The 246958-nt window shown below is 39.4% G+C and overlaps 2 protein-coding genes, 1 long non-coding RNA gene and 1 pseudogene across 3 annotated transcripts; 2 read left to right on the plus strand and 2 right to left on the minus strand.

Annotated features, from left to right (window-relative positions):
- Positions 1-41849: 41849 nt before the first annotated feature.
- Positions 41850-42642, minus strand: LOC116470394 (large ribosomal subunit protein eL8-like; annotated as a pseudogene).
- A 14347-nt stretch (positions 42643-56989) lies between these two features.
- HOMER1 (homer scaffold protein 1) lies at positions 56990-198078 on the plus strand. Its single transcript, XM_032156975.2, has 9 exons — positions 56990-58746; positions 114651-114807; positions 120870-121001; positions 125171-125263; positions 133196-133335; positions 169206-169362; positions 173625-173735; positions 174360-174440; positions 194680-198078. The coding sequence occupies exons 1-9, from the start codon at positions 58742-58744 to the stop codon at positions 194866-194868; spliced, it is 1065 nt and encodes a 354-aa protein (XP_032012866.1). The 5' UTR covers positions 56990-58741; the 3' UTR covers positions 194869-198078.
- Positions 60637-61191, minus strand: LOC116471068 (large ribosomal subunit protein eL29-like). The gene has a single exon (XM_058440768.1). It carries the CDS (start codon positions 61074-61076, stop codon positions 60678-60680), a length of 399 nt encoding a protein of 132 aa, XP_058296751.1. The 5' UTR covers positions 61077-61191; the 3' UTR covers positions 60637-60677.
- A 26013-nt stretch (positions 198079-224091) lies between the features above and the next one.
- LOC131383756 (uncharacterized) lies at positions 224092-238235 on the plus strand. The gene is made up of 3 exons (XR_009213996.1): positions 224092-224192; positions 231886-232073; positions 238054-238235. It is a non-coding gene; the product is annotated as an uncharacterized LOC131383756 (long non-coding RNA).
- The last annotated feature ends 8723 nt before the right edge of the window (positions 238236-246958 follow it).

Genomic DNA, 246958 nt, shown 5'->3' on the forward strand with positions numbered 1-246958 from the left:
AGGCGTGGTGGCTCATGCCTGTAATCTCATCACTTTGGGAGGCCGAGGCAGGTGGATCACGAGGTCAAGCGTTCAAGACCAGCCTGGTCAAGATGGTGAAACCCAGTCTCTACTAAAAATACAAAAATTAGCCAGGCATGGTGGCAGGCACCTGTAATCCCAGCTACTTGGGAGGCTGAGGCAGAGAATTGCTTGAACCTGGGAGGCAGAGGTTGCATTGACCCTAGATGGCACCATTGCACTCCAAAAGAGTGACACTCCATCTCAAAAAAAAACACAAAAAAACAAAAAAATGAAGTTGTAAACTAAAACTTACCAACTGAATGGACCCCCTCTTGTCCAAGGGGACCCCAGAGAAACCTTAAAAACTGAACTCCCAAGGGCCGGGCACGGTGGCTCACACCTGCAATCCCAGCACTTTGGGAGGCCAAGGCAGGCAGATCACAAGGTCAGGAGATCGAGACCATCCCCATCTCTACTAAAAATACAAAAAAATTAGCCGGGCGTGGTGGCGGGTGCCTGTAGTCCCAGCTACTCACGAGGCTGAGGCAGGAGAATGGCGTGAACCCAGGAGGCAGAGCTTGCAGTGAGCCAAGATCGCGCCACTGCACTCTAGCCTGGGCAACAGAGCAAGACTCCGTCAAAAAAAAATGAACTCCTGGTCAAAACAGGAAGAGAGGTCAAGCACGCCTCATTATATTCCCTCCCTTATGGAGTTTAGGCACAATAATCGACCAGCATTAATGTTAAAAAAGAGATTATAAGACTGGAAAAACAGACTGTGGCAATAAGATATCAAATTATAAACAAGACCTAAGACTACGGAAGGAAAGGGTTAAGTCATGTCTGCAAGCCATCGATCTTGCTACATAGCATGCTTAACTTAAAATGTCCCTTTCTGGCCGGGTGCGGTGGCTCAAGCCTATAATCCTAGCACTTTGGGAGGCTGAGGCGGGCAGATCACCTGAGGTCAGGAGTTCGAGACCAGCCTGACCAACATGGTGAAACCCCGTCTCTACTTAAAAGACAAAATTAGCAGGGCATGGTGGTGCGTGCCTGTAATCCCAGCTACTCGGGAGGCTGAGGCAGGAGAATCATTTGAACCCACGAGGCAGAGGTTGCAGTGGGCTGAGATCGTGCCATTGCCCTCCAGCCTGGGTGAGAGAGGAAAACTCCGTCTCAAAAAAAAAAAAGAAAAAAAAATCCCTTTGTGCTGGCTTCAAGTTTTAGACAGAGCCCTACTCTTTTGGTCAATTGCCAATTAAAGAATCTCTGAATCCACCCTTAACCTGTAAGCCCCTACTTTAAGATATCCCACCTTTTTTTTTTTTTTGAGACGGAGTCTCACTCTGTTGCCAGGCTGGAGCACAGTGACATGATCTTGGCTCACTGCAAACTCTGCCTCCTGAGTTCAAGCGATTCTCCTGCCTCAGCCTCCCGAGTAGCTGGGACTACAGGCATGCACCACCACACCCAGCTAATTTTTGCATTTTTAGTAGAGATGGGGTTTCACCAGGTTGGCCAGCATGGTCTCCATCTCCTGACCTCGTGATCCTCCCGCCTCAGCCTCCCAAAGTGCTGGGACTACAGGCATGAGCCACTGCGCCGGCCTAGATATCCCACCTTTTCATACAGAACCATTGTATACCTTCCATGTATTGATTTGTGTCTTCACCTATAACTCCTGCCTCCCTGAAATACGTAAAACCAAACAGTAATCCAGGCTTTGGTGCAAGTTCTCAGGACTCCTGAGGTTGTGTTTTCCTGGGCCACATTCACTCAAGTTAGCTCAGAATAAAACTCTTGAAAATATTTTACAGAGTTTGTTTTTTCCATTAACAAGATGGTATTCTTCATTATTGCAAGGCATTATAAGTTTCTCACTGAAAATTCTAAATTAATTAAGGATTATTCTAACAGCAAGCTCCCAGCAGGAGACAAAAACATCAAAGATCATGGACTCCAACCTGGAGATTTTGTTTAATGGGAAATGCTGAAAGAAAGAGAGAGAGAGAAGGAGGAAGGAAGGAAGGAAGGAAGGAAAGAAGGAAGGAAGGAAGGAAGGAAGGAAGGAAGGAAAGAAAGGAAGGAAGAGAGAGAAAGAAAGAGAAAGAAAGGTGGGAGGAAGGGAGGGGAAAAGAAAGGAAGGAAAGAAAGAAGAGAAGGCAGGAAGGCAGGAACGCGGGAAGGAAGGAAGGAGGGAAGGAAGGAAGGAAAGAAGGAAGAAAAGAAAATGCTATCAAATAAAGGACTTGTTCCAACAACTACACTAGAAGGGACACTATTAGGCAGCCCTGCCTGAGTGGACGTCTTCCTCAGTGGAAATCTCCAATACTTTGTTCTTTAGACCAGGACAAGAAATAGGTTACAATATTCATTTGGTTATCTTCAGGAATGGGAATACTTTTCATATTTGTATTTAAGATATTTTGTTGATAACTGTCCTTATTTGTTCATATTTTAAATTCCTGAATTAATTATGCTTTGTATTTCTAGATGTCTAACATCTACCACAAAAGTTTATAACAAAAAAACTAATCATGATAGCTAGATGCTTAGAAATGAGCTAACATGCCTCAACTCCACTGTAAGTAAATGGCCTAAGATCCCATTACTTAATTGTTCAATTCAATCCCTGAATTGTTGCCAACCGATTCAGCCTTGGAACTTCACTAAATTCTTAAGCCGTAGTACTTCTGCTCATTCCCTCTGACATGGGACAAGATTATCTGGGAATGAGTCTTCCCAGCAACATGGGACAAACTTACATCTAAAATGTTGATCGTTAGTGCTTTCAGAAGAGAACCATTCTGATCAAAAGGAGGAAATGAGAAAGAAAAATAGCTCAGAGCAGCCTAAGATATGTGAAGTATGCAAAATTCATCAGGCCTGGAGAGGCAGGAGTATAAGATTTCAGTCACATCTCACTGCACCCATTCCCAGAGGCAATTCTTTTTTTTTTTTTTTTTTTTTTTGAGATGGTATCTCTATCTGTCCCCAGGCTGGAGTGCAGGGGCACAGTCTCAGCTCACTGCAACCTCCACTCCTGGGTTCAAGCGATGCTCCTGCCTCAGTCTCTCGAGTAGCTGGGATTACAGGTGTCCAGCACCACACTGGGCTAATTTTTGTATTTTTAGTAGCCAGGGGCAATTATTTAAAAGCATTTTATTTCTGACAGCTGCCTTACCCACTATCTTCATGTTCCTGGAATTTGTGATACAAAGAACAATGTATAGCCAACCAATGGCTTGTTATTGTAACATAAATTCTTGATAAACAACTTAGGAACTGCCTCTTCTTTTTTCCTTTAAAAACCCATTTGTGGCTGGGTGTGGTGGCTCACACCTGTAATCCCAGCACTTTGGGAAGCTGAGGTGGGTGGATTACCTGAGGCCAGGAGTTCAAGACCAGCCTGGGCAACATGGCAAAACCCTGTCTCTACTAAAAATACAAAAATTAGTTGGGCACACACCTGTAATCCTAGCTACTCGGGAAGCTCAGGCACGAGAATCACTTGAGCCCGGGAGGCGGAGGCTGCAGTGTGCCGAGATCACGCCACTGCACTCCAGCCTGGGTGACAAGACAAGAGTGAAACTCCGTCTCAAAAAAAAGAAAAAAGAAAAGAAAAACCATTTGTAACTGCTGCTAACAGGAGCATATATTCAGAGCAATTTGAATCTATGCTCCTGGGTTGCAGTCCTCAAACTTGGGCCAAATAAACTTTCTACTTATATTAATTTTGCCTCAGTTTTTTCCTTTAGGGTCACACTATTTACTCATTTCATGTGATTTTCTTCACAACCAAGAGTATATATTTCTTCCCCTTCCAAAAATAAAATGACTGAGGCCAAAAATATCAAATGCAGCAAGGAAAATAAAATGTTCTGGTGATTTCCACATTATGAAACATGCAAAAATCTTGTATGATATATATGATTTTATTAGTTAAAATTAGGCAATGGGTCATCCCTGGCATGTGTGTAATGGGAAGCAGAAAATAATTCCCCAAAATATGGCACTTTGGCATGCTGAGTGCTTTTAAAAATTAAAAGGCCTGGCTAGGCACAGCAGCTTATGCCTGTAATCCCAGCACTTTGGGAGGCTGAGGAGGGTGGATCACCTGAAGTCAGGAGTTTGAGATCAGCCTGGCCAACATGGCGAAACCCTGTCTCTACTAAAAATACAAAAATTAGCTGGGTGAGGTAGCGCCTGCCTGTAATCCCAGCTACTCAGGAGGCTGAGGCAGGAGAATCACTTGAACCCAGGAGGTGGAGGTTGCAGTGAGCCAAGATCATGCTACTGCACTCCAGCTTGGGTGATAGAGACAGATTTCATCTCAAAAAAAAAAAAAAAAAAAAAAAAAAAAGTAAGAAAGAAAAGAAAAGAAAAGAAAAAAAGAAAAATTAAAAGGCCTTGGAAATAAGGCTCAGAATCAATGTCCTCCTAACCTTGTCTTGTTTTTTTCCCACTCCAAGGTCAGGGAGGAACTCTGAAATTTCCTAACCTGACCAATAAAGCATCTTACCAAAGAAACAATTGCCTTTTATTCCTTTCTAAAGTCTTATCTACTTCGAAAAAGAAGACTGAGGAATGCAACCACACCAGGATGGACTTTTTTTTGAGACAGAGTCTTGCTCTGTCACCCAGGCAGGAGTGCAGTGGCACGCTCTCGGCTCACTGCAACCTCCGCTTCCCAGGTTTAAGCAATTCTCCTGCCTTAGCCTCCCAAGTTGCTGGGATTACAGGTGCCTGCCACCATGCCCGGCTAATTTTTGGAATTTTTAGTAGTACAAGCTAATGCCTGCCTCTCAGCCTCCTCCAAATTCCAAAGAAAATAATTTACAAGTTAATTTCAGTCTCCTGGGTCCATTTATTCTTCCGAATAATCATTTACTGCCCTTCAAAAAAATTGTCTACACTTTCCATTTCCTTCTTCCCCTACCAAGAACAGGCATAGGCCAGGCGCAGTGGCTCACACCTGTAATTCCAGAACTTTGGGAGGCCGAGGTGGGCGGATCACGAGGTCAGGAGATCGAGACCATCTGGATAACAGGTGAATCCCTGTCTCTACTAAAAATACAAAAAATTAGCCGGGCCTGGTGGCACATGCCTGTAGTGCCAGCTACTCAGGAGGCTGAGGCAGGAGAATCCCTTGAACACAGGAGGCAGAGGTTGCAGTGAGCCGAGATAGCGCCACTGCACTCCAGCCTGGGTGACAGAGCAAGACTCAGTCTCAAAGGAAAAACAAAAGAACAGGCATATAAGCTTCTGTACCCCACTGGGAATTTGGGATAATCACTCTGTGATTTTTTTTTCCCCCATTCATGTCAATAAATTTGTATGCCTTTTTTGAGGTGGAGTCTTGTTCTGTTGCCCAGGCTGGAGTGCAGTGGCAGGATCTCGGATCACTGCAACCTCTGCCTCCCAGGTTTAAGTGATTCTCCTGCCTCAGCCTCCTGAGAAGCTGAGATTACAGTGCCACTACGCCTGGCTAAGTTTTGTATTTTTAGTAGAGACAAGATTTCACCATGTTGGTCGGACTGGTCTCAAACTCCTGACCTAAAGTGATCCACCTGCCTCAGCCTCCTAAAGTGCTGGGATTACAGGCGTGAGCCACCGCACCCGGCTGCCTTTTCTCCATTAATCTGCCTTTTCTCAGTTAATTTTCATGAACCTTCAAAAGGCAAAAGTGAGTTTTTCCTGACCCCTGCATGTGATACCAGTAACATTCCAGTCTTCTACATAAACTCCTCTCCCATCTCTATTTTTCTTTTCCTTCTCTTGTTCTTCTGTTCCTCTTTACTTGCTTTTCTTTGTCTTACTCTCACTTAAGTCACTTTCTGCTTTTTCATTTTTCTCTCTGCCTACCTCTTAAACTCATCAATAGCTACATTGTTGTCATTTAGTGCAAAAAGGTTACTGACCCCTTGTCTAAACTGAAACAAAAACAAGCAAAAAGAAAAGTTTCTTTCAGCTCCACTGGGCTAGAACTGCAAGGTATAATGATGTTACAGTATAGTATATGACCCTAAGAGATAAAATAATATGTACATTAACCAGGCGTTTGGCTTCTGATATGCAAAAGAAAACACCCACTGAGCTCTTTGTGAGGGTCTCGATTATGACTGATAATTCTGAAGTTCTCATGTTTCCACTTTGAAATAAAAATGACTCGTAACCAGAAGACATTAGCTGTGACAAACTGCCACTGCTTCTACTTGAGACCCTCACTACGACAGTTACTACTGTTACTATTACCGCTTGAGACCACCATTACAGGACCGGAAGGAAGGGGGACAAACATAGAAATGAAAACGTAAGACAAAAGAAACTGTTTTAAAGGGGTCCGGGGAAGAAGAAGAGGGCTCCCTGCTTTTAGTGAGTAAAGGCAGCAGCCCCAAGCTTTTAGAGCCCTTTGTATTTGTTGGATAGAACGAGCAGGGAGGAGGAGGTGAAGATTGGTCAGCTGCTTAATTGATCACAGGTTCACATTATTGCTAACAGGCTTCAGATGTGCCTAATCACAAGAAGCACTGCACTTGGGGCGTGATGGCCCTCAGCATTCGTTCTGGGCGGCAGACGAGGTTTGTCAGTTTGCCAGCATTCTGCATTTATGAGAACAGTTTGCTGTTTACTCATATAGCCTCCAGTGGTATACTGAGTTGATCACGACCCTCACTCTTTTGGCCTGCAACAATTAGCATTTTATCCTCATGTGAGAAGTTAAGAGGGAAGTTTACCTGCGACTAGAAAAAGGAGAATGGAGGCAGACCAAAGAAGCTTTCCTTTAAAGGGCAAAGATTTAGGATGTGTGGCTGGGTGTGGTGGTTCACACCTGTAATCCCAACACGTTGGGAGGCTGACACAGGTGGATCACCAGAGGTCAGGAGTTCAAGAGCAGCCTGGCCAACATGGTGAAACCCTGTCTCAACCAAAAATACAAAAATTAGCTGGGTGTGGTGTCGCAGGCCTGTAGTCCTAGTTACTCAGGAGGCTGAGACAGGAGAATCGCTTGAACCCAGGAGGCGGAGGTTGCAGTGAGCCAAGATCGAGCCACTGCACTCTAGCTTGGGCGACAGAGTGAGATTCTGTCTCAAAAAAAAAAAAAAAAAAAAAGGATTTAGGGTGTGGAAATACGAAAGTAGCATCCTATGGAAAATTCAAGATGAGACTGGTGGTCCTGAAATTCCACCATTCATTAGGAGATTGCAGAGGCTGCTTTGGAAACCAAAACTAGATTATTAATCTAAGAAGGCTTTATACTCTGACTGTTTAAATCAAAGCTGGCATAACAGGTACCCTCTCCCTGCTCCACCCCTTTTGATGTTTTCTGATTCTCCATGATCTCCACTTTCAGGCGAATGAGAAGAAACCATTTCAGTTTCTTCTTCATTTCAATTTAAAGAAAAAGGTATTCATTTCAATTTAAAGAAAAAGGTACTCACTTCATTTCAATTTAAAGAAAAAGGTACTCAATTTAAAGAAAAAGGTATTGACTTATTTGCAAAATATTTCAAGTGCTTTCGGAATTCCGGACTCAATATTTAAACAAACCAAATCTTGGAGATCAAGCAGATGCTATAAATCATAAAAATAGCTCCCTGTTCCCCCTCCCCGCCAAACAAACCAACATTAAAAGAAAATTAGTGTTGAAGAACAGAGCGGGTGGGTAGGTGGTTTATAGCTTGTGGGTTGATGATCTGACGACATTTTATCAGAGAACTTTGCTAACTGGCAAAAAGCAGTGAGTTGCTAAAGCTGAGAGGTTGTTATGAATACTTAAGGGTAAAGGTATTGTTCTCTGGAAACAGGAGCAGTGTTTGAAAGCTATAGTCCTATAACTTTCACTTTCCTTAGGGACAAATAGATTCACATCTCATGAGGAAGTCTCTTTCACTTGATGAAAGGGATTTTGGTTACTGCCAACACGTCTTCTGCCCTCTTTTTTTTTCTTTTCTCTGCCTTTTCTTGAAGGGACTCCCACCACCCTGAGTTAATCACATACCTTGTTGGTTCATTAAGTCTTGACGTCATTTTGATATATATGTTGTTACAATGATACATACAAACGTACAATACCCAACTTCTGCTTACAGAATTTTTTAGGCTGCAGGTCTCAGTACAGTGATGTTTACAAGTAATTCATCACAACCTATTACAGATTTCTTTGTTCCTTCTCCACTCCCACTGCTTCACTTGACTAGCCTAAAAAAGAAACAAATGAATAAATAAAAGAATTGTAAGGCTCTATTTTGGAGATGATAAACTTTTTTTTTTTTCTAATCTAAGTCCGCTCGCTAGGGAAAGATGAGAAACTCTGAATCATCTAATTGGCTCAGGAAATGAGTTCACTGGCCTATTGCAGAGTCATTGAAGGAAAAAAAAGAAGAAAGAGAACTCCCCGGGGCTTAGATCTCAAGGGAACTTTTAGCTCTCCATTATAATTTTAGGAATACAATAGTCATGGCAGTTATATGGAAGTTTTGCAAATTGGCACTTCAAAAATGTAGCATAACCAGGGCTCCTTTTTTGGCTAACTGCATGTAACTGGCTCATTGAATGGGCTGGACTCAGTCAGAGGCAAATGAAAGCAACTCTCTCTACTGCTCTTTTAAACCTTCTCTGTAAAATTATTCTTATCCGCCCTTGGATGAAATTTTAGGCAGAGATCCTAGCTCTTCTGGTCACAGGCAAATATTAAGAAGCCCAGTGCCAGCTGGGTGTGATGGCTCACACCTGTAATCCCAGCACTTTGGAAGGCCAAGGCAGGTGGATTGCCTGAGCTCAGGAGTTCGAGACCAGCCTGGGCAACATGGCAAAAACTCATCTCTAATTTAAAAAAAAATTTTTTTAAAAGAAAAAAATAATAAATGATAAAAAAGAAGCCTGGTGCCATCTTATATCAAAACATTATATTCTCATTTGATTCAACACTTCTTTTTAGGCCCTCACTCCCCCTCATTCAGTCCACAGGCCTGAATCAACTTGCAAGCCAAAAACAAAAGGGAAAGGCTAGGGTGGATGTGTGGCATGTGGCAGAAAAGTGGGTGATATAATTTGGATCTATGTCCCCACCCAAATCTCCTGTCGAACTGTAAGCCCTAGTGTTGGAGGTGGGGCCTGGTGGCAGGCGATTGGATGGATCATGGGGACGGGTTCTCATAAATGGTTTAGCACCATCCCCCTTGTGCTATTCTAGTGAGTGAGATCTAGTTGTTTAAAAATGTGTGGCATTGCTGTCCCAGTACCCGCTTGCTCCTGTTCCTGCCATGTAGACACCTGCTCCTGCTTTGCCTTCTGCCATGAGTAAGAGCTCCCTCAGGCCTCCCCCAAAAGCAGATGCTGCATTTCTTCCTGTACAACCTGTGAAACCATGTGCCAATTAAACCTCTTTTCTTTATAAATTACTCAGTCAAGGATATTTCTTTACAGCAATGCAAGAACAGACTAATACAGTAGGGGTATTCTTTCTTCCTAGATCCACCTCCAATATTTTCTAGCTGCTATTTTCAGCTCTTCTATGGTCTAGTCAATGTAGAAGATGGAGAAGACAAGGACATTTGTTCTGTGACTGATGCAATAGACTTTCTGAGTTTCCATTTCTGAGGACCTCTTACTTCCAGTTTCCTTTCATAGAAAATGATTCATGCTGACAACTGCTTTCTCTGCCACTTCTCACCCCAACCACATCACCTCAGCTTGAAGCTTCAGATGGCCCACCACTACTCTTTAGAAAGACCATTTTGGTGAAGTCCCTTTTAAGACAACCAGAATCTAGCTCTTTTTGATGTAATTCACAGGCATCCCTTAGGAAACATGTGTGTTTGTCCCACAGACCCTTATTTCCAACTTTATTATTCAGGGTTCTCCAGAAAAAAAAAGAATGTATATGCAGAGAGGGAGACAGAGAGAGAGAGACAGATTATAAGGAGTTGACTTGTGCAATTATGGAGCTTGAAAAATTCCAAGATCTATAGTCAGCAAGCTCGAGAACCAGGAAAGTTTCAGTTCATGTCAAATGGCAGGAAAAAAATTGATGTTCCAGCTCAAAGGCAATTACATAAGAGGAATTCCCTCTTACTCACATGAGGGTCCATCTCTTTGTTCTATTCAGGCCTTCTATTGATTGGATGTAGCCCACCCATCCATTAGGGAGGGCAATCTGCTTTACTTAGTGTACCAGTTCAAACGTTAAACTCATCCAGAAACATTCTCACAGATACACCCAGAATGTCTGACCAAATATCTGGGAACCCTGTGGCCCAGTCAAGTTAACATGGAAAATTAACCATCACACCAACTCTATTCACCCTGCCACCACACGTCCTTTCACTGAGCCTCCTCCTGTTTAGACATTTTCAGACATATGACAGGTTCCTGATTCCTCCTGATTCCAGGAGCACATGCCAAGCTCTTTTACCTTGATCTGTGGGTTTTAAAGTGCCCCCCTCCCCTGTAGGGGTACATAAAACACTCCTTACACTCTGGCATCTCACAGGGGACAGATATAAGATGACTCCATGGAGAACTTAATTTAGCTTCAGATTGATATGAAATCCCAAATCCATGGTAGAATAACCAGAATGTCTGTAGTCAAAATCTAGATCAAGAGAAAGAGAGACCCAGCCCCCTCATCTGTTACCCCATTTCCAGAGCCTACCCTCTCAATTCCCATTTCCTGAGGATCTACCAATTCCCCTAGGAATTGAAACAGATCATTGCTGGCCAGGCATGATGGCTCATGCCTATAATCTCAGCACTTTGGGAGGCCGAGGTGGGTGGATCACTTGAGATCAAGAGTTCGAGACCAGCCTGGCCAATGTGGTGAAACCACGTCTCTACTAAAAATACAAAAATCACTCAGGTGTGGTGGTGCACACTTGTAATCCCAGCTACTTGGCAGGCTGAGACAGGAAAATCTCTTGAACCCGGGAGGCGGAGGTTACATTAGTTACATTGGTTTGGTTCAGAAAGGTGGGACAACTCAAAGAGGGGGTTTCCAGGCTACAGGTAAATGCAAACATTTTCTGGTTGACAATTGGTTGAGTTTATCTGAAGACCTGGGATCAGTAGAAGGGAAATGTTCAGGTTAAGATAGAGGATTATGGAGATGAAGTTTTATCGTGGGGAGGAAGCTCTCAGATAGCAGACTTCAGAGAGAGAGCAGGTTGTAAAATGTTTCTTATCGGACCTAAAAGGGTGCCTGGCTCTTAGTTGATTATTTCCTGGATCTGGAAAGGAAGGAAAGAAAACAAAGGGGAAAGGGGATTCTCTATAGGATGTGGATTTTCCCCACAAGAGACTTTGCAGGGAAATTTCAAGGTATGGCAAGGAAATATATTTTGGGGTTAAATATTTTTATTTTTTTCTTGTCTCATAATGTTATGAATGTTGAATCAGATTCAAAAGTCAGTCACAATATACAGGGTCAAATAAAACTCATCTGATGAGAATTTATGGTTTGTAGGGCATGACTCCCTAGACCCCTTAGATAGGAATTTGGGCAAGGTAAAAAAAAAATCAGAGCTTAGTCCTCACTAGTATTTTGTTAAAATCTGCAAGAGTAAAGTCAAGACCTTTTGGCTGAAGAGTGAAGCAATTCTCTGTTTCTTTTTTTTTAATTTTATTTTTTGAGAAGGAGTTTCACTCATTACGCCCAGGTTGCAGGGGCGCGACCTCGGCTCACTGCCTCCCAGGTTCAAGTGATTCTCCTGCCTCAGCCTCCCGAGTAGCTGGGATTACAGGCACGTGCCACCATGCCTGGCTAATTTTTGTATTTTTAGTAGAGACAGTGTATCACCATGTTGGCCTGGCTGGTCTCAAGCTCCTGACCTCAAGTGGTCCACATATCTCAGCCTCCCAAAGTGCTGGGATTACAGGCATGAGTCACCACACCTGGCTCTACTGTTCTTTTTGACAACTTCAGTTTTATAATATCATGCCTAAAACAAACAATTACCAAGTTGATTTGATTTTCAATGTAAGGCTTATTAGACATGATAGCATATTTCCTGAAACATCAATAAAAATAGTATGTTCAGTTTTTCAGATGTTTTGGCCCAATATAAATACAGCTTTATCCAACAATATCAGACCCGGCCATATTTAACCTACCCAATCTGAGTATATCCTTAAGAAATACACTTTTACTAAGTGTATTTTTTGTTTGTTTGTTTTCAGTTTTTACTTGTTTATTTATTTTACAGACAGGTTGTCACTCTGTAGCCCAGGCTGGAATGCATTGGCACAATCATAACTCACTGCAGCCTCGATCCTCCTACCTCAGCCTCCTGGGTAGCTTGGGCTACAGGTGCAGGCCACCATTCTCAGCTAATTTTTAAAATTTTTTTGTAGAGACAGGGTCTTACTATGTTGCCTAGTCTGATCTTGAGCCCCTGGCTTCAAGAGATCCTCCCACCTCAGCCTCCCAAAGTGCTGGGATTAAGGCATAAGCCCCCATGCCTGGCCCCCATACTTCTCAAAAACATGGTCCTAATTGCAATGTTTTATACTATGTTTAATTCTCAGTATGTTCTGAGATATAAGTTAAAACCAGGCTTTGATTCTAAATGAAAAAGTTATTTAAAATGTATTTTTTGCAACTGCAACATAGAATTTTCAAGTTAATTCAGAAATTATTAGTTTTTTCTTGTTGAAACTTTCTTACTGTGAAATATATCACACCACCATAAGAGTGTATATATGTGTATGTGCCATTTTAAAAAGATTAATAAAGAATAATAAAGGAATGGCTATGTACCTATCATCCATCTTAAGACATAGAATATTACCAGTACCTCAGAAGTTTCCTTTATGCCTCTAATTATGTCCCTTTTTCTGCCTACCCCTAGGTAACCATACATTGAAACTTTCTTAGTCATTCTTTGCTTTTATTGTTTTATATGTGTGTCCTTAAGAAATATGTTATCTAATTTTACTTGCTTTGCAATTTATATAATTGCAGTCACACATATTTAGGTTTGTGTGATTTGCTTTTTTGTTCAACATTACTGAGATTCATCAACCATTGATATATGAAGCTGTAACATTCACTTTTGCTAGTCTGTAATATTCCATTGCATAAGTAGACCACAATTTAGTTACGCATTCTACTGTTGAAGGACAAATGGGCTATTTCCAGTGTTTTGTCTCTTCATGGACAATGCTGCTGTAAACATTTTTATTAACATTTCTTGGTGTCCGTGTGCACAAGTTTCTCTGGAGTACAAACCTAGAAGTGGAGAGTTTAATTATCATCAAAATAGATTAATTTCAGTTAGACAGGAGGAATAAGTATAAGAGATCTATTGTACATAATGGTGACTGCAGTTAGTAACAATCCATTGTGGATTTGAAAACTGCTAAGAGAGTAGATTTTAAGTGTCTCACTGTGTCCGGAATTGGTGGGTTCTTGGTCTCACAGACTCCAAGGATGAAGCCGCGGACCCTCGCGGCTCTTAATGTGGCGCGTCTGGAGTTGTTCGTTCTTTCTGATGTTCCGATGTGTTCGGAGTTTCTTCCTTCTGGTGGGTTTGTGGTCTCGCTGGCTCAGGAGTGAAGCTGCAGACCTTCACGGTGAGTGTTACAGCTCATAAAAGCAGCATGGACCCAAAGAGTGAGCAGTAGCAAGATTTATTGCAAACAGCAAAAGAACAAAGCTTCCGCAGTGTGGAAAGGGACCCGAGCGGGTTGCCACTGCTGGCTCCTGCAGCCTGCTTTTATTCTCTTATCTGGCCCCACCCACGTCCTGCTGATTGGTAGAGCCGAGTGGTCTGTTTTGATAGGGCGCTGATTGGTGCGTTTACCATCCCTGAGCTAGACATAAAAGTTCTCCACGTCCCCATCAGCTCAGTTAGATACAGACTATAGATACAAGGGTTTTCCAAGGGCCCACCAGAGCAGCCAGACACAGAGTGTTGATTGGTGCATCCACAAACCTCGAGGTAGACACAGGGTGCTGATTGGTGTGTTTGCAATCCCTGAGCTAGACATAAAGGTTCTCCACATCTCCACCAGACTCAGGAGCCCAGCTGGCTTCACCCAGTGGATCCCGAACGGGGGCTGCGGGTGGAGCTGCCCGCCAGTCCCGCGCTGTGCGCTCGCACTCCTCAGCCCTTGGGTGGTCGATGGGACTGGGCGCTGTGGAGCAGGGGATGGCGCTCGTTGGGGAGGCTCGGGCCGCACAGGAGCCCATGGAGGGGGTGGGAGGCTCAGGCATGGCGGGCTGCAGGTCCGCGGGAAGGCAGCTAAGGTCCGGTGAGAAATCTAGCGCAGTGCCGGTGGGTCGGCACTGCTGGGGGACCCAGTACACCCTCCGCAGCCGCTGGCCTGGGTGCTAAGCCTCTCATTGCCCAGGGGCTGCTCCGAGTGGGGGGTCCTGCCAAGCCCACGCCCACCCGGAACTCCAGCCGGCCGGCAAGCGCCGCGCGCAGCCCCGGTTCCCGCTCGCGCCTCTCCCTCCACACCTCCCTGCAAGCTGAGGGAGCCGGCTCCCGCCTTGGCCAGCCCAGAAAGGGGCTTCCACAGTGCAGCGGTGGGCTGAAGGGCTCCTCAAGTGCCGCCAAAGTGGGAGCCCAGGCAGAGGAGGAGCTGAGAGCAAGCGAAGGCTGTGAGGACTGCCAGCACACTGTCACTTCTCATCACCACAAAAATGTGAGTATGTGAGCTAATGCCTATATTAAATAGATTGATTTTGTCATTCCATAATGTATACATCTATCAATACATCATCATGTAGTATACCATAAATATATACAATTTTTACTTGCTAATAGAGAGACAAAGAAAGAAAGAAAGAAAGAGAAAGAAATTGGGAATGATTGTATGTGGTGGAAGGAAGGAAGGAAAGGGAAGGAAGGGAGGAAAGGAGTGAGGGAGGGAGGGAAGGAGAGAATATCCATGGGGAAAAATAGTTATATTAAAAAATCAGGCCAGGCATGGTGGCCCACACCTGTAATCCCAGCACTTTGGTATGCCGAGGCAGATGGATCACCTGAGGTCAGGAGTTTGAACCTGGCCAACATGATGAAACCCCATCTCTACTAAAAAAATACAAAAATTAGCAGGGCGTGGTGGTGTGTGTCTGTAGTCCCAACTATTCAGGAGGCTGAGGCAGGAGAATCCCTTGAACAGGGAGGCAGAGGCTGTAGTGAGCCGAGATCACTCCAGCCTCGGTGACAGAGTGAGAGTTCATCTCAATCAATCCATCAATCAATAAATGAAAAATAAAAATTCAAAGCAATTCCAAACTACCGTATTCACAGAACATGTATTTAAGATAATGATGATTTCCTTGCTGAATAATGATAATAGGGAGTGCTCATGCTGTGCTTACTGTTTTGGCTTCAAAATATTATTATGATCACCAGTCCCACAAGAAGACATTCCAAGACACTTAAAACAAGTCTCTAGGTTTTTCCACCTAGGAAGCAAAAGCTGGAAGGATGGGAAATTCAGCGAAGTGGTTTACCAAGTGATGGTAAATATTCAACGAGTGATATTATAGAAAGAACTGAAATCTCACTACTACCGGGAAGAATATGGGCTGGACAGGTGCAAAAAAAGCTTGCCCTCTAATCTGCCTCTTATAGATTTACAGACGGCTGTGTGATCTTGGGCAAATCAGGTAATCTCAGGGGATCTCAGTTTTTACGTCCAAAAAATATGATGTTCTGATTTGATGACCTCCCGGTCACTCACTTCCCTCCCTAAAATTCCGATTCAGTAATTGCAGAATACTTTTGGAAATGACAGTTTTGCACGCCCCCTAGTGGTTTCCCCTCTGGTCTTGCAACTAGAGAAACCAGCTTAAAATGGTGGTTATTGCCTCTCAAAAATTTCCCTGAGCAAAACATTTTAGGCATTATAATTTTAAAAATAGTAAAAAAATTAAGGCTTTTTGTGACGTTACTATAATTTTTCAAAACACACGTAAATGAAAAATTATTTTTCTCAGATAAGAATTAACATTTGGTCTTAGCGATCCTGTCTTTTAGCTGTACGCTTAAAATTTTTGCATTTATTTTTTCTGTAAATGCAACTCACTTTCAATAAAAAGTGAAGAAAAAAGGTTCAGGGCTTCTGCCCCTAAGATGAAAAAGCAAATTTACTGATGCATTACCGTACAACTAAATTAATGTCATTAATCATCATGTAAGTAGATCAAAGACTAGAGAATTCCTGAGGATTAAACAAAATGACTTATGTAGTATTCAACCCATAGGAGGCTTTCAAAATGGGTTAAATGGGTATGACTGTGAATCTGAAAAAGAAAACACTTTTTTTTTTTCAGTTGGAGTCTGAGGTTTCTAGTAGATTAAAGAGAATGGCATTGATCTACTTCGTAAGACTCTTGGAAACAGACTTAACTACTTTAAGATTGAGTTTCTTTATTTGCAAGGAAGGAATGAAAATTCTTAATGTCTGTCGAAATGCCAGGGACATCATAAAGATTAGTGAGTTGAACGTTGGTAAAGAATATCGTGTTCCTTAGAAGAGTAGTGCTATATAAAGACTCAGTTCAGTACCACGCGAAACTGGCTACAAGGGCACTATGAAATGTACTCTATGCCATTTTTAAAACAGAGTATAAAATCATAACAAGACAAATAGCCCTGCTCACAAAATTATAAAGTGTCATTTTTCTTCAAAGAGACGAAAATAAGAAAAATGAAGACTCCTATCACTGAACTTCAACACAAAATTAATATACAAAAGAATCAAGTTCTGAGTCCTGAATGTTTTAGTTCCTTCAGCATTTTAGTGAATAAATACAAAATAAGTTTAATTACATAAAAGTACTTTGACAGACGTTTTCACCTTTTTATTTTCTTTTTTATGGTTGTTATTGTTTCCTTTTTTTTTTTGAGATGGAGTTTTGTTTTCATTTTTGTTGCCCAGGCTGGAGTGCAATGGTGCGAGCTCGGCTCACTGCAACCTCTGCCTCCCGGATTCAAGCGATTCTCCTTCTCAGCCTCCCTAGTAGCTGGGATTACAGGCATGCACCACCAAACCCGGCTGATTTTTGTATTTTTAGTAGAGATGGGGTTTCTCCGTGTTGGTCAGGCTGGTCTCAAACTCCCGACCTCAAGTGATCCGCCTGCCTCGGCCTCCCAGAGTGCTGGGATTACAGGAGTGAGCCACCGTGCCGGGCCTTTTGTTTCCTTTTCAATAGTAGAGCTACCCTGAGAAATCTTTTTCTGTGGTCGCTTGTCTGTTCATCTGATTTTCCTAGAGACAACCCAAATGAGTGAAAAAGAATGGGCTTCAGCCAGGAATGGTGGCTCTCGCCTGTAATCCCAGCACTTTGGGAGGCCAAACCAGGAGACTCACTTGGGCCCAGGAGTTCAAGACCAGCCTGGGCAACATAATGAGACCCCTGTCTCAACAGCAACAACAAAATTAGCTGAATGTGATGGCATGTGCCTGTAGTCCCAGCTACCTGGGAGGCTGAGGTGGGAGGATCACTGGAGCCAGGAGGTCCAGGCTGCAGTGATCCATGATCATACCACTGCACACTCCAGCCTGATCAAAAGAGCGAGACAGAAAGAAAGAGAGAAAGAGAGAGAGAGAAAGAGAGAAAGAGAAAGAGAGAGAGAAAGAAAGAAAGAAAGAGAGAGAGAAAGAAAGAGAGAAAGAAAAAAAAAGAAAGAGTGGGCTTCAAGTTAGAGAAAGTAAACTTTAACACTGCCTCTGCCTCTTAAGTAGGAGTGAGCTTGGGCAAGCCAAATCAGCTCTCTAAGACATATTCTTTTCTATAAAATGGGAGCTTTTGATAATAGCAGCAGCTCTTCCTCTCCCACAGTGATGATTAAGTGAAAGTGTGTAACTTTTCTTTAGGAACAGTAATTTCCAAATGTTAATGACGGTTTTTCATATCTTTGTTCCCTTTTGTCTATACAAACCTATCAATCTTGACTTTATCAATTATTAAGTCTCAATGATTTTACTCCAAAACTCTCATATCCAGCTCTTTTCTGTATCCCACCTCCGCTGCAGTAGATTCTACAGGAACCATTGCCATTTACCACCACATCACCCCCTCACTCCCTTCCCCCGACTATTGCTAGGCTCTAATCAAACCACCCTGACATCAGGGTGAAATTTCCCATGGGCAAATGTAACCATGCTTTCCCGGTGCTTGGTATTCATTATGGGTGCCAGTCACCTACAGAATAAAATCTCAAGTTTTTCACCATCTAGCCCTGCCTACCTGTTCAGCAAGCTTCATTTTCTGCGGGTTCTTTTTTGCCCTTCACAGACTCATAATTCCAAGATTGTTTTTTTCCTGCCTCTCTGCATTTGCACACTTACTCCTCCCGCCTAGACTGTCCTCCTCCCACTCAGCATCTCTAGTACAATTTTTCTGCAGAATCTTCTCATTCATTGCTGGCAAAATCCTACTTACTCTTCATATCTCAGTTCAAAATGCCCCCTTTTCACATGCTCCTTTCCCACTCTGTTTGCATCTTCTCTATGGTTCTTCATTGTACTTGCTGTGTCCCTGTTAGACCTTTGATACCTAAAGAGGGTTGATCATGTCTTTTTATGTTGCCATCTCCAGCCCCAGCACAATGCCCGCACCTAGTAAACACTTAACAAACACTTAAAAATCTCTCTTTGTTGCATGAATAAATATTTTTTAATATTCTTAACCGCTGGGCTGCTTTCATTCTCTCTGTCTTATTTTTCTATTCTCACAGGATTTAATCATTTATGTATACCAGTTTAGCATCTTTCTTTTGATATTCGTATAAGTAGTTATAATAACCTTATCTTGGGGCATCATTACTGTATCAAATACATTATTGCTGAAGTCAGGACTTTTGTAATTAAAAGGAACAGATAATCACTTAAGCTAACTCAAGGGAAGGAAGGGCTGCGGCTGTGGGTATTTTTAAGACACTGCAGTGATCCTGTGGTGATCCAAGCACAGGAAGCCTCATGGGAAATGGGACTGGTACAGAGCAGCTTTTTCATCTCTTGTCATGTGGCATCTTTCTATGTACGTGCTCTAGTGTTTTTCACTCAGCTCCATCTGCTTTCAATTTCCTGGTAACTTGCCTGTGAATTTTGGCTATCATTCAAGTCGCTGATGTACTTTCACTCTGCCTCACTATGTCCTCCCTTTTTCTCAAATTTCAGATCCATAAGGGAGAACTCTAATTGTCACAGTTCATCTATTTGGGCCAAGCCACAGTCATTCATTCATTTATCAAATATTTATAGAACACCTAATATGTGCCAAGGACTCATCTAGATGCTGGGGTAAAGACAGTGAAAAAGACAGATAAACGTGTCTGCCCTCATGGAGTTTACACTCTATCCACCACACTCAAGTCACTGAACTGGCAGTACCTAAGCCAGACGCTATCTTTTGACATCATCACCTGGGGTGGAAGTGGAGAGGCAGGGTCATGTGGCATAAAACACGGCCACTTGGTCAGCAAAGGTGGGCAGGGCAGATTCCCCAAAAGGAGGTGTGGGCAGGCATGGAGGGACTTTAGCACAATTTGAGTTTGAATTTTCTCTATATTATTCAGAATTCCCTTAATTTATTCTCCTTGCTTCCTATATGTCTCATATATGGGTTTAAAAACATTATTTAAATCTTACCTTCCTTGATTCATGCAAGGACATCATGATATCTGAACACATTGTTACATCTTCTAAGTAGGTGTAGTCTTGAAAAGTAATTTGAAAGACTTTACCTTAAGATAAATCTAAAATTTGAAATGTTTTTCAATGCCTAAAGAACACATTCCGAGACAGGATGGTTAACCTTCTACTTTTAATTTAATTGTCTTGGCTCACTTTGCAAGTACCAGATGTTGTTATTCCCATTTATATCTTGTAGCTGGGGGAAAAAAGAAATGACTTTAGAAGCCTTTAATAACAAACCCTAAATTCCATTAAAGTCTATCTTTCTGTGTGAATCTGCCTTTCTAGGATCACTGTGTGCACAGGTGCAGGTGTATATGTTTGTGCACAAAAGTCAACATGGCATATTATTTTCATTGTCTCTTGATATGTCTGTGTTTATTCCTTCATTCATCTTTTTCTCCCTCTACCTCTCCATTTTTTCTCCCTTCTCTTCCCTCAGCCCCCAAGTCTGTTTGTCTCCCTCAACTAACTATGATATAGAATTGAAATCAATGTTTCAGTACTGGTGCCACCACTTCACTGGTTTGCAATGATAGATAAGTACCCCAAGACTAAATTACCATTTGGTAGTATGCCCAAAATTCAGTTAGCTGCCAACAGGTGAGAAGTAATGACTCAGCCATAGGCCCAAATGGGAAGGCTTCTTACAGGAGTAGCTCCCACCAAAAGATACCCTTTCACTTACAACTCCATAAGTTACTGAAATGCATCAATGCATTATGTGAAATTCATAATGATGGTGCTCATGTATTTTTTTATTAGAAAATGGTCACAATGCATGACACTGTCAAGAAAATCTAACACCCTTCTACAGCAAGATCTTTGCTCATTAGACGTAACTATAATCAAATATTCTCCTTAATAATCCTCTATTTAAACTAGCCCAGGGTTACTCAGTCCTACATAGATTAAATTTGCCATAAATCTCTTCAAATCAAAAGTCTACAAGGGTTCTGGCTCCAGAACTATGGGACTTTGGAGCAACTTATCATAAATAAACTCTTGTTGGTACTTTTCACTCTGCTTTTATTTTTATTTTTATTTTATGTATGTATGTATGTATTTATTTATTTATTTATTTGAGACGAAGTCTTGCTCTTTCGCCCAGGCTGGAGTGCAGTGGTGGGATCTTGGCTCACTGCAATGTCCGCCTCCTGGGTTCAAGCAATTCTTCTGCCTCAGCCTCCTGAGTAGCTGAGACCCCAGGTGCCTGCCACCGTGTCTGGCTAATTTTCATATTTTTAGTAGACATGGGGTTTCACCATATTGGCAAGGCTGGTCTCGAACTCTTGACCTTGTGAGCTGCCCGCCTCAGCCTCCCAAAGTGCTGGGATTACAGGCGTGAGCCACCGCACCTGGCCTATTTATTTTTTGTTTTATTTATTTATTTATTTTGAGATGGAGTTGTCGCTCTTGTTGCCCAGGATGGAGCGCAATGGCCTGATTTCGGCTCACGGCAAACTCCACCTCCTGGGTTCAAGCAATTCTCCTGTCTCAACCTCCCAAGTAGCTGGGATTACAGGTATGTGCCACCATGCCCGGCTAAGTTTTGTATTTTTAGTAGAGACGGGGTTTCTCCATGTTGGTCAAGCTCGTCCCCAACTCCTGACCTCAGGTGATCCACCCGCCTCGGCCTCCCAAAGTGCTGGGATTACAGGCGTGAGCTACCCTGCCCGGCCTATTTATTTATTTTTAAAGATAGAGTCTCATTCTGTTGCCCAGGCTAGAGTGCAGTGGCGAGATCTCGGCTCGCTGCTTCCACCTCCAGAGTTCAAGCGATTCTCCTGCCTCAGCCTCCCAAGTAGCTAGGACTACAGGCACCTGCCACCACGCCTGGCTAATTTTTGTATTTTAGTAAAGACAGGGTTTCACCATGTTGCCCAAGCTGGTCTCAAACTCCTGACCTCAGGTCTCCTGACCTCCTGCCTCGGCCTCCCAAAGTGCTGGGATTACAGGCGTGAGCCACTGCACCCGGCCTAATTTTTTTAATCTTTGAGACATGGTCTTGCTCTGTCGTGCAGGCTGGGGTGCGGTGGAACAATCACAGCTCACTGTAGCCTTGATCTTCTGGGCTCAAGTGATACTCCTGCCTCAGCCTCCCAAGTAGTTGGGACCACAAATGTGTCCCACCATACCTGGTAAATTTGTTTTTTTCTGTAGAAATGGGGTTTCACCATGTTGCCAAGGCTGGTCTCAAACTCCTGGCCTCCAGTGATCCACCCACCTTGGCCTCCCAAAGTGCAGGAGGATACAGGCATGAGCTACGGCACCTGACCACTCTGCCTTTTTTTTTTTTTTTTTTTGAGACAGTCTGTCTCTGTTGCCCAGGCTGGAGTGCAGTGGTGCAATCTCAGCTCACTGCCACCTCTGCCTCCCAGGTTCAAGTGATTCTCGTGCCTCAGCCTCCCGAGTAGCTGGGATTACAGGCGTGAACCACCATGCCTGGATAATTTTTGTATTTTCAGTAGAGACAGTGTTTTGCCATGTTGGCCAGGCTGGTTTTGAACTCCTGGCCTTAAGCAATCCACCCACCTCAGCTTCCCAAAGTGCTGGGATTACAGGTGTGAGCCACAGCACTTGGCCCACTCTGCTTTTAAACTCCAAGTGGATCTATAATGGTTTGCTTACAAATTGTAGAAAGCCAGCATTCATTACTTTCTCTAACTCTCCCTGTTCCTTCTGACCTCATCTCTTTGATCTTATAGCAAAAGTGTATGGCAACAAGAACAGGGACAGAGGAGACAATGTTTTAGCATGATCTAGACTGGAATAAAAATCCTAGGATGATCCTTTTTCAGTCAAAAGGCAATTCTACAACTGTTGACTAACTTCATCCGATTCCTTCCACACTAGTAATTGAATGTATACCTACACTTGCCATGTATATATTATTGATTCATTTCAACCAGCTTTAATAACATTATAACACCTTTTTAAAAAACTTGCTTCTTAATGTGACACAATCTTGAAGTGATATTAGGCATTACCCTCTTGTTCTAAAACATTTTTGTAACATGTTAAACTAACAAGAGTCTTTTTTGTTTGTTTGTTTGTTTGTTTTGAGACGGAGTTTTGCTCTTGTTGCCCAGGCTGCAGTGCAATGGCGCTATCTTGGCTCACCGCAACCTCTGCCTCCCCGGTTGAAGCGATTCTTCAGCCTCAGCCTCCCTAGTAGCTGGGATTATAGGCATGTGCCACCACGCCTGGCTAATTTTGTATTTTTACTAGAGATGGGGGTTTCTCCATGTTGGTCAGACTAGTCTCGAACTCCCGACCTCAGGTGATCCACCCGCCTCGGCCTCCCAAAGTGCTGGGATTACAGGCATCAGCCACCGAGCCCGGCCAACTAATGAGAGTTTTAAAACAATTTGTTCAATTTTTCAACAAACATTTATTGAGTCCCCACTAGTGATAGGCACTGAGAGTATACCTGAGTACAACAGATAAGAATCTTGATCTCATAGAGCTTACATTCTAGTGGAGATGGAGAAGACACAACAAAATAACTAACAAGTATGCAGTATGCAAAAAGATGAAGTGTTATAGAGAAAAAAATGAGAAAAGGCAGATAGGAAGTTGGGATTGCAGTACAAAATAAGGTGATCAGATAGGCTGAGTCTTTTGAGATAGTTGTGTATTTTCTATTCTTGATTTCAAAAGCAGAGAAATGTCCATTTATAATCCTCCTAGTATAAAAAGGTAACTTACTATTTTTAATTGCTCTTGAAATTAAATGCTCTTATTAAGTATTTTTGTGTTGGATCTTCTGCCAGAAAATAAATAAATAAATAATACATAAATAAATAAACTAAACCAGTGCTTAGGTTTTGCTGGTTGTCTGCAGCTGCTTCAATTTATCAGCTTAGCAACATTCCACTTTCTGAATTGACTGGCAATTTTGGGCATCAGAAGACATGTACCTAAGAGTTGATAACTCCAGAGAAAGAGAGTACTCTAGATTGTCTGGGACCAAAAACTCTGGTGAAGCTGTCTGATTTTAGTCATGTCAAGTTAGTGCAGAAAATTCTTGCATTTCATGTTGTCCGTTTCACATAGAACAGATAACAATACTAACCAACTATAACTGTAGTTTAAATTGTTTTCAAGCATATGAGAATGGGTTTAGGTTCTCTATTTCTGTTGCTTTCCTGCCTTTTTTTGTGTACCTTCTTTTTTTTTTTTTTCTCTCGCCTTGAAAAAACCTCTACTGGGTACCTACTTACCAGCCAAATAGATATGGGACATCACTGCAGCTTCTATTAAACCAAATCAGTGGTGCTTAACCCTGGCTGTGCACTGGAATCATCTTTTAAAATTACTCATGTCTGGGCCCTGATTCCAATTAAACCAGAATTTCCAGGGGTGGGACCCAGGCATGAGTACTTATTCATTTAATTATTTATTTTGCAATCAATCATGTTTCCATTTTCTTCTTTCTTTTTCCCTTCCTGTACGCCTTCTTTCTCTCTTTTATCTTTCATTCGTTCACGTATGCCTCACATATATTTATAATTTTAAAGACATGCCATTATACTCCACATTATGATTTTTTAAAAATTCCAATTACATAAAAGATTCCAATGCACAGTTTAGGCAACAATCTCTGAACTTAGCCTATAGGCCCCCAGCAGCCTCCCACCCAGCACCACTGAGGGTGTCCTCAGGTAATCAAACAGTACTTTGTTACCTCTGTGGGGACTTCAGCTTTCACCTCATTCTCTTATTCTTTCAACTCCTTTCCTCCCTCTCATTTACTTCTTGCCCCTCTTGTCTGCTTCTGCCTAAGGCCTGCTGACAGTACCTGCTAACACTGTTTAGCCCTATTGGTGGCCAGCATTGGGTTAGGTTTTCAGCCCCTGATGCAAAACAGATCTAGTTACCTGGAGATTGCTCACTCATCACTTCTGCGGCTGCTTCTGTGGTTCTCTGGGGTCTCTCCACACCTGCCAGGCTGGCTGCTCTTCATGGCTGGTGCTGCCATGGGCCAACCTCAGGATGGCATGCTTTGACCCTCAGAATTCCCATCTAAGAAGTGCTATCAGAGCATGTGTGTATGCTCTCAGTGCGGCAGGTAAGGCGTTTAATCATCATCTGGCCCTTTTCCTCTTTCCCATCTCACTTCCCACTATCACCACCACAGTACTCCCCGGCTGCCATAAACACACGTCACCTTATGTGTGCTATTATGTTTCCCTAGATAAAACCTTCCTGAATCTGGAAAACTGCCTATTCATTCTGCAGAATCCTAACTCAGCTGTTACTCCCGTAAGAAGGCTTCTCCAATCCCCTTGATCACAGTGTTGTTCACATTGTATCCTGCTGGCTTGTGTGTTTATGTTCCTGGCTCCTCCTCTAGGCTCAAGGCAGAAGCTGGCTCTTTATTCTAAATGTCTTTAAATAGATAATAGCTTTTCAGTAAACGTTGAATGGAGGAAAATGTGAATAGACCCAAGAAATGTACACGGCAAACGACAGTTAGCTTGTAGACCACATCTGGCTTGTTTTGGTATCTAGAGTTTTATTGAAATACAGCTACACACATTTGTTTATGTATTCTGTGGTTGCTTTAGTGCTACAAGGCCAGAGTCGAACAGTTGCAACAGAGACTGTATGGCCCACAAAAGGCAAAAATATTTACTCTCCAGCCGTTTCCTGAAAAAGATTGCTGACCTCTGATCTAAAAGAAACCTGAGAGGTCTCCTACAGTAACACATCCAGTGGAAAGATAATACAAGCCATCCAGTTAATTTTAAACTTGCTAGTAGCCACATTAAAAGAGAAAAGAAACTGGTAAAAATTATTTTAGTAATATGTTTTATTTAATCCAATATATCCAAACATTATCATTTCAACTGGCAATTAATATAAAAATTGTTTTGTAGTGAGATATTTTACATTCTTGGTGTGGTACTAAGTCTTTGAAATCCAGTGGGTATTTTACACTTACAGAACATGTTAATTTTGACTAGCTTCATTGTAAGTGCTCCATAGTTACATGTGTAGCTAGTGACTATCTTATTGGGCACTTCTAGATCAAATCCATCAGGTTATAGTTGAAGAAATTGGTCCAGAGAGAGTAAAAGTTTAATCTGATGTCACATTTAGTAGAAAAATTGGGCATTAAGCCTGGCTGTCTTTATTCCTAGCAATGTGCTCCACTGTCTCATCATACTAACTTTGGCTTTATTGTTTGTTCACTAGAAGAGATATGATAAGAAGATCTAGTTCCTAATTCCGTACAAGCATTAATAAGTTGTGTGACTTTAGGATATTTCTTAGCTTCTCAGGATTTTCATTTCCTCATCTGTAAAATAAGGGCACTCAACTCACTAAAACTTAAAGGTTTTTAAGTTTTAATGGTATATGACAATCAAACACGTTTGGTTTACAAACCAGAACACACTGCAGTTATTTTGCCTGAGAATTCTTTTCCTAAGAAGCTGTATGCAAATATGAATTCATGGCTATGTTGACTGTCACCATAACTTGAGGAATGCTCTTAGAGGCCAGATTTCTGATGGACAATCCGTTCACATCTACATTTTAGTAATAAGGACCAAGAGATTTAGAAATGATCCAAGAAACTCATCGCTGAGGAGTGAAAGAGCAAAGAAGGGACTGGTGTTAGGGCCCATATGGGGCAGCAGAATGGCTTCCTCTCCCTGCTAAGCAGCACCAGTGTCTGTCACAGGCAACAGGGCAGTGAAAGGAAATGGAGCTGGCATATCTTAAGAAATTAGAGAATAGAAAACTGTGACAAAGATTAGATAATCAGATTTGATTATTTATTTATTTATTTATTTATTTATTTATTTATTTATTTATTTATTATTTATTTATTTATTTATTTATTTATTTATTTATTTATTTATTTATCTGAGACGGGGTCTCACTCTGTTGCCCGGGCTGGAGTGCAATGGCATGATTTTGGCTCGCTGCAGCCTTGATTTCCTGGGCTCAGGAGATCCTCCCACCTCAGCCTCCTGAGTGGCTGGGACCACCAGGCATGTGCCAGCAGGCCCAGCTAATTTTTTTTTATTTTTTACAGAGACGGCGTTTTGCCATGTTGCCCAGGTTGGTCTCAAACTCCTGGGCTCAAGCGATCTGCCCATCTAGGCCTCTCAAAATGCTGGGATTAGCCACTGTGCACAGCCTTTATTTTATAAATAGTAAATATTGTAACAGAATCAATTTATTAAATTTGTACTCAAACCACAAAAGAAACATAACAACGTAGGAGAAAGGCACACTGAAATGGAGAAATGGAGGTGGGCAGGCACCAAAAACAAATGTGCTTTTTAAAAAAAGTTTGCCTAAGATTGATTGTGTTCACTTTAAAACCCATTTACACCTTGCCCCTTCCTCTTAACAGAAACATTGATTTCCTTCAGGGACTGGAGAAGATTGCAGTATAAGGCAAAAGTATGGGCTTCGGAGTTAGACAGACTTGAATATGAACCCAGATCCTCCTGTAAAAATTATATGGCCTTGGCACAAGTTTGTGCCTCAGTTTCCTCCTCTGTAACATGTGCATAATAATAGTTACCTCACAGGATAGAAGATTAAATGATTAAATGAAGCAATATATGAAAAGTTCTCAGCACAGTGGGTATCACATAGTAAGTTCTAAATTAACCTTAGCTATTAGTCTCATTCTGAAAATAGGATTCAAGAGGCAGGAGAAGAACTGCCAGTGTGCTATATCCACAGCTGGCTATAGGTGAATCAGAACCGGCCCACCATGTTTATGGAAATGGTGGTATAAATTAAATTGTGTACATGTAAATTAGCGCAACTTTAGAGCATTCCAACGGAATCTGTGCCGCTGACTCCTCTGTTGTAAATGCCTCCAGAGAGTGACTGGGCAGCTGGACATGAAGGTAAGGAGTCTCCAGGGAATTCTGCCAGACATCTTGCTTTTGTTACCTGATAGGTATGTTCTTCAGGATTCTAAAATGGAATTTTGTTTCTTTATGGCAGTATTTCATGTTTATAAGCGTGTGCATTGCTAACTGACTTTAGAATGGTTTTGTTATCTTTCATCTTTCTGGAAAAAAATGACACAACAGTTTAAGTGACTTCCAGTTTACATCTTGTGTAGGAGAATTTGCCCTCCAGTACCAAATGACTTTATAAAACAAAACTTGTGCATTTGTGCAGCCAGCAGAGGTGGGTTCCCTCCCAGCCAACTCATCTACCATGCTTCCTGCAGGATGGATTCAACTTAGCATATTTGCAATCATTGGCCAAAGACCAAGGAGACAGCCCTGGGGATTTCTTCCTGGGACACTTCTCAAGGAAAACTCAGTTCCTTAGATAGAACAGCAGATTTATTTTGAACCGTCAGCTACAATTGAACTAGGAGACTACCCTTTTTCCTGTAATTTAGAGTATTTAAAAGAAATATACAATAATAACTACATCCAACACTTATGTAGCACTTACTGGCCACCACTATTCTGACTATTTTACTTTTATTAACTCATTTAACCTTAACAACCCTATGAAGCCCATACTGCTATTATCGTCATTCTCATTTAACAGATAAGGAAACTGAAGGGCAATGATGTTAAGTAACTTGTCCAAGACTACACAGCAAGTAAGAAGCAGAGCCTGAGATCAAACCTAGGCAGTCTGGCTCCAGTCTGTGCCTTTATTTCCCTGTGCCACCGTCTACAAGTGCCTTTTTAATTTTTGGCCAATGTTTTTGATGGGACTGCAAGTATGTAGAACTTAATGACTATTTCATTTAATAAAATTATGTATAATACTTGACTTTGATACTAAGTCAATTTGTACTTTTTCAGGACATTTAAGTCGTTAGTTCTTTGCTAAAATGATTATGGGATTACAATACATTTTATTTTGTGAATAAAGAATGAGAAACAGGCTGGGCACAGTGACTCGTGTGTATAATCCTAGCACTTTGGGAGGCCAAGACTAATGGATTGCTTTGAGCTCAAGAGTTTGAGACCAGCCTGGGCAATGTGGCAAAACTTCATCTCTACAAAAAATACAAAATTAGCCGGGTGTGGTGGCATGTGGCTGTGGTCCCAGCTACTTGGTAGGCTGAGGCTGGAGAATTGCTTGAACCCAGGAGGTGGAGGTTGTGTTGAACTGAGATCACGCCACTGCACTCCAGCCTCAGTGACAGACCAAAACCCTGTCTCAAAAAAAAAAAGAGAAAGATGAGAAGGTGCACTCCTGCTTCCTCTCATCTTCATGTGAAATTCACAGTCATCCCTCAAAACCAGTGTATACACATCACCTCTCATGTGAGGCCTTCAGTTGTTGAGTTAATTACTTCTGCTACTGCTACAGCTTATATACATATCTATAATTATACTAATCACACTGCATTGTAATTATTTGTGTATCTCATTTACGACCTATGCTTGACAGGAAAGCCTGAAGATAGGATCTATGTTTTATTCATGTGTGCATTTGTGTAATAGTCAACAAATTTTTAATTGAACTGTATTTGAGGAAAAATCCTTATATTTAGATGGATTTCTTTTTTTCTTTTTCTTTCTTTTTTTTTTTTTTTGAGATGGCATCTCACTCTGTTGCCCAGGCTGGAGTGTCAGTGGCATGATCCCAGCTCACTGCAACCTCCATCTCCCGGGTTCAAGCAATTCTCCTGCCTCAGCCTCCTGAGTAGCTGGGATTACAGGTGCCCACCACCATGCCCAGCTAATTTTGTATTTTTAGTAGGGACGGGGTTTCACCATGTTGGCCAGGCTGGTCTCAAACTCCTGACGGCAGGTGCTCTGACTGCCTCAGCCTCCCAAAGTGATGGGGTTACTAAATGGATTTCTTTTATTTGAAGTGTTTTTATTCAGCTGATCAGGCAGATTTGACATGAGAGAAATTTCTGGATCACTGATGGCTACTCATAAAATTTTTCTTTTTTGAAATACGGTGAGTGCAAAACTATGGAATAACTTAGCTGTATTCATTCTAAAGAACTGTAGCCTTTATAACATGAAATATTTATAATCCATTCTTCTAACATTAATAACTCTACCATTTAGCTGGGCGCAGTGGCTCACTCCTGTAATCCCAGCACTTTGGGCGGCTGAGGCGGGCAAATCACGAGGTCAGTAGTTCAAGACCAGACTGACCAATATCGTGAAACCCCGTCTCCACTAAAATACAAAAATTACCCAAGTGTAGTAGTGGTGCACGCCTGTAATCCCAGCTACTCAAGAGGCTGAGGCACGAGAATCACTTGAACCTGGGAGGCGGAGGTTGCATGAGCCAAGATTGCGCCACTGCGCTCCAGCTTGGGTGACAGAGCGAGACAGTGTCTCAAAAAACAAAACAAACAAACAAAAAAACTCTACCATTTATTCTAAAATTACATTTATTTACCATTTATTCTTAAATCTTATTGAGTCTAAGTTTTAAATAATTATGTGGAGCAGACGCAGTGGCTCACGCCTACAATCCCAGCACTTTGGGAGGCTGATGCAGGCATATCTCTTGAGCCCAGAAGCTCGAGACCAGCCTGGGCAACATAGCGAAACCCCTTCTCTACAAAAAACACAAAAAGTAGCCAGGTATGGTGGCATGCATCTTTAGTCCCAGCTACTCAGGAGGCCGAGGCAGGAGGATTGCTTGAGCCCAGAAAGAAGAGGTTGTATTGAGCCATGATCTCACCACTGCATTCCAGCCTGGGCAACAGAGGAATACTCCGTCTCAAAGAATAAAAATAAAAATAAGTGAGCAAATACACACATATCAGATTTTAGTGGAACAAGGAGCACAGCGCTGCAGCTCAATTATACACATAGAAGCAAATACATTTATGTAACAGCTCAAATTTCACCACTTAAGCATTGCTTTTTATTTTTATTTTTATTTTTATTTTATTTTATTTTTATTTTTTATTTTTTTGTTATACTTTAGGTTTTAGGGTACATGTGCACAATGTGCAGGTTTGTTACATATGTATCCATGTGCCATGTTGATTCCCTGCACCCATTAGCTCGTCATTTAGCATTAGGTATATCTCCTAATGCTAAGCATTGCTTTTTATAAGAATAAAAGTAAAGTAATATATTGCATAATCTTTGATTAAAATTAGTTGAAAACCAATATGGTTCTAACATGCTGTAATTCACCTAGCAGCTAATATTAACAATAAGTTTTTTTAAATCCCAAATTTATGTAATTTCTGCTACTAAGCATATTTACATGGCCTGAATTAAAACAAAACTTAAGCTTATGCTACTTCTAACTGGCTTCCTGTGTTTAATATAAGAGCTCTTTTCAATTAAAGTTTTTTTGGATCGAGATTTATAATTTATTTTGCCATTCTAAGAGAATACAGTTTCATACGTTTAAATTATGAACATGTTGGTATTCACAATGTTTTTAATATAAGCATTATGAATCTTGGACCTCAGCTTCCCTAGGGGGCTTTTAGGAACTTGTAGTAAATATTTAATAGAGGATATGAGCTTTCTTTTTTATTTTAATCTTTATTTTTCCAGAAGGCGATATTATTTAATCCATCCATATTTACTCTATATTCCTGTAAGATAACGCCACTAGGGACGTAGTGGACTTATGGAATCTAACTTCCATATTGTCAAAGGCTCGTTATATTTTGAGTGTTTGCCTATAATAGGATATTGCAGAGTATGTTGAACAAATGGAAGCAATTAGTCAAAGGATGTCGGAAGAACAATCTTTTTTTCCTTTTCTTTCTTTCTTTTTTTTTTGAGACAGGGTCTTGCTCTATCACCCAGGCTGGAGTACAGTGGCACAATCTCGGCTTACTGCAACCTCTATCACCCAGGTTCAAGCAATTCTCCAGCCTCAGCCTATCAAGTGCCTGGGGCTATGTGCATGTGCCACCACACCCGGCTAATTTTTTGTATATTTAGTAGAGACAGGGTTTCACCATGTTGCCCAGGCTGGTCTCGAACTTCTGAGCTCAAATGATCCACTAACCTCGGCCTCCCAAAGTGCTAGGCGTACAGGTGTGAGCCACCGTACCTAGCCTACAATTTTTTTTCTTGTGCTACATTTACAACTAATTGTAAAGATTTCTAAGAATTAATCTAGAAGCAATTGGTTTTGCAAATGAAGTATTGGAGAATTTTTTTCTTCATGTACAACCTTTGATGTAAAAGGAAGCTATTATTTTCATGGAGTCATCTTGTCTTAAAAAAAGTTTGTGTTGTTTTTAAATATGTGGCTTGCTCTATTTTAAAACAATAATAATGGGAAATTTTATTTTATTTCTTTTTATTTTTATTTTTTATTATTTATTTTGAGACCAAGTTTCGCTCTTGTTGTCCAAGCTGGAGTGCAATGTTGTCCAATCTTGGCTCACTGCAACCTCCACCTCCCGGGTTCAAGCAATTCTCCTGCCTCAGCCTCTCAAGTAGCTGGGATTACAGGCATGTGCCACCACGCCTGGCTAATTTTGTATTTTTGGTAGAGATGGGCTTTCTCCCTTTTGGTCAGGCTGGTCTTGAACTCCCAACCTCAGGTGATCTACCTGCGTCGGCTTCCCAAAGTGCTGGGATTATAGGCATGAGCCACTGCACCCAGTCTTAATTCTACTTTTTGAGATGGAGTCTCACTCTGTCGCCCAGACTGGAGTGCAGTGGTGCTATATTGGCTCACTGCAGCCTTGCCTCCCAGGTTCAAGCAATTCTCCTGCTTCAGCCTCCCGAGTAGCTGGGATTACAGGCGCACACCACCATGCCTGGCTAAATTTTGTTTTTTTTTTTTTTTTTTTTTTTTTTTTGAGACGGAGTCTTGCTCTGTAGCCCAGGCTGGAGTGCAGTGGCGCAAACTCGGCTCACTGCAAGCTCCGCCTCCCGGGTTCACGCCATTCTCCTGCCTCAGCCTCCCGAGTAGCTGGGACTACAGGCACCTGCCACCATGCCCAGCTAATTTTTTTTTTGTATTTTTAGTAGAGACTGGGTTTCACCATGTTAGCCAGGATGGTCTCGATCTCCTGACCTCGTGATCCACCCGCCTCGGCCTCCCAAAGTGCCGGGATTACAGGCGTGATAAATTTTGTATTTTTAGTAGAGATGGGGTTTCATCATGTTGGCCAGGCTGTTCTCAAACTCCTGAACTCAAGTGATCCACCCGCCTTGGCCTCCCAAAGTGCTGGGATTACAGGCGTGAGCCACCGCACCCAGCCAATAATGGGGAATTTTTAAAGTCACCCGTAATCTCATCATCCTAACAAAATAAAATTTCACTATTTTATGTTTCTGCATCAGATTCGTTTTGATGTTGCTAGACAGTCTATAGCATTACAATTTTAATAAGTTCATAGTTCCTCTCTCTTTCTCCCTCTCTCTCTCTCTCTATATATATATATTCAGTCATCAATCAGGCATTTTTAACAGGTATGGAAATGGACGAACACAGAAAAATAAGGGAAGGCAATCATTTGTCTTTGAAATGGCTGAATCTTTTAATATCTCCCTTTGCAGACAATCCACACTCTTCATGCTTTGCTTCTGACAGGAAATAGCAAAGCTAGCCTTGGTCATTACCAGTACTACCTTTCGTGCAAGTCCAAGTTGACCTTGTTCAACCTACATTCTAGCCATTTTAGCTGATTTCTCTCTGGGGCTTAGAGTACATCAACAAACATGTGGACCTTTGATTTGTTGGTCACGAACGAAAGCTAAACATCTTACAAAGGTATAAAACTCATCTTTGTTTCAGCTTATGTTAGCAGGAAGAGTTGTTTCAGCCCCATGGAGACTCTGAACAGTATTTTGAACTTATTGCCTGGTGCTTCAGAGCAATGGGATCAATATTTGGGGGCATTTTTTCAAATCTTACAATTCCACATCAACCTCAGCAAGTCGAACTAAACTTTATTTGGCCTTAAAGATTCAAATCTTCAATATTTCTTTCCAGAGTTTTGCAAGTCAATCATATCTGCTCTTTAATGTGTTTAGGTTTTGTTTGAAGCATGGGTCTTTCATCGTTTGTAATCTTGACTTTTTATGCTCATGAAAGTAACATAAGCTCATTACAAAAAGTTAAAACATTACAGAAATATTGTAGAAAGTTAAACTTTTGTGATGTGGAGAGCCGTTGTTAATAGAGAAGTAGCAGATATTCGTCAATGATGTTTTCCTGATTACTAGCACATATCCCTAAATAGACTTTTTAAATTTCTTGACCATTATATAGCTCTTAGAAACATACTCATCATACATTACATATTGTTTTGCACATCATGTTTATCATCCTGTATCTCTTGGCTCTCTTTCCATGTTAGTACTTATAAATTCTACTTCATTCTTTTCATTAGTCACATAGTATTCTTGTATATATACATACATATATATATATATATAATAAATCCATAATGATGGACATTTGAGTTGTTTCCAGATTGGTTTTATTTGTTTCTTTGTGTTGTTTTGTCATACCAATGCTGCCATGAATATCCTTTTAAATATACCTGTATATATGTGGAACACAGTATTTTAAAGCTTTAAAAAGGAAAGTAATGAACTCATACTGTTTAGTGTATTTCATTCTTGTTAGCAGTTCATCTTACCAGCCTACCAAACGTGTAATAAATATTCCAAAAATTTTGTTCAATATCTTTAGTTCTCAAAGATAACTGCATTTTTCTAGAATTTAAGAATATTGTCCTACAAATGACCTTCCAACATGTTCTTTAATGACTCACTGAATGATAGGAATAATGATTCCTTGACCATTATATAGCTCTTCAGTTTACAAAGCACCTTCACATAATTATCTCATCTGACTCTCACATCAATATGATGTATGCAGGACAGGTTTATAGGAAAAAAATGGTGCTGAGTTGGAAATTTTTACTGCCCAAAATAGTTACATAAAGTCCTTTGTTCTGCTAACTCAAAGGGTCAAGTCCACTGTCTTGATGGGATTGTGGTATCATATTGGTACCTTAATGTGAAAAACACACTTCTACGTCACTTCAATTACTGATGTTGCTAAATTACTATTCAGTTTTCAAGCATTTTATTTAATTCTCTGGTATCTAGAGATTAGGCTCAGCAGGCATTTTTCAGATAAGTGCTCCAGTAATTGCTACTCCAAAACCAAGTATTTAAAAGACATTTATGCAGTAGTTGTTAAAGGCTGGTGAGTTTCAATATCACTTTTTCTTGTTTAGAATTGGAAGAACAGAAGGTAAAGATGGGAAAAAAAAAAAGTCCACAGAAATGTAGCACCAACAGGACAGTTCCTGCTAAGACCTTGGAAATTCCTATCCTCACACATTATTATTTCTGTATCCCTATGATCCTTCCTTTAAACAGTGCCTATAATGATTGGGCACATAATAAATGGTGATGCTTCTCTCATTTCCCACACTCCTGGTAGGAAGTAGCTCCTATACAGGAAGAGAAAGTCATTGTGCTGTTGCCTCCCACTTTGAGAAAGGAAGCAATCTTGAATGACACTATTGTTTCCATAGCAGCAAATTTACTTTGTCTCATTAGTAAATCTATCCACACCCTCAGTTTAGCTGAGAATGCACTTCTGAATTTCCTTGCTTCCTCCATCTACTGTAACATGTACAGGAACTCAAAATCAGTTTCCAGATCTGAAATCTTGTGAGATTGTATAAGTCCATTTTCTGTTGTTTATAACAGAATATCTGAAACTGAGTAATTTATAAAGAAAAAGAATTTGTTTCTTACAGTTACGGAGGCTAAGCGGTCCAAAGTTGAGGGGCCACATCTGGTGAGAGCCTTCTTATTGGTAGGGACTCTGCAGAGTCCCAAGGAGGCACAGGGCATCACGTGGTGAGGGGTTTGAGTGTGCTAACTCAGGTCTCTTTTCCTCTTCTTATAAAGCCACCTGTCCCACACCCTGGATAACCCATTAATCCATTCATGAGAGCAGAGCCCTCAGGACACAATCACCTCTTAAAGGCCTCTCAACACTGCCACACTGGGGATTAAGTTTCAACATGAGTTTTGGAGAGGACACATTTTAAAACCACAGCAGCGATCCAGTCCACTTCAAGCTCTGCTTGAATATGATAGCAATTTCTAAGCAACCATCATCCTACAGAGTGGCTACATTAATATTTTAAAATGAGTTCTATTACTTACAGAGAAATCACATTGCTAGTACTTTGAAATTTTGATGCTCTGTTTTTTTCCATCAGTAGAATTATAGGAAGTTGATCTGCCCTTATCCCGTCTGTCCAATATTTCTTTGTATTGCTTAAATTATTCTTGGCTGTCAAGTCTTCACTGTCTGGTCTCTTCACTGTCCTGTGTATAATACCTAGCTCATTCTCGCCTCTATGCCTTTCCTCATGTTGTTGCTGTCCTTCAAATCCTTCTGTCTGACCCATCTGAATTCTAATCAAGTTTTCAGAGCAAACCCCCAAGTCACCCCACATAAAGCCTTCCTTCCTACGACAGAGAGCCCCACTGTTGTCGGTACACAGGCAGAGATAACTCAACACCTTTCTGCACATTCTGATGTCTTTCCATTCCCAACTTATATCAAATTTGTACTCTTGAAACCAAGCTTTTAAAACAGTAACATGTTTATTAGGTTGCAATAATCATATTAGACACCAGAGTGTAGCATATGCCTTGCCCATTCTCACATCCCTAGGGCCTTCTCTCTGACCCAAATGGGGGAATACACTGACTAACAAGCTTGGGTTTTAATACATATCTCTGGGCCTATCAAAATACTGCCATTGAAAATAAGAGTCATCAGTTGATCAGTTTCTTACTCAAGTAGTGTATGGGAATGGTAGATAGTTCCAGATGATCAATGGCAAATGCCCTGCTCTTCTTGTTTGACAAATTCCCCTTCTGTACACAAGAATGACCTATTGGCCCTCATGATATTTATACAGCATGTACCTTTGGACACATTTCAGTGACTCAGGGTATTTCAAGCATAAATATTCCACAATTGGTTGAAATTTCTCTAATACTTTTTTTTTTTTTGTAGAGACAGGAGTCTTGCCATGTTGCCCAGGCTGGTCTCAAACTCCTGGCCTCAAGCTATCCTCCTGCCACGGCTTCCCAAAGTGCTGGGATTGTAGGCATGAGCTGCCATGCCCAACTTTCACTAATACTTTCTAGTTCACAATAATATATTTCATAAGTCTGATAAATTAAAAAATTCCAATTCAGATAATTTTAAAATGCAGGTACTCCAGCCTGGGCAAAAGAGTGAGACCTTGTCTCAAAAAGAAAAGAAAAGCTTAAAATCTCCCAAGTTGACTCCTCTGACTTGTTCTTCTGTTTCCTTCGACTTCTGTTTTTCTTTCCTTTAAAAAAAAAAAAAATACACGGCCGGGTGTGATGGCTCATGCATGTAATCCTAGCAATTTGGGAGGCCGAGGCAGGAGGATCACTTGAGGTCAGGAGTTCAAAACCAGCTTGGCCATCATGGTAAGACCCCGTCTCTACTAAAAATACAGAAAATTAGCTGGGCATGGAAAGTGAGCATTTCCTATGATAATTTTATCTGCTTTCACCTGGCTAGCCCTATGAGCTACCTAATTTAAGATTTAAAGTCCTATGTTACATGTTGATAGTTTAATGTGTTGATTGTGGACTTCCTAACTAGATTATAAACTTCTCAAGGGCAAGAACGTAACACAAATGACTTACTTTCTTAAGGCTAGTCAAGTGAAGCAATGGAAGTAGAGAAGGAACAAAGAAATCTGCCACTGGTTGTGATCAATTTGTTGTAGACATGACTGCACTTGGGCTAGCCTCGAATGACTCTTGTATCTGTCATAGCTCTTGGTATACCCTTAAGCACATCAAGACGCTCAATATGTTCTCATTGATTGAAGTCAATGTCATCTTTGTGATGAGGTGCTTAAATTCCAATTCAATGAGTTTTAGGTAAGTGATAGTGAATCAGTTGGGATCCTGGGGAAGAAACAAAATTCATCCTAGATGGTTCAAATGAAGAGACTTTAATGAAAAGACTACTCAAAAATATATAAGCAAGGTTAAGAGGAGACAAAATAAGGTGAGATACCCAGGGACCAGCTTCAGAGGGAAAACCATTTTCCCCTTGGGCCTGTAGAAACAAAGAATATAGAGTAGTTAGCAGGGCCCAGTAGAAGCCAGAGCTGAGGAAGAAGGCCAGTGTGGCTGGGGAGTGATACAGGAGTGATGAAGCTACCGTGAGAGATGGTGTGCCAAAGTGGGGGCAGGGAAGACATACCGACTTTACGCTCTCAGATCTCCTGTGTGTTTCAATTCAGAAAGACTTACGGAGATGCAGTTAGCACATTTCAGCCTTCTGAGGCACAGTCCAGGGCAGAGCAGGGGGAAGAAGAGATGCAAGTGGAGAGGAAAGGGAAGGACTGGGCAGGATTGGCAAAATAACCAGCATAGAAGGTTTCCATTACAAACGGGGACAAGAAAATGCAGGATCATTATGTACAGAATAAGAAAAGCCTGGAAACCCTAAAATTATCTGGGAAAAACTAAATCTGACTTAGCCAAATGTAGGCCACACAATTATAGGACGTTGATCTGCCCCATCCCAGCTGACACAGTGTTAATTTCTTCATTAAATCTCTCTGAATACACTCGGAATAAATAAATTAAATACTGTTAACATTTAGTTTCAATTTTTGCAGGAAGTGAACATATATATCTATCCCTCACAGCAATGAATAAAATTCATTTACAGACATAACTGCCGTCACACTCAAAAGTTAGGGCCCTACTGCTTAAATGAGCGTCTCTGGTGTTTTGGTTTGCTTTTGGCTATAAAGAAAAACCATAAAACAAACATGCACCTTCTGTTAAAATTTATTTTAAATTTAAATTTCACATCTTTTACTTTGGTTTTGTGCCTATTCATAACCACATGGTGGTTAGTGAATATTTACACAAATAGAATCACAGAATAGAAAACACTAAAGTCTTGTAATCTATCATCTCATTTAACAGATAAAGAAACAGGTTCTCACCAGTTAATTCACCTGCCCTTGATCAAATAGTTGGTTGTGGCAGAGCCAGACGAGAATGCAGATAGTCTGCATCCTAATCCAGCTACCCATAGTTCTAGAAATGCTTGATTTAGTTCTAATTAAATGGCAAAAGGGCATAGAGGTTAAGGGCAAAGGTTTGGAATTAGGCAGATTTAGGTTCAAATCCAGGTGGATTTTAGGCAAATGACAAATTCCTGCTCAGCTTTCTTTTCCTTCCCTATAAAGATGGCATGAATACAGAATACGTACCCCATTAGGGTTATTATGGGTTGAGTGAGGAAATATACATTAGCATAATGCTTGGTATATAATATTCTTTTTTTTTTTTTTTTTTGAGATGAAGTCTTGCTCTGTCTGTCATCTAGACTGGAGTGCAGTGGTGCGATCTCATGATCTCGGCTCACTGCAACCTCCACCTCCCAGGTTCAAGCAATTCTCATGCCTCAGCCTCCCAAGTAGCTGGGATTATAGGCGCCTGCTAGTTTTTTATTTTCAGTAGAGACAGAGTTTCACCCTGTTGGCCAGGCTGGTCTCAAATTCCTGACCTCAGATGATCCACCCACCTCAGCCTCCCAAAGTGTTGGGATTACAGGCATGAGTCACTGTGCCCGGCTAGATGTCACTTTTTAGAGCAGTTTTAGGTTTATAGGAAAAATAATTACCTTTTGGTTCATAGAGATTGATATTATTGGACCCAGTGAAAAGCTGAAAATAGCTGAAAAGCATAAAGCACTATACAAATATAAGGTGGTGTTTTTCTTATGAATAAATAGTGGGAAATGCCCAGGACCTAGTTAACACACCAGAGAGAGATAAATCAACAGAATTTGATGTACCTAGGATGTTAAAGAATATCAATGGTAAAGTTGTGCAATTGCTAGCAAAGTTGTGTATCCTGTTATGGCAAACTTTCCAGGGGACTGATGAATTGCCTATCTGAATTCTATCTAAGAGATGAGTTGCAAGCGTAGCTGTGGAAACATACACATAGTGAATATCACACTATACTGGACAAACTCGTTGAATCTGTAATTAAATGGTAGGATCACTGAAAAATGTAAAAACAATCTACTGGGGAAAAGGCACCATAGCTTATAAGGGAAGTTCATACAGAAATATTGTGAGCTCTTTAGGGAAATAACGACTATTGTGGCAAAGGGGAAACCAGCAAATACAATTTACAGACCTAAGACTTCTCAAAAATCGTTATATGCAGAGACATCTCCTATTCTTAAATAAGAATTTTTTTTTTTTTTTTTTTTTTGAGACGGAGTCTCACCTGTCACCCAGGCTGGAGTGCAATGGCACAGTCTTGGCTCACTGCAACCTCCGCCTCCCAGGTTCAAGCGATTCTCCTGCCTCAGCCTCCCTTAAATAAGAATTTTTAAAGATTGGGTTATCCTTGAATTGGCAGCACTTTAATAAAATATATGAGAAAAGTGCAGTGGCTCACACCTGTAATCCCAGCACTTTGAGAGGCCAAGGCAGGCGGAACGCTTGAGCCCACAAATTCAAGACGAGCCTGGCCAACATGGCGAAAACCTGTCTGTACAAAAAATACAAAAATTGGCCGGGCGTGGTGGTGCGTGCCTGTAGTCTCAGCTACTGGGGATGCTGAGGTGGGAGGATGGCTTAAGCCTGGGAGGCAGAGGTTGCAGTGAGCCGAGATTGTGCCATTGTGCTCCAGCCTGGGCAATAGAGCCAGACCTTGTCTCAAAAAAATATTTATATATATATGGGAATGGGAGCTGGTTTAAAATGAAGAAAGATTATATGAATCAATAAACACATCCTAATTTGGAGAAGCCTAAAGAGCAGGGTTTCAAAGATCCCTCTGCTGGGACAAGTATATTTAAAATTTGTGTAAGCAATCTGGAGGACAGAATACCAGGGTCATAGATAATGCTGACTTCTAAGTAGCGAATGCCTACAGTAGCAGTGGGGCAAATGATAGGAGAATAGGAAAACTCTGAAGTTTGGGCAAGTAGGCAGAAAGGTAGCAGCTTCCATTCTTTTACACTAGATGTCCAGGAGTGTTGATTCCCTTTTTAAATAAAGGGATCACAGGGAGATGCTGTTAGTTAAGGGAGTACCATGGCCAAAAGGAAAGCTCCATGGAGCTGAAGCCTCAGTGTTCATTCTAAAGTAGGTTTTGGGCAAGGGATGGAGGTGGGCTTTCTCTCTAAAATGTGGAATGTCCTGTCATTCCAGAGAAGTCTTCTATAGGAGTGGGGTGGGCAGAAGAACTATGAAGACAGGCTTTTCCCTTAAGGGTAAATGCCTTGTGGAGGTTTAGCTAAAAATTGTAGTTAGGTACCCTAAAGTACGAGCTCAGTTAACTCATGGGCAAGCTTTGAAGGCCAACTTTGATTGAGATTTCCTAAGGCCTTTGAAGGGTGACGTGAGCCTTTGTGCAAGAAAAGGCATTCTCTCTCTTTTTTTTTTTTTAATACATGCCATGGGATCCTTCAGAATGAAGACCCAAAGATACAGAAAAAATGGCCACTTTTTTTTTTTTTTTTTTTTTTTTTTTTTTTTTTGAGACGGAGTCTTGCTCTGTCGCCCAGGTTGGAGTGCAGTGGAACGATCTCGGCTCACTGCAAGCTCCACCTCCCGTGTTCTCGCCATTTTCCTGCCTCAGCCTCCCGAGTAGCTGGGACTACAGGCACCTGCCACCACACCTGGCTAATTTTTTTTTATTTTTAGTTGAGATTGGTTTTCACCGTGTTAGCCAGGATGGTCTCAATCTCCTGACCTCGTGATCTGCCCGTCTCAGCCTCCCAAAGTGCTGGGATTACAGGCGTGAGCCACGGCGCCCGGCCAAGAAAAGGCATTCTTAAAAGGCCACGAGTTTATCCCTGTACCTATGTGATAAATCCATGTCAATTATAATCTGCACTCCCGTTTATAGATGAAAAAGACCAAAATGTAGCTTAGTTCAGAAGGATTCAGAGATTATGGAACACGAAGTATAAAATACTTTCTATTTGTATGCTAGGGTCTCTGTTTTGCTTTCCTTTTACGCTGCATAAGATCACAGAGTTGGTATGGTATGCCTGTGTAAAAAACACACAGGTTTTGGATGCTTTAAAAGAGTACATTTCAGAAATTTGAAGTCAGTTTCCCTAATTCTTGTTTTTAAAGGAAAATTTGTATTACTTTAATTATTTTTATGTACAGAAAACTCAACAGTGTACATTCAACCCAGTTTGATGGCAAGTTCTTTAGCCTTTGCCTTTTCAAGCTTGGCAATGTGAGCCACAGACTTGGGAATCAGGATATTGCCTTCCCAGTGATGGCGGAGCTCATCATATATGTTGTTGTAATTGGTCCTGATAGCTTCCAAGCTTAGCCAAAGCTCCTTTGTCTTCCACGTTAGCCTGTGTGAAGGTGACAATGATCCAGGTCTTCCTGTGGACTAGATGTCCCAGTTTTGCTTCCCCCTTCATAATGTAGTAAGGGACCCCCATTTAACCACACAGGGCAGGCAGGAAGACAACCAGACGTTGTGTGCCACACATTGTGTGCAATCACCAGCAGCTGAACTTTCTTGTTCTCCACCAAGGTGTGACAGTCTTAACTCCTGCTCAAAGGCCAGGTAGTCTCTTAATGGGGACATCCCCTTTGCCGGCAGCTTTCTTCTCAGTCAGGCCAACAGCCTCTGCTTCTTCTCCTTGCTTTATCTCTGGCCTGTACTTGTGGGCCAGCTTAAGCAGCTGAGTAGCTGTTTGGTGGTTCAGAGCCTGAATGAACTGGTTAATCGCAGGAGGCACTTTCAGCTGCTTATAGAGGATGGCTCTCTGCCACTGCAACGTGATACAGTGGGGCCATTTCACAAAGCAGGTCAGGTCTCTTTTGGGCTGGATGTCCTGTCCAATGCCAAAATTCTTAGGCTTTTTCTCAAACAGGGGATTCACCACTTTCTTGGCCTCCTGCTTCTTCATGACAGCAGGGGCCGGAGCCACCTTCTTCCCCTTTTTTCCTTTTGGCATCTTGGGTGGTGGAAGAGAGAGCCAGTTTCCCTAATTCTTACATAGTCTAATGGTCCCTTTCCATTTTATAATTCCTATTAAGTAGCTGATTATAAGGTAATACAAGGAGTAGAAAAAATGCAGCTAATTTTCACATCAGTAAAAGAAACAAAACTGACAACTATCTTTCATATGTAAAGAGTGCATTTACTAAGCATTTGCTTAGTAAATATTTCATTTATTTATTACAACAAATCCTTCAGGTACTATCATTATTCATATCTTAGAATCTAGGAGACTGAGGCTCAGAGATGATGTGTTTAAACAAAACATCCTGTGCTACCTGGCTGGGCCAAGAGGACTCAAACTCAAAATCCATCTGATTCCAAAATTCATGTTCTTAATAGCCCTATATAAGAATTTACTGATATTTTCAAAGTTCATGTTTGTATTTGAGTGTGATTAGTATTAACATTGCAAAGGGCAGTTTCATTAAAATATTTTCTCTTTTTTAATCTCTAATCATCTTTAATCTCTACTTTTAAGATGTTTTTCATTTTATTCTACATGCAGCTTACCCTGTTAGTACAACAATCAACATTATAGATTCTAAAATTGTTTTCCAACAGGGACATGTTGCTGAATGTCATGACTATTCATGTGCTGATTCTGGTGCTTTCAAATAAATTTGCTTTGTGGTACCCACTCTACTGCATTTTGAGTAGGTTGTAAATCTTGTTAAAAACCAATAGAAAATATAATTTCAGAATGTTTCAAAAGTAATCTCTCATGTTACTGGGATCTCAAATATTTTATGTTTCTTCTTTGCACAGTTCAAAAAGAACTCTGATAAAAATAATTTTATCTTTAAAAATAACAGTTTTTTCTGATTCCAAAAAGTAATACATGCTCACTTGAAAGAATTTACACTATGTATAAATGTATAAAGAAAAAGTGTACACAAAATTTCATTAACCAGAGATAAAATATAATGAACATTTTAGTGTGCTTCCTTTAAATATATATAAGACCAAAATGTTAACTTTGGTTTATTTTGGAGGCGGTGGTGAAAGAATTTTAAGTAAAATTATATGTATATATTCATCTAAGATATTCATCTCAGTTTTCAAATGCTTTCTCTAGCTTAAACTTATCCCATTTCTCTACATGGTGACTATGAAATGTTATGATGATAAGCAAAAATGTGGCTACTTGGCCAGGCATGGTGGCTCATGCCTGTAATCCCTGAACTTTGGGAGGCCAAGGTGGGTGGATCACCTGACATCAGGAGTTCAAGACCAGCCTGGCCAACATGATGAAACCCCGTCTCTACTAAAAATACAAAAAAATGAGCTGGGTGTGGTGGTGCGTGCCTGTAATCCCAGCGATTCAGGAGGGTGAGGCAGGAGAATCGCTTGAACCCAGGAGGCGGAGGTTGCAGTAAGCCAAGATTGTGCCACTGTGCTCCAGCCTGGGCAACAAGAGCAAAACTCTGTCTCAAAAAAAAAAAAAAAAAAAAAAAGTGGCTAAGAAGTCTAGTTGTGAATTGAAAAATGTAAATTAATGAGATATAAACAGAAAACTTGATATTTTTGTATGTTTTAATTGGATTTGTTTACAATGACATGTAGTCACTGTATACAAATCAAATAACATATAAAAGTCTTAAAAATAGCTAACATTTGTTGAGTGCTTTTTGTGTACTAGGCACTGTTCCAAGGGTTTTGTTTGTTTTCATTCACTTAATTCTCACAACTGTATGAGGTAGGGACTATTATTTATTCTCCATTTTACAAATAAGAAAGCTTAGGCATCAAGAGGCTAAGCAATTTGCTTGAAGCCTTGGTTTGCCAAGAAACCAATCATGGCAAGCTAGAATGTTTTTTTGTTGTTGTTGTTCATTGGGTTATTTAAAATTTAATGGGAAAACAAAGATGATAAATGAGGGCATTATCATGGACATATTGTATCTTCATTTTAGGAAGGAAAATTATAGTTCCACATGATGTTCTTGTAGATGAAGAAGGTATTAATAAAAGAGGTGAATGCACTCCTAAGAGAGACTGGAGCTGACTGAGCCCTTGGATTGAAAGGGCAGGTTAGTGGATCAGTATCAAGAACATGAAGTTACTAAATGACAGAGGTGAAATTCAAACCCAGGCAGGATGTCCCCAGAGTCTATACTTAACCACACCCTAAATTTACTCTATAAAGCATAATGAAGAAAGGTAGCAAAAAGCAAGCCAAAGTCTTCAGATTCCATGACCCAGTGACAACTGCCATCACTTTGGTTTTTTGTTTGTTTGTTTTTAGAGACGTGATCTTGCTCTGTTGCCCAATATGGGGCACAGTGGCATGAGCATAGCTCACTGCAGTCTCAAACTCCTGGGCTCAAGTGATCCTCCTTTCTCAGCCTCCTGAGTAGCTAGGACTATATAGGTACTCACCATCACATCCAGCTAATTTATTTTTTATTTATTGTAGAGACAGGGTCTCTCTATGTTGGCCAGGTTTGTCTCTAACTCCTGGACTCAAGGAGTCCTCCTGCCTTGGCCTCTCAAAGTGCTGGGATTACAGGCATGAGCCATCGTGCCCAGCCCATTACTTTGGCAAACATATTTCCAGACCTTTTTTCATGCAAGCCTTAACTGTAGCTGACATAAATTTTGGCAGAATATCTTGTGATCCTCCTGGAACACGAGACCATGGGAGGCTTGGGAGGAGTTGCTTCAAGGCCATTTCTCACTTGCCTTCCTCTTTCAGGAGGGTATCATGAGACAGTTTCTCATTGTCTCTTGGGTTCTGAGGAGGTATGAGGTTTTTCCTTCTGCAATGCAATTATCATGCTAACTATTTGGAGTTAGGTAACGTTTCACAGGCTAAGGGCACAGTCTCCCATGAGACTGACCTCGCTTCAGATACCAGCCACAAGATCAGGAGTTTCCAGGCTACTTACATTTCTGATGAACTGGCTACAAACTCAGGGGCTCCCATTAAATAACTTGCTAGAATGATTCATAGAACTGAGGAAATTGCTATACTTATGATTATAGTTCTATTATAAAGGACACAAGGCTGGGTGCAGTGGCTCATTCCTGTAATCCCAGCACTTTGGGAGGCCAAGGCAGGTGGATCATGAGGTCAGGAGATGGAGACGATCCCGGCCAACATGGTGAAACCCCATCTCTACTAAAAATACAAAAATTAGCTGGGCATGGTGGCACATGCCTGTAGACCCAGTTACTCGGAGGCTGAGGCAGGAGAATCACTTGAACCCAGGAGATGGAGGTTGCAGTGAGCTGAGATCGCACCACTGCACTCCAGCCTGGTGACAGAGTGAGACTCTGTCTCAAAAAGAAAAAAAAAAAGGACACAAATCAGGACCAGACAACTAAAAAGATGTATAGGGTAAGGTCTGGGAGGGTCCCAAATGTGAAGCTTCTGTGTCCTCAGGACACTTTCCTGGCACACCAATGTATGACTGCTAACCAGGGAAGTCCCCCTGAGCCTCAGCATCCAGAGTTTTTATTGGTGGTTCTTTAAATAAGGATCACAGATTGATTCACTGGCCATGTAATTGAATGCAATCCCTAGCTCCTTTCTCCTTCTCAGAGGTTGGGCTAATAATATCTTACTCAAAGCCCTCATCCTCTAATCACATGCTTGGTATTTCTGGTATGGCCTACCCCTGTCCTGAGTAATTCCATTAGCATAAACTCAGATATGGTCTAAGGACCCACAATGAATGCAAAGGTTGGCCAAGTTTTGTTTTATACAAACTTCCTTCCCCTCTTAGCATACAACTGTAAAACTGCTTAGTAGCCTCATAGAATTGACTCTTCAGCAACAGGGTATCCCACTATTCATGTTGCCTTGTCATAAAAAATTGTTTCTGTGTTGTCCTGTGAGACAAGAGACATGGGAGAACTGGCACTTTCGCTGTTTTTTTTTTTTTCTTACCTGCTATCTAATAAATTGTCTAAATTGTAAAAGGGCTTCTTGTTTCTTTATCAGCCAAATCTGTTAGCCTTGCTTACTATCATGTACAGAAAAAGGAAGAATTCCAAGAGGAAGAGTATGGGGGGAATTAAGGTGTTTAACTTGCTTTACTCACTTTGATTTTTTTTTTTTTTTTTGAGATGGAGTCTTGCTCTGTCGTCCAGGCTGGAGTGCAGTGGTGTGATCTCTGCTCACTGCAAGCTCCGCCTCCTGGGTTCACGCCATTCTCCTGTCTCAGCCTCCTGAGTAGCTGGGACTATAGGCGCCTGCCACCACGCCCGGCTAATTTTTTTTTTTTTTGTATTTTTAGTAGAGATGGGGTTTTGCCGTGTTAGCCAGGATGGTCTCGATCTCCTGACCTCATGATCCACCTGCCTCAGCCTCCCAAAGTGCTGGGATTACAGGCGTGAACCACCGCGCCTGGCCCTCACTTTGATTTTTTAAGAACATGCAAATGGGCCATTTCATTGGGCTAGATGTGAGCATCAAGCATGGAAGACAGTGTCAAAACTAAGTTGTACAGTGACAATGACTGACACTAGTGGAAAGAATGAGTCATTTGAAGGAGACAATGTAGAGAAGCTAATAGTGAAGGAGAACTTTGATGTAACCTATTATCTGATACAAGCATCTTTTCTATATCAATCCAACAATTGATCATGCAGCCAGTTTCTGCTTCAGAAGCTAAGCCAATTATTCTCAGGGCAACCAATTCTACTGATATAGATCAATTGTTTTTGCATTTTTTCTCATATTGAGCTGAAACCTGACTTTTAATACTTTCTTAAACCATTGATTCTTTACTATCTCATGGAGCACATATTCATATAGCTATTATTTATTCTTTGTGACAGCCCTTCTATGAAGTCAACTATCATATCTCCCCTTGATTTTATGTTCAGCAAATTAAACATCTGTCTTCATCCATGCTCACATGGTCTTGTCTTGGTTGGTCGTCACCGTCTTAGTCATCCTGCCATCTCATCAGTATCTCTCCTAAAATAAAACATCCAGATCTGGTTTCATCAGTGATTAATACAATAGAATTACTGCTTCCAATGAAATACCTTATTTCAAATTTTTCTTTTTATAAATGTATTTTGTAAACTTATAGTATTTTCTTTTTTCTTTTTTTTTGAGATGGAGTTTTGCTCATGTTGCCCAGGTTGGAGTGCAATGCCACGACCTTGGCTCACTGCAACCTCCACCTCTCCGGTTCAAGCCATTCACCTGCCTCAGCCTTCCGAATAGCTGGGATTACAGGAATGCGCCACTATGCCCAGCTAATTTTGTATTTTTAGTAGAGGCAGGGTTTCTCCATGTTGATCAGGCTGGTCTCGAACACCCAACCTCAGGTGATCCCCGTGCCTCGGCCTCCCAAAGTGCTGGGATTACAGGCGTGAGCCACTGCGCCCAGCCAACTTACAGTATTTTCTACCAAAAAGGATATAAAGGAGAGGAAGATAGGAAAATTAAGTGTATATTAATGCCTTATTCTGTCCTCCCACAATTGAATTTTAAACATATTTGTGTATTTTTAATATTTTCCAAGTAATATGGTTTGGTTTTGTATTATTACAATAATATATACTCATGATAAAAAATGCAAACAATACAAATGGTGTTACAGAAATCTTTTTAAAAATCCTCCTCTCCTCTCTGAATCTCAAATTTACATTCCCACTCTCTCAAGTTAACCACAATTCAGTTTATTATATCCATCCCGAATTTTTTTCTGTATTAGGCATCTTTCCATATCAGGACTATGGATCTACCTAATTCTTTTAAATAGCTGCATAGTATTTTATTATATGATTGTACCAGTCCTCTACTGATAGACATACAGGTTGTCTCCTCTCCCTTTTTTCATTTTAAAGCAATACAAAAAAAACTATGTGTTTCTGTGAACACTTGAAAAAGCATATCTGTAGGATAAATTCCTTAAAGTGGAACTGCTTGTCAAAATTTATGTATGTCTTCAAGGATATACCAATTTACACTCCTACTAACTGTGTGGTAGTGCTTGTTTTCCTACATGCCAAACTTTAAAATAATTGCTAATCTAATAGCTGAATAGAATAGCATTTGGGCTGGATATCTTTAGTTTCCCTCTCCAGATCCATCTTTGAGCCTTCTTTTTCCTGCTCCTTGCCCTAGACCAACGTGGACTGCATCACTGGGCTCCTCTGCCCAGCTTCCTGTATGTCAGCTTTAGAAGGAGGAATGCAACAGGAGATGGGGGGGTGGGGTGGGAAGGAGAGTAAAGGTGAGTTATTCATTTCCTGGGCTGCCTCTTTGTGGGGTCTCTGTGAGCTGGCTGTGACCTTTAAGCAAAGGACATAGCTACTTCAGACAACGCTTTCCACACAGCCATCTCTGTCTCCAGTTTCCATCCATTGCTCCTTCCTCCTGTCCTTTCAGGCACAGAGGGGACAGTCTGTACTGCTATGCCAGGCACTGTCCTCTCTCTTATGGTTTTCCTATACTGTGCCCCACCTTTGTAAAGAGTAGCATTTTGCTGGGCATAGTGGCTCATACCTGTAATCCTAACACTTTGGGAAGCCAAGGCGGAAGGATTGCTTGGGCCCAGGAATTCGAGCCAGTCTGGGCGATATAGTGACACCCCATCTCTACAAAAAATACAAAAATTAGTTGGCCATATTGGCACGTGCCTGTAGTCCCAGCTACTTGGGAGACTAAGGCAGGAAGATCACTTGACCCTGGGAGGCTGAGGCTGCAGTGAACTGTGATTATGCCACCACACTCCAACTTGGGTGACAGAGCGAGATCCCGTCTCTGGAAAAAAAAAAAAAATAGTATTTTTTATTAAGCATGACTCAAAATACCTAATTTGAGTGTTCTGTTTCCTACAAGTTCTTGTTCCTGGGACTTCAGCAGGAGGATTCTCCAGCCCTCCCAATGAGTCTATGAGCTATGTATACTATCCTACTAAAGCCCTGTGTTCTAGTTAGAGCAGATGCTGTTGTTTGCTCTAGCTACCTCATTAAGAACCCTGACTAGGCTGGGCGCTGTGGCTCACGCCTGTAATCCTAGCACTTTGGGAGGCCGAGGTGGGTGGATCATCTGAGGTCAGGAGTTTGAGACCAGCCTGGCCAACATGGCGAAACCTGGTGTGTACTAAAAATACAAAAAATTAGCCGGGCGTGGTGGCAGGTGCCTGTAATCCCAGCAACTCGGGAGGCTGAGGCAGGAGAATTGCTTGAACCCTGGCGGGGGCAGAGATTGCAGTAAACTGAGATCACGCCACTTCACTCCAGCCTGGGCTAAAGAGCAAGACTCTGTCTCAAAAAAAAAAAAAAAAAAAGAGAACCCTGACAAGTAATTTCTATCTAAGGATAACTGAAAGTCCTAGCAAATTCATTCATTCAATAATCATTTATTGAACACCCACTATGTGCTAGACATTGTCTTGCTATTATAGACAGGAAAGTAAACAAGACAGGCAAAGTTCCTCTTCATGGGGCTCTATTCTATGAGTACACTAATATCTAATACTATTTTAGAGTGTTGAATATACTATGAAGAAAATAAAGCAAATTAAGTGGAAGATTAATGGCAATGGATGTACAGATATTTTATAAAGAAGATCTTTTTCAAAAGATGTAATTTGAGCACAGAACTCAATGAGGAGGAGGAGCACACTATGTGAAGGTCTCGGACATATGTGTTCCAGGCAGAAGGAACAAAAAAAGCGTAAAGGCCCTGCATTTGGAGCAAGTTTGTCATACTTGAAGATCAGCAGGAATATGAGTGGCTTCAGGCTGTGTGGCAAATATGTGGTTTGCTTGCCCAACAGCCACTGGCCTTTCTTCCATGCTGAGAGTTTTAATTTGGTTCAGTCACAATAGGCAGACTCAAGGGATGAACCACCATTTGCCTAAGCCAATCATGAAAATCCAGTTCCAAACTCTCAATCACTGATTTAGGGATGAGCATGTACTCTAGTTCTGGCCAAGAAGGCATGAGAAGGAATTTTCTTGAAGTCCCTTCACAGTTTTTCTCCCTGGTAAAAAAAAAAAGCAGCCATAAAAGAGGAAATAACTCAGTCTCCTTCCCTCCCTTCCGCTTTGGGTGTTTTTTGAATGTGATGCCTGGAAATACAATAATCTTCTAAAAAATAAAGAGACAACAATCCAGGTTTAAAAGACAACACATGAAGATACCAAAGTAAAGGGATGGGAAGACTCTAATGACACCTTGGACTTTCCAAATCAATTGTTAAGACCACCTACCTTCAGACTTCTTTTTAATAAGCAATTAAAAAATGACCTTATAGGTTAAGTCACCATTACCTGGAGTTTTTGCTCATGCAGTTGACAATGCACCAACCCACACACTAGCAATGGAGGGGGAAATGGAAACCAAGGTAAGAGAGGTGAGCAGGGGCCAGATCATGCAGTACCTCTTAGGCCAAGCATGCGGTTTGGATTTTATTCTAAGTGTAAGAGATTTTAGCAGATGACTTAATCAAAATGGGAAAACTATATTATCATCATGTATTTCCATCATATATATCGGGGTCCCCAACCACTGGGCCACGGACTGATATGGGCCCATGGCCTGTGAGGAACAAGGCAGCACAGCAGGAGGTGAGTGGTGGGTGAGTGAGCATTACTGCCTGAGCTCCACCTCCCACCTCCTGCCCGATTAGCAGCGTGAACCCTAGGAGCATGAAGGTTCAGGGTTCTTTCTCATAGCAGCGTGAACCTTACTGTGAACTGCGCATGCAAGGGATCTAGGTTGTGTGCTTCTTATGAGAGTCTAACTAGTGCCTGATGACCTGAGGCGGAACGGTTTCATCCTGAAACCATCTCCCCTACCCTACCGAGGGGAAAAATTGTCTTCCACAAAAGCAGTCCCTGGTGTCAAAAAGGTTGGGGACCGCTAATATATATGATAAAATATATGATTTGTTATTAAAAATAATAGAATAGGCTAGGTGCAGTGTCTCACGCCTGTAATCAAAGCACTTTGGGAGGCCGAGGTGGGTGGATTACCTGAGGTCAGGAGTTCAAGACCAGCCTGGCCAAGATGGTGAAACCCTGTCTCTACTAAAAATAGAAAAATTAGCCAGGCGTGGTGGTGGGCACCTGTAATCCCAGCTACTCGGGTGGCTGAGGCAGAGAACTGCTTGAACCCGGGAGGCGGAGGTTGCAGTGAGCTGAGATCATGCCACTGACACTTCAGCCTGGGCAACAGAGCGAGATGCCATCTCAAAATAATAATAATAATAATAATAATAGAATAAATATTGACTAAAGATATGATGGTTTATTTTGGGCATCTACTTGACTGGCTTAAGGGATACACAAGTAGCGGGTAAAGCATTATTTCTGGGTGTGTCTGAGGGTGGTTCTAGAAGAGAATGGCGTTTGAATCTGTGGACTGAGTACAGAAGATCCACCCTCACCAATGTAGGTGGACATTGTCCAATCTGCTGAGGACCTGGGTAGAACAAAAAGGCAGAGGAAAGGCAATTTCTCTCTCTCTTCTGGAGCTGGGATATCTGTCTTTTCCTGTTCTTGGACATCAGAACTCCAAGTTCTCAGGCCTTCAACCTTAAGCTGAGAGTTACAACATTTGTTTCCCTGGTTCTCAGGACTTGTAGGCTGAGACTGAATTATGCCGCCAGCTTCCCTAGTTCTCCAGCTTCAGACATTGATTTCTTGGCCTCCATAATCAGGAGCCACGTCCCATAATCTCACATCTATCTACATGTCTATCAACCATCTACCTACCTGTCTACCTCTCTCTATATATATACCCTATTGGTTCTATTTCTCTAGAGAACCCTAACTAATACAGATACATTTACCATTTCCATTTAATATTTAGAGAAATTAAAATTTAGAACAAGATTTAAAAAAATAAAATCCTCATAAATAATTCATGAAATATTTTGGCTGAAACTCTCAAGTGTTGAGAATCTTCATTTATTTCTGATTCTTATGCTTGGGAGAAACTTTAACACAGGTTCTAGGTCTTGCTTCTGCCTGCTTTAGCCATTAATATAATATTTATCCATCATGTTCTGCTTCAGAGAGTTTGCAATTGCCATCTTAAAGCCCCATCTCTCTTTGAAATACTCCAGGATTTCTGCCTCAGCCTTGTCTCTCTGAAAAGGCCATTGCCTTCCATAAGAATGATTGTCCTAAATACCTTGTGGGTTGTTTTTGTTTTAGTTGGCACCATAACCGTCACAAAATAAGGTAGCTCATTTAAAACATTTTCCTCATGGTTGTTCTGTTCCCCCATTCAGGAAAAAGATTATTGGTTACCATGGCAATCAGCTTCCACAGCATTCCATTCTAAGTAACTGCACAGGTACAGCACAACCTTTACTCCACATTCTTTACTGTAGTTCTCTGCAGATCTGCATATTTTTCTAGCCTGTTTTCTCTAACTCCTGCTTAAAACAACCAACCAACCCAGGTTAAGCCACACAATTTTTTCAAAGGTACCATATCCCCATCTTTTCTGAATATTTAAAAAATTTTATATAGACAGTTGTACTACCATTTCCTCTAATTTTGTTCTATCTGGGCCCTCAACAGCAGCTAACTGAAAACTTTCTAGTATCCTCTTTCACTATCTAGGATTACATTTGTATCCCTCTGACCATATTTGCAAAATGAATTTACAATAAAAATCAGAGAAGGAGGTAGTTCTGAGATCATTTCCCATGGCTATCTAGCATAGTTTTCCTAAGGCTAATTCTTTAGCTTCCTTTCCTCTACCACTTTCAAACCTCTCTAATAAATTGTCCTCAAGCCTTGCCTTGAAGATGCCAAACACTTGTGTTCTCACCCTTCAGACTGTTTAACTACTTTGCTTCTGTTCAGAACATTACTGATAATAAAAGATGGTCTTATTACAGGCCGTACACAACTCAATGGTACCCAGTATCTGCTATATAATGGAGGAAGTGGGATGATTTTGGAGAGTCACTGGATAAATTCTGTTTCCCTGCAACTCTTTCATTCTTATTACGTTTACTCTTTTCTGGTTTCTTCATATGTATTATAAACTAGGAATTATAATATTTCTTTTATATAGAGAGATATCTTTTAACCTATTTTTCAATCTGACTTTATTTGAATTGATAGTGGTATTTTGGTAATTAAAAGCAAGTTGTCATTATCTAATGTTCGGCAATTAAAAATAAAATCTGGCTTTTACTCTTTCCTGCAAAGGTTTTCTATCTCTTAGATGTCTTTTCATTGAAAAAGACATATCTCATGACCAATGTATGAACACCCCATTGAAGATTGCCATCTCCTATTAAGGGCATGGAAATAAACTCTGTAACTAAAACAGATGCCTTCGCCCACAGATTCTAAAATCAGAGGGTATTCATAAACCGCCCTACAAATTTTCAGAGCACAGTGGGAAACAGGAACTGTTAAAATTTGAAACTCTACTAAAGTACTTTCTTCCTCTTCCGGTAAAAGAAAATATATTACTTTCTAGGAAGTTTACTATTTTAAAAAACATACAAAAAAATCAGGGTTGGGAATTCACAACTAAAATGTGGGTTACATCAGCTCATCTTAGGAGAAAAGATATTTATTTACTTATAGATGGAAAGCCATAGAATGCCTCTCTGACTCCTCTTAAAACTGTATTGGAATTGTTTCAAGCAGGGAGAAAAGGCTATTTTTTCTGAGAAGACATGCCATATTACATAAAATGTTTCAAAGTTTTACATATTCTTTTGACTACATGGACATATGTACTTACTGATCCTGATCCCATATAAGCTGGCAAGAAATTGATACCTATAAGTAATAAATGATAGGTAGAATTTTCTAGATGAAGAGGCTGAAGTTAAATAATTGCATAAACTTTGAGTAATTATATCACAGTGCACCATTCGATTTATGTAGAAAAAAAGCTGCTCTCAATTTTCAGTTGACAAAAGAGCAGCTGAGAAGAGACGATGTCGTGAAAAGTAGAAACTAACAAAGGGTCAGCACTCTAAAAGCAGGAAGGCAGCTGAAAAGCTGTTTTGACAGTTGGGTAAAGATGAGGGGAAAAAAGACTGTAAATGAGAGGAAGTTGTGATGAAAGGCTAGAATAAAGTGTTTGAAAACGGTAAAGTGAGAGCTTTAATTAACATGGAGAGAAAGAGCAGGAAAGAGAGAAGTTATTTAGGTAGGAAATTGTAGAGAAATTTTAGTAGTGTAATAACATAATTTGTATTTTAATTTGCAAGGGCCAAGGGATGACATTATTGGAAGAATGACAGTTTTATTGTTTTTACATTTTAGATATAAGAAGTTCCATTTGTCTGAAATACAAATTGGTACAAGTTTCTATTAATAAGATAATAATATACATTAGACAGATTGGTAAGCAGGGATTTGCCTTTCATTAACCTTTTGTTATAACCTTAAAACAAACAAACAAAACAAACAAAAAAAAGAGGCGGTCGGGTGCAGTGTCTCATGCCTGTAATTCCAGCACTTTGGGAAGCCGAGGCGGGCGGATCACTTGAGGTCAGGAGTTTGAGACCAGCCTGGCCAACGCGGCGAAAACCCATCTCTATTAAAAATACAAAAATTAGCCAGGCGTGGCGGCGCGCACCTGCAATCCCAACTACTTAGGAGGCCGAGGCATGTGAATTGCTTGAACCTGGGAGGCAGAGGTTGCAGTGAGCCGCGATCGCGCCACTGCACTCCAGCCTGGGCAACAGAGCGAGACTCAGTCTCAAAAAAAGACTTTTAATATTTCAAACTTCAAGCAGGATCATAATTTTATAAAGTAAAGATGACCAGAGTGTTTGAATCAGCTACAAATTGGTCTTTTTTGTTGTTGGTGGTGGTCTTTAATCTTGGACTCCTAACTTGAGCAAGAAAATGTAAATACAGTAAGCTGCAAAACCAATGTTCCTTAATTAGGAACCATGTGAGTAGTTTAACATTACAAACAGTTTCTAAAAGTCACATGTGGTATACATCTAACGAGTTTTAGCTTCCTTTAAACTGCGTTGATACTGATCTATAACTTTCCTAATAATCACTTCATACGTTGGTAATCCTATGTTCTGGATTTTCCAGGTCATTTCAGATTCAAATATTTTTTCTAATGTCAAATGGTGTGTCTAGATTTTGGTTTGGAAAACAGGGTCACTAAATTTGTAGAGTAACTTGAAACAGTATTGGCCTTTGGCAATACGCAGCAATTCTATTTCTTGGCCATGCTTATCAAGTTAAGTAAAATAAAATCAAAGTTCACTATATGATTTACCTAATTAAAAAAATTTTTTAACCTAATTATTTTAAAATAATTTAAGAACTCTGTAGTAATTTACAATGTAAAAAGCATTCATAATACGGTGTTTCTAGACACAAACACATAGCTAGTAAACCTATAGACAGCTACTCACCCTTGCCATACAGAAAATGCAAAACAACACACTTAAGAGATCTTGTAATTATATATTATGTGGTCAAAACTAAAGACGACGAAAATATGCTTGTGTTAATGAAGAAGGATTTGGTGGTCTTTCTTATTTTTAATTTTTAAATTTTAATTTAAATTCCACAGACTGAAACCCATACATTTTTTTCTCTTTCTTGTTTTATTGGCTGGAGCCAAGTGTCATGGAACTCATATTCTGGATGAAGAGGAACTGAGAGGACACACTGGCATTTGCTATACATGTGACGATAATTATCTAAGTGAACAAAGATTGGCTTATTTTCCTATGTCAAAACTGCTATTTTGCAAATAAAATTACTATTCTTTATAACATTATTTGGTTTGCTTATTGCTCTGCTCTTTATTCTTTCGTGTTTCAGGTAACCACTAAAAAAAAGTTTAAAAGTCGACTATGCCCGGAATGGCACTCAATAATTGAAAATTTAGGTGATTTTTTCCGAAGACCTGTTGGAAGTACATCTACCAGTAGTGTGATCAGGCTCTCCCTCCCACATTTCCCTGCTAGTCAGGACAAGAGAAGCCCGGGGGTGCTGCTGCACCACCCTGAAGCTCCGGGTGGGAGTGGGAGATAGGCTATTACCCGCTTGACACTGCACTTTTGCTACGAATGATTCACTCTGGTTTGGCACATTTGTTGCAAGGAAATCTCCTCCTCCCGCCGCTTCCTTGTTCGAGCTCCTCTCGGGCTGTCTCCTGTGCTTTGGCCTTTAAGAAGAAGTGAGAGCAGGTGGGCACACAGGAGCTCGCCGAGTCCTCCTCCCCCTGCTCCTTCCCTAATTTAGCAGTACTTCCGGCCGCGTGACATCATCCCCCGCACCTCGGTGACGTGAGCGGCGGGTGACGTGTGTGCGGAGAGGAGCGCGCTGACGTTGCTATTTAAAGGTCCTCCTGCGAGGAGGATGGAGACACAGCGCGAGCACCTGGTGTGGGGTGCGGAGGAGGTTGTGGCGGCCGGCAGCGGGGCCAAGAGCCAGAGGAGGAGCAGAGCGCACGGCCCGACAGCCGCTGGCCTCTAGGGAAGGGGGGAAAAGAAGGACGAACGGACTGAGGGCCTGCCGCCGGCCAAGCTCTCCACGAGGGCCGCTCGGCCCCCCACCACCAGCCTCTCCGCCGCCTCGCGGCTGCTGCTTTCTCCTGCGGCCCGCTGCTTGCAAGGCCTGTCGGGCTCCCAGGACCACTCCGCGCCCCAGCCCGCGGCTCCGCGGCGGCCACCGCCTCCCGCCCCCTCCCGCGAGCAGGGGGAGGGACCGCCCTCGCCCCCGTTCTCTCCGCCCCCTTCCCGCCCCCTGCAGCCCACTCTGCCGCCGCGCTCGCCTCACGCCGGCGGCGCTGACCGGGAAAGCAGCACCCTCTGCTCTGCCAGCCGGCTGGTGGAGGCGGAGGCAGCGGCAGGCTTCAGGCCGCCGGGGCTGGCGCTGTTCTGCCCGGCGGGAGCCGGAGGCCGGCGGAGGCGGGCGCTGATGGAAGTGTGAAGAGGCGGCGGCGGGGCCCGGGGAATGTGAGGCGGCGCGTGGCTGCGGCGCGGAGCGTGAGAGACGAGGAGCAGGGGTGGGGGCGCTGGAGCGGCGGCTGCGCTTCGGCTTCGAGCCCAGTTCTCCTGGCCCCAACGCGGGCTTAGCTTCCCGCCTTGGCTCGGGCAGGCGCCCGTCGACCCTTCGGACCCTTTCGCCCGCCCTGGAGCTGGGGGCAGGGTGCCAGTGGAAGCGTGGGGCTTGGCTCTGTGATTCATTCATTCTCCGCCGACGGGAGCCTCAGACCCGCTGTGTTCTGAAGAGAGGAGGGAAGAGGGGGCAGCCGCGAATGAAGGGCCGAGCACCAGCCGGGCTCCATTGTGCTCGGCGGCGGGGGGCGGGAAGGGGCTGAGGGAGGTGGGATCGGGCCCCCTCCTCCAGCTCCCCGGCGTGCGCTGCGCCTCCAGCCTGCTGCCAGCCTGGAAATGGCTCCGTTTATTCTCCTCGGGAGAATGAATCGATCCTGCCTAGCCTTCTCTTCCTCCTCCCCACCTCTTCTCTGCTCCGAGTCTTAGGAGGAGAAACATTTAAAAAGACAGATTCCAATGTGGAGTGCCGTGCAGGTTGCGAGCTGCCGGGTTTGCACTTCGAGGAGATTTTTCTGTGTAGTTTTTTTCCTAATGTGAGCGCAGGGAAGCCGTGGCATTACTGCTTTTGGGATTTTTATTCACGTGCACGTCGCGTTTGGTTGCTCGCTCCACCCCCGGGGACCTGGTGTGGTGGAGAAATTTGAATCCGCAGCCTTAGCTCCGAAAAGGCCGAGTTACCTGGCTCTCCCTGAGTGTCGAGGAGGACATGAGTGAAATGACCAGCGAACTCATTTTTTATAGGACTCGGTGAAGCCGAATTCTGCATTTCCTTGTAGACTCATTTTGTGGAATAGAGTTGATCGCTGTTTCCTCCGCAAAGCATAAAACTCGAATAAGCAAATGCCGCCTCTGTTTGAACGTTTTGGTATTTACAAGAGAGAAATCATTTTACCTAAGAGAACTAATTGAATTGGCAGCATCCTTGAAATACCTCCGGACAAGGATCTGGGGGTGGGGGTGGAAAAGCAACTGCGAAATAGCAGACGGAGAAATTCCTTTGGAAGTTATTCCGTAGCATAAGAGCTGAAACTTCAGAGCAAGTTTTCATTGGGCAAAATGGGGTAAGGATTTTTGTGCTTAACACAGCTTCGAATCTGTTTATGTATGTGTATTATTGAGCGGTGGTGGTGATGGTGTTTTGTGTTTTCAAACAAACTTGCCACCTTGCTAAGCTGGTCATACTTTAAAGAAATAGGCATGCTAACCTTTTAGGTTATTTTTGCATTTTTGTAGAGCGGTACCAGAGGTCATAATGAAAAAACACTTATATCGTTTGTAACTTGAATATGGATTTGTGAGTAATATTTACAAAGACAACGCATTCTACACTTTACTGGTTAGACTGCTGCATCAGTTTGTAATGAAAATCACATTATCTTAGCTTTTGCTGACGGTTATCTTTCAAAGAGAAGATACTGCAGTCTCTCAGTACTTTTAGATAATCAGTTGCACAAAGGAACGATTGTAATGAGTGGTTAGACAGCAGTCCTTGAAAGTGATCCAGAGTAAATTGTTGCCCTCACCGTGCCCTCTGTTTTGTCCTTGAATATTCAGAGCTAAAATGTATAGAATTGATTTACTGGGGCGTTAAAACGAAAATCTGAAATTCAGTCTTACTGATGCGGTCACCACGGTACGAGTGCATTCCGTAGGAAAGAGCTTTTTGTTTAAGGAACTTGTTCACTCCTTTTGTTTTTCGCTTTTAAGCTCAGACCTTCAGTTTGTGTTAACAGTATCAGATCTACACCTTCCTTCGGACCCAGAGCCAACTGAGAGTGCATTTTCCAGTCTTTTATTAACTCTTCACACTGTGGGTTGATGAAATGCTAGTGACACTTCCTAATTTAAGCTGGAAACCCATAATATGTTAATGGAGCAATCTAATTTCATTGACAGGTTATCATTGCTTTTTGGCAGAAGAACTTCCAGAATTTTCTCTCTTTTTGTGTGTGTGTGATTGAACAAACACATCTAAAGTGTAGCTGAGGGACATGTTTTAAAGAATGGACTCTGAAATTCATTGTGATGGTTTAGGGGTGTACACATGCTTGAAACTTTCTGAGGAAAGTTCTTGAATAGTACCTTCTTTTTGGAGTTAGAATTTGAAGTTTAATATGCATAACTGAAAATTTAGAACATGTAGGAAACTTTCCTCAGAAATTAATGACAAAGTGATAATGGTTTTAAAAACTTGAATGACAAGTGATGAGAATATATATAACTTGCATGATTTCGGGGTACCGCTAAGAGTAATTAAAATACCTCATTCTATTTTTAGCGCTGCTATCAGTAGCTTAGTGATCTGAGGCAAATTACTTAATGTCTGTGGACTCTATTTATCTGTAAAATGAAGGAGTTAGAGATGACTTAAAGATTTCTCCAAACTGTAAAAAACGAATTATTTTCTTTTTATTCTCCTCCTCATTTTAATGATCACTAGTTGGTTTCTGGAAGTCGATCTTTCTGATAGAGACCTTTTTCACTCCAAGCAGTTTAAGCACCTAACGCTGAAAAATAATGCCATTTGAAAAATGTTTTGGATGAATTGCACCAATTTTAAATGAGAAAAATACTGAAAAATATTACTGTTCATAACCTTAGAAATATGGCTTCCCTTGAGCATCTGCAGCTCTGTTTAAAACATGTTGGAGGAAAAAAAAATCAAGCAGCAGTTTTTCATGTTGATGGCTGCATTTTGTCTAGACGGTGGAGTAGTAGCATCGTGGAAGAAAATCAGTTTTCCACAACCTTTAAGCTGCATGAATGCCTGTCATTTTACCAAGGGAAGGTTAGGATGAATTTTTTTTTCCTGCCTCAGGTTTATTTGTACAAATAGCACAGGAGGACCCCAGCCCCATGCAGATGGCAGCCTGGCGGGGGGTCGCACCAGTCCTGTCCTCACGTTGGCAGACAGAGATATCTGCTCTGAAGCCTTTGTAGGGGCCTGGGCACCTTTGGGAGCCTGAGCTGGAACTGAAGCTGGAGCTGCAGCCTAGGCCTTGGTTTGATCCTTGTCCTTGGCCTTTGGCCAGCACAGACTGAGCCCCTTGGCAATGCGGGCATGAGCATGCTTCCCAAGCTTGGGGTGGGCAATGTAGATAAGTTGATTGAGCTTGCGGCTGACACCCTTTGGGATCTTGGGCTTAACCTCGTTGGGCTTTAGGAGGGCCTTGATAGCCTTGGCACGTGCACTCATGGCCTTGGCACTGTTAGCCTGCGTCTTCTCTAGGCCCTTCTTGTTGTGTTTCTTGGCAAAGCGCATGTTCCTCAGGAACTTCTTGGGGTCCACCCCGTTGAGAGATTCGTATATTTGTGATTGGGGTTTGTTAATACCATTTCTGTGCCATTTTCGGGACTGGTTGTGTGTGGTGTGGCTCTTGGACTTGGCCATGTCTGCACCTTAAGGCGCGGCTTCCGAAGCGCCTAGAATCTGAAGAGACAGGATGAATTTAATCCTAAGGGGGCTATTGTTTAAAATGGGAAAGTGAGCACCACACATACCATGCATTTAGACACCTAGCATAATTAATTTGTTTATAAATGAATGTGTCTGCCCTTTAATTAATAAAGTCCTGTATATGGACTGAGGAGAAAAAGGAGCGAGCATTTTGTGGTGCTGTTTTTTTTTTTTTTGGAAAGCCTGTATTTGGGGCTATGACCCTTTCTCATTGATAGTGACTTGAGAGAGGAAGGGTAGATGGAAGTAGAAGAGAAGAGCATACGGCAAAGGCATTTGCTGACGTTTCCACACTTTATGCGTATTTATGCCTAATAAATGTTCGTGGAATTAGCATAGCTGCCTGGACCTATTTCAAACAAAAGGAAACAGGGCTTTAAATGGCTTTTAAAGTTTTACCTTGGCAATCCTTAATTACTTTACTGTAATAGATATCTAAAATTTAATACTGTGGGTAAAGTGTTTCACATGTTACAACTTTTTTTTTAAACTAATGTTAGGTTATAATAAGGATTTATCTTTGTCTTAATTGTAGATAATTATTGCAAGTCTATGGGCAGTCTAAGCAAAGGAATTATTTTTAATAAAATCAGTGATTGGGCCGAAAAAAATTATGGCTCCCCTAATAGTAGTTGATGAACTTTGTAGAAATGGAAAAGAACAGCTGAAACTTGACAGTTGGCAAAGTCTGTGAAAGTATCTTGGATGTTGCATGAACTGTTAATTGCAGTGAAGGCAACTAAAGTATGGGTTTGTAAAATAGATGTATCAGATCCCCTAAAAATTAAGGCATTCGTGTATATAAAATGAAGTCTCTGAAAAGTTTTGAAGCCTCAGTGAGGAGCCCCTGTTAGGTATGACCCCCACCCCCTACCTCCAAATAGTATCTCATAATGACAGCAGTGAGTCAGTAGCTATTTCAGAACTATTAGAGTAGGCAACAGAAATCAAGTAACTTCAACCAGTTATTTCATGAAACCCTTTGTTTTTACTTAGCTCATATTGGCAACCTAGCGCCATCAGCAATGGTAAAGAATTCTTTCCTTCCCTTCCCTTATTAAGAGCTCCTTATATATAAAATGGGGCTCTCCCTGCTAATGGAATCTGTTAATGCTGTTTCTGATTTATCTCACCTACCTATGGGAACTTCTGGAGTCCTTCTTCGCTCTCTTTCCCCAAATAACTTCCAGAAGCATGGAAATGAGTGCTGCTACATTGCAGCCCAAACTGAGTCTCTTTGCTGAAAGACGGGAAGCTGACACCTCCTTCTGCCTCAAACTGCAGGGTTCTGCTCTCTAGGGGTTGTAGCAAAAATGTGAAAATCTTGATCCAGCACTATAAATGGGTTTTATTGCAAAGATAACCACCCTATCATATCTGACAATAGACAAGTTAGATGCAAGTCCTTAATTCTTCATTTGTTCGTTTTACCGACTTTGAACCTGTTATAGTGTGTGTACTTAGCTCAGTGCTGCTGATAGAAAGGCTAGTACAATGTACTCCTTCCCTTAGTGAGTTTATACTTTAGAAGTTGGGCAGACAGTCAAGCCTAAAATTAAAATGTGCAATGAAATTTTGTAGGAGCTATAATGTAGGGCATTATGGAGACACAAAGTGTGTGTTTGGGGGGGCATTAGCTGCCGAGGGAAGGATAAAAAGGCTTTGTAGAGGAGGTGATAGGTGTTAAACACTGAAAGATGAGTACAAGTGAGCCTCTTAGACAAATAAGAGGGCATTCAAGGCAGAGGGAACAGCGATTGACACCCCTAAAACGAGGAACTGCAAAGGAGTTTGGCATAACAACCTTGTTTGCTTGAGCTAGCTCCCTTTGGTGTAGCAAGAGATAGGTCTAGAGCCTTATTATGCAGGGACTGGGTTAGAGAGCCATGTAGATCAAATGAAAGATTGGATTATCCTGTAGTCTAGTGTGTTTAGAGGTTTTTTTGGCTATGACCCATTGGAAAGATAAGCATCTTTACCTTGCAACCCAATATGCTTGTATATAAATGATAAAATGTCACTACATAATACGCTTGCTTTGTATGGTACACTCTGGTAGTTTCTATTCTGTTCCATTCTATTTTATTTTTAAGATAGACTGATGATGGTGACCCACTCAATTTATTTAATGACGCTGTGTTAGCAACTGGTAATTTGAAAAGCACTTCTCTTCTGTGAAGATTACTAAAGGGTTTTAAGCAGAGTAAGAATATGATCAGGGAAGTAGAATAAGAAAGCAGTTTTAAAAATCATTTACAGTTTGGTTTTGTGTCTTGCATCCTGTGGAAACACCAAGCTAGAACAACGAACTCTGGCTGGGTAGAGGAAATGGACAGTTGGGCAGGCCCTGGAAAGTTCGAAGTGGGGAGGGGAGGGATGGTGACTGAGAGATGTGTAGTTGGCTGAACGGAGCTTTTTCAGAATTAGGACATTTCATGTGGGGAGGTAAGAATGTAGCAAAGAGCATGGTATGTTCTTAGCAGAGTCACTAACTATGGGTCATAAAATAGTGAATCTGGGAGTTAAGGTGTTGACAGAAGAAACTGTCCTTATTCATAGTTTATAGTTTTGAGTGATTAAACATCTTAGAAGAAAAGGTGGTTATATCCCAAAAGGTCTAACCTCTCTACTGCCATGTGATTTTTTTTTTTCAGTCTTTAGTGTTTAGTTGAAGTATTTATTTTTAGTTACTGGATTGTTATTTCGGATTAATATGACGAACTGGACAGAAGAGTAGGGGAAATGAGTGCTGAGTGCTTAATGTTTTCTAATTTTTTTCTGATGTAGTTTTTAAATGACTATAAAAACATTTTACATAGATTTCTATCTCAGGACATATCTTGTGGAATGAAATGTGCAGTTTTCTTGTGTTGCCTATTTGTAATGCCTTATGACCCGTGGCTAATATTTCTGTTTGTTTTTGAAAAGTTGAGTGATTTTGAGGCATTGCAAAGTTTCAGGTCTGTTAAATATCTTCATTTCAAAAGAATCTACATGTGATAAGGAATATTTATGTAGATTTTAGCCCATCTACAAGAATTGAGATAAAATTTTCACATCTATCTTACTGAATGAGTATTGCAAGAGTAGGTAAAACTGTTTTTTTGTTTTGTTTTTTGTTTTTTTTTTTTGAGATAGAGCCTCACTCTGTCACCCAGGCTGGAGTGCAGTGGCGCGATCTTGGCTCAATGCAACCTCCGCCTCCTAGGTTCCAGTGTTTCTCCTGCGTCAGCCTCCCAGGTAGCTGGGACTACTGGCACGTGCCACCACGCTTGGCTAATTTTTGCATTTTTTAGTAGAGACGGGGTTTCACCATATTGGCCAGGCTGGTCTCGAACTCCTGACCTCGTGATCCGCCTGCCTCGGCCTCCCAAAGTGCTGGGATTACAGGCATGAGCCACCGCGCCCAGCCAAGAGTAGGTAAAACTTTTTAAAAGCTAATCATTCAATGGTCTTCAGTATGTGAATAAAATCATATATATATATATATATAGTTTGTTTGTTTTGTTTTTGAGACAGTGCAGTGGCCCATGCTGGAGTGCAGTGGTGCCATCATGGCTCACTGCAGCCTTGACCTCTCAGGCTCAAGCAGTTCTCCTACTTTAGCCTCTTGAGTAGCTGGGACTATAGGCTCACACCACCATGGCAGGCTAATTTTTGTACTTTTTGTGGGCATGGGGTTTCATCATGTTGCCCAGGCTTGTCTTGAACTCCTGGACTCAAGTGATCCGTCTGCCTTGCTGTGAGCCATCACGCCTGGCCAAAATCATGTATTTTAATCTTAATTTTTACAGCACACCTCTCCATAGTCTATAAAATTAGGACATCCATAATGACTCTCTGTTAAGAGAGTCAACTTTATTGATGAACTTATGTTCTTAATTTTAGCATTTCATACCTTTTGATACTCCTTTTTCCATCTGTGCTGAGTGTAACACATTTGTCATTCCTGTGCTCCTTCATGAAATGTCTGAGAAAGGAAAAAAAGGTGAAACTGGTACGAATCAATGCTGCTTGTTTTAAGCAGTATTTTTGAGGGAAATGATCAACACATATAATCTTTTTTGCTTTGCCTTTTTCTTCTACTTGCATCTTTTTAAAATCTTGTTTTTAAGTTTTTATCGCTTGAACCCGTGAGGCGGAGGTTGCAGTGAGCCGAGATCGCCCCATTGCACTTGAGCCTGGGCAACCAGAGCGAAACTCCATCTCAAAATAAATAAATAAATAAATAAAATAAATAAAAATTTTAAAAAATTTGTTCACTTCTCTGGTAAGTACAATTTAGAATTAATTTTTTTTGTCTGCTAAACATTTCAGATAATATAATTAATTTTATAGGGTCATCTTCTTTACTATTCTTTCAGTGAGGTTTTGTCTGCCCAGTAATGGATTGTGAAGCCAGTATGGCTCTTGCATAGCTAAAATAATTTTATATATAGAGCTAACATTTTACTTAGTTAATAACTGAATTTTATTTAACCTTATTTATGTTTTTTTCTATTAAGGTAGACTACTAAAGGAAGGCAAAAAGTCATTGTTTTCTGTCTTGTATCAGAAAATAAAATTGTTTATAAAACCCCCCAAAACCAGTAATCTAATCAACGTTTTATCTTCATAGTACACTTACCTTTGCATTTTCTCTACCTTTTAAAAAATCACCTTTATCTCTTAACACCTAATATTAATATTAGCTTAAAAAATTAGCTTGGCTTTGCGAACATCTTATTTTAATGTTCTTCCATAAAACAAGAAGAGTTTCAATGTTATCTTTTGAGAAGTGTGGGCACCAAGTCCTCAAGGCACAAAAGTTGTAAGAATTGAGGGCTTTTTGTAAAATTACCAAGCAAGAGTTAGGTAGAAATTAAACACAAACAAAAAACTGTGCTTAGGGAACACAGATACTAAAGCAATTTCATTACTTTATAAGATCATTGAAAGTCATGTTTATTATGTCATGTCTATTGGCATGTCTGGATCCATGTGGTCACATGCCTCAGAGTCCAGAGGCCTGTAGAGGAGAATGTCCTTGATTCCCCCCTCTTCCATAGAATGGTTTGTTCCTAATTTGTCATTGTCTAGTTGGGGAGTCTTTTTTGAGACAGAGTCTTGCTGTGTCACCCAGGCTGGAGTGAAGTGGCGCCATCTCAGCTCACTGCAACCTCCATGTCCCAGGCTCAGATGATTCTCCTGCCTCAGCCTCCCGAGTAGTTGGGACTACAGGTGCACCACCACACCTGGCTAATTTTTGTATTTTTGGTAGAGGTGGGGTTTCATCATGCTGGTCCTGACCTCAAGTGATCCACCCACCCCGGCCTTTCAAAGTGCTGGGATTATGGGCATGAGCTACTGTGCCCAGCCTAGTTGGGGAGTCTTAATAGAAGTCTTCTGAGAGACATAGCTCTGATACATATCTCTTTGGGTATTATACACTGTGCTTCCTAACCCACAAGTTCATAGTGCAGTACACATGTGCAATATTAGTTGAAAGGATTTGGGGGAATTAGTGCTCATATACAGAAAATCCTGATTTCTAGCAATTGGGCCGATAGTTGGATATACCAATTATTTTTCTGATAATTTCTCTAGGTAAATTTTTGGCTTCTTTTATATTTACGTGTATCTCAAGTAGTTATTGTCTTTCTTCTGTTTAAGTATTTATAAGAGTTGTTCTGAACAAGACTTTCTTTGTGTGAGTTGGAATTTTCTGCCCAGTTACTTTCTAGCTTCCCTCATTAGGCTCTTAATAATGATCTTTAGGACATGACTATCAAAGACCTCAAAATACTCATATTAGGAATTTCTATCAGTCAGTCTTCCTGGAAGATAAGTCTGTACATTCCTAAATGTATATGGGACAATTATTTTGAACGTATTATAATATTTAAGTTGCTTAGCCTATCCCTTTACCTTTCTGTGCCTTTTTTTTTTTTTTTTTTTTTGCTTATTCTTTTGTAAAACAGTGCTGTTTTCTTTCTTACTCTGTTATGAATCACTGTCTCATGGCTTTTAACATTAAAATTTGTGTGCTTTGCTTAATCACTCTGCCAGCTCCTAGGATGTTTACAGATTGAGGATTCCTCCTACTCTTGTTTACTCAGTATTGCCAGGGATCTGTATACATTAAGCTCAGTAGGACTACTCCCAAGTCACTCTTAAACTCATCTTTCTTGAGATTCCGTTGATTAAAAAAAAAAGAAAATTCTAGATCTTGCAGGCTGCTGTTTTCCTTACCCAAGTGATAATCTGTAAGATTTTAGTTGTGTATTTCATTGTTGCTTTCATTTAGTATTTTACTATTGTTAAATTGATATTTATTGCTATACGTATGTTAGTATAGTGGAAATAGACATTAATGATGACATTGCTGTTTAATTGTATTTTGCAACATTTTAGTACAGATGCCCTTGAACAACACAGGTCTGAACTGTGTGGGTTCACTTATATGCAGAGTTTCTTCCACTGCTGTCACCCCTGAGACAGCAAGACCAACCCTTCCTCTTCTTCCTCCTCAGCCTGCTCAATGTGAATATGAGGAAGATAAGAATATTTATGATGATCCACTTCCACTTAATGGATAGTAAATACATTTTCTCTTACTTATGATTTTCTTTTTTCTTTCTTTTTTTTTGGAGGCAGAGTCTTGCTCTATCCCACCCAGCTAATTTTTGTGTTTTTAGTAGAGACAGGGTTTCGCCATGTTGGCCAGGCTGGTCTTGAACTCCTGACCTTGGGTGAACCGCCTGCCTCAGCCTCCCAAAGTGCTGAGATTACAGGCGTGAGCCATGGCACCCGGCCTCTTTATTTTTTTCTTTGTGACAGAGTCTCACTCTGTCACCCAGGCTGGAGTGCAGTGGCACGATCTTGGCTCACTGCAACCTCGCCTCCTGGGTTCAAGTGATTCTCTTGCCTCAGCCTCCTGAGTAGCTGGGATTACAGGCGCATGCTGCCAAGCCTGGCTAATTTTTGTATTTTTAGTAGAGACGGGATTTCATGTTGACCAGGCTGGTCTTGAACTCCTGATCTCAAGTGATCTGCCTGCCTCAGCCTCCCAAAGTGTAGGGATTACAGGCATGAGCCACCATGCCTGGCCTGCTTTTCTTAATAACATGTTTTTTTTCCCTACTTTACTTAATTGTATGAATACAGTATATAATACATATATAAAATGTGTTAATTGAGTACGTTATCAATAAGGTTTCCAGTCAACAATAGGTTATGAGTAAAGTTTTTGAGGAGTTAAAAGTTACATGCAGGCTGGGCATGGTGGCTCACGCCCGTAATCCCAGCACTTTGGGAGGCCGAGGCGGGTGGATCACGAGGTCAGGAGATCAAGACCGTCCTGGCTAACACGGTGAAATCCTGTCTCTACTAAAAATACAAAAAATTAGCAGGGCATGGTGGCGGGTGCCTGTAGTCCAAGCTACTCGGGAGGCTGAGGCAGAAGAATGGCGTGAACCTGGGAGGCGGAGCTTGCAGTGAGCCAAGATTGCACAACTGCACTCCAGCCTGGGTGACAGAGCGAGACTCTGTCTCACCAAAAAAAAAAAAAAAAAAAAAAGTTACATGCAGATTTTTTACTGAGCGTGGGTCAGTGCCCTTAACTCACAAATTGTTCAAGGGTTAACTGTATATTCTGAGTAATCAGTGTAAAATCTAGGTTGTTACATTATAGGCTATTCATGTGGTAGAAGCTATCCCAAAGAATGTTTTCAAAGATGGTACAGTGGTCAATTAGAAATCAGGATACGAAATTATATGTTCTGTATGACCTCAAGTATGTAAAATTCTGTATCTGCATAAAAATGTTTGAAAGAGACTCATTAAAGTGGTACCATGTTTATTTCTGGGAGGTAAGATTGTAAAATTTTTTTTTTTTTTTTTGAGAAGGAGTCTCGCTCTTTCACCCAGGCTGGAGTGCAGTGGCGCGATCTTGGCTCACTGCAGGCTCCGTCCCCCGGGGTTCACGCCATTCTCCTGCCTCAGCCTCTCCGAGTAGCTGGGACTACAGGCGCCTGCCACCACGCCCGACTAATTTTTTTTGTATTTTTAGTAGAGATGGGGTTTCACCGTGGTCTCGATCTCCTGACCTCGTGATCCGCCCGCCTCGGCCTCCCACAGTGCTGGGATTACAAGCGTGAGCCACCGCGCCCGGCCTAAAATTTTGTTTTTTAGTCTTTCTGAATCTTGTAGTTTCTCTGTAAGGAACATATTACGTTTTAGAACTTCTCTTGGGTTTTAAGGGTGAGGGTATTAAAAAGAGAACTTCTCTTGGGTTTTAAGGGTGAGGGTTTAAAAAAAAAATGTTGATTACGGTAAAATGTTATCAGGACCGGCTGGGCGCGGTGGCTCACATCTGTAATCCCAGCACTTTGGGAGGCCAAGGCAGGTGGATCACCAGGTCAGGAGATCGAGACCATCCTGGCCAACATAGTGAAACTCCATCTCTACTAAAAATACAAAAATTAGCTGGGCGTGGCGGTGCGCACTTGTAATCTCAGCTACTTGGGAGGCTGAGGCAAGAGAATTGCATGAACCCAGGAGGCGGAGGTTGCAGTGAGCCAAGATTGCGCCACTGAACTCCAGCCTGTTGACAGAGTGAGACTCTGTCTCAAAAAAAAAAAAATTATCAGGACCAGTTACTGTTCTTACATCTAGATGCTTATATATATTTGTATCAATTTTAGCTTTATCTCAAATTTTATCTTATTCTTTTTAAGATTGGCTAAAGAAGTAGTTACTCTAGTGCTAGCAAAACTTGTTTAAATGTAAGGAGTATTTCTCTTGTCAGTTATTAGAGTATTAGCACTAAACTGTACTTTTTATGGAGAAGGAGACGCAGCCCAAAGGGAAATTGTGACTATGGGAGGTAATATAGCTTTGACATGGCGGATCATGTGCTGGATTCCCCCAGCTCTTTGCGGCTCTTACCATTAGAGCAGGTGCTCCTCAATGAATGCTTACATAGATGCAGATTCATTTGGAGAAGGGTTCCTAACTCCTTATAGTAGTTTACAATGACTTAATTTTACTGCAAACTTAGTTTCTTATAGGTGAGTTCATTAAATGTATCTTGTTTTCCTTATAGATGGTATTGAAAAAAGCTGCGTTTTAATTTTAGTGTAAGTAAGTCTCGCACAATGCGTTATACAATTGTCCCTTGAACATGGTGGGGGTTAGAGGTACTAATTGCCCTACCAACTCACATTTAACTTTTGACTCTCCCAAAGCTTAATTACTAATAGCCTGCAGTTGACTGGAAGCCTTATCAATAACATAAACAGTTGATTAACACATGTTTTGTATGTTACATGTTTTATATGCTGTATTCGTACAATAAAGTAAGCTAAAGAAAAGAAAGTGTTATTAAGAAAATCATAAGGAGCCAGGTGTAGTGGCTCACGCCTGTAATCCCAGCACTTTGGGAGGCCCAGGCAGGCAGATGGCTTGAGCTTACAAGTTCGGGACCAGCCTGGGCAACATGGTGAAAACCAGTCTTTACAAAAAATACAAACATTAGCCCGGCTTGGTGGTACACATCTGTTGTCCCAGCTACCGGGGAGGCCAAGGTGGGAGGATGGCTTGAGCCTGGGAGGCAGAGGTTGCGGTGAGCTGAGATCCTGCCACCGCACTGCAGCCTGGGTAATAGAGCCAGACCTTGTGTCTGTCTGTCTGTCTGTCTGTGTCTCTCTCTTTTCTCTCTCTCTCTCTCTCACACACACACACACAAATGGCTGGGTGCAGTGGCTCACGCCTATAATCCCAGCACTTTGGGAGGCTGAGGCGGGCAGATCACTTGAGGCCAGGAGTTTGAGACCAGCCTGGCCAACATGGCAAAACCGCATCTCTACTAAAAGTGCAAAAATTAGCTGGGTGTGGTAGCGCACACCTGTAGTCCCAGCTACTCAGGAAGTTGAGACATAAGAATCGCTTGATGCTGGGAGACAGGTTGCAGTGAGCTGAGATCATACCATTACACTCCAGCCTGGGTGACAGAGAAACTCTGTCTCAAAAAAAAAAAGAAAATATATTTATTGTTTATTACATGGAAGTGAATCATCTTAAAGGTCTTCATCTTCATTGTCTTCACATTGAGTAGGCTGAGGGAAGAGGAGGGATTGGTTTTGCCGTCTGTGGTGGCAGAAGCATCTGCATTAAAAGCATGTTGAGACAAATATTCTTTCTCCTCAGTGATTTTCCTAATGGCATCTGGGAACTCATCTACTACCTTTTAGTGGGCAGAAGCTGTTTTCCTGTTATCTGGACATTTTTTAAGCCAAAGCTCTTCTGATATTATCAAACCATCCTTTCCTGGCATTAAATTCTCTAGCTTTAGATCCTTCATCTTCTTTTTGCTTTAAGTTATCATAAAACTGCTTTTTCTCGATTCATATTAAATAGCTATGGTTTTTTTTAATAGTAATCCTTCACCCACATAGAAGCCACATTTTCAATATGAGATAAAAAGGTATTTTGCAAAAAGTGCAAGGTTTTTGCACCTGCTAGTATAGCTACAGAGATGGTTTCACAAATTTTGTTTTCTTTTTTTTGCAATGGTCCTTACTCTGGGTTCATTTATCTTGAAATGGTAGGCAACCACAGCTGCAGACCTCAATCTGCAGCACATATCAGGCAGTTCAGCTTTTTCTTGTAATAGCATGACTTTGCTTCTTGGGAGCACTTCCAGCATCACTAGTGGCACTTCATATGGGTCTCGTGGTGTTATTCAAAGTTTATGGTATTGCCCTAAAAAGGATGAAAAATATGCAAGAACCGTGATTTTACTGTTGTGATACACAATTTACTGTGGCATTTTAAGCAGACAGAACACTTGAGCTCACTGCAACTTGAGCAACAGGAGTTAGCTACAAATTATTACAGTAGAACAGTATGTACTAGTTAATGTTACACTATGATGTAATACTGCATCTTTATGTGTATTTGCATTTTTCTAGTTGTGCCATGTATGGTCTATAAGTTTTTGCCTACGTTTTGATAAATTTTAATTCTTTGTAATAGATTGGCATATATTTTATGGTGGTAATTGAAAAAATAGACTAGAATCTACATATATTTTATACACTCATAATGCCTTTTTCTATTTTTTTCAATATTTCTAAGCTATGCAGTTAACCTGTAAGTTTTTTCAAATTACAGCAAATCTCCAAAAATTTTTCTAATACATTTATTGAAAAAAATCAATTGTAAAACATTATTGTAAGTATACTGGTGCAGTTCAAACCCATGTTTAAGGGTCAACTGTATTTTGAATACATTAAAGTACTTCTCATAAATGATTTATTACAGGTGTTTGGTATAGAGTTTTCAAAGTTGATATTAAAATGTAAATTCCATCAGTCAGCTTTGTTAACTACCTTTGTAGTTATCGGGCACATGAGCCTCTGGAATACTTATGCATCTATTTACATAATACATAGGCAGGCTCTAGTTTTCTAAAGAGTTCAGACCAGAAAAAGAAAGCTTGAGATGCTATCTTGAAATATTTTTCCTGGGGCTTAAAAGTGGAGACTTGGCTGGGGACGGTGGCTCACGCCTGTAATCCCAGCACTCTGGGAGGCCGAGGTGGGCAGATCACAAGGTCGGGAGATCAAGACCATCCTGGCTAACATGATGAAACCCCATCTCTACTAGCCACTCGGGAGGCTGAGGCAGGAGAAATGCTTGAACTTGGGAGGTGGAGGTTGCAATGAGCCGAGATCACGCCACTTGGCATTCCAGCCTGGTGACAGAGCGAGACTCTGTCTCAAAAAAAAAAAAAAAAAAAAAAAAAAAAGTGGAGACCTGCAAGTAGAAGGACCAATTGTAGCATATTGTACAATTTCTGAATCATCTCGAGGTGGTTGTAAGTTACTTGATTTCCTCACTTGTAAGAGAAGGTTGGACCATATTGTATCCAGATTTAAAATTATTTTTTGGAATTATTTTTCCCAGAGCTTTCAAACTCTTATGCTGCCATTGGCTGAGCAGAAAAATGTGTGATAGTATGAGGTAGAAGACAGTAGGGACTCGTGGGGACTGTAGGAAAGTGAAGAGAAGAGATCCTGCCTAAAAACATTCATATCCAGTGTATTCTTAAAACCCTCTGGCCAAAGAAAGACATCTGAAGCCTGATCCCTTATTCAGCAAACATTTTTTGAGTTCCTACTAGCAACTGTGATACTCTAATGTAGGTCAGATACAGTCAGTTTGGAAATGCTTTAACTCTTTTTTTTTTTTTTTTTTTTTTGAGACAGAGTTTCACTCTTGTTGCCCAGGCTGGAGTGCAATGGCATGATCTCAGCTCACTGCAACCTCCGCCTCCTGGGTTCAAGTGATTCTCCTGCCTCAGCCTCCCGAGTAGCTGGGATTACAGGCATGCACCACCACACCTGGCTAATTTTGTGTTTTTAGTAGAGACGGGGTTTCTCCATGTTGGTCAGGCTGGTCTCGAACTCCAGGCCTCAGGTGATCCGCCCTTCTCAGCCTCCCAAAGTGCAAGGATTACAGGGGTGAGCCACTGCACCTGGCCTGGAAATGCTTTAACTCTTGACTGAAGAAGGAAGACCAGAGCATCAGAGTCTAGTATGACAGTGGCAGAAATGCTTATTAGATCAGTGGTTCTCAATTTTGAACCTGCATTAGAATCACTTCGAGACCTTGTTGAAACACAGATTGCTGGACTTCCTTTACCGCCAGAGTTTTTGATTCAGTGGTTCTAGGAATGGGGTCCATGAATTTGCTCTTCTAACAGATTCCCAGGGCATGCTGATGCTGCTGGTCCAGGGAGCTTCTTTGAGAGTGACTGCATTTGATAAATGAAGCTTACAAATCAAATGTGAGAAACTTTTGTCCATTCAAAAGCTTCAGTGACTCCTAGAGCATGCTTGCTTGCTTGCTGCCCCTTCCTTTTGAAGTTGCAAAAACTAGAAGTTTGAACTAAGGGGGGAAAACTTGATTAAGCTGCCTTTTTTGTTGTTGTTGTTTTTTCTTTTTTTCTTTTTTTTGGAGACAGAGCCTTACTCTGTCTCCTGGGCTGCAGTGCACGATCTTGGCTCACTGCAACCTCCGCCTCCCGGGTTCAGATGATTCTCCTGCCTCAGTCCCCTGAGTAGCTGGGATTACAGATGCCTACACCATGCCTGGCTAATTTTTGTATTTTTTTTTCTTTTTCTAGTAGAGACAGGGTTTTTTCATGTTGGCCAGGCTAGTCTTGAAATCCTGACCTCAGGTGATCCACCCGCTTCAGCCTCCCAAAGTGCTGGGATTACAAGCATGGGCACTGCACCCAGCCCTATCTATTTTTTATAAGGGAAAATATCCAAGACAACTTGAAACTGGTCTCTAATCTTTTTAAACCTGATTACTTTTAACAGTACTTACCAGTTATGCCCATTTCTTGGTCAGAGTTCTGCTTTTTGATATTTCTGAATGTATTGTTTTTTAAACTACCAGATACTGCTTTGACTTCTGAAGTTTCTGCTTTTAGAAGACATCTTACTTCTACGTTATTTATTCCATCTAGATATCCTCAAGTTTGTCCAGTGTTGTTGAAGCCTACATGTTTCTTTCTCTTTTTTTTTTTTTTGAGACAAAGTCTCACTCTTTTACCCAGGCTAGAATGCAGTGGTATGATCTCAGCTCACTGCAGCCTCCTGTGTTCAAGCAATTCTTCTGCCTCAGCTTCCCAAGTAGCTGGGACTACAGGTGCATGCCACCACAACTGGCTAATTTTTGTATTTTTTAGTAGAGATGGGGTTTCACCATGTTGGCCACACTGGTCTCGAACTCCTGGCCTCAAGTGATCCACCCACCTCGGCCTCCCAAAGAGCTGGAATTACAGGCATGAGCCACCGTGCCTGGCCTGAAATTTTTCTATTCGCTGAATTATCTTTCGTTTGTGTTCCTTTCTTGTTTGTTTAGTTTCTTATTTCATTTTGGAAACTATTCTGGAGTATCTGGTGAGCCTCAGCTGTGTATGATACTAAAAAGGTGATTAAAAGCTTTCTGTGAATCAGTGAGGCCTGTCACTGGTGGACTTCATCTTTGATATTTAGGTGGTGAACTGGCCAAAATTTTTTTGGCTGGTCCCCAAGTTTGGGGAGGTCTATTGTCTAAGATTGTAAGTTTTTCTATGACACTTTTCATTTTCTTTAGAGGAGAATCTTCCAATGTAGAGTTCTAATCTTGACATTCTGAGAGGAAGGTAAGTATATTCTTCTGTTATATACCTATGAGGCATATCATCTGCTGTAATCTGAAAGCCAGGAATGGGAAGGTTTTTGTGGGGACAGGGTTCTGTTTGCAGCCTTTCTCCTGGTGCTCCTATTTTAGGCTCTACTCCTGTCTTCTGCTATTGGAAAAGGTAGTTGATTGACTGTGGGAAGGGGTGGGAATTTCATTGCTCTGTTATTTAAACTTTCAGTCAATTCCTCCATTTCAGTCGCATACTTCACACCTCCTCTGCAGTCCCTTTGCCTCTAAATTCTAGCCAGCAGGTTGTTCACTTAGTTCCCTCTTTGCAGGCACTTTTATTATAGTTTCCTTGGTTTTGCCAAACCAGGCACCATTCCTTCTATTTTCCATCTTTAATACATTTTGAAAACTGTATTAAAGTTACTTAAGAACTGCTGCTGCTTTTTACAGTCTTTGGTGTTACAGGTTTATACCTTTTTTTCCACTCCGCTTAACTTTCATTTTAGTGGAATTTTGGAAAAGGAAGATAAATGAGTATAATTAATTTGCCATGTTTGACCAGAATCACTGAGCCCTTAGCTTTTGAATTTCTATAAGGCATCTTTCAGAATGTGTTGACACTGTTGACAGTTAATTGATTGGAATTTGGTGGAAGATAAAGTGTTGGCTTTCTAAAAATCTCTCCCTGTAACCAACACCTGAAAATTCAATGCATGATGTAAGCACATGTTAAAATTAAAAACTTAAAATTGATCATCAACCCAAACCTAAGGAAAACAGAGCACTGACTCAGCTGTGTCAGGTAACTAAGGTGTTGCTACAGTCTCCTAACACTGTGCCTCATGAGCACTTGTAAAAAACATTAAGCACTTAATTTGTGTCATGAGTCATGCCAGGCACTGGTAGTACAAAGATGAGTAGATAGCCATGTAAACAAAAAATTACAATAATGTGATTTAAGTGCTATAATAGAGATGTGTGTTGTGTTTGGTAGCACAGAGAAGGAAGTGCCCACCTCCACCTTGGAAGGTCAGAGAAAGCTTCACATAGCCAGTCATGTTTGTTTTGAGCCTTAACAAACAAGTAAGAGTTGGGGGAGGGGAAGATGTATGAGTGGTTGTTAGGGTATTTTAGGTAGAGAGGTGGCATAGGTAAAGCTTCAGAGGTGAAGTATGCTAATTAGAAAGTTAAGGTAGTTAAGGGAGATGTGACTAGAAGGATAGAGGCCAGATCATGACTATGTCATGTTAAGAGGATTGTACTCTTCCTCTAGATTAATGGTTTTCAAATATTTTTGATGCAGTACCCATATCAAAGATTTTGAACATCTTCCTTCATACGTGTATATTTAGAAAATTACATGTATTCTCTGTGTTAATATATATAGATATTTAATGTGTATATAATAAAACATATAAAAATAGAAATGATAGAGGAGAATAGTAACTTCTTCCTGCACATGACTTTAGAAGCTGTTAAGTAATGGTGAGCAATAGAACAATTTTAAGTTGGTAGTTATTACCATGCTTGCATTTTAGAGAAGTTTTGGACTTGGAAAAGGCAGGTGTGTGTGTGTGTGAGAGAGAGAGAGAAATGCTTGGGGGTCTTAGAGACACTAAAAAAAAAATTTTTTTTTTTTTTTTTTTTTTTGAGACTGAGTTTCACTCTTGTTGCCCAGGCTGGAGTGCAATGGCACGATCTCGGCTCACTGCAACCTCCATCTCCTGGGTTCAAGCGATTCTTCCGCCTCAGCCTCCCGAGTAGCTGGGATTACAGGCACCTGCCACCATGCCCGGCTAATTTTTGTATTTTTAGTAGGGATAGAGTGTCACCATGTTGGTCAGACTGGTCTCGGACTCCTGACCTCAAGTATTCCACCCACCTTGGCCTCCCAAAGTGTTGGGATTACAGGCATGCACCACCGCACCCAGCTGAGACACTCAAATTTAATTGCAAGCTAGGTTAATTGCAGCAATTTAGTCAAGAATAATGGCTTTAATTGAAACAGAGTAGAACAAGGCTTGAATTCAAGAGATTTAAGTAATAATGTCTATAGGAGTTGACAGTGATCTAGATAGATATTATGAGGTAAAAGAGATTGCCTTGGTCAGCCATTAGTTGATAAAGGAAACCAAGAGGAGAGAAACAAGTTTGTAGCAAGGTGAGATGACAAATTGAAGGAACCTTGAGATATCTGTGGTCAACCACGTGGGAATGCTTTATAGTTGGATATTGTTGGTCTGGTATTCAGGAAAAGAGAACTGGGCTGAGGATAGAGTTTTGGGAATCAGAATGTGTAATTTTTGGTTGGAGCGGTGAATGTGGATGAGCTCATGCAGGGTATTTATAGAAAAGAGCAGATCAGGCATCTCTGGGAATAGTCATTTAAGGGGCAGCTGAGAAAGCTGTCAGGTGAGAATAGTGTCACAAGAGCCAAGAAAGGGAGTGAGTTTCAAGAAATGAGTAGTAGCCAGGATCAAATGTAGCAGAAACATCAAATGAGGCAAGAAATAATTAGATTGGATAAGTAATGGTCCTTTAACAATCTTTCCTTGAAGTTTGAGAAGTGTAGGGTGGAAATCAAATTGCCATGAAGTGAAGGTGTTGAAGGATGAGGAGCAGACACTAGAAATGTGTCTGCTTCTCCTTTAAGACCAAGTATCTTTGAAATAGTAGCTCAGCAAGCTCTAGGGTTCAGGAAATTCTTTTGGTTTTGTTTACAGAATGGGATTAAGCATTCCTTTTAGGATCTGGCAAAGGAGTCTGTGGCAAGGTGTATTTAAAATATTTAAATTATTGAGAAAGAGATGGGTGAAAAATGCAATATGGAGCACAGGTGGAGGAGTTAACCTTCAGTAGGAGGAATATCGTCTTCATAGACCGAAGGAAAGGATATGAATAGTTTGTAGGTTAAAGGAGACGACTAAGGGAATTCCTTAGCTGATGGACTCTGTTTCCTCCATTCATTCATTGATTTAACAAACATTCGTTGATTACCTGTTATGTGTCAGGCAGTGTTCTAAGTATATGAGATCTGTGAACAAAGAGCCTTGCCTTCATGGAGCTTACATTCCAGTAAATGATAAAGGGCAGGGCCATCTGCTAAGTGTAGGGATATAAAGGTTGGTCAGAGCCTTGGGAATAGAGGGAAGAATGGGAGACAGTGCTGAGGAGCTTAAAGGTCCCAGCTGAGATTAGAAGCCACACATTCTGGTGTTCTTGAAGCCGTCTAAATCTAGTTATTATTGTACCTAAACAGCACGGTAGAGTTAGAAGGGTTAGCAGAGTCTGTTAGAAGGGTTTTCATTTTCGAGCCAGGTGCGGTGGCTCAGGCCTGTAATCCCAGCACTTTGGGAGGCTGAGACAGGCGATCACCTGAAGTCAGGAGTTCAAGACTAGCCTGGCCAACATGGCGAAACGCCGTCTCTACTAATAATACAAAAATTAGCCAGGTGTGGTGTTGCATGCCTGTAGTTCCAGCTACTTGGGAGACTGAGGCACGAGAATTGCTTGAACCTGGGAGGCGGAGGTTGCCTTGAGCCAAGATCGTGCCACTGCATTCTAGCCTGGGCAACAGAGTGAGACTCTGTCTTTAAAAAAAAAAAAAAAAGACAAAGTTTTCGTTTTCTTCATTCTGCTGAAAATGAAGCAAGAAGTGGGTATATCCCATTTTTCTAGTGTTCTCGTCTGTTATTTTAATATACGTATCACTTTTTTCCCCCTTAGCGGCCCTTTTCCTTCTATAAAGAACAGCTCTTATCTTGGAAGACCAACCTAATAAGTATTAAGTTTGCCAAAATATCACCGATTTTTTAAACATTTGATGTCTTTTCTGTGGAAAACATCCTGAAACCAAGTCCTATGGAAAGTCTTAGAGGTCTTTTGAGGGCTGTGACTGCATTTGATATTTATATTCCCATTTCCTACTGCTGCTCAGTACACATACCACATGCAAAGCACTTGCGCTCGTGTGAGCCAAAGTGTATAGGGATTCTTTAATACGGTGGGGAAAGTCTTTCTTTCATAGTTAGGAAAGTCACAGAAGTTAATTGATTGGTATAAGCACTTAAACATTGTTCTGATTCTTACTGAGAATTCAGTATATTATTATTTTGGAAACAGTTTCAGAAGTTATCCTGTCTTCTTTATTCTTGATAAATATTTTTAGTCTTTCTAGACAGGGTACACTTTTCAGTCAAAGTAGTTTCACCCAAAGTAACTGTACCCCTGTACTAATTCTATTACAGCCTCAATAGTGGATTTTTTTTTATATGGGCACTTTCATGATGGTGGAATGCATTTAACTAAATTAAGCAATATTTGTTAAATGACAGAAGTAGTTAAAAGACAGAGGCCTCAACATGAAATAAATTTTACTTTATCCATTGTTATATAAGATATAACTTCATTATCAAGCTCTATATTGTTGGACTGGATCCTTTAGAGGACTTTTTTAACTTTGGGATAGGGATTTAGGCCGCAAAAGCTGTAACTATGGTAAAGTGTAGCATGATACAGTACAGGCAGAACAACTTAGCCATCAAGTGAGGTCTCTAGAGCCAGGTAGTGGCTACATTTAAATTAGTGATCCTCTTATTAGCTCCATAATCTTGGGCAAGTTACTTATGTTTTGTGTGTCTCAGTTTCCTCATCTTTAAAATGGGGATATAATTATGAAGATGAAAGGATTAAAATAAACAAGTTTGCTTAATAAACAAGTTTGTTAAAAGTGTTTGCTTCACATAGTAACTTCTCAGTAAATCATAGCTATTGTTACTATGGGTTTTGGTTTTTTGCTACGTTTTACTTTATTTCATATATAAGGAAAACAACCAGTTGACTAAGCAGTTCCAGAACTGCTGTGATAGTGTTCAGTAGTCAAGAAGAAAATGAGATCGGAAGGAAAACTTTTCATTTCTTCCCCAAACGTATATTGCCAGTATCACAGTAACTCATAACAACACATGTGACACAGGCTGATTTTCAACATAAAGAGAGCCCAAGCAAGAAGGGTGAGTATTCAGTTACATTTCTAGTACTCAACTGAATTGTATTTTTTAACTCCTTTTTTTTTTTTTTGAGACAAGGTCTTGCTCTGTCATCCAGGCTGGAGTGTAGTGGCAGTCTTGGCTTACTGCACCCTCAGCCTCCGGGGCTTTAGTGATCTTCTGCCTCCTACCTCCCCTCTTGCCTCACCACCAAGTAGCTGGGACTACAGGCACACCGCACTGTGCCCGGCTATTTTTTGTAGAGATGGGGTTTTGTCATGTTGCTCAGGCTGGTCTTGAATTCCTGAACGCAAGTGATCCGCCCACCTCAGCCTCCCTGTGTGCTGGAATTACAGGCGTGAGCCGCTGGCACCTGACCTGTAATTCTTTAACTTCTAAATAAAGAACATGAAAAGCTTTTTTTTTTTTTTTTTTAGCTTTGGTACTACTGAAGGCCAAAAATAATTTTATGGAATATATCTGTTCTCTTCCAATCAAAATCCACTTAAAATTTTTTTCCTTTTTTTCCCTTGTATTATATTTCCAAGACACTTATCTATTTATCTATTTATTTACTTACCTGTTTTAGAGACATGGTCTTGCTCTGTCACCCACCCTGCAGCCTCAACTCCTGGGCTCAAGGGATTCTTCTCCCTCAGCCTTCCAAGTAGCTGGTTCTACAGGCTTGTGTCACCATGCCTGGCTAATTTTTTTATGGTTTGTTTGTTTGTTTTGGTAGAGATGGGGTCTTGCTATACTGGCCAGGCTGGAATCAAACTCCTGACCTCAAGCGATCCCTCCACCTTGGCTTTCCACAGCACTGGGATTACAGACATGAGCCACTGTGCCCAACAAGCTTATCTATTTAATGTTCTGACTTCATTGATTCTTTTGAAATATTATGCTGATTTTAGGGGCTGTGATGGAGCCATGAAAATATTACTTCTCAGTAAGCAATTTGAGTTTTAAATATTATTTATGATGAGTAATCATTAATTCTACTGTTATAAATTTGATAAGATACACTTAAGTAATATTGTTTTTATGAAAACTCTTCTGTATAGGTAAGCCATCTTATTGGTTAGAGTACAGAAAAGTATTTAAATATCTGATTTGGTCTTATTTATTAAACCTGTTTACCAGTTATGGGAAACTTTAAGGTCGGGTATTGTCAATTTATTCAGACTGGGGTTTAAGATATGAAAAGTTAATTAAAAAAATAAATAAAACAAGCTCATATTGCCTAAAAATATGTTTCTAAATTCTTATGGTAGCATTAGTTTAGACTATAAGTGTCATGAGGGCATGGATTGCCTTGTCTATAAATTCATTTAACAAATGTCTACTGAGTAATTACTGTGTGCTTGGCACTCTTCTAAATGTTGGAAGTATGACAGCAGTGGACATAATAGAAAATCCCTGCCCTCGTAAGATAGCATTTTCTTGTAGGTTATATTTGCAGTGATTGACATCACCTTGACCTTTAGCTGCCTCAGGCTGAGTACAGGGATGCAACCTAGACCTCTTACCTAGCCAGTTTCTGTTAGAGGTTACAAGTCAAGTTGTGCCAGGGAACTTCCTATGTCCCCTCTATGAGTCAGTCTTTATAGATTTTGGGAATCTCTGGAGGATTCTAAGCATCAGAGTGAAATTTCAGTTCACCTAAAAAATGTAGCATCTATGCAATAAGTGTACTAATTTGACACCAGAGGGACTGTTTTTCTCTTTTAGTAATTTTGAATGTTGTAGTCTAAGTTGAACAGAAGAGAAAATTACTATAGTAGTATATTAACATTTTAAAGTAGATTTTTCATGTAGATGAAGGAAAGAACCTTAGAGATTCTGCCCTTTGAATTTTTTTAATGTTTTATTTTTGTTTTTAAGTACAGAATGGCCTCTTGTAAATTGGTGCCTGTGTTATTTATTTATTTTTATTTTTATTTATTTATTTTTGAGATGGAGTCTTGCTCCGTCGCCCAGGCTGGAGTACAGTGGCGCAATCTCGGCTCACTGCAACCTCCGCCTCCCGGGTTCAAGCAATTTTCCTGCCTCAGCCTCCCAAGTAACTGGGATTACAGGTGCGATGCCTGTGTTATTTTTAAATGAGGCAACTGAGGACTTTGCCCAAAGTCTCATTGCTAGCTGATGGTAGAGCCTAGCCTTCTGTTGCTTGGCCGTGTATTCTTCTTTCCTTTAGAAATAGAAATGTCCACCACTTAGTACAGTAATCCATTGCTACAGTGTCAAACTAAAAATTGGCTGTTTTATGAGTTTGTTTCTTGAATGTATTTTGAAATCTCTCTCTCTCTCCTAAATCCTCATAGTGCTTTATATTACCTCCCCATGGCGTTTATTACTTTCCACTCATATTGTAATCATCTTCTATTAACAAGATTTTTTTTAGATGAACTGTCTTTGAGAATAGAGTCTGTGTACGTTTCTTCTTTGCGTATTCCCCACAGCTCTTAACAGAATGCCTGGCATTCACTAGGTACTCAAATTATTAAACATGTACTCATAGAGATTATATTTTGGGTTTGGTAACAATGTGAAACCACAGGAATCTATTTAGTCTACAACATTTTAAGAGGCTGTTTGGCTTACCATCAGATCTAGGTTTGAATTCTGGCTCCATCCTCATCTTGGCTGTGTGATCTTGAATAGGTCACTTAACATCATTTTCCTCATCTGTGAAATGAGAATATGTGCCCTATCTAGCTTTAAGATTTAGGTAAAATGTATACAAAGGGTCTAGTGCCTGATGTACTAATAGCTACTCAATGAATGGTAACTATTATTGTTAGAAATTTATTTTCTATTTACTATAAATGCATTTTAAAATAACATTAAATAGCTCTATTACCTATGTGAAGGATGTACAGTAAGAAAAAGGTCCATGGTGAAAAGCTGACAACATTTTGGTATGGTCAGCAGATTGCCCAGTCTGGGCTTTTTAGCTTACCAATTGCTTATTTAAGATGTTTGATTTGGGGCTCTTAAGAACTGGTTTACCATACTAAAACTCAAAGAGACTGATGTATAAACTAGAATGGCAGTTTATTAATAAGTCATTAAAAATGTATTCTCACATAGGAAAACAAATGCCACAGTGGAATCCAGATTGTAATCAGAAGCTTGCTTGAGGAATAAGGATAGTGGATTGGGTATCTGGTACTACATTAATCTCCTGCATCAATTGTGACCTACCACTTGGCTACGTCAGGACCCCTTCTCTTCTAGAGAGTGCTAAAAGCACTGCCTAATCACCTCTCATAAATCCCCTGTTCTAACTTACATAGTTGTCTGCTTTCAGATTGCATGTTCTTAAAGCAGATAGCAAAACACTGGAGGAGGTTTTATACTTAGTCATTAGCCTGTCATTCCTGCTGGAGTTTTACAGCCTCACCTTAGTTGAATTTTAGGAGCTTAAACAGACTTCTAAAAATGTTTTAAATTTAAACTTTGTATTAAGTGTACAGAAAGTTTTAAGTATACAAAAACCTAAGGAGGATTATATAATTAATCACCCTATACGTTCATCACCTGGCTTCAACAATTATTAACATGTGGCTCATATTGTTTTGTCTGTACTGCCTGCACCTCTCTAGATTATTTTAAAGTAAATTCCAGGTATCATATAATTTTACCTGTAAATATATGACTGTGTATTACTAAGAAATAAGGACTCTTAAAAACACATCTTCAATACCATTATCATACCAGAAAAATCACTTAATAATTCCTTAATATCTAATAAGTGATCACAGTTCTCCAGTTGCCTTATCAATGTCTTTTTTACTGTTGGATTATTCAAATCAGCTTTCAAACATGGTCCCCACATTTTATTTGGTTATTATGTTTGTGGATCTCTTTCAGTCTATAACAGCCTCCTTCTCCTCCTTTTCTTGCTGTTTATTTACCCAATTTGTCCTGTGGAATTTTTCACAATCTTTATTTGGCAGACTCATGGTATCGTTTAAAATGTTCCTCTGTTCTGTTTGTGGTAGACTTGTTGTTAGATCTGGGCATGCTGAGATTCACGTTTTAATTTTTTTCCTCCCAAGCGTATGTCATGGGTGGTGTGGTATGCTTCTTGCCTGTTGTGTTACACAGGGAGGCACATAACAATGTCTGTCTTGCCGTTTTTCTTTTTGTATGTTCAAGTTGATCATGGAGTTCAGTGTTATTAGCTTGATCCAGCCATTATGAAACGTATTCTTTCCTTCTTTCTTTCTTTCTTTTTTGAGATGGAGTTTCACTCTGTCACCAGGCAGGGGTGCGGTGGTGCTGTCTCGGCTCACTGCACCCTCTGCCTCTGAGTTCAAGCGATTCTCCTGCCTCAGCCTCCTGAGTAGCTGGGACTACAGGCGTGCGCCACCATGCTTGGCTAATTTTTGTATTTTTAGTAGAGACGGGGTTTCATCATGTTGACCAGGATGGTTTTGATCTCTTGACCTCATGATCCTCCCGCCTCACCCTCCCAAAGTGCTGGCATTACAGGCATGAGCCACTGCGCCCGGCCAAAATGTATTCTTTCAATGAACTATTATATTTTGGGTCTTCTAATTTTATTCTCAAAGGGTACTTTGCTGTCAAATGTTATTGCCTTCTAATACATTCTCTGTATGCAGTGAGAATGATCTTTTAAATATAAAATGGATTACATACTACCTACCTTGCTTAAAACTCAATAGTGTTCCATTGCTTGTAAACTGACATCTAAACTTCCTACCATAGTCTAGGAATCTGCATAACCTGGGGTTTATCTGGCTTTCTAAACCTCATTTTATGCCATTCTGTCCTTTGAGAGGCAGTGTGGCATTATTGTTAATAGCTTGGGCTCTTGTACTAGACTGGGGTTGGGGTGTGATCTTGGGTAGGTCACTAAAGCTCTGTCCCTCCATTTTTTCATATCAAAAATTGATGTTCTAATAGTATTTACCAATAGGATTGTGATGATTAAATAACACATACCAATATCAATATTGTGATGATTAAATAATGAATATCCATCACCTACAACAATGCCTGTATAACATAACAAATACCTAATGTTAGCTGTTGTGGTTGCTGCTGACATTGATGTTTTGTTTTTTATGTCTGTGTTCAGCTACACTGTACTTTTCAGTTTCTGGACCTGCCAAGCTCTTGCCAGCCTCAAGATCTTTGCATATTGTTCTCATTGTCTCTTGCAACATGACAAACCATCCCAAAATTTAGTGGCTTAAAAAAATAGTCATTTAGCTTACAAATTTGCAATTTTTGCAGAGCTTGTGAGAGAGAGCTCATCTCTGTTCCATATGGCGTTGGCTGGGGTGGCTTAACTGAGGGCTGTGGGGTTTACTTTTAAACGGGTCACTCATGTGGTTGGCAAGATAGTCTTCACTCTTGGCCAGGAAGTCAGCTAGGGTGGAGGTCTTGATTCCTCTTGATTCCTCTCCGCAGGCTGCTTGTCCTTACAGCATGGTGGCTGGGTTCTAAGAGTGAGTATCCTAAGAGAAGCAGGCAGAAGCTGAATGGCCTAATACAATGTAGACTCAAGAAGTACACAGTGTTACTTTTGCCTCATTATTTTGGTTCAGGCAGTCACAAAGGCCCACTCAGGCTTGAGGGGAGACAGCACATAGACTCTACCTCTTGATAGGGAAATAACAAGGTTTTCTAAAAGAGGGACAGGAGATACTGTTGCAGCCATCTTTGGGGAATGTACTTTGCCATACACATGCTGTTGCCTGAACCTGAAACACTATTATCTGTCAGATTCCCCCACTCTTTAGCAAACTAACCAACTTCAGTTAGGTCCCTCTTTTTCCATTGCCTTTGTTTGCTCTCTTTCTCATAGCTCTTCATTTTCCTTGGTAACACCACAGTTTGTAATTTTTTAAAGTCCATGGGTGTTATGACCTGTCATGGACTAAGTACCTAGCATTGGACCTGTTGAAATTTTGAAATGTGTTGTTACTTACAAATCTAAACATCATGTATCACATTTGCACTAAGGAAAGCGTGTTCCGAACTTTGTGGAAAAAAAATGGAACAAATACACAGAAACACCAGGAGTCAGTCCTTTAACTCCTTAAATTTCATGCCTTACTCCTTAGCTAGGGTGAGGATGCGATGAAGAAAAACATATGTAAAAATGTTGGGGTGGGAGGGGAACTCAGTTGGAATAGCTGAATTTCTACTTACCCTCCTTATACTTTAAAAACCCAAACCCACAAATCTGTTTTCTATTCCTTTATCACCCTGTTCATGGCAAGAACCTTCTAGCTGGTCCTTAAAATATTTTTGTTGAGAAGAAAGCATGATAACTAAGAAATATTTAGTACTCTCAGGGAATAGCCAAATATATTTACTTTACTCAGGGAAAGCAAAACACACCTTCACTCAGTACTAGTGTTTTGTTTTTTTTTTTTGCTTTTGACACAGTTCTAACAAGATTGGTTATCAGGTTTCTCAGCCCCCAGCAGACTGGGCAGGGAAAAGAGAACAGACTTTCGGAAGTGAGGTATAGATAATAGCAAAGAGAACAGCTGTTGATGGCCTCAGGAAATAGTTTTTCATAACCTTGAGCAATGATGACATTGTAGCCTGGGAATCATAGTAATGTGGGGTAGAAGGTCCCATACATTTTAAAAGAATTTCATTCACTTAACAGATACTGTATGCAGTCTTGCTGGTTGTTGGAGACACAAGGTGAACAAAATGCACATGGCCCCTGCCTTCATGGAGATTTCATTCTGGGGATGGGGCAGACCTTATGATTAATGTTTGTGAGGTATATCTTTTTTCATCCTCTTTTAACCTATAGGTGTCTTTATATTTAAAATGGTTTTTAAGGTGGTCTTCAAAATGGTTTTCTTGTAAGCATGATATAGTTGGTTGTTGCTTTATATACAATGTGACAATTTCTGCCTTTTATTTTTTATTTTTTTAATTTAATTTTATTTTCTAAGAGACAGGGTCTTGCAGTGTTGCCTAGGCTGGACTTCAAATTCCTGAGCTCACCTCAGCCTCCCAGGTAGCTGGGACTACAGGCAAATGCCATGGCACCTAGCTAATCTCTGCCTTTTAATTGTGAGTGTTTAGATCATGTACATTTAATATGATTATTGATATGATTGGGTTTAAGTCTACCATCTTATGTATGTTCTGTTTGTTCCATCTGTTCTTTATTCCTCTCCTTCTTTTCTCTTTTGCGTTACTTTAGATTGAGTGTTTTTTTATTATTTATTTCATCTCTTTTGTTAGCTTACTAACTATACCTCTTTTTAAACGATTCTTTAGGGTTTATAGTATACATCTTTAACTTATCACAGTCTACCTTTAGGTGATCCATTTTACTACTTCATATATAATAAGAACCTTACAATAATATAGTTTTATCTACCTGCCTTTGTTATTGTTATATATTTAATTCTAATGTTATAAACTCCACTTTTTTTTTTTTTTTTTTGAGACAGAGTCTTGCTCTGTCACCCAGGCTGCAGTGCAGTGGCATGATCTTGGCTCATTGCAACCTCTGCCTCCCAGGTTCAAGCAACTCTCCTGCTTCAGCCTCCTGAGATTACGTGCACCCACCACCACACCCGGCTAATTTTGTATTTTTAGTAGAGATGGGGTTTTACCATGTTGGCCACTCTGGTCTTGAACTCCTGACCTCAGGTGATCCACCCACCTCAGCCTCCCAAAGTGCTGGGATTACCGGCGTGAGCCACCACGCCCGGCCACTTTTTTTTTTTTTTTTTTTTTACTTAAACGGTCAGTTGTCTTTTAAAGAGACTTTTGAAATTAAAATATATATGTATTTACTCACATATTTACCACTTTTGGTGCTCTTCATTCCTTTGAGTAGATCCAGATATCTATATGGAATCATTTTCTTCTTCCTAAAACTTTAACATTTTCTCATAGTCGGGTCCACTAATGATGGATTCTTTGAGCTTTTGTATGTCTGAGAAAATCTTTATTCCACTCTCCTGTTTTAATTTAAGAGTTTTTTTTTTTAAGATAAGATTCACGTAACATAAACCATTAACCGTTCAAAAGTGCAATTCAGTGGCATTTAGTACATTCACAGTGTTATGTAACCATCACCTTTATGTAGTTCTTTTTTTTTTTTTTTGAGATGGAGTCTCGCTCTGTCGCCCAGGCTGGATGGAGTGCAGTGGCGCAATCTCGGCTCACTGCAAGCTCCGCCTCCCGGGTTCACGCCATTCTCCCGCCTCAGCCTCTCCGAGCAGCTGGGACTACAGGCGCCCGCCACCATGCCCGGCTAATTTTTTTGTATTTTTAGTAGGGACGGGGTTTCACCGTGGTCTCGATCTCCTGACCTCGTGATCCGCCCGCCTCGGCCTCCCAAAGTGCTGGGATTACAAGCGTGAGCCACCGCACCCAGCCACCTTTATGTAGTTCTAAGACATTTTCATTACCCTAAATTCACTTGGGTAAATTCTGAAAGATGAAAGATGTTTTTTGCTGGGTAGAAAATCGTTAGGTTGACAAGTTTTTTTTCTTTCTATACTTTATAGATATTCTGTCTTCTTCTGGTTTGCATTATTTCCAATGAGAAGTCAACTGCCGTTCTTATCTTCAATTGTTTGTAATATGCTCCATACCCCAAGACTGTGCTTAAGGTTTTATCATTGGCTTTAAGTAATTTAATTATGATGTCCCTTTGCCCTTGGCATAGTTTTCTTAATTTTTTTTGCACTTGTGGTTTGTTGAGCTTCTCAGGTCTATGGCTTTATAGTAGTATCAGATTTGGACATTTTTTCAAGCAAAATTCTTAAAATAATTTATTTTGGAAACGGGTCTTGACCTGTTGTCGAGGCTGAAGTGCAGTGGCATGATCACGGCTCACTGCAGCCTCAACCTCCTGGGCTCAAGCGGTTCTTCCACCTCGGCGTCTTGAGTAGCTGGGACCACAGGTGTGAGCCACCATGCCCAGCTATTTTTTTTTTTTTTTAATATTTTTTTAGAGACAGGGTCTTGCCATGTTGCCCAGACTGGTCTTGAACTCCTGGCCTCAAGATTCTCCCACCCTCAGCCTCCAAAAGTTCTGAGATTACAGGTATGAGCCACCACACCTGGCCCAATTATTTTTAATCCTTCCCACTTTTGAGGACTTCAGTTGCATGCATATTAGGCTGCTTGAAGTTATCCCACAGTAATCAATCACATTAGTACTATATATTTTTTTCAGTGTTTTTTTCTGTGCTTCATTTTGGTTAGTTTTGACTTATATCTTATCAAATTAACTGGTTTCCTTTTTTTTTCTGTAATGCCTTATCTGCTTTTTATTTCATCCAGACATATTTTCATCTCTAGAAAATTGATTTGGGGCGTTTTAATACGTTCAACTGTAACTGCTTATGTCTTCGTCTACCTTATTGAACATGTAGACTGTAGTTTTAATAACTATCTTGATGTTCTTGTCTACCTGTTCTATCATCTGTGTCATTTCTGGGTGTGTTTCTGTTGATTGAATTTCCTGCTCATTATGGGTTATGTTTTACTTATCCACTGAATGTTAGATATTTAGGATTTTATCTTATTGGGTGCTATTTTTGTATTCTATTATTTTTTATTTTTTTGAGACAGGGTCTCACTCTTGTTGCCCAGGCTGGAGTGCAGTGGTGCTACCATGGCTCACTGCAGCCTCAACTTCCTGGACTCAAGTGGTCCTCCCACCTCAGCCTCCCAAGTAGCTGGGACTACATGTACACACCACCATGCCCAGTGAATTTTTTGTATTTTTAGGAGAGATGGGGTTTCACCATGTTGCCCAGGCTTGTCTTGAATTCCTGGGCTCAAGTGATCTGCCCTCCTTGGCCTCCCAAAGTGCTGGGATTACAGGTGTGAGCCAACATGCCCAGACTTGTATTCTTTTAAATATTCTTGAGCTTTGTTCTGACACTCAGTAAATTGATTGGAAACAGTATGATCTTTTCAAAGCTTACTTTTAAGCTGTGTTGTGTGGGACCACAGCAGCCTTTTACTGTACAGCTAATTTTAGCTCATTACTGAGGAGATTCCTTTATGGAAACTACCCAGTGTCCCATGTCCTCTCCCTTCTGGCTGAATGAACATGAACTGTTCCTGGTTTTATGTGAGTCCTGGGGATTGTTCTGCTTGCTCTTCCTAGTGGCTCTTCTCTGGACTTAAACTGTCTTGACAAAGGTACGTACTGATCACTACTTAGCTGAAAACATGAGAGGAATCCTCTATAGATTTCAAGTGCTTTTTCTGTGCAACTCACTTGTGTTCAGCTCCCTCCTCTTTAATACTCTGTCCTGCAAATTCTAGCTGCCTTACCTCTCCAAATTTTCAACTTTGTCTTAAACTCAGGGCTCTGTTATGGCTCCCTTCCCTGGGCTGTGGTCTGGAGCCCTCTCCAGTGAGTAAGAGAATATTTGTAGAGCAAGGTTGTTTCCTGCCTCTCAGAGATCACAGTGCCATGCTATTGTGCAGTGTCTGAAAACTTGTTTCGTATATTTTGTCTAGTGTTTTAGTTATTTAAGGTGGAAGGATAGATCTGGTACTCCATAAATGTCTGGGGGTAGACTCTTAAAATACCACAGTTAAAAATAAAGTTGTAATTGTGACACGTGTCATGAGGAGAGATAACTGGTGCTATGAGAGTGTTTATTTGGAGACTCAAAGTGCTGCCCAGTAGTCATCCCATACCTAAGTGATGAAAGAAAAAGCAATTAAGAAGATGGAAAGTATGAAATGTAAATGTGCTTTAGATAGATCTGTATCATAAATGATTAGTAATCATTTATATAGACTATTGCTTTATGTGGGGCAAATAAAGCATTGTGATGGTTGAAAAGTATCTTTTTGTACTCCTATTTCTTTGCATCATTCTTTCATGACACATCACACATTGTAAGTTGATTATTTAGTAGTCTGCCTCCTCTCCCCCACTAGACCATTAATTTGACAAGGCTAGAAACTATCTGCTTTACTTGCCATTGTGTCTAACACAAGACACAAGAGTAGACAGTCAATAAATAAATATTGAAGGAATGAATAAGATAATGAGACCATGTTTCATACTTGAGGGTTTTCAGTTTTGAAAAGTTTGTTTGCATGAGCAAAGTTAAAATTCTCAGTTTTTAGAAGGGCCTGGCCTAATCAAAGAAATAAAATATTTTCTAACATTTGCATAAAAGTATAATAACTTACATGGGCATATGGCTGTCTTGGAGTGAGAAAATAGAATGTATTTTGCGAGCATGACACTAACAAAGATTTATAATTTATGATATTTTGAGTTGGTCATTGAGTTATTCAGAAACAAAGAAGAAATTTAAGTTTAGTTTCTATAAGTAGTGAAAAGTTATGGGCTTTGGAGTTAGTCTTGGATTTTTAATCCCAGAAATACCAATACTAGCTGTGACCTTTGACCAGTTATTTAAACTGCCCCCTCCTCCAACAAGTCTTGTTATTATTTTTTAAACTACTTTTATATCTTAGTTGTTTGAAATGTAAATGAGATTATATATATAAGGTGCTTACATGTAATAGGAATTCAACAAAATGTTTTTCTCCACCTTTTCCCCTACTTTTCAGGTGTTTTATTTTTGTAACAGTGCTGCTGCTTCTGTTGTTGTTTTATTCTTTTTTAATTTTTCCTTTTGTTTCTGATTCTCTTGTTGAATTTCATTTTTTTAATTCTTTTTGCTTCTGAAACAGTGCTATTTCTAAATGACATGTTGATTTGCTGTTTAGTGAAATGAGAAAAATAGACTTACTACTCAACTACACTTGTTACTTGTGAATATTTGCTATAACTTGTCCCATGACAGTAATTTGTTATTCTTGAGCTTTAATTTTCATCAGATTACACTGCAGTCAAAGATACCCAGTTGGCAAACATATTGCCTAAAATTGCTTTAATAAATATAAAGTTCCTTTTATTAAGATTTTATGCTGGTTTTCGATAATTCTATAACTATTAAACATTCTTAATAAAAAACATAATAGAATTTAGAATAATTCTAGGTGGTAGAGAGTTGATAGATTTTAACTGGATGATGGTTTTTATCACTATTACTGTATTAGTTTTCTATATCTACTATACGAAATTACACAAACTTGGTGGCTTAAAACAACACACATTCATTCTCATATGGTTCTAGAGGTCAGAAGTACGAAAGCAGTTCAACTGGGCTGAAATCAAAGTGTGAGAAGCCCACACTCCTTCAGGAGGCTGTAGGGGACAATGGTTCCCTTGACTTTTCTAGCTTCTAGAACTGCATTCCTGGTTCATGTCTTCTCCCTTCATCTTTAGAGCCAGCACATGGAATCTTCAAATCTGTATCTCCCTTCATCATATCACCTTCTGCAGCTAAATGTCCCTCTGCATCCCTGTTGTGAGGATAGTTATGATTACATTTGGGGCCCACTCGGCTAATCCAGGGTAATCCCCCCATCTCAAGATCCTTAACTTAATCACATCTGCAAAATCCGTTTTGCCAAATAAGGCAACATTCACAGGTTCTAGGTCTAGGTTTCTTTGGGGGCCATTATTCAGCCTTCTACATTCATTTGAAGGGGCTATCAACAAATTCAGTTTTTCAAATGTTAGTGTTTTTTATGCAGTCCTACATTTAAAAGTCTGTCAGTTGATTGAAGTCTTCTGTTGATCTTCCCTCTTCTATTTACGGTTTCACCCAGTGAAGTTTGTTTTTCCTCCTGTGCCTGTGTCACAAATATTTAGTTGTGATGATGCAGAAGAAAAAACCTACCTTAAAAGTTGCATCATTTTCAAAGAACTAACAAGTACTTTCTAAAATAGGCCATATTAAAATTTATTTTTATGGAATCTAGCTTTTTTTTTTTTTTTTTTTTTTGAGACGGAGTCTCGCTCTGTCGCCCAGCCTGGAGTGCAGTGGCGCGACCTCGGCTCACTACAAGCTCCTCCTCCTGGGTTCACGCCATTCTCCTGCCTCAGACTCCTGAGTAGCTGGGACTACAGGCACCTGCCACCACACCCGGCTCATTTTTTGTATTTTTAGTAGAGACGGGGTTTCACCGTGTTAGCCAGGATGGTTTCGATCTCCTGACCTCGTGATCCGCCCGCCTCGGCCTCCCAAAGTGCTGGGATTACAGGCGTGAGCCACCGCGCCCGGCCTTTTTTTTTTTTTTTTTTTTGACAGAGTCTTGCTCTGTCGCCCAGACTGGAGTGCAGTGGCACAATCTCAGCTCACTGCAACCTCCGCCTCCTGGGTTCAAGTGCTTCTCCAGCCTCAGCCTCCTAAGTAGCTGGGATTACAGGCACCCACCATCATACCCGGCTAATTTTTGTATTTTTAGTAGAGATAGGGTTTCACCAAGTTGGTCAGGCTGGTCTCGAACTCCTGACCTCAGGTGATCGGCCTGCCTTAGCCTCCCGAAGTGCTGGGATTACAGGCATGAGCCATTGTGCCTGGCCTATGGTTGATTTTTGACAGATTAGAATTATTTTGAATGACATCTTAAGGCAACTTAAGGTCATTGCACAAAGTGTGAGTTTAAAATGATCCAGGTTGTTTGACAAACACTTTAGTATTTTATTTTATTTTATTTTTTTTGTATTTTAGTAGAGACGAAGTTTCACCATGTTGCCCAGGCTGGTCTCGAACTCCTGAGCTCAGGCAATCTGCCCGCCTGGGCCTCCCAAAGTGCTAGGATTACAGGCATGAGCCACTGCGCCCGGCCTAGTATTTTATATTTCTAACTAAATTCTAAAGCTTGCTTTTGAACCATCCAGCAAAATTTTCATTGGCCAATTTAAGTTTTGGCATGTTACAGGCCCCTTTATCCTTCTATAATCTGAACACCATGCATAAAGATATTATTTCTTATCAAGAGTTTCTGAAACGGAGTATAATAAGTGTTTCAATGCATGTAAGATTTGTTGGGTTCTACAGCAAAGGCATATTGAAATCAGTACAGAACAGCAATAGAAAGAACTCTGATTTTGGAACCAGAAGATGTGATTTCTAATCCTGACTCTTTAAATGCCTTGTTGTAAGTATGAAAATGGTCTTATTAAAATGCCATTTCTGCTTCCCAAGATTAATTATGAGTACAATTGATAGTCCGTGCAAAACTGAAAATAATAACTTACTGTACCAATGCAGACATTTTTAGCATTGTGTTATTCAGTCTGTGGTATACCTTTAGGTATGCCTTCATCATCTTCTATCTACTGACATTTCTTACCAAGGAAGGAGAAAATAAAACCAGGATAAAGATTGATTAAAAAAAAAAATCTTGTGAAGCATACTTAAAACTCCTGGCTAAACTTAGATTTAGAATTTATCATGGACCTGTTTTCTATCTCCTCTTAGTTTTTATTACAATTTAAAGGTGGTTGTACTGAAGCATCCATGTCATTGTCTTCTCTAAAATTTCAGGTATTGGCTCCCAAAAACTGTTAGACATTTCAGAAATTTCCCTAGACTCTTTTCCAAACATGAACATTTTAAAATGACAATCGATTAGTTGTATTGATTACTCTTTAAATGTTGGATAATCCGAGAACCTCCCTGTTCAGTTTGAACAGATTGTTTTGTAGCAGAATGCTGCTGCCTTTCAAGTTTGTGATCTAAAAAAAAATCCATATCCAGTGGCCTCATATCCAGCCGACAGAAGGGATAGTGGAGGAAGATAGAACTTGTGAATGAGAAAAGCTCAGCCCATGCTGGCCAAATTACCATGGAAAGAAAAAAATCTCTTCCTCTTGTAGGAAGTAAATGGTAAATCTGAACAATGAGCTTAAAGACACTTAAATTTAAAAGGTATAATAATAAAAAGTGTTTTACCCAGTAAAAGCAAATTGTCCAATAAATAGTTTCTGGATTATAACTAATTCTTAATGTCAGCTTGGAAGAAGTCCTAGAAATATGAAAAATTACAGGTGAGGCTAGACTGCTGTGATACTGTGATATATCTATTGTTTTTTGTCCACAGTTCCTGGCTCATAACTTCCATAGTCTTTGTTACAGACTCTATAATGTTATAATGTTGGGGTGCTTTAGGCCTCAGAAGCAGGTCTCAGGAAACAATTTCTCTCCGACCTGTTTTTTGTCCTGCTTTTACTTCCTTAAGGCAGGACTCTGATCTGATTGTGAGTCATAAGATCATCATTTCAGAGAGGGTCCTGCCCCATACTCTAGAGAAGGAATGTGCACAGGAAGACTAGAAAAATCTGAAGAGACAGGCCGCGTTGGTTTTTTTCAATCAGTTTATTAGCATTAAATTATACGCTTTTTGTCCAATCACATTTTGACGTGGTTGTCGATGCTTCATTCATGGCTATCCAGTGAAGTCTCCATAAAAGGCCCAAGATGACAGGGTTTAGGGAGCTTCTGGATAGCTAAACGTGTATGGAGGTTCCTGGAGGACGGCATGCCTGGAGAGAGCCTGGAAGCTTCACACCCTTTCCCCCATACTTTGCCCTACACATTTCTTCATCTATATTCTTTTTAATATCCTTTATAATAAACCGGCAAACTTAAGTGTTTTCCTGAGTTCTATGAGCTATTCCAGCAAATTAATCGAACTCAAAGAGAGGGCTGTAGAACCCCAACTCAAAGCCAGTTGTTCAGAATTTCTGGAGACCCAGACTGGCAACGGGTGTCTAAAGAGAGGGCAGTTTTGGGGGACTGAGCTCTCAGCCTGTGCAGTCTGACACTATACTATCTCCAGGTAGAGTGTCGAAATTAAATTAGAGGACACCCAGCTGGTGTCCCCTGCAAAAGTGATTGTTGGTTGGTTGGTGGGGAGAAATCCCCCACGTTTAGTCGCAGAAGTCTTCTGTTTGTGTTCATTGTTGTTGTGGTGTGAGGGAAAAAATAAACACGGCTTGAGTTCGTGTTTTTTCCACTCAATTGTTTTCTTAGAACCCTTTCATTTTCATCATTTCAATTGGAAGAGATGTGGAAAGGAGGAGAGATGAGCAATGCCATCAATGCAGATGGTAGATTCCTGAGCAATGTTGATGACTGGATTCCTATTTATATAGTATTTGGGAGCTTTGTGCTATTACTGTTGTCAGGTATAATATTTCAATAACAACGGTGAGAGAACTGTGAAGAGCATGGTACTAGCATCCAGAGTAAGTGACAAGTTATTGATATATCTTCATAATTGTCTCTTTATTGAATTTTATTGACAGTGGGATAGTACAAGCAACATAATTATGATTGCTGTTAAGCACTTTTAAGGGTACCTGAGTGTTTTCATGAGGTGTATGTATGTGCACTGATAACACTTACCTTTTATCTGTATTTTGAAGACAGTTTGTGCTGTAGTACTTGACTGGAGTGATAGCATGGTTTGGAAGGCTCTGAAAACTTACTTTCAGTCATTACAATTATCCTAGTTCTTGAGTCTTCCTTCTGCAAGGGAAAATAATCTGTATTTTGATAGAATGATCCCACTTCTATAACAGATTACAAAAAATAATAATAGTGTTAGCCTGTTGAGGCTTAGAGACTAGAAGTTGGTTATTCATTCCAAAGCATCTCATATTTGCTTTAGACATTGGGTAGAATTTATCACATGTGGTATTCTGAGAAGGATGACATGATAGAATATTTTGATAAAGTATGAGGTTCAAAAATACCTTATGCTTTTCCCCTGCTGTTCTTCTCACCTGGATTTGGTTTCTTGCAGGCAAAAAAAAAAAAAAAAAAGTCTACGAATTTAATTTTTTCAGCATTTATTGAACACCTCGCATGGGTCAGGCATGCGTTTGGTGACAGCGACGAACTGTCAGGTTTAGATGATAAAATAATTATTCTCCCATCCAGTGACTCAGTATAAGATAAAGATATGGGCTCTAGAGCCAGACAGTATGCCGGCTCTATAATATGTCATCTTGAGCAGTTATATACTGTCTCTATGCTTCAGGTTCCTCATCTTCAAAAGGGGGATAGTAATCATTTCATAAAGGCTGAGAGTTCAGTAGCACAGGCACAGTGCTTAGAACACTGTCTGACCACATGTTAAGCTCTTTAAAATGTTAATTACAGCCAAAGAATGTACCACATATCCATTTTATAGGTTTAGGCCTTTGTCTTCAGATTTAGGAGTAGCATATTTAAATTTATGAGTTTGAATTATGCAGCCTGTGGCTTCCCTCCTTTGGGACAAATGATGGAAGTTGTTGTTGAATAATTTGTAATTGGTCTGCTCAATTTATAAAAGGAAAATTGCTGAGACATCACATAATTCCAACTGCAGAAGTTTAGAAACTGTCATCAGCTTTTTTTCCTGTCACTATTACTTTTTTGACTCTATCAATAATGTTGAAGCTATTCAGTTTTCATTATATTAGATCTGTAACCATTCAGTTTCTGCAGAGAATTTTTAATATTTTGTAATATCAGCAACAAGGTGAAACAGGATAGTTGAAGACACATTGTTGAAAAGAAAAAGATGAATAGATGTAGCAGGAACCTGAGATGAGATCATTATGAAAGTAGAAAACAACCTGACTGAGTTTCTTGGCAAATGAGTGAGGAGTGTATTGAGTTGTAGTCTTGTTTGGGTGTAATAGCAAACAGATGATTTTTTTGCCTAGCACTGTCATTAAGATACCGAGTGGGTTGATGATCCAATGGGAGTTTCTTTTATCTGTTAAATAATTCAAGGGAGAACTTTAAATCTTAATTCAGTGAAGACATCTTTTAGGGAATTGAGATAATCAGAAATTTGCTGTCTCACTATATTACTAATACAGGGGGAAAGAATTTAGTCTTAGAAAGTTTAGAAAGGCCAGGAGCAGTGGCTCATGCCTGTAATCTCAGCTTTTTGGGAAGCCAAGGCAGGATGATCCCTTGAAGCCAGGAGTTCTAGATCAGCCTGAGCAACAAAGTGAGACCCCGTCTCTACAAAAAAAAAAAATTCGGTTGGGCATAATGGTGCACACCTTTAGTCCCAGCTACTTGGGAGGCTGACTGGATAGGATCACTTAGCCTAGGAGTTTGGGGCTGCAGTGAGCTATAAGCAGTGAGCATGCTACTGCACTCCAGCCTGGGAGACAGACTGAGAGCCTATTTTTTTCTTTTTTAAAAAAGAAAATTTAGAATAGTTAACAGGCTCCAAAACAAATACTTTTGCTGTTTCTGCCAAAGTACCTAAATAACAAAAGAGTAAATACATTTAGGATATACTGGTGGTAGGATAGTGTCAATTTTTTTTAATGTTATGGTGTAACTTAGAAATTTACAGAAACTGCATTTTTTCACCATAGTCTAGCCATACTTAGTATTAGAATAAAGTTTTTAAAATTATTGTCATGATGTGAAATTGTTGCAGAGTGATACGCTGTGCTCATGCTGTTGTTTGTAGTACCTTTGTAATTATTATTACCACTCCTCTCTCTTTTCTTAAGAAATAAGACTAACTTGTTCTTCTCAAATGTCTCAAAAGAGCCCTTGATTGAGATTCTAGAACTCTTTCATATAATGAGAGGCTGTTTTTGATTAAGAGAGATTTAAGAGTAGGTATTACCACTTTGTCCAGACTCCAGGGCATGAATTTTAAAAGAACTGAAAATAACTGGTTCTTAAATGGTTGGATGAGGCAACTGAAATTGGAGTTCTAATATTAATATAATCCATTTGAATATTGTGGAATGTCTGCCAAATACAAAGTCTTCAGTACAAGGGTGTCCAATCTTTTGGCTTCCCTGGGCCATATTGGAAGAGGAAGAATTGTCTTGGGCCACACATAAAATACACTAACAATAACTGAGGAGCTTAAAAAAAACAAAAAAAGAATTACAAAAAAGTCTGATAATGTTTAAGAAAGTTTACAAATTTGTGTTGGGCCACATTCAAAGCTGTCTGGGCTGCATGTGGTCCTCAGGCCGTGAGTTGGGCAAGCTTACTTTAGTAGAATTGATACTTTTTCTATTTATCATTTGGTTTGGCTATTATTTATCTGTACTTGTTTAGTTAAACCATCATCTTTTATGCTGTGGTAGTTGGAGAACCAGTTAGGAATTTTTATCTAGCTTTAGATGATTGGCTTCCTTAAAGTTGATATTTATGGGATCCCTCAGGGCAAGCTTGCTGGTTCACAATTAAAGCTATATTGGTAGTTAAAGATTACTTGTGTAGGATAACTTGTGTAGGATAACTACACTACAGAGATAATTCTGAACAGACATAGTGGATGGCAAAACATGGATCAGTTGGAAATTTGTGGCTGATTTCTTTTGTAAGAAACATTCTCTGGACAAGAGTATCCCCAAATCTATTTGCTAGGTGAATCTAATATCACTGGGGCTGTAATTTTTTTTTAATTAAAAGCCTTTTTTTTAGAGACAGGGTCTCACTCTGTTGCCCAGGCTGGAGTATAGTGGCACAAAGATTGCTCATTATAACCTCAAACTTTGGGCTCAAGCGATCCTCCTGCCTCGGTCTCCTGAGTAGCTGGGACATAGGCATGCACCATCATGTCTGGCTAACTTTTTTTTTTTATTTTTAGTAGAGACAAGGTCTCACTACGTGGTCCAGGTTGGTCTTAAACTCCTGGGCTCAAGTGATTCTCCTACCTCAGCCTCCCATTCCTGGGAATACAAGCATGAGCCACCATGCCCGGCCTAGGGCTGTAGTATTTTTAACTGGCATTTACTTTGTTAAAAAATTTAAACCATGTCATATTCAGTAAAGTGCACAAATCTGCAGCTCAATGAATGTTTACATATGTATTTATTTAAGACAGTATTCCACTAGCTGTGTATTTAAAAGCAAGCAAATACATTGGATTAAAAAATTACTTGCTTAAAAAAATTTTTCTTATAAATGTATGTTCACATAGAAAATTGAGATAAGAAAAAATAAGTCACTTGTAATTTCACCATCAAGAACTCTAAACATTTTGGTGTATAAGCCTTCATTCATTTATTATTATTTTCTGAATATCTAATATGTGCCAGAAATTTGAGATGCTGAGGATACAGCAATGATTAGAACAGTCAAAATCCTTGCCTTTGAGGAGATTATACTTTACTTGAGGGAAAAGGACAATATATAAGAAAGTATATTGTGTGTCAGATGGTGATAAGTACCATGGGAGAGAATAAAAGAAATAAAGGGAAGAGGGAGTCCTGGAAGGGACTGTAATTTTTACATAGAGTGACCAAGAATGGCTCTACTGAGAAGGTAACATTTGAGCCAAGACCTGGAGGAGACGAAAGAACATGCTGGGCAGACCTGAGGAAAAGAGCACTCCAGGCAAAGGCCTTGATGGGGGCAGTGCCTGGCATGTTTGAGAAACATCAGGAAGGCCACTGTGGCTGGAACAAAAGAGGGCAAGGGACAAATGAAGTTAGACAGGGAGGAGAGGATTGTGTCCTCTAGTTGCTCTCCCTCCTGGCTACACATGAGAATCACCTTACAGGCTCTTGAAAACCACTGATGCTGACGTCCCCACCCAGGCCATGGAAGCTGATTTCTAATGTGCAGCCAGGGTTGAGAAACACTGGCACAAGGCCTTTAGGACATTTTTTTTTCTTTTTCTTTTTTTCTTTTCTTTTTTTTTTTTTTTTTGAGATGGAGTTTTGCTCTTGCTCCCCAGGCTGGGGTGCAAATGACGTGATCTCGGCTCACTGCAACCTCTGCCTCCCAGGTTCAAGCGATTCTCCTGCCTCAGCTTCCTGAGTAGCTGGGATTATAGGCACATGCCACCATGCCTGGCTAATTTTTTGTATTTTTAGTAGAGATGGGGTTTCACCATGTTGGTCAGGCTGGTCTTGAACTCCTGACCTCAGGTGATCCACCTGCCCCGGCCTCCCAAAGTGCTGGGATAGCATAGGCATGAGCCACTGCTCCTGGCCTCCTTTAGGCCATTTTAAGGACTTTGTATTTTACTGTGAGTGAGATGAGAAGCCATTGGACAGTTTTGAGGACAGATCTACCTTATGTTTTATTATTTTAAAATTATATATTATTGAATGTTCCAGACATACAGAAAAGGACTCATTATCCAACCCACTTTAACAGCCGTCTGCATTTTGTCATGCTTGCTTTATCCTGTCTCCCCACCCCACTTTTTTTTTCCTAGAGTATTTCAATGCTAGGTTGACTTTTTAGAAGGATCATTCTGGTGTCTGTGTTGAGAGAAGGAGTGGCAGAGCAAGGGCTGAAGTAAGTGTATCCTCCATGTATTTTTTTTCTTAGGCTTTATAGACATGTTTTTATACAGTATCCACTTATTTATAAACTATTTTCTTTATTATATAGGACATTTTATGTCACTGGATATGCTACAACTTTGTTTTCTCATGGCTATATAGTGGCTTTTGATATGCATTGCCAAGGTGTTTTTCAGAAAGACTTTACTAATTTATACTCCCACCAGCTGCTTTGGAAAGTGTCAGGTTTCCTTAAGCTCTCACTAACATTGAATTTAGTCATTAAAAATGTTTTATGTGTTGACATGTAAAAAAAGATAACTCATGGTTTTAATTTTAGTTCTTTGATGTCCACTAGGTTTATTTCTATTTTCATCTGCATTAAAAACTAGGCTTATATCATTTGCTAGCTGTGTGACTTTAAGTCACTCAGGAGCACTGTTTTCATACTATAAGATGGGTGTTGTGTATCTGCTTCACAGAATTTTCATTAAGGTTAAATAGAAGCATTTTGTATGTCCAGGTCTTTAAACCTTTTGACCATGATCTGCAGGGGGAAAAAATGCGTCTTACATTGTGACAAGCCTATATAAATATGTGACTGAAAGTTTCTTGGAACAAGATATATGTCCTCACCAAGTATGATGCACTTCTGATATTTTACATTTTCATTCACTTTTAAAAATACCCCTTGTTGACCAGTAGATTGATCATGACTCCCTGGATTGTGACCTAGGGTTTGAAAAACACTGTAGTAAGCTTGTCTTGTTAAGGTGCCCGTTTATCTATAGGATTCCCTCTGTCAGGTAGCTCAGAAGTCAGTCTCCCTCTACCTCTAATAAAATTCACTTTCAGGAAATCTAAATAGGGAAAAGGCCTCCCACTTAGATTATTGTATTCCTGTATCATATTTTTGGTCAGTGAAAAATGTTAATTGCTTTTCACCGTCAGAAAATGTATTTGGGTTTCTATGATGCCATGGGGACTGGGTTGTATTAACACTACTTTTATGAAATAGAGCTAGTGCATCTAAGCACAAACACCACATCACTACAGGGATATTTGCAAAACCCAAAATTGAGACATTATCTGACAAAAGAGTTTTGTCTATAGTTTTTGTTATGTGAAAACCTGACAAAAATTAAAAGTAATGTGGGGCAAGGTAGCTTGTGTCCAATGTCCCAGTGGGAGGCTGAGGTGAGGGGATCCCTTGAGCCCAGCAGTTCAAGTTAGGCCTGGGCAACATAACCCCATCTCTTAAAAATAAAAAAAAGGCAAAGTATAAGTCACATTTAATTATACTTAATATAGCCCCTTTTCAACAGATAAAAATGAAATAATATGAAACCTGGATAATCTCGGGAAATTGAGACTGTATGACTACCATACATAAAATAACAGATGTGCTATTCATTGGTAGGCTTATAGCTAGATGACTTGAGGACCATGCAGAAAAGACTTAGCTGTAATTAGTACCTGTGACTAGACAAAACTTGATCAGATGAAAGTTAGAGTCACTTCCAAGTCTGAGGGATGTTGGAAAGAAAAATGCATAGAGAAAGAGAGTGGGAATTTACTGTTTGAAAAACACCCAGGAGTTTAACTTATTTGGCATTAGAACTGTGTTATTTTTGACCTCTAGTTTAACATTAAATATGTTTTGTGTAAATTGTTTTTTGATACTGAGCCAGGAAAACATTTTAAGCAGCTCTAAGTTAAAAGTTGGACTAACATGCATTTACTTACTCCTCCATTACCTCCACCAGCTTACCCTTTCACAATGGAATAATTTAGAGGAGTATCAGAAACACTTTGGTATGGAAAAATAGAACCTAAATTTTATACCAAAGGACCATAATTTACCTTTATATGGTTAGAATTGGATATATGAGATGTGGTTTGAGTGCTGAATTTTAGATTCACTTTCTCAGTGGCACCAGCTGAATTTCAATGCTTAGTGGTCAGGTGGCTAGTGGCTACCATATTGAATAGTGTAATTCTAATCATAGCATGTATTGTTATGTGGCAGTTAAATGACCTAGGCTGGGCATGGTGGCTCATACCTTTAATCACAGCACTTTAGGAGGCTGAAAAGTGGGAGGATCGCATGAGCCCAGGAGTTTGAGACCAGCATGGGTAACAGTGAAACCCCATCTCTAGAAACTAAAAAAAGCTGGATGTGGTGGTGCACGTGCATCTGTAGTCCCAACTACTCCGGAGGCTAAGGCAGGAGGATCGCTTGAGCCTGAGAGGTCAAGGCTGAAGTGAGCTGTGATCGCACCACTGCACTCCAGCCTGGGCAACAGGGCAAAACTCTGTCTCAAAAAAAAACACCGGCCTATATTATATAAAGTAAAATGTGGCCGATTATTCAAATTTTGCATCGTCAATAAGAACTCCTAGAGAAGTGCTGTGACGTTTTATTGTTTGTTTTGAGCAATTTAAAATATTCACAGTAATACAGAGAATACTATACACATATCCACTTCTCAAATTTCACAAATGTTAACATTTTGCTTAAGTATCTCTGGATCTTTCTCTTCAATCCTGAGTTTACTTATTAGAATATTTATTTGTTTAGATATTATATGGACTGAGCATCCACTCATTTAGTTTGTAGCAAGTATAAAAGTGTACCTTAGAGTATTATGATTGTTCGTTGAAGGTGATATTAGCATTTAAACGGCCTTTATAACATTTCATTAGTTTTTCTTTTTTTCTTTTGAGATGGAGTTTCACTCTTGTTGCGCAGGCTGGAATGCGATGGTGCAATCTCGGCTCACTGCAACCTCAGCCTCCCAGGCTCAAGCCACTCTCCTGCCTCAGCCTCCTGAGTAGCTGGGATTACAGGCCCCCGCCAGCATGCCCAGCTAATTTTTTTATTTTTAGTAGAGACATGGTTTCACCATGTTGACCAGGCTGGTCTTGACCTCAAGTGATCCGCCCGCCTCAGCCTCCCAAAGTGCTAGGATTACAGGCCCGATCCGCGCCCAGCCTAATTCATTTCTTTTTAAAGTTTTTAACGCTGGGCGCAGTGGCTCACACCTGTAATCCCAGCACGTTGGGAGGCCGAGGCAGGCAGATCACGAGATCAAGAGATCGAGACCGTCCTGGCCAACATGGTGAAACCCCATCTCTACTAAAAATACAAAAATTAGCCAAGTGTGGTGGTACGCGCCTGTAATCCTAGCTACTTGGGAGGCTGAGGCAGGAGAATTGCTTGAACCCAGGGGGCGGAGGTTGCAGTGAGCCGAGATCGTGCCACTGCACTCCAGCTTGGTGACAGAGTGAGACTGTGTCTCAAAAAAATAAATAAATAAAGTTTTTAAGAACTGGATGTCTATTGAGAAATCACTTAGATTTTTAATAAAACGCCAGGAGTTTAACCTATTTGGCAATAGGTCAAATAGTACTACCTATATTGACAATAATTAAACTCTAGTTATTAACAAGAGATTACTTTCTTTAGATTTCCCAGGCATATACTGTCAGTTCTCAGAATTTAGCTTGAGTTAGTGGAAATCATATGGGAAGAGGAGAATATTTACAGTCAAATAAAATGGAATGTACCATATCAATTCTAAATGTAATTTATTTATTATTATTATTATTATTTTTTGAGACAGGGTCTCCTCTGTTGGCCAGGCTGGACTGCAGTGGCACAATCTCAGCTCACTGCAGCCTTGACTAACCTGGCTCAGGTGATTTCTCCTGCTTCAGCCTGTCAAGTAGCTGGGACCACAGGTGTGTGCCACCACGCCTGGCTAATTTTTTGTAGAGATGGGGTTTCCCCAAATTGCCCAGGCTGGTCTTGAACTCCTGGGCTCAGGCAGTCTGCCTGTCTCAGCCTCCCAAAGTGCTGGGATTACAGGTGTGAGCCACCACACCCAGCCTAAAAATGTAATTTTAAATGTGATATATCAAGCATACTTGATATATTTTTAAACACTACAATTTTACCTGAAATGGATAGGGTTTTTAATGGGTGGTAAGGACAAAGTCACTTGGCAGTTATTTAATACATAGCAAGCAAGTTTCTTTGAACATTGAAGATGTTGCTTAAATGTACATTGAATGAGGTTGCTTGCTTTTTACTGCAAATTTCAGCATATTCCTTAATATTTTATAGCTACTTATTAAAGTGTCCAAGAGTAAGTACTAAAATCTCTTAATAGCTAATACCATGGCCTATAGATTATAAAAACTACTCTTAAGAGGTGACATATAAGAAATGTAAACAGTAGCTCACGCCTGTAATCCCAGCACTTTGTGAGGCCGAGGTGGGTGGATCACGAGGACAGGAGATCGAGACCATCCTGGCTAACACGGTGAAACCCCATTTCTATTAAAAAACACAAAAAATTAGCAGGGTGTGGTGACGGGCACCTGTAGTTGCAGCTACTCGGGAGGCTGAGGCAGGAGAATGGTGTGAACCCGGGAGGTGGAGCTTGCAGTGAGCTGAGATTGCACCACTGCACTCCAGCCTGGGCGACAGAGCGAGACTCTGTCTCAAAAAAAAAAAAAAAGAAATGTAAAAGTATTGTTACTCTTTAAGTGTATTTTTATATAATTTAAGAATCTTAATTTCCAAATGGAAATTTTAGATTTGATATTTTCTTCAAATATGCCAATTAAATACTTAATGTCATTAAAATATTTCTGATACTCAACTGTAATGCAAACAATTATTTTTTAAAACCTTTAATTTCAGTGTTCACCTAACAGATTAAAAGATCAAGGAATTCAAATCATACATTTTTTTTTTCTTTTTTAAAGAGACAGGGTCTTGCTCTGTCACCCATCCTGGAATGCAGTGGTATACAATCATAGCTCACTGCAGCCTCCAACTCCTGGGCTCAAATGATCCTCCTGCCTCATCCTCTTGAGTAGCTGAGACTATAGGCATGTGCCACCACAGCCAGATAATTTTTAAATTTTTTGTAGAGGCGAGGTCTTGCTGTTGGCCAACCTGGTCTGGAACTCGTGGGCTCAAGCGATCCTCCCGCTTTGGCCTCCCAGAGCACTAGGACTACAGAGGTGAGCCACTGTGCCTGGCCAGATCATACAATTAAAAAAAAAATCCTTCCAGAAGTCTCGATACCTCTATTATACAAGGTTACTTTACAATTTTGTATTTGCTATAGAGTAACTTCCAAGTTTTAAAAAACACGCACCTGCTATGTTTTTGGTTCATCACTAGATGGAGTTATTGCAGTGTAATTATGTGTTGGGTAGCCATTAGTAGAAAAACCTTTGCATTCTTCAAAGTTTGTATATGGTTTTTAAAAAAGAACATTGTATGTATAAGCAATCAGCTTATTACACATATCATGGTATAGGGATATACAGTTGGTAGTATGTTAGATTATGCAGTCATAATCTCTGAGCAACATCAAAACAGGTATCTTAATGAGATTTTTCTTAGGGTAGGATGTATGTATGAGGAAAGAGAGGGGGTGGTGAGATTTAAACCAGTTCCCTGATAATCGTGTAGAGTTTCAATTTATATTATTAAGTTGTACAGGATAATTCTTTCTAGGAAATTCCAGTGCTTGAGCTGCCGCATCCAAAGTCATGCTATGCCACTTCATAGTGGCACTGAAACTAAATTTTCCAGCCATTACCTATCAAGTTAAATGGTAATTAGTGTCCGTCTATTCCTGGACTTATCCTTGTCATTCTCATTTTGGCCTGAACAAGTATTGTTCAGCTTCTCTTGCCACTTTAGTCACCCAAAAGCAAGCTGAGGGTAGAATGTTTTTTGTCTTACTTTCCTGTTTACTTCAAATCAAGGAGGATGTTTTTGTTGGGAATTGGATGTACCTTCAGCACCTGTAGTCCTACAGTTAGGCATGTTTGGATTTCTGCTCCTCTCCTACTTTCCCTTATTCCTCTCAGTTGAGTTCCAACCTATTAAAATTGTCATTCTTTGATTCTTTGGCAGTCTTCAAAAATGTCCCCTAAAGCATTGTTTTCCATTGTTAATTGTTATGTAAGTGTAATTTCTTCACAGTGCCATTTTAGAAAGATATTTTAATGCCTATACAAGGTTAAGAAAAATTAAACAATACTTAAAGGATAAGAAAGAGAAGTAATTGCCCCTGTCTTATCCCTTCCTTCGTTGAGCTCCATCCCCAGAGGCAACTACTTTTTAAAAATGTAATTTTTATTTCTTTTAGTGATTGCCTCCATAGCTCTAATAAGCTCTTATATTGCTATTTTTTTAATTAAAAGCTTTGGATTTTAAATCCTATTGCAGAAAGTCAACTAGTAGTGAATTTTTGCCATTTCCACATTTACCTTTCCATTTCTTCCTCTTCCCACCCATCTCAATGCAATTATTCTTACAAATTGCTCTGTTGGTTCTACAATTTTAAATGGGGACCCCAAAATCAAATTGTGTATACTGTGGGGTGGTGTTATGAAGTGAATGAATGGCCAATGTGTAGCTTGTATAGTTCTGAACTGCCACCAATCACAGTATTGGGGGGCATGTTATTGCAGAGTTTATTGTAAGTAAACCTCTTTCCTCAGTTTTCATTTGCATAGTTTTTTAAATGACAACTGTTTGAAACAATTAGCAAACTTATTATCATATAGAAGCCTGGAGATAAGGTGATTTATTGGTTCAGTGACATCATCAAGGAAGCAGAGTCTTTGTTTTTCCATATGCTATTATCAACAGAGAATGTTAGCTTTGTTCTCCGGTATGGGCCCCTCACAGCACTAAGGGTTTCTTTAGGTCCTGATGTCACATGCAAACATGTCGTTTCAGAGAATATTCCTTCTTACCTGTGTACTGTCTGTGAGTGTACCTAGAAGTTTCTAGCAAACTTTTCTTGGTTATTTCTTGGAATTGTTTCAGAGGTCCGTTCCTAACCCAACTTCTGGCAAGAATGGGATTGCCACGATTATCCTTAGTAAAGCTCACAGTCATATGGAAGAGGGTAGAGTATCTGAGGTTTGTTGGGGAGCAGCAAGGAAGAACAGTTGGTAGATAGTCAGCGAACAGAGTCTGCAGCAGAGTCAAATCTCAGTGGAAAATATTACCGGCCTTATTTCTAATACTTCTTAGAATACTTAGAATACTTTCAGGCTACTTTCTTTTGGAAAATTAAAAAGAAAGGAAATTATTTGAAACCGTAACCTTCTTTATAATCTCCTTTGCTACATTAGCCATTTGTACTTACATATTTGAAAAGGACACTTCTAAGCTAGGCATTAAAGGTAGACTAGGAAATGTACAATTTCTCTTCCTTTCCTTGAGTCTGATTGTATTTATTGGACCTATGCCTTTGCACTCTCTTGGGATGAAGATTTACTGGTTAATCATATAATATTTTTGAAAGTATAGACTTCATTGGTAACTTTAAAACAGCATCATCATTGATTTTGAAAAATCAGAGCTATCCAAGTGGTGAATGTTAACTGTCTGCTTTTTTTCTAGACCAAAACTTATGTATCTCCTGGAAAATAGTTTTTTGTTTTGCTCTAGTTTTTTATGATCTTTGTTTCTTTCTTGTTATGCAGATGCCTGAGAGCTAAATGTAGTAATTCTTTGTCAGCTCTAGTGAGTTTGAGTAAGTCTTGTTTTTAAAATAAAATTCTGATTTTATTACTTTTTTCTCAGGGTTATCTTAACATTCTTCAGTTTCCCACATCCATAGTAAGTTTTAGCATCCATCACTGTATGTAGTACTTTTACAGAATTGTAGCTCAAGATGAAGAACTTGAGAATTATTGTTACACCAATTTCCTAGAATTTGTTTATGAATCAACAGAAAAATACTCCAGTAAGCTTTTCTTATATCAGTAAAGTAGTTTAAATTACTTGCTGTTCTGGTTATTGATGTAAGAAGTTACCGAATAGATGGTGCTCTGTGATTAAAGTGTGTGTGTGTGTGTGTGTGTGTGTGTGTGTGTGTGTGTGTGTGGTTTTGCTTCTCTAAGCTAGTTTAAAGCATTTCAGAACAGTTGTGGTTTTCTGTTTTTTTTTTGTTTGTTTGTTTGGTTTTGAGATGGAGTCTCGCTCTGTCGCCCAGGCTGGGGTGCAGTGGCGTGATCTTGGCTCACTGCAACCTCTGTCTCCTGGGTTCAAGTGATTCTCCTGCCGCAGCCTCCCGAGTAGCTGGGATTACAGGCATGCGACACCGTGCCTGGCTAATTTTTGTATTTTTAGTAGAGATGGGGTTTTACCATGTTGCCCAGGCTGGTCTCGAACTCCTGACCTGAAGTGATGAATCCACCTCAGCCTCGCAAACTGCTGGGATTACAGGCGTGAGCCACTGCGCCTGGCATGGATCTATTTGTCTTTAAAATTGATTTTTAGAGCAATTTTTTAAGAATAATTTTTAGTTTCTTAGAAGAGTTACTTTGAGTGTTCTTAACAAGTACCCGTTTAAGAAATAATACTGTAGTCATTACCGAATAAGGCTTGAATTTTATATTATAAATATAATTAGTAATATCAGTAAAGATGGTAAACTATCTAGACCAACTTTCAGTGAGATATTTACCTCAGAATTTGTCTTTTGATTCTCACATTATAGCCATAAATATAAATCCTAGGAGATGTAAATCTATTACATGAAAGAGTTCTGAGGTCGAATAATTTGCCAGATGCTGGATTATTTGGGGTTAGATTGGTTTCGTTACTGCAGAACTTCTCAGAACCTTTAACATACTAATGTACATTATAAATATTTTAGAATATAACACAGTGTTTGCGAAACTTGTTTAAACATGGACCATTCATTTCTCAGACTGTTGTTCAATATAAACACACTTTGGGAAATGCTGGTATTTGATCCAGTTAGTATTTGTGTGAATTGTTGTAAAGAAAGCAGTGTCTAACCTTTATTTATGAGTGCTATACAGTTTATGAAAAGATATTAACTTTAATGCCTGGACACTTGGTAATTTCAAATGTATTACAGGTCTTTTGAAGAGATTAAGAGCTAGATTTTTAAGATGGCTTTTTAAGAGTTCAGGTATATGTAAATCTCTTAAAGATTTTAGATATAGCTTCTCTACTGCTTCTTCTACAGCTTTTTTCTAAATGAAATTTATGGACATGCTTAGTATTGAAACATACCCATCATAAAATCTGGTGATTCCCCAAACTCTGCATGCCAGCCTGGTTTTCTCTGAGCTCCAAACGAGTGTTTTTAAGTTCCTGACCCAAGAGTTCTACATCCAAACCCTGTAGGCATCTGAACTCCTTCAAAACTGACTTCATCTTCCCCTTCCACTTCCCCAGTCTTAGACTTTACGTTCTGTGTCCCATCCTTGCTAGTGGCACTGTTTTCTTTTCAGTTACCCAAACTAGAAACCCAGGAGACTCAGATTCCTTCTTTGTCTTATACATCAGGAGTTCTCAACCTTGGCACAATTAACATTTTGAGCTGGAAAATTCTTTGTTGTGGAAAGCTGTCTTGTGCATTGTAGATGTTTAGCAGCATCCCTGGATGCTACCCACTAGATGCCAATAGCAGTTTCCCTCATTGTGACAGCCAAAAATGTGTCCAGACATTGTGAAATGTCCCAAGGAACAAATCACCCCAGTTTGAGAACCACTGCCCTATATCCAATCTATTACTTATCTACTGATACTACTTCCTAAATTTACCTTTAATCCCTTATCACGTCTTCATCCTGTTCCCTAAACTGCTATCCACTTTGTTAATATTTGTGATTCTTTAGTAAGGTTCTGACTAGTCTCCCTGTGTCCAGTGTTTCTCTCCAACCCACCTCCTTTTTATTGCTGCCAAATTTTATGCATGTATATGAGAAGGTCTGGCTCTGTCACCCAAATTGGAGTGCAGTGGCATGATCTTGGCTCACTGCAACCTCTGCCTCCCACCCCAGCCTCCCAAGTAGCTGGGACTACAGGTGTACACCACCACGCCAGACTAATTTTGGTTTTGTCATGTTGCCTGAGCTGATCTCAAACTTGTGAGCTCAAGTGATCAGCCCAGCTTGGCCTCCCAGAGCACTGGGATTACAGGTGTGAGCCACCGCACGTGACCCAGATTTATCTTTCTAAAATGCAAAGCTGGAGCTGAGCTAGGTGGCTTACTCCTGTAATCCTAGCAACTCGGGAAGCTGAGGTGGGAGGATTGCTTGAGTCCAAGACTTCAAGACCAGCCTGGGCAATATAGTGAGAACCTATCTGTTAAAAAAAAAAAAAAGAAAAAGAAAAGAAAAACTATTTCCTGTTTATAATCTCTCAGTAGCTTTCAGTAGACACCCTCATGAATTGTCTTCTCTCTTTTTTCATTCTCTATTTTTTCATTCTAGCCTCATTCTTCAAAGGCACTCATACTTACATGTACTCAGGTTCTTGCTACACAATGTACTTGGCCCTCCTCCCACTGTGCAACAGTTTGTTTCAAACTCTATTTAGGCATCTGTTTTCTATCATAGCTGTCAGTTACTTATTTTTAGGGAATCTATCGTAGTGAAGAGCATTTTGTTTTTAACATATCCATATTTTCTCACCAAATTGAATTTTTCAAGGGCAGGGACCATCTGGATCCTACATCTTGGCATATAATAGATATTCAATAAAAGTTTGAATCATTTATTAGTATGCCCTGTCAGATGCAGTAACATCCTCATTACTTCTAGGAATTCTGTTCCCTGGATCTGTGGTGAAAATTATTTCCCTAGTCTTTATCATATAGACTTTGAAGTACAGGCTTTTGACCATAGCAATCTTAAACTATAATTTTCTTTAAAAAACCAGCTATTCAGAAGAGAATTAAAGAAAGCTGTGTACTTAGTTGATATTCAAATGGCATTTGCTTATACGATAGCTAGCTTAAAGATTTTTATTCTGAAAGGAACTAAATTGTGTGGATTAATTAAATGTATGACTCAATATGATGTAGAAAGTCTTTACCATACTGAAAACATTGCATTTCCATTGAGTAAGGATTTGTTGATTGCTTGTAGAAAGCTTGCAAAAGCAACATTATTATCTTAATAACTAATTTACTATTTTAGAAAATATGTTTATTAGAACACATTCTTATAATCACCAACTTGTGTTATTTAGGTGAATTTAGGAAATTTAACCCCTACCAAATGAAAACAACAAAAAAATCAAGTAATCGAGTTAGTAAAGAATAGTGTCCTACCTCCCTTCCTTATGTGCCTTAATAGAGTTGTGTATGATTAGATGTCCCTGTGACTTGTAACTAGCCACTCTTAGCCTGACCAACAATACTTTTACCTCAAACTTTAATTAGAAGGTGAAAAAAGAAAAATAGGGGTTGCAGGGCTTTTGGAAGATAACCCAAGCTTATAGCACCAGCCTCACTGAAAGTCAATTGTTGAGTGTGGGGAAAGAGGGAATGAATAAGACGTATTCCCAATTCAGAGTTCATCATCCTGGTATAGTGCTTTGCCAGATTGTTAATAATTATTAAATGAATCCATATATAATGGCAGTTAAACAAGTAATGGCTCCACTTCATTTTTTAGGGAGTGGCACAAAATATATCACTTTCTTTTAAGAGAGATTCTTTAATAAGAAAAGTCGTATAGGAGTTTTTCCAGAAATAAAACTAGGAAAGAGCCAGGTTACCTACAGGGAAGGTACCTCCCTTTCACACCAACTCTCTAAGGGTTGAAATGGATATAGGAGTCACCCAACCTCTTATTAACCTATAGAGCCATTTTGCCGTGGACTCAGATTTGCCTTGCCGTTTTTCTAATTTTTCTCCTCTCCATATTTACCCTTCCTTTCTTCAAATTTAAAATTTTAGAAATTTTAAAATTCTTCATAATTTTAAAATTAATTTACTTAATATTAAATATTACCAATTAAAATTTTCTTTATGACCTTGAACTGCTTTAGAAAAGAAAGATGTGTAGTGAAATGAAATAAATGAGTTTTATTTGGGCTCTTAAAAAAACAAGCTTGATAAATGCTGTTTCCAAGATAATTTTTACTCAGAACTTGGAAATTTTTGAATTACGATACTTCTATTATATATGGATCATCTTATGCTTGTTGTTCATACTGTATAGAATTCTGTAATGATATTTTAAATAAGCATTTTTTATTAGTTTTTGTTCTTTGTAATTTAAAAAATCTGTATCTTTAAGGTCCTCCTTGATCTAAGTAAGAGATATTTGTGGTTTCAGCAACTTTGTTTTCCATAGACTTTTAAGTATAGTAGCGATTATAGTGAATGTATGTTTTCCCAGTAAGTTCTTTACCTATTCCCAGATTATTCTGGGTTTTAAATGGGTAAAATGTGTTTAAATGGGTTTTAAATGTGGTTTTAAGTGGGTAAAAATATTAACCTCGTAAGAGTCAAATATAAGATACTTGTATTTTAGCAGAGCATAGTTTATTCTCATTATTCACATCTTCCATGAAGGTGCCAGCAACACTAAGTTAGCAAATACTGTACTGAACCATTGCTCTTAGGGAAAAATACTGTGTCACGTTCCTACAAGCCTCTGCTCAAGACATTTTTGTCAACTAATTAGTACATAACCATGTTTTATGTGTGTTTCTACTTAAAGACACCTTGCTTAATATATATTGTTAATGCATTAACATTGAACTGATGGCCAACAGCACTGTAACTCATGCCTCAGTGAAACTTATCTAACACATATTTTCTCCACATCACAGCCTTCTTGCACCTAGGAACAGCTAGCATCTGGGAACACTTCAGCATGATGCTTATGGGCCATTTTACACAGTAAAAGCACCAACAAAGTGTGAAATGTGAAAAACATGGTGCTAAATAGACCATAAAAAGGACACTTGTAAATGTAGTATGAGAGCTGAAACAAGAAGGCAGTGTCACTTTGTTCAGCTTCAGATGGAAATGTGCCATGTCAGGTGATGCATGGTTTTGCACTGCCCTGTGTGTATCTGTGAAAGACTAAGAATGTGCCGCAGTATTGATTTGGCAGTTACAGATAAATTTTAGTGAGTAGGTGAATTCACATGTACAGACTCTTCAAATAATGAGGATTGACTGTAATTGTTTTTAGAAACCTTATGACTGAATACTTAGAATATGCAAATTTGAAAGTTTCTCTTTCAGGTATGTGGAAATTGTTGATTAAGCAGAATCATCCTTGCAGTTTTCATGTTCTCTTGTCTAGTGAAATAAAACTGGCTGCTTTCAGTCCATCATTTTCTTTTCTGCCCTGCAGGGAACAACCTATCTTCAGCACTCGAGCTCATGTCTTCCAAATTGACCCAAACACAAAGAAGAACTGGGTACCCACCAGCAAGCATGCAGTTACTGTGTCTTATTTCTATGACAGCACAAGAAATGTGTATAGGATAATCAGTTTAGATGGCTCAAAGGTAAGCTACGTTTACTTTGAATGATTTGGCTGTTTTTGCTTTTTTCAGTATGACATTTTAGTTTTATTCAGAAGATTTTATCTTCATTAATATAAAATGTTTCCTTTTGAGTTTTTAAAACTTTTAAGAAACAAAACTGATTATTAAGGTAGCAACATGTTTTGTCCACTAAATTACTTTGACTAATGACTTTATTACATCATTACATGCCAAAATATTCTACAAATTTGAGGTCATTCCATTTATTTAATGTTCATTGCATATCTGTTATGTGTCAGGCATTATGCCAGGTACTAGCAATATAGTGGTGGACAGAATAGACATAGTCTAGAATTCTAGGAACTCTAGTTCTTTTCAAATATACTGCTATAGACTAGTAGCAGTTTAAAGTCCCTATATCTTATGAAGTTCGTCAGTGTCAATACTAAAGCTGACATTTCTTCTCTGAAGAGAAGTAGAAGGACAAAACCTATATTATTTTTAGGAGAGGCAGATAGTGTAACAGGAGCAAGGACTGCCTGGGTTCAGATCTCAACTCCACCATCTACTGAGTGTTTTGTCTTTGGGCAGATTACTTCTCTGAGCCTCATTGTTCTCAACTCAGTACTGGTAGTTGTAAGGATTAAATGAGTTAATATCTGCAAAGCACTTAAATCAGTGCTTAGAGGACAGTGTGCCCTTCAGAAGGGTTGGCGGGGAGGGGGGAATCCCTTTTTTTTTTTTTTTTTGAGACGGAGTCTTGCTCTGTCACCCAGCCTGGAGTACAGCAGTGCAATCTCAGCTCACTGCAACCTCTGCCTCTCAGGTTCAAGTGATTTTCCTGCCTCAGCCTCCCCAGTAGCTGGGATTACAGGCGTGCACCACCATTCCTGGATAATTTTTGTATTTTTAATAGAGACAGGGCTTCACCATGTTGGCCAGGCTGGTCTTGAACTCCTCACCTCGTGATCTGCCTGCCTCAGCCTCCCGAAGTGCTGGGATTACATGCATGAGCCACCGCTCCCGGACAGGGGATCCTTTTATCATCAATGAACTTCATGGAACTCACTTAGAGAAAGAAACTCCAAAGAAAAATCAGACTCTTAAGATTCTAGATTTAAAGTGTGTAGGAAGATGAGGTCTTCAGTTTCTTAAAGCCATGAGGCTTTTCCACTTCCAGGAATTTTAGCAATTAAGTGAAGGGGTTAAGCGCACACACTGTAGAGCCAGACTGACTGGTTTGAATTTTTGTTTCTACCACCTGCTTGCCATCTATATTAGTCCATTCTCATACTTCTATGAAGAAATACCTGAGACTGGGTAATTTATAAAGGAAAGAGGTTTAATTGACTCACAGTTCCACATGGCTGGGGAAGCCTCAGGAAACTTACAATCGTGGCAGAAGGTACGTCTTCACAGGGCGGCAGGAGAGAGAATGAGAGCAAGCAGGGGAAATGCCAGACGCATATAAACCATCAGATCTTGTGAGACTCACTATCACAAGAACAGCATGGGGGAAACTGCCCCCCATGATTCAATTACGTCCACCTGGTTCCACCCTTGACACATGGGGATTACAATTCAAGGTGAGATTTGGATGGGGTCACAGAGCCAAACTGTATCACCATCTGATCTTGAGCAAAGTATTTAGCTTCTGCATGCAGGGCTGGGCACTGAGGTTTGTGCCTGTAATTCTAGCACTTTGGGAGGCCGAGGCATGAGGATCACTTGACACCAGGAGTTTGAGACCAGCCTGGGTAACACAGTGAGATCCCATCTCAAAAAAAAAACATAAAAATTAGCCAGGTGTATTGGTGCATGCCTGTAGTCCTAGCTACTTAGGAGATTGGGGCTGGAGCTAAGGAGGTCAAAGCTGCAGTGAGCTATGATTATATCCAGAGAGAGACCCTGTCTCTTAAGGGGAAAAAAAAAATTTTCTGTATGCCTCAGTTTTCTCATCTGTAAAAAGGAATGAATAAAAATACCTGCATCATTACACCATAGGGTTGTGAAGAGTAAGTAAATTTAGGCAAAAGCACAGTGTATATAGTAATCACTGTACAAACACTCACTGCTATTGTTGTTAATACTATTATCAGGTGATTATTGCCTAGTGTTTTGTGGGGAATAAAAGATAATTTAATGCTAAACTTTTTGTCTGTTTTTTCTGTGTACTCATTCCTTATCTCCTTAACTAGGTTAACTAGATTATATGACCCCAAAGGCTATTTGCACTTTGTGTCTTATACATAAGTAACTAATATGTATTTACTTGAATAATTGATACTTTCATTTTTACTTGGAGGATTTAAAGGACTTAAGAAATAGAAATAGCTCATTTCTGTGAAGCTTTATTTAGTGAAGAATAATTTTGTCATATTTTGTAACTGGTTTAGTGAAGTTTGACAGATACTAGATATTATAACCTGAGACTCTAGAGTGTTTATTTCTTTTCCCTTGTTTGAACCTTGAATTCTCTGTAATCTGTTTTGTTTTTGGTCTCAAACAACAGATAACATGCCTCCTTTATTAGAAAGGAGGGTTAACAGAGATAACAGAAAAGATAACAATCCTCCTTTATTAGAAAGGAGGGTTAAATGTTGTGTACCAAAAAAGGTCAACTGAATAGTCCCATGTCCAAGAAAAGAAACCATATGGAAGTGATTAAATAGATTTCATTTGCTAACTTCACTTTCACCAGATTAAAATACTTTGAGTTATTTTAAAGGAAGGAATTTTAGTGATGAACACATAATCCTCATGTGTTCTTCCCACTGAAGCAATATGAAATGTTGCTCTTGCATTTTTCCATTTCTGAATATACGTTGCTGTTTGTAATTATTAGAATCATAAATGTCTTTTGAAAAGCTTTTTGTATTTTTTTTTTTTGAGACGGAGTCTTGCTCTGTCGCCCAGGCTGGAGTGCAGTGGCTCAATCTCGGCTCCCTGCAAGCTCCACCTCTTGGGTTCACGCCATTCTCCTGCCTCAGCCTCTCTGAGTAGCTGGGACTACAGGCGCCCGCCACCACACCCGGCTAATTTTTTTTTTGTAGTTTTAGTAGAGACGGGGTTTCACCGTGGTCTCTATCTCCTGACCTTGTGATCCACCCGCCTTGGCCTCCCAAAGTGCTGGGATTACAAGCGTGAGCCACCGCGCCCGGCCACTTTTTGTATTTTTTTTAACAAAATCTATCTTCTGTAGCAGAGTTATATTTTCTATCACATTTTCCATTTTCTAATTACTTTTCTAAACTGATGCTATTAACTGCTGCAGTTCCTACAGGAGTGGTTGTTTTTTAAGTCAGCAGTAGTGGTTTATTTGACTCAGCTAAACAAGTGTTTTCTCCATCCTCCATCTCACCCCCGACTTCTGCTCTTCATGATTGAGTTGGAAACCCCTTAGGTGTCCTGCCTAGAAAATGTGCACTTGTTCTCACTTAGAGCCTCTACTGTGCATATGAAGTTTGCTTTAAGGTTTTCTGATTATGCTACAGAGACCTCAGCATGGTCAAGGGCCAGGATCAGGGCACTGTGTGATCCGTACATGAGGTAGTAATGACGGTGTATTTCTATCTCTTTTCCTTAAAAGGACTAGAACTCCAGGGTTGGGAGACATATTTATTTTCAGAACTAAAATTTTTCTTTTAAATGCATTCTACTCAAAGAAGCTAAGAAATAAAGCTTTTTAAAAGTGTGGGATCATCTATCATTTTAAGGTTTTCTTCATTAAAGAACAAGTAATACAGAGACAAGGAACGGTTCAGAATGGAGATTAAAATAAAACTAGTAAAAGTGGAAGGAAGTTAATTTGAAATAGTTAAAATGAGGGGGCTTAGTGACCAAATACCAGCACATTGGTCAGTTTTCTTAGATGCCTATAAAACCTGTTGTTGACTCACTTTCGAGTTATTAGGGTCATGTATAAAATGCCCTTGTCTGTTAGAAAACACAGAGATCCCAGTGCAGATGTGCCCTCCTCAGGACCAGCAAATCTAAGGCAGTGCCTACCAGTCTTGATTTCTTGCCTTTTACTCTGTCACATCCTGGTCTTTACAGTACTTACTACTCGCTGAAATTACATTGGTCAGCTATTTATTTACTTGTATGTTTACTGACTCCTCTTATTCTAGACTGTAATTTGCAATTATATTGCCCCTCTTATTGTTGTGTCTCAAATTTTTAGAACTGTGCTTGGCATTTAAAAGGTACTCAAAGTTGAATAAACGAATGATTCCTTACCATTTGTTAATTAATTCTTTCCTATTTAGTCTTTCATTTGATGACTTCATTTGATGCTGTTCAAGTTAGAGCAGTTATTAGCCACATTTTACACATCCCAAATGACATGCTAAGAAAAGCAGTTTTTGAACTGAAGGGTAAGGAAACTGTATAAGTATGAATATGTAAATTTTGTCTGAGGTAAAAACACTTAATTGAGGATAAGGGCTCTCATATAATAACAGTGGACACATCTTCTGTCTGAGACAAAGGAAGGGACCACTCTGTTTTACTGTTTTTTTTTTTTTTTTAGTAGGACAGGTGTCATACATTCATTTTTATGACTTCTCCAATACCTACATAGCTCTTAAATATTTACTTTTATACTGTTGTTCACATGGTAAACAAATTTAGTTTTGTTGAGAAAATGCTCACATGGTAATCAAATTTAGTTCAGAAAATGCTTGATGTATCATTCCACATTTAAGAGTTCAGGAGATGACTGCTTATGGATTTGCTAACATCTATCTATTACTATTGGAATCACTTTCTAATCTTAAATTTGGAGTGCATTAGACTAAAAAAAGATTCCTCACTTTTATGGTATTAGCAGAGAGAATGAGTTAATATTTTATGATAGTTGAAATGTATTATGGTGATCACCAAAGTTAGTATTTAGTAACATGCTGACATACTAGTTTTCTAAGAAATTATGTGTGAAACAAAAATGATAGCAATTCTCAACATCATGAATCTATGCCACTTTATGAGAAAAGAAATGAGTGTACAGTTGACTCATGACACTGGTTTAAATTATGCAGGTTCACTTATATGTGGATCGAAATACAGTATTTGTAGGATGTGAAAACCAAGTATTAGAGGGTTGACCTCATATATGCAGGTTCTGCAGTGCTGACTAAGGGACTTGAGTATGCATGGGTTTTGGTATACACTTGGGTCCTGGAACCAATCTCCCAAGTCTAGCAAGGAACACCTCTATATTTAGAGGTTTGTTTTTTCCTTGAGTAAAGGGAAAAAGTACTAAACAATTGCAAGTCTTTTCTGTATCATAATGTATTTCAGGTAAATCAGCTTGAAGAAAACTCAATTATGGATTTTAGAAAATCAGTGTTGGCCGGGCGCAGTGGCTTATGCCTGTAATCCCACACTTTGGGAAGCTGAGGTGGGCAGATCATGAGATCAGGAGATCGAGACCATCCTGGCTAACATGGTGAAACCCCGTCTCTACTAAAAAAATACAAAAAAATTAGCTGGGCATGGTGGTGGGTGCCTGTAGTCCCAGCTACTCAGGAGGCTGAGGCAGGAGAATGGCGTGAACCTGGGAGTTGGAGCTTGCAGTGAGCCAAGATCGCGCCACTGCACTCCAGCCTGGGCGACAGAGCAAGACTGCATCTAAAAAAAAAAAAAAAAAAAGAAAATCAGTGTCATATTTTCTATGTATATTTTCATTTTTGAAAGATTCTTTGGAGGGTGGTACCCTACTTTTAAATAAACCACTATTAAGGCCTACCTTCTTCTAGTGATTATCATCCAAAATTAATAAAAAACATTCAAAAGGAAAAAACTGACCACATTAAAAACTCTTTGACATTTTTTGGATCATAGGTAAACTTATTTGAGTGTAAAATGTTGAAATTTTTGATAGTGTCATCATATTTATATTTTAGTTAACATATTTCCACACTATCACTTATAATGCCAGAAACTATTTCTGTAACTATCTTTATATATTTAATGTTGTGGCTTATTGATAATCTTAAGCTTTTATGTAAGTGAATGGTTTTGTATTTAAATGCCTGTTTGCTGATTTTTTGCTGGTTACTCATACTTGCTTTATTTTTTAGGCAATAATAAATAGTACCATCACCCCAAACATGACATTTACTAAAACATCCCAGAAGTTTGGCCAGTGGGCTGATAGCCGGGCAAACACTGTTTATGGATTGGGATTCTCCTCTGAGCATCATCTTTCGAAAGTGAGTTAAATCATAAAATTTGAATGAAAATCTTTATCTTCAAGTCATATATCTTAAATATATAATACCAAATGGAGAGTATAAAATATAGGAGAAATTTAATATTCTCAAAACAACAGTAGTGACTTCAGAGCAAGAAGCAAGAGATCATTAGATTCTACTGTCACTTGGAAAATGTGTTGTACACATTAAAAACAGTCACCATTGGTTGAGAAGGATTTATGTGGTTAATTGTCTGTGTGATAGGAATTAAAAGGTGGGGATTATCACTTCAGAATTGATTTTTGTCAGAGATTAGTACCCTCAATTGGAGATGGTCTGCAAGATAGGCAGATACCAAGCTCTTTTGAATTGTGAAAACTCAAGCTGACAGTGATATAGATTTCAGCATTTTGATGTGACAGCAGGTACGTATAAATCACTGTGTTTAGGGGAAATTGTGCTTTATCTAGATGTAGAATACTCCGAGCTCTGATGCAGTGCAGACTGAGATACTATAGACATCATGAGGAATTTTTAGATAATACTCACCATGTGACCAGAAAGGCCAATAAAATGCAAAGCATCACCAGGCTAAATATTGGAAATAAGACAGTTCTCCTGTCAATAAGCAAAAGCCTTGTAATGTTTATACCAGCAGCACCTTGGGTTCTTGTGGATGTTACACAGAAAAGAATATATAAGAAAATACAATCTCAGTATACTAAGTGATCAAAGAAAAAAGTAAAACTCACTTTTCTCTTCAGAGCTTGTGCCTGCCAGACCTAAAGATTTATTCTTAGGCCGGGCGCAGTGGCTCACGCTTGTAATCCCAGCACTTTGGGAGGCCGAGGCGGGCGGATCACGAGGTCAGCAGATCGAGACCCCGGTGAAACCCCGTCTCTACTAAAAATACAAAAAAAAAAATTAGCCGGGCGTGGTGGCGAGCGCCTGTAGTCCCAGCTACTCGGAGAGGCTGAGGCAGGAGAATGGCGTGAACCTGGGAGGCAGAGCTTGCAGTGAGCCGAGATTGCGCCACTGCACTCCAGCCTGGGTGGCAGAGTGAGACTCCGTCTCAAAAAAAAAAAAGATTGATTCTTAAAACCTCTGTTTGAAGCATTCAGTTAAAAGAATAACCACATATTTTAAATACTTTACATGTGACTTGGTATATGCAGGATCTGATACTAAAACTCAGGCTAGAGAGTTGAAATTATTCAAGTGCAGAGAAATCAGGCTCTTGTAGATATACACTGTTTATACTTACATTAAATTTTAAGCTGTTTACAGAAATTATTCTGTATTCAAATTCTTAAACTGGGTTCTTTTTAGAAATGTTACACTTTTGTGAATATATATTGAATATTTTATTTTCTTCTAATTATAAACATTTCTTAACACTGTTTTCAAGTGTTTTTGTTATCTTTTGGATATGAATTATAGTTTAAATCTGAATTTTAAGGCTATTTTAACTTTTGCCTTGGTGATTATAAATCATTTTCTGTAGGATGATTAAAACAAATATTAAGGCTGGGTACAGTGGCTCATGCCTTTAATCCCAGCACTTTGAGAGGCCAAGGAGGGCAGATTACTTGAGGCCAGGAGTTCGAGACCAGCCTAGTCAACATGGCAAAATCCCGTTTCTACTAAAAATACAAAAAAATTAGCTGGGTGTGGTGTCACACACCTGTAGTCCCAGCTACTTGGGAGGCTGAGACACGAGAGTCATTTGAACCCAGGAGGCAGAGGCTGCAGTGAGCCAAGATTGCGACACTGCACTCTAGCCTAGGTGACAGAGCAAGACTCTGTCTCAAAAAACAACAACAACAAACAAATATTATCATTTTGGTTTCTCTTGTACACATCTTATTCTTTAAATGTATTTCTTGAACTGTGGTAAAGATAAGAGTTTTACATTCAAAGTATCTCAGCATAACTAGGATACAGGTTTAAAGCCGTCATTATCACAACTAAACAGTTCTGTTGAGAAGTTATATGTTTATTCTAATACTTTTGCCATCATTCAGAACCTTTTTAGAACTTGGTGTTGTTTTTTTTTATTATTGCCTATTAAAGACTATAGCAAATAAAAAATCTATAAATGTATCTTGCTGAATTTCTTAACTTGACAATACAAGAACTAAATCGTGGATTATTTTCTCAAATAAACTTGCCTTAAATGCTTTTGGGGCTAAGTAATTTTGTCTGTAAATTAAGTTCTTCACTACATCTTTCAAGTTACTGAGCAGCTAGCTAATGTAAAGGAATAGTTTATTAACTTCTGTCAGTTCTACTCTTTTCCCTTGTTTGAACTTTTCTCTGAGAATGGCTTTTTTTTTTTTTTTTTTTTTCAATTTTTTTCTTCTTTAAAGTTAGCATATGCTTTTGACCAGCCTTACTGGTGGTAAATCTCCTAGTATTTAAGGGTGGGTTGAATATTGGGAAACAGCTCTTAAGCTCTTCGAGCCAATTCTAGCTTATATCCTCACAGAACTTGGCTCCAAGAGCTTCAGATCAGTCTCTTCAGAATGTTTTGATCCAAAGATGACAAAATCATAATTTATTTTTCAGGCTACCTTGTAGACTAATTTTGGTGTTTTGCAGACTGTAGGAGGCTCAAAGGAGTTTATAATATTTTACATAAACAAAGCAAGTACATAAATATTCTAGCTTGTTTTATCAGTTAAAAGCCATGAGTAAGTCAAAACATTATAAGGGTTTGGAGAAGGCAATTCTAGACAAAGACATTTCAAAATAAGGGAAAGTACCATCGTTGAAAAAACATGTGTGGTCTCTTAAGGTTGAATGGTATGAACAAAATTCCAGTTATGCTTGGATTGTTAGAGTGCTTACTAGGTTGTATTTTGTTATCATGGGAAATCTAAGCTGTCACTTTTTTCTTTTGCTGAAAACTAAGGATATACAAATTAGCAATAGTGTAGATTTTTACGAAGTTGAGAAGGCTTTTAAACATTAACTATTATGGAATGTTCAATTAGTGTAAGAAAAACCTTGTATACTATTTCAGATTACATAAAGAGAAGTTTTGTTTTGATTTCATTTCCACCAATGTGAGTGAGACCCTTGTAGCTTTGTATTCAGATGTTGTACTGTTTGGAGATACTCTGTTCAATTAGAGAAGTATAGTAGCACAAATTCACTTTCCTGAGATACACATTATAGGTAGCAGTGACAAGGTTTAAGGTAAGAAGGAAAAGTTGTGATAATGACGGCTTTAATTTTGACCCTCCTCCATCTCTCCTAGATTAGAGTATCACAGGCCTTTCCTTCCAAAATTTTTCTTCCCAAGATGGAAATGAAATCAGAGTTGGTTTATGAGGGTTTGAGAAAGGAACTATAATTTCATGTTTTAATTACCAACTCTAACAGATATTTTAAGTTGCATAGGGATTTGGGGTTTTTAAATGTAGCTATTATGTAGTCTTAACTTATTCTCACTGATAATAGTGATAGACTAGCTTCCACTTCCAAAACATAAACAGATATTCTTTGTGGCCAGGATGTTTTATAGTTTCCTATGAGTTCCTAAGAACTAGCATTTCATGTACAATAATTTTTGTTTTGAAACTGTTATCCATCTTAAAGACCGTTGAGTATTATTCCTTTCTGCTGCTGTACATGAGCTATTTAGGAATCGTCGGAAATAAATTTTTAGTTATGTCAGTTAGTGAAAATAGTAAATATTTCTATTTGTATTACTGAAAATAAAGTGCATTGTGTATTATGAGAGTTTATATTTTAGTAAAATTTAAAAGCATTTTCTAAATACCGTGATGTTTACAAGTGGATACTTGTGAAATTCAGTTTTCTCAATGATAAACATAGCACGGTATGCTTATGTTTACTGATTCTTTCCCCTACCTTGGTCTTAGTAAATTATTTCTGAACAACCAGGAGTCCTTTAGGTAAGCTAGCTGACTCTGAAGTCTAACTTAGATATATCTTGATGTTTTGAATAAGATTTGTCAAAATACTTCATAGTGCACAGACAAATGTTTGGAATTAGGTTTCATTTCCTGTCATTTTCATATTAGAAGCTATAATTGGTTTGGAGGCTATATTGCTTGTGTAGAGTCAGTTATTCAGAAAATGAATAATTTTACTAAGGTAAAAGTGGGCACTGTGACCTATTTTTATTTGGTTAATGTATGTAGTCTTTATACATTCAGTTTGCAGAAAAGTTTCAGGAATTTAAAGAAGCTGCTCGACTAGCAAAGGAAAAATCACAAGAGAAGATGGAACTTACCAGTACACCTTCACAGGTGGGTATATAATTTCTATTCTTAATTATGAACCTTGTTCATTTCAGATAGTATCCTTCATGCCAGAATTAAATCTCCAAAGTACACATAGAAATGCACCCTTTAGTGTGGTGGCTCACGCCTGTAATCCCAGGACTTTGATAGGCTTAGGTGGGAGGATTAATTGAGCCCAGGAGTTCAAGATCAGCCTGAGCAACATAGGGAGACCTCATCTCTACAAATTAAAAAGAAAAAAAAAAAAAAAAAAAAAATTAGCCAAGTGTGGTGGTGCAAGCCTGTGGTCTTAGCTACTTGGGAAGCTGAGGTAGGAGGATCACTTGACTGAGAGGTCGAGGCTGCAGTGAGCTATAATTGTGCCACTGTGCTCCAGCCTGGGCAACAGCAAGACCCTGTCTCAAAAAGAAAAAGAGAGAGAGAGAAATGCACCCTTTACTTAATTTGTACTGGTGGAAAAAGGTTTTTCTATATGCCAATGCCTACAAGAATATTTTTAATCAAAATTTCAGTTTAGTAATTCAATTCAAATTATTTAATGTGCTTTTAACTTAGCAAAAATACATAAAGATCATGTGATAGTCAAATGTAACCACAAGGGGAGTCAGAGGAAAAGTTCAGGAAAACGAGTTTATTATACTTGCTGGTCCTAGAAACAGGGAAAGTCTTAGGGTGGTCAAGAGACAGAAAGCAGGAGTGAGGGGAAAGCCGAGGTAGAGCTTTATTGGAATTTCCACTGGAAAGGCAAAGCAGGGGAGGGGAAATAGTTTAGGATTCGCTGGGTTGAATAATTTCAGGGGGCTCTAAACTATAGGGGTGCTCCCTCATTGTCTGGTAACTGGCCCTGGGATGGATTAAGTTAGAGGAATATTGTCTCCTGGATCAGATGTATGGATCAGATAGAGGAAGTATGGCTCTGGATTGGCTAGTTTGCATATCAGAAGCATGCTCTGGACTGGGCTCTTGCTGTCCTTAAGAATTAGCTAGCCCTAGAGGGGAGAAGCAGTCTCTTTGCAGCCAGAAAATTTTTTTAAAAGATGTCAGAATGTCATAATATAGATAAAGTTAAAATACATGCACGTGTGTGCACACACGCACAAACAATAGTGTTTGTTTTACATACTTTTACTATTTATTTATTTTTTTTGAGCTAGAGTCATGCTCTGTCACCCAGACCGTCTCGGGTCGCTGCAACTTCTGCCTCCCAGGTTCAAGTGATTCTCATGCCTCAGCCTCCCAGGTAGCTGGGATTATAGGCGTGCACCACCACACCTGGCTAATTTTTGCATTTTATTAGAGGTGGTGTTTTATCATGTTGGCCAGGCTGGTCTCCCTGGCCTCAAGTGATCCGCCTGCCTTGGCCTCCCAAAGTGCTGAGATTACAGGCGTGAGCCACCGCCCCAGTCTGTTTCACATACTTTTAATGTATACTTAAATCTGACAGTTGGAACATCTTTATGCTTAGCACTGAGACAGTGGTTATAGGTTTTACAAAAGTATTACTTTCTCTTTTAAACAAAGGACCTTTTACTTGTCCATCATAATCTTCCTTCAGTTGGAAGTTATATCTCCAAGTGAAGTTGATTAAATAGTTACATTTTGGTACTTTTATAATACAATGGTTTTACTGTATGATTAATATAGAATGCCACTATTTTCAGCTTTTTAATAGTAGGCTTTTCTAAAATTAATTTTTATTTTAATTGTATCCTACGAGTAGGATTCAGCTCTTGGCTGTTCTCCTCTCTGGTAATTGTTTCTGAACTGTACTCAGTAGCTTTTATGGAAAGGAAGAATCAGATGTTACAAATGTTTCTCTGGAATAATGTCAGTAGTAGCAGATTTACATGGAACTTTCTTGAAGTAAATAGGAATTGCCTTGGAATTTAATAACTAACCAAATGATTGGAACAGTTTAGAAAATTATTTATTCTTTATCTCCCTCTCCACTTCTATCACCCAGCTCTATTTGGAAAACTGCTGGTATAGAGAGTTGATTTTTTTTTTTTAATAAGAATAAAGGAGAGCTCTGTTAAATATGCTTAAAGTACATATTCCCTGATAGACTAAAGGTGTACTCTGGATTGAAGCCAAAGCTCCATTATACGTCTGTACATGCAATGACCTGAAATAACTCTGATGATCATTTGAAACTTCTCTTGAATCTGTCTTCTCTAAGTGCTGTGAAGGTGTAGTGATACTTTTAAGCGTAAAACCCCATTTAAAATTAAGTGGCAATACATATTGGGAGCTCTAGTTCCTCTGGCGAGTGATTCCAGTGTTATAAGAAGATCCAACAAACAGCACATTCAGTAAAAGAGTACTCAAAGGATTTTAATAAAATTGCGATGGATTAAGCTTTGCCATTGTAATTAGTTCCTGTTTCTCTAATCGTAGCTTCCATTTTAGTTGAATTGGTCATGAACCATTGTAAGTTGCTGCTAAGACCTTGTTCCTCTTTGGTGGAAGGAATGACTTTAAGCCTCTGCTTTGATGAAAGGAATATATAAAAGATGCTTATATTTGAAAAATACTATGAAATATAAAGAACAAGAAAATGTCTTAAGTTCATCACTATTTGAGAGCCAAAATATACGGACCTTTATCTTATCAAAACATTTGAAGCCTAATTGTCAATTTAATATACAGAAGCCAGAGAGAATTGTTTTTTAATCAGCATTTATCAGCCAGGCGTGGTATGCACCTATAGTCCCAGCTACTCAGGAGGCTAAGGTGGGAGGACTGCTTGAGCCCAGGGGTTTGAGGCTGCAGTGAGCTACAATCATGTCACTTCACTGCAGCCTGGGTGACAATATCTAATGTGTCTGTTTTAGTTTGAATTGTATGACCATTGGCCATGCCTACCCTACTTGATTCTCAGTGGTTTAACCCAATCTGCTGAATTAATGCTGCCTGAAGAATGTAACATAACTCTGGAATTTAGCAAAAGAACGGTTAAGTGGGATAATTGATAATAGGTTAAACACGAAAATCGATAGTAGTAGAAACTTGGTTGGTCATGGCTTTTGTTTTTATTTGAGGGAGGTGTAAGAGACTGGTTAAAAGTTTGAGTCAGACAAACCTAGATATAAATTACTTTTCTGTTGCCATGTAATACACTTGGTTGTTTAACACAAGTGTGTTTATACATTTATAACTCGAGTATTACATTACTTATAGAATCATTGATCATCATCAATAAGTATGGTAATAACACAGTGTCAGGTCATGGTTAATAATGGGAGTTCTAGAATCTGAATTTGAAACTGGGCTCCAACCCTTAATAGTTTTCTGAGCTTAGGCAAGTCTCTGTTTTTCTTCCTCTATAAAATGAGAATGAGAACAATATGTCCTTAATAGAAATATTGTGAGAATTAAATGAGGATTAGAAAGTACTTAGCATATAGTAGTAAATGCCTAATAAATGTTAACAACTGATGTGGTTGTAATGGGGAGAATGATGATGTAAGGCCTTAACATAGTGTCTGGCACTAGCAGTTATCTTTAAAAATCCAGATGCCTTAATTGTATATTTATACAATGTGTATTTGAAAAATACTATGCGTCAGAATTCTGCATCAGAATTCCCTGAAAGACTTGCTAAAACTCAGATTGGTGAGCTCCACTCCCAGACTTTCTGATTTAGTAGGTCTAAGATGGGGCCCAAGGATTTGCATTTCTAACAAGTTTCTAGGAGATGCTGAAGCTATTCCTATGTTAGATATTATATTGTAGAATATTATATATGCCTAATTCAGTTGTGAGTTTTAATTTTTTAGCCGTTTACATTTTGGTCATTTCAAAGTATTTAGCCTGGCTTTCATTAAAATAACCACTCTAGTTTTGCATTCAAAATCAGTAGTTTACATAGTACTTAATTCAGTTTTATAATTATATAAATAGAATTGGCATAAACAGGTTTGGGACACATACAGCTGACTCTTGGTAAGCATTTGATGCAGCTGGTGGTTGCAAAATATTCAAGCAGAGTAACAATTAACCCACTAACCCTAAGCATCAATCAGCCAATACACTTTACATAGCAAAGGAAGAGCATAAATTAATCCAGAAAGTCAGATTATAAGAACTTCTGTGGTTGTCACAAAATGGATTTCAGAAATGGTGGCTCTGGATGGTGACCAACTATAGGAAAAATGTATGACTGAGGATATGAGGATCTTGTTTGAGAGCTCAGCCTCATCTTCCTTTATGTATCCTTTTGCTGTCTTCTTTCTTTCCATTCTCACTGCCATGGGATCTCAAGACTATTAGCTCCTCCCCAGTTTTTCTGTCAGGCCCTCTGCTCAGAAAACAGTGGTGTTCTCATCTTTGTTTAAGTATAAAACACTGGAATGGACTGAGTCTTCCGTGAATGTTTGTTAAATGGTAAAGAGAGGGCCCTGTTTTCCTTAAGCCAACAAGGTTGAAACTGTAATGGGAATTTAATTTCAGGTTTTATTGGCATGAAGTGGAAGGTAGTAGTGGTATTTGGTATAGTGGGTCATGGCAGTGCTGCTGCGTACCTCCCTAGCCCACCCTTCCAATACACAGTAGGTCGTTGATACCACCTTAAAGGCTTGTCCTAGAGTGAAGGTCAAGGTCAATTTTTTTCCATGTGTTATAGAATATTTCTCGTTTTTTGGCTTTCATAGCCAAAATTTCAGTTGTGGGTTTTATTTTAATTTTCGCTTAAGTTACCCACTTCACAAATGGGTAGGAAGAGAGAATTCTTAAGCATTTCCTGAATCTCACATCTGTGCTCAGGTGCCTTTTTTATAATAGGTTGCATCTGTTAGTTTTGATTTCCTTGATATTCTCTCAGATTTGTTCTTCCAAAAATAAATTTTTTCTTCAGTGTTACTGTCCTTTTTCTTACTGTAGATTATTTGTTTTGGTGGGAGTTATAGGGAGAGTTTCTCAGAAACAAAATGAGATGTAAGTGGTTTTATTTTCTCAAAGCAAGGATATAAAGTCAATAGAAAAGATTATTTGATCTGCTTTTATTTCATTTTATTTTTTGCTTTTTTTTCATTTTTCTTATCAGCTTTGGGTACACACACACACACACACACACACACACACACACACACACACACACCAAAAAAGAATAACTGAAGTAGGATGTTTAGGAAATTACATACAATTTAGATTAAAAAAGGAATAGATGCTTAGAATATGTTAAATAAAAAACATGTTTCAAGTACTATTTTTAGCATATGCAAAATTTCTGGAAGGTTTTACAGAATACTTCTGGCTACCTCTGCGGTAGTTGGAGGGAAAGAGGGTTTCATTTTCCTTTTGTGCCCTCATGTACTGTTGGGATTTTTTGTTGTTTCTCATCAGTAAATACTAATTTTATATTTTTAAAACTGACTTTAAAAAAACCCAAGTTCTCGATTGGTTCAGAATAAAAATTAAAAAATAAAATACCATGCTTTGGGTGGGCTTTTTGTTTTTCATTTTAGGTACAATGACCTAGGATAACTATGCCTTTACTTAAATATAGCTAATATTCAAGTTTTCTGAAGAAAAACTTGCTGCTTTGAGATGTTGGAATTGCTACAACCTCTATCCCTTTCTTTCTCCCCTTCTTAACTTGCCCCTGGGAACAGTGTTTCTACTTTAGTAGCGTTAACATTTGTAGCCTCCCCAAGTTCCATGCCTCAAACCCTACTCCCTCTTATATTACCCTCAAAGTGACAGGAGCATTTATCCCAGAAGATGGTAATAACCGTGAGTCAAACTGCTACTGCTCTTCCTCTCTCTCGAAAGGTACTTCCTCTCAAAAGTACATTTTGATCCTAATGTACTTTTGCACACTCTTGTCAACCAGTTCCAGCAAATCCCTGAGTTAATCCTTAATTGCTAACCCTGGTTATGCCCTTTAAGTTTAATAAGGTAATTTATTTTTATTTTTATTTTTTATTTTGAGGATAGAGTCTCACTCTGTTGCCCAGGCTGGAGTGCAGCGATCTCAGCTTGCTGCAACCTCCACCTTCCAGGTTCAAGCAATTCTCCCACCTCAGCCTCCCGAATAGCTGGGACTACAGGCACCTGCCATCATGCCCAGCTAATTTTGTTTGTATTTTTGTAGAGATTGGGTTTCATCATGTCAGCCAGGCTGGTCTTGAACTCCTGACCTCAGGTGATCCGCCTGCCTTGGCCTCCCAAGGATTACAGGCGTGAGCCACCGCCTCCCGGCTGGTAATTTGTTTCTGTTATCATTTCTACTGAATTGAATCTTCACCAATTTAACTGTTTAGCAGGTTGCACATTCAACCTTTCATTATTTTAGTTTAGCTTGGCCTGTCTTGGAGAGAAATAAGCCTGATTTGTTAATACCAGAGATGATTATTTTATGGTATCTTACTGGCTGGTTAAATTTTTTCTGACTAATTAATATGGTCCATAACTAACCTAGAAGTAGTCACTTTGTGATTGCTATTCCCATTATTCACTTAATAGGATTTGACTTTGTTGTAAAACATTTTTATATTGTCACATTATACTGTAGATTTTATTCGTTCATTGACTGTCAGCTAAAGGAAACAGCTGATTTAGGAGAAATATTTAATAAAAATGAAATTAAAGGTCAAAATTAGAAGTTTTACTGAAAATTGAAAAACAGTTAAGTGATAATGTGGAATTAAGAAAGTATCCTTTTGATCTTTAACAGCTTGTATAGTTTATAGCATTATGGAACCATTAGTTAAAATACTTAAATGTGAAATAAAATTCATACAGCAGTATAAAACTAGAAGTCCCAAAAACAAAAGTCTCACTACGTTAATATTTACATATTTTTTTCTAGCACTTCATGTGTAACATTCTAAATGTGAAGGATATAAATATCATAACCCAGTTACTGTTCTACATTCTGATTTTTAAAAATTATATGCTACGTTGCTCATATTTGTCTTGTTTTTGTTAGAGGAAATCTTGTATTTTTTTAAGTTGACAAATTATGATCATTCCTAACCACTCCCCTGTTGGACACTTACTTTTTTCCCCCAAATATAGACAGATATTTTGGTTGTGACATTTTATTGCCCAGGGATCATAAGAGGTCCACCAAGCTGCTCTTTAACAGTCTGGTTTTAGCACCTCCCCTGGTTAATAGGTCTATCAAATGACTCCTCATTCTGATTTCCAATATCAAATTTGGATAATCTGATGGTGGCAGACATAAGTGTCAGCTTGAGCTTCATTTTAAATTCAATTTATTTAAAATGACGTAAATTTTAATGTTATTTAAATAAATTTACTTTGAAAGGCAAATCTTAATGAAAAGTAGAAATAAGACAGGAAATTTTGTGAAGAAAAGTAATTCCATTATGAGTACCAGACAAGATAAGTTGAAATGCACTAACATCATTATAGATAATAGGTTATAGAGGCATTTCTTCTTGCTTTTCTAAGTAGCTCTATAGGGATTGAAAAGTAGGGCAGATAAAACGTGTTGCAAATTTCATTCACCCCTTTGCCCTCCCCCTCTCCTCATCCACTTCTTCTCCTGTACCCCTTCCATTATCTACTTCTTCCACCGAAATCACATCTTCTTGCATTTTTGTGCATCTTTTCTTCTGAAGTATAGTAATTCTTTGAATATCTTTTATTCTGACCAATTAGTTAAATAAACCAAACATTTTTCAGTTATTCGAAACTGTTTCTAAATTGTGTTATATTTCCATTTCTAAATTGTATGTTTCAGAGAGTTTTCTTGTGAGTAGCCCAGCTTCAAAAAACTTTTTCTCATAGCTTGCCATGAATAAAAAATAAAAATTTCCATGTTTTATTTTTTTAAGTCTTTGACTCAAATTTCAGTTGAAATTTGGTTCATCAGTAAGCATACATCAAAGGCAGTTTTAACCTCAAGATGATATTGTGTACTTTAACAAAAGTGTAACTATTTTTTATCCCCCACCCCTTTTTTTAAAGGAATCCGCAGGTGGGGATCTTCAGTCTCCTTTAACACCAGAAAGTATCAACGGGACAGATGATGAAAGAACACCTGATGTGACACAGAACTCAGAGCCAAGGGCTGAACCAACTCAGAATGCATTGCCATTTTCACATAGGTACAGATTCAATTCAGCAATTATGATTAAGTAAATGTGTAAATATGGAAATGTTTGGTTTCAGGAACCCTTGTAGTTACAAGCTTTGAGTCAAAATTCTAGGTTGACGTTGACTTTTTTTTTTTTTTACTGTTTCTGTTAACCTCAGAAATGAAGTACACAAACTTTTTATTAATTTATAGTTTATAGTTGCATAGATGGACTGCAGTGAACATTTCCTTTATGTAGAAAAAGGAGCACTAGGCTAATTACAGTACAAATTGTTTTTCAGTGAAATAAAATGTTGTAAGTTGCTTCTACCTGTCTTTTAACATAGCCTCTAAAAGGCCTCCTTTATTAACCTGGTTTCTATTTTTGTGTATGTTCTTGAAGGTTATAAGTTGGAATTTTTTTTTAAGTAGGCTTTCCACTCTGAAATTAAGGTTTATCATAGTCTTTGAGGTGACCTCACCACATGATTTCACAGAAGGAAACAGTGGGATAACTTTTAGCATGGGTTTGTTAATGTTAATGGCAGATTTGTCTTTGCACACCAACTAACAGGAGATAAGTTTTCACTTCCTTTTGAATTTTAAAAGAATCTGTTTCTCTGAAAACATACTCTTTATCCTAAATGTGTTCCAAACCAGTTACATTAATTATTGACCATACTTGGTATATTTAGGATGTAAGGAGGTCTGTGCAATTGCAGTCTTGCAAATGTAAAACAAGTACCTATCAGTCACATGTTTTAAAGTTAATTTTTTATCCTTCTTTGGAAACTTTTCACTAGGTTAGCTTTAGTTAAAATTAGGAAAACAATTTTCCTTCATTGAACATTTCTTTTGGGGACCAATTTTAAGAAAATCCTTTGGCATATTAAGCAAAATTGAAGTGAAGTGAGATACTCTTCAACCCTCTTTCTCATGAGAATTTTTATTTCGATTGAAATTTGTTGAATATTAAGGGCATAGGATTAAATATATTAGAGGCTAACATTGAGAGACCTCATTGTCAGGCTGAGGAAGAAGAAAAAATTAGTTAAGGCTTTTTAAGGAATGGCCAGGTGCAGTGGCACATGCCTGTAATCCCAGCACTTTGGGAAGCTGAGGTAGGAGGATCACTTGAGGACAGGAGTTCAAGATCAGCCTGGGCAACATAGTGAGACCCCTGTCTCTAAAAAAATGTAAAAACTTAGGCCAGGCATGTTGGTGCACACACCTGTAGTCTTAGCTACTTGGGAGGCTGAGGCAGGAGGATCACTTGAGCCTGGGAATCCAAGGCTGCAGTGAGCTATGATTGTGCCACTGTGTTGCAGCCTGAGTGACAGAGTAAGACCTTGTCTATAAAAAACAAAAAAGGTTTGTTTAGGAATGAACAGAGGAAAGCTGGCTGTGAGGCTATTCTAATTTGTTGCTAACAGTGCTAATAATTTTGCATAAAACAGTAGATACATTGTGGAGTTATAGATTTATTGTTTTATTGTGGTATAACGATATTTTCTGTTTATAGTGATAAAGATGACTGAACACATGAAAAATTTTAGTTCTTTCTATCTGAATAATAGTTTACATTACACAGTCTTTTAAAATATGCAGTTACAATTAAATAATCACATTAGTATGCAATTTTAAAAAATATTTTACTATGTTGAAGAAAGGAAAAATTTTCCTCCTATTAAATTATATTTAACATATCCATTTAATAAACAGACTTAAAACTTCACTGAACATAATTATATACTTGATTTCTTTGGCTAACACTTAAATTGAGCCATCTTTGTTGAATAATGTAGCATTTAGAAATAAGAAATTTTGTATTTAACATTTGTAAAAGCTATTTTTAGTTTATGTACCTAAAATTTTCTAAATGTCTACAATTTTGTTAATCCTTAGTATTTGGAGTTACTACTTGGAATTGGTCTTCTCTACGATTTTTCTCTGTTCTCAAGAGTCTAATAAGAGTTACTTTGACTTGAAGTACATAGCTGCTTTGACTACTGGAATTTATAGATGAGTCATGGAGGTACTTGACAGAGTTCTTAATATAAAATTTAACAGGTCAATTTAAGTTTTTAATTATGTGAAAGATATTACATAATCTTGTAGTTCTTATTGAAAAATACTTCACAGGACTTTTTAAGACATTCTCTGAACTTGTTTTGATTTTACATTAATCAGTATTAATCAGTATTCAGCTAGTTACTTGACTGAAAACAAGATTTCCACCTGAGGTATAGAACATTGAGTATTTTAAGTTAATGCTAGAATCCCAGAATATCAGAGCTAGAAGAAACCTCAAAGATGATATAATCCGTGATTTTCCAAACTGTGGTAGTTTGATATCAATTTAATAGGCCATTTGTGGCTTTCTGAAAAATGAAATATAATGAAACCAAAGAGAAAACATTAGAGTAAAACTCATATTGAGGGTAGAAACTGTTTCAGTAGTGTACATATGTGTGTGTGTGCTGATTATATTGTAAAATGTCAAAGTTTGAAAGTGTGTGCCTTTGGCATGTGGAAGACTAAATCCCAGAGGTTAGGTGAGTTGCATAAGTCACATAGTTCATTAGTAACAACTGTGAGTCTACAACTCAGCTCTTTGATTCTGGTATGCACTGTCAGTTACAGTACATTACGCAAATACCCAACACAAGCACATTGTTGTGTCAGGAAGTTAGTAACTGTTCTATCCTAGGAGACCTATATGGAAATACGATCCATGTTTCATGATTAGAAAGAGAATATTGAAATAAATTTTATTGAAATCTAAAACTCACAAGTTTTTAAACTGGGTACACTATTAGTTTTTCCCATGACAAAGGAACACAATTAAAATCTTATTTATTTATTTAGAGACAGAGTCTCAGTCTGTCGCCCAGGCTGGAGTGCAGTGGCTCAATTTTGGCTCACTGCAAGCTCTGCCTCCCAGGGTTACGCCATTCTCCTGCCTCAGCCTCCCGAGTAGGTGGGACTCCAGGCACCTGCCACCACACCCAGCTAATTTTTTGTATTTTTAGTAGAGACGGGGTTTTACCCTGTTAGCCAGGATGGTCTCAATCTCCTGACCTCATGATCCACCCGCCTCGGCCTCCCAAAGTGCTATAAAATCTTAAGTTTTTAATGCTTAGACTATATTGTCTTCCTTCTCCAATATGTATTTTAGCAGAAAAGAATGAATAGCAAAAAAATTTTTTGCTAGTATTTCTGTTTTAGTTGATTCCATTTTACTGCTAAATAAGGAGCAAAATCACTAGAATATCTATGTGCTAAAAAAAAGATGGGGGGGTTATAGGGAACAGTGATCTAGTCAGTCAAATTAATTAAGAGTTGACTGTAGTAATAGCTACTTAGCAAGCCATTTGTTCTTTTCTTAAAATTCAAATTTTATGACTAAACCTCATGAATTTGTTAATTAACATGTCAAAAGAAGGTCCTGCTTTTCATTTAGCACTGAGAGTTTTAGTAATGTGGTTAGTTTGTTCTTTAAGTCTTTCTTAAAAAGTTACTTAGCTTTAGAGAAATAAGCAAGATTTAAAACATTTTTAATATTTATAACTTTTTATTATAAAAATTTTCAAGCATACATCAGAGAGAAAATACTATAATGAACTCCTATAAACATGTCACCTGCCTTCAACAGTTATGGAAAAAATGGCCAGTCTTGTTTCATCTCTGCCCTTATCTACTCCTCCTCCACTGTGTTATTCTTAAAGCAAATTCACAAATACTTTTCTAAAATTACTTTTGAACTTTTGAAAAACGTATTTACTAAGCTATTACAACTTTTTATATCATACCTGATTCAGTGGCATTATAGATTACCTTGAATCATTTACTACTTTCTTTGATTTTTAGCTATACAGCTGAACTAAATTTTAAATGTATGAGCTGCTCAATACTCCTTAGTCAAGTGCTATAGTACTGTATTATATCCTTGTCATAAACTATGCAAAAACATTCTTATTGAATAAGCTTCAGTGAATTAATACTGTTTTAGTGTACTTATTTTTAAAGTTTAGAGATGTGTGAAAAAGGGAGATCATGAGGATGAAATGTTTACTGATTTTTTGGGGGGAAATGTTATTAAATTTTATCTAAATTGCTATTCCTTTCTAAAAACATTTTTTTAACCTAAATGATAATGTCTTTTGAGATTGAGCAGGTATACACTTGAACATCCTTTGAAACCAATCTTGGATTAGCTATATATCAAGTAAAGTAGCTGTATGCTAATAGGCTGGTATATACACGTAAGAGGGAAGGCTTTGTTCTCTTTCCAGGGAATTCTTGTTTGCTTCATAGCATCAGCTGTCTGGAATTCTAGAATTTACTTTTTTTAAAAAAAATAAATAATAATAGACTTTTAAAAAAAGATTTAAAGCCACTGAAAATTATCTTGGAAATAGTTGATTTTATAGTATTCCAGTGCTGTCACAATGTAATACTGAAAACTAAAAGTTCTCATTGTGTTCATTACAATTTTTTGATCCTCAAATATGATACAATATTGATAAATAATTGTTGTCATATTTTCAAGAGTTCAGAAAAGACATATACATTAGCAGTTTGTGAAGCTATTTTTGTACTGATAAATTTTAATAACAGTTTGATTATCTTGATAGAAAATGGGCTCTTTTAAACACAGGTTATATTTAGATTCTTCTAATGTTTAGATAATGTGTTCTCATGGTGCTTCTAGAATTCATGTATTTTTGCGGATATTGCATGTACCTTCTATTCTGCTAAAGAGATTGTTTTCTGCCACATTATGTGTTTCCAACAGATAATCATTAAAGGATGTATGCAGAAATATTACTTTTTAGCATATTAGTCTTGCTTTATATCAGTATAACTACAGTTTTATCACAATGTATGACATCTGTATGGGTTTACTCCGTGTGTATTTATCATCAGAGTTTTAGAAACACTCTACTTTAAAACTATGACTAGGAATTTTTGTGCAATTTCAAAAACTAAATTTCACTGAAAATTTTACATAACATTTTAACTAAATGCTAGTTAAATACAAAAACACCAAAATAAGTAAAAAAATTTTTATATTTAACAGAGTAAATGCAAACTAAAATACAAAAGGAAGTGCTTAATCTTTTTTTTTTTTTTTTTCTTGAGATGGAGTCTCACTCTGTTGCCCAGGCTGGAGTGCAGTGGTGCGATCTCGGCTCACTGTGACCTCCACCTCCCGGGTTCAAGCCATTCTCCTGTCTCAGCCTCCCAAGTAGCTGGGATTACAGGCATACACCACCAAGACTGGCTAATTTTTGTATTTTTAGTAGAGACGGGGTTTCACCATGTAAGCCAGGCTGGTCTCGAACTCCTGACCTCAAATTATCCACCTGCCTCGGCCTCCCAAAGGAGATTACAGGCATGAGCCACCACGCCCGTCCCTGATCTTAAATATAGTTTGGATTTACTGTACTTTTAAGATGATAAAAACAAGAAAAAAGTGAATGGCTGTTAAGAGTTCTCAGGTACTATATTCTCCAAACTGTGACATGTTTCCCTTTTTAATGGGTAGTAAGCAAATCTTAGATTATAGTAAAAAACTAAAATAAAAGTAATTTCTGTGGATAACTTTTGTTTGGATAAGACTGTGGACTGTATGTAAAGCTGGGACTTGATTTCACAAGAAGTGACTTTATCATTGATATAATAGTAGGTGAAAAATTTAAGTTGTAGGATTCTCCTTAATAATTGACTTAAATATCATTATTCCTCCACCATCAAACCTCAAAAACTAGATTAAGTTTTTCTAGATTAATTTGAAGGCAAGGAACATTTGTGAGAGATCATAACTCAACAATTTAGAGATGTCAGAATTTTTTTACTATAATTGTGAACAATAGTATTTCATAAGAAGTACAGTAGTAATTTGGTCATGTACATTGTTCTGCATTCTCTGGAAACTGAGAAGCAATTTATATATTTTAAAATAAGATGAAATAAGAAATATAATTTAGTGACTAAGAGTGTTTTTTAGCTTTCTGAATAGATACATTTACATTTTCATGTCTTGATTTTTTTTAAGAACTAACTTCATTCTCTAAAGATTTTGAGGAAAATGTTAAAATTTGCTAAACCATTTTGTCAAGCACTGTCACTTGATACAGATTATTCACAAGAAAAAAACTATTCTTCATGTGAGATAAAGACATTACTAACCCACCCCCAATGGCGATTAGACCCTTCCTCTTCACCTGTGCCTTACTGTTATAATTAATGGGAAAGAATGTTCATCAATCCATTCCTAGTGATTATCAGTTTCTCTTTTCAAGAAGACTAGCTGGAATTACAGGTGTGGTCATTTGCCATGGAACAGATTGATCCTAGATTAATTATGATCTCTTTCTTGTGGAGGGCTTTAAAAAATTCCTTTTTCCCCTCCATTTCTGTTCTTAGCCTGCTGCAGCGGGGATTTCATTGGAAGGGAGGTAGGTGATATGGACAGTTTTGCTCTAGGACGTAGGGAAGAATGTTTTCTTCCTTTGGATTTGGCCATCTTTCCTCTTACCAAAATAGTTAGGGCCAAGATCAAGGTGTAAACCTAGGCAGAGGCCAGGCAAACCACAAAATGCATGACATTTGTGATATATGTGACAGTAAATAGTGGTAAGGCCTTTGGTAAAATGGAGTGTGCAGGGTTCACCTAAACATATTAAAGCTGTTTAAAATGAAGCCAAAAGAGGTTGGAGACTAGGTAACCCATAGTTTCTAGTCTACATCTTTAAAAGGAATCTCTGTAAAGATTGGACCCAGTTCTTGCTTCATGGGGATAATACATAAGATTCATACTTCATGTGGAAATAAGGTCACAATCACTGATATTGAAAGTGGTCATTCTCCAGGGACTACCTTCCTTGTAGAATGTGTCAAACGTAGATATGACTGAACAGTTTAAATAAATGTACATTGTACTTTTGTTTTCTGTCTGCCATTTTCCGTTTAGAGTTTAGCTTGGCCGTCTATTCACTGTTGACAAAATTGTTAGTTTTTGGGACCTTGTTTTATTATATCTCAGCTTTATTGAGATATAATTCAAATACTAAATAACTTAACTACCTAAGGTATACAATTCAGTAGTTTTTAGTATATTCACAGAGTTGTATAACCATCACCACAGTGAATTTTAGAACATTTTCGTTACTCCCCACCCCCAAAAAACCCTGTACTCATTAGGAGTCATTCTCCCTATATACCCACACTCTCCCTCCACCTACCCTAGGCAACCACTAATCAACTTTCTGTCTCTATAGATTTGCCTATTCTGAACATTGCATATAAATGGAATCATAGTATGTGGTCTTTTGTGACTGGCTCCATTCACTTAGCATGTGTTGTTTGTTTGTTTGTTTGTTTGTTTTGAGTCTTGCTCTGTCACCCAGGCTGTAGTGCAGTGGTGCGATTTCAGCTCACTGCAACCTCCGCCTCCCGGGTTCAAGCAATTCTCCTGCCTCAGCTTCCCGAGTAGCTGGGACTACAGGCACGCACCACCATGCTCAGCTAGTTTTTGTATTTTTAGTAGAAACGGGGTTTCACCATGTTGGCCAGTATGGTCTCGATCTCTTGACCTCGTGATTCTCCCGCCTCGGCCTCCCAAAGTGCTAGGATTACAGACGTGAGCCACCGTGCCCAGCACCACGTTTTATTTATCCATCCATCAGTTGATAGACATTTTGGTTGTTTCCACTCTTTGAAAGTTCCAATATTATGAATAATGCTGTTATAAACATTTGTGTATGAATTTTTGTGCATACATATGTTTTCAATTCTTTTGAGTATATACCTAGGAGTAGAATCACTGGGTTATGTGGTAATTCTATGTTTAGCCTTTGGAGGAACTGCAAAGCAGCTGTGCCATTTTGCATTCCCACCAGCAGATATATAAGGGTTCTGATTTCTCCATGTTATCAGCACTTGTTATTGTCTGTCTTTTTTATTATAGCCATCCTGGTTTAAGTGTGAAGTGGTATCTCATTGTGGTTTTCATTTGTATTTCCTTGATGGCTAATGATATTGAGCATGTTCCCATGTGCCTTATTAGTGACTTGTGGGTATTCTTTGGGAAAATGGCTGTTCAGATGCTCATTTTTATTTAGATTGTTTGTCTCTTTGTTGTTGAGTTGTAGTTCTTTATAATTTCTAGTTATTAACCTCCTACCAGATAATTGATTTTTAAATATTTTCTTCAGTTCTATTAGTTGTGTTTTCACTATTTTTTTTTCTTGGTGCTTTGCAGCACAAATGTTTTAATTTTTTTTTTGAGACAGAGTCTTGCTCTGTCCCCCAGGCTGGAGTGCAGTGGCTCAGTCTCGGCTCACTGCAAGCTCTGTGGCCCGGGTTCACGCCTTTCCCCTGCCTCAGCCTCCCGAGTAGCTGGGACTACAGGCGCCCGCTGCCATGCCCAGCTAATTTTTTATATTTTTAGTAGAGACGGGGTTTCACTGTGTTAGCCAGGATGGTCTTGATCTCCTGACCTCATGATCCACCTGCCTCGGCCTCCCAAAGTGCTGGGATTACAGGTGTGAGCCACCACGCCCAGCCAATGTTTTAAATTTTTAAATAAGTCTAATTCATTTTTTTCTTGCTTACACTTTTGGTATCATATCTAAGAAATCACTACCTAATCTAAGGCTACAGTGATTAACACATATATTTTCTTCTGAGAGTTTTATAGTTTTGGCTCTTAGATTTAGGTCTTTGGTCCATTGATTTTTATGTATGATGTGAGATAGAGGTCCACATCTATCCAGTTGTTCCAGCACCATTTGTTGAAAAGACTGCTTTTTATACACTGAACCTTGGCACCCTTGTCAAAAATCAGCTGATGGTAAATATGAGGGTTTATTTCTGGAGTCTTAATTATGTCCCATTGGTCTCAATGTTTATGCCAGTACTACACTTTCTTTTTTTCAGACAGAGTCTTGCTTTGTCACCCAAACTGGAGTGCAGTGGGGCCATCTCGGCTCACTGCAACCTCCACCTCCTGGGTTCAAGCGATTTTCATGCCTCAAAGTGATTCTCATGTCTCAGCCTCCCGAGTAGCTGGCATTATAGGCATGCGCCACCACCCCCAGCTAATTTTTGTATTTTTAGTAGAGACAGAATTTTACCATGTTGGCCAGACCAGTCTTGAACTCCTGACCTCAAGTGATCCTCTTGCCTTGGCTTCCCAAATTATAGGTGTGAGCCACTGTGCCCGTCCTACACTATCTTAATTAATGTATCTTTTTAGTTAAGTTTGAAATTGGGAAGTATGATCCCTTCGGTATTATTTTCAAGATTGTTTTGACTCCTCAGTACCTAGAATTTCCCTATGAATTTTAGTGCCTAGAAATTGTGTATGAATTTCCTTGTGTGTTTCTTCAATGAAACCAATTGGGATTCTGATAAGGATTGTATTGTATTGAATATGTAGATCAGTTTGGAGCTCATGGCCAAAATGTTCCTCTTAATGTTAACTTTTGTGATCCACGAACGTGAGCTGTTTTCCCATTTATTTGGAGCTTCTTTAATTTCAGTGATGTTTGGTTTTCAGAGTATAGATTTTCTTCTTTTGTTAAATTTATTCAGATTTTATTCTTTTTGGTGCTATTATAAATGAAATTGTTGTGTTAATTTCACTTTTGAATTGTTCATTGTTAGTATATAGAAGGATAATTGATTGTTGTATAGTGATCTTGTGTCCTACAAACTTACTGAACTTATTTATTAGTCTTAATCATTTTTTAGTGGGTTCCTTAGGATTTCCTATATATAAAATTATATCTTCTGTAAATAAAGATAGTTTACTTCCTCCTTTCCTATCAGGATATCTTTTCTTTTTTTTAAACTCATCACTGTAGCTAGAACCTTTAGTACAGTGTTGAATAGAAGTGACAAGAGTGTACATCTTAATCTTGTTCCTGATAGAAGGAAAGCATTGAGTCTTTTACCATTAAGTGTGATGTTAGCTGTATGTTTTTCATGGATGCTGTTTATCAGGGTGAGGAAGTTCCTCTATATTCCTAGTTTTTCAGTGTTTGTTTTTTTCTATTAATGTTTATTCCTATTGATTAATGATTTCCTCTTATACCCTCAGAACTTGATGGCTTTAGGAATTTATTCATTGACAAATAGAGCAATATGCTTTCTTATGTTTATTTCTTAAAAGCTAATTGATGGTTTATTTTAAAGGAAAAATGAATTGGACTAAAGAGGAAGAATTCTTACTAAAATATCACTGTTTTTAAGAGCTCTTCACTGATTATCAGTTTTCCTATGTAAAATTATGAAACCTTCCTGTCTTCTAGCATTTTATCTCTCCAAAATAGGTGAGGTAGCTCTTATAGAGAGTGGGAATGGGGGTACATTTGCTGTCTGATTTTTAAAGAGGTTTAGTTGATTTTTTTCCTTTAATTTTTTTTAATTGAAAGAAAATAATATAAAAAAACCTGGAAGGAAGGAAAGAAGGAAGGAAAAGGGAAGGGAAGGAAGGAAAGGAAGGAAGGAAAGGAAAGAAAGGAAGGAAGGAAAGGAAGGAAAAGAAGGAAGGAAGGAAAGGAAGGAAATGGAGGAAGGAAGGAAAGAAAGGAAGGAAATGAAGGAAGGAAGGGAAGGAAGGAAATGAAGGAAGGGAAGGAAGGAAAGGAATGGAAGGAAGGAAGGAAGGTAGGTTGTAAACATTCCATGGCCAACATGGCGAACCCCGTCTCTACCAAAAATACAAAAATTATCTGAATGTGGTAGTGCACGCTTGTAATCCCAGCTACTCAAGTGGCTGAGGCATGAGAATCGCTTGAACCTGGGAGGCGAAGGTTGTGGTGAGCTAAGATCATGCCATTGTACTCCAGCCTCGGTGACAGAGCGAGACTCTGCCCCCAAAACAACCAAAAAACAAACAAATACAAAAAAACCTGGATAAATTATAGGATTATTCCGATGACTATAAAGCATGTTCTTATTAAATATGAATAAAAATACACATTCTAAAAATTATTCATTTCAAATAACTCTGATTTCTAGTGTAATTATTACTCTAGAAAAAGATTCAGCTTGTGTTTTTCCTTATTGCATTATATAAATGTCGGCTGATGATTATTTTAAAGGTCTGATGATTATTTTAAAGGTCAATAAGGTATTATATGGTCAATACTTGTTTTACATAGACAGTGTTCTACCTAGTTTTTATTATAGAAGATTTGTTTTTCTGGATACATGTAGTTTTGAGTATTCAGCATACTTGTGTATTAACCTTCAGGCAGTATATCAATGCCATAATTACATCAAAGGACATTTTAAAGGCTGCTGTATGTAGAAAGTGCAGAATTAAGTCACTAAATTAACCCAATTTTTTTCATTTTTATTTTTATGGATACATTATAGTTGTACATATTTATTGGGGTACATGTGATATTTTGATACAAACATATAATGTATACCAATCAAATCTGGGTAGTCGAATATCTATTACCTCAAACATTTATCATTTCTTTGTGCTAGCAACATTCCCCATATCTTCTAGTCTAGTCATTTTGAGATAATATAATAAATTATTGTTAACTGTAGTTGCCTTACTGTGCTACCAAACTCTAGATCTTACTTCTTCTATCTAACTATTTTTATTCCCATTAACCAATCCCTTTTTATCTCCCACTCCCCACTACCCTTCCCAGCTTCTGGTAGCCATTCTATTCTCTACCTCCATGGCATCAATTTTTTTAGCTTGTACATATGAATGAGAATATGCAACATTTGTCTTTCTGTGCATGGCTTATTTCATTTAACATAATGTTCTCTAGTTCCATTATGTTGTTGCAAATGACAGGATCTCATTCATTTTTATGGCAGAATAGTACTCCATTGTGTATATATAACACATGTAGTACCACATATACACAGTGTGTTACTATTGGTAGAGATCCATTCATTGGTGGACACTTAGGTTGATTCCATGTCTTGACTGTTATGAATAGTGCTGCAGTAAACATGGGAGTGCGGATATCTTTTTGATATACTGATTTCCTTTCTTTTAGATATGTATCCAGCAGTGGGATTGCTGGATCATATGGTAGTTCTATTTTTAGTCTTTTAAGGAACATCCACAGTTCTTCATAGTGGCTGTACTAATATACCTTTCCCACCAACAGGGTGCAAACTTTCCTCTTTCTATCCTCACCAGCATTTGCTATTTTCTGTCCCTTTGATAATAAATCCAAATCTTTCAAGTCTCATTTGCCTGACACACTAAAGGGTTTTTTTTTTAAATTTTCATCAATTAAGATTCTCCATGACATTTAATGTGACATAGTTAATGGAGAAAGGTTCCCTTCATAGCTGCATCAGTGTCTGTAACGTGAGGCTATTGGAACTTTATATTAGCAAAAGTGTTTCAGAAAGCATATTTGATCTTATGGCTTAATTGCCTTTTCTAATTGGATCATTTTAGGGTATGCTTTACTCACAATCTAAGTTACTATTAAAGAGACCACCTAAGGGCTCTTTGGCTCTACGAAATAATAGATTTTTTTTTCTCTAGAGTTACAGAGAATGGATTCTTATAATTTGTTAAGTTATGTGAAGAACCATGTCATGGAGTGTTACCTGAGTCCAAGAACACTGCTACTATTAGTAGTTATATCTTTTCACCTTTTTAAAACAGATAAACTGTTCTGTCATTATTACGTATGGTCAGAAAGTCTTAGGTTCCATAGCAAGGAAGGAAGCTGATCTTTAGCTGTACTTTATCTTCGAAGTCTCGCAACCCATGTGATCTACTAGATGTTCAGCCTTGAACTAATACTAGACATATTATCACATCTGGGTTTTTTGCAGAGAGAGAATTGTCTTGAACAGTAAGTAATAAAGAAAAAGCATAGCACACCTAAATAGTTTATCTTCCCTTTCCCCTGTTACCACTTTTTAAAAATCTTCTGCTTGAACATTTTGTCTTTTTATGGAAAAGCTGGACTCTTTATTCTCTTACATCCTGATATCTACTGGATATATTTTTGAGAGACAGAAAAGATCAGTTCTCCAAAGTTAGATTTTTTTTTTTCCTACTCCGGAGACAGCCAGTTTCCCTTGGTGGATGATTTCTCTGATCATCTTTAGTTTTGGAACTTAGTGGAGTCACCATTTCTCATGGACGAAGAGGATCTGCAGTTTTTCCTAATTGACAACATGCAAATAGTCCCCGACTGAGAGAAACTAACATGGAAGAAACATGAAAATTTAAAAAGACACAATCATCACAGCTTTAACTTGGAAGAGTCAAAAGAAGTAGTATCTTTAAAGAAGACATTTAACTGCTTGGATTCCTGTGTATGCCTAGATAGCATTTAAGTTATCTCCATGTAGAGGAAGAAGAGAATGACTTGGCGTGGCATCCCGTGTTTGTTTCTTTGGCAAAATGCCATTATACTTGCTCTGCTAATTTTTAGAAGATTTAAAAGCCTTTGATGGAGAAAGATTTCTGTTGGTCGAAAATAAAAATAGCTGTTATTTCTGATCAGTATAGTGAAAAATAAGCAACTTGATCTTCCTGGACTTCTTTGTAGAACTGACTCATAGATGCCATTTCTTTTCAAGATTTAAAAATATAGCCAGTTTTCTACATGTAACCAGATACTAATATTTTGATCAATTTGGTTTGTTGTCATGTGAGAACACTTACCTCCCTACCTCACAGGGATGTTGTGAGGCAAATTTTAAATGTTCCTAAGAAAAGTTTAGAAGTAATAACTCTTGTGGGTAGTTTCTATAATCATAAGTTTTTGTTTATTTTAGAATTTACAAATGCTTTCCCATAGTTATGAATAGACATTAGGTAACATTTTTAAATGGAAGATAATGCAGTTGTACTTGATTTATTGATGCATATCCTTGTATAAAGAACAATTTGCATGAAATGTTACATTTTTTTTAACCAAGAGCTTTTATACAATTAAAGAAAAGCTAAAGTAAAAATGTCTGGTTTCCCCCTTTATTTAGTTGAGATTTAATTATTCATACCTCTTCTGGAATCTAACACCAGTAAGTTATTTTTTGATTAAAATATTTAGAGAAAGGGTACTTCCTCCCCAAAATATGATACTAATACAGTATGTGTGCTCTTCTATTATAGAAAGCAAATATTAAAGTTGGTGAAGATGTGCTTTAGAAATAAGGAAGAAATATAACAGAATTAGTCATTACCTTAACAGTATTGCTTTTCTGGTATTTAAAACTTAGAAGGGCTTCTTGTATCAGTTCCCATTTTATTCTGGGAATAGTTTATAGAATGTGTTCTGAACCTGATAAAATTCAAGAGAAAATAATTTCCTGGGAGAAAATGTGAATAATACAATGGTCTGTCATTGTTGTCATGTTGGTCTCTAAAAGTATGACATTCCTACCATCATCTCTCTCTCAGAAATAAAGGGATTGCACTTAGGTTCTTCTAGCTGTGCCACCAGTCGTGTTCACAGTCGTAGACAAAAGACTTTATCTCTTTGAGCTACAGTTTCCTCATATATTAAGTAAAAGGGGTGGTCAGGCGGGTAATGATTTTTGAATCTCCTTATCTTGATTATCTTAAAGTGATCCTGCGTTTAGTCTAGGAAATGAATAAGACGTCCACTTACGGCCTTCCATGGCTGAGCATGAGATTTAGTACTGCCTTTATAATCGTTAAAACACTGATAATGTTATTGTGCTATATGAAAGAACCCATTACATAAGGCAGATTAGCCATTTCTATCTTTAAATAGAACATTAGAAAAAAAGTAGCATCCTATCCTTTTGCATTATGCACACACATAATTAAAATTACTGAAATTCCTTCCAGATGGCACCATGGATTAAAAATGTGTGATCCATCAGTTACTACTTTTCAACAATAATGTAAAATTAGCACAAGAGACCGCATAGCTTCATAGTATCCTGGAATAGATTATTATAATGGGATAAATTTCTGAACTACAATGCTAATAGCTAGGCTTATAGATTCAAGCTTATAGATTGAATTAAATCTTCTACACTTGGGGATGGATTTTAGCAGTATTAAATCATAACCAGCAAAAAGAAACCAGAATGCAACTTGTGCTGTGTAGTGGCTCTCTTTGAAACGTGATATCAATCAATGGAAAATAGTGAAGTCAATTATGCCATTTTTGGGAAAGCAAGATGTAAGCATTTAATAACTTACATACTGCTATACTTGAGAATATTGTAGACATTTAGTGCTTCAAGTAGTGTTGTTTGATATCTCACCTGTGAGTCATACCTTACTGTCCTTAATATAAGTTCTAGACTAACTTAAAGTATTATACCCAAAAGGGCCAGGGAAGACTATCACTTGTTTTTAATTCAGTGAAGTTAGTGATAACAAATGAGAGAAAGATCATCTTTGTTGTTCTTCATGTTTCTTCCTTAAGAGATCATCTTGTCTCCACTCCCACTGCTTTACTTGACTAGCCAAAAAAAAAAAAAAAAAAAGATCATCTTTTAAGAGTCCATTTATTCAGCAATATCAGTATAAAACTTTGAATACTAGGTAGTGAGCACTATCCTTAGTACTTCCAAAAATTAAATGGTATAGTGTATAGAAGTCTATTCATTAAAGGGCCTACTTGGGTTTATATTTAATCCTGTGTTTTCATAATTTTTATTTTTTATAGTTTTATCTCTACTCTTTTTTTTTTTTTTTGACAATTGTTGCATGAGAAGTAGAATGGATACAATTTCTGCTTTTTCAGAAAGAAAAATCCAGAGCATATGGTTAGGGAATTTTTCTAAAATTTATAGATAGGTACCAGAATTAGAACTTTAATCCCTTGCTTCTGTACTTCAGTCTTTCCTTAACCTGTCTTGAAGAAATTTTAAGTCACTATATGGAGACTAAACAGAAAAAAGATGATAATTAACAATATTGATTCACTTTGATGCAAAAATAAGTTATGAATCTTTAAAATGTGTAGTTGAAATTCAAGGAGTATTGAGTCTGTAGGCATTTAATTTATTTAAGGAAATACTGTGTATTTCAGTTAAGTCAGCGTGGTCATGTTGATTTGTTTTTTTTTTTTTTTTAATTTTTTTGAGATGGAGCCTCCCTCTGTCACCCAGGCTGGAGTGCAGTGGCACGATCTTGGCTCACTGCAACCTCTGTCTCCCGTGTTCAAGTGATTCTCCCACCTCAGACTCCTGAGTAGCTGGGATTACAGACGTGCACCACCACGCCTAGCTAATTTTTGTATGTTTCTTAGAGATAGGGTTTCACCATGTTGGTCAGGCTGGTCTCGAACTCCTAACTTCAAATGATCCACCCTCCTCGGCCTCCCAAAGTGCTGGGATTAGAGGTGTGAGCCACCGCATCCGGCCTATGTTGATTTTTATAACTATTTACATTGAAAAATATTGGCCAGGCCCGATGGCTCATGCCTGTAATTCAGCACTATGGGAGCCTGAGCCAGGCTGATCACCTGAGGTCAGGAGTTTGAGACCAGTGTGGCCAACATGGAGAAACCCCGTCTCTACTAAAAAATACAAAAAAATTAGCTGGGCATGGTGGCGGGTGCCTGTAATCCCAGCTACTTGGGAGGCTTAGGCAGGAGAATCACTTGAACCCAGAGATAGAGGTTGCAGTGAGCCAAGATTGCGCCATTGCACTCCAGCCTGGGCGACAAGAGCAAGGCCCCTTCTCAAAAAAAAAAAAAAAAGAAAAATAACAGGGTTTAGTGTGTGTGCTTGTGTGTGTGTGTGCTCACAGTATTCTTGATTATGTAACTGGTAGTTTATATTTACAAAGCAAGAGTGTTAGGGAATCTTAGATTAAGATAATTTACATGATTATAGGTCATAGTAACCTTTCCTTATATGTTATATTATTTCTTTGCTCTTTTGTCTGTTGATTTAGTAATATAGTTAAGAATCCAGTCTGCATGTTTACCAAGTAGCTGGCTAAAGGTTTCAGTTCCACTGAGAGTTAAGCTTATGTTTCTGAAACCAGCATAGCATAACTAAACATTTGGAACACTTGTCCTACAAGTTTTCGGATTTGCATGTAAGGGTATAGCAACCTTACAGCATCTGCGGGGACTTTGTAACAAAAGTCATTTCTTGGAAGTAGAAAGTTGAAACTTGTAACATAGCTTCAAAGGTACTCTGCAAAATATTGCCCTAATAGTTCAAAAATAGTTTCTAAATTTTATTTGAAAATAAAGAGCTCAAAAGTAGTTCTATTGTAAACCAGTGACCGAAACATATCGAGAGTCTGGGAGTACCTGGAAAGCACAGTTATCTTTGTGGAGTATTTTGTAGGCATGTTATATACATATATAGTCATATGAATTAGAAGTCATTTAACTAGCAAGTTATGCATCTAAAATCACCATGAGCACACACATGTAAGCAGTTAGTGTCCAGACTGAGCATGAGCAACTCTTTGGCATAGGTCCATTTTAATATTACTTAGTTCAAAATCATGTATGGAGCATGTCTTTGTGCCAGGTGAAAGGTGAATAAGATTGCCCTCAAGGAGCTTCATGAGGCAGCAGAATATATAACCAGTATGGATGATGTGGAGGTAGTGATCCATGGGGTGCTCTGGAAACTCTAAGCACAGTCCCCAAGCTCTCTCCATGATTACTCCAACATTCCCTGATGTTATACTTCCTTTACAGTTTTAACAAATATTTGAGTGCCAGGCAAACATTAGTGAACAAGTAAACAGTCTCTGTTCTTATAGTGTTTAAACTTCAGTGGGGGAATAAGAGAAATAATTGGCATAACTATATAATTACTGTTATGGAAAGTGCCACAAAAGAAGAGATCAAAGTGAGGGAAGAGGGCAGGCGGTGGTATGGCTGGATCATGAAAGTAGGCTCCTTGTGGAGTCATACGTAACTCATCCTTCCAGTGGGTAGAAGTTGACCTGTAAAGTGGGGAAGGAGTGCTCCCACAGAGGGAGGGGCATCTGCTTTGGCCTTTGAAGCAGTTAGGTGTTTTAGTACCCTCATCTGAGGTTGTGGTAGTGACAACTGGAAAGAATCTTATAAAGACTGGGATGGAAGAAATGAGAGAATTGTTCACTATTTAGCTTTGAGAGTAAGGAAATAGGAAGAAATAAAGATATTTCTAGTTCACTAGCCAATAACATCTGTATCCTCCAAAATATCAGATACATAAAAGACAATAGATGTTGATTTATTACATTTAATACATTGATTGCTTAAGTTCAGAAGTTACACAAACTGATAGCCTATTTAGTTGTATATGACCGTCACAATACTAGCATCACATGTCTAAATAAATTAGAAATGCAAATCGTAATGCAGATAAAAAAATGAATGCTTCTTTAATCATTTTACATCTCCAAATGAAACCCATGAGTCAAGATATATAAATGCCCAGATTGTATAGAAATTTGTCATATAGTTCTCAATTGCTAAAAATTTTAAGGAAGAGGTACTTTCGTGTTAAAATCCAGATGTCATTTAGCACTGTTTGTTAAGATCCTCTGTGAATATCATGTTAAGTAGTATTAGTAAATGGAATCTAGAGTAAGTGTTTTTCTTCTTGAATTTATTCACTTTTACAAAAATGCATTTGAAAGAGTGATTACTCTGAAAAGATTAACATTTTTTAGCTTGCATATGAAGTTTGTTGCCACAAGTCATTTTAATATTATTCTTGAAGAATACTCAGCATGGCAGATATGCTTCCAGATCTATATAGAATGTCTCCTCAGGCTATAGTTTGTTTTCTATAAATAAGTAATAGTTACAGAGATATAATTTAACTGGTTGAAATATAGGGAAAATACCACTTACCACAAGCTCATAAAACTTTTACATAAGCAGTTCACTAATATGGGTGACCATAATGTATATGATAAAAGCCCCTCTCAAGCTTGGGAATATGTAGTCATTTGGGATGGTTTTCTGAAAGCTGTTAATAAGCTAAGTAAACCTATAGAAGCACATTTTAGTACTTAGAGTCTAGTTTTAGTAGAGTCTGCGTTCATCCATAGAAAGCAGTCTAACAAATGTTAATAGTAAGGCCTGAAGTAGTTCCCACAGATACCCATGTTTATATACCATTGTAAAATTATTTACTTTTCATATAAATATAGGCAAAGCATGCAGTCATCCATCTCTACAACGTAAAGTCTTTCAAGTATTAATGATAGATGTCTATTATTTCCATATCCTTAAATGTAGACATCCTTTCTACTTTATTTGTCCATCCATATTTGTAACTATTCTTCATTTTGAAATATGTTTTGCAAATTTTGCTATGATATTTAAGGCCCTTGGAATAATAACTTAAATCTGTTTAATCCATACTTTACCAGACTATTAAATAATTTGATCCCAACTTCTTTTGATTACAGCATATTCTAAACTAGTTTAAAAGTAGTCACCTATTTTTCGGTGATCTCTGTGTGACATTCTCAACACCCTTATATATAACTGCATATAGCCAATTGTAAATTACCCGTAAGGTAACAGAGCAAAGGAATAGCACATGTGAAAAAAGACATCGTAGTTCAGTTTGAAAAACCTTACGGGTGGGCATCTTAATATTGCTGTAGTATGGAAGACAAAGTACCCATCCATTACAGCATTTGAATTTAATAGCCTGTGTTAGTTAATTCATACTTAGGTTAAAGGAAGCCCAAGTCACTGGTCCAGATTTCATACATGACAGTGTCATACAAAGAAAAATTCTTTCAAAGTCACAGATTACAAAAGAGGGTGTTAGATCAAGGGAAGCTGAGTTTTTGTGAGGAATATGCTCAAGACTTACTGTGCTGGAAAAACAGCAAAGCAAATGTCCTGCCGAAAGGGATTTCTGTTGTGTTGTTTTTCTGTAGCTAAAGTGGTGACTCTTGCTGAACTAATCTGGAGTTGGAATACAGCCAGACTTCATCACACTGGCCAGTAAAGTTAGGAGACTTTTGCTTCCATCGAGGCCGATCAGGAAGGCTTTAGAAGGAAAACCAGAAAAAGCCTCTTTTGATAATAGCTACGCAATCAGTAGTGGACTAAGCTATTATTGATTCTGGGCTGTATTCACTTATTATCATCTCCCTTTGCTTAGAATTCATTTGCATAATACTTTTCATCAGGGCCCTTACCTTTGCATATTATTTACATAGCTTATATGTGCATTAAATAAATGAAGTTGGTAGGAATGATTCTGCCACAAGTAACATGCTATTAACAAACATTTAAATAATTCGATGTTATATCCTTTGATTCTGGCCTCCTCTTCAAAAACAAATTTAAACTGAATGCAAAAGTTTTCTGATTCAAATCATGGCTAATGAAATTATTGGTTACTACTGGTTTCTAAAAGATGGAAATTTGGAAACAGATTTTTACTGTAAAATTATCCATATCTTTTCACACAATTTTAGCTTTGGTAAAATCTGTTAATAAGCATCGTTTCAATTCTGCCAGTACCAAGAGAGATTTTTATCATTTAAATTATTATTTCCCAACAACACTACATATTGTACAATTTTAGGGTGAATTTTCCTTAAGTGACCTACTCTGCAAGGAAATAGTGGCATTTTTGTCTCCAAAGTTAAATCAAATTATAGAAGGCCAGATAAAAACATTCATTTCTATCTTTAATAGGTTATAATGATTATAATGCTATTCCCCTGTAAATAAGAGAATGGGATTGAAATTAATTGATCTCATTCTTGGCAACAGATAGATGTATATTCATAAGAGTTGAAAGAAACATAATTTTTTATTTAGTATGTAAGACTGTTTTCCTGAAGACATCCCACTGTGGAATGGTCTAACATCATTTCCTGAATAAATTTCCAAAGAAAGCTTTTAATCAATGGTCAGTTTTTTAAAAAGGGAAATCGGCTGGGTGCGGTGGCTCACGCCTATAATCCCAGCACTCTGGGGAGGCCGAGGCGGGTGGATCACGAGGTCAGGAGATCGAGACCATCCTGGCTAACATGGTGAAACCCCATCTCTACTAAAAATACAGAAAATTAGCCGGGTGTGGTGGCGGGCGCCTGTAGTCCCAGCTACTCGGGAGGCTGAGGCAGGAGAATGGCGTGAACCCCGGGGGGCGGAGCCTGCAGTGAGCCGAGATCGCGCCACTGCACTCCAGCCTGGGCGACAGAGCGAGACTCCGGCTCAAAATAAATAAATAACTATACATAGGCCAGGCACAGTGGCTCATGCCTGTAATCCCAGCACTTTGGGAGGCCGAGGCGGGTAGATTACCTGAGGTCAGGAGTTCGAGACCAGCCTGACCAATATGGTGAAACCCCCGTCTCTACTAAAAATACAAAAAAATCAGCTGGGCGTGGTGGTGTGTGCCATAGTCCCAGCAACTCAGGAGGCTGAGGCGGGAGAATTGCTTGAACTTGAGAGGCAGAGCTTTCAGTGAGCCGAGATTGCGCCACTGCCCCCCCGGCCGGGAAAAAGAGTGAAAACTCAACAAAAAAAAAAAAAAAAAAAAAAAAAAGTCGGGGGGCAGGAAGGGGAAATGGGGAAATCAACAAAAATACTGACTTTTGTGAATCTAGTAGATACATAATTCACAGTATCACCTTGGGTCAATTCGTTTTTCTTCTTACTTAGGAACTAGCAGTAGGTCCACTGAATAGCTTTTTATTTCCTTCCCTTAGATCTGGCTCTCAACCTTCCAAATTCACTGACGTAGGGAAACTATGGTTTACGTTAAAGTATTTAAAACACCTGTAAGGCACTTTGAAGCTTTCACAAATATCCCTGAGCAAGAAGTTAGTATCCACATCTCCTTCCTAAAAGAGGATAAGGTGCTTAAAATTTTCAAAGGGAATTTCTTAAGAAGCTTTAGAGTATCACAGGTAGGAACCAGCAGTGAGGACACAAAATGGAAGTGAAACTGGGGCCTCCTTTCGCTCTTCACCCTTGTATTTCCATTCCTCAGCCACAGCTACATTAGGGCATGTGGCAAAGACCACAGAAGGCACTGTGCCAGGCAAGCAGTGCACAGATGTTAGCAGATGTTACAGTGTGGAGCCATCTCCAATGGGAGCTGCCCATCAGCACACAGAAATGTTGCTCTTATGCTAGAAGCAGTTACAGGAACCAGGACATTTCTCGGGGCCCCTTATGGGACTCTCCATTGTAGCAAATAAAAATGGAAGTAGAGCTAGACTTTTGCTGTGCTCTCTCAAATCAAATGGGAAACTATGCACTAAAGTACAGAATGTTTTTATGGAGTACACATAACATAGATTCCCTTCTCCCCTCTCACAATCAGAAATTAACCGTACCACTTCTTAGAATCATTTCTGTTTACTTATTTTCTCATTGCTTCATTAACTTGCCAAATTTATTCTGAGGTTACATAAAAGGTTTAAACTTGTTATAAATAATACATCTGTACTAACTAAGAATGACTATAAATCATTGAGTGCATACAATATAAATCATTGGGTTTTATTTAAATTATATCTATTTCTGTTATTTACATCACTAATCAAAAGGAGCCACTTGAAAATATTTAATGTTAAATCTTTTCGGCTTTTTAGCAGCTTGCAGAAGATTCTTTGAGTATTCTTTATTGACTGCATATACGGAAGGTACCACCATTTGAGTGTTCATTTTTTGTCTTCAAGAGTACATTTACATAGGCTATTTACTCCTCAAAATCATCCTATAAAGATAGTTGTTATTAACCCTAATTTTATAGCTGAGAAAACTGAGACCTGATGAGGTTAGGTAACTTGCCCAAGGCCCGTAACTATCAAATGACTACAGCTATAATTTGAAGCAAGTCATCAGGTTCGAGCCTGATGAACTTTTAACCAGCTGTTACAGCAATTAATTCTTAATACAGATGTTTAACAAAATTCTTCGAAACTCAGAAATATTTATAGAGTGATAAAGGCATACATTATACATTTTGAAGTAATTTGTTTCAGATTAATTTTCCTCAGAAAAGTCAATAGTGTTTCACTTTCTTTACCAGAGCTGAGTAAAATTCCATATTTTATCTGATCTAAGATGCACCAAGAAAAAATATCGTTGATTAAACTATGACTGTGACAACTCTTTTAGGTTTATGTGGACATAGATTTTAATATCAGTCTCTTTTGTACACATGTAATATATGCAAAATAAATGGCTTAAGGTGTTCTTATAACTTCATCATATGCAGGGTCCAGCTCTTCTGATTCACTTTATGACTACGATTTATGTCCATGTTTTTAACCCAGTATCATTTTTTTGTGCTATCAGTAACATTGGTGATACATTGTTTCTTCAAAAACTATTCTCGGCCAGGCACAGTAATGCCAGCACTTTGGGAGGCTGAGGCAGATGGATTGCCTGGGCCCAGGGGTTTAAGACCACCCTGGGCAACATAGAGAAACCCCGTATCTAAAAAAAAAAAAAAAAAAAAATACAAAAAATAGCCAGGCATGGTGGCACTTGTCTATATTCCCAGCTGCTTGGGAGACTGAGGTGGGAGGATCACTTGATTAAGTGATGATCGCACCACTGCACTCCAGCCTGGGCAACAGAGGGAGATCCTGTCTCTAAAAATAACAGGCCAGGCAAATAACAGGCCAGATGCACTGTTGGGAGGCTGAGGAGGGTGGATTGCTTGCGTCCAGCAGTTTGAGACCAGCCTGGACAACATTGCAAAACTGCATCTGTACCAAAAAAACAAAAACAAAAGCAAAAATTAGCCAGGTATGGTTGCATGCCTGTAGTCCCAGCTACTCGGGAGGCTGAGGTGGAAAGATTGCCTGAGCCTGGGGCAGGCAGAGGTTGCAGTGATCACATCACTGCACTCCAGCCTGGGTGACAAAGCCAGACCCTATCTCAAAATAATAAACTTTTTTTTAAAAAAAAGAACAGAACAATGCAAACATCTGATAAGAGGATCCCAAGAAGTACTGTGTTTAGTAAGTTAATGACTTGTTGACAAACGGAGACTTTCAGTTATATCTAATAGAAAACTTCCTTCGTATACTAGGCTATTTGCCTAGCAGGACCTGAAATCGCTACTCATTCAGGTCCTTTTGACAATAAGTATTATTTATAAATAATGCAAGATTACTCTGTTTTCATTTCTTTCCTTTAAAAGGTTAACTTTTATAAAGAAAAATTCAGACCCTAAACTGTTGAAGATGTCATTAGTTTCTAAGATGACTTATTAATAGCTTGGGGCCAACAGGCTGATATGAAAGCACCTGGCCCAGAAGGCGGCACACAAGTAGTTTTTTTTTTTTTTTTTTTTTACGTTAAAATGTATTCATTCATCGCACAAATGTTTATTTAGTGTTCCAGGCACTGAAAGAAGCAGCTAAAAAGAGGAAGATACAGGGAAGGTGTGGCGGTAGGGAGTGGGGGTGTGAGGGTTGAAAATTTACCTGTTGGGCATAGTGTTCAGTATTTGGGTGGTTAATACACTGAAAGCCTACTACTATGGAATATATGCATGTAAGAAATCTGCATTTATACTCCCTAAATATATATATTTTTTAATGTTTAAAGATACAATTTCCTTGGGTTATATACTTTAATAGATAAGGAGTCCTGAGACCTATATAACTAGGCTATGGGGAATTATGATGTATGACTAATACATGTGATACAGGATATGTTTGCACTTGTATTTCTCTTGGGCTTCTTGAATTTGTGTTTCTGTCTTTTGCTGACTTTGCCAATAATCTAGTTTCCTGTGATTATTTCCTTAAGTAGTCTTCCTGAACTGTACTCTTTCTCTTATTTTTCTCAAAGTCAGATTGCATAAATGTTAGACTTTCTAGTATTTTCTCACAGGTTCCTGGGGCTCTATTAAATTTTTCTCCTATTTTTCTCTCTGATGTTCAAACTGGAAAATTTGTATTGATTAATCTTTAAGTTCACTGACCCTTTCCTTTCTCATTACCATTCTGCTATTGGGTCCATTCAGTGTATTTTTAAATATCAGTTATTATATTCTTTAGTTCTGAATTTTCCATTTGATTCCTTCTTATATCTTCTATTTAATGGCTGAAACTTTCTCCCTTTCCAGTCCCTCCTATTGTATTTGCCCTTAGTTGTTATAGCATTTTCATAACTGCTTTAATGTCTTTGTGAGATAATTCCAACATCTGTGTCATCTCGTCACTGACGTCTGTTGAACTATCATTGTCCACACAACTTCAGATTTTCCTCATTCTTTATGTGTCAACTAATTTTGAATTGTATTCCAGATATTTTGTCTATTATGTTATGAGACACTGGGTCTTGTTTATATCCTATGGAGAATGTTGATATTGTTGTTTTAGGGGACCATAGTTAGTTAGGTTCAACAATTGCAAGTTTCCATGAGCCTTCTGTGAGCTGCAGTTCTGATACCAGTTCAGTTTTCAAGTCTTCTTGCAGGGCTATTTGCATCTGTCCCATGTGTGCACCACACATTAACCAGTCTGAGACTTGGGTAATGGAATATGCCACTGTTCAGTTCTCAAAGTATGTAGACTGTTAAGAGCAGATCCTCAAATGCACAGCTCAGGAATAAGCTTATAAACACAAATAACTTTAAGAGGTTGCTTTCCTGAGCTTATCTCACTCTGCAATGTTCCAAGTATTTTTTAGTAGGCTGGACACAAGTAGTTTTAAGTCAATATTGGTTGCTTCTGCGTTCACAGTTTTGGAATGGGAAGTGAGGAGACAACCCAGCAGGCAGATCCTGAGATAAGCAGTGCTGCAGAGTGCTTTCATAGTTAGGGATTGACCCCACTACAGATACAGAGAATAATGTTAAGAAAAAAACCTACTGCAACCTATTTATTTTATTTTAATTTAATTTAATTTATTTTTTTGAGATGGAGTCATGCTCTGTCGCCCAGGCTGGAATGCTGTGGCATGATCTCCACTCAGTGCAACCTCCTCCTCCCAGGTTCAAGCAGTTCTCCTGCCTCAGCCTCTCAAGTAGCTGGGATTACAGGCATCTGCCACCACACCCGGCTAATTTTTGTATTTTTAGTAGCAGTGGGGTTTCACCATGTTGGCCAGGCTGGTCTTGAACTCCTGACCTCAAGTGATCCACCCGCCTTGGCCTCCCAAAGTGCTGGGATTACAGGCATGAGCCACCGCACCTAGCTGCACCCTGTTATTAAATTGTTTTTTGAAAGAGTATCAGAATATTTTTCTCAGTTCTACGTAATTAACATGCCTAAAAAGTACATGCAAGGTGTTACCATTATAGAGACTCTAATAGTGGGTCCTAGGCCCTGGAGGAATGGGAGAGAGGCAGCTTTCTTAGACTCTGCAAGTGACCATTTACATGTAGCATTCACTCTGCAGGTTAGATAAGTATATTGCTCATACATTAAGCTCTTATTTTGAAAATAGAGCCTTTTGAAGTACTTTTTCTTCTTGATTTTACATAGCTAATTTAATGAAGTTTAATACCTTCTCATAGAACAACTTTGACTTTATTTTTACTTTATGTTTGAGACAGGGTCTCCCTTTGTCATCCAGGCTGGAGTGCAGTGGTGCCATCTCGGCTCACTGCAGCTGTGACCTCTTGGGTTCAAGCAATCCTCTTGCCTTAGTCCCACAAGTAGCTGGGAGTATAGGCATGTGCCACCACGCCCGGCTAATTTTTCTATTTTTGGTAGAAGTTGGGTTTCACCATGTTGGCCAGGCTGGCCTCGAACTCCTGAGCTCAAGTGATCTGCCTGCCTCTGCCTCCCAAAGTGCTAGGATTATAGGTATCAGCCACTGTGCCTGGCCAGAACTTTGACTTCAGATAAGGGAAAAACTGTAAAATTCCAGTTTAAGGAACCTTTCAAATGGTGTTTTTGAAGTGTTTGGAACTCCCTCTAGATTTGAAGCCAACAGGAAACCAGCTGGTCCATTTTGAAGGGAAACTTTACTGAACAGCCACAAGAATAAAGAATTGGTTTGCCCTTATTCCAGTGTTCAGACGTGAGATCATAATGGTGTTTCAGTACATCTTCTGAATCACTGGTCACTCCAACTAAGCAATTTAGTGATTTCTTTGTGAACAGCTTTCTTAAGGTAAAACTACCAAAACTGTACCTATAAAAAAGAAACCAAATTAACAGAGAACCCCAACAGTTCTAAACAAGTATTCCTGAAATGTGAGATGCTAACTGAAAATTTTGTTGTCAGAATTAATCCTAAGGTATTAATTGTTGCCAAATATAAGTCTAATGGAGGAGAAATGTGATATCTTAGATTTGAAGATTAAAGAAAGGAAATTTTTTTTTCAAAATTAATGTGCAAAGTATTGAGAGGTGTGGGTATTTGGAATTTATTATAAGTTGAAGTTGTGTAGGGTATTCTAATAGGAGCATTTATTATACTTGATGAAAGGAATATATGAAGAAGCTACAAAGAACAGGGAAGATTAACAAAAATCAAAAACATTTTACTTCCTAAATTGTATTTCTTTCTTTCTTTTTTTTTTTTTTTTTTTTTTTTTTTTGAGACAGAGTTTCACTCTTGTTACCCAGGCCGGAATGCAATGGTGTGATCTCAGCTCACTGTAGCCTCCGCCTCCTGGGTTCCAGCGATTCTCATGCCTCAGCCTCCCTAGTAGCTGGGATTACAGGCATGCGCCACCACGCCTAGCTAATTTTGTATTTTTAGTAGAGACATGGATTCTCCATGTTGGTCAGGCTGGTCTCAAACTCCCGGCCTCAGGTGGTCCGTCCGCCTTGGCCTCCCAAAGTGCTGGGATTACAGGCATGAGCCACCGTGCCTGGCCCTAAGTTGTATTTCATACTGCTCTGGAAAGACAGATCATTAAAGGAGCAGCTCATAAAATAGAAGAAGCAAGAATGTTCCCAGATTCAAATTTATAATACCTATGTTTTATTATAAAAATTTATTTTTGGTATCTAAGAAAAAAGAAAATTGTAAAAAGAAAATTATTTGAGACCCTGCTTCACTGCTTTTGGACATATACCTAGAAGTAGAATTGCTGGATCATATAATTCTAAATTTTTGAGGAACAGCCATACTGTTTTCCACAGCAGCTACACCATTTTACGTTCCTGCCAACAGTGTACTAGGGTTCCACTTTCTCCACATCCTCACCAACCCAACACTGATTTTGTTTTTCGATAGTACCATCCTAGTGGATGTGAGGTGGTGTCTCATTGTGGTTTGGGTTTGCATTTCCATGATGATAATGATGTTAAACATCTTTTCAAGTGTTTAGCGCCTGTTTGTTTCTCTTCTTTGGGAAAATGTCTATTCAAGTTCTTTGTTCATTTTTAAATTGTTATTGTTGAGTTATAGGAGTTATTTATGTATTCTAGATTTTAATCCCTTATCAGATAAGATGATTTGCAAATATTTTCTCCTGTTCCACCGACTGCCTTTTCACTCTGTTGATTGTGTCCTTTGGCACATGGAAGTTTTTCATTTTTATGTAGTCCACCTTATCTGTTTTTTCTTTTGTTGCCTGTGCTTTTATGATGTCATATTCAAGAAATCATTGCAGATCCAATGTCACAAAGGTTTTCTCCTTTTTTTTTGAGACGTCTTGCCCTGTCGCCTAGGCTGGGGTGCAATGGAGCAGTCTTGGCTCACCACAACCTCTGCTTCCCCAGTTCAAGTGGTTTTCCTGTCTTAGCCTCTGGAGTAGCTAGGACTGCAGGTATGCACCACCATGCCTGGCTAATTTTGTATTTTTAGTAGAGATGGGGTTTCACCTTATTGACCAGGCTGGTCTCAAACTCCTGGCCTCAAGTGATCTGCCCACCTTGGCCTCCCAAAGTGCTGGGATAATAGGCATGAGCCACCATGCCTGGTCATTACATTGATTTTTGTATGTTGAACCATCTTTGCATTCTAGGATTTCTTCAATTTTTTTTTTTTTTTTTTTTTCGAGACAAAATCTTGCTTCATCAACCAGGCTGGAGTGCAGTGGCATGATTTCGGCTCACTGCAACCTCTGCCTCCTGGGTTCAAGCAGTTCTCATGCATCAGCCTCCTGAGTAGCTGGGATTACAGGTGCCCACCACCACATCCAGCTAATTTTTGTATTTTTAGTAGAGACGAGTTTTGCCATGTTGGCCAGTCTGTTCTCAAACTCCTGGCCTCAAGTGATCCACCCGCGTTGGCCTCCCAAAGTGCTGGGATTACAGGCATGAGCCCCCCCCTTGGCCTCTTCAATTTTTAAATAGTGTTGTTCAAAGAGAAGTTTTTAAGTTTATGAAGTTCCTGTGATCAGTTTTTTTAATGGACCATGTTTTTGGTATTGTATAATATCTAAGAAATTTTTGCCTAACCCAAGGTCACAAAGAATTTTTTCAAGTTTTATATTTTATAGAAGTTTTATATTTTTAATTTGTGTATAGACCATGAGATATGGGTTGAGATTTATTTATGTTTGTATGTGGTTATCCAATTGTTTTAGCACCATTTGTTTAAAAGACTGTTATTTCTCCTTTGAATTATCATACCTTTGGACCTTTTATAATTATCTTCATTTTAATAATTTTCAGATATTTTCATCTCTTTGTGTAGATCTACATTTCTCTCTGGGATCATACTCTCACTTAAAGAACTTTCTTTACTATTTCTTGTAGGACACGTCTTCTAGTAATAAATTATCTGAGCTCTTGTTTACCTGAAAAACTCTTTATTTCACCTTCATTTTGAAAGATATTTTTCCTATGTGTAGAATTCTAGGATGAGAATTGTTTTCTTTCAACACTGTCACTCCACTGTCTTCTGGATTGCATCGTCTGTGATGAAGTATTACTATACAGTAGTCCCTCCTTAACCACAGGGAATATATTGCAATACTCCCAGTGGATGCCTGAAACCGTGGATAGTACTGAACCCTATATGTAGGGTTTATGTTTATGTTTTTTTCTGTAGATACATATCTGTGATAAAGCTTAATTTCTACAGTAGGCACAGTAAGAGATTAACAACATGAACTAATAATAAAGTAGGACAATTATAGGAATATACTGTAATAAAAGTTATGTGAATGTGGTCTCTTCCTTTCTCAAAATATTTTATCATACTGTAATTTTTCAGACTACAGTTGACCATGTGTAACTGGAACCACAGAAAGAGAAACAATGAATAAGGGGCTACTGTAATTGTTATTTTTGTTCCTCTATGTATAATATGTTTTTGTACTTTTTGCATCTGTGGTTTCATGTCTTTTATTTTTTGAAAATACCCAGCCTTTATGTCTTCAGATATTTCCTCTGCCCTTCTCTCTTCTCCTATGATTCTAGTTAAACATTTGTTAGACAGTTTACATGGCCCTTCATATCGTAGAAACTCTTTTTCTTTTTTCTCTTTGTGTTTCAGTTTGGCTGATTTCTGTTGATCTGTTTTCATGTTCACCGACTTTATGCAGCTATGTCAAGTTCACTGAGCCTGTCAAAGGCATTCACCTCTGTTGTTATGTTCTGTATTTCTAACATTTCTATTGGATTCTTTCCCATAGTTTTCATTGCTCTGCTAAAATTCACAATCTGAGTGAATGTGATGTCCTTCTTTCCACTAACACCTTTAACATGGCTATCTTACTTCCTTCTTTGATTTATTCAAGATCAAGATCAGATTAATCTCTGAGTATGATTCTGTTGATTGCTTTCTCTCTTGACTGTGAGGAGTGTTTTTTTTTTCTTGCTTTTTGATACATCTTGTAATTTTTTTTTTTTCACTGAATGCCAAACATTGTGTGGAGGACAGTAATGATGAACACTATTTCCTCCTAGAAATGGGTATGACTCTTCTGCTAGGCTGTTAATATGAAAGTTAGTCCATTCAGGGGTTGAAATGGATTTTGATTTTGTTGTTGGTATGGTTACTATGAGTATGCTATAGCCTTTAAACATCTCTAGCATTACCTTGTGCTTAGGGTTGCTAGAGGGTTCTACTCACTGCTCGACACTCATCTTTTGGTCTTTTTTGTGTGTGTGCACACCCCAAAGAAGGTCTGTCTCTACAGTCTTGACCTTCCTGCAATGGAAGGCTGCTATAATAGAGGACAGAATGGGGTTCTCTGTTGTTTTTGTCCAGCCTCCATCTTGGGTAGATCCTTTGTCCCAGGATCTCAGAAATGAGGCTTTCTCAGTGATCCTGTCCCTCTTCCCAGTAGCAGGTAAATTCAGCCTTGTGATAGTTGAGAGTCTTGTGTAGGAGTTTCCTGCCTCTGTCCCACAGGTTAGAGACCTCTGAATCCAGGACTGTTTTCTGTTCCTCTCACAGAGTTACAGTGTTTTATTCTCTTTACCCCTAGCCATAACAGGTCTTTGCCTGAATCCAGGTTAAGTGGGAGAATGACAGGATTTAAGGGTATCCTTCTCCCACTGGCTTAAGATTTTGGTCCTGTGGCGAAGAAGGGTCTTGGCTAGACTTTGTGAATTTCCCAAATGGAAGTCTCTCCCCTCATCCAGGATCCCTTCTCTAGTCTCTCTCTCTGCCTCTCTAATCTTTCTCCTGAGAACCTGATAGAAGTCTGTGGTAAAGCGCCTGCAAGAGGGTACAAATCCCCTTTTGTATCTCTGGCTCCCAAGAGCCTTAGAAATGCTTTTGGTAGCCATCTTGCTCATAATTACCACTCCAAACATGAAATTGTGAAGTTATCTTCTTGATACAGGTAGAAAATAAAATGATTACACTTACCTAGATTTTATCATTAACGTATAGTGTATTTCAAGATTTTACCAGCGTTGTATCTTAAACTTGAGCTTCCTTGGGTCTAAATACCAACCAAATATGAAAATACTGGAAAATGCTAGGATGAATTTGAAGAATCTACTAACCTACTTTAAACATATACTTCCAACAATCAAGCATTTTAAAATAATTGATGTGTTGTTATAACTACCTAGACTACTCATATAAAAAGTACTTCTGCCAACGATATTAACTTGTAAATTACACCAAAACAAGGCAGCTTGTTCAGGAATACCAACCTTTTCTTAAACAGGTTTGTTGTAGATTCTCCATGTTCCAGGTCTACAGTGTTTTATAGATGAAATCCCTGTTATCGTATATGCATGCCTGATAAGTTTAAAATGGGAGTCAAGAAACTCCATATGATTCTGCTACCCAAAACTAGTGTGAAATTCCATCCCTGATGTGAGAGCTAAAATATTTATATTTGAGGTTTTTATTAGTGTTGAAAATTTTATTAAAATTAGTGTTATAAAATTTAGTACTCATTAATTGATTTGATCTGAGGTTGGCCTTGCACTGATTTCATAGTGAATACCTTTACTTTTCATTTAGTCAGCGCATTGGCTAAGCATGCACAGATTGGCAAGCACCAGGTTTTGCTGGTAAGTGAAAGGATGGGTGTAATAACTGGAAAATACTTGTTGGAGAAAACTTGAATCAATGAAAGGAAAAAATGCAATCTGATAAACGGATTCTGAATATAGAAAAATTGGACAGAAATTCATAGAAAAAAATGAGAATCTGATTGAGAAGAAGAGCTCATCACAGAAAAGCCAGCTTGATTAGAACAGGAAATATAATCCATGTACTTCAGGAAGATGAGGCAAATTGATAGGCTACATAGTGTGGGTTTAAAAAATTATGTTTATTAGTTTGCTTGAGTTGTCCTAAAAAATGCTGTAGACTGCATGGCTTAAACTATAGAAATCTATGTTCTTATAGTTCTGGAGGCTAGAAGTCTGAGATCAAGGCATCTGCAGGGTCATTTCTTCCGAGGCCTCTCTCCTCGTCTTGTAAATGGCTGTCGTCTCTTTTTATGTTCATGTGTCTGTGTCCTAATCTCCTCCTCTTGTAAGGACATCATTTATACTGGATTATGGCCCACCCTAATGATCACATTAAACCTTAATTACCTCTTTAAAGACTCTATCTCCAAATACAGTCATACTGTGAGATCCTGGGAGTTAGGACTTCAACATATGAGTTTTGGAGGGACACAGTTCAGCCTCACGCACAGAATCGAAGAGGCAGTCAGGGCCGGGCATGATGGCTCACGCCTGTAATCCCAGCACTTTGGAAGGTCGAGGCGGGTGGATCACCTGAGGTCAGGAGTTAGCGACCAGCCTGGCCAACATGGTGAAACCCTACCTCTACTAAAAAAAAAAAAAAAAAAATAGCTGGGCATGGTGGCAGGCACCTGTAATCCCAGCTACTTGGGAGGCTGAGGCAGGAGAATTGCTTGAACCTGGAAGGCAGAGGTTGCGTGAGCTGAAATTGTGCCATTGCACTCCAGCCTGGGCAACAAGAGCGAAACTCCATCTCAAAGAAAGAAAGAAAGAAAAGGCAGAATGTAGGGATCCTCTTGAACAGTACTGTTCAGTGGAACTTTTTGTCATGATGAAATGTTCTGTATCTTTGCTGTCCAGGGTGGTAGCCACCAGTCGTGTGTGGCTGTTGAGTGCATGAAATGTGTCTCAAATTCAAAGCTGAATTTTTTACTTTAATTTTGAACTATTACATTTAAATAGCCACATGCTAATATTTGGATAATACAGATCTTGACTGATCTATTTATTTGACATATAAAGAACTGAGAACCAAAGTGCTTGAATGTTGGGTCCGAGGTTACACAGGATAATTACTGAATACTTGTGATGTAAGCAGTTATAAAATGCTTGATGGATTTTACTGTCTATTGACTATAAAATAAAACCCAGATAAATATAATAGAAAAATACCCTCGTTTTAAAATTATTTCTCCTGCTATAAATATGTGGTAATCCATTTTACTTTATAATTGGGTAATTTTGACAAATGGATTTTAGGAGTAAATAATCGTTTTTTCTTCTAGTTAATTTTTAAAGGGGTTTGCTGTTGACATATAACAAGTATTTAAATTAGTTCACTAAGATTTCAGTTGTCAGATTGAAGTTTCCATTTAAATAAAACGCATCTCTGTAGGGGAAAAACTGGTAGGTGGTTTAAAGAAAAATCTATAATTCAGTTAGAGCAGGTGAATCCATGCGTGCTTTGCTCAGAAGACATGAATCTGAAAAATCATTTCACAAAGAAAGAATAAGAAAAGAGCTTTTTCAGGATAGAAATGGATTGTTAAATTAATAGCTTAGCTTGTTGCTTGATTCTGTCCTTTCGTGTTTTGATAATATTTTCTCACTTAGTAAACTTCAGGAATATTTTTAACTTTTCATTTTAAACTAATCTTAGACTTACAGAAAAATCACAAAAACTGTACAGAGTGCCCATATACACTTCACCCAGCTTCCCTTAATGTTAACATCTTGTGTAACTGTAATACAATGATCAAATCCAGGACAGTAGCATTGATACAATACTACTAACCCTCAGTTTTCACCAATGTTCCCTTTCTGTTCTAGGAACCTACCTAAGATCCCACCTTGCGTTTAACTGTTATTTTCTGTTTCCTTCATTTTCTTCACATGTTTGAAGAATTTCAGTTATTTTACAGATTGTCCCTCAGTTTGGGTTTATATGACATTTTCTCATTATTTGACTGAAGTTACGCATTTATTGCAAGAATACTACAGACACAATCTTGTGTCATTCTCTGTACATCATATCGGGGTTCATGATGCCGATATGTCATATTTCTGGTGATAAGCTTTAGAAATCTTGGTGATGAAAACTATGCTTTTTAAATAAAATATATACTAAAATTACTATAAAATATCAATCCATCAAATTTACCCTAGAATACAAATGACTTATCAAACCCCCCAAAAATGGTGATTGAAGAAAGCTATAAGCCTCACTAGTTAGTTAATGGGATGAGGTTAGTAGAATTTTACTAATAGAAATAAACTTCAATAATGAGAAAGAAAAACCTTTTTCTTTCTAATGAGGCAATTCTTTCTTCATTGGAAAGTTAAGAAAGGAATTTTCAAGAGGAGTCTTTCCAACTAAAAGAATTGTCTTGTAGTAGAACAGTGTTTTAGTTGGGATACTTAACTGTAGTAACTTATCAAGTAGAATATTAAATGAGGAAAAAAGGTGATTGCTTTAGTCTTCTATTTATGACACTGGAATTATATCAGAAGTCAAGTCATTAGAACCAGTTTCTAGGCATAGCCTTTCCTATGAAATCAGTTTATTGTAGCAAATGTTTGTATTTTTGACATTTTAAGGTCCTGAATAAGATGAAATAAATCAATAACAATTTCAAAAGAAATACTACATTACATATCCCAAACCTTATGACATTTAAGCATCCTCATATGTTTTCATTAAGGAATAACATTGTACTTTAGGGTTTGACACACGTAAAAAATATAATACATCATTAGGTTTTTTTAATGATGTTTTTCAGGCTATAATGTTTATTCCTTAAAAGAGAATGGGTGGAAACTCTTCTGTAGATAACTGTATCTGTCATAATGAAGGTGGGAAACATTCCACGTTAAGCCTGGTACTTGGGTACTTTTTGTATTTCTTCACTTGCCAGGTTTTCTTTTCTAGGAATATTTTGCTGAAGTATTTGTGTTTTTTAGTATTTTGGGGTTGTCTTTGAAAACATTCTTAGGGCTGGTCGCAGTGGCTCACGCCTGTAATCCCAGTACTTTGGGAGGCTGAGGCAGGTGGATCACCTGAGGTCAGGAGTTCAAGACCAGCCTGGCCAACATGGCAAAACCCTGTCTGTACTAAAAAAATGCAAAAAAATTAACAGGGCATGGTGGCGCGCGCCTGTAGTCCCAGCTACTCGGGAGGCTGAGGCAGGAGAATTGCTTGAACCCAGGAGGCAGAGGTTACAGTGAGCCAAGATTGCGCCAGTACACTCCAGCCTGGGCGACAGAGCGAGACTGCATCTCAAAAAAAAAAAAAAAAAAAAAAAAAAAAAGAAAACATTCTTAGACTATAAACCCTACAATAGAACTGAGTCTTGCTGTCTCTTCAAGGTAACAGTAGTTGGTGTAATGGATAGAATTTTCTTTTTGTTTTATTTTAGTTCAGCAATCAGCAAACATTGGGAGGCTGAACTGGCAACCCTCAAAGGAAATAATGCCAAACTCACTGCAGCCCTGCTGGAGTCCACTGCCAATGTGAAACAATGGAAACAGCAACTTGCTGCCTATCAAGAGGAAGCAGAACGTCTGCACAAGCGGGTAATTTCAGGGCTGATGTCTATAGGGATTTAGGGCTAACAGGTTTTCTTGATCAGAAGAAATTTGCATGTAGATTCAGCACAGGGATATCTGCTAGTTCTAGGATGTCAGAACATAGATATGGGTTGTATTATATGCGTTTGTTTGATTAAGAAAAATATTTTCCATAGTTTAATGAGAATGAAGAATATACGCCTTTTGAAGTCAACAAACCATGTTGATTCGCCATCTTATCCATGGAGACTAGCAGTAATGCACAAAGTACATAAAAGCACTAATGTATTAGTGCTAGTTGATTAGTACTGACATGGTAGTTAAAGTGTGTGCTGAGAAAAAATTCAGGGAGTAGTTTAATTAGAATTTCAGCTTTGGGTGTTGACGGTTAAGTGGGAATGCTTTTTTTCCTGAGTTGTCCTGGGGAGGGGATTCTCCATTTCTGGTTTACAAGACCAGAGTATTTCCAGAGTGCGAATTCCAGTTCTGCTGGTTATTATCTGTATGATCTTTGATAAGTTATTTCCTTCTTCCAGCTCAGTATTCTCATCTGTAAAATAGGAATAATAAGTACTCTGTACAATTCCTGTGAAGATTAATTGAATACTTAATTGGCATGTAGTTGCAGTGGGTCAAAAATATGTATTCTGTACAATTCCTATGAAAATTTGTTGAGACACTTAAGTGCCATGTAATTGCACTGTCTCAATGAGTTGCAGTGAGTCAGGTGCTTTTACTATTTTCTTTTTAAAGAAGGAACAATTTGAAAAATACAAGTAGAAAATTATTAACTTTGGTAATATTAGAGATTTGGTGTAGAAAAAAATCAGAAATTTCAATACCATTAATATCAGAAGCCCAGATAATTACTTGTAAAGTGTTTTAATGCTCTCAGGCCAAGAGTTTGAGATTAGCCCAGGCAACATGGCAAGACCCCATCTCCATTTAAAAAAAAAAAAAATCTTTTTTTTTTTTTTTTTTTTTTTTTTTTTTAATTAACCAAGCATGGGGACACACGCCTGTAGTCCTAGCTACTTGGAATGCTGAGTGGCAACGATTGCTTGAGCCCAGGAATTGGAGGCTGCAGTGAATTATGATGGCTCTACTGCACTGTAGCTTAGGTGACAGAGCAAGACTCTGTCTCTAAAAAACAAAACAAAACAACAACAACAAAAAAGATTTTTTTAAAAAAATTCAAGGCATAGAAGTGCTTCACCCAACAGATGCCTTTAATTTCCCCTTTTAAAAAGAATTCCAAGCTGGGCACATTGGCTCACGCCTATAATCCCAGCACTTTGGGAGGCTAAGGAGGGTGGATTGCTTGAGCCCAGGAGTTCAAGACCAGCCTGGGCAATATGGTGAAACCCCATCTCCACTAAAAATACAAAAATTAGCTGAGTGTGATGGCATGTCCCTATAGTTCCAGCTACTTAGGAGGCTGAGGTGGGAACATCACTTGAGCCCAGGAGGCAGAGGCTGAAGTGAGCTGAGATCACACCACTGCGTACTCCAGCTTGGGTAACACAGCAAGGCCTTGTCTCAGAAAAAAAAGAAAAGAAAAGGAAATGGAGTTGAGACAGAGTGGAAATGTTAGAAACTTGAGTAAATGTTATTCTATCCTTTGTATAAAAATTAACTTATGAGAGGTGGGGGAAAGGAGAGTTGTTTAATGGGTATAGACTTTCAGTTTTGCAAGTTAAAAAAGTTCTGGAGATCTGTTTCACAGCAATGTGAATATAAATACTTAACCCTATAGAACTATACACTTAAAATGACTAAGATGATAAACTTTATGATGTATGTTTTTTACCACGATAAAAAAAATTTATGACAATTGTCATAGCCAGAAAATATTAAGGAGCTATCATGTCTCCTTATTGTGTAATCTCTGCCCTTAAGAAATTTTCTCTTTAAATAGTCAATTGAATATTAAAGAACTTAAGAAACATAATATATTTATTTACTCACATATTTTCAGTTTCCATTGTGCTTCTTTCCTGTAGATCTGAATTTCTATCAGGTATTGTTTCCCTTCAGCCTGAATAACCTCCTTGAGCAGTTTTTGTACTCCAAGTGTACTGCCAACAAATTATCTCCACTTTTATTTAGATAGATTTTGTCTTGAACATGTTACATTTTACTGTTTTTTCACAAAAATGACTAGTCATTTTTAATTGTGTATTGGACATTGCAAATGAGATGTTTTAGAGACCACAGATTTTGTTATTTTTGAATAATGTTGAGTTTTTGTTTCAACAGGCAGTTAAATTATTTGGAGATTATCTTGAATTTGTGGAGTTGTGTACTTATGCTTTGTTAGAATTCATGTATTTCAATTTTGCTGTAACCCTAGGGTAAATCACATCGTCCTAGGAAATCTTTATCTCTAAGACATAACCCTTCCAAGGTTTCACTGCAAAGCTTGAGGTATTTACCAAGGCCCTCTAACTTAGCAGGGACTAGCAGAACTTCAAACTGTCATCTCTGTGTTGAGCACCATCGCAGTTTAGTTCTTTCAGCCTTCCAGCTCTTTTCCTATTCCTACTTGTTCCAGGTGTTCTGCAGAGTCCTAAAATTCTCAGGCTTCTCAGAGAAATAAGACTATGGATTTCTGCTTGAGTTCAGTCAAGCAATGCAGCCAGACTGCACAGTACCTTCAGGCAAAAAGATATGGAAATCACCCAAAGTGACTGCTTTCTTGCAGTCTTTTGCCCAATTTGGTTACTCACCAGGTCCTTCAAACAGTTGACTTTTACATTTTGCCCATAATTTGCAATTGTTATCTATAGGGAAGTTACTCCAATAAAAACTATTTCGTCATTATCAGAATTGGAACTCCTCTTAAGGAATTTATTATATAATGAGACAAAATAAATACACATCAAACAATAAGTGAAATAATTCCCAAGATTTTTGAACAGATGCTTGGTTTTGTGAACCAGAGGAGAGCCTTGAAGGCTGGAGCAGATAAGAATGGCTTTCTGGAGAAAGTACATGCTGAGCTAAGAGTTAAGGGTTTGATTAGGTCCGAATGGTTTTCAGAGGCAAGAGAGGACATTCTAGTTAAATCAACAAGTTGGGAACGAATATCACTTGTTCTTAGGACAAGGAGATTTGTGTGCTTTTCGTTGGAAGTACTCACTGAACGTCTTGGGCAGTGTGGATGGTTGAGAAGGTTGGGGCCAATATACAGAGGATCTGAGGGTTAGATCTGATATCGTAAAAAAGATGAGCTGCTGAAAGTCTTTGAATGGCAGAATCACAGGAATGAACGATGAATCTTAGAAATTTGCAGAATAGACAAAAGTATGAAAAGGTTATAATTAAGTCCACTGGGAGGCTGTTGGTTTTGTTCAGGTCTGGGTGATAAGGGTTTGTAACGAGGCTATTAGTACATGAGAAGAAAGGAAGAAAATTATATAAGAGAGAGAATCACAGAATGTAGAGGGTAATTTGATAGTTGAAAAATGCCAGGGAGAGGGATTTACTGTTTCCTTAATAGTCTAGAATTTACTATCTTCTAGTAAACCAAAATTTTATGCATACATGATATATATAAAGAGCTGTGATAGGGTGTGTGCATGTGTGTGTGTGTGTATTTATGTTGACTTCTGTCTATTATTAATTCTAGTTTTAGATGGTATAACTTGAAGGACAGTGCCCCTCTCTGTTCTCTCAAAAAATACCAAGTGCTCATTAAAAGTTATATTACTCTTTGGGCCCTCAGTAAATTCTTATTGACTAACAAAATTTTATCTTACCCATAAGAGACACTATTGATGTAAAGTCATGCCAGTATCTAATGATTTAAGTTGTATTTTAAGCCTATTTTCTCTTCCAGATTCTCTTACATGTTGGAAATGTATTTGAAAAAATTCTCACTTCTGCAAGGCCAGTTTTCAGAACCCATATTGAATTTGAAGGCTACAGATGAAGGACAGATGGTCATATCTGATCTTGAATGTGTTTTTGGAAGAAATTTTTAAAGAAGACTTTCATTATAGGGATTCTCTACTGTCATTAATCACTTAATTTAAGTTATCCTAACCTTTCCATGACCAAGCCATGTAAATAATTATTTTTCCCTTTTCCTAGTTTTATATCTTTGAAGAATCTATTCACTCTACCTTGAGTGTCTTAATATTTCTCAAAATTAATTTTTATATATTTATTCGGAATATACTGTTCATTTATTTGGGGCTATGTATTTAGCAAGAAACTCTTTAAAGTTGAAATTTAAGTTAATCTGTGTTCTCATTTAATTTTAGGTGACTGAACTTGAATGTGTTAGTAGCCAAGCAAATGCAGTACATACTCATAAGACAGAATTAAATCAGACAATACAAGAACTGGAAGAGACACTGAAAGTGAAGGAAGAGGTATTTGCTGCTTTTTACTCATCTGTAATCTAGCTAACATGTGTACAAAGTATTAGATTCCATGTCAAATTTAAAAGCATTTTATGGAATAAAGTCAGGTTGTGACCTTTTTTTTAGGATGAAATTTTTCTTGAGTGGTATTAAGCTTGCTCATATTTTCCCTATCCTTATTTCTGTTATTATGAACTGTGGTGAGGCAGTCAGACCAAGATACCACCTATTGCCTTCCAGATGAGAGTTGGCATTTATACAGTCAACAGAAAATCATTAGGGGTTAAATGGATTTTAAAAGCTGTTGCTTTCTCTGGGTTCCAGTCAGAACTTTAATATCTTAGGAAAGAATTATATCCACAAAGCTTGAAGCAACATTAAAATGTTCAGATTGTTATTTCTAAGCAGGGCTGTACCAGAACCACCAAGTTAGACTTGTTGCTGTTGCTTAAGATTATTCTGTTCTAGACAACATGCACATAAAGATGAATTCATCCCTCTAAAAGTCAATATGAAGGAATGTTTTTAAAATCATCTTTTTCTAAGAACTAGAGCAATAATTTCAGGGAAAAACAAGACCTTCCCTTGCCATGATATAGTTTGAATGTTAAGACATTGCTCTGTCTTTTCTAGGAAATAGAAAGGTTAAAACAAGAAATTGATAATGCCAGAGAACTACAAGAACAGAGGGATTCTTTGACTCAGAAACTACAGGTGAGCTGTAGTAAAAATTGTTATTCACTTCTGCATAGAAAGGCATCATTTTTTCACATAGCACTGACTTTTTTTCTGAGACTCCATTTTGTAGGTTTTGGTCATTTTTCTTTTCCAGGACTTCTGATTCATGCCTAATCTTTGATTTTTAAAAGGTTACTTGATAACTTCATCTGTGTAGCTTATAATTATCATAGATGGTCATTTATAAATTGTAAATTATTTAGTAAATTCTTTTGGAAATTTCTACTTTTAATTAAAAAAAAAAAAATACCCTGGAGTTGGGCATGGTGGCTCCTGCTTGTAATTTCAGCACTTTGGGAGGCTGAGGAGGAGGATCACTTGAGCCGAGGAGGTTGAGGCTGCAGTGAGTCATAATCACACCACTGTACTCCAGCCTGGAACAGAGGGGGATCCTGTCTTAATAAAAAGAAAAGGAGAGAGAAAGAAAGAAAAGAAAGAAAGAAAACCCTGAATTTAAAGAAAAATTTGCAAATTGATTTCTTTCAATTTGGGAACGTTCTTCTTTTTTTTTTTTTTTTTTTTTTTACAATGTACTAATGTATGAATTATACCAATAGTTGTGCCCTAATGAAACACAACTTAGTACTCTTCGTTCTTCAGTGTAATTAATTTTACTCACTTTTTTCTGCATAAATAGTATGCTTCCGGATTCCAGTGTACAAAAAACATCATGTGTCAGTGGTAGTCAGACATGGTAAGGGAAGATTTCTCAGAATTTATTACCAAAGTCTTCTCTTGCCAGCTCAGGCAGTTTTCTTACACCCTCAGGGTTAGGTGCCTCAATAAAGAAGGGTTAGGATGACTTTGGAGTAGAAATAAGTATATGTATAGAGTGAGGAATTTGAGATAAGGCATTATAAGAGGGACCTGAAAGCCCAGGATTGGAAAGAGGACCTAGATTATAATAAGAACAGCCAACATTTATTGAGTGCTTGCTACTTTTCAGACACTGGGCTTAGCACTTTACTTGTATTATGCATTTAATCCATGTAACAGTCATAATAACCCAGATGAAGAAACTGAAGCTTGGAGAGGCTAACTTGTCCAACCTATATTTAAATGGAGGCAGTCAAATTTTAAAATCCAAATCTTTGACCACTAAGATAATGGTCAAAATACATTATTTTGGTAGTCAAAGACATGGGCTTTAAACCCTTTCATAATAATCCTTCATGAAATAAACAGATTCCTTATATAAAATGGAATATTTACCTCTCCTCTTCCCATCACTGGCTTTCAGTTGTCTGGGAAAAATGAGATCACTTGTTTTGGTTGGCCCTATTAAATGCTGTTTGTATATTTTAATCATCTATATAGATTAGTGGTCATCAACTTGGGGCACTTTTGAAGCCCAGGGGACATTTAGCAATGTGTGCAAACATTTTTTATTTTCACAATTAGTGGAGCGCCGCTGATATCTAGTAGAAAAAGCCAGAGATGCTGCTAAGCATCGGATTATCCAACCCAAAATGTCAATAATGCCAAGGTTGAGAAATCCTGATGTAGAACTTAACTATGAAGCATGGAATCAGGGCTGGAAGAAAGGGGGAAATTCAGTCGAGTTTTGTCTTTCATTTGTTTTGGTTTTTGAGTACTTGCGATAATTCAGGCATATGTTAAGCACTTAACTTACATTAGCTCTAATTCTCACATTAACAGGTGAGGTATCCCCATTTTCAAAGAGAAGACAGCAGTTCGAAGGTGTTAACAAGTTTAATTAAGGCACTTAGCTAGAAAGTAATGAGGCCTAGATTTATTTTATTCCAAAGTCTGTTCTTTCTGCATTACCACACTTCTTCAAGCAACAGTTAAGTCATCCTTAATGATTCTTTTAAAAAATATTTTCAGTTATATACACATTTACATTGTCTCACTTATGAAGAGAAACAAAGAGATGATATATTTATATCAAATTTCTAATGCTGATAATTCTAAATGTATTTGAAGCCAGGCATAGTTGCTTATGCCTATAATCCCAGTGCTTTGGGAGATTGAGGCAGGAAGATCTCTTGAGGCCAGGAGTTCAAGGCCAACCTGGGCAACATAGCGAAATGCTGCATCTACAAAAAAATGAAACAGTAGAATTAGCTGGGAGTGGTGGTGTGCACCTGTAGTCCCAGCTGCTTGGATCACTTGAGCCTTGCTTGAGTTGGGAGTTGCAGTGAGCTATGATCATACCACTGCACTCCAGCCTGGGTGACAGAATGAGACCCATTCTCAATAAATGTGTGAATGAATGGATTTCATCATTGATAGAGCAGTAATTGAATTTTATAGCTGGCACTTGAAATTGTGAATATAATTCTTACCCATCCTTTCACTGAATATCAAAAATATCAAAACAACCTACCTGGAACAGGACAGGGAAGCTTTTAGAAAACCTGAGGATGAATTCTAAAAGAACAAGCTACAGAAAATAACATATTTTTTCCAATTCAAAGAAATTTCCTCCTCTGCAGCCTTCTCCCTCCCACAGAAACATCTCCTGTTTATCAAAAGTCCCAGCACCCTTGAACCTCCATTCGTAAGTTCAGTACAGAAAATTGGGATCATTAAATTCCTTGGAAAAGAATCCTGAAACTGCAGTATTTAGAGTTGGATTAGAGGTATGAATGTGGATAGAAAATGTATAGTTATTGGTAAATTAAGGATACCGTGATACAGTTTTTCTAATTTATGAGTTTTTGATATTTGGCAATATTTGGATATTTCTGTTATAAATATGTATGAAAAACATGCCCATTGTAAAAAAAATTAGAAAAATTTCAAAAAATATACTTAGCAAGGTTAGTATAAAATCGTAATTCCATAATATTAAAAAATCATAATCCTGTCATCTTAAGGCAAAGTAACTGGCATTACCTTGTCCCAGTGTTGCTTTAGATAATATTTTCTTTACAAGAGATGGATATAGATACCATTTTTTGTTTACATACATTTTTATCTAACTTTATGTCATAAGCCCAATGGCTGCATAGAATTCTCCCATATAGAGGTATCATAGTTTTCTTCCAGCTTTCCTATAGTAATGGCAGTTTATGTTGTTTCCAGTGTTATGCTATAAATACATAATATTACAACCTTTTTCATAAATCTTTGCCTTTCTGATTATTTCTTTAAGATAAACTTTCAAACGAGAATTGCTTGGTGTCAATGTTTTAAAATTTCTTATACTGGGAAATTGACATCTGGAAAAGCAGGGTACCCACTGGATATTGGTACCCCCTGGACCCATTCTTTGCCATCTCTTAAGAAAAGAAGTGACTCAACTATTTAATTATTTTTTAAATTATGAATAACATTGAACAATTTTTCACATGCATTTGGTCTTTACCTGTATCTTGAATTCACAGGTGCATTTTCACCTTAGAGCATGTGGAATATCTTTGCCTGGAATTCTTTGCCCAAATCTTCAGATGGCTGGCTTCTATTTTTAGTTTAGGTCTTAGTTCAGATGTTAATTTCTCTGACTTCCCAATTTCAGCACTATGCTACAGTCCCCACACCCCATCCCAGGTATTTTTGTAGTATTACCATTTTTTATTTTCCTTTTAGTACTTATCACTATCTGAAATGATCTTGTTTTTTACTTCTATTTTGTTTTTAAACTATTTATTTATTTTTATTTCAATAGGTTTTTGGGAACAGGCAGTGTTTGGTTACCTAAATAAGCTCTTTAGGTAAACTTTTCATTTTGAAATAATTTCAGTCTTACAGAAGAGTTGCAAGAATAATACAGAAATTTTTTATATACCCTTTACTTACATTCCCCAAATGTCATTTTGGCTATATTTTCTTTGTTTTATTCTGGATGGCTCTCTTCTCTCTCTCTCTCTCTCTCTCTCTCTCTCTCTCCCTGCCCCCTCCTTCTTTTCCCTCCCTCCCTCGTAAGACAATGGTAAGTATTCATATATTTGTATCTAAGCACATCTAAACACAGAAAAGGTAGAGTAAAAATACAGTAGAAATGATAGAAAAGGTACAGTAAAAATATAGTAGAAAAGATAAAAATTGTATACTTGAATAGGACACTTATCATGAATGGAACCTGTAGGACTGGAAGTTACTCTGGGTGGGTCAGTGAGTGAGTGGTGAGTGAATTTGAAGACCTAAGATATTACCATACACTGCTATAGACTTTGTCAACACTGCACTTAGACTATACTTTATTTATTTTTTTAAATGTTACTTTTTCAATAATAAATTAGCCTTAGCTTACTGTAACATTTTAACTTCATAAACATTTAAAATTTTTTTAACTTTTTACTTTTTTGTAATAGCTGCAAACATAAACATGTATTCAGCTGTAGAAAACTATTTTCTTTATATCCTTAGTCTGTAACCTTTCTTCCTATTAAAAAATGTTTTTAAAACTTTTTAAACTTCTTTTAAAAAATGAAGACACAAACACAAATATTAGCTGATGCCTATACAAGATTGGGATCATCAATATCACTGTCTTCTACCTCCACATCTTGTCCCACTAGAAGGTCTTCAAGGGCAGTAACAGGCATGGAGCTGTCATCTCCTATAATAACAATGCCTTCTTCTGGAATACCCCCTGAAGGACCTGCCTGGGGCTGTCAGATAATTAATATTTTTTTAAATAAGTAGAAGGAGTACACTCTAAAATAACTTTAATAGTATAGTATAATAAATACATAAACCAGTGACATGGCCATTTATTTTTATCAAGTATTATGTACTATACATAATTGTATGTGCTATGCATTTATACAGCTGACAGCACGGTAGATTTATTTATATCGGCATCACCACAAACACATGAGTACTGCATTGTGCTGTGACGATATAGCAGCTGCTGGGTGATAGGAGTTTTTCAGCTCCCTTATAATCTTATGGGACCACTGTTGCATATGCTGTTCATGGTTGATCAACACATTGTCATGCTGTGCACGACTGTATTCAATGGGAAGTCTTATACTTCTTATTTGATATACTTGTTCTTTCTCATTTTCTTTTTTGATTACCTAAAGTTAGTAGTGATGTGTCTACTTTGTGAAGTTTCTCTTTTTTTTTTTTTTTTTGAGATGGAGTCTCGCTCTGTTGCCCAGGCTGGAGTGCAGTGGCGTGATCTCAGCTCACTGCAACCTCCGCCTCCCAGGTTCAAGCTATTCTGCCTCAGCCTCCCGAGTAGCTGGGACTACAGGCCTGCATGCCACCACGCCCGGCTAATTTTTTGCATTTTTTTAGCAGAGATGGGGTTTCACCGTGTTAGCCAGGATGGTCTTGATCTCCTGACGTCGTGATCTGCCCACCTCGGCCTCCCAAAGTGTTGGGATTACAGGCATGAGCCACTGCACCCGGCCTTTTTTTTTCATACATTAAAAAAAAAAAAAAAAAGATTTTGGCCAGGTGTGGTGGTTCACACCTGTAATTCCAGCACTTTGGGAGACCATGGCGGGAAGATTGCTTGGGCCCAGCAGTTTGAGACTAGACTTATCAACATGGTGAGATCTTGTCTCTACAAAAAATTAGCCGGATGCGGTAGCACATGCCCGTGGTCCCAGCTACATGGGAGGCTGAGGTGGGAAGAACGTTTGAGCCCAGGAGGTTGAGGTTGCAGTGAGCCGTGATTGTGCCATGGCACTTCAGCACTGGAGACAGAACAAGACGTATCTCAAAAAAAAAAAAAAAAAAAAAAAATTGATTAACTAGTAAATGCCACTTATGAATTTACCTTATGAATTTCTGTTTTTATCTTATTTATTCCTGCCTTGTGCTTTGTTTGGTTTTTTATTTTTTTAGCATTTTGAAAGGGGATTTAATTCCTTTTTTTCATTCTTTCACTTTTATTTATATATGTGTTTCAGGCTGTAGATCTTCCTCTGATCATTGCTTTAAGTGTATCCCATAGATTCTGATATTTAATGTTTTCATTATTATTTCTGGAAATTCTGTAATTTTGACTTTATTTCCTTTTCATACAACAGCTGTGTGAAAGGTATAAAAAGTCCCTTAATTTCCTGGTGGAAGGGTCTTTTTTAATCTTTTGATTTAGTTATTAATTTCTAGTTCTATTGCATTGGGATCACAGGGTTTTATTTGTATAATTTCTATGTTACATAATTTACTGCTGCTTTTTCAGTGACATAATATTTTATCAGTTTTTATGAGTGCTCCTTGTGTGTCTTGTGTACATATACTTGGATAGTGCTTTGTGACCCAACTGAAAATATTTTCTAGTAGATAACTCATTCATGTTTATTGATATGATTTTTATGTTTGGTCTCAACTCATTATTATGTTATCATTTCTATGTGTGCATTATATTAATAATTTTTCTATATGATGTGTTCTTTGCTCTTTTTAACTATCTCTTGATTTTTAAATATCTCTTGATATTTAAAATGGTCTTAGTTTTGTTGTAGTGGTTACCTTTGAACTTCCACCCCTTTAAAATGCTCCTAGTTACCTGTGTTCATATTTAAACATATACTATCTGGTTTGTTTTTTGGGGTTTTTTGTTTGTTTGTTTTTTGTTTTTGAGACAGAGTCTCACTCTGTCACCCAGGCTGGAGGCCAGTGGCACAATCACAGATTCCTACAGTCTCGACCTCCTGGGCTCAAGAATTTCTCCCTACTCAGCCTCCCGAGGAGCTGAGATTACATGTGTGTGCCACCAAGCCTGGCTAATTTTTTAATTTTTTGTAGAAATGGGGTTTCACTCTATTGCCTTGGCTGGTCTCGAACTCCTGGGCCCAAGCAGTCCTCCCACCTTGGCTTCCCAAAGTGCCAGGATTACAGGCATGAGCCACCGCGCCTGGCCTAGTTTGTTAGTTGTTAATGATATCCTTTGACTCTGAATTATTAATGCAATAATAATGTGCTTGTTCTGCTCTCATTTTTCTCTTTCTCTTCCTATTTTTTGGTTGCATTATTTCTACCTCGTCAGAATACTAAACAGATTATTTTTTAACTATTGTCTACATTTGTTTTAGTCTTTATACATTAAATATATTAAATGTTTCCTGTCTTAGTCCTTTTGTGCTGCTATAATATAAAACTACAATCTGGGTAATTTATAAAGAACAGAAACTTCTCACACTTCTGGCAGCTGGAAAGCCAAAGTCAAGGTATGGGCAGGTTTGGTTGTGGGACTGCTTTCCCCTTCCAAGATGTTGCCTTGTTGCTGCGTCCTCCAGAGGGAATGAATGCGGCCTCCTCACGTCGGGGAGGATGGAAGAGTAAGCCAGCAACACTGCAGGGGAAACCTCTTTTATAAGGACCTTACTCCCATTCACGAGGAGAGGAGCCCTCATGACCTAATCGTCTCTTAAAGGCTCTACTTTTTAATAGCATCACATTGGCCACTGCATTTCAACCCTTGAATTTTGGAGGGGACACATTCAAATCATAGCACTCACCATAAGTCCTTTTTCTGAAGTTTCCACAGTGATCTCTTGGTTGGATAAATCTCTTGGTTGGATAAAGCTTATCTTCTTGTGGATGGTTGCAAAAGAGCTCTTAGATACATACTTTCTGAGATCTTGCTTATTTAAACTTTTTTTTTCTCATATATTCAGTATTGGGGTGACAGCTTGGCAAGATATTTAATATAAAATCCCTGGTTCATAATTCTCTTTCATTGAGTTACTTGAAAATGACACTCCATTATTGCCTTGTTTTGTATATTTCTTTTGAGAAATCTGATTCCAGTCTGATTCTCTTGCCTTACAAGTTTTGGACTCATTTTACTTGTGTGCCCTGAGGATTTTTCCTTTATTTTTTAAATAAAGTTTAAATGATATACTAGAATATTTCACAAAATTCATTGTTGAGGGTGTTTCCCCAAGTACACAGTGGGCCTTTTTAATTTGTATATCCAGGTTTTTCTTTATTTCCAGGAAGTTTTCTTGCATAAAAGTTTTAAATACTAGTTCTGTTCTAATGTGTTGTTTTTCTTCTTCAGGAGCTCCAATTTTATGTAATTTGATTTTGTCTTTTGCAACCTCTTTCTATTTTCTCTATCTCACTTTCATTCTCTAGGATTATTTAAAATAAGAAGTAATAATTGAATTAAAAATAGTTTTATTCAAATCTATTTTTCCTTGGGTCCTTATAACTTGGTTTTCATTTCTGATAGATTTTGCGTTTTTCTTCTGTTTCTCTCATGAGTTCAATCAACCTTTCTGTTCTTTGGAGTTTTGTTTGTTTTACCTATTTCTATTCTAAGTTTTTCAATATATAATTTCAAACTTGTTTTTAAATGCTTATTTGAGAATATTTAGTTCAGAGTGAAATATTGAGTTAGAGTTTTCTTCTGCTTCGTAGTTGGTTTTGGGCAGATTCATCTACTCAAGTGTTTTTAGTATTTTCTATTTTCTATTTCCTTTTATAATAGTTTGTGTAGACGAAGATTGCTTACACATTTGCATTTTGTGGATAGAATAGCAGTTGGGGGTGGTTTATAAATTGTTAGTTCAAAAACATCCTCTTTTGCAGAGACAATCAGAAGAAAGATTCTGTGTCCTTTAATAGTTTTTCTTTGGTCTTAAATTTTCTTTTCTTGCTTATATTTCCCTTTACCCCACAAGATTCCTTTCTCTTCCTTTTATCTTCTGCTCTTTGGAACTGTCTTCAGCCTTTCTAAGACTACTTCCTCAAGTTTCGTTTATACTGTTAAGTTCCTTTCTTATAGTCTGCTCTGGTTTTCTAGAACTTTTTTTTCAGTACTCTGGCATTCACACTGGTAGTGGTTTTCTCTTTCTTGGGGTTACCATAGTTTAGTCTGAGCCCTTTTGTTCTCTACTCTTCTGGGCATTGCCCCCACAACTCTGCCTTCCCTTTTGCAAAGGGTTAGAGTGAGAGCTTGAGAAATAACTCTGCTGGAAATTGGTGCTTATATTTTCTAATTAAAGGCAACTTGATGTTTGTATTGTTCTGTACCTTCTAGTTATGTCGAAATCATGGAATTTGCACGCCTTTGTATAGTTTATATAGTTTGGGGAGGATAGTTGGTAGATTGCAGTGTACACAGTCACTATTGCCTTGGCTGCCCAGAAATCTATTCTGTTTACCTCTTTATTGCCAGCATCTTCCTTTTAGAATGTATGTCCTATTAAAACAAGAACCATCTTTGTTTTATTTACTACTTTATCCCCAATACCTAGTACATAGAAGATGTAATTGTTGAATAACTGCTTCAAAATGTGTGTATGTTTTACTCATTTTTCTATTAAATTATTCATACTTGTTTTGATTATTTATAGTTCCTATTATATAGAAGGTTAACAGTCTTATAGGGCAATAATACATCTTATTCATAAGAGCTTCAGATGTATATCAGATGTCAATTTTTCTACAGCTTTTATTTAGATTAAATGATGCAAGATTTAAATTTATAGAAAATTAAAGCTGGGTTTAGTACTGTAATCCCAGTACTTTGGGAGGCTGAGGCAGAAGGATTGCTTGAGACTAGGAGTTTGCAACTAGCCTGGGCAACATAGTAGGACCCTGTCTCCACAAAAATATTTTAAAAATCAGCTGGGCATGGTGGTGTGCACCTATAGTCCTAGCTACTCAGGAGGCTGAGGCAGGAAGATCATGTGAACCCAGAAGGTTGAGGCTGCAGGGAGCCATGATTGCACCACTGCACATCTGGGTGACAGAATGAGACCTTGTGAAAGAAAGAAACGTGTACGTCTGGGTGACAGAATGAGACCTTGTGAAAGAAAGAAAGAGAGAAAGAAAGAAAAAGAAAGGAAAGAGGAAGGAAGGGAGGGAGGGAGGGAGAAAGAAGGAAGAGGGGGAAGGGGGAGGGGGAGGTTCAGAGAGGGAGTGAAGGAAGAAGGAAAGGGAGGGAAGGAAGAAAGGAAAGGAAGGAAGGAAGGGAGGGGAGGAGGGAGGGAGGGAAGGAGGAAGGATGGAAATTAAGCTGATCTGGTGCCATTGGTGGTATTCACAATTGTTATTTAATTTTCTTTTAATCGTAGTATTTTAGGCTCTTTAACAAATAGAGAGCATAACCTCCTGCCCAGCAGGATTTTATACTTTGTTTTTGCCTTTGTTTCCTTTTATTGATAGATAATATTTTACATATTTATGGGATACATGTGATAATTTTTACATGTGTAGACTGTGTAATGATCAAGTCAGGGTGTTCGAGGTATTCAGCTCCTTGAGTACTTACCTGTGTGTTGGTAATATTTCAATCCCTCTCTTATAACTACTTTGAAATGCACAATATATTGTTGCTAACTATAGGAACCCTAGTCTGCTATCAAACATTAGAACTTATTTCTTCTATCTAACTGTAAATATATATCCATTCACCGATCTTTTTTCATTTTCTCCTCGCACCATCATACCTTTCCCAGCTTCTGGTAACCATCATTCGATACTCTATGTCCATGAGATCAAGTTCTTCAGGTCCCACATATCAGTAAGGAGATTCAGTATTTGTCTTTCTGTGCCTGGCTTATTTCACCTAACATGATGACCTCCAGTTCTATCCATGTTGCAGCAAATGACATGATTTTACTCCTTTTTAAGGCTGAATAATATTCCATTGTATATATACCACATTTTCTTTATCCATTTATCTGCTAATGGACACTTAGGTTGATTCCCTGTCTTTGGTATTGTGAATAGTGCTGTGATAAACATCCCAGTGTGGGTATCCCTTTGATGTCCTGATTTATTTTCCCTTGGACATATATCCAGTATTGGGATTACATGATTGTATGGTAGTTTTTTTATTTTCAGTTTTTTTAAAAAAAATCTCTAATAGTTTTTAGCAGTTGTACTAATTTACATGAATCATTGTGTAAAAGAGTGCCCTTTTCGCTATATCCTCACCAGCATCTGTTCTTGTCTTTTTGATGATAGTCATTCTAGCCATTCAATTCTGATGTTATCTGAAAATAATGATAATAGCCATTGTAATCGCAGTAAGATGATAGCTTTTTTTTTTTTTTTTTTTTGAGATGGAGTCTTGCTCTGTCACCCAGGCTAGAGTGCAGTGGCGCAATCTCGGCTCACTGCAAGCTCCGCTTCCCAGGTTCATGCCATTCTCCTGCCTCAGCTTCCTGAGTAGCTGGGATTGCAGATGCCCACCAACATGCCTAGCTAATTTTTGTATTTTTAGTAGAGACGGGGTTTACACCATGTTGGTCAGGCTGGTCTGGAACTTTTGACCTTAGGTGATCCACCTGCCTCAGTCTCCCAAAGTGCTAGGACCATAGGCATGAGCCATCGCACCTGGCCATAAGATGATATCTTATTTGGTTTTTATTTGTATTTCCTTGACGTTTAGTGATATTGAGCATTTTTTAATATACCTGTTAGCCATAATATGTCTTCTTTTGAGAATTCTCTATTTATGTCCTTTGCCTATTTTTTTAGTGGAGTTATTTGTGGTTTTTTGTTGAGTTGTTTGCATTTCTTGTATATTCTGGATATTAGTCCCTTGTCAGATGAGTAGTTTGCAAGTAGTTTCTCCCATTCAACAGGTTGTCTCTTTGTTGATTGTTTCCTTTGCTGTGCAGAAGCTTTTTAGTTTAATATAGTCCCATTTGTCTATTTTTGTTTTAGTTGTCTGTGTTTTTGAAGTCATAGACATAAAGTCTTTGCCTACACCGGTGTCCAGAAGTGTTTTTTTAAATGTTTTCTTCCAGTAATTTTATAGTTTTAGGTCTTACATTTAAGTCTTTAATCCATTTTGAATTGATTTTTATATATGGTGAGAGATAGGGGTCTCACCCCATCTATGAGGGAAAAGCTTTTCCTCATTCACTATGATGTTAGTTGTGGGTTTGTCACTTAGGCTTTTATTATCTTGAAACATGTTCCTTCTGTGCCTAGTTTTTATCATGAAGTGATGTTGAATTTTATCAAATGTTTTTTCTGCATCTATTGATGATCATATTTTTTTCCTTCGTTCTGTTGATGTGATGTATCATTTATTAATTTCTCTGTGTCTTGTTTCCTTGGTATAAATCCCATTTGATTATGGTGTATCATCTTTTTGATACACTGTTGAATTCAGTTGGCTGGTATTTTGTTGAGGATTTTTACATCTGTGTTTATCAGGGATATTGGCCTATTGTTTTCTTTTTTGTTGTGTCTTTGTCTGGTTTTTGGTATCAGAGTAGTGCTGGCCTCATAGAATAAGTTAGGAAAAGTTCCCTCCTCTTCAATTTTTATGGAATAGTTTGAAGAGGATTGGTATTAGTTCTTTATTGTTTTGTAGAATTTGGCAGTGAAGCCCTCTGGTCTTGTACTTTTCTTTGTTGGGAGACTTCTTACTACTGATTCAGTCTTGCTACTCATTATTGGTCTGTTCAGGTTTTCTATTTCTGATTCAAATCTTGGTAAGTTGTAAGTTTCCAGGAATTCATCCATATCCTCCAGGTTTTCCAGTTTGTTCATGTATACCTCATGATAGTCTCTCGTAATCTTTTGTGTTTCTGTAGTGTGAGTCGTAATGCTTCCTTTTCCATTTCTGATTTTGTTTATTTGGGTTTTTCCTGTTCTTGGTCTAGCTAGTGATTTATCAATTTTGTTTATCTCTTCAAAGAACCAAATTTTTGTTTCATTGATCCTTTATTTTTTTGTTTTGTTTTTTGATCTTTGTTTTGTTCTCTTCTGATCTTTATTATTTCCTTCTGCTATTTTGGGGTTTGGTTTGTTTTTTGTTTTTTTTTTTTGCTTTTCTAGTTTCGTGAGGCACATTGTTAGATTGCTATTTGAAATCTTTCTACTTTTTTGATGTAGGCATTTATTGCTATAAACTGGCCTCTTAGTACTGCTTTTGCTTTTGCTGTGTCACATGGGTTTTGGTATGTTGTATTTCTGTTTTCATTTGTTGCAAAATATTTTTTAATTTTCATCTTAATTTTCTCATTGACCCAACGGTTGCTCAGGAGCATGTAGTTTAATTTTCATGTATTTGTATACTTCCAAAGTTTTTTTTGGTATTGATTTCTGGTTTTATTCCATTGTGGTCTGAGAAGATAATTAATACAATTTCGATTTTTAAAAATTTGTTGAGGCTTGTTTTGTGGCTTAACATATGATCTGTCTTTGAGAATGTTCTATGTGGTAATGAGAAGAATTGTTGTATAAGATGTTCTGTAGGCCAGGTGAGGTGGCTCATGCCTGTAATCCCAGCACTTTGAGAGGCCAAGGTGGGCAGATCACAAGGTCAGGAGTTCGAGACCAGCTGGCCAACATGGTGAAACTCCGTCTCTACTAAAAATACAAAAATTAGCCAGGCATGGTGGTGGGCAACTGTAGTCCCAGCTACTCGGGAGGCTGAGGCAGGAGAATCACTTGAACCCGGGAGGCAGAGGTGGCAGTGGGCTGAGATCGCACCATTGCACTCTAGCCTAGGCGACAGAGCTAGAGTCTGTCTCCAAAAAAAAAAAAAAAAAAAAAAGATGTTCTGTAAATGTCTGTTAAGTACAGTCTGTCCAAGGTCCAGTTTAAATCCAATGATTCTTTGTTGATTTTCTGTCTAGATGATCTGTCCAATACTGAGAGTGGGGTGTTGAAGTACCACACAAATTACTGTATTGGAATCTATCTGTCTTTCAATCTAGTAATATTTACTTTGTGAATTTAGGTGTGCCAGTGTTGGGAACATATATATCCTCTTGCTGGATTGATCTCTTTATCATTATATAGTCACTTCATGTTTTCTACTGTTTTTGGATTAAGGTATATTTTATCTGATATAGGTATAGCTACTCCTGTGTACTTTTGGTTTCCATTTTCATGGAATATCTTTTTCCATACATTTACTTTTGATCTGTAAGCCTTTTTACAAGTAAAGTATGTTTCTTGTAAGCAGCATACAGTTGGTCATAACTGTAATCCATTCAGCCAGTCTATATCTTTTAAGTGGAGAATGTAATCCATTTTCATTCTAGGTTACTATTGATATTTGAGGTTTTGTTCCTGTCACATTGCTAATTGCTTTCTGGTTGTTTTGTTCTTTGTTCCTTCCTTTTTATCCTATTGTTCCTCATTGTGATTTGGTAGTTTGATGTAATGATACCATTTGAATCCTTTCTCTTTCTTATTTGTGTGTTTGCTTTAACAATATTGTATACTTTCATGTGTTCTCAGGATGGAAAATGTCATCCTTTCATTTCCAGACTTAGATCTCCCTTGAGCATTTCTTGTAGGGCTGGTATAGTGGTGATGAATTCTTTCAGCTTTTGCTTTTCTGGGAAAGACTTTATTTCTCGTTCATTTACAAAGGATAATTTTACTGGATGTAGCATGCTTGGATAGCAGTTTTGTTTTTTGTTTTTTCTTTCAACACTATGAATGTATCACCCCATTCTTTCCTGGCCTGTGAAGTTTCTGCTGAGAAATGCCCTGTTGGTCTGAAGGGGGTCCTTTTTAGGTGACAAGATGCTTATCTCTTGCTCTTTTTAGAATTTTGACTTTAGACAATTTGACTATAATGTGCCACAGAGTAGACCTTCTTTCATTTTATCTGTTTGGGGATCTCAGAGCTTCCTGTATCTGGATGTCTAAATATCTTGCTAGATTTGGGGCATTTTCATCTGGTATTTCATTAAATAGGTTTTCTACCCTTTTGCTCTCTCTTCACCTCCTGGAACCCTGATAATTTGCATATTTTATGGCCACTTTATGGTGTCTTGTATGTCACAAAGACTTTGCTTATTCCTTTCTGTTACTTTTTCTTTATTTTTGTCTATATTATTTCAAAAGACTTGTCTTTGAGTTCTGAAATTATTTTTTCTGTTTGATCTGGCCTATTGTTGAATCTTTTGAATTCAGTTTTTTATTTCATTCAGTGAATTCTTCATTTCCAGAATTTCTGTTTGATTCTTTTTTATAGTGTATATCTCTTTAGTAAATTTCTCATTCATAGCCTGAATTATTTTTCAGATTTCTTTGTACTTTTTTTTTTGGAGATGGCGTCTTGCTTTATGCCCCAGGCTGGAGCGCAGTGGCATGATCTCAGCTTATTGCAACCTCCACCTCCGAGGTTCATGTTATTCTCCTGCCTCAGCCTTCAGAGTAGCTGGGATTACAGGTGCATACCACCATGGCCAGCTAAATTTTTGTATTTTTAGGAGAGACAGGGTTTCACCATGTTGATCAGGCTGGTCTCAAACTCCTAACCTCAAGCAGTCTGCCTGCCTGAGCCTCCCAAAGTTCTGGGATTACAGGCGTGAGCCACTGCACCTGGCCTCTTTGTGTGTTTTTTACAATTCTCTTGTATCTCACTAAGCTTCTTTGGAATCAATAATTTGAATTCTTTTGGGGGGACTTTATGAATTTCATTTTGATTGGGATGTGTTGCTAGAGAATTATTCTTTTCCTTGGAAGGTGTTACATTTCATTGCGTTCTCATGTTTCATGTATTCTTACACTGATATCTACACATCTGGTGTAACAGTCACTTTTGCCAACTTTTAAAATTTGCTTTCATAGGGGAAGATTCTTTCCTGTAGATATATCTATGCTATTGGATGCGCAGGGCACTTTGGCTTTGATTCTGAGTGTGTTCAGTAGCATGGTCTCTGTATGATTTCTTTAGCTGTAAATAGCATCAATAGTACCTGTGATTTTCTTAGTGGCTTAGGGTGCAGTTAGTGGAGGCTGTGTTGAAGTTTTGCTGGGGACTGGGACACCAGGTGGGCCAGTCTTTGGACCCTGATGGTGGCACCAGTGGGCCAAGTATGCCTGTCCTTAGGCTCCAGGGCTGTGTATGCTTGCACCAGTGTTAGCAGTTCCAGGCAAGCTGATTTTTGGGTCTCCTGGTGTCTTGCAGGCCAGTAGTGGCAGCAGTGCAAGGGTGGGTGGGTTCTCCGACCCCTGGGCAACTGGTGTAGTATGGACGATGGCAGTGGTGGGACAATCCTGTGTGTCCCTTGCAGTGCATGCTGGTGTTGGCAGTGGCTGCAAAGGGCTGGACAGGCCATTCTCCAGGCCTGCAGGTGGCATGTGCAGGTAGGTGCCAGCTGTGGTGGTAGCAGCCAGGAAGGTAAGCCCAACCTTATTCCCCTGGGAGGAGTGTTTAGGTGCCAACATTGGTGGACTGGGCTGGGCAATCCCTTCACTCCCCCTACCCCCCGATTATATGCTGTGACATGGAGGGGATCAAAGCCAGGCCAATTAGGCTAGTTTTCAGGCCCCCTGATGGTATGTGCAGGTGCCAGCCATGGTAGGTAGGGGCAGGGCAATCCCCAGGAATGCTCACATTGTTGTCCTGCTGCTCAGGAGGACAATGCCACCTTCACTGGTAGCAGCCTTGGCTGATGTGTGGGAAATGTGCACGCCACTCATGCCTCAGCCCTGACGATGGTAGCCTGTGCCTCGATGGCACTCAGCCTGGGTGCAGTAGCCTGCAGTCACTTGCACCTAAGCACTGGGTGTAACAGCCCATGTTTCTCTTGAGCCTTAGCTACAGCACTGCTGGGCTCTAGGACACTGCAGTTTATTGGAGGTGGGTCTCTAAAATGGTGCCTTGCTGCAGCTTAGGTCTCGGGTTGTGTGGCACCCAGCGCTAGTGCTCTCCCGAGAGCAGTGCTGTCACACAGTCTCCCAGCAGTGTTAGTTTCCAGTGCCTGTGAGGGCCAAGAGATTTTCCCATGACTAGGATTGCAGGATTCATGGTGGAAATACGGACCACCGAGGTTCTCTTACCCTTTATCCATATTGGGGAATCTCAGCTCCCCACCAATCCTGGCCAAGCCGACTTCCTTCTTCCTTGCTTTAGGTATTTCTTGTCACTTTTTCTGTTGAATTCCAGGGTCCTGTCTTGGATGATCCATTTGAAGTATGATTAGTCACTATTTCGGTTCTTCTTAGTAGAGAAGGCAAGTACAAATTGCTTCTAGTCAGCCATCTTGAATCCTCTCCCACCTCTTAAAGCACTCAGAAGGGAGTTGATGATTCCGGTCTACTGTGCTTTATCAGGGCTGAACAATGCCTCCCTCTAGTTGCCGCTGGTGTGTGCCTTACATCAGTAAAGGAAAAGAGGGAAATAACAGAGTCAAAATGATAATGAGCAGAAGAATGAGTTTGGAAGGAGAATGAAAGGCAAGGCCGGGCGTGGTGGCTCATGTCTGTAGTCCCAGCACTTTGGGAGGCCGCGGCAGGACGATCACTTGAGCCCAGGAGTTTGAGACCAGCCTAGGCAACACAGTGAGACCCCGTCTGTACAAAAAAATAACAAATAGAAAGGCAAGAAGGGGGGAAAGGTTGGTTGGAAAATATGGACAAAAGGTGCTGAAGTTATTGTTGTCAGAATATGTGTATATAAAATTCTGTTTGTAATATATATATATTCTGTCTGTAATATGTATTTTTTTATATATATATATAAAGCAGAGAATTTTATATACATATATGGACAAAAGGTAGACACCTAAGAAGTGCCACTCACCATGGCTTCTGTTACATCTTGGCCCCTGTGCCCTAAGTTGTCTATTCTTGCTCTAGGAACATATTCTCTTTGCCTAAAAATAGACTAGCACCATCAAGCAGTGTATTAGGTCCTTTTTGTTATCTAACTAGTAAAATTCCTGCAAACAGAGAGATGCTTAGAGTAGGGGATTCATTCTAGAGAGAATAACACAATTTTATTAGCTGAGGGAATTTTGTGTTTTGCCTGCTTCCATTGAAAATGTTTGGCTGTTTCATTGATTGGCAAGGAAACAAGGAAGCCTTTCATTTTTAGGAGGGCTTTGGAGGGCAAACTGGGTGGTGCCTGGTGAAGTGGATGTCTGCTAGTGAATGACATTTGGTCTATTTTTATAGTTGGAAACATTCTACCCTTAAGCTTATTGTTTAAGCAGGCAAGAGAGCATGCTGTGCAGTCATGAGTGGAATTTTTACATTTGATCTCAGGATCTGTGTCCTCCCTCATAGTTAAAACCTCCATGTGTTTGGCTTCTGAATTTATAAATATTTCATTAGTTTCAGATTCTCCTCTCAATTTACTTATCTTGACCTTGCAGATTAACCAAAGTGAAAAGATTAGAAACATACCTGGCTAACATCTAACAGTCAATAGTTTGAGATTCGATTCCTTAAATTCTTCCTTTAAAAATCATTATAGCTGCTTGATTCCTTTCTTATATTTTCCCAGGCTCTTGCAACTCATCTGTAGCATCCTTGAGCCTTGTCAAACCACTGACAAAGATAACCCAGAGTTACTACTTTTTAAATGTATTCGAGCCAATTTCCTTTTTTTTTTTTTGAGACAGAGTCTTACTCTGTCACCCCAGGTGGCTGGAGTGCAGTGACGTAATTTCGGCTCACCACAACCTCTGCCTCCTGGTTCAAGCCATTCTTCTGCCTCAGCCTCCCGAGTGGCTGAGATTACAGGCGCCTGCCACCATGCCTGGCTAATTTTTATATTTTTAGTAGAGACGAAGGGATTCGCCATGTTGGCCAGGCTGGTCTCAACCTCCTGACCTCAGGTGATTCGGCCTCCCAGAGTTCTGGGATTACAGGCGTGAGCCCTGCCCCAGTTATTTTTCTTGAAAGTTTAATTTTTACATTGTGAGAAAAATTTAGTTTTTAATTTTTTTTCATTCTTTATCCAACTTGAGAGAAAAATAAATTTTTGGAAAAAAGTGTCCATAATTTCAGCACCAGAACTATTTTTTATTTCCTACTTCTACATTAATTCCTAGTGTTTGTCCTCATGCATACGAATTTTTGCCAGTTTCAGTGAGCTACTTTATATTCTGTTCTTTTCATTTAACATTTACCAGATTGTCTTTCAGTGATCTAATTTTTTTTTTAATTTCCACTGTCCTTTAGACTTGATAGAATTCCTTTAGAGATTAACATTTAAATAATGTATTACCATTTTGAAACATCTTATTTTCTGAGGCTATCATGTTGTGTAACTAACATCAAGATATTTTCGTTGTCCCATATAGTTTATATATCTTAATGTAATTTGTGTCAGTCACTTAGTTTCTCTCAAATGTAAAAGTGAGCTTTCCAGAAAGGATATATAACTTTCAATTCATTGCTTATCTAAAATGTAATAGTTGGCTTTCTCCCATTTTTCTCAATCTGATTTTTTAACCAAAATGAAATCATTAGCTTGATTTATGTCATTTTATTTTTTTAGACTCACTTTATTATATTTGTCACATTTAGAGACATTTTAAAGGCAATAATAGGCCAGGTGTGGTGGCTCACGCCTGCAATCCTAGCACTTTGGAGGCCGAGGTGGGTGGATCACTGGAGGTCAAGAGTTCAAGACTGGCCTGGTCAACATGGTGAAACCCCGTCTCTACTAAAAATATAAAAATTAGCCAGGTGTGGTGGCGTGTGCTTGTAATCCCAGCTACTTGGGAGGCTGAAGCAGGAGAATGGCTTGAACCTGGGAGGTGGAGGTTGCAGTGAGCCAAGATCGCACCATTGCACTCCATCCTGGGGGACAGAGTGAGACTGCATCTCAAAAAAAAAAGAAACAAAAAAACAAAAGCAGTAATAACTTCTAAATATTTTTAAGTGTGCCAGAGTTTATTCTGTCAAAAACAAATCGTTTAGTGTTTTTTTGTTGTCATGAACATTTGATTTCCTTTTGTCACTTTTTTCCCTTGGTTTGCAATATATTAGAACTGTTAACTTATAATTCGCTAATATGTACAGTTATTATGTATCTTCACTACAGTTTCTAGCAATTGAGTGATACTCGCTGCATATACATTTATTTGATATTGAGGCAAAGCAAAGAATAATTAACATATTCAGAGGATCCTAAAATCACATTTCAGAGAGTTACTTTCTTGTCTAAATCTTTCTCTAGAGTTGCCAGTAAACAGAAAAAGTTAATTTCTCTCTCTTTCTCTGCCTGCTTTCACCTGTGATTGCTAATAGTTATGCATTAGGAGAAACAGGTGGACAGCAATAAAAATGACATCTAAGTGATCCATAAATAGGTCTTCAAGCCTGTCTTGGTATTTGAAGTACCTAGAGTGTTGCCTGGCACAAAATAATGAGTCAGTAGATTTTCGTTGAGTAGTTAGATAGATTGATAACCAAACCAGTCATTAAAATCGTATTACTCTCTGGGATGGCCAAGTCTAAAATCTCCTTAAATTGTGCTAAATTAAGATTCTGAAGCTCATCCTGACAGTCAAACTGCATTGATTACCACAATATTGGTAATAACAGAGAGTTATATTGTTTTCTAAGTGATGAACTGACATATGTACCTGTTACACTTTTGTTTCTGAAGGAAGTAGAAATTCGGAACAAAGACCTGGAGGGACAACTGTCTGACTTAGAGCAACGTCTGGAGAAAAGTCAGAATGAACAAGAAGCTTTTCGCAATAACCTGAAGACACTCTTAGAAATTCTGGATGGAAAGATATTTGAACTAACAGAATTACGAGATAACTTGGCCAAGCTACTAGAATGCAGCTAAGGAAAGTGAAATTTCAGTGCCAACTAATTAAAAGATACACTGTCTCTCTTCATAGGACTGTTTAGGCTCTGCATCAAGATTGCACACACACACAAAAAAATTTGAATATCACTCCTCCAGGAGGAGGATCTTTTGAAAATTGGAATTGTATATTTCAGTGTAAATTTTAGAATCCAGCTTGTAGCTAGTTGGGGAAAAAAGAGATGAGAAACTTGAACTACAAATTACCTCCATGTATATTATTGGCCATAGTTAACTAGAAAGTTATAAATAGACACTTAATGCAATCTTTTTTCCTGATATTAGCCAATGGGAGAATTAACAATGTCTAGGTCACATCCCCTTTTTGTGTTCAACACAGTGAAGATTATCTGCTTTTTAAATTAATTTATTTACGATATCTAGAGCTGTGTTTTGTGCAAAAACTTAGTGATGAAAGCCTGTCTTTTGTTGTAATCTGAATAATTTCTCAGGATATTTTTGCACTGCTGAAAAGCAGTGCCATTACCAATTAATTCTTGCCAGGAGTGAGAGAGAGCTGTATCTTTAATTGAAATATACTATAACTGGGTGTATAGAGTTCTTCCCTTTTTTGTGCTGGAAGATATTTCACTCTGGTGACTACTCTGGTACACTCTGGTGTTCTCTAATCTTGTCTGTTGTATAGTTTACTTTTCCATATTGATTCCATGTATTTATGAGAAGATATTGTCTCCCATTTTATTACACATTTTAAAGCCAACTAACGAAGGCAGCTGAGTCCCTCAGAAATTTTTCTTTTTAAATTTCTAATAAATTTGACACACAGTACTGAAATACAGCAGCCCGTCATTAACGGTCTGGTCTAGCAATGTTAAGTATATTTACAGAATATGCAGTTACATTTATTTATATATTTTGCAAGAAATCTTTTCTGAATGATCAATGCATTTCAATTTACGAATAATAATGGTTATTGGGGAACTGTTTATTATAGATAATTTTAAGGTGTATAGCTATTTTAAAGGGGGTCCATTTACATCAAACAGCCGATCAGAGGACTCTATCTAAATTGTGATCGTGGCAGATAGAGATGGAGTTGTGTACTCTATCTGGCTCTACCCATCAATCACATCTTGATTCAAACCTCACAAGGCAATATTCTGAACTGTTAACTAGGTATTTCAAAACAGGAATTAAATTCAATAGGCTCTTCTCAGTGAACAGGTTTTAATGTTGTTTTGATGTAATTTTAAAAGACTTTTAGCAAACATGCATTTCTTTATATATTTCTTTTATGAAGCTATTTTAAAAGTAAGCCAAGTGCTGTCTAGTCTGCTTATAAAGTAGGAATTGCATCAGAATACATATATTCTTGCTGTACAATGCCTGTGATGTTGAGGAGGGTTCTTTTTTAAAGTGTATGCTTGAGTATCTGACTCTATGGAGTCTATAAATGCACTGACTTCTTGTTTGTACCCCAAAATGATCGAATTGTTAAGTACAAAATTAAGCTAATTAACCAATTTGTAACCATTTTTTCACTCATAAACAGCTACTCAATACTAGACAATTTTGTTTTTTATGTATGTGTATGTACGTAAATACATACATATTAATTTACATTAGAGTGAAAAATAAATGGTTTGTTTCTGAAGTTAGTTTCTAAAGTGAATTTTCAGGTGTCTCTGAAAAATTTATAACAAACAATCATCATGTATTATATGTGCTGTAACATCATGTACGTTACCTCCATCTATTTTAGGATATTTTCCTCACCTATATATTATAGGGAGAATAATTTAGATACACATGCTCAGAGCTGAGATATTTCTCTGATAAATCAGGTAACAAAGTGTATTTGATTGATGGAATTTTGAAGTAAATGTGATTTTTATCCATCAGTTTCTGAGTAACAAAGAGCACCAAGTTTTAATTTAAATAGGGGATTTAACACTAGGGATCAGGGAGTTTAGTTACGAAGAGTTAAAAGAATTTTAAAAAGTGTAAGCTGTTGAAATGGCAAGTGAATTATTTTAATGATGTAATAAAATATTTTTAAATTTTGACATAGTGATCATTTAATGAAAAAACTCACCAAAATGTCTCCATTTGAATTGTATTGATAATGTGGGACATATGTGTAATTCAATATATACATATACCCATATGTATATACAGAAAATTATTTTTAATACTTTCCTACTGATATGAAATTTAAAATTGGAAATTTTGTGAGTGTTTTTCTTGTCCAATAGAGCCTAATTGTTTCCTTTTTTAGTGATTTAACAATCTCTTGAGGGCTGCACCTTTAAATTCCCAGATTGTCAATAGACATGTACAGTATATGGGATAAGGTGGACACAAGTGCAAATATAAATAAGATCTTCTTAAGACTTTTAACTATTCATTTACAGTAGGAGAGTATGTAGAAATCATCATCCACAAGTCATAATTAGGTTGTGTGCCTACTGTAGTTTTTTCCATTTCTGTATTATATAAACATTTGCATATTAAAATTTGATTTTTCCCAGAGACAAGTATTATATACTGTATCTATATTTAAATCAAACTGTGGTAATATATTTCTCAGAAAATAATGTTGGGGACTATAGCCTGAACATGTGGACTTGAAGCGACATGGAGGAGGAGGTTGATCCCGTTGTGTATAAGTTAATATGTGACAACTATTGAATCTTGTACAAAAACAAAAATTAAAAAAAAAAAAGAAAAGCAAAAATACAGTTTTTATTTTGAAATACATTTGTTCTCTGGAGAATGTACTTTATCTTTTTTTCATCCAGTCTTTTACAGATATTTAAAAGCATTTAAATGATGACAGCATTTACTTAAATCTTTCAGGTGCTACTGGATTTTGCATTAGTGTGTTATGTTGTGAAATCCTAACTTTGACATAAAAGGTTTTATAAGTATTCCCCTGCCTGGAAAATTAGTTTTGTTCTCCTCTCTCTGTCTTTCTCTTTTCCACTTTCTTTCTGCAGACTAAAACATGCTCACGAAGTTGCATCTCTCCTTGTCTCTGTAGAAGATCTCCAGTACCATCATAGATTTGATGTTCTGCTGTCATTGAACTGTTGGGAAGCAGTTAGAGGAAAAGCTTACTTTTTTTTTCAGGTGGAAATAAAAGGAACACTCAAGCCACCACCACCACTACCTTTAAAAACTAGTTTATTTGCCCTGTTAAAATTAAATGTATTCTTTAACACATGGGCTACAGTCTCCCATGTTTTTATTTAACTGAAGCATATACACTTCAGTCACTTATCTCCTTGTGGTCCTGATTTTGTCAGTACTGGAATGGGAGGCAGGTTGGGGAAAGTTTGTTTGATGGCAGTGGATTCTTACTGTTGTTTTAACCATTGCATTTGTTTGATATCAAATGATTTTGACATTCTGAAATTCTGTGCTTGAAGTCATGAAATGATTTTCATTGAATTTTTGCCTCCTAAATGTATAGCATGAAGTAAATTAATTTATACAAAATTTTAAGAAACCTTTCAGGTAAGAAGTAGTTGAGATTGACACTTTTAGAAAATTTCTCAATTTCTAAATTTAGAAATTACTAGAAAAAGAAAGGATGTGTCATTCACCTTACTCCAAATTGCAAAAGTGTATTTTTTCCTAATATTCATGTTAAATTTTACCTTAAAATTTTTATGATAGTTTTTCTTCATGAGAAACTGATATATAGATGTCACGCAAATACAGCAAAGTTACTGAATTAAAGTAGTGGGTACTTAGCATTTTTTGTTTATATATTACCTAGTAAAATAGCTAAAAATCATATCCCAGAAAACTCAAAATCTCAGTCAGCACTACACTGCCTAGTGGTTTCTGCTTAGTACACTGAACAGGAAAAAATATATATATATATTTTAAGTGATTTTTACCAAAAACATGAAATAGGGAGAAATTGCATCTGGACTAGAATAGACAGAAGGCCACGAACTCCTAGTCGACTTCTTGTCAAGTCTCTGATCTCTATAAGGACCTCTCCTTTAGGTTAAAGGACACACCGCTTCTCGGCCTTTTGGCTAAGATCAGGTGTAGGTTAAAGGACATATTCCAGAAGACACCAAGATTATATCTGGGTGGAAAGAGGATATTTTTTGTGAAAGCAGATGCAGAAAAAAAGAGCAGGAACATGCTGACTTCAGTTTTTATCTAAGGCATATCAGGATAGCCAGAGACACAGACCAACTATTTCCTACCTTGCTGCTTTTAACCAAACAGATCGAGATGGCACTAATGAGTTTCAGAGACTTTCAGAAAACTCTGTCACTTGTCTTATCAGGATTTGTAACCCAATGTAAGACACCTGACATTCAGAACTCACCATTTTGTGGGATTCTGACCTACTTTTTTTTTTTTTTTTTTTTGAGATGGATTCTCACTCACTCTATTGCCCAGGTTGGAATGCAGTGGTGCGATCTTGGCTCACTGCAACCTCTGCCTCCCAGGTTCAAGCAATTCTGCCTCAGCCTCCTGAGTAGCTGGGACCACAGGCACCTGCCACCACACCTGGCCAGTTTTTGTAGTTTAATTAGAGTCGGGGTTTCACCATGTTGCGTAGGCTGCTCTTGAACTCCTGACCTCAAGTGATCCACCCGCCTCGGCCTCCCAAAGTGCTGGGATTACAGGCCACCATGCCTGGCCCTGACCTACTTTTGTCAGTTGTTTTCATATCAGATATACCCAGGGATAGAAGTATTACTCTGTTTTCTTCTAACAACACGAAGTAAAGATAATGGGTGCCTAATAAATGCAAATGTAAGGTCATTTCTGTAGCACAGAAAAATCTTTTGTGTTTATCAACATTCATGATTTTTCTTGTTACCTGTGTATTATAACTACCTTACTATATACACAGATATATTGTCAGTCACATCTATATGACTTGTGGATATGACTTACTTGATTATTCTACCTTAATTTATAAGGAATGACTATCTCAGGAAGCATGACTAGAAAGCAGATGTACTTGAAGTGAATGTTTTCTCTGACTTCAGTTTGAAATGGAACATCAAGAAGTATGTATTAAACATCTGTTATGTGATAGGCACTGTACTAATTGATATTTCTATGGATAGTGGCCTTTCCAGGGGTATTCCTGTGGGAGGGAGGGGGATAAGGAAGGGAAGAGGCTCAAATGATTCTACCTGCTGTTCCTATGGTTATTGGTCTGGTTATCCAACACACTGGTGAAAAGGTGGAGGTATTGCTCATATTTGTGGTACAATTTTTTTGGCTTTTCTGTCTTGCTTCTCTAGAGTATCTCCGTTAGGGCACTTGTTAACTAAGTATTTCATATCTGGTCTTCTGAACGTCTTCAGTCTTCTTTGGTGTTTACAGTACTTCTTATGAAGTTATAAATTTTACTTTCTTTGCAGGTGTCATTTATGCAATATGTTTTGGACTCAATTTTTTTTTAAAACGTACAAACTTCCAATAATCCAACGAAAGTAAGTAATTCTTTATATGCATAATTTTAATCTATAAAATTTAAGTAGCAAACTATTCGGCCTTGGGAAAGCAGCTCATCTCTTAAGTTTTTAATGAAATGAGTTGTAAACCTATAAAACTCATCCCCTGACACTATATAGTAGTTCAACAGGATATGCGTTTTGCTGTCAGTACTGGGTGACTTTGTGGCCAATTCTGGTTGTGCCAGAACTGAATGTCTTTTTTTTTTTTTTTTTTTTTTTTTGAGGCGGAATCTCGCTCTGTCCCCCAGGCTGGAGTGCAGTGGCGAGATCTCGGCTCACTGCAAGCTCCGCCTCCCAGGTTCACACCATTCTCCTGCCTCAGCTTCCTGAGTAACTGGGACTACAGGCACCTGCCACCACGCCTGGCTAATTTTTTGTATTTTTAGTAGAGACGGGGTTTCACCGTGTTAGCCAGGATGGTCTCGATCTCTTGACCTCGTGATCTGCCCGCCTTGACCTCCCAAAGTGCTGGGATTACAGGTGTGAGCCACCATGCCTGGCCCAGAACTTTATATCTTTCTTGGTTAATCAAACCATTAGATCAGTTGCAGAAATAACTCATGGCCCTAGGATCTTCAGACAGATGGTAACAAAGATCAGGGTGAAAACACTTCGGATTTTTGTTTTGTTTTATATTTTGGGGGGCAGTTTGTTTTTTTTTTTTGAGCCTGAGTTTTGCCCTTGTTGCCCAGGCTGGAGTGCAGTGGCACGATCTCAGCTTGCTGCAACCTCTGCCACCAAAGTCCAAGCGATTCTCATGCCCTAGCCTCCTGAGTAGCTGGGATTACAGGCGCATGCCATCACACCTGACTAATTTTTGTATTTTTAGTAGAGATGGGGTTTCACCATGTTAGCCAGGCTGGTCTTGAACTCTTGACCTCAGGTGATCCACCCACCTCGGCCTCCCAAAGTACTGGGATTGCAGGGGTGAGCCACTGTGCCCAGCCTCAAGTGTTGAGTTGTTAACCTTTCTTATTGTAATAAAATGTACATAACAAAATTTGCCGTTTTCACAATTTTTAAGTGTATGATTCAGCGACATTAAGCACATTCACAATGTTGTGTACCCATCACCACGTATCCCTTTCCAGAACTTTTCATTATCCCAAATAGAAACTCTGTACCCATTTAATAATAGCTCCCTATTCCTTCTACCCTCTCCACCCTCCCCACCTGCCCCTGCAGCCTGTGGCAACCTCTGTTCTACTTTATCCCTCCATAAATTGGCCTATTCAAGGTACCTCATATAGGTGGAATCATGTAATATTTGTTTTCTTTGTGTCTGGCTTGTTTCACTTAGCATAATACTTTCAAGATCCATCCATGTTGTGGCATATATCAGAATTTCATTACTTTTCAAGGCTGAATAGTTTTCCATTGTGTGGATATATGAAACTTTATTAATTCATGATGGATACTTGGGTCAATTCCCCTGTTTGGTTCTCGTGACTGTTGCTGCTATGAACATTTGTGTACAATTTATCTGAGTTCTTGCTTTCTAGCATTCTTGTGGATATATACCTAGGAGTAGAATTGCTGGATTATATGAGAATTCTATGTTTAACTTTTTGAGGAACTGCAAAAGGATTGGGTTTGAATTAGGTAAACCTAAAAGAGTTGTAGAACAACGTGGTAGCTCACTAGGAAATCAGTCTTGGGGTGTCTGGTTAATAGATCTGTATGTAATTAATTGGTGTCCAAGTCATGTCTTTTATCATTTCTTTCCTAAAACATTTATTAAGCACCTACTTTGTCGCAGGCCCCATTTTGGAATACAAACTACAGAGAGAAGCTCACAGTTCATTGCAGAACACAGTTACTTTGCAGCGCACAAGTTATATGACAAAGGAGAACACTAGCACAGGGCAGTCCAGAGGGAAGAGAGCTTGGGAAGTCTTTCCCAGAGGAGGTGACATCTGCCTGAGGCTTGGTGGAGGAGCAGGAGCTGGCTAGTTGAAGAAGAGGTAAAAGACAGTTGCAGAGAGTGTGCTGTACAAAGGCTCAGAAGAGTGAAGAAAATATTGGGACATATAGAAAGTTAGAATGGATCAATACAGCCCGAAGCATAGGATGTTAGGGAAGGACATGGCAAAAGATGGGGATGGAGAGGTAGCCAAAGGCCAGAGCAGGAAGGACTTTGTAAGTCATTTTAAAGATTTCCGTTTCATGCTGAAGGTAATGGAGAAATATTGAGGATTTTTTTTTTGCAAAGAAATGATGTAATCAGAAATATATTTTATATAGCTATTATGTACCTACAAAAATTAAAAATTATAAAAAATAGACCGGGCACAGTGGCTCACGCCTGTAACTGTAGCGCTTTGGGAGGCCGAGGTGGGCAGATCACTTGAGGTCAGGAGTTGAGGCCAGCCTGGCCAACATGGTGAAACCCCGTCTCTACTGAAAAATACAAAAATTAGCTGGGCGTGGTAGTGGGCCCCTGTAATCCCAGCTACTCGTGGGCCCCTATAATCCCAGCTACTTGGGAGGCCGAGGCAGGAGGATCGCTTGAACCTGGGAGGCAGAGGTTGCAGTGAGCCGAGATCATGCCACCGCACTCCAGCCTGGGCGGCACAGTGAAACTTCATCTCAAAAGGAAAAAAAAATTATAAAAAATAATATGGTTTATAAATCAGGCAGCTATGTAAATCACAATCCCTGTTGAGAGGCTGCATTATGGCAGTAGCGGTGGGAATGGATTCAGAGAGTCTATAGGTGGTAGAACCAGTAGGACTTCTTGACTAATTTAGGTGGCAAGGAAAAGAGGAATGCAGGATGCTTCTAGATCTCGTGGACAACCAGATGAATAATCTCATTTCCCCAGAGAGTGAATTCAGGAGGGCAGAAACTCAGTTTTGTGAGTTCTGTTTTGCATTTTACATGCCTATTGAATATCCAAGTGGAACTGTGGGTCTAGATGGAGCTCGAGAGATAACTATGAGCTGGAGATAAATATTTGGGAGTTGTTACTTTATGTGATGGTAATTGAGAGCATAAGAAATGGAGAGAATGCAGGGTGAAAATGTCATCTTGGGGCAGATGCAGGACAAGAGCTTGTGAAAGGAATGGCCAAGAGGAATGGGTGGACAACCAGAGGAGTGGGAGCTCATGGGAGCCTTGAGTGGAGTTTCAGAAAGCCAGATTTCACACAGAAACATCAACAAATCAACTTCGTGTCTCGAGATGATGGTATTTAAACTGTGTGCTATTGAGATCCTTCATTAATATTTGGTTTTGAAATATATTTTAACATAAGTTAAAACTAACAAACTCAAATATGGTGTTTCTAACATTTTAAAACTGAAATCCAGCAAACATCAGTGCCAGGTTAACTGTTTTTTGTGCAGATGCCAGAATAAGGCCATCTCTGGTAAATTGAAGAGCTTCCTGGTATTTCAAGGTGAGCTGTTGAAAGAACTGGTACCATTTCTCAGTGTGAATCAGGGCTTTCTCAATGCTCTGTCACTGAAACAAAATACAGAAATAGGGTCTACATAAGATAACTTCTGTCTTCTGTAAACCTAGTCTCAAATGTTTGTTTACGAAAATAATTTTATATTGAATGACTTACTGCTTAAGTGTGACATCCCATTCCTTCTGTTAATATATGGGGCTTTGATGTTGTCATTTTTAAGGGATGGGGAGGTGTAGCCAAGAAGAAGTTAACCAACACCACTTTCTTTCTGTGGCTTATTTGCCTCTCTTCAAAGTCAAGTTTTAGAGGCTTATGTGTATTGTGTGTTTCTTTTTACATGTATTATTTTGATACTGAATATATCACGAGGACCATGTAACTTTGTGTTTGCATTGCTATCGAAAGTTTAGAGAGTTAATATTTCTGTTATCTTAAATGGTCCTCTCTTTTTCATATTTACTCATAAACTTAACTGCATACAAATTATCTCTGATAGAAGTGCTCTCAAATTATACTCTTTGTATTTGGTTTTAGACTACTGTATGATATTTGATTTTTATTTCTAGTTTACGTTACAATTAAAATTAGTCTGAATTTGGGTAGACATGACTTACACTACTTGGTCAACAAATTGAGCACGTTCGACGGTCCAGGAAGAAAAAAGGAGCAATCAGTACTCAACATTGGCTCCAAATAACCCACAAAATTTGCAAATCACTTGCAAATTTTCTAATAAAGTTTAACTTTTAAACAACTTTTGTTTATATTTTTCTACTTAGTGATTAATCTTGGTCTCCTGTAGCAGAGCCTTTATTTTACAATTACAATCTGTGCATTAAAATCTCAGCATTATACATAATAGTATAAAGCATAGAACTACCTAGACTATGGTGCATGGCCAACTACTCCATCTCACAACAGTTTTTATACAATTTCATGACCTCAGTGTTACTGTTATCCCCATTTTATAGATGGGGAGTCTGAGGTTCAGCAAGATAAAGTGATCAGCCAAACAGGAGGCAGAACCAGGAATAAAACACAGGTCCTCTGCCGCTTCTGTGCCTTTCTCCATCATGCCTGAACCATGACCTGTGGGTATTTTTTAAGAAGGCAGGTACAAAAGTTTATCAATTTTCAATATTTAGCAACCTATCACTTAATGAGAAGGATCGAATGGTTTTCCATTTCACAATAGTATTATGTCTTCGAATTTCACCCTACTTTTCTCTTTTTTTTTTAGGAGAAACAAGTTTAATTTTAATTATGTAAGTGGTTCATGTAACTTTCTTTTTGTAATTGTTTTTAATAATACAGATAAAGCAAAAGTCATCCTTAACCTCTCAGTTCTATCCCTGAAAACTGTTACTATAAGCTCTTTAATATCTATCCTTTCAGCATTTTATATGCATTTGTATACAATTTGTATGTACTTACAGAAACATCTAGTTTTGGAGGGCAAAGAATCATAAATTTTATCATATGGTATGTTTTATTCTACAATTTGCCTTTATTGACTTAATCTTACTAGATGATCCGTCCAAGTTGGTCCATACAGATCAACCTTATTCCTCCTAACTCCTTCAGAGTATTATTTCATTTTATGGATATATATGATTTATTTAAACATTTCAATATTTTTTCTTTTCATTTTCATCCTACCCCCTTCTTCCGCACCTTGAGGCTACTTGTTAAATGTTAGCAATATTCAGAAATAATTAGTACCCAGTCACCAAATGTCTTGCAGTGCTTCTAATGTCTTCTCTCACTGGAGACAATGAACTGTGGATGAACAAATGTTCCTGAAAACTAAAACTCAAAAATAAGTTTTACTAGCCTTGATGAAAATCTTCCCAAATTATACTCAAACAACATCTAGCAACATACTTTGGACATAATAATTGCACAATAAGTGTGTTAAATGACTGTTCATGTTTACTGCCTTAGAAAAGAGAAGACGCCACCTGTAATTTTATTTTATTTTATATTTATTTTATTTTTTTTGAGATAGAGTCTCGCTCTGTTGCCCAGGCTGGAGCGCAGTGGCAAGATCTCAGCTCACTGCAGCCTCTGCCTCCCAGGTTCAAGCGATTCTCCTGCCTCAGCCTCCCGAGTAGCTGGGATTACAGGTGCGCACCGCCATACCCAGCTTATTTTTGTATTTTTAGTAGAGACAGGGTTTTGCCATGTTGGCCAGGCTGGTCTTGAATTCCTGACCTCAAGTGATCCACCATGCCCGGCCACCACATGTAAATTTTAACGTTTGTTCGGTGACTTGGTCTTTCAACTATTGTACAGTGTCACCATCTGGAGATGCTTGGGGATCACCAAGTTTAAAACCCAAAGTGCTGTGCTTTGTAGCCTTCAAAGTGGGAAAGAAAAAGGTAGGATTAAAAAGAAAGGAAGGAATAGGGAAATGTTTGAACCCCAGTATATCCAGACATTTCTCTCTCTCATGTCAAGAGCCTTTTGTCTCCTGATTGGTGGCTTTGCTTCTGATAGCATCCTCTGCCAGTTGGCTGTTCAGTCAGACATCTTGTGAATACCTACAATGTCACTAGGCACTCTGCCAGGCACTGGAATGCAAAGATGGGAAGACACAGCCCTATCCTCAAGAAGCTCATAATCTAATGAGGGAAGCATACATGTTAACCAAGAAGCAATCATACATCAATGCCGTTGTGAAAGGTATATACACAGGAGAGAATTAGCCAATATCACTGAGGAGGTAACATTGGAACTAAGTATAAAAGACGAATAGATGTTTACTTTGAAGATTGGAGTGATGGAGGAAAGCAAGCCACACATTTGAATTCACAGTCCTGACATACACTCTGGCTGAGCTTGGGGAATCAGAACAAGTCATACAGAGTCCAGACTACGGTCTTTGTTTCATGTCCTCAGCAGTTCTGACTTTTCCCAGAGGCAGTGGAAAGCCACTGAAACCTTTGAGGAGGAGACATAGCATCACTGGATACACATTTTAGAGACAGTAAAACATTCTGGCTGCAGTATCCAGAATGGCCTAAAGAAAGCTTATGGGGCCAGGCGTGGTGGCTCACACATATAATCCCAGCACTTTGGGAGGCCGAGGTGGATGAATCACTTGAGGTCAGGAGTTTGAGACCAGCCTGGCCAACATGATGAAACCCTGTCTACTAAAAGTACGAAAATTTGCCAGGCATGGTGGCACTTGCCTATAATTCCAGCTACTCGGGAGGCTGAGACATGAAAATCACTTTAAACCAGAAGGCAGAGATTGCAGTGAGCTGAAATCACACCACTGCTCTCTAGCCTGGGTGACAGAGACTCCGTCTAAAAAAAAAAAAAAAAAAAAAAAAAAAAGCTTATGGAAGGCCAGGTGCAGTGGCTCATGCCTGTAATCCCAGCACTTTGGGAGGCCGAGATAGGAAGACTGCTTGAACCCAGGAGTTCAAGACCAGCCTGGGCAACATTGTGAGACCTCGTCTTTATAAAAATTAATAATAGTTTCTTAAAACAAGAAAGCTTATAGAAAACCATATTCAGGAAGATCTTTTTTTTTAAATTGTAGCAATCCAGGTAAGAGACACAGAAAACTGTAAATGATGCAAAAACAGCTGAACTGAATATGAGAGATGTTCAAGAGGTATGTGATGGGATGGTATTTTGAAATTTGGATTTCTGCTGCTTTCCTGGCATTTATTCTTCCTTTCAACAAATGTATTCTACTCACTCGGCCCTCAGGTTTGGGTTATTACTGTAGTAATGAAAGGGTCAGTTCTCTACTTTTGAATTTCCCACCTCAAATGAGATTTTTTTTTTAATGACACCCCCCCCCACACACACACACATAGCAAGGAAGGAGAGAGGAAGGAAATGAGAGGGTGGCAAATATCACTATGGAGGGGCCCTGAGCACAACCTCCTCTCCCCAGTTGTCTAGTACATCAGCCTTAGATGGGAGCAGGGAGGGTACAAAAGTGAATCTTCAGACAGGATAGGCGATTGAAGAGCAGAGGACGCCCATGCCTCAAGTTCCAGGTGTGACCTACAGAAGAGTTCCCTTGGGCCACGGTGATGCAGCAGCCACTGAGTAGAAATGACAACATGGTGTTTTTAAGCTAAGAGGGGCCCCACACATTTCTTGGGGCCCCGGTGTGGCGTAGGAAAGCATCTGAAATGTTTGTGTCCCACTGCTCCAGCAGGTATGACAAAAGAGCTACTGTGTTAGATATGAGGACACACGTTCACCTGGGTGGATATGGGACCAAAGACAAGATGGACATCTCAGTGGATGCTGGCAGAGAAAGGGGCCAGAGGGAGCCCACTGTCTGAGCAAATGCCAGCATAAATCGGGTGGATCAAGAGAGAGAAACCTTGGCTGGGCGTGGTGGCTCACGCCTGTAATCCCAACACTTTGGGAGACTGAGGCAGGTGGACTGCCTGAGGTCAGGAGCCTGAGACCAGCCTGGCCAACATGGTGAAACCCCATCTCTACTAAAAGTACAAAAATTAGCTGGGCATGTTTGCAGGTGCCTGTAATCCCAGCTACTTGGGAGGCTGAGGCAGGAGAATCGCTTGAACTTGGGAGGGGGAGGTTGCAGTGAGCCAAGATCGTGCCATTGCACTCCAGCCTGGGTGACAAGAGTGAAACTCTGTCTCAAAAAAAAAAAAAAGAGAAAAAGAACCTGCCACACCGCAGCCCTGAAGTGCTTGAACACTGACATCACTTAGATGTAACCCGAGGGAGCAGGTGGCAGAGGAGAAACCTTAAGTTCGCTGAGTTTGTATTGACTTGACAAAAACAATGTTTCTACTGCCAGGCAGAAAAATGAATTTTGGAACAAAATTGAGAAGAACAAAGTTACATTCTTTGCATTCCCTAGTTATGACCTGAGAAGATGTCCCTGCCACCAATAGACATTGCAGGATGTGATACCACTCTGGAGGACTTTGAAGCTTCTGGATTTGGTTGAAGAAAGATGCTTTGGACATTTTGAATTTGAGATGCTTCTCCAGAAGTCTTATGGATCTGAAGCATGGGAGAGGAGTATAAGCTGGGGAAATAAGTTTGGGGGTTACCAGAAAACTAGCAGTGGGTAAGGCCATGAGCAAATGAAATCAAATAGAGGATGAAGAGAACAGGAGCCCTAGCAAACTGACAGTTAAAGAGTACGCAGGGAAAAGGACTTAAAAAGGACCCTGTAAAGAAAGATCCAAGATGACCTGAAGAAGAACTGGTAAGTGATGCCATATAATCAAACAATCAATAGCATCCAGCCTAAGGATAGTTCAGGGTTGCACACAAACTCTTTATCATGGCTCTTTTTTCTTTTTCTTTTTTTCATTTCTTTTTCTTTCTTTTTTTTTTGAGACAGAGTCTCACTCTGTCTCCTAGGCTGGAGTACAGTGGCACAATCTCGACTCACTGCAACCTCTGCCTCTAGGATTCAAACAATTCTCCCTGCCTCAGCCTCCCAAGTAGCTGGGATTACAGGCACCCACCACCACACCCGTTTAATTTTTGTATTTTTTAGTAGAGACGGGTTTTCGCCATGTTGGCCAGGCTGGTCTTGAACTCCTGACTTCAGGTGATCTGCCAGCCTCGGCCTCCCAAAGTGCTGGGATTACAGGTGTGAGCCACCATGCCCGGCCTTAAGCTTTTCTTATTGATCAGGAAATTTTTGGCCTCACATTGGAACTTAAGACAGTGTTCTCATTGCCCAGGGATGCCAGGAGTCTAACTACAGGGACTAAATTGTGCTAATGCAGTGCAGCCTTACTTGTCATAATGTTACTGTAAGGTAAATTATAGTTCATATACACAGAGAACACTTCTGCGTGCTTTGTCAACATGCTATTAGGATTTTTTCACTGTATTACCCAATTCCCCTTTTAAGAAAAGATCTCTCTCTCTCAAATTATTGTCAGAGATTAGGACTAGATAAATGTGTCCTCTTTGGCCTATGTGTCTTCTAGGCAAAGAGGACTACATAAATCTATGATTCCCTCTTCACTCTGGTTGCTAGGAAGCTCAAGACCAGATTTTGGACTTAATTGCTATAATGTTCCTCAGATAGTTTCTACAATTATAGTTTTTTCTTCCTCTTAGCCCTTATTTATTTGTTCCTCTCCTATTTCTTGATCAGTCGTTTGGTCCTGTTATACTGGTCTGATGGTACCTGTGTTTTCATCAAAAGTTACTTCAAATCTTTGGTGCATTTGGAAAGATACAGAATAGCTAATTGAAAAAGTCTAAGTCAGCTGGCTGTGGTGACTCACACCTGTAATCCCAGCATTTTGGGAGGCCAAGGCAGGAGGATCACTTGAGGCCAGGAGTTCGAGACAAACCTGGGCAACATAGTGAAACCTCATTTCTACAAAAAAGAAACCTAAACATTAACCAGGCTTGCACCTGTCCCAGCTACTCAAGTGGCCGAGGCCAGAGAATCACTTGAACCTGGGAGGTCAAGGCTGCAGTGAGCTATAATGCATCACTACACTCCAGCCTGGGCGACACAGCAAGACCCTGTCTCAAAAAGAAACAGATCATAATTTTACAGTTTTTTAAAAAACTATATCTTTAAAGTTGACCATTGACATATAGCTGCTGTCTTCATATATTAGTTATAAAGTTCATTCTGATGAATAATTCAGGGAAGCTTTTTCCCAATACTCCATCTATATATCAACAATAGCAAAAGTAACATTTGATTGCTTGATGCTATAGGACATTTAAAGAGCCAGAGTGATAAGGGAATGATGGATTTATGTAGTTCTCTTTGCCTGGAAGGAACGTAGACCAAAAAGGACAAATGTATCTAATCCTAATCTCTCACAATAAATTGAGACAGAGATCTTTTCTTAAAAGGAGAGTTGGGTAATACAATGAAAAAATCTTCATAGCACCTTGACAAAACATACAGAAGTGTTCTTTGTGCATGTGAATTACAGTCTACCTTGCAGTAACATTATGGAGGTGAGTAAGGCTGCATTAAAGGTAACCCAATCCAGTGATAGGAAGCTTTCTTCTCTAGCCTATTATCCGTGCTTATCTCTAATGACCATTCTGGTTAGAAGTGTGGCTACTAATATTGTAAGTCATTAGTATACATTTTTTCTTCTCCAAATTCAGTGTCAAAGATCATAAGCTGCTTGCTTTGACTATTGAACGGTCATGAGCAAACACTTTTGAAGGTTATCAGAATCAAAATGGAGTCAGTTGTGTTAAAAATTAGAAAAAGGGCAGGGCACAGTGGCCTATGCCTGTAATCTCAGCACTTTGGGAGGCTGAGGTAGAAGGATTTCTTGAGGCCAAGGGTTTGAGACCAGCCTTGACAACATAGTAAGACCCCATATCTACAAAAAAGTTTAAAAATTAGCCAGGCGTGGTAGTACACACCTGTAGTCCCAGCTACTTGGGAGGTTGAGGTGGGAGAATCACTTGAGCCCAGGAGGACGAGGCTGCAGTGAGCTGTGATCACACCATTGCACTCCAGCCTTGGTGATGGAGCAAAATTGTGACTCTGTCTCAAAAAAAAAAAAAAAAAAATTGGCTGGGCACAGTGGCTTATGCCTGTAATCCCAGCACTTAGGGAGGCAGAGATGGGTGGATCATTTAACGTTAGGAGTTCAAGATCAGCCTGGCCAACATGGTGAAACCCTGCCACTACTAAAAATACAAAATTAGCCAGGCGCGGTGGTGGGTGCCTGTAATCCCAGCTACTCGGGAGGCTGAGGCAGGGGAATCGCTTGAACCTGGGAGGCGGAGGTTGCAGTGAGCCGAGATCGCACCACTGCACTCCAGCCTGGGTGACAGAGTGAGACTCCATCTCAAAAAAAAAATAAAAAATAAAAAGGGGAAAATAAAACTCTAACAAATAGATCCAGGGAAGGCTATGAAGAGAGGGTTCTCACTTGCATGAGTGATAACAAAAGCTATCACAAAAGGCTGCAAAACCCACAGCCTTGCCCAAAGGCCGTCACAACCTTACACAAAAAATATTTCTATAAGGGCATCTGCTCAGCAACTACCTGTCCAACCTCAATCCCTGCTATTGTTGATCTTTGTAGTTTAGAATAATCATTTCAAAACAATTATGTAATCCTCCTCATTTTTCCTTTAAAACCTTTTGTCTTCTTTTGCCTCCCTGAATACACACATAGTTTGCTATGGCACTCATATTTCTGAAATATATATTATAATATAATATATATAAATATATATATATTCAGGATATATATTATATTTCAAGAATATATATATAGATTAGATATATATATATATTCAGGATATATATATATATTCAGGATATATATATATTCGGGATATATAGATATACAGGATATATATATATATTCAGGATATATATATATATATATATATTTTTTTTTTAGAGAGAGAGCCTCTCTGTTATTTAGGGTGACATAAACAGTGTCTGGAAGCAGGACCTGAAGTAGGATCAGTTTTGGACAGAGCTGGCAATTCTTGGTACCAGTATGCAGCACTTACAGGAGCCCTTTGAGCTCTCCACTTTCACGGCTCGCCTCTTCTGCCCTGGTGAGTCTTCTCTCAGGCTGAGCCTCCCTCTTTTTGGTAGAGGCTTTAAAAATTTTTTTAGGATCATTTTGGTTATAAGCCTGCCTTAATAAAAGACCTTATAGCTGGGCATGGTGGCTCATGCCTGTATTCCCAGCACTTTGGGAGGCAGGTGGGTCCTTGAGCTCAGGAGTTTGAAACCATCCTGAGCAACATAGCAAAATCCCATCTCTACAAAAAAGACAAAAATCAGCCAGGCATGGTGGCACGTGCCTGTAATCCCAGCTTCTTGGGAGGCTGAGGTGGGAGGATTGCTTGAGCCCAGGAGGCAGGGGTTGCAGTGAGCCAAGATGGCGCCACAGCACTCTAACCTGAGTGACAGAGTGAGACTGTGTCAAAAAAAAAAAAAAAAAAATTAAAGGACCTGGCCAAGCGCAGTGGCTCACACCTGTAATCCCAACACTTTGGGAGGCCGAGTCAGGCGGATCACCTGAGGTCAGGAGTTCCAGACCAGCCTGGTCAACATGGTGAAACACTGTCTCTACTAAAAATACAAAAATTAGCTGGGCATGGTGGTGGGCGCCTGTAATTCCAGCTACTCAGAACACTAAGGCAGGAGAATCACTGGAACCTGGGAGGTGGAGGTTGCAGTGAGCGAAGATCACTGCCACTGTACTCCAGCCTGGGTAATAGAGTGAGACTCCATCTCAGAAAAAAAAAAAAAAAAAGGAGCTCAGATCCCTCCTGGGATGATAAACACTTTTTGTTTTTTTCTGACAAGTTCTTTTTGGTATAAAGACAAGTGTCTTTCTGGGTTGAGCACTCCGAATTCTACGGAATTTACACTCTGTCTTTGAGGCATGTTTTTTCTGGTGAACTTACTTTTTAATATTTTGTTTGATCTGCAAACCTGGCTTAAAATTTTTGTGAATGCTTTTACCCTGGTTTCATTTGGTTACAGGCATCTGTATTTGACTCTTTTCCCTTGCTTGTTTCTGAAAATGTTCTGAGAGCAAATATAAACATTTAATTAGTACAGAATGGCTAATTAAAAGCCACTAGGGCAGCCACCACCATCTAAACATTGGTCCAAAGTCCTGACACTCTCTGATAGGATTTATAGGATCTTCTTTGATCTCAATATATTAATAAGAACAGAATGAGATTCTCGAACATTAAGGCATGCCACGTTTTCTGGGACTGAAGCCAGCTACATATTATGACCAGTTCTTGTGCGTATTTTTTAACAGATAGGCAAAGTACATAAAGGAAAATTCACAGCCAAAATGGTCATTATTTTAAACTCTCTTTAAAAACCTTGCAACTATAGAGTTAGCATATAGAGACTTCTGAGTTCTTTGTCTGCCTCTGTTTTTTTTTTCTTTTGCCTACTTTGAATCTGCTGATTTTTCTATCGGTGTTATGGCATTCCAGAAAAGGTCTTGGGCTGGGCATGGTGGCCCATGCCCATAATCCTAGTGCTTTCAAAGGCCGAGACAAGAGAATGGCTTGAAGCCAGGAGTTCAAGACCAGCCTGGGCAAAACAGCAAGACCTCATTTCTACCAAAAAAAAAAAAAAATTTTTTTTTACACTAGCTGGGCATGGTGGTGCATTCCTGTAGTCCTACCTACTTGAGAGGCTGAAGCAGGAGGATCACTTGAGCCCAGGAGTTTGAAGTTCCAATGAGCTATGATTGTGCCACTGTACTCCAGCCTGGGTGACAGACTGAGACCCTGTCTCAAAAAAAAAAAAAAAAAAATTTAAAGCTCTTTCAAATTACTGGCTTTACACGTTAACAATAGTTCCATGGCAAGTAACAATCTAGAAATCTTTGAGAATGTAGGTCGGGCACGGTGGCTCATGCCTGTAATCCCAGCACTTTGGGAGGCCGAGGCGGGCGGATCACGAGGTCAGGAGATCGAGACCATCCTGGCTAACACAGTGAAACCCCGTCTCTACTAAAAAAATACAAAAAATTAGCCGAGTGTAGTGGCGGGCGCCTGTAGTCCCAGCTACTCAGGAGGCTGAGGCAGGAGAATGGTGTGAACCCCGGGAGGCGGAGCAGTGAGCCGAGATTGTGCCACTGCACTCCAGCCTGGGGGACAGAGCGAGACTCTGTCTCAAAAAAAAAAACTTTGGGAATGTAAATTTAGGTTTGCCTGACTAATAATTGCATATTGTGATGAAATGGATAATTGAAGGATTGACAGTATGAAAGAAAAAGAACCAGATAAGGCCAGGCGTGGTGGCTCACACCTGTAATCCCAGCACTTTGGGAGGCTGAGGTGGGCAAATTATGAGGTCAGGAGCTTGAGACCAGCCTGACCAACATGGTGAAACCCCGTCTTTACTAAAAATACAAAAATTAGCCCGGTGTGGTGGCGCATGCCTGTAATCCCAGCTACTCAGGAGACTGAGGCTGGAGAATTGCTTGAAATCGGGAGGCGGAGGTTGCAGTGAGCAGAGATCATGCCACTGCACTCCAGCCTGGGTGACAGAGCGAGACTCCATCTCAAAAAAAAAAAAAAAGAACCAGATAAATGTTTATAAAGTTACATACTCAGATCAAATAGATAAAAATCTTGAGCTCAGAGCAATCATATGATATCTTTGTCCGGCATAAAAAATTTGCTTTGTCTGCCATGCAGGGGCCAAAAGGAGAAAGTCAAAACAAAAACAAAGCAAAGCCTAACATGTTTCCCTGTCCACATTGACTAGTCAAACACACCAGACTGGCAAAAGATGGATTATTACTAAAAATACAAGGCCGGCCAGGCGTGGTGGCTCACGCCTATAATCCCGGCATTTTGGAAGGCTGAGGCAGGCAGATCACTTGAGGTCAGGAGTTCAAGACCAGCCCGGCCAATATGGTGAAACGCTATCTCTACTAAAAATAAAAAATAAAAATAAAAAAAATTAGCTGGGTGTGGTGGTGCATGCCTGTAATCCCAGCTACTTGGGAGGCTGAGGCATGAGAGTTGCTTGAACCCCGGAAGCAGAGGCTGCAGTGAACTGAGATTGTACCACTGCACTCCAGCCTGGGTAACCAAGCAAGATTCTGTCTCCAAAAAAAAAAATACAAAGCTACTTAGAGATTTTGCTTTTCTTATACGATTTGGCCAGTCCTGTTTAAAATATAAACATCGAAAATTTAAAACTAAACTTATATGAAACTAAGAAAAAAAAAAGGTGAAGGAATTTTTTAAAAATCAAACTGCTATGGAAACTGCTTTACCCAATATTTTGGTCCACAGCCTTCATTAGATTACCTTTTTGGGGAAAATACAGTTTAGTTGTATAAATAGGTTCCAGTTTTGTCTGAAGTTTTGTCATAACTTGAATATAAGTATGTTTTATTTATTTTTTATTTTTATTTTTTTTGAGACAGAGTTTTGCTCTTGTTGCCCAGGCTGGAGCGCAATGGCACGATCTCAGCTCACCGCAACCTCTGCCTCCCAGGTTCAAGCGATTCTCCTGCCTCAGCCTCCTGAGTAGCTAGGATTACAGGCATGCGTCACCACACCTGGTTAATTTTGTATTTTTAGTAAAGACAGGGTTTCCCCATGCTGATCAGCCTGGTCTCGAACTCGCAACTTCAGGTGATCCACCTTGGCCTCCCAAAGTGCTGGTATTACAGGCGTGAGCCACCGTGCCCGGCAATCCAAGTATGTTTTATAAACTGGTGAGTTTGTATTACTATATCATGAATAAAATTGTAAAATGAAAGCTGTAACATCTTCATGTGTGTGTGTGTTTAGGTATGTTTGTGCATATGTACATTTATTGTGTTGTGTATGCATGATCAAATCTGCCGTGGCTGGCCAGAAATCATTAAGAAATTCTTTTCTGGTTGGGCCAGATGCAGTGGCTCATGCCTGTAATCCCAGCACTTTGGGAGGCTGAGGCGGGCGGATCACCTGAGGTCAGGAGTTCAAGACCAGCCTAGCCAACATGGCAAAACCCCATCTCTACTAAAAATAAAAACATTAGCTGGGCATGGTGGCACATGCCTATAATCCCAACTAACTCGGGAGGCTGAGGTGGGAGAATCGCTTGAACCCAGGAGGTGGAGGTTGCAGTTAGCCAAGATCATGCCACTGTACTCTAGCCTGGGCAAAAGAGTGAGACTCCATCTCAAAAAAAAAAAGAAAGAAAAAAAGAAATTATTTTCAGATTGGCTTATATAACTGAGTGCTCATACAAAATATGTGGTAATTCAAGTGCCTTTTAGTTCACATGACTTAAGTAAATTGTTAATAAGATGGTTAGATGGTTTTAAAACTATTGGTAAAATAAAAATACAGATGTCTTTAGAAGTGTCCACATACATTTTTCCCAGGGTTTACTTGTCAGACAGTTTTATATTTGTCTCTACTAGATGTTTTAAGATGTCTGGGTTTGACACAAAGGTTATATAACTATAAACCCAGCATGAACCAGAATGATCTTTGTGTAACTCTTTGATATGTAAAACTAATTTAATATTGCTCATAATGAAAACAGATTTATGAATCATGGACAAAATACCTACATGTTTACCTTTAAAGTTCTGACTTAAGTGAACACCCGATATTCACAGTCTGTAAAAACGGTTAATAGCAAAATAATTTGAAAGGGTTCTAGGCTTTGTCTAATATGTCACTTTTTATAAGTAATCTAGATAAATTATTGTGTAAATGTAAATGGTGTAAATATTTATAAATAGACTTTTCATTTAATTTGAAATCTTAAAATTATGTTAAATTAAGTAATAGATACTCATTAAATGTCTGGGTCATTTCCAAATAAGATTTTTAAAAAACTGAAACAGGCCAGGCATGGTGCCTCACACCTGTAATCCCAGCACTTTGGGAGGCTGAGGCGGGTGGATCACAAGGTCAAGAGTTCAAGACCAGCCTGGCCAAGATGGCGAAACCCCATCTCTAGTACAAATACAAAAAATTAGCCTGGCGCAGTGACAGGTGCCTGTAATCCCAGCTAGTTGGGAAGCTGAGGCAGGAGAATCACTTGAACCCAGGAGGCGGAGGTTGCAGTGAGTCAAGATCATGCCACTGCACTCCAGCCTGGGCAACAGAGTGAGACTCTGTCTCAAAAAAAAAAAAAAAAAACCTGAAACAAATTGCTGAATATAAGTTTATTTGTTGTTTCTTAAATTTTATACAAAGACTAAATGTACTTGGGTCTATTAATACACGCAAAATGTGTGTTTTTCGTAAGAAAAAATTATAAGAAATAAAAATCTGTTCTTTATTGAATAAGAATACATTTGTCTAATTTGGAGGTTATTTTAAAATTATTTCAAAATATAACTTTAGGAAGGAAATAAAGACAAGACAGAAAGGAACCAGTAAGTAGGAAAGAGAGAAAGTAAGTTATGTGCCACATGCAGTGACTTACACTTGTAATCCCAGCACTTTGGGAGGCTGAGGTAGGAGGATCACTTGAGGCCAGGAGTTTGAGACCAGCCTGTACAATATAGCAAGACCTCGTCTCCACAAAAAACTAAAACAATTTAGCTGGGTATGGTGGCATGTATCTGTAGTCCCAGCTACTCTGGAGGCTGAGGTGGGAGGATCATGTGAGCCTAGGAGTTTTAGGCTGCAGTGAGCTATGAATGTGCCACTGCACTCCAGCCTAGGCAGCAGAGCAAAACCCTGTCTCAAGAAAAGAAAGATGGCTGGGCACAGTGGCTCACGCCTGTAATCCCAGCACTTTGGGAGGCTGAGGCAGGTGGATCATTTGAGGTCAGGAGTTCAAAACCAGCCTGGCCAACATGGTGAAACCCCGTCTCTACTAAAAATACAAAAATTTAGCTGGGCTTGGTGGTGGGTGCCTGTAATCCCAGCTACTCAGGAGGCTGAGGCAGGAGAATCGCTTGAGCCCAGGAGGTGGAGGTTACAATGAGCAGAGATTGTGCCACTGCATTCCAGCCTGGGAAACGAGCGAGACCCCATCTCAAAAAAAAAAAAAAAAGAAAAAAGAAAACAACAGAAGAAAAAGAAAGTAAGGTGTATTTTTGGTAAGGAAGGTTAAAAACAAAAGAGAATAAATTTGTATGAGAAAGAATCTTATGTGGTAAATTATTTATTTATTTATTTTAAATTTTTTTTGAAAGGCAGCGTCTTGCCATGTTGACCTTGCACTCCTGGCCTCAAGCAGTCCACCAACCTTGGCCTCCCAAAGTGTTAGGATTACAGGGGTGACCCACCGTGCCTGGCCTTTATGTGGTAAATTTTTGCCCCACTAGTTGTTTAAGAGGAAGTATAGGACAAAGCAGAAAGTCCAAGCATGTTGTCAATGGTATGAGTAAGTCATGAAAAAGGTTTGTGGAGAAGAACTTTACGAAAGGAGTTGTGTGTGTGATTCCGTTGGCTATAATTAGAGGGGAATTATTTGTAAGTGTTTCTAAAGTGTTTCTGTGTTATAAGTGAGCTTTGATATTAAAAATACACTAATGCGGCTGGGCACAGTGGCTCATGCCTGTAATCCCAGCATTTTGGGAGGCTGAGGAGGGCGGATCAAGAGGACAAGAGATAAAGACCATCCTGGCCAACATGGTGAAACCCCATCTCTACGAAAAATACAAAAATTAGCTGGGCATGGTGGTGTGTGCCTGTAGTCCCAGCTACTCAGGAGGCTGAGGCAGGAGAATAGCTTGAACCCGGGAGGTGGAGGTTGCAGTGAGCTGAGATCGTGCCACTGCACTCCAGCCTGGTGACAGAGTGAGACTCCATCTCAAAAAAAAAAAACCACAAATGCAAAATTAAAGTGTGGTTTCTTATGCTAGAACACTAGAACAACAAGGTTTTCTTTTTTTTTTTTTTTTTTTTTGAGATGGAGTCTCACTCAGTCGCCCAGGCTAGAGTGCAGTGGTGCAATCTTGGGTCACTGCAAGCTCTGCCTCCTGGGTTCATGCCATTCTCCTGCCTCAGCCTCCCGAGTAGCTGGGACTACAGGCGACTGCCACTATGCCCAGCTAATTTTTTTGTATTTTTCGTAAAGACGGGGTTTCACTGTGTTAGTCAGGATGGTCTCGATCTCCTGACCTCGTGATCCACCCGTCTTGGCCTCCCAAAGTGCTGGGATTACAGGCGTGAGCCACCGCGCCCGGCCACAACAAGGTTTTCTCTTTTAATTTTTTATTTTTCGAGAAAGGCTGTCACTCAGTCATCCAGGCTGGAGTTCAGTGGCCTGATCACAGCTTACTGCAGCCTCAGCCTCCCAGGCTCAAGTGATCCTCCTACCTCAGCCTCCCTAGTAGCTGGAACCATAGGCATGCACCACCACACTGAGATAATTGTTAAATTTTTTATAGTGATGGGGTCTCACCATGGTGCCCAGGCTAGTCGATTTTCTTGAAATATTGATTTGCTCTTAGTAAAATTGCAAGAGGTTTTGATTTTTAAATCTGAAATCTCCTTTGTAACCATCATCTTCTAAATTGCAGTTTATATTACTGTCATATTTTGTCCTGAGATTCATTTAATTTCCATAGTTTTAGGTTAGAAATGCTGTCTTTTTTATTCAGAGTCGTAATTTCATTTCTTGAGGTAGAGTTTTCCTCTAGAAGTTTCTCAGATTCATATCTCAGAAGTTCAACTTTGGCTGTGTCTCACTGCACACGATTTGCAGGGCATGTATCATGGTCTTCAACTCTCCTTTCCCCTCTTGAAAAGGCATATCTTTTGGCTCAGCTAGGATATTCACTTTTTCAGGTTTTTAGTAAGCTCTTGTGACTTTTTTTCCAGTTCTGACTCTGCTGTTACTGCCTGCTGCTGAAATGACTCTCTTTAAGACCCAGAAAAGCAATGTTTTCCTCTAGTATAACTTGATGTTGTACTCTTAGCTTTTCTTTTCTTTTTTTTTTTCTTTGAGACAGGGTCTTGCTCTGTTGCCCAGGTTGGAGTGCAGTGGCACAATCGCACTCAACCTCTCAGGATCAAATGATCCTCCAACCTCAGCCTCCCAAGTAGCTGGGACTACAGGCAATGCCACATGCCCAGCTTACTTTTTGACTTTTTGTAGAGACTGGATATCTCTATGTTGCCCAGACTAGTCTCAAACTCCTGGCTTCAAATCATCATCCCACCTTGGCCTCCCAAAGTACTGGGGTTACAGGCATGAGCCATTACACCCAACCAGCTTTTCTTCATGTGTCTGAATTGTTTCATATAACCAGGAAACTTCACATGCTTTTACTTTTTCTAAGAGCCATGTATTCCCCTGCTAAATGGTCGTGTGCACCTGTAATCTCAGCTACTCAGGAGACTGAGGCAGGAGAATCATTTGAACCTGGGAGGCGGAGGTTGTGGTGAGCTGAGATCATGCCACTGCACTCCAGTCTGGGCAACAGAACAAGACTCCATCTCAGAAAAAACAACAACAACAACAACAACAGCTTCATTACTTGTTAAATTTTCGTGGACGTAGAAACTCAGAATAACGCTGACCCAACACTTTGAGATGACAGCAGAAACTACACAACAGACAAAATTGAACTTCATAATGGAGTCCAGGCAGACTTAGCCTGAGAGCTGGTCCCTTTCAACCTCCCTTTTGTGCAAAGGTGTTTAAAAGAGTTTTGACAATGACTCCTACTTGCCATTCACTTTCTCCATCATGGGATGAGACCAGCAACCTGGGACAAGTCTATCCCAGCACCAAGGGACACCAAAACCCAACTATAGGGTGATTGACTAGTGATACTTTTGGAGAAAAATCTTGATCAAAAGGAGGAATGTTTTGCTTGTGGGAACTAACAATAAAGTATAATAAAGATACAAAAAAAGAAAAAAACAAAAGAGGGAATGTGAAAGCAGAATCAAAATGGAGTCACTTGTGTTAAAAAGGAAAGAAATAAAGCCTAAAAATAGAGTGAGGGTAGGCTGTGAAGAGAGGGTTCTCACTTATATGTCTGATAACAAAAGCTGTCACAAAAGACTACAGAAAACACAGCCTTGCACAAAGGCCATTTTAGCCTTACACGAAAAATACTTCTGTGCAGACATCCACCCAGCAACTGCCTGTCCAACCTCACCCTTGTTATTGGCCTCTCCCTTGTTATTGATCTTTGTAGCCAAGGATAATAATTTCAAAATCATTATGTAATCCTCCTCATCTCTCCTTTAAAACCTTTTGTCTTCATTTTTACCTCCCTGGGTACACACACCCAGTTTACTGTGGCATGCTTATTCCCATTGCAATGCCCTATTCCTAAATACATGTATGTTTTTTCTTTTTGAGAGCCTCCCTCTGTTATTTAGAATGACAAACTCAACAAAAATAAATAATAAAACATGTTCCTCTGTGCTCTGTTATATTCATAACTTTGGGCTTTCATTCATCATATGTCTTAGTCTATCATCTTTTTTTTAGGTGCCAGGATCTATTTTTGTCATCACCAGCCAGGAAGATAAAAGGCCTCTTCCAAAATGAAGACGAAACTATTGACAGATATTTTGTCAAGACCAAATTTTCCCTAAGAGCCCTGTCATAGATTGTTCCCCGGGCAGGATGCAGCCTCCTTCAGAGAGTGAAGAACACACCGAAAGATCCTCTACTAAATTAATCATAAGCCACATGAAGTAGGCTGGAATACAGTTACCAATCTGCTTTAATTCTCCCACTTAGAAGGCCCGAAGCCACCTGAACTGAAAGTTGGATGAAGCTCGGCTTTGAGTTTCATTGCAGGGCATCGTGTGGCCTAGGTGCTTAGCCAGTGCCTGCCAAATGTTAGTTTGAGTGGCAATAAAGAGAAAAGGTCCAAATTCTCCCCTTGGCTAATGATTTATTCATCAAACCAACATGTCTCAAACCTGTAATTCTAGTTTTGTTTTCTGAAAAGATGTCATTCTATTTGAAAGAGAAATAGCTGTAGGGAAGAAGAATAAGAACTTTCATGGAAGACACAGCATGTGTTGGGCACTCGGCAGGTAAAGTCACTTGGCCCTTACTACAGCCCTGGGGTGGTGAGCAGTGGCTCTGCTTCACAGACAAGCACTCTGACACTCCAGGAAATCGATCGTCACCCAACACCCTCTAACTAGTGAAGGATGGAATCTGATTTGAACTCAGGTGTGCTTGTTTTCTCCAGGAAGCATACTTTTCTTTGCCATCCTCAGTGATGACAGTAACAGAGAAAGATAAAAGAGAAGGAGTTGACTGCTCACTTACGAGGCTGTTCCTGGACTTTTTAGGACAGTCACTGGAAGATTCTAGTGTGTCTTCTGAATTGCTGACCATAATTCATTCTCTTCCCTCTTTTGCCTGGTTTATTATTTGATCCCAAGACTGTGCTGTAAGTTTCGGGTTGATAAAAGAGAGCTAAGAGTCCATGAAGCGTTCACACCTCCCATCGAATACCTGATTCCTATGACGCCTACTTCAAACATAAGGGAGAAAATATTTGCAAGAAAGTTGCATGCACTAATTAAATTGCATTCCAGGTATAATTTTCCTCTTGTGCCAGAGGAGATGAATTCACATGGACTCAAAGGAGCCTTGGGAACACGTTTTTGGAAAACCAGACCCCGGCATTCCGGATGCTAAAATGCTGTCAGTAATACTAAGAGTGCTTAGGCCTCCTGTCTCCTCAGCCCTCTGGAAAGAGCCCCAGGGTTATTTGAGTTGGAATCAAATAAAGGGGTGGTCATTATGAAAAAAAGTGGGTGACACCCCCATTCCTCACCTAGAGAACTTTCTTAGCCTTCCCATGCACCTTCTGCAGTAAAAAACTCGCTTCAACTTCGATTTCAATGTGAAGATTTTGGTTCCACCTTGACTGAATACTGGAATAGTTTTTGTTGCAGACTGGAAGCCAACAGTTTACCTTCAGAGTGAGAATATGTATGGGTTCTTTAAAAACTTGCAGTATAGCCTCCTTAAAAACTTGCAGTATGGCCACGCACCATGGCTCATGCCTGTAATCCCAGGACTTTGAGAGGCCAAGGCGGGTGGATCACTTGAGGTCAGAAGCTTGAGACCAGACTGGCCAACCTGGTGAAACCTGGTTTCTATTAAAAATACAAAAATTAGCCCGGCGCAGTGGTGGGTGCCTGTAATCCCAGCTACTTGGGGGGCTGAGGCAGGAGAATAACTTGAACCCAGGAGGCAGAGGTTGCAGTGAGCTGAGATCGTGCCACTGCACTCCAGCCTGGGCAACAGAGCAAGACTCTGTCTCAAAAAAAAAAAAAAAAAATAGCAACATGGAGTAGCATGAAAAACACAAAAATGCCTTTGGGATTCAGCGTAATCTTCAGGTTATAAAAGCAACTGCAATGATGATGGAGGCTTTTTTCACCACAGCCTAGGATGCCTTTGAGAAAACCGACAAATTTGAAAACATGATAAAGATAACATCTCTCTGTAAGTTGTTATTTCTTCCTCTTTATTATTTGGGTCAAATAATTTTTTCATTTCATTTCAATTCCTTTCACTTTGTGAAGAAAACAGTCATTCCCAAGAAACCAACTCTAAGTCTTTCCATTCTAACCGATATATTCTTTTCATATCATGAATTCTCTTCTCAATGTTGTTTTTCCTGAAGGAATGAAGTAATTTTATTTGCTGTTGAGGTTATGGTCAAATACTTCCAAGTGACATGTTTCTTCCTCAAAAATATGCATTTTTTTAATCTACCTGATTGTAACACTTAAAATATTATGCATCAAGCAGTGTCCCATCTAAAATAAGATTTGCTATTTTATTGCTAAAAGTGATCTTATCAATATCCCTCCAGGAATCACGCATGCTATTGACAGTAGACAGCAAACATGAATTGATTTTTTTTTTTTTTTAAGATGGAGTTTCACTCTTGTTGCCCAGGCTGGAGTGCAGTGGTGCTGTGTCTGGAATTGGTGGGTTCTTGGTCTCACTGACTTCAAGAACGAAGCCGCGGACCCTTGCGGTGAGTGTTACAGTTCTGAAGGCGGCGTGTCTGGGGTTTGTTCCTTCTGATGTTCGGATGTGTTCGGAGTTTCTTCCTTCTGGTGGGATCGTGGTCTCGCTGGCTTCATAAGTGAAACTGCAGACCTTGGCGGTGAGTGTTACAGTTGTTAAGGTGGCGCGTCTGGAGTTATTCGTTCCTCCCGGTGGGCTTGTGGTCTCGCTGGCTTCAGGAGTGAAGCTGCAGACCTTCGCGGTGAGTGTTACAGCTCATAAAAGCAGCGTGGACCCAAAGAGTGAGCAGTAGCAAGATTTATTGCAAAGAGCAAAAGAACAAAGCTTCCACAGTGTGGAAGGGGACCCAAGCGGGTTGCCGCTGCTGGCTCCCGCAGCCTGCTTTTATTCTCTTATCTGGCCCCACCCACATCCTGCTGATTGGTAGAGCCGAGTGGTCTGTTCTGACAGGGTGCTGACTGGTGCGTTTACCATCCCTGAGCTAGACATAAAAGTTCTCCACAACATAAAAGTTCTCCACGTCCCCATCAGATCAGTTAGATACAGAGTATGGACACAAAGGTTCTCCAAGGCCCCACCAGAGCAGCTAGATACAGAGTGTCGATTGGTGCACTCACAAACCCTGAGCTAGACACAGGGTGCTGATTGGTGTATTTACAATCCCTGAGCTAGACATAAAGGTTCTCCACATCTCCACCAGACTCAGGAGCCCAGCTGGCTTCGCCCAGTGGATCCTGCACCGGGGCTGCAGGTGGAGCTGCCCGCCAGTCCCACGCGGTGCGCTCGCACTCCTCAGCTCTTGGGTGGTCGATGGGACTGGCGCTGTAGAGCAGGGGTGGCACTCGTCAGGGAGGCTCGGGCTGCACAGGAGCCCATGGAGGGGGTGGGAGGCTTAGGCATGGCGGGCTGTAGGTCCCGAGCCCTGCCCCACGGGAAGGCAGCCAAGGTCAGGTGAGAAATCGAGCGCAGCGCCGGTGGGTCGGCACTGCTGGGGGACCCAGCACACCCTCCACAGCTGCCAGCCTGGGTGCTAAGCCCCTCACTGCCCAGGGCTGGCAGGGCCGGCCGGCTGCTCCGAGTTGGGGGGCCTGCCAAGCCCACGCCCACCTGGAACTCCAGCTGGCCCGCAAGTGCCGCACACAGCCCCGGTTCCCGCTCACGCCTCTCCCTCCACACCTCCCTGCAAGCTGAGGGAGCCAGCTCCCGCCTTGGCCAGCCCAGAAAGGGGCCCCCACAGTGCAGCAGTGGGCTGAAGGGCTCCTCAAGTGCCACCAAAGTGGGAGCCCAGGCAGAGGAGGCGCCGAGAGCAAGTGAGGGCTGTGAGGACTGCCAGCACGCTGTCACCTCCCAGTGCCATCTCGGCTCACCGCAACCTCCACCTCCCGGGTTCAAGCAATTCTTCTGCCTCAGCCTCCTGAGTAGCTGGGATTAAGGCATGCGACACCACACCCGGCTAATTTTGTATTTCTAGTAGAGACAGGTTTCTCTGTGTTGGTCAGGCTGGTCTCAAACTCCCAGGATCTCAGGTGATCCACTCACCTCGGCCTCCCAAAGTGCTGGGATTACAGGCATGAGCCACCACACCCAGCCGAATTGATTTTTTTAATTAGAATTTTATGAGGCTTATTTTCAGATTAGGAAAGAGATGTGGTCAATTAAAGATTTCATTCCATTTTTATTGCAAACGAGGATGAAAAAGGAACAACTATTTCCACTGGATTCTACTTGAAGGAATTCAAAGTTCACTACTGGCAGTTTCACATTTGGCAAAGGTGTGAGGTGTTTCCGCAGAGGTGTTGACCTACTTGAACTGCAAAGGCCTAGCTGTTTGAGTGGGCAGTGCTGGCCTGGGGCGAAGTGACGGTCTGTCCACATGACTGTTAAGTCTCAGGGTTGGGGTTCTGTCAGAAACTCATGCTAAAAACTACTTTTCCTCATCAGATTCTAAGTTGAAAAGATGTGTCATCCAATATAAATGATGACTAAGGCCACTCCCAGCTGTGACAGTGCCCAACTCTAATAGTGTGAGCCAGCTCCCAGAGCCATGGGGCTCTTCTTGACATTTCCTTCCATGAAGAACTCCGCACACATGCATTTGCCACGCGGTGTTCTTCACACATGTGACCTGCCACAATCTTCCATACAGCCTGTAACTCTTTGTTGTTATTGTTTTGGGGGTTATTTTTGTTTTTATTTTTTAATCAAGCATGATTGTTTTGTTGTTGTTTTTAGTTTTGTTTTTTTGTTTTGTTTTGTTTTTTAGACAGGGCCTTACTCTGTTGCCCAGGCTGCAGTGAAGTGGCATGATCTTGGCTCACTGCAACATCTGCCTCCCAGGCTCAGGTGACCCTCCTGCTGCAGCCTCCTGAGTAGCTGGGATTATAGGCATGTGCCACCACACCTAGCTAATTTTTGTACTTTTGGTAAAGATGGGGTTTCACCATGTTGACCAGGCTAGTCTTTAACTCCTGACCTCAAGGGATCCACCTACCTTGGCCTCCCAAAGTGCTGGGATTACAGGTATGAGCCACTGTGCCAGCCTTTTTGGCTTTTTTTTAGACAGGGTCTCATTCCCGTCACCCAGGCTGGAGTGTGGTGATGTGACCACGGCTCACTGCAGCCCCAACTTCCTGGAATTAGGTGATCCTCCTATCTCAGCCTTCCAAGTAGCTGGGACTAAAGTTGTGTGCCACCATGCCAGATCATTTTTGTATTTTTTGTAGAGACAGGGTTTCACCATGTTGGCCAGGCTGATCTCGAACTCCTGGGCTCAAGCGACCTCAGCCTCCCAAAGTGCTGGGATTATAGGCATGAACCACTGTGCCAGGCCTATATGTAACTTCTTTTTTGTAGGTACCTTCATCTCACCAGGCCCTAATTTCCTCCTCTGCAAATGAGGGAAATGACGTATAACTTGTTAAAACCTCTTCTTCCATCCCTGTTATATTCAAAACGTTCAGAGAAAGAGAACGTTAAAAATCAATGCCTCCAAAGAAACTCTAACCTTTTTTTTCATTGAGGGCAAAGGCGTGCCTGGCAATCATTTATTGTTTGCCTCAGGATTTTGTGAACTTTCTTTAAACATACACCTACCATATGATCCAACCATTCTACTCCTATTTACTCAAGAAAAATAAAAATACACATCCACACGCAGACTTGCACATGAATCTTTATTCACAATAGCCTCTGGAAACAACCCACATACCCTCCAAGGGGTAAATGGATAAATAAAACATAGTACATCCATACAATGGGTTACTATTTAGCAATAAAAAGAAACACATGTTGGTACAAGCAACATGAACAGATCTCATTATGCTGAGTGGAAGAAGCCAGACACAAAAGGACATACTGTTTGATTCTATTTATTTAAAATTCTAGAGACTCAAACTGATCTATATAGTGACAAAAAGCAGGTCGATGGTTGCCTGTAGCAGGGGATAGAAGACAGGACTGCAGAAGAGCCCAGGAATCTTTTGGTGGCAATGGCAGTGTTGTGATCTTGGTGGCGATACTATTTTCATAGTGTATACAACTGCCCAGACTCATCCAGTTGTATACTTTAAGTCAATACAACTTGTTTGTAACTTATGTCTCAATAAAGTTACTAGGGAGATCTTTTTTGTAAGCTGCTGACTGTTGAATCTGGGGCTAGGAGAAAGGTGTCATGGGCAGCTGAGAAGTTGTGTGGAGTGGAACCACGTCATCCAAAAAGCATTGATGAACCTCTGCTTGATAAGTCAGTGGTTTTTTGATGTTGTTCTTTTTCTTTTTTCTTTTCTTTTTTTTTTTTTTTTTTTTTTGAGACGGAGTCTCGTTCTGTCTCCCAGGCTGGAGTGCAGTGGCGCGATCTCGGCTCACTGCAAGCTCCACCTCCCGGGTTCACATCATTCTCCTGCCTCAGCCTCCCGAGTAGCTGAGACCACAGGCACCCGCCACCATGCCTGGCTAATTGTGTTTTTGTATTTTTAGTAGAGACGGGGTTTCACCGTGTTAGCCAGGATGGTCTCGATCTCCTGACCTTGTGACCTGCCCCGCCTTGGACACCCAAAGTGCTGAGATTATAGGCGTGAGCCACCGCGCCCAGCCTGAGCCAGTGTTTAAGGGTCATGTGAAACACTGTGGAAAGCCCTTTGGTTTCTGGGAAGCCTATGTGGATTTGTAGGAAAAGAGTTTATCTTATGGTTTGGGGTAAAGTCCCTGAGCAAAGAACTAGCTGGGGACTGAACAGGGTCTTGGGCTTGTGGAGCCCTTCTCTTTCTCCAGTCCCCTGTGCACCCCTGAGCGCCAGCTGCCGGTGGCAGGCAGCCTCTGGGTTTAGCGTGCCAGGCCCCTAGAGACCTATTTCTTCCTGCACCCTGCCCTGCAGTGGTGTGGCTTCCTCGGGGGTAGATTCCATTTTACTTCTTCAACGTCATATTCAGAAACTAGAAGGCTGCAGAGTGTGTTCTTGTTTCATTAACCACTGGAGTAACCTAGTTCAGTTGGAGTGGCTCAAAGAATCATAGGTTGTGGTTTTTGGAAGAAACCTCAGAGAGTCTACTGTCCAACCTCCTCATGTCCTGAAGGAGGAAACTGAGGCCCTGAGAAGCTAAGTGACTGGCCTCAGCACACACAGGACAGAAAGCCACTGCCCTCCAGGAGTTGCCCCTTCACCATGCTCTCTCCACGACAGGCTGAACAAGTGCAACTCAAAATCTTTCACTGTCTAAACCCAGATCCTAAACCTAAGCTGCTTAGCCTGCTGCATTTGTGCAAAACAGAAGCTGGAAAATGGCAGGCTTCTAGCTGAGAGAAAGACACCAAAGTCTCGGATGTGCTGCAAGGACGCGTGAGGGTCAAGCTTAGCGTGTGAGTGAATGAGAGGCATTTATGATTATTGCGGAACTTGGCAGCAGTTATAAAAGCCTGCTCCATGGTGGAAGTGACCATGTTAAATTTCCATTCTTATTTGCATTTGCAAAAATAGAATAAAATTATTTCTTGGGTGGAAACATTTGCTGTGACTGAGCAGTGCTTCTCGCTCATTGCTGCTCCTTTTACTTTTCATAGATTTTTTTTTCCCGTGATGGCTGTTGAAATAGGAGATTATATAGAGAGAACATTCACCACAGCACATCCTGGATTGACATTGAATCAGATTCTTCCAGCGCCAGGGAGTAACCTAGGCCTTTCTGGAAACTGTACTAACACTCAGTCCAACACGGCTTGAATTTTCAAACTGAGGTTTGGCAGGCTGAGGTCTTAGTGGTGTTCCTAACCCTCTTCTCTGACTCCGCTCTGTAATACCTGGGCAGGAGCGCCGAGTTCCCAGGGCAGAGACACTCCCCTGGCGGGTCACGATGTTCTCTCCCGGTGAAAGCCACACAGCGAGCCTCGTGCAGTGCTGGTCCAGGGGAGGCAGAAATGACAGTTATGTAAGTGAGCAGTGGGCTCCCCCCTGGGGTTGACCTATTGTGCTGGTAACATGTTTTGCTCTTCACACAGATTTCCTGGAAATCAGTTGCAGAGTTTGGCAGAAGACTTCAGGTTGTAAGAGAGTCAACCCCCATACAAGAGCGGCACCCTCTGGGGGGACTCCTAGGTTCCTGAGGGACAGCACTTCCCCAGGTGCTGCAGGGCTGAGGCCACACCCTCTTCCCAGTGGATCCCTCTTTGCTTTCTATGCCACATTGTCCTCTCCTGATGTCCCTGCTGTGTTGTGGCTGCAGCAGATACCTCTTGCGATTCAGCCATGGTGGGTGCCTTGCATGGGTCTCACACAGGTGTCCAGAACTTCCCACCTTACTGAGCATGGTGAGGGCAGAGCCTGGCCTTTGCAGCTTGTCTCTATCACCTAGCATTGTAGATGCATGTACCCTGCCATATTGTGGGGGCTGAATGAATCCTGTTGAATGATTAAATTACTTGTTGAGCAAATGGATGATAAAATTACTGACCAGGCCAGGTGCGGTGGCTCACGCCTGTAATCCCAGCACTTTGGGAGGCTGAGGCAGGTGGATCACAAGGTCAGGAGTTTGAGACCAGCCTGTCCTATATGGCGAAACCCCATCTTTACTAAAAATACAAAAATTAGCCGGGTGTGGTGGCACGTGGCCTGTAATCCCAGCTACTCAGGAGGCTGAGGCAGGAGAATCAGTTGACCCCAGGAGGCAGAGGTTGCAATGAGGCGAGATTGCACCACTGCACTCCAACCTGGGCAACAGAGCAAGACTCTGTCTCAAAAAATAAAATAAATAAAAATTGCTGACCTTGAATGTGAACTATTCAGGACACTGCAATAGTGATGCAAGAAACTACTGAATATACAGTGGGAAAAGAACTGAAACTTTTTCTAGAAAATCAGTACCAGAATAGATCTATGGTTATTTTCATATGTACTGTGTAATTATGGAGAATGGAGGCAGGTACTTGGGGGGAAAAAAAGTCATATCCTCCCTCATCTCTTATAATCCCTTGAATTTAAATCTTCCCCATCGTTGAGGTCAAAGGTGTTTAGGCACTAGAATTCCTGAATTGGAAATTTTCTTTTCCATTTTCTTTTTCTTTTCTTCTTTCTGTTTTAGAGACAGGGTCTTGCTCTGTCACCCAGGCTGGAGTGCAGTGGCATGATCGTAGTTCACTGCAGCCTAGGTTCAAGTGATCCTCCCATCTCAGCCTCCTGAGTAGCTGGGATGATGGGTGCGTACCACTTTTTGCAGAGACAGGGCCTTGCTATGTTGCCCAGGCTGGTCTCCAACTCCTGGCCTCAAGCAATCCTCCAGCGTTGGCCTCCCATAATGCTGAGATTACAGGCATGGGCCACCACTCCCAGCCCTCCATTTTCTTTAGTAATTATAAATGTGAGACAGGCATGGTGGCTCACCCCTGTAATTCCAGCACTTTGGGAGACTGAGATGGGTGTATCCCTTCAGGTCAGGAGTTTGAGACCAGCCTGGCCCAGCATGGCAAAACCTTGCCTCTACTAAAAAACACACAAATTAAGCTGGGCACAGTGGCTCATGCCTGTAATCCCAGCACTTTGGGAGGCCGAAGTGGGTGGATCACCTGAGATCAGGAGTTCCAGACCAGCCTGGATAACATGGTGAAACCCCGTCTCTACTAAAAATACAAAAATTAGCTGGGTATGGTGGCGCATGCCTGTAATCCCAGCTACTTGGGAGGCTGAGGCAGAAGAATCATTTGAACCAGGGAGGGAGAGGTTGTAGTGAGCTGAGATTACACCATTGTACTCCAGCCTGGACAACAAGAGTGAAACTCCATCCAAAAAAAAAAAAAAAATACAAAAATTAGCCAGGTGTGGTGGCATGCACCTGTAATCCCAGCTACTTGGGAGGCTGAGGCACAAGAATCGCTTGAACCTGGGAGGTGGAGTTTGCAGTGAGCTGAGATCGCACCACTGCACTCCAGGCTGGGAGACAGTGAGACTCTGTCTCAAAACAAACAAAAATATATGTGTGTATATATATTAATATATATATGTGTATATTTATATATATATTATATATATGTGTATATTTATATATATATGGTCTTTACCTCAGAAACAGGAATACAATTGCTATTTCAAGCTACTTTTACTATTTATTTTTTCAATCATCATAGAAGCATGTCCTAGTGGCTCCTACCTTTAAAAAAAATCCTCCTCGAAATCAGGCAGCAATATTTGCTGATCTGCAATATTTTCTGTTCTGCAGCCTCTGCTGGTGATACCCAGGCAAACAGGGTCTAGAGTGGACGTCCAGCAAACTCCAACAGACCTGCAGCTGAGGGACCTGACTCTTAGAAGGAAAACTAACAAACAGAAAGGAATAGTATCAACATCAACTAAAAGGACATCCACACCAAAACTGCATCTGTAGGTCACCAGCATCAAAGACCAAAGGTAGATAAAACCACAAAGATAGGGAGAAACTGAGCAGAAAAGCTGAAAATTCTAAAAACCAGAGCACCTCTTCTCCTCCAAAGGATCGTAGCTCCTCGCCAGCAACCGAACAAAGCTGGACAGAGAATGACTTTGACGAGTTGACAGAAGTAGGCTTCAGAAGGCTGGTAATAACAAACTTCTCCAAGCTAAAGGAGGATGTTCGAACCCATTGCAAGGAAGCTAAAAACCTTGAAAAAAGATTAGACAAATGGCTAACTAGAATAAACAGTGTAGATTAGACCTTAAATGACCTGATGGAGCTGAAAACCATGGCACAAGAACTACATGACATATGCACAAGCTACAATGGCCAATTCAATCAAGTGGAAGAAAGGGTATCAGTGACTGAAGATCAAATTAATGAAATAAAGCAAGAGGAGAAGTTTAGAGAAAAAAGAGTAAAAAGAAACGAACAAAGCCTCCAAAAAATATGGGACTATGTGAAAAGACCAAATCTACGTTTGATTGGTGTACCTGAAAGTGATGGGGGGGAATGGAACCAAATTGGAAAACACTCTTCAGGATATTATCCACGAGAACTTGCCCAGCCTAGCAAGGCAGGATAACATTCAAATTCAGAAAATACAGAGAACACCACAAAGATACTCCTTGAGAAGAGCAACCCCAAGACACATAATTGTCAGATTCACCAAGGTTGAAATGAAGGAAAAAATGTTAAGGGCAGCCAGAGAGAAAGGTCGGGTTACCCCCAAAGGGAAGCCCATCAGACTAACAGTGGATCTCTCAGCAGAAACTCTACAAGCCAGAAGAGAGTGGGGGCCGATATTCAACATTCTTAAAGGAAAGAGTTTTCAACCCAGAATTTTATATCCAGCCAAACTAAGCTTCATAAATGAAGGAGAAAAAAAATCTTTTATAGACAAGCAAATGATAGAGATTTTGTCACCACCAGGCCTGCCCTACAAGAGCTCCTGAAGGAAGCACTAAACATGGAAAGGAACAGCCAGTACCAGCCACTGCAAAAACATGCCAAATTGTAAAGACCATCGATGCTAGGAAGAAACTGCATCAACTAACGGGCGAAATAACCAGCTAACATCATAATGACAGGATCAAATTCACACATAACAATATTAACCTTAAATGTAAATGGGCTAAGTGCCCCAGTTAAAAGACACAGACTGGCAAATTGGATAAAGAGTCAACACCCATCAGTGTGCTGTATTCAGGAGGCCCATCTCATGTGCAGAGACATACATAGGCTCAAAATAAAGGGATGGAGGAAGATCTACCAAGCAAATGGAAAGCAAAAAAAGCAGGGGTTGCAATCCTAGTCTCTGATAAAACAGACTTTAAACCAACAAAGATCAAAAGAGACAAAGAAGGCCATTACATAATGGTAAAGGGATCAATTCAACAAGAAGAGCTAACTATCCTGAATATATAAATATAAATGCACCCAATACAGGAGCACCCATATTCATAAAGCAAGTCCTTAGAGACCTACAAAGAGACTTAGACTCCCACACAATAATAATGGGAGATTTTAACACCCCACTGACAATATTAGATGGATCAATGAGACAGAAGATTAACAAGCATATCCAGGACTTGAACACAGCTCTGCACCAAGCGGACCTAATAGACATCTACAGAACTCTCCACCCCAAATCAACAGAATATACATTTTTTTCAGCACCACATCACATTTATTCCAAAACTGACCACATAGTTGGAAGTAAAGCACTCCTCAGCAAATGTAAAAGAACAGAAATCACAACAAACTGTTTCTCAGACCACAGTGCAATCAAATTGGACTTCAGGATTAAGAAACTCACTCAAAACCGCACAACTACATGGAAACTGAACAACCTGCTCCTGAATGACTACTGGGTAAATAATGAAATGAAGGCAGAAATAAAGATATTCTTTGAAACCAATGAGAACAAAGACACAACATACCAGAATCTCTGGGACACATTTAAAGCAGTATGTAGAGGGAAATATATAGCACTAAATGCTCACAAGAGAAAGCAGGAAAGATCTAAAATCGACACCCTAATATCACAATTAAAAGAACAAGAGAAGCAAGAGCAAACAAATTCAAAAGCTAGCAGAAGGCAAGAAATAACTAAGATCAGAGCAGAACTGAAGGAGATAGAGACACAAAAAACCCTTCAAAAAATCATTGAATCCAGGAGCTGGTTTTTTGAAAAGATCAACAAAATTGATAGACCACTAGCAAGATTAATAAAGAAGAAAAGAGAGAAGAATCAAATAGATGCAATAAAAACTGATAAAGAGGATATCACCACCGATCCCACAAAAATACAAACTACCATCAGAGAATACTATAAACACCTCTATGCAAATAAACTAGAAAATCTAGAAGAAACAGATAAATTACTGGACACATACACCCTCCCAAGACTAAATCAGAAGAAGTTGAACCTCTGAGTAGGCCAATAACAGGCTCTGAAATTGAGGCAGTAATTAATAGCCTACCAACCAAAAAAAGTCCAGGACCAGATGGATTCACAGCCAATTTCTACCAGAGGTATAAAGAGGAGTTGGTACCATTCCTTCTGAAACTATTCCAATCAGTAGAAGAAGAGAGAATCCTCCCTAACTCATTTTATGAGGCCAGCATCATCCTGATACCAAAGCCTGGCAGAGACACAATAAAAAAAGAGAATTTTAGACCAATATCCCTGATGAACATCGATGCAAAAATCCTCAATAAAATACTGGCAAACTGAATCCAGCAGCACATCAAAAAGCTTATCCACCATGATTAAGTCAGCTTCCTCCCTGGGATGCAAGGCTGGTTCAACATATACAAATCAATAAACGTAATCCATCACATAAACAGAACCAACGACAAAAACCACATGATTATCTCAATAGATGCAGAAAAGGCCTTCAATGAAATTCAACATCCCTTCATGCTAAAAACTCTCAGTAAACTGGGTATTGATGGACTGTATCTCAAAATAATAAGAGCTATTTGTGACAAACCCACAGCCAATATACTGAATGGGCAAAAACTGGAAGCATTCCCTTTGAAAACTGGCACAAGACAGGGATGCCCTCTCTCACCACTCCTATTCAACATACTGTTGGAAGTTCTGGCCAGGACAATCAGGCAAGAGAAAGAAATAAAGGGTATTCAGTTAGGAAAAGAGGAAGTCAAATTGTCCCTGTTTGCAGATGACATGATTGTATATTTAGAAAACCCCATCTTTGCAGCCCCAAATTTCCTTGAGCTGATAAGCAACTTCAGCAGAGTCTCAGGATACAAAATCAATGTGCAAAAATCACAAGCATCCCTATACATCAGTAACAGAAAGAGAGCCAAATCATGAGTGAACTCCCATTCACAACTGCTACAAAGAGAACAAAATACCTAGGAATCCAACTTACAAGGGATGTGAAGGACCTCTTCAAGGGGAACTACAAACCACTGCTCAGTGAAATAAAAGAGGACACAAACAAATGAAAGAACATTCCATGCTCATGGATAGGAAGAATCAATGTCACGAAAATGGCCATACTGCCCCAGGTAATTTCTAGATTCAATGCCATCCCCATCAAGCTACCAATGACTTTTCTCCACAGAATTAGAAAAAACTACTTCAAAGTTCATATGGAACCAGAAAAGAGCCCACATTGCCAAGACAATCCTAAGCAAAAAGAACAAAGCCAGAGGCATCAAGCTACCTGACTTCAAACTATACTACAAGGCTACAGTAACCAAAACAGCATGGTACTGGTACCAAACAGATATATAGACCAATGGAACAGAACAGACACCTCAGAAATAACACCACACATCTACAACCATCTGATCTTTGACAACCCTGACAAATACAAGAAATGGGGAAAGGATTCCCTATTTAATAAATGGTGCTGGGAAAACTGGCTAGCCATATGTAGAAAGCTGAAACTGGATCCTTTCCTTACACCTTATACAAAAATTAATTCAAGATGGATTAAAGACTTAAATGTTAGACCTAAAATCATAAAAACTCTAGAAGAAAACATAGGCAATACCATTCAGGACATAGGCATGGGCAAGGACTTCATGACTAAAACACCAAAAGCAATGGCAACAAAAGCCAACATTGACAAATGGGATCTAATTAAACTAAAGAGCTTCTGCACAGCAAAAGAAACTACCATCAGAATGAACAGGCAACCTACAGAATGAGAGAAAATTTTTGCAGTCTACCCATCTGACAAAGGGCTAATATCCAGAATCTACAAAGAACTTAAACAAATTTACAAGAAAAAAATCAAACAACCCCATCAAAAAGTGGGCAAAGGATATGAACAGACACTTCTCAAAAGAAGACATTTTTGCAGCCAACAAACACATGAAAAAATGCTCATCACTGGTCATCAGAGAAATGCAAATCAAAAGCACAATGAGATACCATCTCACACCAGTTAGAATGGCGGTCATTAAAAAGTCAGGAAACAGGCCGGGCGCGGTGGCTCACGCTTGTAATCCCAGCACTTTGGGAGGCCAAGGCGGGCGGATCACGAGGTCAGGAGATCGAGACCATGGTGAAACCCCGTCTCTACTAAAAATACAAAAAATTAGCCGGGCATGGTGGCAGGCGCCTGTGGTCCCAGCTACTCGGAGAGGCTGAGGCAGGAGAATGGCGTGAACCCGGGAGGAGGAGCTTGCAGTGAGCCGAGATTGTGCCACTGCACTCCAGCCTGGGTGACAGAGCGAGACTCCGTCTCAAAAAAAAAAAAAAAAAAAAAAAAGTCAGGAAACAACAGGTGCTGGAGAGGATGTGGAGAAATAGGAATGCTTTTACACTGTTGGTGGGAGTGTAAACTAGTTCAACCATTTTGGAAGGCAGTGTGGCGATTCCTCAAGGATCTAGAACTAAAAATACCACTTGACCCAGCCATTCCATTACTGGGTATATACCCAAAGGATTATAAATCATGCTACTATAAAGACACATGCACACATATGTTTATTGTGGCACTATCCACAATAGCAAAAACTTGGAACCAACCCAAATGTCCATCAAGGACAGACTGGATTAAGAAAATGTGGCACATATACACCATGGAATACTATGCAGCCATAAGAAAGGATGAGTTCATGTCCTTTGCAGGGAATGAATGAAGCTGGAAACCATCATTCTGAGCAAACTGTCACAAGGACAGAAAACCAAAGACCGCGTGTTCTCACTCATAGGTGGGAAGTGAACAATAAGAACACTTGGACACAGGGTGGGGAACATCACACATGGGGGCCTGTCGTGGGTTGGGGGGCAGGGGAGAGATTGCATTAGGAGAAATACCTAATGTAAGTGATGAATTAATGGGTGCAGCAAACCAACATGGCACATGTATACCTATGTAACAAACCTGCATGTTGTGTACATGTACCGTAGAACTTAAGCTATATTAAAAAAAAAAAATTCCTCCTCAAATCATTGGAACCTGGGAGGCGGAAGTTGCAGTGAGCCAAGGTTACGCCATTGCACTCCAGCCTGGGCAACAAGAGTGAAACTCCATCTCAAAAATAAATTAAAAAAAAAAATCCTAGGGCTGGGCGCAGTGGCTCACGCCTGTAATCCCAGCACTTTGGGAGGCTGACACGGGTGGATCACGAGGTCAAGAGATTCAGACCATCCTGGCTAACACGGTGAAACCCCGTCTCTACTAAAAATACAAAAAGTTAGCCGGGCGTGGTGTCGGTGCCTGTAGTCCCAGCTACTCGTGAGGCCGAGGCAGGAGAATGGCGTGAACCCGGGAGGCGGAGCTTGCAGTGAGCCAAGATCGCGCCACTGCACTCCAGCCTGGGCGACAAAGCGAGACTCTGTCTCAAAAAATATATATATATGTATATAAAAAATGCTTCTCATAGCTGTCAGTTGATTTTCTTTCTCGCTGTAAAACTTGTGTGTGCTCACACATTGTCTCCTCTTCCTTTCCATTCGCTCCTCAGACGTCCCCCTGGATTCAGCCCCACTACTCTGCCAAAATTGCTCTCACCAAGGTACCTAGTGACCTCCAAGTTGCCCACTGCGGGAGCACTCCTGAGTCCTCATCTTACTGGAACGCTCCTCACGACCATCAGGGAATCTTCTGCTGCCCATGAAAGGAAGCCCAACTCGAATTGCTGCAAGCAGAACTGTGAGTTTCTGAAATCATTTCTCTGATAATTTTCTCCCCTCTATTTTCCTCTCCCTGGGGCAGTAATCGGATGTGGGTTTGGGAACTCATCCTCTGGTTGTCTTTTCTGTTGTTCAGGTCTTTGGTTGCTTATTCAGCTTTAGGAGTTTCTTGCTGTACTTTTAAACTTTGTGTTTAATTTGTAGTTTTAGCTCTCATAGTTTTAGTTTCTAAGTGTGGTTCCTTGTTCTCAGAATATTCCTTTTTATGGCCACACATTCTTGTTTCATAGATACAGTATCTCACCTCATTTTTTTTCTGATTAAAAAGTAATTTTAATTAAACTTTTTTTTTTCCTAGTTTCTGAACGTCTGTGTTTTCTCAGAATTGCTTTCTTCAGTCTGTTTGTGTCCTTGGCATGGACACTTTCTGAAAATGCCGCTGTGACTCTAAGTGGTCTGTTTCTGTTCTACAGTGAGATGCTGCAGCTCTGCGGTGGGGACGCTGGCTGACTGGTGGCTTTGGGGATCGACATCTTCAGGGAGATTGGGTGGGATGCCAGCTGTGTCATGTGGCAAACCTTCCCCTCACCCCCAATACAAACAACATGTGGAGGTCTCTTCTGGGGCCATTTAGTTTTTCCAGCGAGGGTCTTCCAGACCCACTGGGTGGTATGTGCTTGGCTGAGTGCCCTGCCAGAACCAGGCAGGAGAGGGCAGCCAGGAGTCTCACGGCTCTGGCAGCCGACTTAATAAATAACAGAGTCCTCCAGTGTTCCGTGTTACCTTCAACCTCCTCTTGTTCCTGCTGGTTGAGTCCAGATCTTCTCCGGCTCATTTTGTCCAGAAAATGAACTCTAGTGTCTTCAGTGGGAAGGGAGGGCATGGAAGAGGGGAAGGGGCTAACTGCTCCTGCTTCAAACTTTCCACCAGTCCCTTTTTTCAACTTTGTCCTTCAACCCCACCTTCCAAAGAACACAGTGCCTTTGGAATGCTGGGCCGCAGGGCTGCACTCGCCTCCAGTCGGCTAAGTCATTTCCCCTTCATGCATCCATCACTTTCTCCCCTTTGTTCTTTGTCTCTCTGCTGCCATGTTAGGGCCTTAGGAGGGAGTATCAAGAAAAGCATGTTGTAATCAACTGTATTTAACTCCAAGCTGTTTTGTGTTCATTATATTTTTAGAATAGTTTGATTCTTTTTTTTTTTTTTAATAGAGATGGGGTCTCGCCACGTTGCTCAGGCTGGTCTCGAACTCCTGGGCTCAGGTGATCCACCTTGGCCTCCGAAAGTGCTGGGATCACAGGTGAGAGCCATCAGTGATTGTTTAGGATGCAGTTCCACAGAAAGCCAGTCAGAAAATAGAAATTCCACATTCTTCAATTGCACCCAGTTCTACAAAGAGCAGACATGAAGGTAGGGATTTTTCTTTGTTTTTATTGTTAAAGTGTTCCCTATTGAATAACATTCATTTTGTGACATGTGAATGAAACAATTCCCATTTCTTTTATATAAGGACATGTAGATGATTACTGATGCTTTTTCAGACCTGTCCAAGAGCATGTATTTTAGCCTCAGAGGTTTTTGCTTCTAAATTACTCAGATCTTTGTAGTCCTTTGTGAATAATTTTGGCATCACATCTTTAGGAGAACAATAATAGCCGACACTTACATAATGTGCCAGGCACTCTTCTATGCACTTTATTTATTTTTATTTATTTTTTGTTTTTTTACTTTTTTATCTTTTATTTTCTGAGACGGAGTCTAGCTCTGTTGACAGGCTGGAGTGCAGTGGCACAATCTCGGCTCACTGCAAGCTCCGCCTCCCAGGTTCATGTGATTCTCCTGCCTCAGCCTCCTAAGTAGCTGGGATTACAGGCATGTGCCACCAAGCCCGGCTAATTTTTGTATTTTTAATAGAGACGGGGTTTCACCATGTTGGTCAGGCTGGTCTCGAACTCCTGACCTCGTGATCCACCCGCCTCAGCCTCCTAAAGTGCTGGGATTACAGGTGTGAGCCACCGCACCCTGCCTATGCACTTTAAATATACTCACTTAACCCATACAGTAACCATGAGGTAGATCTCATTACTGCCTTCAATTTACAGATGAATGAGAAGAAGCAGAGAAGTGACTTGCCCAGCCTCACACAGCTAGTAGGCAGCACCAGAGCCCTTGCTCTTAACCACTGTGTCATGCTATTTTGAAGCAGCTTTTTTCAAATTAACTTGAAAAAATACAAACCCACTTCTCAAAGGAGAACATTTAAAATGTTAAAATACCTAGGGCAGGAGAGTTTACAAAACATACACACACACAAAGCCAATTAAAGGGAGCAGAGAACTGTGTAACCCAGAAGTCTGAGATGAATTGGCTTTTTCAATGGAGCACTAAATTTAGCTCGTAATTCTTGCCAGCTAATAAAAAAAAGTGAAGCATGTTAGATTATATGGTTCTCATTGTTTTGTAGAGCAAGAACACTAATTATTTTGTGGAGAAAAAAACTTTTTGGCAACTAAATTCCAGAATTAATTTCTAGAGTTTTAGTAAAATAAAAAGCCCTGTGTTAGAGGTTTTAAAAAACTTTTTATATTGTGAAATGTAATACTTATTTAGAAAAATGTGTAAACATCAATGTACAGGTTACTGAATTATTGTAAATTAAACCTCACAACCTGCCAGGCGCAGTGGCTCACGCCTGTAATCCCAGCACTTTGGAGGCCAAGGTGGGTGGATCACGAAGTCAGGTGTTCGAGACCAGCCTGCCCTACATAGTGAAACCCCGACTCTACTAAAAATACAAAAAAATAGCTGGGCATGGTGGCAGGCACCTGTAATCCCAGCTACTCAGGAGGCTGAGGCAGGAAAACTGCTTGAACCTGGGAGGCGGAGGTTGCGGTGAGCCAAAATCACGCCACTGCGCTCTAGCCCGGGCGACAGTGCGAGACTCCGTCTGAAAACAAAATGAAACAAAACACCTCACAACCACCCTGGCCCAGAAATAGAAACGTGACAGCCCCACAGATGTCCATGGTGTGTCCCGTTCCCGGTCATAAAGCTCTCCTCTCCTGCAAAGGTGACCACTATTTTGATTTGTTTATGGTCATCACCCCCTTGCTTTTCTTTATAGTTTTATTGCCTGAATAATACCCCTAAAACACTACAGTTTAGTATTGCCTATTTTGAAACTTTACATGACTGGAATCATATTTTATATATTCTCTTCAGCTCCTTTTGCTCAACTTTGTGTCAGTGAGATTCATCCAAATTGTTGCATGTAGCTGTATTCGTTTTGCTCTATCTTACTCCTTGTGTCACTAGATTACATTTTAGGAATATACCACAATTTGCCCATTCACCTGTTGATGGACATTTGGGTTATTTTAGTTGCTGGCTATTGAGAATCATGCTGCTATAAACATTCTTGCCTATGTCTCCCAGTTTAGGCATACACATATTTCAGCTGCATAAGGAAGTGTTGGGCCACAGAGTGAGCGTATATTGAACTTTTGTAGATAATGCCTACCAGCTTTCCAAATAGTTGTTCCAGTGTATATGACCATCAGTAGTCTATGAACGTTGTTTTCCAAATACTTGCCCACACTTAAAATTGTCAATCTTTAAAATTTTAACCAGTCTTGAGGGTTAAATTTGGTTTTATTTTTTTGTTACTTTTTTGTATGCACATTTGGCCATTTGTATTTCTTCTTTTATGAGTTGCCTACTCGTCTCATGCCCATGTTTCCACTGCATTGTCTTCTTTCCATTGATTTGTTAACTTTTCAAAACAATGATACTAATATATAGAAATTCAGTTGATATTTATGTATATATTTATTTATTGGCACAGAGTCTTGCTCTGTTGCCCAGGCTGAAGGGCAGTGGCATGATCTTGGCTCACTGCAACCTCCACCTCCTTGGTTCAAGCAGCTCTCCTGCCTCAGCCTCCCAAGTAGCTGGGATTACAGGCGACTGCCACCACACCTGGCTAATTTTTGTGTTTTTAGTAGAGACAGGGTTTCACCATGTTGGCCAGGTTGGTCTCAAACTCCTGACCTCAAGTAATCTGCCCGCCTTGACCTTCCAAAGTGCTGGGATTACAGGTGTGAACCACTGTGCCCAGGCTCAGTTGATATTTAATTTTATTACATTTAAAAATAAAAAATAATTTTATTAAGCAACCTCACTAAACCTCTTAATCCTAGTAATTTATCTACTGATACTCTTGGATTTTCTACATACATAACCATTATATCTGCCCCCCAAATGTCCATTTCTCTGTCTTTCCCTCCAATCCTTATGCCTTTTATATATTTCTTGCCTAACTGCAATGTTAGTACCTCTAATACGATGGTGAAACAAAATAGTGACAGAGGGCACCCTTGTTCTTTGCCTCAATCTCAAAGGAGGCTATACTACCTGGTAGTGCACGAGCCCTCTTCATTTGCCACAAAAGAAGAGAAAGATTGGTGCAGTCTTGGACTTTCCTATCTCAGGCTGAAAGTGATGCACATTATTTGCTTTTTCATCTCACCGGGTAGAATTAGTTCCAAGGCTCTTCTATGAGCAACGGTGCTAGCAGATGCAGGGGGAAGTTGATGGGATATCTGGTGAGGAGGCTCTGCCACACAAGAGGCCAACATAGAGGATAATGGGGGAGTTACTTGAGGAAGAGCAGGAAGTCCTCTGTGAGGAGCTGGCATCTCAGTGGAAGGCTCAATGATGATGCATTAGCTTCCAGGGCTGCTGTAACAAAGGGCACAGGCTGGCTGGCTTACACAACAGGAATCCGTGTCTCACTGTTCTGGAAGTCAGAAGTCCAAAATCAAGTTGTCAACAGGATTGGTTCCTTCTAAGGGCTGTGAGGGAGGGATCTGTTCCAGGCCTCTCTCCTTGGCTTATGGATCACCTCTTCTTTTGTCTCTTCCTTCTTCTATAAATGTCTGTGTCCGAATTTCCATTTTCATAAAGACATCAGTCATATTAGATTAGTGTCTACCTTAATGACCTCACTTTAACTTGACTATCTCTGTAAAGACTCTGTATCTCCAAATAAGGACATGTTTTGAGGTACTAGGGGTTACAACTTGAATGTATGAATTTTGGGAGACACCCAGTTGGCCATACTTACAAAAGGGAGGGAGCTGAACAATTCTAGGGAGAGGGCGGAGTTTGCGCACAGGTCCTAAGGTGAGAAAGAGATTACACATGTGGCTGGAGCCCAGTAAGCAGTGGGGTGGATAGCAGGGGCCAAATCACATCTCCTTGTAGTTTATGGGTAGGAAATTTATGGCTTTATTCTAACTGCAGTGGAAATTGGAGAGCTTTATGCAGGGGAGAGACATGATCTCACCATGCTGTGGGTGTAGAATGAGTTGCAGGCAGACAAGAGTAGCCGTGGGAAGACAGGGCAGGAAGCCAGTGAAGCATCTAGTGGATAGATGAAGTAGGCTAGGACCCGAGGGTGGCAGGGGACAGAGAAAGAAGTGAGTGTGTGCCAGGTGTATATTAGAGTTAGATATGACAGGAGTTGGAGAATTGGATGGGAGCCGGGAAGTGAGGTTGAGAAAGGTATCAAGGATAACTTCTAAATTCTGAAAGGCGCAGAACTGGAGGAATTGTGAAAGATGGGGAAAAGTGGGAAAATTTGGGTTCAGGTTTTGATGGTGATAGGGTCAAGGGAACTGTTTTGGGCATGTTATATTTCAGATATGTGTGAGGCTTCCAAAGAAAGAGGTCACTAGGCAGCTGAACACATAGGGACCTGCGTACGTACAGTGAACTGAGAAGAGGCGAGGACATGGAGTCATGATGAGAGAGACGTTATCTGGAACCATGGGAAAGAGTAACTAGGCACAGAGGGAAGAGTTATGAAAGAAGCCTAGAAATACTTAGATATTTTTTGTTTCAACCATCCATGAAAGCCAAATCATCACGCTTCTATGTAACGGAGTGAAAGCATGACTGGGGTTGAGATAATGCTGAAGTACTGCCTTCTGATAAGTCAACTTGATGCAATGACAAAAGTTCGATAATGGTAGGCAAAGTTAGAACTGGCATTAGAAAACTTTCAGCAAGTGCTGGGTCACAATAAATGTTTGGTTGCATTTTCTGACAACTGTTGGAAGTTCCAGAGTTAATCCTGTGTTTCAGAAATTGTGGGACTGACCCACGAGCTTGTTGCACAGGTAAGTAAGCCATCCTGTTTCTGAAAAGAGGTGGGTCACAAAGTGGCCTGTAGGGAAGACCAAATAATTCCTCTAAAAGGATATTTGAGCCACCAGAGTAACTTGAATACTTACTTAAATAAGATCCCAGAAGTTTCGGTCTTTAAGCATGAAAAAGATCATTTTGGTCTAAAACATGGAATGTTGTTGCCACCTGGACTACTTCATCTCAGAGAACCATTGTACGGCATCTGTATAATGTAATTTTGAATACATATATAATGTCACATGTCCTAGGCATATCAGAAAATAAATATGCCTAAAGGCCGGGCACGGTGGCTCACGCTTGTAATCCCAGCACTTTGGGAGGCCGAGGCGGGCGGATCACGAGGTCAGGAGATCGAGACCACGGTGAAACCCCGTCTCTACTAAAAATACAAAAAATTTAGCCGGGCGTGGTGGTGGGCGCCTGTAGTCCCAGCTACTCGGAGAGGCTGAGGCAGGAGAATGGCGTGAACCCGGGAGGCGGAGCTTGCAGTGAGCCGAGATCGCGCCACTGCACTCCAGCCTGGGTGACAGAGCAAGACTCTGTCTCAAAAAAAAAAATAATAATAATAATAATATGCCTAAGATGGCTAGATTGTAAGTTCCCCTCCCTCCCCTTACTCCTCTCCCATGACTTTAGAGGTGATCCACTTAATGGCATTTATTCATCTGGCTTAAATATACACTTACACACTGTACAATATCTGCGAAACAATTCACAGTAGGGTTTCTTATTTTTTATTTTTTTTATTTTTTGAGATGGAGTCTCGCTCTGTTGCCCAGGCTGGAGTGCAGTGGTATGATCTCAGCTCACTGCAACCTCCGCCTCCAGGGTTCAAGCGGTTCTCCAGCCTCAGCCTCCTGAGTAGCTGGGATTACAGGCACATGCCACCGTGCCTGGCTAATTCTTGCATTTTTTAGTAGAGATGGGGTTTTGCCACGTTGGCCAGGCTGGTCTCAAACTCCTGACCTCAAGTGATTGGCTCACCTCAGCCTCCCAGAGTGCTGGGGTTACAGGTGTGAACCACTGCACCCAGCCTATAAAAAGTTTTAAGAATAACCATATGATTAATTCCTGCTATACTTCCCTTCCACTGAAAAATGCTTACAAACAATATAAGGTTTCTTGTGGAGTTTTCCAACCTCTCACCAGTCTTTTATTACACGAAACATCTGTTGATGCACTTGGGGATGAATAACCTTTCAATTGTTCTTGGTATTAAACAGTTCTGACAGAAATTGGCCAGTATATTTAATTGCTTAAGGCTTTTCCTCAAAACCATATTTTCCTCATAAGCTTGCAATGACTTGGTAAAATCATTATTGCACATTTCAATATAAAGGGCTCCAGATCACCAGAGGAATATGGCAAGACATTTACTGAGGATGGAAAGAGATCAGACTGGCTGCGGTCACTGGAATGTTCTAGCTCTGAAAGCATGTAAGTAGAAATTCCTGAGACTAAGGGAAAATTTCATATACTACAGTTTTCAAGTTATCACTGGAAGTGAGACAAACAACTGCTGAGGCATTGGTGGGGATATATGTTTCTTTTCTTCTTTTCTGTTCTTTTTTTGAGATTTTGATCTATTTGATCTGAGTGTGTAACTTTATAAACATTTAGCTGGCTTTTTTTTTTTTTTTTTTTTTTGAGACAGAATCTTGCTCCGTCGCCCAGACTGGAGTACAGTGGTGCGATCTTGGCTCACTGCAACCTCCACCTCCCAGGTCCCAGCAATTCTTCTGCCTCAGCCTCCCAAATAGCTGGGATTCCAGGCATGCACCACCATGCCCGGCTAATATTTGCATTTTTAGTAGAGAAGGGGTTTCACCATGTTGGCCAGGCTGGTCTCAAACTCCTGACCTCGTAATCTGCCCGACTTGACCTCCCTAAGTGCTGGGATTACAGGTGAGCCACCACGCCCGGCTGGGATGTGTGTTTCTGACTCTCCCTGCAGAAACTACGTTGTGGGGACAGGGTCCCAAATCTGGATGGGGGCCAGTGGTTGAGCCCAAAACACTTCTGGTTGCCTCTGAAAAGATTTGGACTTAATTGCCTTTTTTCTGTGACTGAATTTCAATTTTACTTGAAGTCACATCTTGATGCCTTTTATCCTTTTGTTCTATCCTTCCTGAACATTTCTATTGACCAAGAGTTTCTATAATCCATCTCAAAAAACTCAAGTCCAGTTTTAGCCTAGAATCAAGAACTCTTCTCAAAACACTCTGAACTTAGAAGGCTGAGCACTAGTTGGACCTTACAGGTTAAGAGTGAAGTTGACAATGCCATGGGGAGTCATGGAGAAGCTTTGAGGCATAGCTCTCTGCCATTTCATAGTTGTCTCCTTGGACAATTTCATCACCAGCTGCTTTTCTCCTCCCTCAAATGAGGATTAGTAACATTCATAGAATTTTTGTGATTAAACAATTCCTTTCCCATCTTAGCTTTCTTATTCTTATACTTTTAATGCTCTGATTAAGAACATAGGGAGGGTCAGACACATACTGCCCGTGTGCTGTCCACGTTAAT

This window comes from Hylobates moloch, unplaced genomic scaffold (genome assembly GCF_009828535.3).
Source record: "Hylobates moloch isolate HMO894 unplaced genomic scaffold, HMol_V3 SCAFFOLD_6, whole genome shotgun sequence".
Lineage (NCBI taxonomy): Eukaryota > Metazoa > Chordata > Mammalia > Primates > Hylobatidae > Hylobates > Hylobates moloch.

Excerpts from the sequence above, each read along its gene's own strand:
- HOMER1 (XM_032156975.2), top strand. Across the intron at positions 114,808-120,869 it reads TCAGTTTAGATGGCTCAAAG|GCAATAATAAATAGTACCAT; the intron begins GTAAGCTACGTT and ends TTTATTTTTTAG. Across the intron at positions 125,264-133,195 it reads TTACCAGTACACCTTCACAG|GAATCCGCAGGTGGGGATCT; the intron begins GTGGGTATATAA and ends CTTTTTTTAAAG.
- LOC116471068 (XM_058440768.1), bottom strand. The coding sequence starts at position 61,076 with ATGGCCAAGTCCAAGAGCCACACCACACACAACCAGTCCCGAAAATGG.